The sequence below is a fragment of the Poecilia mexicana genome, unplaced genomic scaffold (assembly GCF_051168715.1).
Source record: "Poecilia mexicana isolate PSO_F unplaced genomic scaffold, ASM5116871v1 scaffold_19, whole genome shotgun sequence".
In the NCBI taxonomy this organism is placed as follows: Eukaryota; Metazoa; Chordata; class Actinopteri; order Cyprinodontiformes; family Poeciliidae; genus Poecilia; species Poecilia mexicana.
The window spans coordinates 6,759,856-7,048,213 of NW_028263388.1; the positions used below are offsets into that span (position 1 = coordinate 6,759,856).

Sequence of the window (288,358 nt, forward strand, 5' to 3'; positions counted from 1 at the left end):
TAAGGCGGCCCAGCCTTTCTTAAGACCTAAAAGGAGCCATAGGTTGATTTCTGCCTTACCGTGATATACTGATGCAGTAATTCATTCAGAGGAGCCCCTTTCCCTAAATTACTTATGGTTTTATATAATATCTCTAATATTTATTTTTTGAACAACTAAATTTGGGGTTTTCTTTAGCTGTAAGCCATAAATCATCAAAATTGATCAATTTATATATGGATTTGACTTTTTACGTTGGAATAAATTAACTTTCCAGTAATATTTTAATGTACTGAAATGAATGTGTGTTATATATATATATATATATATATATATATATATATATATATATATATATATATATATATATATATATATATATATATATATGTGTATGTATATATGTGTATGTATGTATGTATGTGTTGCATAATGCTTGTTCTTCACACTTATTCAAGTGTGAAGAACTTGAATAAGTGTTTTTTATCCAGCCTTACTCACTCACCCACATATTCAAGGACCTTACTTTCTGCTATTCTCTTTGATTCATACATCCCACCACAGCCTTTTTAAACTTTATCTTCGTCACGCACGTATTTCTCTCTTTTTCCTACTCTCCGTGTGTTTCATTGTTTCTCTCCCCCTTGTTCAGATGCGTGACGTATTTTTCAGCCTTCTGGGAAATTTGGACACCCTCTCACCCTCTCATACCAAAGCAAACGGGAATCAGAGGGTCACGTTTTACCACGAATCAGCGCGCTTGTCGAAATGTACAAATAGATATAGGGCCCTTTGCAGTGACAACTCCTGTAAAAGTCAGGATCAAGTAGACCTGTACTGTACATATCACCGACTTCAGTTGGCAAGAATATGTAGAAGTTTGCCTTGCCATTAAAATCCATTTAATTCTTGGACACACATGAAGCAATAATTTCACTTTGTTGCAAAGTTTCCTCGAAATCTGTTTGCTATGTACAAAGTCAAGTTGTTTTGGAGAAGCAAGGTTAGACTGCCTGCGGAAATGATTTCCCATCCTTGATCATTAATCCGAGATGTTGAATTGGTGCTTACAAGTTGCCGCTACTCCTTCCGTGAAGTTAAAAGCCAGACAAACGAGAACAGAATCCGTCAGAAGATAAAAGGATACCTCTTTGTTCCCCCTTTCAGTTCTAAACAACCAAACTAATACGCTGACATGAGTAAAATATACAGTAACACTTGTTGTCTGTGGGCGGCGGTTTCAGTCTCTTGCAACTAAAAGGCTACAGAAAATAGAAGTATTCCTTTGTTGTTTCCGTCTTTGCGAAGGTGATTTCAGTAGAGGTTGTCGATCTAATTCGGACTACTCTCCAGCCAATACAGGGCAATGTTGCTCTTGTATTTCTTCACTCCATGTCTGCAGCGGTCTATCTCATCTTACTATTTGCTTGGATCTCTGAAGAGTGAAACTGACAGGCACCACAAGCACTCTTATTTCAAACAAAATAAATCTCTCATACTTGCGGTCGATTTGAAGGTAAACAGGTTGCCTCATTTACCCCATCGTCAGGAGTCTATAAATGGAGCCAATGCACTTTCTGTGAACTCTACGAACCCCTCAAGAAACTGTTTATTTTTCTGTTAGACTTTGCTCATGTGTCCATGAGCTGCCGTTACATCATTGTCATGGCCTTGCAATTTGAACAGGCAGCAGCCCCGTTGCTTTCTTCGCCTCTTTGGATGTCGTCGCCGCTCCCTTGCCAATCAGATGCTCGTCTGCAGCTCGCCGTTGAGCAGGGCGGAGTTATGGGTCTCCAGGTTGGCATTGATGAGCATGGCTTCGTTAACCATCCGGCTCCGGTCCGCCCGGCTGTCGCTGCGCTCTATCTCGTCCAGGCCTGCCACCTTCTTCAGGCACAGAACATTCTGAAAGCTCTTCTTGAAGTTGTCGGACAGGAAGGCGTACAGGATGGGGTTGGCGCAGCTGTTGGCGTAGCCCAGCGCCACCACAAAGTCGAACGAAGTCTTCACCGCCGAGGTGGGCGTTATGGAGCTGGTGACGGAGGTGACGTTGAAAATATAGAAAGGTAGCCAGCAGAGGACGAACACCACCACCACAATGGACACCATCCGCGTCACCTTGCGCTCGGAACGCTTTCGCTTGGAGGAACACACTCGTATTCCAGACGATTTCACCTGGTGAAGAGAACGGAAAGTAGTTTAAGGCATTCAAAATCCAAAGCGAATCCACCGACGGAAACATTAATTAAATTAAAAAATACTTTATTGATCCCAAAAAGAAATTAACTGTTGCTGTAGCTCATATTAATTCAGCATTCTTATTTAAAGAGTTATTGTATATGATAAGGTCAGGATATTGTGTAAAATAGCAACAAATATGGCGTCTTGCGAAAATAAAAAAGTTGAATGTATTTTGGTGGGATGTAATGTTTATATGGGTTTTTTATAAAACATATTTATCCTGCTTCACAATTATCAGCTGCATTTGAATTGGTCTATTACACAAAATCCCACAAAAATACTTTATGGTCAGGTCTGTGACAATATCAAACAATTATTCAATGGATTTGAATACTTTGAGAAACTTCTGTATAAAAATGAATTAACCTATCATTTAAGACCTAAAGCAAATTAAAACTGCTACAAAAACAACACATTAATGCATTTTCTATTAAAGCGCCTAATTCTGAAATAGAAAAGTTAGGATTTCTCGACATTCATTCATCTTGGTTAGATTTGATTTTATGGCACCAGTTTATGGATAAAGTTATTTTAGCGGCACTCACAGTCCAAAAAAACCAAACACTTCCAGTTTAAATCCTCCTGGAACATCCAGTCCAATACAGTCCCTCTGAGTTCTACTCAATCAGTCCTATTGTCTGGCTCAACTAAAGTAGTCATAAAAAAACATTTTGTGGGAATATAATTTTAAAATGCTGAAAAAGAAGACTCCACTAGAAATTTTTTTTTTCCTTTTTCTAAGGCATTGGACACAGCTTTTTTTTACAACCTCAATCTTCTTGTATAACATATCAAAGATATGTTATCAAGGATATGTTCTACAATTACAAAATGTACTGAAAGAACAAATGAGCAATATGAAAACAAAGATTTCCCTTCTTAAATCTGATTCCCGATCATAGAGGGCTCTGGACTATTTGCAGTTGATTGACTCAGAAAACCACTGATAACAGCTAGTTGTTTAATAACCAGTGATCATGATAATTTGGATTTCACTCCCTTTATGTTATGTTATTTTCATTATTAAAATATTTTTGCACAGTTGCTTGTGCAAATTTAGCTAGCAGCTAAAATTTAGCTAGCAGCTAAATATAGTCTTAAAAACTACATGAACTGGATGGTTGAAACATCACATTGTTCTGGTTCGAAGTTTTCCATTCTAGAACTCTTTTGGCATCGTTCTTTGTCCAGTTTAAGTAGAAGTAAGCAGAAAACAATTGACAGTTTTGCTAATTTGCCACGCTAATTCCATATGAACTGGTTTCAGAGAGAAATGTTGAGTCTTCGAGAAATTTTTGCGCCATTTTTGTCCAGCTTGTTTTGTCCTGAACAAAAAACAAATTAAATCTTAGAACAAGCAGCACACTTGCACTGTCGGTGCCTCACCTTGATTATTATGAGCAGGTAGCACAGACATATCACTGCTAGGGGCATGAAAAATCCAATGGAGAAGGTGTAGAAAATGAAGATCTTGTAGTAGAGGTCCTGGGGCTCCGGCCACACTATCCCGCACACCGGCAGTTGGTTCAGGCCGCTGAAGATCATAGTTGGCAGGTTGACTATCAGTGAGACGCCCCACACTGTGACGTTGATTAGTTTGGCAATACGGGGCTTCCGCCATTTGGTGGACCGAATGGGGTGAACCACGGCCAGGTAGCGATCAATGCTCATCACCATGAGACAGAAGATGCTGGTGAACTGATTGAGAGAATCTGGTGGAGGAACGAGAAGAGGCTCATCAGAGGAAAGTTAGATGTCCCACAGAAGGTAATAAAAAAGATATGTAAAATTAAAATTGATATCTATCTCAACCATGCTCATTGACAAATGTCTATGACAAATGACTGAATATAGGACTATCCTATATTGACATTATAGGATAGTCTATTACAACTATCCTAAAACCATTTTATGGCTCATTTTTACATCTATTATCTTAGCTATTTATCATCTAGCTTTCCATTGTCCTAGTTATGAAATAATTTTCCTTGACCTTGAAAATTAAGGTATTTGATAGTAAACTGAACTTGTAAAGACAAGATACTAATGCCCTGAAAGCACTGTAAGAATAGAGCAATTAGCTTATTCTTAGGGGGTATTGACGCTAAAGTTAGCATCTACTTGGTAGATTCTGATTGGTGGTAAATTAGGGTTCACTTTTAAAGTCCGCTTTCAAGGTTTTGTGGGAGTCTGGACACCGTTTAATCCTGTCCTAAAAATTTAACGGTCTAATTCTACATTAAACAGGAGAAATTAAATAATTTCTCAAATATGCATGAAAGAATCAAGGCAACGAATGCTGCAACTATATTTTTGATGAGGGAATAACATAACATTATGAAAAGCTAAAAAAAAAAAATCAATTTTAAATAATACTTCCCCTTTCAATAATTCATTCAAGATATTGGAAACTTGTATTTAACATTTTATACAAGAGTCAATATGAAAAGCTGCTATAGACAAGGGGCTATGATTAAAATGTCAACACCTGCTTTGCTAAAATAATAAAACCTTTTCATAACTCATAGGACAACATTCTCCAACAGATTCTGCAGCACAGAAACATAATTGTTAGCTCTGGCTAAATGGATTGACACTTAGTTTGTTTTATAGCGACTATGCCAGATAACGACTCAAGGATAATTTCTCAGTTGGGAAACCTAAAAGTCCTCCATCATCCATTAAAAGCCGCTGCTACTGTCCACAATGACTCATCAGCCTTCTGCTTTCCACCCACCTACGGTCATGATCACCCGGCACAGAGCCTCTCCAAAGGGCCAGCGGACCAGCGCCAGCTGCAGAGCGATGAACGGCAGGCTCATCATGCACAGGACGTCCGCCACCGCCAGGTTCAGGATGTAGATGTTGGTTACAGTCTTCATCTTGGCGTAGCGTAGGATCACATAGATCACCAAGGTGTTGCCGCATAGTCCCACGGCACACACCATGAAGTGGATGAAGGTGAGGACGACCGAGCTGGTCTTGTCCTGATGGAGCTCTCTGGTGTCCGAGAAGTTGCCGCTCAGGTCCGAGTCATTCTCCTGGTTATAGGTGTCGTACAGGAGGGGCTCGGGGATGGTGATGTTGGGGGACGGTGGGATGTAGGGCCACACATCCAAGGCCATGACTCAAAGACTTGAATCAAAAGGTCTTATGGGTTTAAGATAAAGTTGGTATGAAAGATGGGAGTCATAAAACGAGGATGGTAATGGGTTTTATTTCACTGCCTCAAAGCACTGATTTCACTGAATAATAATAAGGTTAAAAGGATTCATTAAGGTTTTAAGCTGGGGGGAAAAAACAGCAGCCAAGGGAAGAGGCAAGTGGAAACTTTGTAGTCTCAGGGTTTGGGGATCTGGGGACTGGGATGACTGGGGACTTTTATGTTCAACGAGCCACAATGATCACATTCCAGCGGTACAGAGGAAGTAAAACAGAGCAAAGTCAATCTATGGAGAGAGAAAAGCAATAAAAAACATTAACAGTATATATCCTTTGACCAGTAATAATGAGACTTATGCAATAACCATGGCAACAGTTACAGCGTGACATTACAAAACCGACTGCGCACGTTCACCCTTAGTAACATTTAATGTGTCCCTTCTCAATATTGTGCGTCTATAAGTTCAGTTTGTTTTCTTCCATCATCTGTAATCGCAGCTTTCTTGTGACTCCCAGCAAGCTTTTGGCAGACAGTCGCATAAACAAGACGACGGGCCATTCCGGTTTTCATAAGACGAGCAGTAAAAATAACTTTTGGCCATTTTCTTCTGCATTTGAGATGCACAGTGGGGGAGTGAAAACATGAGGGGTGGTGGTAAGCACTTTGGGGTTTGTAACAGAACAGCCACAAGGACACAGACTGAACAACATCCTGAATAAGCACACAGGATTGTTTTTTTTTTTTTTTTTTTTTTTTGGCACGTACACATTTTTTGCTCAGTCCCATTGGGCTTTCTATTTTCCTCTCACTTTCTAGCACAGACCTCATATTGAGTATTCCGCCTCGTTTGTGTGTATATGTATTCGATCGTGTGTTGGTGTGTGTGTGTTCTGCCTCCTGCGCGGATGCATACATTCATACGTTCGCCTGAGCAAAAGAGAACGATGAGGGCACCGCGCTGCCAGAGTCGAATGTTTATTCAATTGATCTCTGGGACAAACAGCTCTGACACTGTGGCAGGATCACTCACTCTCCAACCCCCCTGCGGTGACAGCGACTGTCTCGACGGGGACAGACTACATGAGCTCAGCTCTCAGAGTTGATTTTTTTGGAGTAATGGTTTTTATGTCTGAAACGATCAGAGTAAAGATTAAAAACAAATTATGAGGATTTAACAAAAAAAAACTTTTTCTTTAATGTTAGGAAGAGTAATTTATTCATCGTATCTAAAAAACTAAAGTGGTACAAAAACTAGAGTGTGTGCCAGAAAACTGCCCCTTCTTTTTCCATTTTGGCATATTAATACAGATAAATGTAGTCGAGAAGCTAGAAATTCAGTCATTTTCATTCCAATTCGCACTTTGCACATAAGGTATGGCTGTCACATGGCAATGTGATGTCACTGCTTTGATTTTAAACAGAAACACTACAGTTGTTCCTAGAAAAAAAAAAAACTACAGTTGTTCCTACTGCTGCTGAAATAATCAAATTTATTAATTCAGTTATGATAATCCTAACATTATTAAGTATAACAGTAAACATCAAAAGTGGGGTAGTTTTCTAGTACTTATTACGAAAAAATTTTATTCCTTTTTGCCATTTTGCTTTTACACTATAACCCTGTGAGTGTAACAAGCTAATATTAGCTTAGCAACTAGCCTGAAGTCAACTGCTTTACAGAGGAGCCACTCATAGGTTGACCAGAATAGTTTTAAAATGGCATCTTAATACGAGTCAGGACAAATTTTTCCTTAATTTTGGGAGCTTTGTGATTGGCCCATACTTCCATGTGAAGCTGATCTTATCTACATTGTCAATGCTCTAAAAATCAAACCTTGTCCCTTTTTGCTCTGCTGTGAGAGAGGTTTGTCCAGGTCATGTCTGCACGTTCACAGTCTGACCCGGTGTGACCGGGTCAGCAACTTTCTTGCGACGTTTCAGGCAAAAACATCAGTATGGGCCAAAATCTCCATCAGCAGCTCAGGGTTTTAGAAATCGGTAATCAATGATCGGCCAGAAAACTGCAATCGGTGCACCCCTAGCTCCAAAGCATAGTTTAATATTGAACAAGGGACAACCATCAGTCATATAAAGGCTTTAAAAGATATGTCGTTGTTTGGTTAATCTATATGAAGTGTTTTATGTATATTTCCATTCAGCCAGGTTTGAAGTAATCACTGTGCAGCAACAAGTGGGGGAGAGGAGAGTGGCGTTACTCTGTGCTCCATACAGCCAGAGAAACCTGCTGTCAGCCCAGCGCTCAGTCCGTCGTCTCATTCAAAGGATTTTGAACAGTTTTAAAAACACACTTACTGAAACCGCGCCGCAACCAAACCGCTGCTTCACAATCAAGTTAAATCTACAATCAGCTGTAGATTGAACTGCACAAAGCAAAGATTCCGAGCAGAATTCAAACTGCACCTGCAGCATTAGAATCCAAAGGTCCACACTATTTTCCCAATTAAAAACTGGAAAAAAAAACAAAACAAAAAAACAGTGAAGCTAAGGTGAATTTCTTTTTCCTCTGAAAATATCCCTGCCAATTTGACTGTGACATCTGTGAATGCTGTGGGGAAAAGCAGTGGGGGTCAGAAATGATTCAGGGGATGAAAACACCAAGAAGAGGGGGGAGATAGTTTCTGAATTCAAATGTATTATCTACTATTATATATTACTCTTTTTTAAAGCCGCTGTGGTTAAGTTTCAAGAAGGGAATTGCATTCGTTTCCCTACAGTTACCGGAGAGCTCGATATGACGGATGTCTGGGAGGATGAAGGAGTGAGTCAGAGGCAGGACAGGTTTACTTTCTGGAAAGGAGCGATGATTACTTTCCTAGGGGTTCAATTCAATTTGGCGCAATCTGTTGCTTTCATTACAAAGGACAAGTTATTATTTTTGTTCTGGCTGCAAATAGAAGGTCTAATAGTGAGCTTGCTCTGTACTCTGTGTCTGAAACGATGAGGATGAGGAGGAAGCAGCATGCACAGCTCGGCTTGTTACAGCCTCAGTTAACCTGGAGGAAGTGAAACACGTCCAGCTCAATGGGACGTTTCAAAGAGAAGCGACGTGGAAAAACTGGTCATCCTTCATTTTCAGCTAACAAGACAGTAGCAATACAATCTTTAATTTCAAAGTATTCCTTTAAATAGCATGATACTTGTATTTGGAGTAAAATATATATATATACATATATATCATGCATCTGGTAGTTTTTCTTCTTGTTTTGTTGCCATTGTTTTCTTACCAAGAAAAAAAAAAGAAGCAAAACTTCACATGTAAAGCTTTCACAGTGAAATTCCAGTATTCACATGAGTGCCAAAAACTACATGAGAGATTACATTGTTGTTTAATGAGTTGAGCCTAAATGGATCAAGAGCGCAGCGTCCAAAATGTCAGTCCTTTTTATTTTTTATTTTTTATTTTTTTGACTTACATTTAAATCAGAAAGCTCCATCGTCACTGTGTCGCGTCCGGGTTGTCCCACGGTAGAGCACGCCGAGTCCCGCTGCTCCCAAACGGGGCTCCGACCCGCCGGAAAGCCGCATCCCTCCAGCCTCTCCATCCACCTGCTTCCCCGCACTGTTACGCACGGCGCGTTCAGCTGCTTCTCCCAGAGCCGCCGTTCACACTACATCTCTCAAGTCATTTTTGTTTGATTTATTTTTTCGTTTTGTTTATACATTGATCTCCCCCCCCCTCCCCAAAAAAAAAAAAAAAAAAAAAGTCCCGATCTAGGAGGTTGAAATCGTGAAGCAACGCCGGTTGTGTTGGGAGGAAAGAGGGGGGCAAAAAGGGAACCGTGCGCTCGGTGTGCGCGACGATAAGTCCTGGCACCGGAACCACCGCGAAGAGTGAAGAGAAGCGGCGGGACGCAGAGAGAGGAGGAGAGGAGTGAGAGGAGAGGGGGGCGGTTGATGATGGTCGGAGGACAGATTATTGGGAACACCGAACGCGTCACCGTTTTTGCGTCGGTGTGTACGGTATTTTGCTGATTTGAGTCATGAATTGACTCCCCCCCCCGCCGCCTTTGGCTTCTTTGAAACTACTGGTTTTGTACGTTTAAAGTGGTTCTCTGGACCAATATCTCAGAGATTTTTTTTTGAAAAAAAGAAAAACGACAGAGATACCAGAATTTCAATGAATCGGGATGTTATAAAAAAACAAAAACATTTTTCTTCTCAGAAAGTGAAACATTTTTTTATGGCTGATGAAAATGTACAAATACCCCCCCCACACACACACACACACACAGGATCAACTGGAATTTATATAGACCAATAGATTTTTTGGGGGCACAGAAATGTTATTCTATGACTGTATATGGCCTACACTTTAATGGTGAAGACCTGTGCAGAGTGCCTATTGTTATAAATTGGAAAGTTAAGTGGAGGGAAAAAATGTAAGAGAATATAAATCACAATACGCACACCTATAGTTATATGTATTGTTCAATTTGATTGGAGATGGTGAGTTATTTTACTGTGGCTGTATCATTTTAGGAAAACTTAAAATGACAACAAAGTTGTAGAGTAATGCAGTGATATTGATTGAACCATAACTCCACAATCACTGTTCTACTCTTCATCTTGGTCATGAAGAGGCAGATGCGTTATTGGCAATTGATTTATAAACTGGTCAAATATTGAATCCAAGCAAAATTGCGATATGACATATTGTGCAGACATGTTGTATACCTGTTTAAACTGCAGTTTGAATATACATGAAAACATCACTTCTTGTCTTGAATTATTGGAATAAATGGACTTTTTAACAATATTCTAATTCGTTGCAATATGCTTGAAAAAGTTTATTTAGTGCATACTGTACCTGGACTCTAGGGGTCCAAATGCTTCTCTTTTAGATTTTTGAGATATTTCATTTAGCTGATTCTTGCCGAGGCGAAAAATGAAAAGTCGACTGCAAGATGCGGCAACGAACCGATGCAAACAGAGCGCATCTTCACATTCATCCTGCTTCCCCTGAAATTATCCTAAAGTGCCATTCAGGCCTTGAACGTGCTGAACACAACGGCGCGGACCGCTGTCAGCCAACAGCGCTGGCACTCGGATGGAGGGCTTTAGGGAAAAAGCTTCTGCTCCCTGGTCTTTATACGAAGGAGGCCTTTTCAAGCAGAGAATGGTTGATGGGTATATCTCACCGTGACCTCTCTCAGAGGAGAACTTCATGGGAAAATGTCCTGCACTCATCTCAACTTAGCAACACAAAAGTGCAGCTATTATTACCAGCAGCTGTTGTCTTATCAAAGATTTATAGCCCTATTTGTGTCCGAAATGATAGGGAGGGTCGGCGATACTCAGAGAGGGGAGAAGGGACGCAAGAAGTTAATAGAACGGGATACTGAAGGTCTTCTGTCTTCCGTCAGGGCGAGGATTGCCGTCATGAACGAGCAGAGGTCTCAAGCGCCGGATGGTTCAGAAAACTCTCATCGGCAGCTTAGTCAGGAATCTGTTATAAGAGGCATATCGTTACTTTGAAAAAATTAGTCATACAGATCTCTTTCTTCTTTATTTCACCCCTTTCTCTACAGTGTTCATTGATTAAGAATGGTGTGCAAAAATACAAGTGTCTCTCACCCTCTTTGCCAGATTGGCCACTGGCGGTCACCTGAATTAGGTCAAGGTTTCCTCATGTTAAGATTGTCTTCCCCTCATGTCCTTGTGCTACAGAATATCTACAGTACCTAGAACAACTCAGGTTACCCTTCACTCTCTTCCCATAGTAATGTGTGTTTAAGTAATACCCTTGAAGTGATTCATTTGGAGGAACCTTTGACAAGGCTTCAGCCTTACCCCACTGTTCAAGATTGACCTTATCTAGTGCCTCAGTGTGTTTCTAGAGTATCTGTACTCATTATGCTTTTTGACATGGTCTTTCTGAGATGAGTTCGAAAGTAATGTTTTTGTTTTTATCCCTCTTTACTAGAACCCTTAAATAAAATCCACTGCAACTACATACTTTTGAAAGTCCTCTAATTTGTAACGAGCAGTTTCAAAAACCATAAATCAGTGCTGCAACCACAGCAAAGTCCAGCCCGTCACCTAGCAACCCAAGCGGAGCTCCAGCATGTTTGGTCAACTGGTTTTGCGCTGTACAATGGCTTCTGGAAAAAATACGAGGGTTTTGTTGTTGACTTGTCATCCAGAAACCGTTTGCTGCATTCTTGTTGGTTGTACAGCAGGCTCTACTTCTGCTTTTCAAATTTGTGCAGTTGTATAATTGCGCTTCTGCTTTGCAGCCATTTTCATGTGCGAGTTTAAACGTTGAGTTAGGAGGCGTGGCAAGCAGCACTTTATTTGGATTTAAAGTGACAAGAGGCCCTAAAAAAGCCCCTTTTGAAAGGAGCTCAAATAGGAAGAACTGAGGAGACTAGAATCTCAGTTTTTATCTATGTATTTGCAAAAAATGCCATGTTTTGTATAGCCCATAGACTGTGAAAACCTATTCAAGGAAATATAATGGCTCGCCTTTAAATATACAGTCAGACTCAGAATGGCATGGGCTTACATAAAAAGTTTCAATCTCTGGAAGTCCAAAGCTGAAGAGACCTGCAGCTTTACTTCCAGAAACATGCAAGTCACACGTTTCAGGATTTTCATTTGTAAACAGTTTTGAAAACCAAGCATCATTTTTTGTGCATTTCACAATCATGCAGTACTTTATAGTCAGAGGTGTTGTGTGTTTATAATGACGCGAGGTTTCTAAATATCACATTAATGTAAATAACAGTCATTAGGTAATTTGTATTTCAATTCAGAAGTTTATCTCCACTTTCCGAACCTCTTCGTCCCGAGGAAATTAATTTCCCCATTCAGATTAACCTTTCTAATATGCAGAATTGTTTGCAGACATTGCAGGGGGACTTCTGCTCCGACGTGTCTCAGAGTTTATATTAAATTGGGAGAGGAAATGAGACGTGGCCTGAGGGTTTGTGGTCTCAGGGACAGTCCATGTCAGGCTTGCTCAGGATGCAGCAGCAGCATTGCTCCAGCAGACTGAGTATAAATGAGTGTCTGGATAAATCTCATGCAGGGCTCTGAATGAATTACTTCTCATTGCCAGTGCATAACTGAGGTGAAGTGGTGTAGCGTAGGCTGCTAAGGTCAACATTTCACCTTCACTTCAGTCTCTTAAAAAACAACCCCAGAAGAATCCATTATGTAGAAGTTGGTGGTTTAGCCACGAGAAGAAGAAAAATAAAAATAAAAAAAATGTTTCAAATACCTTCAAAAGACAGCACCACCTGAGAATTAGGACTTTGTCTAAGCTGAAAGTTAAAGTGAAATCAAAGATGTTTGCTGCAGGAAGATCCAGACAGAGCATTAACAACGCATTTCTGGTCACTGGGTCGGTCACCTGTTTCTAAAAGAAACTTAAAAATATTGATTTGAAGTAACGTGTGTGCCATATTCTGAGTATGTTTATGTCTTCCAGTAGGCAAGGAAATGGCTGCTAGTGTTAAAACAACCAGACACTAAAAGCAGACGCTGGCTGTCTGAGTTACATTTTTAATTCCAGGTCAAATATAAAAGTCTGAGCTAAATATTTAGTTAGCAAAATAGCTATTTAGTTTTGAAAACTAAATATTTAGCTCCAAATTAAATATTTAGAATGCTAACTAAAAAAAAGTTAGCAACCGAAATATTTAGTTAGCAAGTTAAATATTTATTGTATCAAACTAAATATTATATTTTGCTAAATACTTGGTTATAAAAATATTTAGTTTGAAAATTAAATATGTAGCTAGCAAAATATTTAATGTAAATCATACTTAAATGTTTAAGTTTGACCTACATATTTAATTTTCAAAATAAATATTGAGCTCCATATTTAATATTTATTTTGCCAACTTAATGTTTAGCTTCCTAACTAAATATTTGGTTTGGCAGTCTTTATTTGTAAATGTAGTAAAAATATGAGACGAATGAATACCCACATTTTTCTCTGTTATTATTTTTTTTTTTTTGTACAAACGGCACCCCATACCAAACATCCTTCATAGCTAACGTGATTTTCTCTTTTTCTTCCAATGCTTGACAATCAAACCCAACCAAAGTCTGATGGACGGCAGCGTGACACCCTGCCATGCATTCATGCTACGATAATTAGAATATGAAAGCATTTCCCGTCAGAAGTCCTGAAGATCTCCGAGGTTGCAGACGGTGCTTAGCATCTACTCTGCTTAATGCACCAATTAAAATGCTAAAAGCAATCTGACCACAACCCTGATCTTATTTGAAATGTATTTATTGATGCAAAACAAAAAAAAAAAATTAATTTGAAGCTGATACTTTTGCACTTCGGAAGCAAATTAGCATTCTGTGCCTGTGATCAACACACAAGAACAACTTTTAAAACAGCCAGAACGATTTTACTGCTCATTACCTCGGCCGACGTGGAGCTTTGCAATTAGAGGAGGTTCAAAGGGAATCACTGGAATAAAAGCAATAATTTAATCATAAGTTTTTTAAAGTTCCTCTTGTTCTGTGTGTGCTTTAGTGCTTAAAACACGTCTGAGTTTTCTGTGCTTCTCCTCTCCACACAAACACATCCACACGACCTCTGGACTTTGTTTAAGTCAACAGTTTCTCGACTCGGCCTTAAACTCTTACACACAGGGGAGTCAACATGATGCCTGGTTTGAAGTCCACTTCCGATAAGGCAAAAAGATCAAACGCTCGAGATCAGACGCTCTCTCTCCCACTCACCACTCTCCTCTCTGACTCGTCACTAAGCAGATGGGAGAATCCACCTGTCTCCTCCGCACCGCCACAAACAATATGAAAGGTCAAACGTCTTATTCCTTCCACAAAGCCTTGATTGACGAAGCACACAAACTTGGAGATTTATTTATTTTTTTCCCTTTGAACACAAACTCCTTGAACTGTAATAGCTACAAATACTGCTGGTCGTACTTGGGTTGCCTTCGAGGAAAGTTTGGTTTTAACCGTATAGGAAGTTAAACTCAAAATGGGATACACAATTAAGCCACTTTTTTACTGATTGATTTTTTTTTTCTTTTACCAATCATCCACTACAACTAGTTTAACTTTTTTCAATGGAAAAACTGATAAAGTCCTAGGCTGTTGTGTCTTAAAACCGGTCTGCATGGAAGCATCACTATTTTCTGCATTGGTATGGCTTGGTTTAAACCCTCGCAGTATGATGAACCTTGAGTAAAAATATTATGGGTTACCAAGGCAAGGTAACAATTATTCCTACTGCTGCTAAAAAGAAAATACAACATACAGATTATTAAAGTGATAGTATAGCTGTCGGTGTTATATTATTTTGACTTTGTATGTTGTCGATTTGAATTTTTTTGCACACTTTTAGTTTCTAGTGTAGAACCAAATCTATTTAGCCACTCTTTTACAAACTTTAATTTAGCCGCTACCAGGCCAAGACTTGGTGGTTCTTGAGTTAAAAGTTTAAGAACTACTGCTTTAAACATTTCAAGGACAGACACTGATAGAAGACTTCAGCTTTTCCTTTTTTTTTAACCACATTGTTTTTGTTTGGACAAGGTGCTACTGGGAAAAGCAACTAAATAAGTACAAAAATAGAGGTGTCAAAACCCATTTTCAGCTCTGTCTCTTTGCACCCCAGCAGCTTTTGCCCGTCGTCCAGCTCACAAACTATCATTGCGCCTACTCCTTGGCCAGCTCCACATGACTCCCGGCATGCTAAGCACACAAACACACTTTTGGAGTGACTGATTGAATCGGCGGAGCACCCAAAAGGCGGAACCTTGACACCACGTTGGCAGGCAGAACTCTACAGCGGGGGGGGAGAGAGAAGTAGGCATTCCTTATGACATGATTTATCTGCTTTTAACAGCCTTGACTCTTGGTGACAGCGCGCCACTGTGGCACATAATATCGCGTTCCTCGTGTGATTCAACCATCGCTGAGGGCGAGTGCCAAGGTGCTGCGCGTCAACCGGATCGTCTGACTTGGACAAGCAGAAGTGGGTTGGACCCTCAAAGTCAAATACATTAGAGGGCGGTTTTGAAGGTTCTTCTGCTGGGTTTCCTTCGGTCCGCTGCGACAGCAGCGTTTAAAGCAAAAACAAAAACGGACATTGCGAAACAACAGGGCAGCTCTCAATGATTCATGCTAGGTGTGTTTCGTGGACAGTTTTTTTGGCCCTCATAAATGTTTTCAGGTTTTGACAGGACGGACTCTTACTTGAAGAGAGCAGACTGACAGACAGACATCCTGATGTAGTCATTTTTGTGGCTATTTGTTGTTTTTGGGGCAGATTTTCTTTTCATCTCTCGTCCAACATTTTTGCATGTCTTTGTAATGATTTTGCGACTGTGGTCACTTTGCATCTCTTTGTATGTGGGATGTGTCCTCTTTGTTAGTCACCTAGTTTCTCTTTCATTTTTTTATTGTATCTGGTTAATTTGTGACAGATTTATTATTTGCATATTATCAGTTTTTGTGTCGGTTTGAACTCAGAAATGACCTTTTTCAACATTTAGGGGCCTGGAGGCCTTCAAAAGGTGCAATATTTATTTAGTGTTGCGATGAAAACGAAAGCCTGTGATAGCACATCAAATTATTTCTGGAAGTGAATGATGTTCATCTGCCTGTTTAGATTTCAGTAAGCTTTGGAAATGGTCCATAATTAATTCAAGATCAATTGTAATCTTTAAACCGGAGAGCAGTGGGTTTTCTTTCTTTGTCTTGTTAGAGAATGTGGGTAGCCACGAGAATTCAGCTGCTTCCTGCCAGAAAGATATTATAGCCTATAGCAATTTCCAAGTTCCAGCGAATTTTAGTTTCCTCCACATGCCTGTGGTGGAGACAAAATCGTTTTGTTACGAGTTTGGTTAACTAGGGATGGTTTGCTTCCAGTTGGCTAGTCATACAGGTGTGAATACTAACAGGTTAATCTTTAATTCTGCTGGTGATTAACATCAACATATTCAATTTTCAATTGACGTTTCAATACTATAATTGTCAAAAAAATTTTTTTTGATGTTTGAATATCTTTTCATATTAGTTGAGAACAAAGACAATTTACCCTTCCAACAGATTTATGACGAGATAGTTGAAATTTATAAATTTTCATACAAAAACATACAGAAAAGTAACACAGCTTATCTTCTACCTCTACTTGTTGCCGTTATATTTCCTTCGCTGCATTTGACCCCATTGATTTTGTCCCTCTTTGTCAGTAATTTTACATCGTCAAACAGGTGAGTTTTTGAAACTTTTCTTACGAAGCTGCAGCAGAGATGTGCTGTTCCGAAACTAAAGTTTAATTCCCCCGTGATAGTCAATAGTAGAAGAAACAGACGCTGACTTTTCTCCAAAACATTCTGCCACGGCTGATCCACTGTACGAGACAAGAAGTAGTGTAGGACCCAAAGGAGGAAACTCACTCAGAGATAGCTTGGTTTGTTACAGTCTTGCGGTAAATTATTCAAGAGGCTGGCTAGAGGTGGAATCTAGGAGGTTGAAGAGTTGTAGAAACGGGAAGAAACCGAGGTTTGCCAAAAGCCTCCCCGAGGTGGAGCTGGAACCAAAGTAAAGAGTCAGACAAGAGAGGTTGAAGGTCAACTCCATGGTGGGCTTGCCCTTAAACACGGACAGGGGGCAATAAAAAATCTAAGTAGGTGGATGATAGAACAATCTAGCAAACAGTCTGATTCCTGGAAATGCAACATAAATTTGAAACAGCCAACAAGAAACATATCAAAAGGTCAAGAATTTCTCTGCAAGCTTATTCCTTGCTAATTATAAATATACCTGGATGAGGGTAAACCAAGTTTTTGTAGAGGTTATGGCTTCAAAACTACATATTTCCCCATCATTTCTATAGTTTGAAGTTCTATAAGATGTCAGAGAAAGTACCGGAGTTTTCCCAGCTGTATGGAGCGACACACATTTACCATCGGCTAGAAGAAGCCAGCTCCAATTCTTCCTTGGTTACAAGACAGATGAGTTCGACCCAACCCAACACTCGCAAAAAGGTGAGACTGTTTTAAATATTTAGTTGGAAAGCCATGAGCCATATTTGTTAAGAAGCTGACTCCATGCTAGCAACCAAAGAAGCTAGCATGACTTAACTAAGCTAATCTAGTTTGTTTTGCCTTTTCGGGTTGAGGTGTTGCATGTTTTTGGACAATTGTTTCCTCTGGTTTTGGATGGTGTGTAGATGGAAGGATTTTTGCTGTTACTTTTTTATTTTTTGGACTATGATGCATAGCTATGTCAACAACGGGTTAATTTTACTACTGGGAGCAGCTAATTAGCAGAAAAGCTCACAGAATACCTATGACCCTAAAACCCAGAGGAGTTGAAAATGAGGCTTGATAAGGGATAAACAGTGTTTCTGAATTAAATTAAATTTAACCGAAATTTGACAAATCCCCTGAAACAAACAAAAAAGAACATTACATTCACTTCCTGTCTACAATGTCTTTTGCAGAAGCCCAATACTGAATGGTGGCTAAAGAATATACTAGCTTAAATTATATTAGAAGAGATGCTAAAAAAATTGTTAGCCGTAGCCCTGTTACCAAAGAAGACAGAAATATATACAATTCAGATGAAGCTTAATTTTTTTTAATTTAATGTCTCTGGTTTTGTAGAAGCTAGTGTTAGCTGCTACACACAGCTAGCTACATAGAGCTAGCTGCGAAGGGACCTCAGTAGAGAAGCACTTCTGAAATTGTTTGGATTTTTAGCATTAGCTTGTTAGCTTATTGCTGTGTTGAGTAGTTTTCACTACAACATTTGGCACTGCTGAGAACCATGTTTGATATTGACAGTAGTAGACAGCATAATAAAGTTCCTACTTCATGCTATCATGTCCATATCTTGACTAGCTCATAAAAGTTAAAAGCAAAAGTACACAGGTAGCATCAAACATAGCATCAAACAAGTGACTTCTACAGTCCAAACTTGCTGACATTGCCCAGAAAACAAAGTGTTTTCAAGGTTTTATGCTGCAAAGTCTTTCATAATCTTTGAACAAAACATAAATATAGCAGCTTTAGAGGTGTCGCACACACAAACACATCTACATGAGAAATGACGAAGCCTTTGACGCTCACATCCTTGTACCTGCCGGGAGTTCGGTCAGCTGTATTATGAGTACCTCTCAGTGTTCAGGTGTGAGACTCCTTTCTTTTATAAGGGCACTTCTGACACCGAGGCCCCGCGCCTTTCTTCTGGCAGAGACGTACAGGTGTCAGAGTTGAAATGGAAATTTAGAGGTGACTGTCATACGCGTGTCTCTCTCTCAGTTGTGTTGCTTTTGTTCTGTTTGTCCTTTCTCCCCTCCTGCCCCCTCCTTGTAGAAAACATGGACGGCTAAAACTAGCAAAGCTGTTAATGCACACGGCATATTCAGATAGCAAATGCTGGTAGAATGCTAATTAGACGTTAGCTTGTGTGGGCATGAGTGTGGTCCTTTTTTAATGTGTTTGTGTGCTGGGAAAACATATTCTGCTCTGAAAATGTGAGGTTTGTGCCTCTTGTAGGTCAGCATCAGGGATTCTGCATGCTTAATTTAAGTTTGGATGCTGTCCTGTTTCCACATGGCCAAGATGGAGGTTAGCCTTCATCAGTGACTGAAGGGTCCTTTTAGTTAGAGGGAGATTAGTCATCATGAACCTGAGTATTGCATCAAAGTGCAGGGTTTGGGCATGGTGGTTGGAGCAGCTCTCATCACTACGTTATAGTAATAATGCAAGTAAACAGACTTTGTTTCTTCATCCCAAGTCCTTAGACTGAAACTAATCAAGAACATCTTGAATCAGAGAGTAGAGAACAGACGTTATTTGTTACATTTCTCCCAAACCAAAATATTTGGTTTTGCCATTTCAACACTGATTACAGGTTTGAATCAGCATGAGTCCCTTTCAAGCTGAGCCTCAACAAAATTTCACAGGAACCATTTTTTAAATTAGACTCTGTATAATTGTATCTCAAAAGTTTACAGACCCTTAACATGTTTTTAATGTAAAAAAAAAAAAAATCCACTTTTAACATGACATCTTCTTGAAACAGATATTTACACACATTGTATAAAGTGACTTCTTTTGCTACTACTTTATAACATTAACGTTAAGAGACCACAAAACATTTGATAGCTTACAATTATGGATTTACTTTCTTGTTTATGAACAACCCAAACAATTTATTAGATTCTTGAGAAATTGGAAGTAGTTCTGAAAATCCAACGTTCACTTGGACGCTGTTCTCACCGTCAGGTCGCTCATCACGCGGATTGAACCAAGCTGTAGATCTGATGAGTTCCCGATTTCTTCAGACGACAAAGAGTTATGTAAACACAATCACACTGTTCTATTTTATATTTAGTGTGTTTATTTCCACTCTCCTGGGAGCAGCGTTCCAGCAGCGTGCCGTAAGTCAAGGCAGCGAGTCTAAATTTAATCGGAGTCGCCGAGGCAATGTGCGAAAAGGAACGTGAGGTGACTTAAAGTGAACGGGAAAAGACACAAACGACAACAAGCACCGTATTCTGAGTGTGTTATGGACGGTAATTTCTCTAGTGGAGTTAACCAGAGACATGTTCAATGAATGAACGTGTAGGACAATAAAACAGTAAAATGTGGCAACATTTTACGCCCATACTGAAGGATCTGAAAGTGGAAAGAACCGCCGTGATCTGCTGTAAACACAGGAAAACCTAAGGTGAGTGTAAAACTTCCCAGTTGATGACCAGCTCAACTTATTTGAACTTAAATAGTTTTACTACAGTCTCATTTTGCCTTCTGGCATTTCAAAATCCCCTTTTTATTGTCCATTTTCTGCTGAGCTGTGTATCAGATTGGCTCTGTAAACTGAGGCAGGAACCCAAAAGTCATTCTCTCTTCTTGCCTCCAGGACAAAGAATGAGAAGTGAACAGTTTGTGTGTATGCATATATATCAACCTCTTTCCGACTTCTCTCTAGTCTCTGCAGATAGGAGGCTCATTTATGCTGCTTCATGCTGCAGCAAATAGGAAGGTGATGGTTTCACCTAAAATCTGGATTTCAGGTGTGCTGTGGGTAAAAAGCTCACAGTTCAGTCCCCACATCACAAAGCCTGGCGACGAAGACAAGCTCGTCTGTCACTTCTAAGGTTTTAACATGGAAAATAAGTTTTTTTTGTTTTTTATTTTTAATCTGCCATGATTTAAATGCAGTCTTAGTTCTACAAAAATTCACCACTGGGTAAGTTTTATACTGGTTCTAGACCAATATTGCTGTTTGATAAAAACTTCTTTAAATTATTAATTGTGCCAAACGCATAACATGGAAAGGAAATCCAAGTTTAAAGAAAAATACATTTTTTCAAACCAAAGTCCTTCACTGCTTTTTACGGAATAGGATTAGGACCACTGGAAAAAAAAAAATCTCAGAAATTTTGAGATTAAAGTCTGATTTTATTTTTTATTTTTTCCCCCAGTGGCCCTGATCCTCTTCTGTAGCTTTTTGGAGTTGACGTGAAAGTCAAATCTCCAACATAAATCTAAATAAAGGAGGGAATTCTTTTTTTCTTTGACTTGTTCGCAGCAGCGCCTGTTTCCCACCAAAGAAAAACAAACAAAAAAACAAACGTGGTTTTCATTAACAATTCAAAAACTTTGAGCTGAATTTGCCTTATTAAGTCTAGAAATTCGTGGATTATGACCCCCATCATTTCCCCCTCAGTGCCGCTGCTGGTGGCCTTTTTTATGAAGAGGTTCATGTTGCAGTGTGTGTGATTCCCAGCATGGTTCCTGGAACATGACGGGGACTTTGATCCATCTCCTCACTCTTTCACCTCCAGGAGGAAAGTAAATATCTGCTTGAGCTTAGTGGTGAGAGACCTCGCTTCGAAGTTTATTAAAGAATTATATGATGCCTACTCACTATTGATCGTGTAACACAATTGCACACTGTAGCACCTTTAAATCGCAGCCGGGGTCCGTAAAGCTCCTTAGACTCCGTCTATTCAGACGGACCGGTATGGTTCTTCTCATTCTGGATGCAGTTCTTTCCTCTCCCCGATCATTCTCACATTTTACACATCGACTTGCTCTCAAAAAGCAGCGTGTGACGGAGAGCCTTGACGGACGTTTCACACCTGGAGGGGCTGGAGAAGATGTCCTGCACCTCACATGGATGCACAGCGTGTCTGTCACTGCGAGACGGCAAATAAAAGCGCTGAGAAATAAAGGATGGAAAACAGGAAACTGAAATAAAAAACTGAGAAAATGTGTTCAGCAGACAAAAAAAAAAAAAAAAAAAGCGCCTCTTGACGAAAAATCTTGCTGCTTTTCTGAAAAACGATACATTTTTATTCTTTATTTAAAAATAAAGTTATTTTATGCAAAAGGTTTTGCTTATAAATTCAGGATTTGATAGAAAATATGCACTGTTTGCTTGTCCACTGTCACATATATAAATTTAAGTCTTGGTATTGGAACGATACCAATAATTTAAATAAAAATTGTGATTTAGTAGTTTTGTGATTCATCTTCAGTTAGTTGATTATAATATTTATGACATGTGCTTTTTATTACCCAACTTCAGTAGAAAACAATGTAGCCGTAGCTGTATAGAAATAAAAATAATTCCTGAGTCTGTAACTTAAGTAGGAATACTACTATTCCTTCAATAATTAACATTCAGCTGCATTCATATATCAGGTTAGATATATAAATGTTAAAATAAATATACTTATATTGAGTAAGGTTTTCATTCAGTCACATGAATAGATAGATAAAGCTACAGTTATGGGGGATATAAACAGGTTATATTTGAAAGAAAGGAGATATTCTGAACATGAACATTGAAATCATGCTCTCAAATTGAAAACGTAAGCTCTTGATATTTGGTATTTCAATATTTGCTCTGGATTGAACAAGTTTTCATAATTTGCTGGACATGTGGAAGAAAAATTGCAAAAGTATTGAAAGTATCACGCCCTTATCGATTCTATGCCATTACAGATTTTTTTATTGATAGTATTGATATTTAGCTGATGTAACTCATCTTAAATGTGTTCAATAAGGACTCTGTTTAGGCTAGTTGAATTCGTCCATTCTGAACTTGGTGAGCCATTTCTTTATGATTTCTGCTTTGGCCCAGCTTATGAAAATCAGTTTCACACTATAATACCATCCGCACCAAACGTTTCTGTTTTTACAGTGCAGTCAGGCCACAATCTCCTTGAAACTGCTAAACCCACACCTGTCATTCCAGAGGTAACTTCACAGCTCCAGACCTGATCCCTGAAGTCCAGATGAAGTGTGGAGGTCTGGAGGTATTAACACCTCTAAAACTTGCACAAACTCTGTAATTTTATTTGTAAATTCCTCTCCAAATCCCCCAATAACTTATTCTTGTCATAATGCCGCCGACAGCCGACCGTTGAATATTTAGTAGTGAGAAAATGTCACGAGTGCAATTCACTGAGCTCCTGAGAGAGATTCCCTTTCTTTCACAAATGAATGTAGCTGCAGCAGGCGTGCCTGTGAGCTGGATTTCATGTAGCTGTGCCTGAGCGGACACTTCTGGGAATATGTTTGAAAATGGACTATAAGGAACTTCAGAGTAGTGGCTGTTCATTTTAAAGCATGAGTTTAAAAACCTAACAGTGGTGTTTGGTGACAAATCCTGCTTACATATTAGATTGATTAGAATTGAACTGAATCCTCCAGCAGAAAATGGTTAAGTCAAGAACTGCTGCCAGACCTGAGGGGTTGTGAATGTTTCTAAAGAAGGTTTCTTTGTCAATACTAGAGGTTAGGTCTGAAATCCACAAGTCCTGCTTTCTTTTATATATTCTGTTTGTTTTCAGGCAAACACAAAACTGCCTTCCATTTATCTTTTATGTTTTAGGTGTTTGAAAAGGAGACCTTGTATTTGAATAGGCTTTTAGCGAGACATTCTGTCTCTTTCAGTGGAGCTGCCCCTGATTGAACTCATAATACCCTTAAATCTCCAATCAGCTGCTCAAGATGCATCTGCTTCTGATAAATAACCTCACAAGTGACTTAATTATAACACGAGGCAATCCAAGACCGTTGATTAGACTAAAACAACCAAAGATCCTCAGAGAATATGAATCCCTGAGCCCCTGTGCTGCTTTCAAAGTCTCCATCAACTTCATTTGATTGTAATGCTAAAACAAAATTTAAGCTCCCAATACGTCAATCGCGATCGAAGGTTTTGAGTCGATCTCGGCAGATGACACTCTGAACGCCACCAGGACGCTGAGAGCAGCACTTCCTCTTCTGACGGGCTTATCAAAAATATTCACTAAGATCCTAAACGTTTGTAGCTTCACTAAAAAAGAATAATTATAAAAAAAAAAAAAAATCAACGAGATGTGTTAAAATTAATAATCTCAGTAATTATTGTTTGAACAAGGTGTTGCGCAATCCAGTGCGTTTCGGTCCCATTAACAAAAAAAAAGAAGGAAAAAAAAGGCGACTCAAAGACCGACTGAGAGCAGAGCAGGAGTTTAAATGAGCTACTCAACCACCGCTGTGTTCATGAGAATCTTATTAATAATCGAGGAATAAATATCAATTCTGGAAACGTGATATCGTAACGGACTGAATGTTGTGTTTTTAACATAATCTCTGCTCGGTTTGCGTGGCGCAGGCGGTTGCCACGGCAACGGGTGTGCTAAACGACAAAGAGACAGAAAGTAAAAAGGTAGGAGTGGTTTAGAGTTGATCACCTGTTCGGGTTGTTTTACCTTTGTTTATCTTTGCTGTGGCTCATCACACCCGCTGCAGTTTCTGAACATTCAATAAACGACAAACTTGGACTAATTACCTCGTTCATTTGTGAGTATGCGTCACAACAAACATCAAATAGGACAAATATATTTCATTAAGTTGTAACTAATTCTACAGTGATAATTATGTGAAATTAAATTAATTATATCCCGACTTCTGAAGATTTGCCTTTAGCTTTTCTGGGCTCTTTGGTTAGTTTCTCATATTGAGGTCATCAAACCAAATTTCAGATCTACCATGACTGACTGACACCTGCTGGCCTCAGGTTTGCAACCAGCTTCTGACTGAGAGACCAGTAACCTGCTCCCAGTGTCAGAATCACACTGAGGAAGAAACTGCATTAGGTTTTCTGTCACTTTATTATTTCTGCTACAACTGATAATGTGTCCTTAAAAAGTAATAATAATATTAGTGTTAAAAAAGGTTTATTTATTAAACTTTAAATAACCTTTAAAAAGTTTATTTATTAAACTTTATAAAGTTTAATAAATAAATTCCAGTGAGGAATAATTAGCCGTGAGAACATTTCAAGGTGACACTAACGAGATGAAAAAATGTTCAACTTGTGTCATCATCGTCGCTATGGTTTCACCTTTCACTGTCGTTTGTTGAGCCCATTTGTATAAAGTTTACAATAAGGGTTGCCAATATTTTCAAGCCAACGATGATTGCATTTGAGAAAATGTATCGTTTGTTGCTTGTTACATAATTGGTAATCGTGCTAATGTGAAGCACTTTGAACTGCTTTGTTGTTGACATGTGGCTATTCAAATAAACTGGACTTGACTTCATTTGCTGACTGCAGAAAAAGCCCTGCCATTGCTCAAAGTAGCCCCTCCCCTTTCTTTTCCTCAATTAAGAAAAAAAACTTTTTGATATCATTTTCAAAACATTCCAGTTTATGATTATGTTACTGTAGCAAAAGACGAATTCAGTTGGATAGTTTAGTATTTTACCAGGGATGTCATCATAGCTGCAGGATGTAACTTTTACAAAAATATGTTTGTTTCCATATCTATTAACCCTCCAGTTGTCCTCGGGTCAAAATGACCCAAAATGTCCTCAGGTCAGAATGACCCGAGGACAACAGGAGGGTTAAAACTGTCACCATGTCATGATAATGTAACATGAGACAGGTAATCTGTGAAAAGATCTATTTCCACCACTTTCTCCATGAGTTATTATTGCTATCTGAAGAATTGCACCACTCCAGCTCAAAAACAACATTATATATTATAATGTCAGGGCATAACGTTAATTTAAAAAAAAAGTATAAAAGTTTTGGTTTTGTTTTTTCATTGTATACCACAGCTTTAGGTGTGGAGGATGCTGTAAATTCACCAAACAAAACTTTCAGTCTAATGGAACTTATTGTCATTTGACAAACAATATGTTTTAAAAACAACACAGATATTGTGGACATCCATAAGGGGCAGACATATTGTCCCTATTTTCTGGTCAACAACTTACATATCTTATGTTTAATTTTCCAAAGATGGACAATAGAATTGTCGATTTGGTTTCATCAAAAACATGAAGAAAGTTTGTGGAACAGGGCAGGGATGGGCGAGTAAAACCAGCGTAATCTCTGTTTTTGTTGTCAGAGGGCCGTTCCCCTTGACGACCTGGATGTTGCTCCTGGAAACACTGTCAGATTAGGTTATTTATGTCTTGGCAAAAACAAATTGGCCTCTAACCCTGCATGCTTCACAGTGGGGTACACCTCATTCCCTTCTGTTTGATCACCTTTAATTGGTCACGCAGCCACATTTCCAATACCTGCCCCTGTTTGCCCTTTCAAACCAATTAAATTAGGCTCCTGCTTATGCCGTAATTAGTGGCAACTCCCTGTTGGAGTACATCTTTGTTTTTATCTCTATCTCTGCATGTGTACAAGTTAATCTCGATTCAAAAAGCAAAATATGGTTTAATAGCTTCATTACACACAGTGATGCATCTGACATACTTATCTCAGATATTGTTAAGCATTTACTACAGCTAATAGAACTTATTGTGACACTCTTGACTTTCTCCGTCATATCCACTGTCATGCTGCTTCAAGCAGTGTATATTAATTATTGTAAAATTGCCACACCAGGTCTGTGTCCATATAATCAAGCATCTTGTGGATAGCGATCAACATGCATTGGAATTCTCCAAGATTCAGGAGAGTGCGCACACACCCAAATTGCGCATACCTGCTGGTTTCTGAGAGACTGGCAGACATTTTGAGGGTTTCAGGCAGAAGTTGAAACACAGTGTTTCTTTGTTATTCCGTCGAAGAGAAACTGTTCAAACACTCCGTATTTTAGTTTCCCAAGCTGCGTTGTTTTTTTCATTTGTTTATTTTTATCTGACTAATCAGATATGCTCTATGGAAAAAAAAAAAAAAAAAAAAAGAAAACTGTGAATAACAAGTTGGACTTGTATTCGGGAAAAAATGAGATGCAGAAACCCTGCATCTGAAAAGACATGGCTGCGTTTTGCATAGAAGTGATTTCTGAGAACGGGATCCAACGGAGGATCTCAGAAGCAGTTACTTTGCTGCATTATCTTCCTCTTCCATACATCTCCCACCTTATCACTGTGGGAGTCGGACTCTCGTCACATCCCCAGTAACCTAAAAACAGCCCATCGATAAACCTCTTCTGGGCTTCTGTACTGACCTTTTCGTGATCCCAGGATAATTTCCAGTGGGAAAGTAGATGATGTTAGTTCCCTCCTGACCAGAACGCGAGCATAATTGAGACGGATGCATTCTGTCGCGGAGACAAGGAGGGAAAACATGTTGTTAGATGATGGAAACGGAAAAGAAAAATGGAAGATAAAAAAAACATCCAGGCAAGAACAAGGTGGCTTTTGAAAGAGACGCAACAAACGATTCAAAAGGAATCCATACTTGATGGAACAAGTTATAAAAACTTTGTGAACAACTGTTTTTCTTGTTTGTTTGTTTTTTGTTCAGTATAGAGTTTGTTTGTCTGGGTATCTTCTATCTGCAACACAATGTACATCAATGGGAATTCGTTATTGTTGCGGCCGAGTCTGAGAAAATGTGTTTTTCAACGAAAACACACCAAGTCAGATTCATGTCTCACACCCATACAAAGGGGTTGAGAGAGCAAGGTTGTTTCTAACCGTCTTGAAATGTGTCTGCTTGAGGAGCAGAGGAAAAAAACACTAAATGTCTTTGATTAGCAAGGAAAGGTCACTGGAAACTTCAACTGAAGGCAAAATGAAGACCGGCATGTTCCCGTTTTGAAGAGCAGCTAAAAGAAGTTCTCTGTGCTGTTTCATGTGAACACCCCAGGGAAACAGGACAGCGTGGATTACTAAATATACATTTAAAAAACCTGATTATCTTAAAAAATAAAGCATAGATTTACCTTTTTTGTAGGACTTTATAGGGGGTTCTAATAACTGTTTGAAAAACAATTCCTACAATACGGGGATATTTCTCCTATGGAATAAACGTACTCAAAATAAAGGCTGTCCGTGCCAGATTATGGTGCAAATAATATAAAAATAAATAATATCACAGTCCGCTATGGATATATAAACATTTTAACTGAATGTTAATCTACCTGTCAATGTAGATTTCAATTTTAGTTCTGGAATCCCAGGTTGGCGGGTTTAGATCATCTTAACCTCTCACAAGATGGCGGCTAAATGGACACACTAAAGTGTTTGGGCGCTATTTTAGTCATCTCTTCAATGCTAGAGTTGAGTGCTAGCAGCTTACTACAGCTAACCGTAGCATGAAAGCTATTTTCCAAACAGCCAAATCCATAGTAGTTACCGTAGCTTTTACCCATTAGCATAAGGATAATACCATGTTTAAGGACTATTTATGTAGGTTTGTGAGATGGAAGGAAATTAAAGTTGACAAGTTCATGTTACTGGACTATAAGTGATCAAACCACTTATTGGAATAAAGTTTGTCATATCTAAAATTGTTTCAAACAGAGTTAGCCTCAGACCATTCCAGAGCTAACGCTGAGCAGATCCATAATGGTGGATCTTCAGAGAGCCTAGAAAACAAAAGACTGAGACTAGTTGAAAGTTTGCATAAAAGAGTGACAAAAAGATGCTGCATGTTCATTTTCAAGTACAAGTAACCTGACTTTTACGACAGTATAGAGATAAACACTGTAACCTGGAAAAAATGGCCAAACCATAACGGAAAGTTTAATACCTGAAAATTAAAAACATTTTTTAAATGGAAGTTGGATCAGCAAAAAAAAACAAAAAAAAAAAAACAAAAAAAACTTGTAAATAAAATGAAACACACAAAGACTGTTTCACGTCCTTTCATAGATTTCCATATCTTTTTTTTTTTTTCCATTAATTTCCACAAGAGTGAAATGTAAATATTAGGCAACCCGATTGGTTTTCAGTTTGGAGTCACATAAATTTTCATGAGAATGTGTTGTGCCCAAGCATGAAAAGTAGAAATTATAGTAATCCAGGTTGAAAGAGAGAGGGGGGTGGGGGGGGGGGAGACAGACATATGTTTCCTTAACGGTATTTTAAACATGCAGTCTGGGTTTTTGTGAAGATCAGGTTTTTGGGTTTTAATATTTGGAAAATAACTTGTAGCAGACTGAAGTTTTCTAAGAAGTGATTTTGAAGAAATGGAGAAATTTTCTTTCCGGATGAAAGACAACAGTTGCTTAGCCAGAATACATAATAGGAGTGGAGGGAGCGTCTGAGGCAATCCTGGCATGGTTAACTCGGAGAATTAACTTGGTGGGAGAAGTGTCTGACTGGAAGCTACATTTCAGTCTGTGTCGTTCTCAGGACCCGCCACCGTCGGGCCATTTCCGCTTCAGACGTTCAACAAATGATTCATTCTCAGGCCCCAACTCGGACCTCCAACCCAAACCTTTCGCATACGTTAATATTACAAGGCAATTAAATAATACATCCTTTGATATCTAACACATAGTCCTAAAAACCAGAAAAGAACTTAGACTTTTATGTTTGTTTTCTGTTCATTCACTTCAGTGTAAGAACTTGTAGAAACCCTTTGAGTAACATTACAAAGAGGTTTATTGAAGCAAACGTTTGAAGATCTTTTGTTGTCATCTACTCGGGCAAAAGCTAAAGAGATTTTCTGACGAAGACGGCCATCTTAGACGAATTGTACCTTTTTTTTCTCATTTCAGCAGGGAATCAGGCGGATCATGATATAGTCTGTGCACTGTCAGTTTGAGCCTCTAACTTGTGTCGTGTGGAAACTTGTGTTTATTAGAAGACTTTTGCTGGTAGTGGGAGAAAACCAGGACAAGACACAGGAAGACCGTAGAGGTTTAATAATGAAGCTAGAGGACAGGCTGGAGATCAGCACTTCTAGAGCACAAAGGAAGTATGAGCAACTTGAGATCAGTGGAAGCATATTGAAAGAAGAGCACTTCAGATCAAGTTGGACAATCTGTCGATGGGTTTGGGGCCCTGCTAGCTCCTTTAAACTCTGACCCGAGGGGCTGACGGCTCACAGGAGGCGAGCAGCACCATCAGGTTAGCATCGCCTCACAGGAGAGGCTGGAAAAAGGTGATTTATGACAGATAAAGGAGTTGCTACTGATTATAATAATAACGAAACGAAAATGATAACCTACTGTGACAATGTTTCCAAGCAGGAAAAATAGCACACCAGTTCTCTAAAAAAGTAAAATTCGTTTTCTTTCTTTTGCTCTTGCTCAATTATAACTAAGTTAATCAGCTGAGTTGCTTCCTGTCTCTGATGTGTATTATTTATATGCAGTCAATAGCTCCAGGGTCAGAGTTAGCCAACTGGGGACACGGCTACGACTCAGACACATTTTATTGCCTCAAGTTTCCACAAGAGAGAAATAGATCAACATTAAAATCAATAGTCTTTATGGAACTTATTACAGAAAAAACAAACAGCAAAAGAAAAAAAAACAATTATGAATGAAATGGTCACTTCCACTTTGGGGATTTTAATCAAATCTTTTAAGTTTATTAAACTTTCCCACCAGTAGTTTTAATGCAGTCGACGACGTTGCATGTTCAGATTCAGGCTCTGCGGTTACGTCCGCTGCAGCAGAGGAATGGGAATAAAAACAAAAAAACCCGCTGAAATCAAAGTGTTAGGGAGGAGGGACAGGAGGGACATAAAAAAGGGCGGGAAAATAATAAAGAACAAACCGACAGGAAAGAAAACATAGACAAACACATTAAATGTGATAAGGAAATGCCCAGACAGCGTGTCGGGTACGCAAACTGCCAAAGTGACCTTTATTGATCCAAAACTCTAATCATGTCATGAACACACACACACATACACACACACACACACACACACACACAACCCCCACACACACACACACACACACACACACACACACACACACACACACACACTTACTCTCTCGGAGGTCCCATCAATATCCTTTATTGAGAAACCTCTCTGGCAGTTTGCATCTGCTCTTAATTACACATAGAGGTTGAAGGCTGGATCAGTCAGAGCAGGACAGGAGACCCGGTGAAGTACAGGCAGCCTGCTTGTGCTTTAATTAGGACCAACACACAATTCACCCCCACGCGATCCCTTCGAGCCCGCCAATTAATTAACGTGACCTTTGATTGTGGCAGGAAGACAAAAACGAAGGTCAGTGTAAATTATAATTCACTTTATGGAAACGACGGCAGATTGCACGAGCTTCCACATGCTTGGCTTAAAAGAAAAATTGCACTTCCCTTTTTTTTGTTTTAAATTATTTATTATGAGCACTCCCACACTTCAGTCGCAGAGTTGATAATAGAAGAGAAACATTCTTCTGATTGCAACGATTGCTCGAAGCGATGCGAGACAATTTGATGATGCCACTCTTGCATGCGAAGCACAAACCTATACAACCCAGCAGACGCAAGATGGAAACCACGGGAGCGCACAGCTTGTGCATAAAGAAGATTTAGAGCTGTGATGTTCCACAGGCAGGCGTCCATGTCTGGTTTGTTGTTTTCAAACTGAGATATTTGATCCACTAAAATCTGTTAAGTTCCTTTGAGCTCAGTACTCCAGAAGGCTGTTGGAGAGAACCCGCCTGCATCCGATCTACGTTATTCAGGACAAACTGCCCCTGACGGAGAGCGACAGAGTTCTGCCATGTTCTCGCTGAGACAATCAGACAAGATTTTTCACATTTTTTCACGCTGCACTGTTGATCTCGTGCACTGATCCTTCAAAGGTCTGGAAATGAGCCACTGTCAGCTTATTCTTTGACATGAGCCGACCAAAAGGTCACGTCTGAATGTACGCGGTTAATAGTCACCCCACTGTAGCCGACTCAGCAACTTAGTCGCTACCTTTAGCAACTTTTCAGCCAAAAATGTTGGTATCTGCCAAAATTGTAATCAACAGATCAGGCTTTTTTTTTTTTAAAGATTGGTTATCAGCCAGAAATCAGGAATCAGTGAACCCCTTCATCTTTTCTGTTGTCTCACTATAGAAAACTATGTGATGACTCAGGCACATTGAACACTGATTTCATTAAGACCCACCTTTAAACTCAGTTGGAGTCGGTGTTTATAAATTAGAAACAGATTGGTCTAAAATGAGACACTGGGGGACATTTTCAAGGCCAAGACCAAAAAAGAACTCAATCTCCCATCACACATTTGCAACAAACATCTTGAGAATGTAAGAAACCTTTGGGTCAATATGGGCTGGTGAGACAAATGTGGAACTTTTTTTGATGGTTTATACGGGTTGCTACATCTGGCATAAACACAGGCATGGACCTGGATAACTTGTTGTTATTGGCCAAGTCAAGGTCCAGACTTAAAACCTATTGACCCTGAGTAGTCTGTTTGTGCGAGAAAACCCTCTACTGTGGCAAATTCAAAACAACTCTGCAGGGACTGGGCCAAAATTCCTCCCATTATGATGTAATCACCAGTTATTACAAATACTTGACTGCTGCCAGTTGTAGCACAACTAGTTTGTAGCATTCACTGTTTTTTTTCTACATTGATTTGGCAACATTTTCCCCTCAATAACTAAAATCACAACTTGAAACTTGTGTCCTGTTAGGAACACAGAAACAGTTAAAATGTAAAGATAACCGGAGATATACATATATATTTTTTTGTCAACAGGGGTTGTAACTTATCCAAAGACCCCAATTTTTGATACCCGAAGCTTAGTAACATGCAAGTTACCATGAAAATATTAACTTAAAGCAAGTGTGAAATGTTTTTATGGTCGGTAGTGAAAGTGCAGAAACTCCCAGTTCAGCTCCAGAGTCTCTGCACAGATGATTCAGCGCTTCCTTTATCCTCTCATCGCTACCTGCTGTAACCTCCGACACATCAGCCTCCCACTCACAGACAGATGACATGCAGTAACAGTCGATGACCTCCTGCCTCCCCCTCAGGCACCAGCTGCAGCTTAAAATCAATAGCCACCAGCTGAAAACAGTAATTGGGATTTCTTATGCACCACGCTTCCTTTTATTAGCATTCTGACTCAAAATTTATTTCTCTGAGGACAAAAATCTACATTTTGACGCACATTTGCGGTGAATCCTACATCAGAACCGCCTCGGTGCGCGGCTGCCTCCTGTACATCACGACCTGTCGGTTCTCCATTTGTATTCTGCTCGCCTTTACATTTTTTGGCAGAGGTCTATAAGCTATCTTTACACTGAGCCTCAAACAGCCAGTGGATCCCAGCCAGGCTTGACATTTAGAGTCTTTCCAGTTCACAGGATGCCCTCTGGGGGGAAATATCAGAGCAGACAGCCATGACGAGACACTTAGTTTGCTTCATCTCACCGAGGGTACGCATAGTGTCTCAGAGATTTATGATTTTGAGTGTAAATTACTGTTCAAATCAAAAAAGAAAAAAGAAAAAAAGAAGAAAAAAACCCCAGGGGGAACGAATAGCAAACCTCCACCAAAAAGCAGAATCGTCCTGTTTCATGTGTAGAAATCCCACTAAGACAACTGTAAACATATTTACCTCAGAGATGTCATGCATGTGCAGCACGACTCAAACTGGGTTACCGTAGCAATCTGGAAAGGATAAGAAAAATAAACTGTGCGTTCTGATGCACAACTTGCCGTAAAGTTTAAATACGGAGCCTTGCAATAGTATTCACACCAGGAGAAGTTCCACATGTCTCTGTGTGTTTTATTTGGGGGTTTTCATGTGAAAGCGTTTTACAATTTTGAAAGAAATCGTTTAAAGCCTGGCCTACTTTCATATTCACTCGAGTGTTTGCTCATTAATGCTACTTTACAAAACTAGCGGAAGATTAATTACAACACACTGTTGCCGGATTTAAGCGACGAATAAATATCTGATTTTATTCAAGGATATGCATACAGATTCATGTCACACTTTTCTGATGTATATTTGTAAAATTATTTGATCTATTTACAGTTGTTGGTCTGTCACATGAAATGGTAATAAAAAAACACATGGGAGTTTATTGTAACAATATTGATGGGGATATTAATATTTATACAGGGTGTTGTTCTGACAAACATTCTCCACATGAGCAAGATTTTTTATGCAAAAATGTTTCTATCGCTTTAAATTTATATTGCCTTTTGGCATGTGGTTACTGTAATGTTGCCTTTTAATATTACATGACTTTGCATACAAGTCTACTGTATGCCTACCCTTCAGCTATAATTTCCATGAATCATGAATTGAGTAAATAAATCAGTAGATAAGAGTCATATGGGATTTAATTGTTGTAATCGATGCTACGTGCTGCACTGAGCTGGGTAAACATCGACATGCTTTATCTGCTGTATGTTGTGGGATAGATTATTCTCTGTGTTAATCTATACATTGCAAACACACTCATTAAGAAGTAGTGTTTCAGTGAAATCTTCAGCAAAGATATTTCAGTTTTTTTTGGTATCGGGAGCTGTGATCTAGTTATGCAATATATGTATATAATAAAAAGGACAACACAACAAACAGATGTTCTCACTTTTACCCCTGATCGTTTCTCTAAGTGTGTCCCACAGAATATCCTGTCAACTTTGGGAGTTTTCAGTGTGAAACTGTTTGTACTCGAAGCACGCACGCACGCACACACACACACACACACACACACACACACACACACATTGCCAGAAAAGAGCAAACACACTCCTCTGCTGCCCTCCCTCTGTACGCTCTTGACCACAGGGACATAATCCAGCTGAGGGAGACGTGCCGATGCGATTGGCTCAGTTGGGACTCGTTTACGTGTGGCCGCGCTGGTGTTAACCCAAAGGTGGACGACCCCTTTTTATTCTGTTTACACTCAAGCTGTTTTCAGTTTTATGTTTTTTTTTTTTTATGTGCCACATTTTGACCTGCTAGAAAGGCTCATAACGGCAAACATGTTGGAGCTCATGTTGAGTTGTAAAAAAAAAATATATATATATATTAATAATAATAATTCCATAGACAAAGGAAGTGGTACATTTTTACTTCACAAAGACATGGTATTCATACACAAAGACTGCTGAGTAACATTATCAAAACATAATTCAACTGGGGTGTTTGGTAAATTTTTATTTTTTACTTTTTTTGTGGGGAAAAAATCTTGAGAAGAGATTTTCTCATTTTAACAATGAGCTGTACAGCAGCATTCACAAACAGTACAGAGGAGAGGTCAACAGGTGTTTGACCAAACACTTTCTCTTCAAATGTACATGAACAGATTTCATTGCTTGTGAAAATACAGTCCAATGCAAAACCCCAGGCAGACAATAAAATCAATCAACAAGCTCAGAAAATTTATACAGATTCACTCTAAGGCAAAAATGATGCACCTTTCATGCTTTAAACAGGATGTAAACAAAATCTCAGTTTGTCAAGACTCTCAACTCATTGTAACAAGAGCAATCATATTGCTGGATTTATGTACAGAAGTTCAAAAGTATTGTTCAGTGCTTGAGAACTGAAGTATCAGTACTCGGTTCTCAGGCCAGAAGAGTGACATCTTGTATGCTGGTGTCATTTTGGTTGCACTGTTCCTCACTGCACTGCACTCCAGAGCAGGATTTTATTCCAGGGCAGAGCAAGGTACGGAAGTGCCTCCTGAAGGTGTCGGACAGACAGGCATAGAGGATGGGGTTGGCACAGCTCCATGAATACGACAGTAAGACTGCAAATTCAAAAGCCCTGATGAAGGTCAAGAAGAAGCTGTTATAATGCAATGAAAGGAAGTTGAAGGTGTAAAACGGGAGCCAACACATGCCAAACACTACCACCACCGCCACGACCATCTTGGTTAGCTGTTGCTCAAGCCTGCGTCCCTCGTGGTTTGGCACAGAGGAGAGCTTCTGCCGGCACCGCAGAGAGATCAGCATAGCTGCGTAGGAGACCGTCATCACCGTAAAGGGTATGGCAAAACCGATGATGAAGGTGTAAGAGAGGATGCCCAGCCACAAGGCGTCCGTAGCAAAGTCCGGACTGCAAAAGCCGTGATCGGCGGTGAAATAGAAGGCCATCGGGAGAATGGTGAGGAGAGAGAAAAACCACAGGGACGATGAGATGACCTTGGCGCAGCGCGGAGTTCGCCAGCGGGCAAACCGAAGCGGCTCGGCAAGCGCCATGTAGCGGTCAATGCTCATCGCCGTGAGGCAGAAGACGCTGGTGAACTGGTTGATGCCGTCTAGGACCATGACGACTTTGCACGCCGTGTTCCCAAACACCCACTGGTTCTGAAAGTTCTGGCTTGCGATAAATGGCAGGCCGACCATGAACAGTCCGTCGGCCAAAGCCAGGTTGAATATGTACACCGTCGTGGAGGATGACATTTTGTCCAGTTTCAAAATGGCAATGATGACGAGGCAGTTCCCAGCCAGTCCCACAATGCAGACCACGAGGTAGAGGACAGCCATGGTGATGCCAAAGCCATTGATGTTGTCCTCAAAGTACAAGTGTTCCTCCACATACGACTGATTGTTGTCTACATAAAAAACATAAGATGATTCCATTGTGACTCAGCTGCTTGTCTAGAGAGGCAAAAGAAACAGTATAAATAATGATGAAAATTCAGTGACAGTTGTGCTTCAGCAGGGAGGGAAGCACAAAATTTTTCTTCTAGTGGATTTTCCTCTTGGAGGGAAAAGTTCTCGGTGGGAGAGATAAGTAAACACCTCAAGTGAAAAATCTGAAAATCAAGCAGGTTTCTTGGTTCAGATTCTTCAACTCATCTACTCGAATCCGCCCTGTCACACTTCCTTTGATCCACTGACAAGAAAAAGTTTTTCATCTGATAGCGACGTGAGTTTCTTCACAAACACTCTCAGAAGCAGGGTGGGGAAGACTCGGACGCTTGCCTGAACACTCGTTTTCCTTGAGAGCCCCTTTATATCTCTTCCCCCCCTCTCAGAGTGTGAGGAGCGTGTCTGCTGCTCCATGTGTGGGAGACCCTCCCATGTACCTCCCTCCTCTTGTTCATCAGCCTCCAATGACTGTGACGAACTCTACGGCTCGTTGTCGTGGCATTTCCAAGACAAACCCTTCTAAACATCTTCCGTAGAGCTTTTGTTTTTATAACTTTGTCTCTATCTTTTCCTATCAACATTCGTTTCTGTTTACCCTACTTTCCTCCATCAGTTGTGCCTCCCCACCCTCCACCTCTGGCTCCTGCTTCTTTTCTGCCTCACAGTTCAGCGGTGGGTCATGCATCAAGACCCAGACAGATAATAACACTATCTCGTTGCTCTGGCCACCCACCTCTATGGCCTATGAGCTGAACAAATCTGGAGATGGGAAGGAAAAGTCTTTTTTGCAGTTTTGTTTTTTTGACATTTGACATAGGAGGCTGCTGTATTCTCCTCCGACTCCTTCCATCATCCTCGTACCCGCCTACCTTATTTGTCTTGTAAGGGGGAGAAAGAATGGAAACTTTTCGTGAGAGATGGAGGGGAGGTAAGGAAGGGTGTAATAAATGCTGGATGAGGGACGGCCACACATCCTGTTATTGCGTCGACATGCATAGCTGGAATGCCCAATTTTTGCCAAACAATCCTCCAGCACATTCTTACATCGTCTCTGCTTACTGCAATTCTGCATTATATCAATTCAGCACTAACATTTCTCACCATGTGGTGCCTCTCAAAGGTATTCACATCCCTTATTCACATTTTGGCAAGTCTGCTTTCCATATGTAGAGACTCCGCTTTCATTTAGTCAGACTGAATGGAGAGTATCATCCAAATGGATTCTTCAAACACACAATCATGTTTTGATGTACGATATTTCAATGTAGGTCCCATGCCATGATGCTGAGAAGATTGTATTTAGTGGGTACCAGAATTCATATTTGTACCAAAATCTGAAAACCAATGTGGGATATGCATTTCATTTTATTTTTATTGTCATTTTCATGTGACAGGCCTACTTTGAGTTCTGTGATAGAAACATTCCATCTAATGTTTGTTGCTATTACATGACCATGTGGAAAAGTCCAGCTTTTGCCAGGTTCTGCACTGAGCAGCTCATATGAATTTCCTCACATATTTCTCAAGACACGCCATCCGTGTCTTGTTAAACTGGTTCCAATTAAGTGAAGAAAAACACCTTTTTAGTCTGGATTCGTAATTGGCTTGTTGCTTAACCTACTGACAGGAACTGACACCTCCAATTCCCAACAATGCCCTCCCCCACGACTAGAAAACTTTGTTTGCAGAGCTAAATTTGGAAGTTTTTCCACAGCGTCGTATTTCACGGTCATTATTTCACTGTGGTGTTTCAGCAGACATACTGGCAGTCATGTCCACATTCAAAGTCCTTTGATAAACTTCCAACGTAAAAACAAAAGCTGCAAACGTAACGTTGAGCTCAACAAGGTCTGGGATGACTGTAACAGTCAGACGTGTAAAAAAAAAAAAAAATCAGATTTCCTTTGTAAAGATAAAGGCAAAACTGATTGGATTCCTATTGAGACCTGTGCTGTATTTATTCCCATATCAAAGCAATTACACATTTTACCCCCTGTAGTGCTTGCAGCTGTTTACTACCCCTCTGAAAGTACAAGCGTCTATAAACACTTCTACTCCACCATGGAAAAAACAACCATGGGTGGCAATGATGTAAACTTTAATGAGACATGGAAAATTCAAAGGAAGGACATCATGAGGATTTCAAAACCGTACCAATGACTCTGTCTAAAACAACTGTAGCTTGTTGTTAAATTTGAAGTTTAACAGAAACAGAATAAGGACAAAGCAAATCAGAAGAAAAATCCCATAAAATGTTACCAAAGTTGTGGGGGTAGGGGTTTTTTCTGCAGAAAGACATGCATGTGGTATTCATGGAATTAGTCGCATCATGTAAAGATTTGTTTGCCAACTCTAAACAAGTTCATTAAGAGTTTTTAAAAGAATCTCGCCTTTCAAGTTCCATACCAAGAACAATCCAATAAGCAATCACTCTACTCATTTGTCTTCCACTAATCTGAGACCGGGTTGCTAGGGTAACAGGTCCGGGAAGGAAAACAAACATCTCTCTAACTCATTCTACAAGATCCTAACAGGCAAGTGTTCTTGGTCTAATTTGGGTTCTTGTACTAGTGGGACCTCTGAAATGGAGGTTCACAGTCAGAGCACCTGAACTAATGTCTATCAATGTGGAAGAGAAAAACTCTAGTCTATACTCCCTCTGGATTGGAGACCGCCTTAAGGCTCCCACGGTCTTAAGAGACGAGGTTGCTATGATTGTAGCTAACATTAACTAACTACTGATATGACTGATCTGATTGTGGGCTTAAAAGCCGTTTTCAAACTAAAGAGGATTATAGGCAAAACTATTTTCCTAACGTTGATTTATTCAGCATAATTTTGACCTCATAATTTGATTCAAAACTGTTTTATTAATTCCAAAATATGACATTGTAGCGATGGCCTGTTACATCATATGAAAGCAAGTCACTTAAAATAACACTTACTACTTTGCATCCAGACCTTGTGCTCAAAATACACATGACTCAGCAGTAGTTTGTCAAAGTGACTCACCCTAATTTTAAAATGTCAACAACTAAAAGTGCTAGAGCAAATCAGGGGGGTCAACCGAAGATTTCTCCCCTGGGAAACTATAATATCACTTTTACAAGTCTGGTGGATGTCAAACTAAATTTGTGACTAAGAATTTTGTCTTATTTTTTTTAAGCCTTTGGGGACAAATCCAACGCTCCAAAGTTATTCAAAATATTTTTCAGCTGACCTGATTATCTGAGGTGACCAAACTAACACCTCAGATCTTGGTTTTAAAGTCATGGTGGACCCTTCAATTTTTTTTGTTCTAGGGGTTTAGGTTCAGAAACCAGGGGGCTAAACAAACCTTTTGCAGAGCCATGCAAGTTTCTAAAAAAGAGCTCCAATGAAAGACAGAGGCCATCTGCAGCTCACATGTGGTGATATAATGATTGAAGCAAAGCCTGAGTCATGTCTGACATAACTGTTTCATCAGATCGCTTCTTGGTCAGCACGCATTTAAGGCATTGCAAACTGCATTTTTCATCACTTAGCAGTCTAGAAATTCCACTTTCTAATTGCTTTGTTTGTCGTTTATGGGAATCAGGTTGTTTTCATTCCACTTATTGTTTCTCAGAAACAATAAGCGGGGACCTGGAGAGACTAATTGGTGACAGAAGTACACAGTTCCAGTTGGGATTTTGAAATCATGGGCATTTAAAGGGGAATCTGTTCCAATTTGAAGCTTGCACGTAGTACTTCATGGATGCAGATTTCAACATAGCATTCATGTAGGTGGATGATAAGAACAAAAAGTCAAACACGGTTGAGTATCCACCTTTGACTGTTAGACTGGTGGTCTACACTCAATGGTTGCTCTTGTACTTTGTTCCATTGACTTTATTATGGCATTCAGTGTTGAATTTACCTGCCAATCTCTTCCACTGTTTCAGGCTCATCAATGGACTGCTTGTGTTATGGATCAGTGGTAGACTGTATGGTCTCCATTGCTCTGTGAGGCTCCTCTGTTGTTGTGATCATTAGTCTCTTTGGGGTGTCAACAGATCCAGCTTCTGTTAGCCATTCGTCGGTCTTCTTTAGATCCGTCACTTCTCCAGTCTACCAGTAGATCATATCACACGGAGACTTATCTTTCTGCAATTGCATTTTGACAATTAGCAGAAAACAGACAAAAATTTGCTCACATTTGTAACAGAAACCCAGTGATAATACAGCTTTGAGCGTTTCTGAATATAAATCACACCCACTAAAAAAAAGTCCATATATAGGTCAGATTATACACAAAAAGATCTGTTTAACTTTTAATGAACACAAATATCACGTGGTTTTTCCTAACGTTGCCCCTAACACAGCTGCTTTAAAAAATAAAACATACAGTAGACTGCCAGGAAAAGTAATCAGCTATTAGCAAATTAATCCAATTAGATCTAATTAGGGAAATTAGCTTTTGAGCTTGTGCTGTTATCTTCTTCACACAGCTGTCCAGCCTTTCGATACTTATTGGTAAAACGTACATATTAGCCGCATCGTTTGGTACTGATTTGGTACTATCGTGACAATTTCATGCCTTTAGTTCAGGATTTTTCACATAACAAAGCTAGTTAACATTTGCCTGGGTCTGTCTCCATGGTAACTATTCTGGAAATTTAACTTTCTCGGGTTAGGTTTCTCAGATTAGTGAGCCTAATGAGGAAATCTTTGGAATTGAACCCCTGAAGATATTCCCGTTATTTATTGAGAGTCTATGACAATTGTTGTGTTTTTCCTTCCAGGGGTATTAATTGACATTTAACTACCAACTGGAGCAAATAAGAGTTCAGAAATGAATTTACGAAACTTTTTTTCCCTTTCCCTCCATTTGAGGCTTCCATTGAATCACAGTGTGACGTCAGGAGTCACTGTGACGGAACAGGAACTCAACAGAAGGTTGGAGGAGAAATGGAATCTTCCACCAACTTTTTCGTTCAATCCTTGCTGGCGAATTTGCTCGTCTTCGACAAGCAACCTCCCTTAAACCATTTCCCTTGAAACATCTACCGACGTTACGTGACTTTAACAACCGTACGGTAAGTTCCCCTTTCTTCAGCCTGGAATCAGAAATCAAAGTTTACGAGTTTATTTGCTGATTTGTTTGTTGTGTTTTTCTTGACACATTTTAATGACATTTATGAGATGGATGGGTGTTATCCAAGAGTAATTGATTTCAACGTATTAAATATTCATGATTCATGTAAAAGCTATCTGTAAATAGATAGATAGCTCTATTTTGGTTTAGCTTACATTTATTGTATTTACTGATGAACTTCTCTGTAAGCCTATATCTAATAAACAGGATTTACTGTTCATCATATTCCTTCTGTTCTGCTTTTCCCTCACAAATCCTCCAATTTCAACTGACACCTTTAAAGCCTGTGAGCTTTTGAGACCTTTGAAGATGGGGATTGGCATTTCGTCTCCATCCTGGGACTACGAGATGGAGCATTACCTGGGCAGTGGCGCCTATGGAGCGGTCGTCCAGAGCAAGAAACTGGGCACCAATGAGATCGTGGCTTTAAAAGTCATCAAGAACGAGAGATACATGGAAATAGCAAAGAAAGAGGTGAAAGAAAAAGCTTTAGACTGAGCAAACTTTTTGAATTTGAGCAACAAAATTGGTTTTGCAATTTGCATTTATGTTACTTGGCTAGATTTTAATCTATATTTATGAGCTAGTAATTAGGGACATTTTAATCAAATTTACAGTGTATTCATTCTAAATTAGTTGCATTTTAATTAACCGTAGATGACTTTTTGTGAGTACGGTGGGGTCCGGCAGTATGAAGTTGGGCCATCTCATTATAGGATCATTTTGTTTGTCTGGTTCGTCTTCTAATGTATGCAAATGATTGGTTTGTGATTAATTAGTTAACCAATTAGATAAGGTCAAATTGACCTTGAGCTTTATGTTTTCTTTTAAATTAACTCAACAAGATCATAACGTTCCGTATCCCTGACAACCATAGCTATGTCATTCACAGTCACTCTTGGTTAAGAAACTTAAGCCGTGTCCGAATTCAGGGGCTGCGTCCTTCGAAGTCCCGATTTGTGGGCTGACAAGGCCTGTCTGAATTCGAACAATCCTCCAAATGTGCCCTACTTTTCACCACATTTGAAGGATGGGTCAGGCGCATCCTTCATGGCCCACACTGTTCCATGATAGTCATTGTGGGTCCAATCCAGGTGTTCAGGCAAATGGGGGTGAAGAGCTGCCAATTAATTTGCTATGTTCGATTTTAAGTGACACAACATGAACTTTTACAGTATTTCTAAGTGACAATATAGCTGTGTAGACCTCAAATATCTGCTTAGTTTATCAATACGTCACCTAACTGCAGTGTTGCTCTGTTTGTCTGACAGTTTGACCGTAGCGTTAGCGCTGCTGCTATACAGAATCTTTCTGCTGAGCTTATCATCTGAACTACTTCTCAATCCTAAGAAGAGTTGTGAACAGCACAATAAAAAGGTGTTGTGATGATGTGCTTCAGGTGTTTTTGCTGTCTTTGCTGTTTTAAACACTACAAACAACAGAGATTGAGAAACCTGAATGGAACTGAACCAACATCTTTAGTCAAATTCTAATGTGAGATTAGATTTTTGTTAGTTTAGAAGTTATTGGATGTTACATTTACAAATCAGTATAATAAACATTTGAATTATTTTATTTGGCAATTTTTTTTATATCCACCAAAATGACTTGTTAATAATGAACCCCAAATTTTTTTCTCAGCTGAAATTAAACCTGATAAAACTCACTCTTCAGGTGGAGATACTTCAGTACTTGAAGGGACTTGGCTCAGACAAGTTCAACATCGTCATGTTGAATGACTCCTTCACCCATGTGGGATGTTACTATATGGAGTTTGAGAAACTGGATATAAATCTGACAGACTTCTTGCGGAAGAAGCCACAACGCTCCCTGGAACAGAAGGACATTTGTCCCATCGTGCATCAGGTTGGTCGTCTACGCAGGTTTGTGGGCTGGTTGGTGGAGAGGGAAGAGGATATTGTGCCTATTTGCACCGGTAATTGGGTGAGAGGCAGGGTACACCCTGGACAGGTTGATTGTCCACAACAAGGCAACACAGAAACTCACACACTCACACCAAAGGGTGAATTGGCAAGACCAATGTACCCATCAGTCAGGTTTTTGGACTGTGTGAGGAGGCCGTACCAATACCAGGAGAAAATCCAAACATTCATAGATAGAATCCGGGACCCTTTTTCTACAAGGCAGCAGTGCAACAAACTACACCGCACACCATGTAGCCCTGTTTCTGTTATGAAAGTAGAAATAAAAACCAAAAAAAAGTTGGTGATAGAGCCACAATGATGTATAGAATATTTATTTTTCCTACTGAGATCATTCCAGTTTTGGTTAGAGTTTGGTATCCTGTTCTGTTTTCCAAGCATTTAGTGATTGTTGAACAGGTTGTTGACCTTGTGAAAACAGACTGGTTATTTCACGCCTTTCTCATTTTGTAGTTAATACCAGACGGCTGTCTTTAGGTACAAAAGACAGCCGTCTGCTTCGGGACATTTTGTACAGGTTATGTTTTAAATTTTAAACAAGAGGATGTTTTGCAGCTCTCAAGTAATTGCATATATTCGACTCATAGACGACTGCAGGAACATGTTTGTGTGACCACAATGACTAATACTTAGGGTTATTTTGGTTTAATCCAAACCAAAATACATGGAAAATGTTTGTTAAAAGTCCTCGGAGAATTATAGACAATTTCTAAAAAAAAAAAAAAAAAAGATTTCCAACGGTAGAGTTTTACACCATTTTCAGGTAGATAATGTTGCCACTGTTTAAAAGTCAGATATATACACATTTTCTTTCAAAGGGAAACTGTGGCTTTTATTAAAAAGGACAATCACTGTATCACAACTGTTTTTACCTTTTGTGACAGCCATTAGTATTTGAATAAATTAATGAAGTTCAGTTCTTTTTCTAAACTAATCAAATTAATTCATATTTCTACTTGCTTGCAGCTGGCCACAGCTCTGGACTTTCTTCATAGTGTGGGGATTGTTCATGCAGACCTAAAACCAGAAAATATTATGATCGTGGACGAAGTACAAAAACCCGTGACGGTCAAAATTATTGACTTTGGTTTGGCCCTAAAAAATCCAGAGGAACATAGAGGAGCAGTTCTTCAGACCCTTTGGTACAGGTACCAAACTTCTAACTCCTCTGTAACTTCGGACAGCTGAGAATAGCAGGAGGAAACACGGAGGAGTCGTACTTACTAGCTAGCTTACGTTGATTTCTCTGACTTTCTAGAAATCAAAAAAAGTTAGTGATCACAGGTTACCTTAAGTGAAGTTCTGTTAAAGGGTAGTATAAATGAATATTTCAACAACATTAGATAAACTCCTGGTATTTTCATTTTGTACAAATCAAAACTAGGTGTTTTTTTTTTTTGCTAACGCTAAGTCTAATGCTAATGGTAACTAAGCTAACGGATAGTCTGTCAGGAACTAAGACCAAATCAGACTTAAAAGTAGCCAATGATTGTTGTTCAAGGCATTCAAGCGTGGAACATGTACTGAAGACAAGACACATAATTAGTTACCCAATAGAAAAATAAGGCTGTGCAAAAATTGACAACACTGTATCGTACCAGCAGCTGTAAAATTGTGTTTTTGTTTTGCTTTCTTTGTAAATGAAAGCCCAATTAAATATAAAGAGAATTTAAAAGTTGATAAATTAGCACTAGCATAAACCGCAAATGTTATTGAGACCAGATTTGTTTCAAGATTATATTGTAGCCCACCTGTTAGATAAATCTTCTGGAATAAACTAATGTGGATTTCTACAGCTAGCTGTTTTTTTTTTTTTTTTTTTTTACATTTTTGCAGAACCTCTCTTCAAAAATTCAATAAGATCTCTGTCATCAGACTCAGAAGGAATCAGTCAGGTGTTTAATATTCATTACATCAAAATTACTGTATTTATCTTCTCATAGATGTCCAGAGGTCCTGCTGGGAGCTCCCTTTAGTGGAGCGATAGATGTTTGGTCTCTGGGTTGCATTGTTGTGGAAATGTTTACCGGTTCTGCTTTGTTCCCTGGAGAGGATGAAAACGAAATGGTTAGTATTGCATTCTCAGGGAATCCACAAAAAAGACTTGACATCATTGTTTTTGCTCCAATATGTAACGAATCTTATATTTCAAAGCTCCATTCCAATTGCGGATTGAAAAAAAAAAAATTAAAAAAGAAAAGAGGTTTGACTTAACTCTTTTGATTCATCTGGAGTGAATCAAATCTGTGTTGTATCCTCAGATGAAACACATTGTCCTCACCTTTGGAAATCCACCAGAATATTTGCTAAATTCAGGGCTGAATACCATGCAGTTCTTCAACAAAAATGATGGAGAAGAGGAACCATGTGGCCAGTGGACATTGAGGGTAATCTTTGGGTGGCTGTTCCTGACTATTGTTGCTTCATTTTACCATGTATTTTGAACATATCTCACTAAGCCTTTAATTTTACAGAGAAACACTGAAATAGGAAACATAAATTTCATTCCACAGAGGACTCTGGATTTCCTCAACATGGTGGGACATTCAAGGAAATCGAGCTTGATTTGATGATGCTTCCATTTCCTCACAATTTCTGTTTCATCCCACATCAGTTGCGTGAAACTGTGTTAGATGAAAATGCAGGTGAAAGCGAGCGGGATAGTTTTGTCGAGCTGGTAGCAGACATGCTGAAGGTGGATTCAGCTAAAAGGATCTCACCAAGAGAAATTCTTCTGCATCCGTTTGTCGCCAAGAGCCGTCTGGCGGACAATAGCATCCGGTAAGTGTGTCTTGACTTTAAAGACCGTTTGGAACATGATCTGCAGTGGACAGATAAGGACTAACCTTGCCTGTTTGCAGTGGGAAGTCCTCCAGCAATGCTGGAAGTAAAACAAAAATAGACCAAAATGACAACGTGGAATCTGGAAACAGGTCAGTTGATTGATTTTCGTTTGTTAGGAAAAAACTGGGAGAAACTCTCAAATTGTGAAAGTAGTAGAACTAAAAAGATCTGAACAGTCGTTTGGTTAACTTGCTGTAGAAGCCCAGACGCCATCCCAGCTAAAAGGAGAAAGGAGTGTGAAGATGTAGAGATGACATGTGGACAGACGAGCCCATCAATGTCACCTTAATGGAAATGACAAAGAGATGATGTTGTGATATAGATATAATCGGATGAAAACTCAAACCTCAGCAAAGAAGAGGAGAATAAACCGTAACAGTAAGACTCGTGTAACAAATGGTTAAAATTTGAACTTTTAACGTTATCGATCCATGTGGTATATTAAACCTGCCTCGGTCATAACCCTTGTGCGTGCGAGGACTGAGGCAAACGTGGAGGTCTGTGGCAAATACAAGTTTTACGGGTGTGGGGTCGGTTGGGCCCCATTTGTAAACACAAGGGTTAAGAGATGAGGTCATTTGGATCCCACAGGTGTTTTACCTTGTGCGCAGTCCGGCGGGGTCACACTGAGCTCGCGTGTGCTTTTACAAATTTTTTTTTTTTGTTTAATGAATCAAAGTAAGAAATAATTACAATAGGTCTGAAAATGACTTGTAGATATTTGGGTAAAGAAAGCCAACAATTTCCTAGCATTTTGGATTGAATGTGTGTGACATGGTTGGTCTAGAAAATGTTTTTAGTCGGTTTTTTAGGAAAGGAGACCTTTGATGTAGTTACCCAAGTCAAATAAACAGGGCCGTGCAGAGACCACTAAAAGGGCAGGTGCTCAAAAAAAAAAGGGCACATCTTACCGCATTCAAGGACAGAATATTAACAAAGCCACACAGCTTTGAGTTTAATAAACAATGATAAATTACAGAATTGTGAAATATACAATCAAAGCTAAGGTAAATCTCTATACAGAGCATAAAACTATGCATATGTAAGATATTTTATTAGTAATTTCTTTCTGCAGGTCTATTTTGTTATAGGAAAGTATTGCAATATTCAAACCCGCAATTTAGCAAGATATGTAAATCAGAGCTGGTGGTCTAGCTCTGATTTAAATATTTTGTCTTTACAGAATTACACTATTAAAAATATAAACAAGGGCACAATGCAGCCTTTTAGTGACTGTAATCTATAAAAAAAGAGCTGCCTGTTTGCTGCAGTGGAGATGAAGATGGTCCATTCAGGAAAGCAGAGCTGCATCAAACTTTAAGGTGGAACTACAGAAAGAAGAAAAAAACAAAAGCAAAAATTGAATTGTTAATGCATGTCACTATGGGAAAAGCCTACTGAGTTTTGCTTAAAACTTTTTTAAACATTTAAATCACACATTTGTCTCATGAAGTGAATTTTTTTTTTTTTTTGCGAAACAAACTTATTTGTGCATGTCAGAAATATTTTCTTGCTATTCTAAGTTTTTGTTTGACTCACAGTTTTCTCACCTGACGTCATGGGCAGGAGCCAAAATTGCAACAAAAGATTTCTGATGTGTGCAAATAAAAGTTTATGTTTGGCAAATAACTTTTTAAGTTCACAAGACAAAAATTTGTTATTTAATTTAAAAAAAGTTTTTTAAACAAAACAATTTGTTTTTAAAAAAGAAATCATTACAATTCCAAAAGTTTTGATTACAATTTTATTTTACTTAACTGAGGTTAGTTTATTTTTTCCCATTGAATAATTGGGGAAAAAATTTAACTACAACCTCTGCGAACCAGACCCTAAACTTAAAGTCTGGGTTGAGTTTTTTCCCCTTCATTAATGACATACATTATATCTATCATGGTAATTCAGGGTGAGTTATTTTTAATTCTAAATGAATATCCTTGTTGGACTTTTATTTAAGTGCTATTCTCCTTCAAGATACATTTACCTAACACCAGAATAAATGCAATGTACATTATGCAGCAAAGGAAATTAGAAGATCGGACATATATCCATTATGGAGACAATAAGTTTTGGATGGGCGATGTGCCTCGTACACAGGGAAGAAGCTTTTCAGTTATCTAGCTTTGCTAGCAAAGTCGTTAGCTAGCAGCTAGCTAATAGAACAACAACAGCCTAATGTCTGTATGATAAAAATACTGAATCGATAGATAAGAACAGTTTCTCCTCACCTGGTTGTCTCCTCCCGCTCAGTAGTTCTTCAGAGTAAGCCAGACGCAGAGGCCTGTCAGTGTCTGTTGTATTTCATTACCTCTCTGCTTAAACCGCTGAAGCAGAAACGATACTTTCAACGTTTTCCGTCATCTGACAAGTAGCAAGTCTACTCACTTTATTCACCCTCTGGCAACAGTTTGGAAACCCTTGTTTTAAAAATATGAAGATAAAATTAATTTCGGCAGGGCTCAACTGTTCTGTAGTTGAGCTTTCAGCCTCTGTGTGTTATGGAACATGATTTGAGTTTGGTAGTAGAAACCGTTGTTTACGGTTAGTGATGCGAACTGTGCTAATGGCTAATATGCTAATAGAAAACGTTTTGGCTTTGCTTTACAGCAGTGACCAAAGAGAGCAAAACTTGTTCTGCCTCATCATTTACAGTAGGATGTCGACCTCAGGAAGAGGAGGATAGACGATGAAGAGGCTTCAGAATCAGACAAAGCCTCCCTTGATAAAAAAAAGGAAGAGAGAATGTCTCTAACTTTGGGGAAAAAAAACTATTTTTGTCGTCAGTGGTTACCTTACCGATTTCAGTTGGCCATTTAAGTAAGAAAGATAAACTCTCTTCCAGCTAGCTCCTATTGTCACTCAGATGTTTGACAAGTCTCTCTAACTGAGTGTGTGGCTTCTTCCTGTTTCAAATGATCCAATCATCCTGATGCCCAAGAAAGCCACCATCAGGCCCATTGCCCTGATCACGAAATAACTTTGAATGACAGATCTGAAGTACATCCTAGGCCCCTTGTTGAACCTTTTGCTGATGAAGTAGTCAACATGGAACGGTACATTGTCCCGCATTTCCTACGGTAACATTAGAAGTCCAACCTGCCTCAGGGGCCGATGGACAGAAGATCTGTGTCGCTGGCCCTTCCTTCCTGCCTGCAGGACTCGTACCGGGCAGCTAACACCTCTTCTGTCTACACATCCCTGACATGATGTCTGGTGAGGCGGTACAAAGCTCTACATGCAAAAAGCCATACACCACAGATGACTGCTGCTGTGAACTAGAACGAATAAAATAAACTGAAATAACCATTGCAGGTGCATCTTCTTTTCCCCTGCATGTTAAACATCCGTTTTAAGTACAACACAAAACGATCCACTGCAGAATCTTTGAGTGCTTAACTTGTTGCGTGACTTTTTAATCCATCAGTCAAGCTAATAATGTTAGCCTGTACTTCTTAGCTGATGTTAAGCATAAGAAAGAGGAGACCGTATGACTACATCCACATACTGCATTACATATCAGATGCACTTGGAGCAGAAATGCTCCTTTAATAGGCTGAACATCTTTGGCTGAATGCACACAGCTTTGTGGAGTTTGTTTTCCCTTTAACCCCCAGCAGCTTCAGTAACTACACAATGAGGACTGTGAAGCATTTTAGGAATGTTTCTAAAAGAACTGTTTTCCCAGAAAACCATAAGACATCTTTCTTCAGAAACAATGTTTCCTTGATGTTTAAATGTTTAAATGTTTCAACTCCATTTAAGTAATTGTGTCTTTTATTCAAAAAGAAAACAAATTGTTCTTGAGACTGTCCTTGTTAACTGGCTGGTATGTTGCATAAAAACCATCCAGATCGATGAGTCAGTCTTAAAAGTAACTTAAATCAGATGTGGCATAAGATCTGAACTTTGGCACTTGGAGGAGATTCCATGCTTTAGAAACAGGAAATTCTGAATGACAACACCATACCATACCATGCCAACTTTATTTATAAAGCACTTTAAAACAACCACAGCTGATACAAAGTGCTGTACATTAAAACACAACATAACAATTAAAAATAATAATAATAATAATAATAATAAAATAAATAAATAAATAAACATAATAAAACAACTCTTACAGTTTTAAAACAAACCAACCAACATACAATTTAAAACTGGATCCCGTTGGAGTTGAAAGCCAAGTAAAATAGATTGGTTTTAAGACGAGCTTTAAAAGTGGACAGTGAAGGAGCCTCTCTAACCTGCAAAGCCAAGTCGTTCCATAACTTGGGGCCCATGACAGAGGAAGCCCTGTCCCCTCTGAGCTTCCTTCTGGATCTCGGTACCTCCAAGAGCAGCTGATCTGCGGACCTGAGAGACCGATAGGGCATATAGGGGTGAAGAAGCTCAGAGAGGTAAGCTGGGGCAAGATTATGCCGTGATTTAAAAACAAACAAGAATTTTAAAATGAATCCTAAAATATACAGGCAACCAGTGAAGTGAGGCCAGGACAGAGGTCACATGCTCTCTCTTTCGAGTTCCTGTCAAAAGTTGTGCAGCAGTATTCTGAACCAGCTGCAGACGTGAGAGCAGCGACTTACTGACTCCCAGATAAAGTGAGTTACAGTAATCCAATCAAGTCGAAATAGAAGTGTGGATCACTGTTTCAAAATGCTGCCTGGAAAGAAAAGATTTCACTGACGCCAATCGCCTTGAATGATAAAAACTAGACTTAACCACAGCTCTGATTTGGCTGTCCAATTTGAAATCACTGTCCACCTTAAAACCAAGATCTGTAATATCAGGTTTAAAGTAAACCTCCAAGGGTCCCAGGTCAACAGAGGAGGACTCACAGGAGCCACTGGGTCCAAACACCATCACCTCTGTTTTCTTTTCATTAAAATTTAAAAAGTTCAAGTTCAAGTTTTTTTTTTTTTTTTTTTAATACAACAAAGCTCAAAATGTGTTGGATCGGTCTGCAGGTCAAAGTTCAAGATAGCCTGGATTTCCCTCTGAGATAAATGCCAAAAGCATTTCAGGAAGGTTCCAGCTGTAAAAGGGGAAAAAGGAATCAGTTTTGGATCACTGCTGTGCAAAATGTCCAAAAATAAACATGCATGCCCAAAGTAGAAGTGAAGATCTCAGGTCCTTTTTATATTTTAAAATCGTGAAATTCTTTATGAGAAACAGGAAAAGTAACTGATCACTGAAGATCATTTACTGCTCTGACATTTTATTATTGTAAAAACTGGTTTAATCTACGACAGTCCTGTTTTTTTACAACACCAACGATATATGAGGTGTTAGAGAGACAAATACTGCAGTAAATACTTCTAATGACTCGATTTCATTAACAGCATTCAGAAGGTATGGCTGATAATTTAGTATAAGTAGCATGAATGCTTTTAATGATTTTACTGACTTGCCTGACGTTCAAACTTCGATTTGTTTTATCTTGAATCTACTTTATATTTAAATGTTTGTGCCATACATACACATTTTTTTTCTCTCTCTGCTGGTGAAACAAGAAAAATCAATTTAAAAATAAGCAAAAACAACTGACAAAACACATGAGAAGATGGACCAGTTCTGGCAGCAAACAGTACTGCAAATGGTTTCTTGGACACGAAAATGAGTTACTGTTCTCCAACAGCTGCATACCTTTACATTAATGTCAACCCAAACGCCTGAGAATTTATTTAATCTATGCCACAAAGAGCTAAGGTTGAAATGGAAAAAAGAAATCTAGTTCTCGTAAGGTGTACCTAACAAAGTGGCCAGTGAGTGTGTATTTCCTTTTTATCAGTAATTGCTGCCATGTTCATGTTCCTTGTTTTTGTTTATTTTAATTGCGTATTTTCTCCAGTGTTTATTGCTTAAGTAACATGTAAATAGACCCCAAAGCTGTTAAAACGGGATTTAATTTAATTTAATTTAATTGCCCTGTATATTTTCAAATTGAACAGTATAGTTTATTTACATTCATTTATTTATTAAGTTTCGCTTAACTATATCAGCGTTTAAAATATTTTATTATTATTATAATTCTAAATTCGCCTTATGGGCTTAAAAATGTTTTTTGTACAATGTTATTCATCGAGTTTCGATCAAGAGTAAAAATTCCCGCCGTCAAAGAGCTGGCCAATCGGCTGCGAGTGGGGGCGGAGCGTCAGCTGTCATAGACACGTGCTCTAGGAAACAGGAAGTAAATACAGAGGAGTCCACAGAGCCACAGGTCGAAAGTGAGTACAGCCGACTTAATTGTTGAAAAACTTCCAATTAAGTTAATAGTTTCGGGAAATAAATTCAGCCGAATTAAAACACATTATTCCCTGTTATTAAAAATAGTGGTTGTGTACGAAATGCCACCAGTATTGTCTTGTAAGAGTAAGAATTGTAAAGTTCGGTTGCTTCTCATTTATCCAGCCTTGGTAATAAAAAAGAAGCCAGTAGCCTCTTCGTTCTCATTTAGGACTCGAAGCACACGAACTTGACGTGTTTTAAAGGATAATGTTGAATTTATTTCGCCACAGCTAAGCTGCCCTAAGAGCGCCTTTAGACAATGAATGAATAAAACTGCATTTGAGCTTTTAAATTGAAAATGACAGCTGTCACCTACACTTTATATTCCACTATGCCGAAGCCTCATTATGTTAGCAACGACACACAGCTGTTAGCATTTGTCATTATAAAATTAGCCTTTACAACTACTGCGAGGTAAATATTCTTGTATGTTGAGTTAAAATCTGGATTAAAGAATGTGGTTTCTTATATTTAAAGGTAATTTATTTACTTTTATTCTTCTACATATTTAGTGGTAAAAAACAACTAAGAAATGTACCTTTAATTTCAGACACCATTAAGTCCGATACAAAAACGTTTGCAAGCAAGAAAATTGAATTAAATTGGCATCACCTGACTTGTTTACCATTATTTAATGATTAAATGCAAAGAAAATTTCATATATATATATATATATATATATATATATATATATATATATATATATATATATATGTAGTTGAAACTAGGCTACCAAATACTGAGGAAATTATGTTTAGCAAATAGAACTAATTTTTTAAATTATAACTGACTTAAAACTCGATAATTTTGCACTGATTTAACTTCAGACGGTGAAAAGTAAAGGTGTTTGTCTTTTTAATTGGCATATATAAACTTTAGGTTTCAACTATATCATCTTACTATTGTGGGATTAATAGAATCTTGACAAAAAAGTTACTATATTCACTATTACTAAACGTGGGATGAGCTTTATCAACCGAATGAAGAACTTAGATTTCTGCAGATTGATGTTTGAAATCTTAATTGGTGCTTCATCATTCTGTTAAACAATTTTATTTTTCCTTTATTTTTGATGCTAAATTAAATAAAGGGACAACAATTATTCAAAGGTTTTTGACGTAAAAGTCGGAAATACTTGACCAAACTGCCAGTGTTTTACTGTGGATGTTTTTTTACTTCATATTTGATTCAGTTAAGGCTGGACGATACATCGGGGTTTTTTTTATTATCAATCACATTTTTTTTTATGAAGATTTAATTTTTGGAAAATCTGGATTTTTTTCCCTCCACCAATTATCTCCTTGGTTGATAACACCCACAACCACAAAACCACATTTAAAACAATTAAAAAAAATAAAAAGTATCCTATTAAGATAATAGAATGAAACGGTCTGGACTGTTACCACAGAATTTGCCTTATATATGTACATGATTCGACCTGCAGTGTGACATGTCAGTGGATTTCTACGAAGCCGGGAGTCAGTCCACTGTGGGTGTGGTCACAGAGAAGCAAATATAGAAGGGCAGGATATTGTAATCCACAGCAAACAGGATTTTCATGCTTGTTTACGTCTTAATTTGGTGAAACAGTCTTAGAGGACGACTCCTGGGTCAGTTAACGGATGGTTTCAGGACACGCTTGCCAATGTTGGAGTTGCCGGTCTAATTTTATGTTTGCAGTCTCCTTTTGCTCTTTGCCATGAACCATGACTAGAGATGCGAATCTTTCAGTGTCTTTTGATTCAAATCTGATTTTTAGGGGATTTTCAGGAATAATTTTTGATTCAAAAAACAATTTTTCTATTCAAATGGTCTGGATATTCTGTTGAAATTATGGAAGAGGCAACATAAACAAATAGGCCTGTCACGATAACAAATTTTGCTGAGCGATTAATTGTCTAAAAATTATTGCGATAAACGATAATATTGACTAAGAATGCATGTGATTTCCTGCCATCGATAGAAACACTAATTTTCAAAAGAACACGTAATACTGGAACTGATAAACTAAATAAACAAAACAATCAAAAATAAAATTGATTCTCAGTCTCCATTAACAAAAAACTTACTTAAATAAAAACTAAACATAAAGCCAAAGTGGAAATAAATACTGCATTCAACCAAAAGAGTGCAGATTATAAAGTCTGTATACTATATTGGCCTTCAGTAATCACTAGATTTAAATAGAGAAGATGGGCACATCCGACTACCTAATGCAACAGTTCACACTACACGATTTTTTGCCCCCATTTTGCTCTTATGACAATCTTAGATCGTTGGCCGATCTAAGATTCTCGCTGGTGATTTCGTAACCGATCATCCTGTAGTGTATGGTGTGTTACGGTAGATCGTCGTGGCCGCTTCGATCTAAATCAGGGGTTTTCCCCGACTGGGAGCTTAATGCTGAATGTGACAGGTAGCCAATCAGAAAGCGCGGATTCTCCTCCGTGCTTTCTGAGGGGAAATTATGGAGGGGAATCCCAAACAGCTGACACTGCGCAACCCGAAGTCCAGCGGACATTGAAGATGATATGTGGAAACAACATTAATATTTATTCAGCATTTCGTGCAAAGAATGTAGAAATGACTAAGGGAGGAGTCGGAGCCAAATTGCTAACGCAGTTGATAAACCCGTAAGTTTTCAGCTGTTCTTCGTTAACGTGACATAAATGGGTTACAATGATTTTCATTCAGTCAGAACTTTACGCTGACTCTAGCCACATGCATCACAGGTGGATTCTAGTAAAGCAATGATTAATGCCTGGTTTTAAAATTAGTTAACTGGACTTGTAGCCATTATTTTGTGCCCATGTGGCTGGACACCACACGGCACGATCGAACCCGATAGAACCATTATACCTAGGATGTCTGTCGGCTAATGTGTCTCTCAGGTTTTGAAAATGGGGCGACAATCGGCCGACAACTCGTGTAGTTTGCGCTGGACATTACACTAAGGAAATAGGAAGGGAGGGTCAGTAGAGAGCACCGGTGCTGAGCCTTTTTCGTTCAGTGTCATCGACAGAAAGAAAAAAAGGCAGAAAGAGACGATAAAGCCGATAATTAAAATGAGGTCGATAGGTTTAATTTATCATGCGATTAATTGATATATCGTTTATCGTGACAGGCCTATAAACAAATACAACATTTATTTAAAATGATATGGTTCCACACTGTGTCAAATTCCATCAGTTTATATTTAAACAAAATTGTCTTTGTGCATAAAATTCTGTAAAATTAAATTACCAGTATTAGGTTGGCTTAGCTTTTTTTTTTCTGCACCTCTATGGTGGAAGGAGGTGGTTAGAATAGATGAAACCAAAACTGAGCTAACTGGCCTCAAGCTGTACCATGACTCTAAACATTCAAACAGATCTGTAATGGAATCATTTAGATTAAAGCATGTTCATTTATTAGAATGGCCCAGTCAAAGTTCAAAACTAAACCCAGTTAGACTTAAGAATCACTGTTCAGAGATTGGCCCCAACTAATCTCTGCTTGAGCTGTTTTTGATTTTGTGGACAGACTAGTCATTGTTCATTAGTAGCGCTACAGTCGACCATCTGCCTATTCGCAGTTCAATATTTACAGATTTTATTTATTTTTTGCTCCGGTTTTGGAAAATCAAACCTGTTAGTGGATTCTTTTGCGGAACATATCTAATAATAATAATAAATAAACAGCTTGGGAAGCTGGGATGCCTCAACGCAACACTACTTGACACGCTACTGGCTGGCATTTGCAAAACAGCTAATCCAGGCATGCTATTCATTTGCCCTGGCATTGATTGGCTAGATTGGAAAGACTGTAGATGTTGTGCTAAGATGGTTTCCAAATATATCGAGACATATTTGGTGTTTGAACAATTGAAGTAGGCAGTTCTAAGTGTTTTTAGGTATTCGCATTTCGTAGACAATGGTGTTCCCTACCCCTTATGAATACATGGGGTCCACCCTTTAGCTTTTGTATGTGTTGCACCTGCTTTACTGTTGAGCTAAACAACTACCCTGTTGAGTCGTTTTTCAAAGAACAACAGACAAAAATGCCAGTCTGTAAATTTATAAGGACTTGCACCTGTAAGTGTAGCAAAAAAAAAGTTCTAGAAAGCATTCAGTTTGGTGGCTACCACTGCATAAAGAATTTGAACATCACATTATAATTTTCCTTCCACAATTGTGCACCACTTTGTGTTTGATCAATAAAATACCTTGACATTTGAAGCCTTATTGTGACAAAATGGCAAAGGTTTCAGTACGTTAACAAGATAATATATGTCTTTTAGCCTTAGAGGAGAACTTATCAGCACTGTAATCTTCTCGGTTGTTAAAGCGACTACAGAATAATGGTGGTTTGTTTAGAGACTGACTTTGCATCCTGCTTTGCCAGGTGTGGCACCATGCTGGAAGGCTACAGCCCTGTGATCCAGGCCCTGCTGGGCACTCTGTTCACCTGGGGTCTGACCGCCGCGGGAGCCGCCCTCGTCTTCATCTTCTCCAGCCGACAGGTACACACTGACAGCTTCGCACATTCTATTTTCGGTTGATAGAGTTTGAAAATGTTTAGGTATTAGTCATGCATATATGCAAAGCTGGAGTTTGGAACAAGCTAGCTTATGGCTTAATGTAAAGACGGAATGCAAAGCAAATATAGTCCCTGACTTCCTACCCTCAAAATCCTCCAGCTAGCAGCTCCAAAGCTCCCTGATTAGCATGTTAGACCTCTGCTATGCAATCCAAATAATAGCTGAATTGTTTCTATGCGATCAGAAACCTCAACAACTCTTCAAACTTTTCTCCTGAATCTGCATGGCTTACATGTTCAACTTTACTTATAAATGTATTCATGCAGACAAATGGATGTTTCTTACCCTTTCAGCTGTTGTTCTTTTCCTAGTTTTCCTAAATTTGATTGCTTTAATAACTTTACTGTGCATTCCAAGCTCAATAACAAAGCAAAAGCAGGTTTTTTGAGGGGTCTTTTGATTAGAAAGCCTGAAATACATCATGTACCTGAACTTGAGTGCATGCTCCTTTCTCATGTCCTTCTGTAAATTGACTGGATGATAAAAGACCTCAGTCAGACTGGCAGGTAATAACCCAGTGATCAAAAATCGGAGTTCCTTTGGGGAATTCCCTTCGGAGAAGCTCAGAAACATTGATGGAGACCGCCATCGATCAATCCTCTATGACAGAATGGTAAACAGAATCCCTCTGTTACCAACGAACGCATGACAATGAAAATGTGATCAAAGTCACCCCAGCAAGTCTTCGATCTAAACCCTCTGATCTGATCACTCAAGGGTCCTTCCTGTTTTAACCGTTTCTGCCATCAGCTTAGTGGTTAATAATTTGCTTTTCATGTGAAATATGAAACACTTTTTGATTCTTCATATTATTTGTGTATAACCAAAGCATTTCTCAGTTGTCCAAGAAAAAAAAACACATGCAGTGCCTTGAAAAAGTAATATTATCCCTGGAAGTTTTTTATTTCACTGGGATTTTATGTGATAATCAAACGCAAGGTAGCATGAAACAAAAAAAAAAAAAGTGTTACAGCCATGTGTTCAGCTCCTTTTACTCATCTCCCCCAGAGCATATTCATAAGTTTGAATGGCCTATTCAAAGTCCAGACTTGAATCCAATCTGATGATCTCTGGCAAGACTTGAACAGTGATGTTTACAGATGCTGTACGTCCATTATGAATGAGTTGAAGCTACTTCAAAAAGTTTAAAGGGTAATTGTGGTTTTACAGGGTATGGTAATGCCGTTACCATTAGTCTCTCTCAAGGTAATTTTTTTTCCATCTGGCTGGTGTCTCTTTTTTTTTGTTTTGTTTTTTTCATGTTTTTTTTTAATGCTTTCTAAAGTTTTGCTTGAGTTAAAGATCTAGTGTTTTTTATTTTGTCTCTAACTGTTAATGAGCCACTGAAAGAGCAACAGCCTTACCATATTGCTTTCTGCACTATGCAAAATTAATTAGAAACTCTTATAAAACTGTTCCATATTTTCAATTAAGATAACCTGCTGATTTTGTTTCCTGTCTTCTTCAATTAAGTGTTTAATAATCTGTTATGGAAAAGTTTGATTGATCCTGTCATTTAGAAACAAATGAGCTAACACTTGAAACAACTGTCAATGTGAGCGCTCACTGATCAAGCCCAGTAAGATGACACATTGGGTAGAAGTGTGTCTTGCTTATGTGTACACATACATTCAAACTAATTATTCTTCCCTTCTCTTAAGATATTAGATTTTTTTGTAAATTTAAAACAGATCATCAGATCATTTTTGTAAGCTGCTTTGTTGGTGAAGTTCTGGTGCAATCTAGGAGAATCTGAAACCTCTGCATTGATGTTTGACATGGTTAAAACTTGGAAACTCAATTTAGAAAGACCACAAACCAGGATTTGACCCTAAGAACTTCTTGCTGCACAAGAACACTGATACCAACTAATTTGCTGCCCCTTACATGAAAATATGTATTAAAGATATTTGTGTGTAATTGTTGAAAAAAGTAATGTCAAAGGTAAAAAGAAAAACCTAACATCTTTGAATTCTCAATTGATACATGTTTTGAAGTGGAGAGAGCTGGTAATAAATACCAGCTCTCAAGCATTATTTTAAAAAAAGAAGCAAAAAGCAATGCCATTATGGTCAAGAGATTATGAACACCAGCACATGAACACCAGCACACCTGAAGGTTGCAGTTTTATTTAAAAAAAAAAAAAAAAAAACCCTGATGAGCCAATTTTATATGGTTAATTAGTCCGGCTCTGTTAGCTAGCCTGCACTCTGCTGTTTAACACACACGCTAAAAAAATTATTTTTTAATAATGTTATAAACCCAAACCTGACGTATTTTCTTCTACTCAACAAGCCTGAACAAAGCTGTATGCAAAGTATATCTGTCTACAACTTGAAATACTACTTTTAAAAATATTTTGACATTTTAAATTCAGTGAAAGTCCAGAGTCGTCTGGACCCTCAAAAGTCAAAACTCTTTGAAAAAGGAACCATTGTCCAAAACGAATACCTGGAAAGTGATTCTTCAAAAAGCTCCATGACCTTCACTCATTTCTGCTTTCACCTGTGAAAGGAAAAGACGTGTATATACTTGGTCAATGTTTTCTGCTTTTAGGCTCTTCGGATCTCAAATTACACATTTTTAAGCTACCGTCGCTAGCTTCTCTTTTGATTTGTTGACATTGTGTTGCTGCATCGTGTGAGAAATCCATCTGTTGACTGAGTGGTTTTGCTTCTAAAGTTGTTGCCTTTTCACAGTCTAACATTTGGCTCTGTAGACATCGAAGCAATTTTTGTGACAGGTTGTCTCCACTAAGAGGTTAACTGAACGGTTGCTTTTATGTTGTCAAGGTTTCAACACATCGATTTATCTGACTTGGACTCATTCTCTTTTTCTTATCTGCCCTGTTCAGAAGCGGATCTTGGATGGAAGTTTGGGTTTTGCAGCCGGGGTGAGTTTATTGTCCTCTGAACTCTACAGTTCACACACCGACACATACACACACTGCAGATCCCAGTGTGTTTCACCACAGCATGCCGAGTTCCCCCAAGACCTCATATAAACTCTGACACGTTCTGATGCCACATCTAATTTCATTAAATGTGAGGTAAGTATTCCCCCGAAGCAGGACTTGACCTTATCATACGGAAGGTTTTATGCTGCAAATGGAAAAGATCATCAAATCCCCATGAGTCTTTTTCTTTCAATTACATTTTTTCGATTTCTTGCAGGAAAATAAACAGTTTATTGGCAAATTTATTTATCTTGCCGGTTAGAAAGCTAAGCTGGCACTGAATCCTGATGTTATACACGGATGCCTAAATCACATTGAAGTCATACAAAAAATAATGTGAAAGCTTGTTCAGGCCTATGATACTACGAAAGACTTACTAGAGATTTTACCACCTATGATAAACCAGTCAATATATCAACATTTTTAAACTCAGTTAATGCTAGCTGAAACGGATAAATAAAAAGCATTAGACACTGAATGCAGATTAGCATGTTTTTACAACATCAATAAATCATGTTGGCAACAATTTACGACAGTAGGAGGTGCTGGAGCACCTGCCTTTTTACCTTTGGACAAAAAAGTACCCTTCTGAAATCTTTTTTTTTAAACAGTATATAGCTATTGATTTTTAGAAGGTACATATGCATAATGTTCAAGCTGTGCCTCTTTTAAAGACAGATTTCAGAATGACACTTTTTTGTGCTGAGGGAAAAAGGCAGGTTCTCACACTAGTTGCCGATGGTTACATGTGCCGCTCAAGGTGCCCTTTTTTTCCACTTGAACACCCGTTCCCCAAAATGTCTGTGTAGACCAATTTGATTATCAAAAGGTAGTTTTAGTTGATTTACCCTCGAGAACCTGTGTGCTCTCTTCAAGTTTAACAACCCCTCATAGTAAATGTCAATGTAATAAACCTTTTAACAGATTTAATTGGTGACTCTTATTTTTTTCTTGTTCTATTAAAGCTGAAAGTCTTTTCCTCTGTAAAATAATAAGTAAAGTTGTAATTAAAGGCTACGATAGGTGATGAGACGAGACAAAAACTACATTATTAGAGAGCACCTTTTCTTTAGGTTGATGTTGCCAGGGAAGGATTCCATCTCAGGTTTTATTTCACTGTAAATCTACAGTGAATCATTTTATATTTCTTTACATTCTAAATAAATAACAAGCACAGAGAAATGTCAACCATTCAGATCTTGTTTCAAACTTAAGCTACTCACCATAAAATGTATTTTTATGTATCTTTTTATCTTTTATTCATTTGAAGATTTTCTTTTTCACTGTCTTTAGTTTGTAAATGGTCTTTGACATGTGGTGTAATGCTTTCTAGTTGAAGGATGATTTAGAAGTAAGTAATACATTCTGTTGAATTTTCAAACATCTTTGCTGGTATTCTTTCCAATTAGTTGAAACGACTTTTGGATTCTTCACAAGGTGGAAGTTTATAAATGTGCATAGAACAACTCTTGGGAAATAGAAGCATGCACTTCTGCAGCATATTGGCAAGTAAAATACAGTAGACAAGATAGTTACTAGGTGACTACTAAAAGTGGTCGCCTATCAGTTCTGATCTGCTTACCAGTAGTTTACTTGGTAGCAGGCTGACTGCTGCGTTTGGCTTGTTTTTAGTGAAAAAATCCAGTCAATCAGCACCGTCACTCAGGGCAGATGGAGAGAGGAGGGACAAGACCAGTTTGCCCTTTATTTCTCCAAGAACATTCTTTGCAAACTGGAGATTGCATATGATTACAGATGGGGGAGTGAATGGAGGTCAAACAGATCAAAATGTCTTTAAAGACACAGTACTATGGGAATGTTAAGTGGTTGACTTTACAGACCTGTATAATGGACAGCAGAAGTACAGATATGGAACAACTACAAGCCTTTTTCAACTTTTCTTGTTTGCTGAACTTAAATCGTGGAATTGGGTCAACTTGAGGTACACTGATTGCAGTTTTTCTGCCCATTCGGCGATCTTTAAAAAGATCTCTGATTCTGACCAATACCTTTATTTTTTTAAATGTATTTATTTTTTCCAATTGACACTGTTAAAGTGTTTTTCTGGTGGTATGTGTTTTCCTTGGGGTGTTTTCAGAACCTTAATGAGCAGCGTTGGGACTGAGAATGGTTCTCTTTAGTACCAGGTCTAATATTCCCATTAACCCTCATGTTTGTGCAGCTTGGGGTTTGTTCTGGAATGAAAAGGACAGGCATCAGCCAGGTGCTCTTAATCAATTACGCTCTATTATCTGACTCATCAATTAATCAAGTGCACTCACAGATTTTTTTAAGGCTTCACCTGCAGAACTGAACACCCCTGACCACTTCACTAGTGACTTAATACTTGGTAGGATGCCCGATGAACATTTAAATCCTTGTTCTATCAGATGCTTGTTATTCCTTCGTATTTAGAGTGATACTGTGAAAACAGCTGCTTATTGGCCCTTTGGGGCATCTTGTTGCACTTATCCTGTCGGGCAAAATTTTTTTGTTACATGCAGACGTCTTCATTGTCTGTGAGTCGCTGCTAACAACCTTGCTAGCTAGGCAGCTAGTTCATACATTTCTTTGGAGATATAGGTCTTAAATTTCATTCATAATGGTCTTAAAAAGTCTGAAATTTGATTTGGTGAAACTTCCAGAAACCTTGTTCATAGACTGCACCAGGGACAGTTGTCCTATTAGCTTCTTCTCAGATGACCGTTCCTCTTGATGGGCTTGTCAGTTTAGGGGCAAAGTTTGCCTCAGTAGGTTTACAGTTGGTTCTTGAGGTCTCCATATGCCTCTCTGCGATCCTTTAATTGAGCTGTTTGAACTGCCAACAGGAAGGTGTTCATACTCAAAGGTGCAATTTTCACTACTGCCTCGACCGTGGGAACAATTCACTGGCCCTCCTCAAAACAGAGGAGGAAGAGAAGACCTAAATAAAGAGAGTTTACCAATTTTCCTGCTGGAAGCTAAAGCTGAGTTGTGTGTTTGCATTTTCTGAGGTATTTCATCAAAAACATTCTTCCTTCCCTCTTATGGTCTCACTGCATGTGATATTATTATTCTGGGTGTGTTCCGTCACTATGATCACAAAAGTCTGAGCTCCTAATTGCCCTGTTCTACTAGCACCTAGATTTACTCCACCATAGGTCTCGTTCTTAGGTCACTGCATCCCCTCATTTGACCTTGTACCAAAACAAAAGTTGATTTTTTTTTTATGTTTGTTTTAGCAGATGTTTTTACATTCATTTGGTAATTATTATGAACATGTCTTGCCTTAAGCAAATGGATAAGGCAAAGTAATAAAAACAGGAAAGAGGACAAACACTCAGGAGGTCAGGAATGTGTTTACGAATGAAAACGTCTTAGTGAAGAGTGAAAAATTTACATAAAACATAAACTCGGTGCTCTCTGTTCATTTCTGAAATCTCCTACCACATGAATATGTCCATGTTCAGGCTGCCATACTTACATTGCCTTACTAAAGTATTCAAACCCCAGATTATTTTCACATGACTTCTACAAATTAGGATCTATTTTTTAGGTGTTATAAGTTAGAAAAATACAGAATAGTGCATGACTGTTGAGCAGGAGGAAACAAAGCTTTAAAAATGAAGACCTGAAAAGTGTGGTGTGCATTAGCAATCAGCCTCACTGAGTCAATGCTTCGAGTTTTTTTTTTCTCTGCAGATGAAAGTCTTTTTGAATGTCTCTACCAGCATTGCACACCTAGAAACTGCATTTCTCCCCCAACCCCCATTATTTTTGAAAAAAGCTTGAATGTTTTTCACTCATTTTCAATTAGATTTACATTTGGACTTTGACTATTCCATGTTTTTTTGTCGTTTTTGTTTTTTCCTTGTGAAATGTAACTTGAATTTATTCTTTTACAACTAACGATTATTCTAGTAGTTGATTAACCATTGATTAAGTGATTAATTGGGTTAAAATGGCTCATTTTGCGGTTTTCTTATTTAACCACTTGAATCATTTTATTCAATAATAGAAATACATGAAAATAAAGAAATAAAATACATTAAAAGAATAAATAATTGAATTTCTTTTTAACATAAAACATTTTTTGTGTCTGAAACACAATGAAACAACTTTTTCTTTTTGGCTTACTTCCTGCTCTGAGTGTTGGGTTCTTTTAATAAATTGCCCTTTTTTTGAGCCTCTAGATGCCAGTTAAGGATTGATTACTAAATTAGTTGACAATTATTTCATTAATTGATTAATTGTGATTAATGGTGCTCTGAGTCCTAGAGCAGAGATGAGGACACTATGGATATTAGCTACTGCAATAGCGGTAGTCTCAGCAATACTCATGTAGCAATACGTTATGCATGTTGATACGTTGTGAGCTAGATTTGGTGTTTGAACAATTAAAAGAAACAGTTTCAAGCGTTTTTAGAGGGAGTCTCGCGTATTTCCTGGCAGTTATGGTTCCTAACCCACGTGAATATCAGGGATCCTCTGTGTGGCTCATGACAGTCAGTGCATAGTGATCTGCAAGTGTTATCTGCATGATTCAGATCCTCCTCCAACTTGCATTCCCTCAATCCATGACATACGTGCACACACACGCACTCACACAGTCACAAACAGATTTGGATACAGATGGACACTCATGCTCACAGAACTAAGGAAAAAATAAACAGCCTTTGTCACTACATAATATGGCGTCATGCAGTGTCAGTGCGCAACTTCCCTCAGCTGTGATTGTTGAGGAAGAAGCCTAATGACCTATCATTAATGTGTGCATCCTTCCTTACTCGACTCTCCAGATTTTTTTTACCCCTTTATATGGACGTTAAGCTCCTGACGACGTCTATTATTAGACAGAGGTGATGAAGCCGGCGTCTCCAAGTGATGTTAATCACAGTTTTGTTTTGTTTTTTTCATATCAAGAACACGGAGTGCCAGTGTTGTGGTACTCGAGATCGGTCTTGGTCTCGAGTCCGGTCTTAAGACCGTTTTCTGATGGTCTCGGTCTCGTCTCGGACTCGACCGCATTTGGTCTCGGTCTTGTCTCGGTCTCGGGCTCTGAGGACTCGGCATTTTATTTCAAGACCAGTCGAGACCGCAAGTGTGAAAATATCACTAAACGTGCAACATACTGTCCAGTTTATTTGTTAACATCTTTGTTTTCAGTGGATGCAAAACGCACCGATTAAAATCCAAGCAATTACGTGTTTCTCCCCCTCCCCCTCCCCTCCCCACCTTTCACTCGCACGCGGCGCTCCAGGACATGCGCAGTGGTTTTCTCTCAGCGGCAGAAAATGTTTGTCTAATCGTCAGTAATATAATAGCGCTAAATAAATGGTATGAAATCCGATGGCCACAGCTAACTCAGCAGCGCTTCGCTTTCAGAGATGATGGGGACAACGTCTAACTATTTTCGTCACTTAGAAAAGTAGCTCAAAGAAGGTAAGCTCCGTTAACGTGATGTTAGCAAAGCTAGCTGTACAGAGACACATAAGAATTTGTGATGAAAAAAAGTCACTCACTGCCTGAATTATTGTGCGGAGATGTTGACTGACTTGTCGCATATATAGGACACCGCTATGTCCAAAAGTCTGCAATATAGTGATGTGACATTCAGAAACAGCTCTTTATTTATTAGATAGGACTGGAGTGTCACTCACTGAGAGCCGTTGTTCTATCAGATTACCATACACTGTCAGAATAGCATACGTGCAGTGAGTACCATGCCTGCGCATTAAGAAGTCCGACCGTCAGAGGAGTTGTCAGTTCACCATATGCAGCAAGTTATGACGAAAATAAGTCATTAAATTGTTTTCAATGATAACTATATAGATATACATGTGTTGTCATGGTTTCAAAGTGTATTTAAAGCAGGGTCTGGCTGCAGCTGGAGTCAGCTACAACACACGCCCGTGTAAAACTCACTTAACCGCTAAGTCAGGATGCCATACAACTGTTAATAACAGATCTACGTCATGATTCTATGTTCCTAGCATACATGCAGTGAGTACCATGCGAGCGCATGCGCCTTAAGAAGTCCGACCGTCAGTGGAGTTGTCAGTATACGCAACAAGTTATGACGAAAATATGTCATTAAATTGTTTATAATATGACATAATATGATAACTAGATAGATATACATGCGTTGTCGTGGTTTCAAAGTGTATTTAAAGTAGGTCTGGCTGCAGCTGGATGCCATACAACTGTTAATAACCAAGTGTATTACGTCATGATTCTATGTTGCTGATTAAATAAAATCATATGGTAATGACAGCGTATGCATGTCTGAGCTAAGCGTACGACTATCTGACAACGTATGCTGATCTGACAGAACACCGTGAGTTTGTGTTAAGCGTATGACGGTCTGACCTGACAGAACACCCGTTCTTTGTTCTAGTAATGCTCTGTGTACACTGCATCATTATTTTATTTAATTATGTATGTTGATATTTAAATTAACAAATAACTAAAACACAAGAACGAAAGAGCACGTAGAGCATGCACATTGCTCTTTGTTTTTGTTCAAAGTGGCAGCTGTAATGTCTGCCATGGTGTCAGACTACCTGGCTTCATGTACTGGGATAGAGAGTGAAAACAGTCACGATGAGCGCCTTCTGTTTAGTTACTTCTTGCTTGTTGCTCCTTGGTCAGTGTTCATAGTTGAGTGTTATTTACCGTCAGGGCATTGCCTCAATTGCTATGTTTAATGGTGCAACAGTGGTGGATTCTTTTATGAGCAATATGGGCAAATTCCCAGGGTGTTATGTTTTTAGGGATGGCACGAGACCATCACACATTGTAACACAGAAATGGAATATTTAATATTGGTAAAATGTATTAAGTATTTAATATCTAGGTGTTTTTATGGGAATATGGATCTTTCAGATTATTCTGAGAAGCAATTTCGATCATATTTTACATTTTATTGTGTCATGTAGCACGGCCGCTGGTCTTGGTCTTGACTCTGTCTCGACTTCCCTCGGTCTTGGTCTTGATTTGGACTCGGACCCTAAAGGTCTTGGTCTTGTCTCGGTCTCGATACACTCTGGTCTTGGTCTTGTCTTGGTCTCGGGTTAGGTGGTCTTGAACACAACACTGCGGAGTGCTGCCAAAGTATTGTTTGGTATGCTGGCAAATGATGAGAAGCTGCAATCTGAGACCCTGAAGCTTGGATCTACTCGGGAGGCAAGTTTCTGAGAGCGACCCGTTACTACCACTCCAAAAGGGGAGTTACGAGATTTGGCAGATAGATGACTCTAAATGAATGGCTTTCTGCTGCGTACCATGCTCTAAATTTGCGTTTTATTGATGGTTTCGTCTTTTTCCGCGAAGACAGGCAACTTTTTAGATCAAATTTTTTTCTTGCGTCTCTCACGCTGGAGATGTGAGACACCCAGACAGGCAGGAGACGGTGAAGGACACCATTCAGCTGAACGGCTCTGTAATCAAACTGCACTTTCTAGCAGCTAAACTGCAACTCTACCTTACAGTTGCAGTTTTATTTATTTATTTTTAAAACATTAAAACTTGTCTTTATTTATTCCCCTCCACTTCCAAATGATTAAAAATAGTTTTAAACTGCACACACAGTTCAGATTAATAAAAAGCAAAGCCATTAAGAGATATAAAAACACACAGGAAGCCAGTGTAAAGAATATAAAACGGGGATAATGTTGGAAGCTGTTACTAATGAAGTTTTTTTAAAAAAGCTAATAAAGCTATCACAGTTCAGTTGCACCGAACCAATATTAATATCTGAATCGGTCTCTCTCCATATTGAAAAAATAAAATAAAATAAAATAATTCAGATTGCTTATGGTGATAATGTACCCATTCATAAGGACAGATCTATTTAGTCCAATTCTGTCTTCTGCTCTGAGCAATATCATGCTTTAATTATATATTTTGCATTATTTTTAGAATACCTAATTATACTTTCTGAACTAGTGAAAGGTTTGTTTCTGAATAAACCTGCTTTCTGAAAGGTTTGTTGCAGTTTGATTTTTACATGTTTGACCCAGGTAGTCGACCTGTTTTTGTTAGTTTCTTTATTTTACATTGGCTGTAATACTCCCAATTACACTGACTGAACTAATTAAAGTTCTGTGGTTTTCACATGTTTGACCAACCTTGTGAAGCTACTGGTGTTTTTAAGTGTGCTGTACTGGTGCAGAGTTATTGAATAAATTTATAATTCAGTACATTTTTGTCTGCGTTGGGAGGGAAGGGGGACTAAGTCAGGTCAGCACTGTTTTTCTGTATCGGATCAGTATCGGCCAATCCTATGCCTCTGATATCTGTATGGAAGTGAGTAAAGAGGATTGGTGCAAACTTACTGCAATATTTGCTACATTTTCAGCTTGTGCTGTTCCCTTTCACATTTTACTGCGTCAAACAAACTAAACCCTTCGAAAAACCTTTTTACCTCCTCGCCTCTGGGGGCACTGCACCAAGAATCAGTGAAGAAATGACACAAAAACATTTGAAGAAACGTAAGTTCTATTTAAAAAATAATGGAGTGGCATCAGATTTTAGCGGTTCTAGGTTTTCTCTTTTGACTTTGGCAAAAGCCCACAAACCATACTTGGAACCATTTTGGTTGTTGTGCGGTTAGCTGCAAAAAGTTCTAGCTCTCTGAATACGTTTGCTATCCCCTCAGTGATGATGTTACTTGATTTGACACAAAACTATAAAGTTTTCAATCAACTCTGTCCACTTTGAAGTTGGGCTGCCAGTCGCTGCCAAGAATAACCTGAAATTAAAGCAGCAAGTGAGAAAGTGTTTCCTCGGCTTGTAGCAAAGCAATTCCTTTCACAGTTGTGCTCTGCCAACTGAAGCTGGCAGTAAAAATACAATAAATTAAGCCATAGAAGAAGCAGTGGGAAGAAGAAAAGCTGAACATGGCACTCTGAGGGCTTATAATGTATGTCATTTTCTGGCCCCGTGTGGTCGAATGTCCTCCCATATAGATGACTTTCACATTCTGTTTCATCCGCTGAAACACTTTGAAAGGGTTTTTGAGCTTGTAAGTAGTGTTTTATGCGTTTCCATCCCAGATTTTCTTGTTATTTTTAAGTAACTCTCTGACACTTTGAAATAAAGTGTTATTTAATGGAAACTGTGCAGAAACGTTGACAGTTGAAGCAATGAGAGAAATCTTAATGAAACTTCTGTAGCCTCTTAAGAGCCTGATGGATGTAGCGTTTGGTTAAAAATTTACTTTCTGTCTTATAAACGGAACAAATTTGGCAATAATGTTGGACTGGGAAAGTTATGACCCATGTTCATTCTGATGATTAATATTTTTGGAGGGCAATTTTATTTAGAGACATCATAATCCATTTTTATTTATGGTTTTAGTTTTGTGGTTTTTATTTTAATCCTTTCTGATTGTTGTTTTTAGTTTAGGTATTTAAAATGTCTTCCATTTCCAGTTGGTGTGTTTTGTACCAAACTAAGGTTTTTTAATCTTTAAGAGGTCAAAGTCTCATTAAGCCAAAATCATCATATTAGTTTAAAAAGGAATGAAAATGACAATATTATCATTTATTGCAATAATTTCTGGGACAATTTATTGTCTAGCGAAATTTGTCTTTATCCACTTGTTCCAAATTTGATCAAATGCCTCTCTGTGGATGATTGTTTGGATATTGAGTGTTAAGGTTAACTTTTCCATCTTGAATATTTAAAGTATCCAACCAACAATCCACAGTAAAAGGGATTGTGTTGAGCCATTTCACTGAAAGGGCCTTCAGTAGTTATCTGTAAGTTATGTCAAAAAAAAAAAGTTCAATGATAATGTAATTCCAAAAACCAAGTTTGTGTTTTTACAAATGTCTCTAGCAAATTAAGTATACCACTTGGTTCAGTAAAAAAACATTTATTGTGAAGGCAACATCCTCTGGCACCATTTTAAGCAGGCTCTGCTCTACTAAAAAGATACAAGTTATGATATAAAATGTTAGCCAAAATAAAAGAAAATAAGGAACTGATCCAGAATGTGAAGTTTTTAAAGAAATTATGTGTCAAAGTATTTATGTATGGAAGTCAGCCCTGTTTTCAGACACAGAATTTAAATATTCAAACTTCAAGTATTTGAAGAACTGGCATTTAATTCTTAGTTTTCAGTCGCCAGAGGAAGACAACAGGAAAAGTAAAGAAAAAAATCAATTTTATTATTAAATACAAAAAACTGCACGCCAGTATCTCGCTGAAATATAATCTGGACTCGCTTCTGTATTGAAACAGCAAGACTCTATTCTTAAGGACACGCCCATGGTAGATGTGTCGCCTCATTGCAACTGGAGTGTTTGGATGTTACACATCAGCTCAGTATTCACAGACAGGAACTTCATGCTTTACTTCCATTTTATTTTCAACCAAGAGCCTCGTCTGTGAAGAAGAGTATAATGTGGCTTCCAGAGACTGCTGGGGCTGTTTGATGTGTTCGCTACTCCCCATCACATTTGGTCGCTCATCTGTATTCATTTTTATCATTTTCTTTTTTTCCTTTTTACCATTTTCCCTCACTAATGCATCCCTGAAAGTGCTCCTTCAGAACTCCAGTTCTTTGTTGAACCAATACTGTTTTAATGCCATATGGGCTGTATAGTCTTTAGAGGATATATGAAGCTATATTAAAATCAGACTTTAGCCTGTTTTAAAGACTTCATAATGGTAAATGTTTTACATGACAAAGTATTTTGCAAATGCATTCATTCCTGCTGTTTTAAGTTTTGTGACCTTACATTTATTTGACCTATTTACAGAATTCTGCAGCACATGTTAAGACTGTCAAAGTCAAGCTAGCATAAGTGACTCATTTCCCTCTCCCTCATTTTTTTTTTTTATTAAAACTTTTTCCTGTCCTTATGTAGCCATCATAGTGTTTACTATTAGTAGCAAAGCACTGAGTCCCTTTGTCTTCTGCGGAAAACCCACCCTACTCACTAATTTTCTCATAAAGCATTTCTAAGAATATTTGAAAGAATATATAAAGATGACGTATGATTTTACATGAGTTTCACAATTACCATTTTGTGTTGGTCTGTTCCTACTGACATGTAGCTGTAATGTGACAAAATTTTCTAGTAAGTGTGTATAATGGCACATAAATTCCACTGCTCTTTACCGCTGGTTGCAGACTTTCCAAAGTTGTGGTTGTTTCTCCAGTCATTTGTGCTAAGATATTTTTGAAGCTTTCAGGGTCAATTGCATTGCAGCATAAAATATTGGAATACAAAATCAGGTTTTCTCATTATTCATCGGTTCACACCCTGACTCTCAAACTGTTTGATTTTGCCTCAAAACCAAACAGGTGGTTGCTGCCTCCTCGCAGGTTTGAAAAAATCAAAATGTGTAAAACATTTGTATTGCGCTCCTGCATGACGGATTATAGGCTTTTTTCTATTTTGTTTGATTGCATTTAATTAAAACATGTTTGAAATTAACTGCAGGCAAAAGCACACTAACTATTCAGAGCTGCTTTTTCAAACGATTGAATCCTTCCATCTGTTGCCACATCCATCTAGCCATCCACTCATTTTTTTTCTTCCTGCTCAGTCATGTACACGGTCGGAGGTGGGATTTGTTTGTTCCTTCGCTTCAGTGTTAAATTGAGAAGAAGCAGAGCGTGTCATGCGGAGGTCACACAAAACTCTAATTAATAAATGTCTTGTGGACCTGGAGGAGGTTTCCCCCGCCCCCAAAGGAGTATTGTTTATGAATGGATAGAGAGAGAGTCTTCTGTGGGTCTACATGCAAAGAAATGAATCACATTTTGTGAACCATCAGTTCCTATCCCATCTATGAAATATTTTTGGTTTTACAAATGCTTTTAATAAGTTTGAATGGATTTGGTCATATTGACCATGACAATAGTTGATTTCGATGTCAAATTTAGATTTGGATGCCCTATACATAGTTTAAACATTTAGCATACTAAGATGATCAAATCTACTTCAGCACAAAGAGTCTGCAGAGTGTATCATGATTAGCTTGTTGCTGCACCATTTGAGTAATTTTTCAGCCAATTTTATTGCGGTGGTGCAGAACATGTGGCATAGTTGCAAAGTTGTTCTCCCTGTGAATGCTTGGTTTCTCTCCAGCTTCCTCCCACAATCCAAAAACATGCCTGTTAGGTTAATTGGTCTGTATAAATTCTCCTTAGGTGTGAGTGTGTGTGCATGGTTGTTTGTCCTGTCCGTCTCTGCGATGGACTGGCGACCTGTCCAAGGTGTACCCCGTCTCTCGCCCGTTGACAGCTGGATAGGTGCCAGCACCCCTGCTGACTCCAGTGGGATAAGAGTGTAAGAAAATGGATGGATGGATGGAAATGCCTCAACAACTGTCAAATGCGTAGGAAGGCAAGTCACTGAGCATTGACACAAGGGAGAAGCACAATAGTGTTACAGGACTAACACTACTGACTCGATTTACTCTTGATTAGGGGTCACCAAACAAATCAAACACTCACACAGCCACAGATGCAACATGAGGCTTCAGCAAATTTGTAGACCCCTGATATAGAGTATTATCAAATCCTCTTTCTACAGACCCTTGTAGCTTTGAGACCAGAAATAAATTGTATCTGCTTTAGATGAAAGCTTTTTTTAAAAAAGTCTAATGAAATACTGCAAGATCACATTAGAAATGCTTTTTTTTTTTTTTTTTTTAATAGAAAAGAGATAAACATTCTGGTGTATCTTATGGATTTAGCAGCATGGCTTTATTCATTTACTTATTTTTGCTACAGCATCATTCCTTTCCTGGATTACATGGATTTAGGTGTACACTTAAGAGACTGCAGAATGCTTTGCACTGGATGAATCACAGAAAGCATGTGGCATGCTATGCTGTGTAATTATCTAAAATGCTGCTAAATGAGCATCACTGTTCATTCAAAATAATTTTTTTTGGCCACCTGGCACTATACACAAAATACCAGAACCAATACTGTTACTTAATGTAATGATAGCTGACTTTAAAAAGGACTAAAATAGTCTTGAGAGATGATGGCAAACGGGAACTAAAAAAACATGAAGGTGACACATCAGGTGAGACCAAGTCTGAGAGTCCTTTAGAAATTAAAATACTCAGGGTGGATGAAATAGACAATTAAATAGTGAGAGAAACATTTTTTTTCCAATAAGAGAGAGCCTTGAAGTAGCATTTCATGTTATTAAAATAGAACACACTCACAGTGTGGGTCTGCCCAAGCTAGCCTTTTCTCACCTTCACTGTAGATTAATTTACATTTGCCCACTGTTGCAGAAAGCAAAACTTTCTGGATGAAGAGACAGAAACGTGTTCATATCATCTGTTTTGCTCTTAATATGCAAGAGTCATATTGTCTCAAGTGCTTTTTGAAGCTCATTTAGTAAAGTAGGTCTTTGTGTTGAGCACTAATCAACTTGATTCATGTGTCTCTGTTCTCGTGATCCAAATATCACTGTTTTCACATAAAGGCTGGGATTAGATGAGCTACCATCCTCTGCTGGCAAAACAGCCCAACTATTGGAATGAAAAAGCTCTTTAGCTCTACAGGCTTACAGATATAACTTAGAGAAATCCAGAAGCCCCTTCCTGCTTGTACTATAGAGTTGTAAATGAGTTATTCAGTTTGCATTAACTCTTTACTTTCTGAGGAATAAATAACACTAGCTTAGTTCAAAGGAAATCTGCTAATTCATCTTCTCATAGAAATATTTTACCACACACTTCAAACCACAGAGATGAACACTCTCCTGCCACCTTATGAGGTAGTGAATTTTTTTTCATGCCAACTAAGTAGTCAATCACATGGCAGCAATGTGATGCATTTCGACCATCTTTACTTGACACCAATGTCAGGAAGCGTCCAGTTTTATCGGATGTTGTTTGGGGAAAAGTTCCACATTTAAATGAAATGGCAGACGCCTTGAGTCAGTTGTAGTCGTCATGCCAGGCCACTATATGGCACTGTGATCTAGGTATGTCATTGAAACCCACATGTGCTTTTGACCCTTAGCTTCCACCTTATTACCTTCCACCTCCTTTAGAAAACAGTAATCTACCTCCAATGAACCAGGTGCTCATGTAACACATTCCTTATCAGAAGTTGTTAAGCTGGACAAGTTAAGTAGTACGACAGGGCAATTCTACCCGCCATTGTTTTTGTTATCTGCCTGAACACACCTCCGCTGGTCGGTAGTCCCTAAAAGGTTTCACTGTAAGACCAAGAATCAAAAACTGCTGATGTGAGAGACTTCAACCATTGGAGACGTGTAAACCAGTGGCTGGTTACGGTTTCACTATAAAGCAGCTCTGTGTAAACAGAGCCTTAGACGCAAAAACAACAAGGAGAGATGGACTTCTCAAGCAGGACACTTGTTTGGAGTGATTTTTGAATTTTCTACCTATTGAAGGACAGCATCACAAGATAAAAGTAATAATAAAGGTTTATTGCACATTTTGATCATGGAGTTTCAAAATGTCCAATTACTGTGGACTGTAGAGACAAGAAAGGGTCGACATGAGTCGGAGTCTAGTTCAGTAAGTGATATGGAGTATGTCAGGTCAACTGCATAAGATATAAAAAATTGTCAATACTGGAAATAACTTGTATAAATCAGACATTTGCTAAAACATTTAAAGCTGTTAAATATGTTTGTTACATCCATATTTTGATTTGTAAGGATTAGCTGTCAAAAGCATTTGGTCAACTTTCTTCATACATCTTGTACTAAATTCTTGTTTTGCTGCAGAAATCATTGACCACACTTGCACTTAACATTCTCTGTAAAGCTTGCTCTTATTTTCTGAAATTGACTCCCATTGCTCAGATGGAACCTCCTGCTCAGCTTGGTGTTCGCTGATTACAAAATTGATTATGCTGCACCCAGATGATTGCTCTCAAGTCTTGTAAGACCAGAGAACCCCGTTGTGCTTGGAAGAGAGGCGTTAATGGCGGCTGCATTGATTTTGTGGCTTTATGCTTTTTGTCTCCTAGTCCTTTTTTTTTTTTTTTTTTAATTCTGTATGTGTTCTAGCAAGGCACGCATTAGAAAATATCATGCTGATGATTGGGTTGACATTTTCAAAACACTGAGAGAATGCTTCAGAAATACGTTTGGCATATTTATGAACCGGTGAGGATGTCTTTCAGTTGTATTTTATTTATTTAAAAATGTCAATTGCTAGCTTTGGTTGGTGTTGATTTAAAATGCTGTGGACACACTTAAAATTCATCCTATGCAGAAATCAAGACAAAGTACAATCTGCAGGTAGCCACTTGCTGTCTTTTGGGGCCAAGTACAAAATAACAAGATGAAAACCTTCTGTTGTGTGAAATCTTTGCTTACTGATTGGTATAGATCCACTCTGGTTCTGATAGCGGGACATGAATTCAGTCCGCCCACTCTATTTCTTCCTAAGGTTCCACTTCAAATGTGCAACTCTTATTGCAGTAGCGAGTCCGCGATAACAAGGTGTGCCTGATTTATTGAAGCAGTCGAAAAGTGTGTGTGTGTGTTTCAATTTGAGCGAACCTCATTTTGTCTGTTTCTCTCATGGGGTCCGGCCTATTCGCCTTCCAGCAGAGTCACGTACTTCTGTTTTATCAAAAACCCCAGGCGTCACAAATCAACACTGAGGGAGACCATTAGCATTATCACAGAGAAGAGAAAATGGAAAGAAAGGAAACCAAGGACACAGAAATACCTTGAGTCTATTGCCTTGAGTGGTCTTCATGTTGTTCTGTGGAAACTCTCCAACCGTTGCTGCTGAACACAGCTGGGAGTTCTTCCGCTTATTTTCTTTTGGTATCAGATTTCACTAACATTTAGTAGTAGGTAGTTTCTGATAGTTGTTGCTATTTTTATTGCTAAAACACCTCCTGAAAGGTAATGATTTTTCATTGTACATTTCAGAGTTTCAGTTCTTAAACCCCATTATATGAGTTTTGCAGCCTCCTACCAAATGCTAAAATAAGCATTTAAAATATTTGCATATTTCCATCGATAGAATGAAGGTTTCATTAATCTTTAAAAAGTAGATTTGCTAGGGAGTAATTCTGCTCAGTTCCAAATCTCCAGTCTCAAATTTCAGTTCTTAAAATGAAGGTGTATGTAGGGATTAGGAGGTCAGGATAGTTATTAACACAAGAGTCAGAGCAAATGTATGAGAGCAGTAACTTGGGCCCTTAAGAGCCCTAACAAAAAGGAAGGAAGGTCAAAAAACTGGCATAAAGTTGAGCTGGAGCTGGCTGAATCAAAACAATGGACTGGTATTTGAAGTCTAAAACTCTGGCAAAGACTACCTGAGTGTTGATCCTTAATTACCTTTTGTAGCTAACAGGGCAAAAGCTAAAACATTGTTTTGAAGTATTTGGCTATAAGAGAGATAAAAAGAGAAAGGCAAGCTAGCATCCTGAAGCTAGCTGTGCTTGGGTAAGATAATTTACATAACGGAGTGAAAATGTCACTCAAGGTAACATTAGCTTAGTACATGCTAGCTAATTACGGACGCTCATCATAGCTGGCATGGTTTCCATACCGCTCAACTATCCAGTTCTACTGTGGGTACAAATTCAATCATTAAAATGCTCTTCAGTCAACAATCTTTCCAGACCCCTCAGGTCTTCTGGTTCTGCTCTGCATCCCCAGAACCAAAACCAAACGAGGAGAAGCAACATTCAGCTTCTATGCGCCACAAATCTGGAACAAGCTTCCAGAAAACTGTAAAACAGCTGAAACACTGAGATCCTTTAAATCTCGACTAAAAACCCACCTGTTTAGAGTTGGATTTGAAACGTAATCAATCACGAATTTAACGATGGCACTTGACTTAATGTAATGTTTGATTGTTGATTCTATGTTACATGACTCTGTGTTTTTGTGTTTGATATAAAGCACTTTGAAATGCCTTGCTGCTGAAATGTGCTACAGAAATAAAATTTGATTGATTGATTGATTGCCTGTACTGAAGCTGAGCGTTGGCACAGAAACAAGTCAGAACCTGTGGAAACCTACCCTGCTGAATGTAGCAAAGATGCTGTAAAATTGGCTGAAAAAACAAAAGCTGGATAGCGCTGATGTAAAAGAATCTATTTGAGAATAAAATATTCCTTTGTTGCTCACTTTGAAAATATGAGTTTATCAGTCGGAAATTAAAAGGCATATAGGAATACAACACAGTAGCAATAACCTATAGTTAAAAAAAATACTAATTGCAAAATTTAGCATTACATACATAAAGGATATTAACTCTTCTATGAGACATGCTGTCCACTGTTTTGCTATACAGGGAAGTAACTTTTAAATAAGATTTTTTTCCTAAATGCTGTTGAATTACCTTCTGTTCATTTGGCAATGAACAACTTGACATTCTTTTACTTGTAAACTGTATTTTCCTGGAGGAAAGTGGATTCTGTGCTGCTCTTTATACACTTGGTCAGCTTTCTGAAGTATCTGCATCACTGCTGGTGGAGAAACACTCTGACCTGCTTATTGTCATTCCTGAGCAACATCTGCCCTGGTGGCAACCTTATCCCATATTTGGATCCTATTTAGGAGTCAAGTATGGCACTTGCTTCACTGTGACTGGAACTCGTCCCTCCAATGTCTTGATGATTCAGTAAATGGCTGATCTTGTGTCTGTTTAATTAATGACTTGTGTTTTCTGGGAGCTTCACAAGCACTACTATCTCTAAAACATTTCTGTTCTTTTCATTGAATCAGGAGGATGTCCTGCCATTTTTAAAAAAATACATTTTTGCTATTGATAAAATCAATTAAATTAATTGCATTTTGTCCAATCACTTCACATAGGAGCCTGTTCTCAATAGAACTTCTCAAAGTTAAAGCAAAAGTAATCTTTCAGTGTCTCTCAAAGCTTATAGCTGTAACAATAGATGATTGTTGATGCCAGTAAACAAGGCGTCAGATATAATCTTTTATTTATTCTCCCAGAGCTGAATGACTTTACACTCGTCTGCTTCAGAATGCATTTGTCATAGATGTGCTGTTGAATACTAATCACAGGAAGTAAGAGAGAGCTTATTACAAACCTTACCTGGAAAATGTCAGCGCACCTAAATATAATAGAAGCAGCTACATTCTCATTTCGTTTCAAGAGCAAGGATTAAGCTCAATACTCTTAGTAATACATTTATATATGAAAAGCTTTACCCATAGACATCAATATATGCATGAGCAGAACAGTATTATCATTTATGAGAGCAGGAACTCCCAATGTTTGGCCAGCAGTAAGAACTTAAAAATAAAAGTTGAAAATAGATGTTGGAACAATTGCTCAGGTTGCCTGGAGAGACCGTCCCATTCAGGTTTAATGAGTGAAATGGGATCGTGTGGTAGCTGCAAAGGAGATGGAACAAAGGTTCTTGGGTAGAAAAGAAATGGAAAATAGAAATGTTGGTTGCAGAGAAATGCTTTGTAGATATTTGTTGTTTTATTTGTCCAGTGAAATGTTCATGTCTGTATAAAAAGACACTAAACCATTGGTTCTTACTGAACTTAGCTAGTTCAATAAAGGTTAAAAAACATTTAAATTCATGTTACTGTTGGTTCTGTAAAATTTGATGTCTTTTCTCTTTCTGCCCTCTCAGATCTTAAGTCGCCCAAGTCGGTTTGTTGTTCTCCGTGGGGTTAAGTGATGTCGCGTGATTGACATTTAAATGGGACATTTTCTACTCACTGTCATTTGGAAAGTGCAGAAACATTGCAGTGATCTTTCAACTCCATTTCTTACAGCCTCTCACATGTGAGACATTTCATTTAGAGTCCCTCTTTACACCACATCTTTCATCTACATCTTTTACTAAAAAGGAATTTTTAGTTTCCTTTTTTAAAAGGTTTTGTAGGAAACTGTATGGCTATTAGTTTGGTGTGGATTTTTAGGTTGAACATTTCTCTTCTATTGCAACTACAAAAGCTGAAAAAAGCTCTTATCCACTGAACATCCCCTGGAGTTCAGTTAAACCTATTATTGAGAAATAAAAGGAATATGGCCCATGTGTAAAAGCATTTGAAAAATAAGCCATGAGTGTAGCACAGTTATGTTGATACTCATTATGACTGGGGTTTATGATTGTAAAAAATGAAAAAATAAAATATCTGGTGGTTTCACTACTTAAATTCCTAATAGTGACAGTGGATGACTCAAATATGTTTTCAAAGCAGAAGTCATGATTTATTACAATTAGAAAACATAAATTTGCAAACCAGCAAATAAAACCAGCATACAAAAACCAAAACCTTATTTTTAACGTGGACACAAAGCTTATAGTTGTGTGTTTAAAACAGAATATTTTGTTTAAAGTCTTTACTTCATCTTATATTATTACAATAAAAACTGTCATGGTTTTTCCAACTTGTAAAATGGAAGCCCAGACAGGTTCATGAGAAAGAGGCTGGAAATGGAAGTGCCTTATTTTATAGCCGATTATTGCAAGAATTTGACTGGTGCCCACTTTTGACAGTTTGACAAAAATCAGAAAAGAATGAAATGAGATTTCAATTCCCAGTATTGCACTAAAGCACATACAATCAAGTTAGACATTGGTATACAAAACCTAATGCCAGAGGCTGTGAAGTTACATAATGTTTTAGCGCTTGGTTGGTTGAACAATAACCTCAAATTGCTTTTGATTGGCAGCTTCTGTCTTGTATTTCCCCTGCTGTTGGATTGTGTAAGAAAGCTGGTGTCAAAGGAGCAGTATGAGGTTTTGTTCATGTAAAAATCCATGTTAGGCAGAAAGTAGATCCTTTACCCCAGTGTAAAATTACTGGGGTTTTTACACTTACATTATTTTTTACCTTCTTCTTGTCTAAGTGTACAAAAACCAAACACCATATATTGAACCATCCCATTAAATTTTAAACCATCTTTAAAAAATCCTACAAAAACTTGAGTTCAGCTGTCATATTATACCATGTTCTGTGAATATACTATAATTATTCTGAACAAATTTAGCATTGATAGGCATTAAACTTCATGTCCTATTGGTCTTGTATCATTTAAATAATATTTAATGTTGCCATGTTATTGAGATCCATTTTCATGTTCAAACGAACCAGGTACTTTAAACACTATTGTTCACTATAGAGCACCCTGTACTTAGACATCACTATTTAATGTTCACACAAGAAGAAAGTGGTGATGAAGAAGTTGTGCCACTGATGAGTGAGACTACATGACAAAGATTTATGTGGCAGTTTGTTCAGTGACAAGGACAAAGTAACAGTACCTTGGATACTACACAAACGAGAACTCTACCAAGAGATTTAAAAGTACTCTGAGGCTTTTTAGTCTGCTTCTTTATCTATTTGTGACACATTTTTAATTAAAAAATACAAAAAATAAGCAGCCTGGGCTACATTCAGGTACCTGTTGTAGTTTTGCTCAAAATCTACAACAACTTTACATTTGCAAGTCATTTTAAAACATGGTAGCAATGAACAGAAGTACCTGAATGTCTCACTTTCACTTTCTTGTCCTACTTGTGAGGGATTAACTATGCTAGAGAAAGATAGCTGTGAAAGCGTTACGCAGATGACACCAAACTGGGCCGTGGCTAATCATTTGAGTAAAGCAGTTTATCAAAAACATGAAATAAAATCCTATGCTTGTGATTGCTAAAAATCTGCATTGTCCAACAACTCTAGTGCAGTTAATAAACAATAATTTTCTTCTTTTTTTTCTTGCATACCTTAGGTAATGTTGGCTGCATCCTATTGGTCATTGCTGGCACCCGCAATTGACATGGCAGAGGATTCTGGGAAGTACGGCTCATTCGCCTTCCTGCCCGTGGCTGTGGGATTCACGCTTGGAGCAGCTTTTGTTTACTTTGCTGACCTGGTGTTGCCCATGTTGGTAAGAATCTCGTATTTGTCTGAAAGGATAATGAGAAGGACTATTGTGGTTGGCATGTACTGAAAACACATTTTCCACCAAACTGTAAAAGGACTGTCCATGGATAAATTACCTTATGCTTGGCCATTTTCCCTAGCAGTACACATACTGTGAGAAGTTTCTAGAAATAGTTCAAGGTTTTCTGAGGTGAGTCAAAGTGTTTTTTTTTTTTACAGTACTGAAGTACCTGGAACACTCTTGTGTGGTTCAGATAATTACATAATTGGTTCTGAGAGCTGCTGCTCTTCAATAAATAGAAGCTATGCGAGAAACACTTAAGGCCTAGGTGATATGGTTTTTTTTTTTTTTTTTTAGGGTTTTGATCAACAAGGACTTTTTTGCTGCTTATTTCAGGAAAATGTAGCATTCAGTGCTGAGTTCGAGGTAATAATTTCCAGAGAAATAATGCAGGAGAGAGATGTGTTGGAAGATGGAGAAATTAGAAGTTTCCTCTTAGACTGCCCTGTTTTTGAAAGATAACAGGCATGTTGACTTTTCTGTAATGAGAAAACTCAGCCATACACCTGGATGTCTCAAACTCCAGTCCTTCGGGGACGGTGCCCTTCGGCGTTTGGGCGAGTCTCTCCAAAACACTTTTGTCAAAATAATTAGGTCATTAAAAAAACTGTCGGTCAGGATTGCGTTTTTTTCCGGTCCTGGACCAGAGGCAGGTGTAAAAGTAGCAAAACACAGACTCTGACAGTGCTGCCTTACACAAACACAACAAATGAGTAAATACTGCGATTAAAAATGGCCCGAAGCAAAATGTTAAGGGACTAGGGCTCACATTTTGAAATATAATCGATACTTAACAAATTAATTTTTATCTTATAAACTGAGGCATTTTCTTCCTGAGCTGGCACACAAAACACTTTTTCCTTCTGCTTCATTTCAGCTGCTCACATGAAGGCTGAGAATTAAAGCTGGGATTCATTGTTTCAAGTTAAAAAGACAAAAACAAAGACATTTTAGGGAGTAATTTGACTGTGGGGGGACAGAAAAGGACATTTGGAAGAATGTTAATGAGGCCTTATGTAAGTTGTTGCCACCGGTAGCCAGAAAGCTAATTACCTCTACAAACTTTGCAAAGCATCTTAAAGACTGACTCATTGTTTATGAGGAACGAAGAAAAGCTCAGTAAAGCTTCCCTGTCTACACAGCAAGGTAATAAATCTGCCAGATGGAAGAAGTTAGCATTATCTGTTTAAATATTAGCAACTTGCTGCTAGCCACATTATGGCCTCAACTTCCTGCAGGGACGTACTGACACATGGCTGGAAGATGACGGCTTCATAGAGTATGAGAGGACCAAAATTACAAAATACAGAATAATGAAGTGGTGAGATGATTCACAGCTAATATGTTCAGCAGCTAAGGAGTTTGTGGTTATGACTGAGAAAAAAAACACAAGTAACATAAAAAAAAACGTTATAGATACTACACAGTTCAGTCTCAACACATGATAATTCAAGACGTCAAGAAGTGACTGTCTTTAAAATTTTCTTTCATGTTGAAAACACAGACTGAAGCTAACAAAGGTCAACCAGAAACTTGGTGTAGCAATTAGCCTGCTAGCTTTTAGAAACAATAACTATAAATAGAAACACTGCACATAATTATTGCTAAATATGTTGGCATGAAACAAATCCCTATTTACATTTTAAAAAACTTGTTTTCCAGTTTCCAGTGTATGTATTTATCAAATGGCGTTAATTCAAAATGACAAGAATTTGGTAACTAAAAATTTTGCTTCATGACTGATTGAAGCTAACAAAAGTTGACCAGAAACTAGCTGTACATAGCCTGAACATGTGATTCTAAACTACAGACACTAAGCTGGATTATAGATATTAGCATGAGACAGATACTTATTTATATTATGAAACCTGTTTCAGGTTTGTACTTATCCAGCTACTACTATCGTCATGCTCTTGCTAATTATATGTTCATGTCCGTTTGTGGAACCATTTTTGACCCCCATCATAAGGCAAAGAAAAGTTCAACTTTAACAGTCAATTTTCTACTTTTTTTTTTTTTTTTTTTTTTTTTGGGAAATGTGAAAAAATAAGAAAATGATGATACCTTAAGTTTCTGTTTAAAAATATCCCTTTAAAGGGAATCTGAATTTTTTTGTTTGGTTTAAGCAAGGCAGGACGGTTTCTGTGCTGCTGGATTTTGAGCAGGAGAGAGCAGCTGTTGCCTTAAGCTCCTGCAGTCACACCGGGACAGCAGCAGTGACACAGATTGCATATGAGGGAGCAGAGCATGCCTGCTTGGACAACACGACACACGCACTCGAGCAAACATGACATAAACATGGAGTCCAGCAAGAACAATGGAGACTCAGAGCAGAAGCTGACAACTTTTCTGTCACGTTCAGATCAGATTCTTTTTTGGTTTCTTCCTGTTCTGCACCTCTGTATACTTTAATTTCATGTTTTGTTCTTAACACTAATACTGAACTGTGGGACCTTATAAAGACCCCGATCAACTTAATTTATCACATGTTTACTCCTGTTAAGCCATAGAAACATCTGAAGGATGATGAGATTGGAAATACTTTATCTCTCTAACTTTCTGAAATCATACTTTTTTTTCGAGGAGCTAGAATTTGCAGTTGCTTTTTTTAGCTGGCTTAACCCTGGGCTGTTTTAAAAGTAGATATATTATACAATAAACATTTTGTTTTGAAGAGAATATTCAACCACAAAGTAAAAAAAAAAAAATTAACAGTTTTAATAAAAGCCGTTAAGGAAAGTTTGAAGTTAGCTAAAGTCAGTATTTGCTGATTATTCCTTTCGAGAAATTGTAAATTGACCAGAAGTCAGTAATTGTTTCATCTTTTAATACATATTTCATGCTTCACTGCACACTTGTTCTTGTCACAGTGTCACTGGTAACATGATGACATGTTTCCACCCATTAGACACAGATTAAACAAAGTTCCTTTTTTCCTTTTGGCTTTGAAACACAAACAGGACCTTATGACAGGTGCAGTCTAGCTTGTAGCTATTAAGATCTCATTTATGCCTTGTAGGTTTTTTTTCCTCTCTCATCTCAGCCAGCAGCTAAATAAAAAGCAGACGTTTCTGTACCACCTTTGCTATATCAGTACTCAGTTTTCCGAGATGGAAAGTGGATGAAGTCTCCGATTTACACCTGACCCAATGTTTATTCGATCCAATCAGGTGAAAGAAAGGCTATAAGTAAGCGTAACTCTGAGGGGCGTGAACGTTCACTGGCCATGGTACGTTGATGACTCAAGACATCTGCTCATTTTAGCTGTAGCTTCTGAAAAATAACAGACATGAAGATGGCGCCTGGAGCACTGAGGTGTACGTCAGAGTCATCTTGTGTCGGGGGAGACGGCTCCTCCCAACGGTTTGGACCAGAGTAGATGAAGACGCCACAAGCTAAAGATGGCCGACACTTGAGCTGCTTCCAGATGTAATAAGGAAAGAAGGAAAACATACATGCTGAACATCCCTCAGGTCGAAAGTTGTTTCTGGAATATTTTAGAACTTAATTGCCAACAACCCTCAAGCTTGAATAAAACTCAGCTAATTTACACGACACTGATCTAACTGTACCATGCAGTATTATTTGTCACTATTTTTCAGGTATGTCCCAATAATTTCTCGTTAAAGAGGGATGGCTCATGATTTTCAGACAAAACAAATGGTCATAGAAGGGAGAGTCATCATACATTAGTTCCCTTATTCATATATATATATATACACACACTTTTTTAATAATCAGTGTATAAGTACATAACCTTAGATCAATTTCCCCTCTGCTCAAAACATAAAATGACTGGAGTCCGAGGAGCTTTAAAGAAATTGACTATTTTCATAAAAACTCGACTGAAACAGAATTGATATATATATATAACATTTATGAAAGTCTACCTCTGGTAAATTCAGTGTGTTGTTGGATTCAAACGTACACTGTGAAATGTTATATTTGATCATTTTAGCTAGAATATAAGTGCTGAAAAATGTCCTTATTCCATGTATGTGGGGACAATCTTAAGTCTTAATTTGTCACTATTTCAATGCATCTCTTAGTATTTTACTGAAAGGGAACGTAAGATCTAAAATCCACTTTTTTTAGCCCAGGAATACATTTTGTTGTTTGCTTTGAGTCTCTAGGAGTTCATAAAAGTTGAATTTAGTTCTTCCCAGTGCTGCGTATTATCTGTTTGGCTCATACTTTTCAGTCTGACAGTTTTCTCTAGTCCATATTACGTTCTTGAATCTATTACATCACAGTATTTACTGTGGAACTACAAAACGAGGTCATGGATATCTGGTTAACAATTTTCTTGAATCCGCCATTTTTACTTCTCGCTGTCAAAGTTCAAGGATGTTGAGTCAAATGATGAAATGACAAGAAACTGTTTGAAACATGAATTTGTTTGTTGATATTTTGATATCTTTAGCATCATTACTTTTGCTTATATTAACTCTTTGTGCTAGCTTTTAGCTCCTTGTGGACATAGCCATACTGGATGTTTTGAATAGCATTACTACATAAAAAGTTTGGAATTGTTTTTGCCATTTTTGTCTTTGGGTACGCCTGATCCAAATGCGTTTGGTGACGTTTTTGGCACCAACTGCTGTTATCTGCGATGAAGCTACACAAATGGCCGAACAGGAAGTTCCTCAGACAGATTTAGAGAGACGGCACTGAAACGAGTTGCTGTCAGATACACCTCCAAAAACGGCTAAAAAAAGGGGGGCCTACAATAACAAGGAATTTAAGCATTGAAGTTCTACTTTATACAGACCACAACCGAATGATTTAAGTAAGAAAACGAAGGATTTGAAAGCCTTATCCACTTTAACGCCTGTAGATAATTAAAATTACATATACTCATTGACTTGTTTTCTTGCCAACATTTATGCCAATTTATCCTCCGTGCCATTTTGAGTTCTGCTTCATGCAGTTGTTTTCTGCTTTTACCCGAGCCCCCTGCAGAACCTCGTTTGTTTCTACTTCACCACATTTTCCACAGCTCCTCTGTGTTTTTTTCGCTTTTGCTCTCTCTTGTCTGGGCGGCATGTCATGGTGACAATAGCCAATATATTGAGCTGTTATAACAGCAGAAAATTAGCTGGGAAAATGGTGGCAAGAGGGCGCTGACGTCCCCCCTTCTCCCCACACAAACACCGCGGGGGGCCATCGGTGTTTGGACAGCTGCTGGTTTCAGTTTTACGGGCTCTTCAACAAACACCGGGGCTGAATGAGAAGAATGATGAAGGAAGCACAAGATGAACACAGAGGAGAGCGGGATGAGAGCGATAAGTTAACAGTGAGACTCAGGGTGAGGATGTTAGGAAGGAAGTGAGCTGGGTCGACAAGAAGGGGCAAAAGGGGCTTTTAGCTTGGTGATGAAACCAGGTAACCAGAAGGCTGTGGAACTCTTCCAGTAATATGTGTTTATTCCTCTTGCAGTATTTCCCACAACTTTCCTGCCCTTCCTGAAAAAGAGAATAGATGTTAGCTTTGTAGATGTGTCTCGCCTGGTTTCATCATTAAAGATCCTGTGAGTGAATGGAAAGAATGAACAGTAATACAGAAAGAAGTGGATATGAGTTTCCATAATACTGAAAGCTTTTATTACAGAAATTCAAATTAGTCTTTTTTTGTCCTTGTTGTGATTTTTGTGCTTTATACCTTTCTGTTGAAACCAGAAACCCTGCTGTTCTATCCGTAGGTAAAGGAGAAAACACAGATTGTGTTTGATGTTTAACATTGTGCAGTAAATTGTAAATCATATGTTTTTATCAGTTATTATATTTTGTGTCAGTCATTGTGGCTGCACACCACATGCCAGGGCAAACGTACTGCAAAAAAAAAAAAGAAAAAAGTAAATGAAAAGGTGAAAGAATCTGCAGATAGCCTTAGAGTTAATGTATTATTGTAAGTTTTCTGTAGTTTTTGTTGTCTAACTTTCAGAAGAATCCTGGAGTGGAATGTCATACTTGAGCTTCTGTCATGCTGTTTCCTATTTAGCCATGCATGTTGGTGTAAAAACACACCGTATGTCAAAAGACATGAATTTTGTAGAACATAAAGTCCTGTCACATAGTTATCTTTTATGTACCATAGCATAGTTAATGTGAAGTGAAAATATTCACTACTCATAAACTTGTAAAAACAAACGTGCTTTCAGACTTCACCATGTGAGTCTCTCTGTAAGCACCAACTGCATCAGATGTAGACGGTTCCAAAAACAGGGATGTGGATGATTGGGTTTCATGACAAAACCCAATCATAGTTGGGTTTTGTCATGATGGCACCCTTTACCAGGAGTGGATGGTAATGCCTTTCTGTTGCATGACTTGTGAGGCCAGAAGCTACCCACATACACTGGGTGTTGGTGTTGCTGAGGAAAAAGCTGGTATCAGAATTTAAGACGCATTTAGACCAGAATAGACCACCAGATATTACAGCAACACACAACCTTACGTATACACTCGTACTTGGGGATAGTTTTTTTTTTTTTTGTTTTTGTTTTTTTACAAAGTTGTTGGGTTCTGTGAGGAAGCTAGAGTGTCTGGAGAAAACCAACTCATGTATGAGGAGAACATTCAGGCCTTAACGGCTCAATGAAGTGATAATCGCTTGCCCTCCTAATGTCAAGTGACTGGTGAAATTTTGAGCTCTTGCATGTAGACATGCACACACTGACCTGTGATGTGAAAGTAAGTTGAAAAATGTTCAACTTTTGTCACTTTAACAAACATATTTTGTTCACCCCAAATGGCAGAACACTTTAGATCCCGTTATGCGGAAAAATGTCAGGCCAGAATTCAAACTCGGGACCTTCTTGCTGCAAAGCAACAGAGTTAATTCTTATGTCTTCATTTGAAATCTAGTGTTTTACATTCTTCACAATTGTGAAGGTCTCTTGCCATTGGTTTAAATCTCCAGTGGCTGAAATTAACACCCTAAGTAGTTGCACTAAACCTTTCCACTCTGTTTTTGCATTTAAAACAGTCAACATAAAAGGCGTGAGAATTTCTCAATAAGCACTTTTTTAAACCTCAGACCTTTTCACTTTCTTTTGACATTTTTTTCTCCCCCAAACTTTCAAAAGGACACATAATATGGAAGCTCTTGCAAGATAAAGTGGTTTTACAAGGAGGATTCTACACACTGCAGGAAAAGACTTAGTTTCAAAGGCCAGGAGAATTGTCAGGAAAAGTAATGAACAAAGGCCCAGACAGATGATATTCCACTGACAGCTTTGAAACTCCTCCTTGTGTTTTTCATAAGATTTATTTGCATGTATTTGCAGAGCAACAGATGTGTCTGCTCACCTATTACCTCCCGTCTACCAAACCTATGACATATCACCTTAGCATCATACAGTCAAGAGAGGCAATAGAAGTCTTGACAGGCAAGGAGCATTGCATCATGGTAAACCGTAAATCTCCTGATTTATGCTTCCCGTCCTCTGGGTGCATGGGGTATTTAATCATGACCTATGGAAGACACAACGACCAAAGCAAACACATGACATCTTCACTGTTTGCTGTGTCTGGGCTAGAACTGAGGACAGAGTTTCATCCTCTGAGATTGTGTAACAGAGGACTGCTGTAACTGTGAAGCCCTGACAAGTAGGATTCATTGAAACTTTTTCAGATGTTTTTTTTTTTTTTTGTTTGTTTTCCTTTTCGCAGAATAAGAAAGATGGATGTAATCAGATCCATAGAGATACAAGTTAGTCCCCCAAAACTGTTCACTTATGTGTTGAAATTACCAAGGTAGACGTTCCCTCCAAGATTTTGCAGTCAAAATCAATACCTGCGTTTTCTTTAGCCATAATACTTAACAGCTTGAAATTACAAAAAATCCATTTGCTTAATGGAAACGAACCAAAATTAGAAGAATCTCATTTTTTTGAAAAAAGATTTTGTGCTTGGATGAGGTGGTTTTTCAGCTGTACTGATGTATTTCGTAGAACTGCATTGGAATCTGTCCCTGCCATGTTTTTTTAATGGCAGGGAGATATTTAGACACCTGCATCAAATGACGGCTCATTACATGGCCTAAGCAGAACACCGACTTGCTGAGGAGGTTGTTGCAGCCACTAGGGAGAGAACTAAAACATGCAGGATGCCGGGCCTCCAGGACCGACTTTGGACACCCTTGTTGTAAAGGCAAAATCTAAGTGGCTCCAAATAAATCTGCCGACACCATGACCTACAGGAAATGGTTTCAAATCACAGCACAGCTTTTCATATACCTCTCTTCTCCTGCAGCTTCAATTCACCTCAGCTGTACATATAACTCTTTTCAAGCAGGGATCCATTTCAGCGTTCTAAGCAGAATGAAAGCAGAACACATTAAAAGGAGGAAATAGAAGAAATATATAAAAGGTTGTAAAAGCAATTTGCTTGTCACAGCAAAAATAATCATAAAATGACCAACCTGCAATTTAGAACTCAGGTAAGAGCATCATAAAACAAATGCTGCGGATATTCAGACTTGAGTTCTGCAGAAGCTGTTTCTGCTCCAGCAGACTCTCTTGTTTCCCATTAGATCAAATGACTTAGACAGGAAGTCATCAGCTGTGACAAATAAGAATGAAAAGAGGCATCACATCTGGATGGCTGATGTGTCTATTAAATCTAACTGAGCTTTCCTACTGTGGCATATGCAGTTTAAGATTTCTTTCCAAAAAGTATTAACAGTATGTATATTGTACTAGGGTGGGTCCAACGAGAGTTGAACTATTCCACTTTAGTGCCTTATTGATAAAAATAGAGGTGTTTATGAACCAGTTTTAGCAGCTGTACATATGCACATATTTGTGTATATATATATTGTGCCAGAGCAGAACAGACGATGAAATGTTAATCATGTCATCGTTACATAAATGCATGGAATGAAAGAAGCAAACACAGCTGTACTATCATTAATCCGTTCTGATAGCACTTCCCAACAGCAAATATGATGCATACGGTTTTTGACAGAGCTACTTGACAAAATGATTCATTCCGCCGGTTTCTTGTTTTTTTTACCCAACTTGTTTTCGGCACAGGAGGAGTCCAGAGATGGGCCTTTTTGGGATGTTTGATGATGTCTGGTCGAGTAAAAGCCCAGCTTGAGTCATTTGACTGAATGCGTCAGTGGCTTTTGGTCAGCAAGACATCCCAGTTTGAGAATGAAGATTTCCATCTTATTAATTTTCCTTTTACTTTGAGAAAAACATGACATTAGTTGTATTTGGCTCTGGATTGCAGAGGACTTTTGTTGAGAAAGTTATTTCTGGTGCGCCTTAGCCGTCATGATGAAACGGTTTTGAAGGTGACGGTAAAATCAAAGATCTCTACTGGCGTCTTTCACGGGTTAAGGACACTCTTTAGCCCGTTTTTGTCATAATTGTTGATCTGTAAAAAATAAACAATGTTTAGCCTGGTGGGGGAGCATGTAAAGCCTGGTGGGCCGTCTGTCTGATAATACACCGGGAGAAACTCTGCATCCCTGTGCCATTCTGTCAGCACTCTGGCCCAGGAGCTCTTCCGATGGCAGCACCACCAGGTGTTGCAGAGGTTGCTGCTGAAGGAATGCAGAGTTACAGCAACAACGCCTCAAGCACAGATCACCAGCTCATAGCTTTTGTTGGGCTAGGGGCGGCTTGCCATGAGGTAGCATCACAGACGAGATCTAGTAGCGTCATTCAAGTCATGAGGGAAGAGCTGATTTGGACGGACGTTTAATCTTCCCTCCAGAGATCACACAAACAACGCTCAGCCCAGAGTTCAAGTAATTAAAGTTACTGTCCCTAGGGAGGACAGTGTAGCTGCAGCAAATAACTTCAAACTGTCCACTCAGAGTTTCTGAGTTGGGTTTAGGGAGGTTGGCTGTACTGTGTCCATTCACCCTCTGTGAGATCAGACTGAGCAGGGTCGTAGGAAAGTCAGCTTTCCGACTGCTGAGAGCGCTCACTGTGACCAGGACAAAGCTTCAGAGGGCAACTAAAAGGCCCAGATGAGACGGTACAAAAGCATAACATAGAAATAGTGTTGGCACCAGGAAGATGTGAACCAGAAGCAACATACGATATTTACATTTAAGATATGAATTATGACGCATCCCAAATCTACCTGGTTTAAATTCTGATCCAGAGTAGACACCAGAAGAGTTCACCTGCCTGTAAGGCTTTCTTTCTTTCTTTATTTCTCTTTTTACTCTTTTCTTTGTCTTTCTTGGCTTCTGCCTTTCCTTTTCTTTCTTTGTATCATTTTTATTTCTGCCGTTTGCTCACTTTGTTTTATGTGATTAAATTATTTTGGAAATTTAAGCTTTTTTCTGGTAATGTATTCCCATACTTTTCTTTAAAATTCCTTTAAAAAGACAGATTATGTGCTATTGGCTATTATATGAATAGAGAACCATTGGTGTGTAGTTTAGGGGAGAATGGAGATTCAAACAGACCTTACATTACATTTTTGTGGGTAAAATGGACATTACTTTAGGTCTTACATTAATGTGGTAGAGCACATGTAATAGAAGACTTAAGCTTGGTTATGTAAAAATTGACCTCCAAGAAAATCTCAACATTTTAAGCTCATGAAAATCTCATAAAAACAAAACCTGCAATTATCATCTGTAACTAGTGTGAGATTGGAAATCATTACTGTGCAGCCTACAATGAATGAAATGAGGCCATTTATGCTAGTGGCTACTGGCTTGGGTCAGTCACCAGTCATTCAACTGGAAGCAGGGTGATTGGTATTGCACATTTTGGGATAAAGCTCCTGCTATTCATAAGGGCAAATTTGATATAGAATGTTTAGTTTTTTGTTGTTTTTGTGTGTTTTATTTGTTCTTAGAAGGTATTTTGTACAAAAACACAACATGAATTCAGGTTGAATTGCAGGCAGAACGTGGTTTGTTGTGGTTGATTGAATGAACGTGGTCTGTGTAAATGGTACAGATTTAATGGTGCCTTCACAGAAGGGAAAATTACCTTTGCCATGTGCACTAATGCACCCATTAACCGTCATGATTCAGTCTTTCAAAATGTGCCATAATGACTAGAGAGCAGGCAGTGATGTGAGGTCCATCATTTCCGAAAGAAGTTTAAAACTTTTCATCATTACACCACAAAGCTTTTTACTTTGTTGCCAAGGTTTCTATAACCGGTTAGATTGAAGACTAGTTTTTACCTACGGTTGTTTAAGGTGTGCTTCCGAGTCATGATAACTCTGCTTTTTTCTGTATGTGGAACAGATCCACATAGCATTTTTAGTGATATATTGTCAGCCTTTTTTCTTTTTTTAAGTTTAATGTTAAGCAGGTATTTGGAAACCTCTACCAGCAGATTTAGAAAGTTTTGCCTGAAATTCTTTAGCTGTTTTTCCTGATATTTTACCGCAATCAGAACTAACTCTCATTGATTTGGCTCAATATGTTCCTTATCTCCAGACCGTGGATGCATCCTGTAAACCTACCATAATCGCTTTCTTTCCTATTGTTCCCTCTGGCTTTGCTTTGGGTCTGTTCTCAGAGAACAGCCCTGTGGAGATTTCTCTGCACAAACGCAACTGACAGTTCAGACAAAACAACAATAGATGACAAAGCAAAAACGCATTTCTCAAAACACGACAGAATTTCACAAAAATATCAACATGTTTATAAATGCATTTAATTTTTACTGAAAGAATGGGAACTTCATGTTGTTGAACAGAATTTCATTGTTGTTGGGATTTCTATTTTTGTATTTTTCATTATGACTTCCTCAGCAATGTGACATTTAGGCATAAATGTATTTTTTTTAAAAGGCTTTAAAAAATACCATGAAAGAATTAGTTCTACCACTTAACACAGTGTTCACATATGTTTGTGCATTTTTTCACCTTTTGTGAAAGGCTTATTTAAACTTTGAAGTCCCTTCACATTGGCTAAGGATTTCCATAATTGTTTATTACATTATCAATATTAAATAGGGAATAGAGATATTTGCACCATTACTCTGTATGTAAAGGGAGCTGAAAAGACAGAATACTCTTGCCTGCTCTTTTCAACTTCTACCTCTTTCCCTCTACCAAATGACATGCACTATATTGCCAGAAGTTCAGCCATCCAGATTATTGAATTCAGCTGGTCTGTCACTTCAGTGCCCACAGGTTTATAAAGTCTAACACCTTGGCATACAGACTGCTTCCACAAACATTTGGGAAATAAATGGGTTGCCCTTAGGAGATCCATCAATTCCAGCATGGTACCACAAAAGAATGCCACCTGCACATTAAGTCTAGTCAAGAAACGTCCTCGCTACTAAATATTTTACAGTCTGTTATAAGCAGTCTTCAAAAAAAAAAAAAAAAGAAAGAAAGGGATTGGGAGTGACAGGACCTTGGCCACAAAGTTGTCGGCCACGTACACTTAAACCGGAAGATCAGTGGATGTCGGCATTTTCGTCTGTCCTTGGGAAACATCCCAAATGCTGTGATATTAGGCCAAAACAATCCAACATGTTGAGTACTTCAGATTGTAATAAGAGTGGTTTCGACATCCTTCAGAGCAGACCAAATCACTCTTAACACACCACATACAGCAGGAATATTTCTTAACATTGAGAGCTATCCTGATAATCGGTTCTTGAACTTGTTCGAAGGGGCAAATCAGGACAAAAATCAGCATACAAGTCTTTCTGTGTGAATTGGGCATTAATTCACCTAGTAATTAATTGGAAAAAACATTAATTGTTTTTAATTACCTGTTTACAGTTTGCCACAATTCTTAGGGAACATATCAAAGTGTGTTATGCTGTGGGGATTCTTCAGCAAGGTTAGGAAAGCTGGTAAGAGTTTATTAGAAGGTGGAAATGGCTAAATACAATCTTGAAGTAAAACCTGTTAGACGTGGTAGAAGAGTTGACAGAGCTTGAAGGAAGTAGTTTAGTTTTACTCGGTCTGTGTACACTTGAGGTATACTGCAGAGAAGAATGGGGAGATGTTCAAATGTTCAAAACTGGTAAAGACCAACCCCAGAAGGTTGTTCTTAATCCTCCTGTGGTCTTAAGAGAGGGACTTATTTGGACCTCACAAATAATCTCCCTCTTTTTACCTTGTGCACTTTTACAACTTTTTCTTTCTGTGTAGTTTCGGGAATTGATGGTCTGATGGAACAACCTGGCAAAACGGTCAGACAGTTTTGCAATTGTATGCCGAGCTCCTCTTGAGCATCGCGTTAAGACCACAGGAGGGTTAAAGGGGGTGGATTTGGGGGGATACATAAAATATGAATGCTTTTGTTGGTTTTTGTAATGTGACACAATGTGGAAAAAAATTTATGGGGTATGTATACTTTTGTAACATAATTTCAGCCTATATGGCTCTTTGGAAATATGCTTACAATCATTAAAAAAAACTGGTTTTAATTTTTTTCTTAAAATGTATTATGCTAATTCGGGCATGTTCTCATTTGCACAGCACCATTAGTTAAATTACTTTCCTTGGACAGCTTCTAAGCAAGAAAAATGGCAGCATCTGTAAAACCCCTGGGTGCACCTGTCACCAACCTGCTACTGCTAATATTCCAATTAATCGCTTTGTGTTCAGGCTGTTTTGAAACACAATTTAGGCGGTGAGACACAATCAGGCTGAAATACAGTCAAACAAGTGCTCCCTGTCTTCTCTTTGCCCATTTATTACACTGCTGGTTAGGCATTTCCCTATTCTTCTCCACTGTAGGCCACCTCCTTATTAAATTTTTTGAAATTGACCTCGAAGGCTTTCATCTGTTGACACCGCTCCACTCTGCAGGGCCATGTCTGGCTCTTGCTCTTTAACTCCCTCCTACACCTGCCTTTTTGATGTCGGACCCTTATAATTGCATCTCAGAACATTGTTGCTCTCTGTTGTCCCTCAATATATCACCGGTGGCCTCGCTTCCGGCGTGCTGCAGTGACCATTTAATGAGCGTGAGTCGTCTCGCTGAGATCCATCCAATTTGTTTGTGATCTCCACTCTGACGTGTTTATGATAGCCTGGGAATAAGCGATGAGTTCCTTATCTAAGGTGTCTGCTTGGCCTGTGGAGCATGTTTCACAGAGCACATGTTTAGCGAATGACTCTGGCGAAACACCGATACCTTATCTGGTCTGCGTTTGGAGGGAAAACCGCTGTGCCACTTGCCTATCTCATGCATTTTATAGCATCGGAAATCACTTGAACTTTAACGTTGTCCTGCGCTGGCTGCACGTCCTTCAGCAACATTGATTTCAGCTGATTGTTGTTTTTCTATCTAAAGAGATGTGGTTGCTGCATGCCACGTGGGCCTGAGGGAGGAATGTGTGCAGACTTCAGAGAAGAGCATTTACAAATCAATCTGTTATCTGTCACCCAAAAGCAAGCTTTTTTTTTTGAGGTTATGACTCGACATGATCCCTGTGGTTAGATCTAATGGATATAAAGATGCCTTGCAAAATTGTTTGGTGCATTTTGTTGCTATTTTGAATGCGATAAAACAACAAAAAGCATTTGTGCAAGGCATTTAAAGAAATACCTCTTGTTGGAAGAGCTATAGAGGATAAAACAAGACCTCTGGAGTGTCCATCTGCTTTGCTGTTTTCTAGCTCATTGATTTGCTTTTCTCATTTGTTCTCACCACATCATTTCCTACAACAGCAGATAATTAAAATGTAACAAAGAAAAGAAAGGCCATGGTTCTAAGCCTACAAGAATCAAAGAAATCTAAGTTCTCTGGGTGCTGCAGCTTGCTGATAAGTGTGAAAACAACAAAATGTGTTAGTTTTGCCACTTTTTATTGCTGAGAAATTGATTATATACATCCTTGATGTAATATGTGGATGTTGCGGAGCTTAGTTATTCTGAATCTAAATGTTATGACAAACATGGTAGTAGAAATTCAGCTGAAATACATAAATTCTACAAAACCACCTTACATGTATGAGATTGTAAGTTTATTCTTATAGTGTTAGTCAAGTTGTAATTGGATCTGGTCTCTCAAAACTAAACTTCCCCTGTTTCTTTAAAAAAAATTGTCAACCAACAAAGAAAATGTTGATGTCAGCTTGTGATAACCTGAGTAAATTCAAAAATCAGCTTAAAAATTAGCTTAAAAGTCATCATTCTGTTTAAGTGGTCCATTACCATGTAAAAATATATATGTATGTAAATGCTGCTTTTGTAAAATGATCGGTTAAGTGTGATGAACCACATTCTTTGGTTCAGTTTTACCCCAAAACCCTAATTCTTCCCAGGTCTGCGACAAGTCGTCACTTTATTTGAACCTTCCTGACAACATAAAATAGTAGTAATAAGATTTTATTAGTAATGCCCTTTATACCTTAAAATCTCAAAACTACTTTTTTAGTCTAAAAAGAGTTAGACAAAGCATGTTTTAGGGCTTTCTGACTCCAACACTAAGAGCTTCTGTCCATAAAGAAAACATGAAACAATGGTGAACTTTTCCGACTTACCAAAATTACTCAAAGAGCACATTGACGACTCATCCAAGAGGTCACAAAATAATCTCAGACACTACAGATTTTCTTCAATTAAGAATTGGCTGCCATTGGTGAATTCAAAGCCAAACACACTGATAAATAGAACACAGAGGCCTGTTTCACTTTTGCCAAAACATCTCTCAATATATGTGGAAATATTTGTATTGGTGAGACAGCAGATGTGCATTTTGTTACATCTGGCATAAAACTATCTCATCATTGTGGAAAAATAACCATCACACCAACAGCTAAGCATGGCAGGGTCATGGTTGTAGTGCTGCCTCTGGGTCGTAATTGATGGAACCATGAATTCTGCAGCCTGGTCCCACCAGAGCACTGAAGGGAGACGAGAATCGAGCAGAATTATGTAGGAAAGCAATGACTGGGATGTGAATTCTGCTTTCTAGCAGAAAATCCTGAAGGAGAATGTCCAGCCATCAGTTTGTGACCTTAGAGTCTCCAGCTCTTGCCTGCTTTGCTCTGACAGTGGTATGTCTTGCAAATCAAATACCCATACCAGTCATCTAGGTAACAAAAGAAGTCACACTGGCCTTCAGAGAATTTCATAAAATGAACTTCATAATCTAATTAAACAACAAACTCTTTCAGACCTCAGGTATTAACTGAACCCTCAATCATTTTGTATGATTAAGGCCTGCGTTTAAGAAATACCAAAATGAGATCTTCAGGTCATTTTCCTGCTCTTTCATGAATGCCTGAAGTTATTTTGGTTTGTCCATATTTTGTGAAATTATCTGTTTTAGTCTTCCACATTGACCCACCTCTTTGAACCATTTATATTACCTTATTTTACTCATTCATTAACATAAGATTTAAAAAGACAAGGTTAGATGGAGATGGTGTTTGATGAAAGTCACTTTTTTTGGGTTCCTATAACCTGCTGACATGAGTTGCAGTTAATTTCTGTCTTACTGTTCATTAAACTCTAATAGTACCTTAGAGGGAGAGCTTTATTGGGAAATTTTCTGTTTAATTATGCAGCTTGTTTTCTTAAAACTAGCCTGAAATATTAATCTTATAATTGGGAGTTTTAGTTCTAGCGTTATGCAGATTTTATTTTTGCATCAATAAAGCAAAGCTCTCATTTCAGGCATTGACTTTTTCCTTGGCTGCCACATAGGGAAATAGAAGAGGCATGTACAATACTGCTTCATAAAAAATGTATACCTGGCTATAAATATTTAATAGGAGAACATTTTGCCTTTAACTTGCAGTTTGGTCTAAAAAGAGTCCTTAGAGGTTAAAAAAAATGTAGAAATGTGGTTAAGAATTTTAGTACAATTGTAATTTTTTGTTGTATTGACAAATGTTTCAGATTATCAAAAATATTTTCATAATAAACATAATAACCAGAGAAAATACAGAATACAGTTTTGATGACTACACTTATTAAACAGCAGTCCAGAACAGCCTGTCCATGTGTGAGGAAGACATTTCCCTCTGAGCCTAATAACTTGTGCCACCCTTGACAGCAACTGTGAGTCTCGTATTCCTTTGTTGAAATTTTGTGTGAACTTTATGCCAGAGGAAAACATAGCTTCAACAATCTTTTTAAAGCTGGTCAGCCAATGAAATATCTTCTGAAAAGTCATAGGGATCATCTACATGGTTAATGGGCTGTAATGTTTGTTTTGGTAACAGTGTTTTTTGCCTCAACTTTTGCACGGATACAATTTCTTACCAGTTTCCCTGAACTGACCGAGTCAGGTGACGTTTGCAGTCCTTTGGATCCTCTGGTCTCTTTTCTGACTCCCTGAATGGGTCGTCGATGTGATCCAAGAATAATTTTGGTTCACCACTGTTCTAATTTTTTTTTACATTTTTGTAGTCAAAAAGCCTTTGAAATAGCTTTGTAGCTTTGACCAGATTGAGATGTTTGTTTCTCTCCTTCCTGAATTTCTTTATGTTGATGTGTTACTTTTTGAGATGTTTTGGCACGATCACATCAAAAGCGCAGGTGAGTACTTGAGATCGCAAAGTGTTTTAATGCTCCACACTGAAGTACAAGAATTGCCACCACCTTTCATTGAGTTTGAACTCCGTCTGCATGTAATTAGCATGTGATTTGCCACTGCAATTACACAATCAGTGCCTGGAACTGTCTGTGCTGTCGACTGATTACAACGTCTAAAAACTGCAGTTTAGTCACAGTTATCAGCCTGGTTACAATTCTATTTTCTCAAGGCAACATTTTGCATAATGGATGCAAATACAACCTTGGAATGATGACACGAAGTGCTCGTTCCAAGCTAAAACTCTGGATACTTGTGTTTATCATTGATGTTCATGAATTAAAATGCTGCAGCTCTATAGACGTCAGGAAGTAGTTGCTTTAGTGAATTAGGAAACTCTTTATTTGAAGGGGGGTGAATAAGACTGACATGACACTGTCATAAACATGACATAACATCTGTCATGAACATGAATAAGCCTTCATGAATATTTATGACTGTTGTCATAAAGTGTCATTCGGTAAATTATAACACTTTTAATACAAAGTTGACATTATTCAAAATGTCTTTGTTATGACAACTTGACATTAACCAAGAAATCATTACTGTTTAAACTTTACCTTTAATAACATAAAGTTACCTAACTTTTAAAGTGCAATCAGTAAGACTTTTATAACAAATTTATATCAGTAAAGATTTCTTGGTTCATGTCAAGTTGTCATAACAAAGACATTTTGAATAATGTCAACTTTGTATTAAAAGTGTCATAATTTACCGAATGACACTTTGACAACAGTCATAAATATTCATGAAGACTTATTCATGTTCATGACATGTGTTATGTCATGTTTATGACAGTGTCATGTCAGTCTTATTCACCCCCCCCTTCAAATAAAGTGTTACCGTGAATTAGAATTTGCTCTTTAAATAGATGGAACTTTATTTGTATGTCCAGTTTTTCTGCTAGTGCAACTCTGTGTGCTTGTTTTATGCTATGTATTTTTTTAAAGAAACATCTCCAAGAAACTAGAAACATCCCCAAGCATATAGGAACAGTCAAATAAGGTTAAGGAAAGATTTACTGTACAACTCAATAACACTGGGATGTCTCAGAGAAACTGGTGTTTTTATGCGGCAGAACAGGAAATGATATGAGGTAGAAAAGAACGTTGTCAGAGAATCTCAGAGGAATTTTATGGTGAAGAGGAATGCTGAGATTTAACCTTATTGGTACAACAAGCAACAGAAACAGGTAAGGTTTGTACAGAAGCGTTTAACCGCCAGAGCTCATAAATAAATTCAGGAGCAGTATCTTGTTGCAGCAAGAAACTTTTCTTGTTACAAGGTAATGCTCCTGAATTTGTTTGTGTTACCTCTGATAGTTTTACTGATCTTCAGTGGTTGTTTTGTTGTATCTCATCTGTTAAGACAAGTAAACAAATAAGTTGGATAGCGATGGACTGCTGTAGATTGAGGTTAGTGACGCAAGTGTTGTAGGTGTGGTCTGAACTTGGAAGAGACTTGAGGATCCAAGAAAAATGTCCGTTGAGGTAGGACCAAGGTTAAGATGCAAAAAGACACGCAGAGCATAGCAGCTTGAAGGGTTTGGATTACAGCAACAAGGTTGGACAGTCTGGCACTCTGGGGGAGTCCTGATGTTAATTTTTAAGATTTAGCCAGAGAATATGATTGGAAACGGATGAGAATTCTCCACAACAGGAACACAACCACTTGAGGATCACAACAGATGTTGAATGTCAGATTTGGTTGATTTTTTTTCAACCACATTTAGATGGGAAATCTTCATGTTGGTTCCTGATATATAAACATCAGGAAGTAGTTGCTTTAGTGAATTAAAATGAACTCTTTTTAAATAGATGAAACTTTATTTGTATGTCCACACAGCCACATGAGGATCACATCAATGTTGAGGGTCAGACTTTCCTCTTTTTGATTGAAACTGCTTTTTACTTGTTATAAGCAGTATAACTTCTCAAAGTTGTTTGGTATCTTCGTGTATTTTTTCGCAAAATGTTACTTGGGCTTTGGGTTTTAATTTTTCTCACAGAAGACCTGGAGAAGCTAGTTGTGTAACAGGAATTTAAAGAGTACCTGTAATTATTCAGTTTTGTTTGGATGAGCTGAGATTTATTCAGAGTGCTCGGCTCAAGGCAAACTATTTATGCTGGCAGACTTAATTAATTCTCCAACAAAAAATATCTGTACATTACAAAATGTTGACCAATGAGTCATTCTTGAGTTATACCAGTTTGAACTTTTTCAAAATGTGTGCCCTTACAATGACAAACTTTAATGTATTTTAATGGAACTTTTTAGGATCCGCCAATGCATAGTAAGTATTTATTTAGTAGAAGAACGAGATTATTTAATTTTTTTGTAGAAGGGATGTGTCTAACAGCTGCAGCATGATGGCTCTAGAGGCCAGGACCTGGGCCATTCCTGCCGGTTACCAAAACCAAAAGGCAAGACATTGAAGTTATTGACCAAGAAGGCCTTGCTAATTCAGGAGGAGCTTCAAAGAAAACTGCTCTGGTTGGAAAATGTGTTGACGGAACCAGTATCAGTGGCACTCCACTAGTCTGGCATTTATAAAAGACTGGCAGGAGGAAAGTAATATAAAGTCTCTCATGTAGTTTGCCACAAGCCAACTGACAAAGGGACCTGATTTAAGATGATGGGACAATAGAACAAACTACAAGAAATTTCTAGAGGGAAAAGCAACTTTAGTTGCTGCCAAAAAACTTTAAAATTCACCTTTCCAAAAAATGATTGCAAAGGCTTCCCTGCTGTCAGTTTTCATGAGTCCCCTTTTTTTAGGCCTTTTTACAATAGCCAGAATGAATACAGTTTGTAGCATTTTATCCTGTTTCAGCTCTGGTTTGCTTAATTCCTGTTTTATGACACAAAGATTGAATTTGGTCTCTTGAAATGTATAATACATTTGTTAAAAAGACATTGAAGTCGGTTAGATTTAGCCCGGTTTTTCAAAGAGTCATTCAAAGAGGCATGCATTTAGTTGCTTGCTTTGCGTCACTGCGTCAAGGTGAAGATGGAATACTTTGGTCACGCTTGACTTGTTTGAATCCTTGGACTGGTGAAATACGATCGTTTTCCTTTTGCAGATTAACAAGGACAGCTCTTGTTGGTTTCATTCACAGTCTGAACTCATCAGATTCATGAATCAAGCATGACTCACGCCTGTGTCACGGCTGACACTTTGACTGCACGTTCCTGCTTTTCGGTGCTGCTCGGGGCTCGCTCGTCATGTACCGAGTGCAGGATTTATGTGCCGAGAGCAAAAGGCAGAAGAAAGGTTTAGGTCCCACACTCTGCACAGCTCTCAGTATGATCTGTTCTGTTTCAGTCAGGTTGACGGGGTGCTTTTGCAAAGGATGAGGCTCCGAGTTGTGCATTATTAATGGCTCTTAGCCCCACATTGAGACCACCTCTTGGCTTGCTCACATCAGCGGACAGCGTTTCGTCTCTGAGTGCGTCGTGGAGGCTATTTTATTCATTAATGAATATTACCAATAAATGGCATTTTTAGTGTAAGGAAAAACCTTGAATTATATAAACTACTCAGACAAAATCATGCAACACCACTCATTAATTAAACAGTATAAACCATTGTTTTCTTTAATTGCAGTAATTTCAGCTCAATGCGAAGATTATTGGTGAACAAAAAAAAACTTGAATTAAAGTATGACATTGTTTGTGTGAAGAAACGAGAAGAAAACACCCATCATTTCACCAAGCAATTTGTCTGTGTGTATAATTTATTTATAGGGTCAGAATATCACAGCTTGACTAATTAAATTGGTTTCTGAAGACAAACACTAATTATTGACGTTGGAGGGGAAATTACTTGTGACTACCTGGGCTGCTGGGTGGGTGAATAAATGATGCTGGAGGTGGAAAGGAAGGAATACTGAAACAAAAATATCAGAGATGTAGTGCTTTACCTCAACCTGCCAAAACACAACAGGTTGGACATGAAGGAGGAAGTGTAGAAACTGACAAGTTGCAACCACAAACCTATGTATTCTAACTAGACTTTATGTGATATAATTCTTGAAGAAAACTGAACAAAATTAAATGTGTTTTTAGCTTTTATAACTGGACCGGGTCAGTCATCATTTGTTTTGGAAGCAGAGGAAATGTGGAAATCAGAAGTTGCTGTACAACAGGTACAGCTTTATAAAGCATAACTATTATAGCCTGTGAGTGATTGTGTGTCTACCCTGTAGACTAAGTATCTACCCTGCCAACATTTCCAAAATCAGCATGTTCCATTGTAAAGTCCAAAGAGATAAAATTTCATCTGTCATAGAAGATGTTTCTTTTTAAAGAAAAAACTGGCCTCCTCTGGCCTTATTTTATACCTTGCTGGTTCTGAAGGTAACTAACATGACGTCACCTTCACTCTGTGACATCGTCCACACTAAAGAGTACACACACCCTTAACCCGAATTAGTGGACTTTACTAGAAAATCACTTGGAAACCCGTTGCCTTAAACCCTTCTGGTTTTTACATAATGATGAAACTAAACCGGTTTAGAATCTCAGTACTTTACCTGGTAGAACTTAATATTGCAATGTGTTATTTATCTTCTCAAAGTCTGGGAATAGAAAATCACTATTCTTGACATCATTTTCTGTTCTTTTTTATTTAAAAAAGGGTTTAACATCTGCCTTAGTTAGCCAAATGACTGCCTTTCAAAGTTTTTTTTTTTTTTTTTTTTTTGTGATTAACCAAAACTAGACCTGATACAACTCTTTCTGATTAGCAGTATTTTTTATTTTTTTGCCATTGTCCTTGACTCCTGTTTTTACCTGGTGTCTTTGTGGGAGTGTGGTCATGAAAACTGACCTTCAGCGATGTGCAGTTGCTTGGATTTTTCCTCAAATCTTCCTGGATGAGTCATGTTTGTTGTGAACCGTGATGTCACTTTCGGAAAGGTATTTTCCAAACCTGCCTTAGTTAGATAATATTGGGGAGTGGAGGTTACCAGCACACTGCTGTTTTGGAAATAAAATGGACCTCAGGGAGTCCTGAGAGGAATAAATGTATTCAGGCTGGTTTACTTAGCCATGCAGCTGCTGAAGTGCTTGCAAAATGTACAAGGTTTAATTAAATTCTCTCCTAACTACAGTTTCAAGTGCTCTACATAGTGCAGATAATTTCCTGTTAGCAGTACTGTCTTTGATGTCATGTTCTTTAAGTCTTCTGCAGAATTTCTGCCACCGGCATTTTCGTCTTCATTGACCCTCATTTTTGTCCTCCTTTTATTTCATTGTAGCCATTTAAAGTAAATGACAGATAAAATAGAGACTGAGATTCAGGGGCAGTTTATTCTCTCCTGTCTTATTTCACACAACTTTAAAACCTCAGGATCTTATTGTGTTCATACTGCACCTTTACAATGTTTGTAATCTAATTATCTAATTTAAATGAGTTCAAACTTGAATCCATATCCACTGGTAAGTGTTTTTAAAATGAAGATCAAGAAAAGGTCTTTTCTGTAGAGGTGGTGTATAGTTAGTTAGTTCCCCTTGTTCTGAAAGTTTTGATACCATTGGCCTGTTGTGATACAAACTGTGCACTTTACCTTGTGTTTTATTTTGTATTCCTTATCTTAAACACTTAATTGAATAAGACTAATGTTGAAGATTTATGAGAATCTTAAACTGAAGACTTTTGGACTGTGCAAAAAAAGGATTATTCAGGACTGTTTGGATCAGTTTCTAACTGGGTTTGGAGGTTTTTTTGTTTTTTTTTAAAGTAACTCAGTCTAAGTTTGGCAAATATCTAAGGATTGCAATTGGGTCAGCTCTTGCTTTCAAAGGCTGGGGTAGTCTTACTACCGAAGAAATCAATTTTCTACTAAGCGTTTTTCTACATCAGCCCACAAACTGCCTCTGCTGAGTTCTACTCCTGTACATTTTCCACACTCACTTGCTTCCTTTGACCCATTTATGTCAGTGGCCTCTTTAAAGGTCCTTTAAAGACTGGATCAAACATTGTATACTGGCCACTTTATTAGGTCTACCTTGCGTTTACAGAGTTTGAGCTCCTCTTTACCTTCAGAGTGCTGCCTTAAATCTTCAAGATGTATATTTAGCAATAGATTTGTCAGCTGCATATCAAATCACCACATTCCAAATCGCCTGTATTGGATTGAGATCTGGGGACCGTGGAACTCATTGCAGTGAAATGGACTCATCATTTTTTTGAGACCAAGATAAGATGAATTGAGTTTTGTGAGATGCTGCATTATCCTTCTGGATAATGTAGATCAGAGGTTCCCAAACTGTAGGGCGCGCCCCCTAGGGGGGGCGCCGTGTCATTGCAAGGGGGGGGCGGGAAGCCGTCTGAATGAAAAAAAACCAAAACATGAACACTGTATGCGCTGGATTTTTACCTTAGAATGGCCAACTCTCTGTTATTCCTATGTCAATTTGATACAGTAGAGGCTTCCACACTTCCCATATCTGTGTCCTCTGTCACTTTTATCAGCAGTTAAAACTGTTTAATCCGTTGTTAACATGTTGTAACCTGTTTTTCCGAGCCGCCTTTAAATGCAACATGAGCGCTACGACGCTCGCGCTGGGTTTACACCTGTGAAGGAGACCTGCTGCTGCTGTGTGGAGCTACGTAGGTTTGTGTTAGAATCACGGCAGCAAACCAGCAAAACGCAAAGAACTTTTCACAGTTTTTCCCTCCAAACTAACCGACTGAGTTGAGTAAAGCTGTTGGATGCAGGTAATGTTAGCTAAATGATGACTAGCTAATATCAATACAGAACCTTAAGCTTAACAAGTACCTTGTAGGCTACCGATGTTGGTGTCTATTTTCAGCTACATACATTCATTTTGCCCCCCAAAAAGTCGATGCCCCCCCTCCCCCTCACACGCATCGTTTCAACCAGACAGCCATTTGTAATCCATAGGGGGGGCACAGAAAATGTTTGGAAACCACTGGGGGGGGCGCAGAAGAAAAAGTTTGGGAACCACTGATGTAGATGATCTAGGAGGAGTGGTCTTGGTCAGCAACAATAACTTGGGAGGCTGTGATGTTGAAACCATATTCAAATGGTACTAAGCGCAACACTGGAAATGTTTTTACTACGTTATAAGTTACAGGTTAATTATTTCAGGATTAATCCTGAAAAAAATTAAGAGGTTTCCTTTGCACCTATTTGCTTGGTTGAATCATGGGTTTAGATTTTGCATGTATTTACATCACAGAATCATCTGCATAGAGCTTAACATTTATATCTGCCTAAATGTATAATTCACAGTCATGGTGGGATGTAACGATCAATATTTCTGAACTTGAGTGTGAAAAGGTCAGAGCATGTCGTATTCCAACTGGCCTCTTTTGAACACTAAACACATGCAGTTCTTAATGGGTTGAACTTGTAATTGGTCACTTGACCATGAAAAAAAGTATTTAACTGTTGAAGGGTAATTTCTGATTACCTCAGTGTTCTTCATGCAGACATGTTGATTATTCACAGCCGTGCTCAACCTTGTGTCCTCAGCAGCCTTGGCTGAACGCTGAGGCTTTAGATCGTTGGGTCCTAGTAAACGATGACGGCTGTGCCCGGTAGCTCCAGTGAACATGTTTGTCTTCCCACTCTGTGTGTGTTTGTGCGCGTGCGTGCGTGTACTGAAGCACGAGTGCTTTCCCCAGCAGTCGCAGCCTGGGCCACTCTGCAGGTAGCAAAAGTCTAACGGAGCCCCCATGATTCATGCAACCAGCAGCGGTTCTCCACCTCATTTATTCACAAAAAATGCACATGGAGCTCATGCTCCATACTGAATATCACATGATGAAATGTACACAAGATGCTGCGTGTGTGTGTGTGTTTGTGTGGGGGTGTTTTTCCTACTGCTCCGGCTTACCTATGAATAATCATTTCCCTATGAAATGTCACCTTCCAAACTCAGTGGCCCCTGGGCTGATCAGAGTGTAGGGCTTGGCTGTGGTTGGGGTGGATCTGGGGGGTATTAAGCCAATGGAAAGAGCATTGAAGAGGGAGAAAGCCTGGCTCTGACTCTGATACACTGGAGATACACAAATGAGTCCAGCCTCTTAAGAATATGTGTGGAAACAAGGTGATAGCGACTCTACAGCCCTTGTTTGAGCCTCTGTCCCCCCACTCATGCGTTTGAGAGGGGCATTGTTGCCATGGAAACATCTTTTAAAAATCCAAAGTCCTTCCATGGTGTTGGACTATTGTTGCACAGTGAATGCCCTTTAATACCTGCTCCCATTAAAGAAACAATACATCCTACCGACTGAACAACCCATTAAAAGTTTAAACTTCTAGGGAGTCTAAAGCGCTGCAGTACTGGAAAAATTTATAAGCAAGTCAAATAAAAGCATCATTCTAGTGACTTTATCCCATTTATTTTAATGTCCTAGCTGAAAAGTCTCAATGGCGATTAAAATCAGATCGATTTCATCACTAATCTATAGGATAAATTTTATGTGAAGTATGAATAACACCATTCCACAAAGCTTCAATCAGCACTGATGAAAAGAACAGCAAATCTCCCAAAATATTTAGGTTTACTTTGAATTAAAAGAATAAATGTGGAACAGATGATAGTAAATCATATTCAAAGAACAGACCTGAGTCCAAATGGGACCTGTGCCAGCACTCTATCAATCAATCAAATGTTATTTGTATAGCACATTTCAGCAGCAAGGCATTTCAAAGTGCTTTCCATAATTAAAATAAAAACAGCATGTGACATTGAATAAACAGAGAGATTTTGAAAAAGAAAAAGGTTAAAAAAGATAAAAACATTAAAACCTCCGCCCCTTTTAGGACTTCAGTTAAACGTCGTTTAACTGGGACTCTAACCCTCTGGGAATTTAGTCAAAAACCCCATTTGACAAGGACTCCAACCTCTGACTTTAGTCAAAACTAAATCACTAAATCACATTTGATCCGAGTTAGTTTCTGCTTGCAGCCAAAGAAAATAAATGTAAGTAAGCTGAAAAAAACACCCCAAAAAACAAACATACAAAAACAAACTATAGACAAGAAGAACTATAAGCTACACACTTACTGTTGATTGAGAGTTAGAATAGAGCTGACCTCTTTTCAATTAGAAGTGAGCTCATTAAACCCAAATATGTTAAACTCTCCAAAATCAAAGGGAAGACGACTTTGTCTAAGAGTTTTATGACATAATGGTCATTTCAGTGGGAAAAATTTGTGGAAGAAATCTGCAATCCTTAACTTTGCCCTTAACTGCATTTTGCCCTTAACTGAACAGTCTTGATTTCACAGGAACACCGAACAGAAACGTAACATTGTGTGTCATAATCTGAGGTAGTGGGAAAATGTACATTAATTTGGGGACATTGTATTAGATCTATCTATCTGCATAACCATGGTAACTTTTCTCGTGTGTTAAAGTCCGAGCTAATGGGAAAATGTAGATATTGAATAGGAGTGGCCCCAAGATAGAAACCTGGAGATCTCATGTGATTTTTAACTCTGATGAAAGGTTACCTGGTGAAACAAAGAAGTCTCTGTCCTTTAAGTAAAACTGTCATGTGCTGAACCAAAAAGTCTGACCCAGCTCTCTAGTCGCCCAAGTAATCTACCAAGGTCAACGGTGTCGTACGATGCCCTAAGAGCCAATCCAATTTAGTTCGGATCTCATAGAAAACTTTGACGAGGGCAGGCTCCATATGGCAGCGAGCACAGAAACCAGACTGACAAACGTCAAAAGCGGTTGAAGCTATTTCACTGATAAACCCAGCTGTTTCAATCATCTTACTGATGAATGGAAGAGTTCGAGACATCTTGTCCAGATTGTTCTTTTTCAACAGTGGTTTGATTACCTGCTGTTTGCAATGCCTGTGGCGAAATGCCTGATAAGAGGGATGAGTTTATTATTTAAATCAAATCAGATGCTATGACGGGCAGCTGTGAGTAAAATTAAGCAACAAATTTTCATGGAGTTAAAGCAGTGTCTCAACAGTCTATGCTAAAATCCAGATCATCCCCAGGCTGGATTTGCCCAGCTGGAGGTTTGATAACTTAAGCCTCCAAAAGAGAGTTGAAGTCAGAAAAGAGGTTTTAAAATCAGTCACACGCAGTTTGTAGCCTCAGTCTAATGAACTCTTTCAATGGAGATTATGCAAAGACATTCAACAAGTCAGGCATTAGACACATCTTTGTCTCTGGGTGATACTGTTCAATGCTAGCAGACTTAAGTCATGTTGCTATTCCAGAATTTCACCCAGCTTCATTTCTGGCATTTCTATGCCGGTTATGCAAAAAAGTGTTTATTTCAGGCATTGACTCTTGGACAGGATTGTTTTTCCAACTGGCTTCATTAGTGCGGGAATGATGGGGCCAGTTTATCAGGCAGTGTGCTTGTTCTGATAAGTGTTCTGTGAAGGTATGGATGCAGGCAACAATTTAAACATTCTTCATTTAGTTCCACTTTTTCCACAGGGACATCTGCTCTCTAATTCTCCCACTGAAATAAGCTAAGTGTAGGACTGCAAATTTACATTGTGTTCTATTTCACTTCTTTAGTTTCCAATTATTATAACCAGCACTGGAAGATTCATTTGGTCCAAGCTCCAGCAGAGCTGATTTGAATAAATGACTCTCATGACTGAGCTGTTTAAAAAGTTGTTTTGGACTCTAGGTACAATTCATCCGTGACGGTAAATCTCATACACAAGATTTGTTCTTCATTGGGTGTGAAATAAAACTCGTGCAGTCATGTACAGACGTTTTATTTATGTCCATACTTAAAACGAAAAGAGTTGCACTTGAATTTCTCATTAACAAATGTGTTTTTCAATGACGAAAACCTCAGGGCCCCTATAACAGCTACTCTTATGGCCTTTGGGCGTTATTACTGCCATTGTGTTTATTGCCAGGTATCCTTCCCAGTCTGCAAAATTAAAGAATTTGATCCAGATACTGAACAGACCTCACGGGTCTGTTCAGTATCTGGATTAATCACTATGTTCATCAGATATATAAAAGTATGAAGAAAAGACATACGAGGGTGAGAAAAAAAAGGCATCCTCATCATCTAAAACTTGAATTTGTCCGTCCATCAATCAGATCCCATATTTAAAGCTTGAAATTTCTACCATAAATAGGTAGGAAACTTTTACATTTTATTAAAAACATCTGTAGAATCTTGGAATTTGAATCTTTGTATTGACAACAGTAGAACTGCTCATGGGCACTACTGAACTAAACACCAACAGTTGGAACATGGGTGTATACTTGTCATGGAAAATGCAACAGGCACATTTTCAGGATTCTTACCTGCTAATTTCTACACTGATTAGGTGGGAGCCACTTAAAAGAATTGGGGTAATCTCAAACACACTCCGGCTTTGTTTACATGAGGCCACTACTGTGTGGAAACTGATGATATTGTTGGATGTTTATTGGTTGGTTGCAGTTCCTCTTCACCTCACGGGTCTGTTCAGTATCTGGATTAATCACTAAGTTCATCATCATCTCTAATGAATCATTACAAGTTCTCATGTAATGATGCACATACATACTCTGTATTAGAAGATGTGCTAAACTCCAGAAAAGTTCCACACTGAGAAGAGATTTAAAAATTATGTAAAAGAAAATATTTATAATGGCCTCATTTTTTATATACACAACGCCTGGCATTTTGCCTCATGAGGTGTAGAGGCCTTGTCAATGTTTTTCAGACTTTCAAAGAAAACATTAATACACATGTATGGATGACATACCCACACACTGAAAGGCCTTCACCAAGATACTATTTGTAGCTTTATAATACAAATGTCCTATAGTGATTTTGCAATTCATATGTTATATTAGTTTTTATCCTTACATACGTTTAATAACGGCACACTGTAGATCTTGCTGTGTGAGCCATGATGAGAACCGCTCAGAATAAATTCTTGTGGTACTTTTTAATTTTCAGCAGCTAAACACCCAAGTTTCTCTAAAGTTTTGCCTCATCTAACCAGTTCTGCTACATTCCACTTTGGATGTTGGTCCTTTGCACTAGAAAAACAACACAGGAGCTATTAATGAAGATTGGAAAGGAAACTCATCAACTTCAAACCGATTACCTGGCAGAACTGAGATCTCGGACGACTTCATCATCTCCCTTTGATAAGCTTCTGTTTGGTTCGTTCCAAATAGTAATATTTCACATGGGATCTATTTGGTTGCTTTTGTTCATCCATACAAATTGACTAAAAATGGAAGTTCTTCACATCCTTAATGGATATTTAATGACTTCCTTTTCTTATGTGGCGCTTGTTTTGCATGTAGGGCGTTCTTGCTGTCATTACCACTCTGACTCTTTCATTTCAAAAGCAAAAGACTGCCAATTGTTGGGAGGATTTGTATGCATAACAAATAAATGATGTCTAATATGTTAGATAGGATAAATTGGTATGACTAGGAGAGTGGAGGGAGTGTTGGAAAATGAAAAAGGGATTTGGGATCAGCAAAACGGTTATAAGCGCATTAGAGTGGGATTATTGTCGATACATTGAGGAACCGTCTTGCCTTTTTTTCTCTCCCCCTGTCACGCTAACAATATGGGCTGTCTCTTATCAGGAGATGAGAGTGTGATGTATTCGGAGCTCTCTCAAGCTGCCTGTTTCTTGTATTGCTTCAAATGAAAGGAGCACACGCCAGACAGGCATCATGAGTCTTTACAAGAGTGCTGTGAAAATGGAACGGGCGAAAACAAGCAGAAAAGTCAATTTATGGCCACAGATGGGGAATAGATGGACCCAAACGTATAAGAAGGTCGCATGTAAATAATTTGGAAACTTTTCCAACACATTCAGAAATACGTTCTCATTTCCTGAGAAAATCTCGTCACCTCCGGCGAATATCACTTCAGATTTCCTTATTCTACCAGTCATGTCATTCACAAACGCTCATTTCAAATGGCAGACTTGATTCACTGAAATGCGTACTCAGTGAAAAACTTGCCATTGTGCTAAATATACATATATGTTTGTTGCTCTGTAACAATTGAAAGTGAAGCAGACATTCCTCATGTCCCCATTTATAATCCAAATAATTAGGGATAATGGCAAATTTGATTTAGGATGTGGGTTTTTGGTTGTTTCCATTTTTTAAAGTTGTAAGTTGTGCTGTATTGATTTTTAACTGTACGTTGTTGTTGAACTAAAGTACCTCTAACATTAGGTTTTCTAAAAATATATTGTGTATATGTTTGGACTTGTTTATATTAATGTTCAGCCCAATAATGTTGTGGCGAACAGTGACTGAGACTGAGTTGTCTTTCTCCACAGCAACCAGGTACAAAATTGATAGATAGATCCATCTTTTACATCCTTTTATATTTTATTTATTTATAGTCTTTAAAAACAAGAAAGCAAGACATTAGCAGGACGGGGAAAACACGCGAGTACATAGCCAAGAACAAAATAGTTTTCCACTAGTTTTTTGTTTGAAAAGGAGTAAGAAATGAAAACTTATATAATTCCTACACCTAACCTCAACTTGATGAAATGTATTTCTTACTGACTTATTATTTATTTCTTTTATACCAACTCATTTAATCGGTTCTAGTGTGCCAAGTTGTGTATTTTCTACTTATGTTTTTTCATTACCTGCCGAGAGACGGCACACACTAAATAAGAAGCCAACTAACCCCACTGCAATTACATTTAATTTTCTCTGTCTCTGCCAAGATAAACAATGTAAGTGACTGACTGGCTTGCCTCTGTGCTTTCCATCAGAGGAAGAGGGAATTGCTTGTCTAATTCTAATTGTCCCACATTGGCTCTTTTGTTGGTTCAGATCTTGTACAGGAAACTCTCCGTTTAGGAAGAGTCACTGCTAGGTTTCTCTAAATAAATGCGCTTCCCCCTCATGAATTTAAAGCACTTTGTTCATGAATGGAGTGATGCATACAAAGCATATTTGGAAGTTGCCCAAAGCATGTGTCGCTATGCTTCACTGCGCGCTACCCCAATTATGTGAAGTTATTTTGGGGAATTTTTTTCCACTATTCATATTTAATGCTTTGTAATCTGAAACTTTCTATGACTTGAACCTTACTTTGTTGTTGCATATTTTGTCTAATTTATATATTTTCATCCCTTTGTAATAATACATTATGCCCTTCATCTAAACTTTTGAGACTTAACTCACGTTAGTCTTAGAGCTACTAGTGTTTATACAGAATATTGATTGATTTATTATTATTTGACTAATAAAGAATAATTATCTCAAGGTTAGTCGCAAGGTCAACTTACATTTGGGTAGGGCTAAACAATAAATCAATAGATAATACATCTGATGGAATATTCAATATATAGAATATTCAATGAACTCCGATCCAGAGCCACACAGCATTCTAGGAAATGTAGGCAGAGGAAAGGCTTTAGCTGCTCATGACAACTAAGTGTGGTTAAAAGGCCACCAAACGACCTTCTCGGTGAGCAGGGGTGTACCACCAGGCTCTGCCCCGGGGCCCACCTTTTTCATCATCTACATGTTTCTGGCGGGCGAGATTTTCAGAAAACATCTAGCTCTGGTCTTCTTTTAAGCCCAATATCAAACTTTTTATGTCTTCCCTCTATAATTGTTTACAGAACATTCCTGTTTAGTTTTGCACATAATTTTGCAAATTCAACGTAAATAAAACAAACTTTCTTTCTTTGGCATCAAATCTACACTGAAAATCTGGCAGTTTTTCTTCACAAATCAACAACTCTACTGTCCATACCTACTTTAAAGTAGAGGGTTTGTTCTTTTATTACACTCTCTTTTTCACTGCGTAGATAAACAACATTACCCAGTCTGCTTACTTCCTCCCCCTGGACACAAACAGCCTCTGGGCTTCACTCACCCCCATAGCACCACTGCTCTGAATGCGCTTGTCAAATTTGGTCCTGATTACTGTAACACTTCTTTTCATGGCATACCTTACATATTCCAAAGTTTGGCTTCAAATAAAAGTTTTAAGGCAAAAAAAAAAAAAAAAATCTGCTCACCTCTAGAATCCCCATACATGCGTCATATCACATTTTTTGCTTTAGAAACTTCATTGGTATCCTGACAGTTACCAAAATTCCAGTTTTGACATTCAACCTCACCATCCGATATCTCACTCAAATTGAATTTTATGCACCCTCGCCTAATCTAATTTTTTAGATTGTTCCCTCAATTCTGGAATGCCATCCTTCAAGACTCTTGTACAACATAATCTCAGAAACGTCTTCAAAGTTTTCTTTGTGTTGTGTGTTCTTTATGTTGTAGTCATGGTTACTTTGATTTTTTTTTTTTTCTTGTGCAACGTTGCTTTAATTATTACCCAAATTTAGGGTTGGACGATATGGCTGAAAAACTTATCACGAAATAAGCATTGCATATCGGTCGATATCAATAACTAACATTGATAATTATTGTTGAGTGTTTTGTTTAAAATATCTTAAATATTGCCAAACTGATGGTGTGTCCTTTACTGTTTTACAGAGTTTTCACTCCATGCTGTTTTAAGGCACAGTGGCAAAACATGAAACTGCTGCTGTGCAAGTTACTCAACAGGTTGTTGCTAGGTAACCAAAAAAATGAGTTAGTTCATGCCTTAACCACACGTAGCGAAACCAGACTGAAACTTTTTATACAGATTATTTGTCAGAGACATGTGAACTTGTAAAGCTACTTAATGCAAAGTTTTACACAGAAATGGGACGTTTGAAAATTGTTATTTAAGTTACTGGTATCTGAACTGGGTTGCCCAATAACAAGACCAGGTTACAGAGCCGTTTGTCTCTGTCATTGAATCATTGAAAATTCACAAGTAACAACCCTAACAAATGTAGGAGTAGCATTAATAGAGTCCATTGTCAGAACCAAAGACTCTGTGGATCTATAACTCTTACTACGCCACTTCAGTAAAAGATTTGACAAATCGCTGGCAGCCTTCAGTTGTTTTTCTACTTCTTTTTTTTAAAAGATAAAGAAAATAGTTTTGTCGGAAGTAAATGTTTTTCAATCCTTGAGAGCAACCTTACCTTTTTTGTAGGTTCATTTATGTAATTGTGAAAGGACTACCAAACAAAATCTGGATCATCTAAAATGCAATACTTGACCATTAAGGTTTTTTTGTTATGCAGGAAACATAGAAAATTGTGTTTTAACCAGAAATGACTAGAGATGCGCCAATCAGAATTGTCACTGATTTATGCTTTTTTTTTTTTTTCTTAAGTTGATTTTTTGTGAATTCAAAAAATGGGCTTACAAAGGCTTCCTGCGATCTGCTGAAAGTCTTGTTCTCTCTCACTCTGTCACAGCCTGAATAATCATAATGTTTTGATATATACTCAATGAAATTTCATTTTAAATATCTACTTATGCCTTTTGTGCTTCCCCTGATATGTGATCTCCCTCTGACTTCTCAAATCTGTAAAAATAACCTAAGAAAATCATAGGAATTGAAGTAATAGACTCCCTTTTGACAAAATTGTTTGAAATACCTCAAAATGTTTATCAGTTTTTGTAAGAATTTAGCAGAACATTGAAGAAGCAGAGCTGACGGAAACCCATGTGAAATGAAACCTGCATTCCCACACTGTAATTGTTTTATGATCGAAATCGACACATTTTGTTCAATGACGACGTTGAACGCAGCCCAGGAAAGTGCTGCTATGTTGCTGTCTCCATAAATAAGGCCTCGCCCCACTGGCTCTGGGATATCAGCGAGCTGGAAATGTTTTATTCATGCCAAGAAAGTACGTGCTCTGTTTATGCAATCCGTGAGCTATAAAAATAGCTACAGTGGTTTAGAAACGGCTTCCGTTTAGCTTTGGACTGCGCTGTTATGGAAATTAACTGCATGCTAATTGCTTCAAGATTACCACAGCTGTCATTCATGGCTTGCTTGAAGTAACAGAGCGCCTCTGAATCTGATCATATGCTCCGTAATTTATGTTATAGTGCCATATAAAGCATCTTACATGTGTCTTTGTGAAATTGAAATCATGGAGTTGTATCAGTAGAATCAACCAGGCGCGTTTTACAGAGAAGTATTCAGTATTTTCAAATGGAATGAAAAAGTGTTTTTATCCGTTTGCTGGACTAAGTTGCCTTCAATTGGGTGAGAAAAGCCAAGGACTCCCAACAGAATATTTATACAGCATGTTTATGGATTACCACATGATGAATTAAATGGATGACCCTGAGCCAAATAGAGAGTCGCATTCCAGAGTGTAAACAGCCTTAACGGAGGAGAAGCTGTCTCCAACGGATGGGGGGACTCGCACAAGAGTCCGTCAGATGTGCAGACGACATGACGATGACGGCGCGTGTTTATAGGGAAAAGACAGAAAGCCGTGTGGGTTGGATGCTGGACCTCCAAGATTTGTTTTTGCAGACTGTCCAAACTTCACTTTCATTGAGCTGATGATATATTCCAGTTGGCTTTCTGCTTATTGGTCTTGCTGGGCCAGTTCCCAGTGTGTTTCCACCAGATTACCCTTGTTTTAGAAAACCGGCGCCCCAGTCGATTCCGTCGCTAGGAGGTTTTAAAGTCTTATCTTTAAGATGCTGGCCATGTCTCTTCTTAGATTAGATGCAAAGACTTTAAACCCAATAGATGTGCAACCAGTGCTTAACAAAATAGTATCTAACACTTTTGCTCAATCTTTTGTTGTACTGGACATTTTCCCAAACATTTGCTTTTCCTGATTTAAACAAATAATAAAATACAAGTAAATTGTTGAAATCCACCTCAGACTTTATGGTATTTTATTAGAATTTTATATGGAAGACCAGCACAGTGTAAAAGACAGGACAAAGCACCTTTGTCCCATATGCTAATATATAGCAATGTTTTTAAGTGAGTGAAAGAATTGAAATTACTCTAATACTCCAAACAAAATAAAATCTGGAGCAGCTGGTTGCCATCTTAGTGTAAACTGAATAAATTAATCCACACAAGTCCAGGGATAAGCTTGAGAGTTTTAAAGCCAGTCAGGTTATAAAACGATTATGAAAACAGTGACTTTATAAAATCTTGTGGTGATTACAAATGACTTTGTGAAACCAAATTTTTAAATAAAAATACTGAATGGAAGTTCTTTAGTTTGTGAAAATTTTCTTTCTTTTGTCGGGTTACATATTGGGGTCTCCTTGGGCAGTATCAAACCTTATTGTAATACGCAATATTATAAGATGCAATATTATAATATTTTTGCTCTTTTTTAATCTTATATCAAGCAGTTACTCTGACTCCAAAACCTTTTTACAGTATGTTCTTAGTTCTTGTTTCACACAGGAATTTCACCTTCATTTCCAATCTAAATTATCTTTATCTTCTGCTTTAAACATCCACTTTGTCAACTATTTCAATGTTCATAATATAACGTTTGCACGACTTGAGTTGACATTTGACGTTGAAGTTGTTTCAAGATGGAAGAAATCTCCTCTGGTCTTTGCTTTGAGCTCCAGCCTCAGTAAATGATTGGATCCAAGAGCGCTAGCTAACTGCTTCTAACCTTTCAACTGAACCTTCAACTGAAAACGTTCTGAACTATCCCTTCATATACCCAGAATGGTTCACCGTCTGGCCAGCTAAATCAATAACAACACATGCCTCTGTATACTCATGCACCAGTGCTTTATTGTAGCCAGTACAGCAGCTGTGGGGGCTGAATTTGAAGCTTTTGCTATCACACCAAATGCAAGTGAGGACGTGCCTGGTGGGCGCATGTTGAGAGTGGACAGAGCTTGTTAACTTTCTCTCTCAGGCTGTTGTTTTTAATTCTTCACCTACCTCCTTTTCTCTTGGTGTGTGTGCGTGTGTGTGTTCGCAGTTCTTCAACACTATGGGAATCTCTAGGTAGAGACTGTCTGACCGTGTGCCCCAGGGTCATTATTTTGCAATTACTGCAACTCGCCCATCTCAAGGCCCTTCACTCTGCCTGTAAGCAGCTGAACTTTGGAAGAGCATTTATGTTCTCGTCTTCTATCCCTCAGAGCTTAAATGATGTGTGGGGCCTTATTAAATCTTAGTTTTTCCAAATTTCATCTTTTTCATTATAGTTTTTCTGAAATCCATTTGAACCACATTTATTAACCCAAAAAGTACACAAGTATGGTCTGAATAAAAAAAAAGAACAAATCAATAGCTAAAGGTCAGCATTTACCGTTATTCTGTATCACGAATGAAACATTTAACAAGATGTTAAAATGTGTTTTTCCCTTCTTTTTAAGAACTCAAAACTAAGAATCTAATTTTTAACATAAAAGAAAATCTTAAAAAAAAATGCTTTTGAGTTGAACTTGACTCCAAAATACCACATAAAAATACAAATTAATAAAAGCTTGTAGAAGCTGTTGCAATAAGCATTAAATCAATGAATTACATTATATATTAAAACGAGCTCAATAATTTCCATTTGCATTAGTTTTTCTCTTTTCTCTCTGCCTACTAAAAACTGGTTGACAGAAGTCTTCAGTCTGGTGCTTTGGTCTCAACTAGCTCCTTTTTTTGGAGGACAATTTTGCTCTAGAGATTTTATAATTTCTTGTTTCTTTTGTTTTCTTTGTTTATTTTGGATATTTAGCATATCTTCCACTTCCAGTACTTAAATGTTCATCAGAATTTAAAAAGTTTTTGATCTTTGAGAATGTGTTCTTGCATTATTTTGCCATTTCCATTAAAGTGCTTGAAAATGGTCTAAAAAGCAACAATATTATCATCACAATAACTTCTGGGACAATTTATCGTCCAGCAAAATGACCATCTATCTGTTCACACTTAAATCATTTTTAGTACCTTTGTTTGATTTTTTTTTTTTTCTTGTGAAGATGGAGATTCTTTTTTGCCCCTGCAATTGCAGGCTTGTCGTCAGCATAAGTGCATTTACGTAACTCCAAGTTAATTCAACACATGAATAATCTGAAGCCTGCTCCCCACTGTGGTTTTCTTCTATTGATTTTCTACGTACAAAAATGGACTTGGTTCTGCAAATTTTGTCCTTTTTATCCAAATTATGTTGGTTTTTACTAGTAGGTGACATTAGTAGCCTATTCAGCATGTTGAGCTAATGTGTATCTTTTTGTTTCAAATAATGTCAATTTGACCTTATAATCATCATTACTATAATTCACATTCAGATGTCAACAGGAGCCATGCCTTGTTACACACACTGTGTGTGTGCTCACTGATGTCAGAGCAGTACTTTTATTTTTCTCCACTGGACTAATAGCTCATCAATTAGTAGCAGGATTCCAGACTTGACAGGATGTCAGCCCATTTGCACATTTACACACACCTGCTAATGTTAAGCTACCATGAAACCGTGCTCGTTTGTGTGTGTCTTTGAGCATTTCTTCCTTTATGAGATCCATTTTTCTAACAACTACTGTTTTGTGAGGACAGATCGCACCTTATGGGGCCCAAAGCCGGGTCCCGTTAGAAGAAGTGCTGTTTTTGGTTTAGAAGTTTTGGTTTCAGACCAATAGCTTAACAGCTACAACAGCTGTTGCACTCTGGCATATTGGCCGGACAGTAACAGTGTTTGATGAGCCATGATGACCACTTGTGGTGTTTGGTCCACCCAAAGAGCTTCTCGTAACCATTCAGGCACTAGGCTGCAGAAGAGGATCATCAATCCTCCTCGTCTCTTGTTTTTGGTCATAATGATATTCTAAGCCAGCTTAAAAGTATTGGCATAATTTCTTAGTTTTGACCAACCGCCTATATGTTTGAAATGACATTCTTTTTGCGTTCTAATGCAAAAGGGGGGCTCCTGCTACACATGGCGACAGTAAAAGCCATTCTGCTTCGTTTTGTCCCACCGCTGATTATTTTAAATGTCAGTGTGGGTAGGAAAGGCCATTGAACGATCGGCATCAGCGGGTAAAGTGCTCATCTGTGAGGAGAATGACAGAGTACGCTGTAATTGCTGGAAACAAAGCTTCAGTTTACATTTATTTAGATGCAAATGAATGTATTAAAAGAAAAATGATAGCAGTCGGTGCATTACGGTGTTCCGGTCTTAGCATATGTGATACGGAGAGCGGTTATTTCAACAGCTGTGTGCATAAAGAGTGTTTTTCTGATTACAGTGCCTGCAGCGCTCTTTAGTAACAGTCATGCTGAGCTGTCTGCTTGATGAAAGTGGGGACATTCGGACCACAGGAACTGACTTTAGCCAGACGCATTTGGCAGCGGACGTTGCGAAGAGCAATCTGAGAGTGGACGACTGCTGGAAAAAATGACAAAAATTACTGTTGAACTTTCTCGGGCTTGAATAGAACGCTACCCGGGTGGCACTTTCAAACTTGAAGTCAAGTTTTCAGATGTCTGCAAATGATTCTCGGAAAAACTCTACATGGAGGACTGGATGGTTTGGTAACGGGAAGGTTTTGACACTTTTATGTGTGTTACCATTCCGAAATGTACTTTTTTGCAAAAAATTATTTGTACCCTTTTAAATGATCATGTCATTTCTGGCTTTTACCTATGCTTTTCTACAACTCTTTAATTTTAGGGTTATATATTGTTGCAGTTTACAACATAAACTCTTAATCCACCCAAATTTATACAGTCACACAGTCTTAATACACTTCCCATTAAAAATTAAATAATTGTCTTTTCAATTCAAACTGAAAATTGAAAAATACTTTATTGATCCCAAAGGGAAATTAAATATTAAATAGAGCAATTTTCAGAGAAACTCCACAGTGCTAGGTTTGGCCTCTTCTATTTGCAGACTCGGGTATAACGCCTTTAGATATACTTGATTTTTTGGTTTTGTACATATAGTTGAAGCTAAATGCTAGCACTCTTTAGCCATTTTTAATTTGTTTTCGGGACGTTTGTCTGGTTGCAGCAACCAACTGTGACCATGTGGATAAAATGAGGGAGTTCAGATGTACATCTAGAAATCATTACATAAGGAAAGATTTATGTGTTCTTCTACTGTGGATATACAAAAAAGAAAATCCATAACAGATAACTGTCTTCTTCAACAAATTAAAAAGATTTTGGAGTTGATATCATAGAGCAATAAGAGGAGATAAAACATTTTTCACCTTTTTATCTGCCTTTTCTTTTTATGTGTAACTGTTAAAGAACCATGTTTTTGAAAAAAAAAATAAAAAAACAGAATGTATAGACACGCATAATTTGGCCCACCTCATGTTATTGTGAACAACTTCCAAAGAAGATATAGCACATACATATAGAGTGGAACCACAACCTTTATCTCAGAGAATATTTAATACAAGCTGCATTTTTAGTGCCTGCTTTCCTTTCAAGCTGCTCTGAATGCTACAGCCTTCTGATGTTAAGGTGCCTGTCGAAGGGGGAGAATAAAACCTGCCGTTTGGAAAGCAGATTATAGACATCATGAATAATTTAAAACAGGGTCATAAACTTGCCACCTTTAAGGTTTTGTGACTCTAGTGAATTGAGTAAAATATTTTCTAAGCTACGCATTTGGTGTGTTTTTGCTATTTTGTTTTTCTGGCTTACTTACATATTTTAGACAAGAACTTCTAGTATCAAACCAAGAGACGTCTATGACCCCAAAACAACCTGCATTCGTAGAAGTAGAACGTAGGCATCCCACAGCAGCACACAAAGTAAGAATGGATCGGATTTTGAAATTGTTGATTTATAGAAGTTTATAGTATTATCACAAAATTACGACTTACAACTTCTTCTTCAGACATTGCTTTAATCCGAATTTACCACATCTGGCTTCTCCTGGTGCAGAATGTTGATGCATGGCTCACATCAATGATGAAAAGTCGGATAAAATGTAGGAATGCACCGATCCACTTTTTCCACTTCCATTACCAATATCTGATGTTTAGCATTGGCCAACACCGAAAAACACTGCTGAATTGGCTAAAAATGCTCTAGTTTTTTGTTGTTGTTGTTTTTAAACAGACATAAAAAATAACGCAACTTCAATTTGTTCAGTCTGTGCAATTAGGAGTATAACGGCCAATGTAAAAATAAATAAACTGACAAAAGCAAAAGGCTGACTACGTTGGTCAAATATGTAAAAATAAAATAAACTACAACAAACCTTTCAAATGCTTCAGAAAGTGCTATTAGGAATTGTAAACATAATGTAAATTAAATAATACAGCATGACGTTGCTCACCACAGAAAGAGAATAGAATTAGCCTGAATAGATCTGCCCTTATGGATCAGACACATTGTCACTGATACCTGATCTAGATTTTTTTATAGTATTGGAACAGATAAAGGTGCATCTTTAATAAAATGTAACATGACCGTTCAGACTGCAGAACTAGATTATTACCATATATGGGGGTGGCACAAATTGGGTTGTATGAAAAATGCTGACTCGGTGTGTTCAGACAGTCATGAAAAAGTCTGATTTGGGTCGCATTTTCTGTCTGTGAGATCTTAGCCTTATCGTCACCTTAGCTGCTTCAGATGTTCTTTCCAACCTCCCAGAATGACCGGTTGATCCACATTACTTTTTCACACCACTTGAATTCAACTCCCCCCGCCCCCTCCCCCAGAGGAAATAATTTCAGCTTATGTCTATCCACTGGTGTGAACCTTTATTGTAGATCTCACTGACAAACTGCAGCTCCTCATGCTCATGCGATCTGCTATATGCAGCCACCCATGTGGGAATAATGGGACCCTGGAGGGTTTTTCAACCTTTATTTCTTTTTTTAAAATTGAAATCCCCGAGGGACAGTAATTCTGTTTTCTTTGCAGATGTGAGTTTTTTTTCCCATTTTAGTCTGAGCATCAGTTAGATTCAGCTCTGATCCAGACATTTTAATCAAATAGATCGAGCACAGCCAGTAATCTGAGGCAGAGATAGCACAAGAGCACCAGTAGCTATCAAGAGAGAGCCAGTGTGTGTCTGTGTGGGTTCTGTGTGTGTAAATACGTGACAGGATGTTGGTGTGTCTTTGATGAAAACAGGACAGTTTCTACACTTCTACACGTTCCCCATCCTTTTTTTTCTTTTTTTTTTTAACTCATCACTTTCTCAACTTCATCCAAGTGTGTGACAAGTCCTCAGGGACCGTTCTCTGGCTTTCACACAGAATAAATCACGTAAACATCAGGACTTTTTTATTGCAGAGCCCCCCTGCAGTGCATTCAACTCGACAAGGGCTTGTTATGTGAAAAAGGACAGCGTGATAAATCATGTGATATTTATGCCGTACAATTCAGCTTAGATATACATATATATTTATATGCATCTGATCAGTTGTGATTCAGTCCTAGCATGCAGTCTCCGGTGTGTTTCTTCACTCTACCTCGCAAAGGTTTTTCAAATCAGTGTTGTTGTGAGAACACCTTTTGTGCTTCAGATTTAGTTCTGAACTCTGACTAGAAGGAGCTAAAACTTTAATGTAATTCAAGGATTCCTCAAACACTCCAGGTGTGTTTTTTGAGGGGGTAATAGCATTGTAACATGATATAAAGCTTGAATCCAATTTTTCTTAAAATCCTGCCCCTCCACTTTTTAATAAATCCATATTGCATTTTATTACCTCTAATTCAAAATTATTTTTTCTGGTTAAACTTGATTCAAATAGTAGGAAAGCTAAGAAAAAAGAGCATTTCAGGCCTGGACTGTAATATTCCAAACTATTTACAGATTCTTTAAAACCACTTTATGATTAGTGAAACCTCTACGCAGTATCGTCTCTTCATGTGAGTTGAACCTTTTAGCTAATGTACAGAAGTCCTGCTTCAAATTGTTTTTATGTGGCGCTAGAGATCCTGAAATTGTGTCAAGGCTGCAGCATATACTCTAACATTTTCAAATGTGATATGTTCATTTTTGAATTATGGGTATTAGACATATGGCTAATGTAAAAAAAAATTAATGTTGGCATTAATTTCAACTCACTCCATTGGTATTGTATCCGGATGGTCCTCCATTAAATAATCCCAGGCCCTTTGATCTCTCCAGATACAATTTTAAAAATATATCTGGTACTACTACATTAGTCCCTGTGTGGTTTTTGGATTCATATTTTGTTTTCTTGTAGCTAGCTAGCTAAAAATTGTCTTCCCACATTTTTGATTTGACTAGCTAGCAAAAATAGCTGAAAAAAAGCTACCTTGCTAGTTTTTGCTAGCTAGCCAAGTCAAAAGAGTGGGAAGGTATATTTTTATCTTCTTAACTAGCTAGCCAAGTCACATATAGGTAGCCAGCTGTTTTTGCTAGCCAGCTAGCTAAGTCAAAAATGTAGGAAGATAACTACATTGGGACAGATAGATGTAACTAGAAAGGGGACATTCTTGCATCTGCTGAATTTGTTAGCTCGATACCTAGATAACCCACAGAATGCATCATGCCCATTAATTTGATCTCAGTTCTGAGCCTTAAATTATGTATTTTAACTTTGACACAACATTCAACTTTCATGACTTTTTAACAAGGATTTGATTCATCAATGGTACAGTGTGCTGCAAACACTGTGCTTATCAGTTGGGAGAGTCTCTGTAAATAGATGGACAGATAAAAACAAAGGTAGGGATTTTGAGTGATGAACGGAGTGGAACTGCTGCTGCTGGAGGCGTGTTAATGGAGAGCCAGGACCTGCTGATGAGATTGTATCATGGGCTGTCACCAAAGGCCACTGTAGGTTAATGACATTCTTGGAGAGGGTATGCGAGCTAATCTATGATGTGACGCACATACAGGACACACACACACACATACGCACACATTTTCAGATGAACACACTCTTACTCATACTTGCCCACTCGCATAGCAGTGGCCACAGTGACAATTAACGCATAAACAAGAAGCATTTAGCAGGGTTCGCTCTCATTTAAAAGGTAGCAACAACTTGCTTTAAAATGTTTAAAAATAATCAATGAGTGAACTAGTGAAATCACTCAGTTAAGCCATTTTGTTGGCTGGCGGTCACGACACGCTCTCAGGCAAACAATGACACCAAATGTTCACTTTTGTCTTTCCTACTGTTTCTGGATCGTACTAGGTTTTTAAAATAAATAGTAATCATTTAGTGTCCAGTAAAAGTATGAATACTTTTTCACAGTTTGTCACACTAAGACCACAAACTTGACTCTATTTTATTGGAACAACAAATCAGAAAAAGTATTCAGTTCTGCACAACCAATGCTTTGTAAAACCACCCTTTGCTTTGAGAGATGAACTATAATCTGGTGTAGAAAATATAACTAACTCACTGACACATTTGGGCTTTGAAGCACCTTAAAATAAATGGGCTTTGAGACAAAACTATATACATACAGTGGACCACTTATTTGCAGGGGTTTGGGACCACAACCACCTGCGAATACTTGAGAGTTCCCCTAAAATTACATAAAACTTTCTATTTTAATAGGTCGCGCTCCACATATACCTTATTAAATATGAATATACACAATGGAAACCATCTTGGCACTACCGCAGAAGCCAACATCCACAGGCTTTTTTGCCTTCCTTCACTCAATCAAAGAAAATGAACAGCGCACCAGTCAATATGTCAAGTAGCATTCAGCCTAGGTATTTTAGCTTCTCAAGCTCCATTTTCTTTTAAAAAATATAGATGTTTAAAAAAAAAAATTAATGACGTTCCTCAAACAATTTGAAGTTACGTTCCACAGAAAAATCGGTGAATAGTTGAATCTACTAATCCTGAATTACAAAAAGGCGTTGTATATAACTCTTGTTGTAGACACTTCTTTGACTATATTCCATCTTTTTTGATTATATTCTGCTGAATATAATCAGACCCTTGTATAAATGAATAGCAGTAAAGCCACCTCAGTTAGCTTCTAACCAGTCAAACAGACAAAACACACCATCCAGTAAAATGTTAATTTGCCATTAGTCACTATGCAGCTAATAGGAGCTGGAGGTGAAAACTGCTACTCTAGGCTTATTCTGCACGTCGTGAGAACAAAACATCTTTAAAAATCCTTCCTTGTGCAGCTCTAAAGTCCTACATGCAGCTGTAACACTTTGTCCTCGATTTTAATAACACTGCCTTACTTCAGCGCCTTCTGCCGAAGCACACCATGGACTTTATTTGACAGATCAATAAACCTTGGATTTTTTTTTTAAAGCAACATGAGAGAGTCTAGTTTTTATGGTATTTTTTCTTTTTAACTAATCTCCTCCTGCGGAATAACCACCAGAACTGGCGTCCCCCAGGGATGTGTTATCTCTCCACGTATACAAATTACTCCTCCTCAGCAAACCAGTCTGTGAAACTCCTGTAGTTTGAAATGACACCTGTCTTTGTCTGATCCAGTGACCAGCGTGAATGGTTGAAAACCAAAGTCAGATTCCTTGTTTCTGCACACAATCGTAACCAATAAAACTGATTCAGATTATTATTATTATTAATTTTTTTTGTACTTGAAAGGAAATGAGTCACTTGCATCTCAATAGGAACATAAAACGGTAATGTCTAGAGTTTGCCATATCATACCATCTCAGTGTTTTGGCAGCTCTTTAAGATCTTCTTATCCTAAACTATTTGAAGTCACTCCTTCTCCCAGCCATTTCTTAGCAGCAAGACTAAAGTTCTGCACGGTCACTTCTTCTCAGCACTGCAGAAGAATTTCAAAGCAATCTTCTTCATAACTTTGGGTGCAGTTTTCAGGGATTTATTTGTAAAGGTCCCTTAATTTCATTTAGATTTGTGTACGCAGTACAATCTGTGCACACAGAAGCATTTTAATCACTCTACCTGCTTTTAGACCAGCTGTGATGCAATCATTGCCAATTGAAACGGGATGAAAAATAAATGCCAGCAAGTGTTATTCCATCTTTTTTAACCCCCGCTTTTGGACCTTACTCTGCTAATGGCTTACTAATGAATATGCTGCCTCTGGGTTCATTAAATTCACCAGTTTTCAAAAACCACTTAATTAGGCCCACACCTGTCTGTGTGGTTAATTTGTTGTTTGGTCTAGTATTAGTGTTAGCTTCAGATAGTTTTTGAAATTGAATTTAAAATATTTTTTTAAATTTGAGCATTGTTACGGGAAGGTGGAATTTGACATAGCTGATTCCTCATCAGATGTTCTGTCATCCATTTTCTGAGCACTTTAATGACTCAGAGCAGAAACTGGCCAAACTCCTGCTCTTATAGATGTTCTCACATATACCGATCACTTTGTTTTGCACGTTTGAGTAGCAATCCCTTTTGGCAACTCTCCCTTTTGGCTTCTATGGAGACGGTGTAGTTTCTACACAGGTTTGGCGTAGCCCACACACAGCAGATATTTGGGGAAAACAAATGCATTTTTATGTGTTTTGGCCTCTCATCCACATAAAAACTCGGTTTCATACCACTAAAAATTATTTATGAAAACTCTATATTTGTGTTTTTGTGCGTCCTTGAGGAAAATGGAGATTTCTGATCCCATGCATTATAATCTGTGACAAGTAATGCGTCAATATAACCACATACTTGCTTTGACATGATTCCCAATCAACATTCTCTTGTGTTTTATTAACTTTACATCTGAATATGTTAATTAAAAGTAGTTCAATTTATTTTTTGGTCCACACAAATGAACCTACTGATGGATGCCATGTTTAATTCCTAAAAGGAAGTTGCGGTGGTAGGTCTTAGCTGTGCGCTGCGCTGCCCCCTATGGGTTTGGCATGTGTAAAACAATGCTAAAGGGTGGATTTGTGCTGCTTATGGATGAAAACTTTTCTGAAACAGATCCCATGTATATGATATTGCTGTTTTAAAATGATGTGGCAGAGAAGTATGTTTTTATAAAGATCTGGTTACGTGTGCACAACGTCTTAGAAACTTTAGTTTTCCCATAGCTACGGTTGTGCTCATAAGTTTACATACCCCAACAGAGAAGAGCAATAATGATAAAAACATGCAGGGATGTAAACTTCAACGTAATGCTACCACAGACAAACCCGGGATAGTAAGTGAAGCAAAGTTATGACAGCAATGTTTAGATATTTTTAGAAAGAAAAGTTAAGTAGAAGTATTTTTTTTAAGGGACAAGTGGTAAATAAGTAGAAATTTAACTACTTTGTCACAAAGACAGTTGCACACTTGTCATATTTGACTGTAGTTTTTCTCCCCCTTGCACTGAAATTGGCTACTTTTTATTGGCCTATCAGATAAATTTCCAAATTAAGCCCAGTGAACTGTGTTTGTAACATTTTGTAATGTGTAAAAGTGCAAGGCCCCAGATGGAAAGTTATATTGCTGATTTTATGAGCAGAAGGAGGTTGGATTCATTTTCTGTTATTCAGACAAAAACTGTTGATTCATATCTGCAGTACAAAATGAATTTGAATGCTGCGACACAAAGCTGAGGTGTGTGGGTTCATTTTGAAAGTGTGGAGCGTAATAAGGTTCACGCTTGAGCTAAGTTGAGAGAGGACTAAATAACAGTTCGTTGAATCTCTCCTGTTGCTGCCTGACGGATTACTGTTGTTAGAAGTAGCAAGTTGGCTGGTGGGGGACTGCAGGTGGCGGCTGGCATGTGCTTCCTCAGCCTTACAAGAGATGTGGAAGTGAACCTGAACGAGAGCAGCAGCTTGAGCAAAAAAAAAAAAAAAAGAAACAAGGAGTGACTGACAATGAACTGAGGACAAACTTTTCAGCCATTCCTTCGCAGTAAGTGGCAGACAGAGATGCGTTGGGTGGGCGTACTGCAGGAGGGGAGCTGATGAAGCCGAGGTGTGACTGCCTGATTGAAGTGGAGTCTGGAGGGATGCAAGTGGTGCCAGACCTACACACACTAACTCTTGCAATAGCGGAGATTTGCATGCACAAGCACCCAAGACCAAACGGGAAACAGGGGGAGTGGGGAGAATTGTTGGAAAAGAAAGGAGTGCACAGCTGGAATCATGACAGGGAATCTTTGGATTGGATATTTGAAAGCTATTAAGTCAAACATCACTTGCCCCAAAAATGTTCTTTTGGGTATGTTTCATGGCAAACACTCTTGAACGTCTCTGGATATAAATAGCGAGGTTTCATTCTGTCAGGGAATCCAAGCTAACAAGTCACAGAGCAGCGATGTGCACTTTTACCAAGTCTTCACTGAGGAAAGTAGCTTTTAAATACCCTAGAAATCACTACGGGTGACTAAATGATATCACTTAACTTGTATAGAAATGCTGTTGACACAAGAGAGATATATACTGTATCCAGAGAGTACCTATAAGCTACATTACCAATAAAAATGGACAAAAAAGAGACGGGAGCGAATATCTTTTATGTTAGACAGAGCAATTGCACACTAACAGCCATTGTCAGAAAGCTGGAATACGTGTTTTGATGCACCTTAAATGTACTTTTGAAAGTTGTCAGCACTTACACGGGTATTAAATATACTTTTAATCAAATATATATTTATGCTTTTTTTTTTTATTGGTCTGATATAATTTAATTTTAAACATGTTTTGATTAACTGTAAGCAGGAAATCATCATAATGAAGGCTCATACATCCAGATAGTTCTTTTTCCTGGGTTCACTTTGAGTTTCATTGGTTCCTTTTCATATCATGTACAATTATCACATAAAAAAAACGTGACAAGAATTATATATATGTGTGTATATACATATATATTTGTATATATGTATAAAAATATAAACTCTCCATGTTGGACTAAAACAACCTACATAAATCCATTTGCAAGGCACTGTACAAAAAGTCACTTACATGTTACTACAACCCCCCTGAAAGGACAAAATACCTCGCTTGAATACTTGGTGAGATCAGTTACAGAGGTGAATTATGTTTTTTTTTTTTTTTTTTTAATTTCTCAGTCTTTTTTTTTATTTCTCAGTCTGGTGATTGAGGTCGAACTCAGTTTGACCTGACCTCTGCATTTCTGTCTTCTTCTGCTGTCATCAGGGCGTCTGCACCGACCCCCAGGCCGCCTTGGCTCTGCCCCGTGACTCCAAACTGGGAAAGGAAAAAGACGAGGATCCGTTGTTCCAGCTTCCAGACCCTGATGAGATGACCATCAGGATAGGTAGAGCTGGACCTGTCACAGGCAAGCCCCCCACCCTCTTCATATACCCACATCGGCTGTTGTGCTCTATTTCAGAAGCCCAAATGGTATTGCATGGACATTTAAGAGTTTACGCCTGCAGCTATTGGGGTCACACTGTTTTTTTCTTTTTTTTGCCACCATGAGAAAAATGAATGATTTTGCTCTGATGGAAACCCAGAGAAGGCACAAAGAGTGGTTCCATTGGCCAAGAAGCCTTACTTGACCTTCTCTGATGGCTACTTACCAGATCTTTCTATGGTGCCTTTCTTGTCTCTCTGTCTTGCCTTTAATCTCCTAGAAACTGGATTGATTGGTTTCAGACTTTTAAAGGTTATTTAAACGATAACCTTTTCTGTGCTTGCCTAAAAAGATTAAATGAAAGTAGAAAGCAATTTTATATATATGTGTGTGTATATATATATATATATATATATATATATATATATATATATATATATATATATATATATATATATATATATATATATATATCTGGTGAGGCAAATATATATATAGTCAGGGGAGGCAGGTGAGGCACAGCCTCACCTGCGGTCAGTGACGTGCGGTCAGGCTGAAAAATGATATAATCATTTATAAAGATATTTTCACCCTGTGGTTTGTACTATAAAGTACCTATTTTTTAATTTAATTTAACCAAATCTGATTTTTTTTCCTTCAAAATCGCTGAATTTTCGCATTTTCCCATTCAAATGCAGCAGTGAGCTGAGCCTCACCTGCGCAATCTCTCACTAACTGCACCGGCTGCCACTCTTTGAGAGCATGCTCCTCCTGTCTGTACGTTACCAATAAAATGGTTAAAAATATTTAATGTATGAACTGATTTCCATAATTTAGCTTATGTATTTAATGTACTGTGTTTTTATTGTCACCAACTGTGTGCAACGTGTTTCGTGTGCTGAGGAGCGATCATAAACGGCAGAGAACAGATTCGAGGTGAGGCAGGCAGTTCTCGTGCCTCATCACTGGGGGGCGCTCATGAACATTGTGACTCCACAACTGCAGAGTAAGAGACAGTAACAGCGAGCTAGCCATACAGTAGCTGCGCTGATACAGAGAGCGAGAAAGACGTGGTTTTGAGTTGTACTTTAACGGCTTCTCCCTTTGCTGTTAAGCACAGCATGAAATTAATAGTATCTACATGTCTAAGTTTGATTGAGATAACAGAATTATTCTCTGGTGGCGGCGCAGCTAAGCATGTTAAAGAATAGTCTTTTTGCCCTCCAGCATTGTACGCATGCGCGAAATTTCCTTATGTAAACAATAACAATCAGAGGGTCTAGATTTGTAAATCCGATTATAATTAAGTCGGTGCCTCACCAGATATGAAACCTCACCGCACGTCACTGATATATATATATATATATATATATATATATATATATATATATATATATATATATATATTTGGAAACCAGTAATCAACCGTTGAGACTCTGAAACGCAAAGGAGTCTGATGTTATAGATCATAGTTAACTGTAATAACTGTAATAGAAAGCCATGCTCTACTGGAAGTTGTGGACCAGTGTTGCAGTGACATGTCATTGCAAACAAATAACTATAAGTGAAGATTGAAAACTGGAAAAAAAAAACAAAACAAAAAAAACACTTTTGAACAGTTTTTTGATTGCTACTCAGTTGAGTCTGAAAAAAAATGTCTCTTCTGTTCGGTGTTTCTCCTGGGAAATTATCCTGCGTTTCTAACAATAATCACCCTGCAAATAATCATTCCATGCCTGCTTGTCATCTCACTGTCACTACAAACAATGATGGCTTTATCAACACACTTTCAGTTGCGTCTGAGGCAATCAGCATGTCTCGTTTTCCACTGAAGGGGAAAATGTACTAACCCTATCTTGCAAGAAAGATGAACTAATCAATAAATATATACAAAAAAATCAGTAAATGTAAATAGTTTAAACAAATTGGTTAAGACTGTAAATGATCTAAAATAGACCACTGCTTTATGGTGAAATATTGAAATTATTTAATCCAAACAGAGGACAAAACAAATTGATATCTGTCCTCCGTTATCACAAATGAACATCTTTCGATGCAAAGGGACAAAAGGCCCTCTTGGCTTACTCCTCACAATGAAACCATTGGTTTATGAGTTGAAGCAGAGCATCTCCACATGAGAAATGTTCTAAAAATCTCTTTGTCACAACCTAGATTGAGACAAACTACAGTAAAATATACCAAACACAAAAAAAGATGGCATCAAACGAACATTTGGGTAATTACAAAACATCTCCCATTCACATTTTGTTGCATTATACTTTTTAAATTCAAAACTAGCATCATTTAAACCACATGGATTTTACGGCACGGTACTTGACTCAAAATAAAGACTATTGTGCTCCCGGCGGTAGCTACTTCCCTGTTCCCTACATCTATTGTGAAATCATAAATGTATGCTTTCACCGATAACAGAGGAGCAGACTACTCACTTAAGTTGGCACTGGAGAAGCTGGTGACGTCTCCAATCACTGGCTGAAAACATGCAAGATAATTTTTAAAAAATTAATTAAGATAAACACAAAAACAGTCGACTTTTTCCCCAGTATCGCGCACAACCACAAGAGCTGCTTTTTAGAAACCTGGTAACCACAGGACTGCCTTGTCCCTCTGCTGACCATTAGCAGGCTTGGCCTGTGTTAGCTTTGGAAAGACTAATGACTTGCTGGCCAGTGACTGATATAGATCTTACTTTCTTTGTTTGATATTTGTGTCTTTAATATTTAGGCCTGATGCCATGTTGGATTACAGTAAATTCTGTCAAAGGAACACGCAACAATCCAACCAATGCGTATCGTTTACAGATGTATGTCGACCTTTTCTTGATAAAGTTTTCTTTACAAATAAATGTACGTCTCTAATCGAGTAGGTGACCAGTTGAGGCATACTAAATGTTAACTTCTCCAAAGCTACCTCCAGTCTGTTCGTGCTAACTAGTCAATCCAGTGGAACCACTCTTGGCATGTTGGGCACTAGCCTCTTCATTGTTAGCATATGTTAGCATTGGCCATTGCTGGTCGCTCAGTTACTGGTCCCAGCCTTTCATTAACCAGATTAGTAGCTGGCTTTGGAATGGAAATACAGCTTCCTATTACAAAGAAGTACCAACCATTGGTTGAGCAATATTCCTAATTTTGATCGTAATATCACACCATATTTTTGGCTATTTTTGCTGACTGTCCATCCCTTTATGACCACTTTGTACCTATATTCCTTCATGATATCGCTCATATTCTCCAAGTTTTTCTTGAATGAGTTCACTGAACTCCAGTAATTTTTCCTTGAGGAAATTCTGACCGCCTAACAGTCCAACCCAATTCTTGGAAGATGTACCTATTAAAGTGGCTGGTGAGTGTATGAAATTCATTAAGCTGTACTTAAAAACACACACACAACTAAAACAAGGCAACAGACTTTATCAAGAGATTCATGACTATAGCAAACCTACTTTTCATTATTTAGCGTCCTAACTAGAAGCTCGTTTAAAGGGGACTTTCGTCTTCAGGCACCTCAGCACCTTTAAACTTTAGACCCTGTGAAGTGTTTTTTTTTTCTCCACATAGATTCAATAATGTTAAAGTGTGAGACAAGAAAAAAAAGGGAACAAGATAATTTTCCCCGTTGGGACAGAGAACACAAACTTAACACCTCATCTAACTTGCATGTCAGTAAAACTCACAATCTGTGTCACTTACCATCTCCCCTAGAGTATCCCATCATTACTTAATTAACAATGGAAGAAAAGAGAGGAGGAAAAATGTCACTGCTAGCAGGCATTGATTTTTACAACAGCTTTTCCAAAGCAAAACCACAGTCGCCTTCCTTATTGAGGTTAAACTTATAAACAAAAAGAAAGTAGAAGTTAATTGTAGTTTAAAAAAACACTTTTATATTTTAATTGTGTACGAAGAAGCTGAGCTCTTTAGTAGTGAGTGCTTCGGCCTTTACCAGCGGGACAAGCTTTGCTGGAGCTCATTTGAAATAATTAATTCCCAGTTGGGTGTCCACGGTTCACGAAGACGCCGCGTTAAGAAACCTTAATGCAGCCTTAAAACTTCCATCTAAACAGGAGACGGACGTTACCGGCATTTCTAATTATATCCGTTTATTTCCTGTTGACACGCAGATTAGCCAAATAAGAAAAAAGGGTGTCTCATTCAATTAACTCACACAGACTTGGAGTGCTTGCTGCCAACCTAAATATAGTTAATTAATCCAAATGGCTGCAAATCTGGGTTATTTTTGTGACAGTCTGAGCACTTCAGAGGCATTTTTACGTGACTTACTTCCACCTCTTTTAGTCTGTACATATAAGTGGAGGTTGCATAATGATGTTTTTTCCTTACTTGTTTTAACACCCAAGGGAGGTTCAGATGTACATTTTTAGTGCCGATTGATGATAAAAGTATTTATTTGCTGTGATCTTATTTTAAATGTCCTGTCAAAATCTGTGTTAAGTCTAAAAGTGAAATGTCTCAGCGCTGAAGACCTTTGCAGTGATAAGCAGGTATTATATGCGCTCCCATTGACCTTATAATGGCACAATTCCATATTTAGAACATTGCTCAATGGAAACATGTCAATTTCGAAAAAAACAACTCCTTTTTCAATAAAAGTTTTGGTGCTTGGATGAGGTGGGGGTTTTTTGGCCGTATCGAAATTAGTTTGCAATGGAAACAATTTTTTTTTTTTTTTTTTTTTTTGCACAACACGATCAACAAGCGGACGTTACCACTGGCAGAAATCACAAAGATGATGACAGGAAGTAGTTGGAGGAAGATGATGAGACATGTTTTTAGTGACTTATTGCATGAACAAAATTATTTATTCAGGATTTTAATTGCGTTTCTTATTTAATGGAAGCGCCGCAGTTGCAAAATTGTTGTTTTTTTCCCTAACATTAACATGATTTCGACAGTTTTGCACACATTCAAAATGAAAGTGCAGGTAGTGTCTTAAATGTTTATCTGAATTTAGAAAAATAAATGAATAAAAATCTCATTCCGTTTTTAGTGAACATAAATAAATTATTTCACTTTTTATACAGAGGGGATTTTTGATTAATGTTCCAAACAGGTTGGGTTGAAAGAAATGCCTTATTTCTGATATCTAGACCCCCATACTGCACTATTGCTTGTTAAAACCATATTACATCCTTTCCTGGAGTGGAGAAATAATACAAAACCCCCCGAATGCTCTGATGTGAACGAACTTGACAAAAGATATTCTGAAAAACCCTGGCCTCGGACATAATGGTAGATTGGATAATGTGGCAGGAAGTCAGCTGGGTGGCTAGACATATTCACGATGGTAGGAAATGACTACACGGTCTGTTAGTAACACTTCCTAATTTGATTCAAAGCCCTTTTGAAATAGTCTCTTCATAAGACACACAAAAAAGAAAACATTAAAAGGCTCACATAACCCTGAAAGACCAATAACGATTAAGGTTTTAATTCCCCCAGGAAAAAGGGCTGGCATTGAAAGATCAATTACCGGGCTTCATTAATTTGACACACAAATTAAAATCATCTTCACACCAACAATCTGATGACAACCTTGATTCTGCTTTTGCTGGAAAAGCAGACTCTTATCAAGAGGCTACATGTGGAGCATCTGTCCTGCTCCGGCAACATGCTGAGCTTGGAGGAAGCCAGAACCTGACACGACTGCTAAGCTCGCAAATGAGCCACGACGGGGCGAACGGCGTCGCCCAACTGTCAGTCAAACCTCACAGAGTGGCGATCCCCCCCAACGTCAAAACCTGTCATCTTAACACATGTTTCCGCAACAAAACTCTGACCCGAGCGTCAAAACAGTTAACGCGTTTCAGTCACGGCTCATCAGCGTCAGATCTGCGGCGCCTTGGTTTCGGTGTAGCACCCGCAGAAGAAGGCCTAATTGTAGCCTTGGAGGTTTCTGCTAATTATATGGGTTTGAACCTGAGGAGGGAGTTTGCACCGTCGAACACTGCTGGGCGAGAGGACGGATATGATGAGGAAGGGGAGAAAAAAAAGACACCATGCCGAGTACTGCAGTAGTTCTGGACTATACTCGTATCCTGATGTTCAGAGCTTAAAACGTTCCATGCCCTAAAATTAAAACATTTACTTTTAACCTTAAAGTCTTACATAACCCTTCTTTATCTCTCAGATTCTTTAAGGCATTTTTGTTTCAACTTTTTGTCTTTGAATTAATTCGGGATGATTGAAATCTGAAATCTCTTCGGGCTTCAAAGTCTGATTTAATTCTGTTTCTTTTGTTTTTATCTGCTTTTGGGTTTCATCTCGGTTAAAATCTCTGCATCACTTTTCAAACATTTCTCTTGGTTCCAAAGACTCTCTTCATGATTCTTTTTCTTTTTTAGCCATCACAGAAGACAAACTCAAAGCTGGATCAAGAATTTTAGATGTGTGGTATATGAATGTGGACGGTATATGGTTGCCTTTCTGACATATTTCTTCTCTTCTCTAAGCTTGTTAATAATTACTGAATTGCTTATTTTTTGCTGTGACGAATGTGCTTAGATAATTCTACTCCAAAAAAACTCCCACGGCATTCAGAGGGGGGAAAGAGAGTGACATGGAAGAGAGAAGGATCAGACAACTAACCAGCGTAATAGTGGGATTTTCTATATGTGAAAAGACGGAATCATTGGTGAAAGTTAAAAAAAAAAAGATGAATGGAGACAATTTTGACTTCATAAAATTCTTAAAGCGAAAGAACTTTCTCATAAAGCCAAAATGGAATCCAAGGGGATTGATTATTTTGATGATATTTTAGTCTAGATTGGTACAGTTCTCCTTCAAGTTCACTCAAAACAGTTGCCTTGAGAAATCACCCATACTCCAACGCAGATTTCTGCATAATTAGAAAATGGAAGCTGCAGGTACATAGCAGATCAGGTCAGGCAGCAAAGTTCTGGAGAAGTTTAAAGTATTTAACTTTAAAAACTTTAAGCATCTCTGAGCTTTGTTCAATCCATCATTTAAAAATGGAAAGAGTATGGCACAACTGCAAACCTATCGTGAATACAGATGTATTCAAACTTATTAGACTCTAGTAAACTTTTAATCCCAACAATTTGGCTTCCTTTTTGCTTGCTAAGTCCAACGACTTCTTTCTCAAATTTTATCCAGGTTTATTTCTTTTTTAAATTGATGTTCTTGTTTTGCTCACATGTAATTTATCAACAGTTGCCTGAAAACAAATCTAATATTCTATTGGAAGCACCAAAAGGGAACGTCTTTGTACTTCTGCACTCTGTTGGTTCTCGTGAACATTTTCCCCTACAACGCTTTGGAATTATAGTTGGATGAAAGTTTCAGATTCTGTGTTGTCGTATTAACATCGACTGGACACAGTTTGGATACAGGTCTCGGTTATTTGAGGGAGCAGTTTTGTAAAACACCCACATAGCAGCTCAGTCCAATTTAGCATGGTAGCTTTTGGAGTAATTGAAATCCGTTTGCTGTGTGTGAAGCATACTGTTCAAGTCACTGTGAATTAAATTGCACCATTTCTGCTTGACTTCATTGCAGGGAAGCAAACAATAATAACAAATTCATGTGCAGAATAGAATATCTATCAGTAGGCCATTTCTCCTGCTGCAGGAGGAGGTGAAGCATGTTCAATAGATCATATAGCTGCTTCTTCTTGTATCTGAAGTAGCAAGAAGTCCCTTGTTAGCAAGTACCCACTCAAGGACGCAGGAAATCTCTTGTACACACATAAAACCATTCCAGTTTCTTCTCATACGTTATGCAGGGTAGCCTAAATATTTCAGACAGCGTTGAGGGGGATCAGACTGTGCTGTATGATGTTCTGTTTGTTTAGGTCTCCTGATTGGATCTTAGGATGTAATATAAAGTGGCAAATGGGAATAGATCTAAAATTCACAGTGCATGCCAAGCAGTCGAGTAGCATGCACGATTTTACTCTCCACATGATTTTCTTCGTATTCTGCTGAGGGTTTTTTTGTTTCCCAGCTTTAATCTTACTGTGACAAACACATTATATATGCAGACAAATTCTGAACACAGAATATTTCAAATATATTTACAAACTATGTAATACATTTGCTAACATTTTTTCTTGGGCTCTACAATGCTTGTCCTATTGACTTCTGCCTCCTCCCTGTTAATATGGTGGTGAATCGGGGTTAATGCAAGAGCAAGGTGTTTTTACTGAAGCTGCACCATTTAAAAATGAGGTAGTTTAAATACTTTTCAAAAGAAAATAAATTACTTGCATAAACCATATTGAAATAAATGAAATATGTAGAAAAAGAAACATTTAAATTTAGACTGACGCAGTAGAAGATGCAATAAAATACTAATTTAAATCAAGCTACTAAGAACTGGTACATTTACTTCATAAAGGATAATTTTTTTATTTTATTTGAATTTTAATCAAACTACTAAGATTGAAGTTTATTTGAAATTAAACAATTATTCTTTTAATTCTGATTTACTGAAACTGACCTTCCTATTTTAATTGGACATACATTTATAAAGTGAAAGTTGATGAGAGCATCAACTTTCTGAAAACCTGTGAAATGACGACCAGCATAAAAACATAATGCTAGCATTTGGATGAGTTTTCTGACGGATATCTGTACCTTTAAATTTGTAAAAAAAAAAAAAAAAAAAAATGAATTACCTAATAAAAAAAGAAAACAGGCAGCAGTTTTTCTGTGACTTTATCTAATATGTGTACATACATATTTTCTTTTTTTTAAATATAAGATGATGATTTCAAAATGGATGATATGTGGTTAGTTCGTCATTTCTCTTAGGTGTTTCAGAGTCTTATCAATTGTTCTCCAACGTCTTTTGGAACCAAAATTGCAAACTTCTGTTTGTTTTCTTAATATGGATGAAATTCTTGTCCAACATTGATGTTATTCAGCCACTCACTCAGTGACTATAAATGACTGTGAGCCTGTAATAGTTCATAATCCTAGCAAGGGTGATTATTTAGAAATTGATTAATAATGACCCAAGAACAGAGCCGTGAGGAACACCACATCAGATTCCTGTTCAGTAAGATTTAAGATGTCCAAATGTGAAAAGCAGTCCCAGTTTTCTTCAGCTAGTAAGACAACTAGTTGAAGGAGCTTCATGACTGCCTGGCACCAACAAATGAAGTTCTTTAAACAGACCTTTTCTCAGACTAAAAGAAAGCAGGACAACCTTAATTATTTTAAGGGTTCCAGTAATCGTGCATTACAATCAAACTAACATTAAATTTCGTCTTAGGCATTTTAATAAGCTAAGTAGGCCGCCTACCCATGAACATAACTCAGACCAATGTAGGAAACACCAAATGGCAAAAACTCCAACTACTTTTCAATGAAGTGAAATGAATCATGAAAACTAACTCAGAACTCAGAAACTAACCATATCAAGTTAAGATTTTAAAGTAATTACAAGAAAGTCAGTAAATCAGTATGCTGCACCGTGGTGCCAGCAATGCTAAGACTAGAAACAAGCTAACATTTCACCACTATTGGAGTGATTGCAAGAACATTCTGTCATTGATTCTGTTCTGCCTGGGTCTGTACTGCCTAATGCAGAGAGAAATTCAGAAATGAAGGAATCATCACCCATTAGGAAGGCTGAGATGATGTACTTGACGGACTACAAAAGTCAATCGGGATACCCCTGTGGTACTCGTAACGAGAATTCAAGGAGGTCAACCACAGCCAATTACATCCAACAGAGTCAGACAGGTGCTGAGAAATCCAGTTAAGTAGACGGAAAAACATGCAGGCGGTAGTGAACATGCCCTACATAGTACACGCGTCTTCACACACCCCTAGGAACAAATATGCTGTCAACATGACCTATCTTTACAAGCGGGAATGTGGGGGGATGCCATATTTATGATCTGAGTGATGTCTTAATGCTTATTACCAAGCATATCATGATTCCGTTCGTTAGATTCACTGAAAATGTTTTGACAACACAGACATGAAACCTTCCTGTCAGACTCCTTCTTACACCCTGAGAATCCCTGAAGCTGTGATTTAAAGCTAAACATGTTGTTGGGAATATCCTTCAGCAGCAGAACATCTGATTTGCACAGGCTGGGCGATGGAATTAGTATGTGCGACTATCACTACAAATACCTGCTAAAGCTTTAGTGATGCTTGAGAAACCATGTTGAAAACTGAAAAGTAAAATCATGTTAGTATAAATAATGAAAGAAGATTGCCCTGCTGAGGCAGACATGCAAAGAGTAAACACCTTGATGTCATGCAACATTTAAAGTATGTCCATCAGTACAGGTAGCTACTTTGGGAAAGCTTCTACTGCTAGTCTTTATCTGTCTCAAAGTCTGTCACAAAGTGCTGCTCTTATAGTCCATTAAGGTGAACGCTCAACACTTGAAGTACTAGAAAACAACTTTATTTGCATTGGTCTGGAAATAAAGTTTTATAGTTCTTAAAGTGTTGCAGGAGTCTTTACCTCACCACATCTTTGACCGTCTTCATGGACCTTGTGAGTCAGGAAAATTGTGCCAGAAACATTTTGAATCTCATAGTTAAAACATTGCATAAAAGATGGTGGGTTTGTGGCAACCAGTCTGGCAGTTAGTGAAAATTGTTGTGTTTACAAGCTACAATAGTCACTATGTTAACTTTTTTTAAGTTAGTTTGCCATCCGAACCTCATTTCAAAGCACCTTGACATGAAACTGAGGAGGTTGTGTCTGATTAGCTGAGGTGATCCTGAAAACTCTTTGAGAGTTTAATCCATCTTTATTTTGAACAGTTTGTTTGGGGTTGTTAGTTCGTTAGAGCAAAGTTGTGACATGTACATGAGGTTCTGAAGTTAAACGTTGACAAAACTGCATGGAATCGTAGCAACGCTTACTTTGCTGCGTACTAATCTTTAACCTCTGATTTACAATTAGATTAAGTTTTGTTATTCAGAAAACTCTGATTCAGTTACTTGCTCTATGTTCTCTTCTGAGTTGTTTAAGTCTAAAGAATATTGACATACAAGCCAGTTTTCTTCATACAGGTCAAAGAAACCAATTAACTTGATATTTGGATTTATGTTCATATACCAGTTGAAAAGCCAAACCTCCTTCACGAGTAAAGAATCTCTGTGTGGAAAGTTATTAGTGCCTTCCCACTCACTGATTGGTTGGAATAAGATACCAGTAAGATGATGCTATGTCTTATTTTTGCATTGCCTTGATATGATTATTTTTCTTGCCTGAAAACTATAATGAATGTGTTTGGATGCAATTTGCTCCTCCTTAGTATTTCTTCTAAAACACTGCAAAATGACAGAAGATTAACTAAATCAGTGGTGCTGCTTAAGTAGCTCATGTCTTTATGCCCAAATATGTTCATGTTATTAGCTTTAATCCTTCAAACCCATGTAACCTGCATCAAAGCTGAAAAGATCCAGCTTTGTATTTATTGTAGTTGGAATAGTTTGTCTAAAGCTGCTCATTATCAGACTGAAAAAAGGACTTCTTGGTTACTTTCACATATTTTTTAGCTTGTATTTATTGGCTGGTTTCTCTTCAGAAAACGTATAATTTTGGATGTGACCATTTATTCTGAGTGTTTGTCTGGGCCGGGAAAGAAGGTATTCATCCCTCTAAATGCCAGAAAGTAGAAGGTATCTCCATTAGCATTTTGGTTAAACTCTCAATAACGATCATAGAAGACAGCAGTGGCGTATCATGTGACTTACTGTTCAGAACTGGTGACAAAATGTCTTGGCAGATCTCGATGTCAGTAGGGCTGTTGTAAACGAATATTTTAGTAATCGAGTAATCTATCGATTATTCTTATGATTAATCGAGTAATCGGATAAAAAACATTATAAAATGAAATATTGGCAAATCTGGCATAATACCGGTGTTACTATCAGATATCAATATCAGTCCAATTTTTCATATTTGAGCATCCCTAACAGTTGCTTTTTTGTAGTTTAGAAAACTAACCTGTAACAATAATAGCTCACTTTCTAAGTTAACCAGAAGAAAAGTTATAGAAAAATCTGAAATTATATTGAATTTAATAACAAAGAGGCAGGCTCATAAATATGCTTATAAAAAATGTCTACAATCCAGCTTTTAGTTTATGTATTCATCTTCAGTGAGTTTAATAGATTAATTAAACTCACCTTGCCACCTAACCTGTCACGCTTTGGGTTTGAAAATACGGGAAATGCCGCCTGGAGTGGGAGGAGAGGGCGAATGAACGAACGTAAGATGGGGTGGAGGGGAGGAAATAGACCAGCGGACTGACGAACCGTTAGACCGGGGGACGAACACGGGGGGAAGCAATACGGGATATTTACACCTTCACTGGTCACACTCAGAAACTCATCTACCAGCCATGTACGATGCGCTCCGCCACCCGTTTCTTCAGACCGGGATATGAAATTTATTGTGCGGTTCGTCGGTAAAGCTACATTTACACGGTAAGCATCAGCTACTCAGCCGCCCGCCCTGTTCAGGCTATCCGCTCACCTCAGCGCTCTTCCCGCCGTTCGCTTTCAACCAGCAGCCCCGGAGGAGAAATGCTGCCGTACTCCAGGCATTCCCCCAGTCATTTTAAGGATGCTTATTGGTTCCCCAAAAACGATAAAAAGTCGGGCATTATCATCAATCAATAAAATCCCCACGGGCCAATCTTGAAGATTGGACTTTATGCCGCTGAGACTTAGCTTTTGTCAACAACTCAGAGGCGGAAGTGAGAGCTCCGCGCAATGCAAATGAAGTCCCGGCCGGAACACTGCGCTAACTAATAAAACATAAATTAACGAAGCTTCGAGGCAGGTAAATTTTCCTCGAGGAATTTTAGTAATCGAGGTACTCGAATCATTCGAGGAATCGTTTCAGCCCTAGATGTCAGTGAAAGAAGTTTGGCATCAAATCACAGTTAGTTTCCCTAAATACAACCCACATCACAGATTGGATTGTCCGCTGAACAACATCACAGAATGTGTTCAATGGTTTAAATTACGTTATTATTCAAATGTTGACATTTTTGTAAAGTTAGGTCTGCAAACCTAACTTTGTCATTGTGTATATGCTGTTAAAACTCAAGTTTTTGTGACCAGTCATGAACATTTTTATACTCAAATTGAACCTGTTGAGGGAACATTTATCGGTCCTGGTAAATTCAGATGGGAGCCCTTTGTCTTTTTTCTTGTTTATGTAGATATTTGGAACCAGGTCATTCTTTTCATACTTTCCCCTCTACAGGAAGTGCTACCCGTTGTAGTTTTCATAAAAACCACTTCCGTTGGGAGTTTGTATCACTACTAACGAGTATTTATGTCCTTCTCCTGCGTAATATGAAAGATTTGGGATTGCTCTGGGACATCCCAACTTAATACCCGCTGACATGTAGCTCAGATTAAATTCCAGCGCTAAAATCTCTCCAAACAGTCGCTCAAGAGACTTATTTGAACACGCAGATTAACATTGATTCTCCCAGTCGTTCAGAAAATAAGGCCGATGATTAGCTTTCAGGCTTGAAATGTAAAAGAAAAAAAATTATCTTATGTCTGAGATAAACATGTTTCTGGCATGTCGCCCGCTCCTGCTGGTGTGTTACACTGGAGTCCGCTGCTCTATGATGAGGGATACTAATGCGTTCTCAGCCTCTGAGGAAAGAAGCAGGAAGGTTTTATGAGGGCTCTAGAGAGACCATTGTTCCCCGTAGAGTTAGAACCAAAGGGGGAAAAAACACAGTCAACACTCCAGGCTTACTGTAATACTCCAACACATGTGCCACTCTCTCTCTCCTCTTGTTCTGCTGTTATTTATTTCTTGCTTTTCTTCAGCTTTGGCTGGTGCATGGTTTTTAAAGGGAGGAGGGGAGCTGTTTCTTATTCCCCACTCAGTTCTAATAGGTTTGTGTCAGACTGGAAATGGATACTGCAGCATTTAATTAGTCGAAAGAATTTGTACGAAGTTGTTCCTTGTTTTTATAGTTTCTATTCTCAGAGAGAGTTGTTTGGCAGCCACTCAGTTAATTTCTCCATGTCATCTTTGTAAGATCAGATTTTTAATTTTTTATTTAAATGGGACTTTTATGGTTAAAATAAAGTAATAATAATGAGCAAAACACAGAATACATTACAGTTCTCTCAAGGTAATTGATGAAATCATTTCTTTTTTCACACTTGTTTCATAGATGCTAATAAAAATCAGTTTTATTGATTTGCATATTTGGCCAAATGAATTGATCTAATATTGTTCAAGATTAGAGTTTGTGTTAACTACATTAATGAATGCGGCCATTTTCAATTTACTTTCATCAATAATGTGTTCTAGAATGATCTTCATCTTCAATGTCTGTGACTTGGAAACATGAGCTGGAGATGTTACCAGTGTTTTTTGGAAACATGCTCAGTTTAGACAACAGGGATTGTTATTGATCCAACTGTGGTGTTAGTGAGTGGGCCTGGGTGTCATTATTAAATATATTGTCCTGCTGGTAACTTGTTAAATATGAAATTAGCTTTGATTTTTAACTGAGACATGTTTCTGAAAATATCTGTGGGGTGTTCAAAGTGTGGCCAGTGAACCATTTGTGGTCCACAGAATGATTTTCTTCAGCTCCATCCTGCAATTCAATAATAGTAGAAATTTGACTTATGGTCAAGGTTTTTACTGACGCAAGCATTTTCAAGTTATGTGCAGACAAATTCAAATCCTATTAAAATGGAAAGTGTTGGGTACAACACAGTGTTAAGCTTTCATTTAGCAAATTTCCAGCTTTCTTATAATTTTATCATTAAGATCACAAACATCTAGTGACTTAAATTCGAAAGCAGACTTGAAAGGACATGTTGATATGTTCTTAGCGGTATAAAATTAAAATACTTTCTATAGATGAAGTAGAAAACAATGGGAAATAGGATCTCATATTTCTTTACTTTTTTAAAAAATGTATCTACTTTTTGTTTCATGAAAACATTCAGATTAGTTCCATTTTGAGCAGATTAAAATCTTGCAAATATAAGCAACTTGAATTGGTTTCTGTAATGAAAAAAAAAAGCTTTATGTGTTGACCACATTTACTTTGTACTTGATGAGTTTGGTGGGCAGCTCAGTGGTGTATTACTGTTGGTTTAAAGTAAGTTTCCTGGTTTCAAATCCTGGTCTGTGGTCTTTCTACATTGAATTTGGGTATTTTTTTTATCTCTAAATCCTGTTCTTTCAGCCTTAGTCCATTTCAAGAGACCACAAGTGCAGGTTAGATTATTGCAGAGACAGGAAATGGAGACGAGCGCCTCTAGTCTCAACTCATTTTTCACCATGACAGACTGAAGAACTACTTTCGTTATTGGAAACAAATCTCTTGTTCAGGAGAAACTCGAGGTTTTCCCCTCGCCCCTGTCTTGCAGGGAGCCATCAGTCTTCTTCTGGGTAAGTTCCAGGGCCTCAAATCATCACATAACGCAATAACGATAAAAGTGAAATGCAGCATGTTGATGTTTGAAATCTATCTCTTGGATAGATGTATTACTACATCAGTGTTTGGAGTTGAACACTAAAATATGACGTGTTCACAGCAGGGGGGTAAACTATATTTTGTAGCAGTCTTGGCAAGATCTGGTCTGCTTTCTCTTGCACCATCTGTCACAATTGCAACTTGAATACATATCTTTATTCTCCAGTACCTGCAGAACCTCAGTTGATGCCAGTACACACAACGTTGGATGCATACACAATTGGGTCATTTTTAAGTTTTGGTGAGCAACTTTAAATTCACAATCTGTTTAATCCACATGCCAAATTATTATTATTATTATTATAGCAGTTTGTATCAACAGTGCATTGGCAATGAATTCATGCTACTTCAATGTTTACACATTTGTAAACAATTACATAAGTTTCAATAAATTTTAAAGGGATTTTTGTAATGTTCCAGTACAAGTCAAGTTTATTTCTACAGCCTATTTCAACAACAAGGCAGTTTATAGGGCTTTAAATGATAAACATATAAAATCAATAAAGAAAAGAAATAAATTAAAACATTATATTGCAGTGGCAAAACAAAGAGAAGTAATTGAAAGTGGCAATCCGAACTAGAATAAATCTGTTGCGCTTATTATTATTGAAAGTCAGCTCGAGACAAATGGGGGTTTTAGTCTTGAATCAAAGGAACTCGGCATTTCAGCAGTTTTGTGGTTTTCTGGAAGTTTATTCTAGAATAGCAGAGTATAAAAGCTGCATAAAAGTCCTGCTTAACTGTGAGGATGGAGGAATATCATACAAGGTTTCACATACAGAATGTGTTGGAAAGACAAGTATAAGTTGTATAGTATAAGTATAAGTACTCCACAAATATGATGTGATTCAGACATACCCCAAAAGACTTGCATCTGTAATTGCCAAAAAAACAGTCAATTTGATAAAAAGATGAAGTTGAAACTGTGTGAATACCGTTTCATCCCATTATAATTCCTAAACTTGACCGTTTTTCTTTCTATGACATTTGCGAAGGAAGCTGAGTGCATGCAAAACATTACCTGACAGCAAGCAAACAGCAAAAACACAGCTTCCCTTCTAATTGGAGTCTTGTTTTCTCTCCGCTATGTCTTAAATGTGTCTGAAAACAGAGTTATGCTGTTAGACTGTGAGAAAAACAGAGGCAGATGGACAGGCAGGTAGGAAAATGAGCACTTGTGCATCGCTGCTGGAAGATAACTCTCCTCTAATGACCCATTGAAATGTGCCGAGGGAGTCTGGCGTTGGTGTTTACTACGGGCTTTAGGAGCGGTGGCCAGCAGTCCCACATGATGTTTGGCAGTTTGCTGTCTTTATCTGTCGAAGCACACTGGCCATTTCATTTTCCTGCTGTACAGAAATGAGAAGCTGGCGTGAAGGAAATAGATGCGAGGGAATTGAAACAACTGGGAACACTCTTTAGATCGTGACCATGCGTCAAACGCTCCAATCACTCTGTCTCCATAGCCACTGTACAGATTTATCAAAATAATTACAGCACAGTTAAGATCTGATCAAATATAAAAGCTCTCCCAGACTTCATGAAGCATGTGTGATTCTGGTTGAGTTAGAGTCACAGTCCAGTCTGGTGTCAGAGCATTTTGTCATGCCTTCTAGGCTTTCACGTCTTTGCTCTGTGAGTAGTTTGCAACCAAACTGACTCGACCTTACTCTGACTATTTCTATGAAACGCCCTTGGCCATTTTGTTATCACAGACCCAGCAAAAGAACAACTCTGTCACCTGTAGGAACGTGGCTCCACTCCCCCTCAAAAACCTGTGGCTCAGTCCTGCCTGAGTTCATACGAGGTAAAGCTAAAGGCAGATTTTCTCTTTAGCAGAGACACTTTCAGAATTCTATTGTGTTTCTACAAAAGACAGAATTCAAGGACCAGGAGCAAAAACCTTGTACGGACAGCTAAGTCCTGAACCAGTTTTCTTGCACAAAGCAGAAAAATTTAACTTTGTTTTTGTACAATTTTGTTGTGCTTTAGACTATTTCTTTATAATGACTTTAGTTTCTTTACATAGTGACTTAGTAGAAGCAAGCTTTACAGCAACTCATCTCTAGAGGCTATAAAGGAAGTCCAGATAGATTCAGATTAAAGTCTGATTCCATACATTACATTTCATGTAAACTAATTAGAATTCACTCTCACACACCAGAATCTCCACAAAAACAATTCTATTAAAAGTAAAATGTAACATTTTTACATGCTGAATAATAAACTAAATATACAACTGTTTGATAAAACAATCTTATTTGTTTACAGAAAATATTTTTCAATAATTTTAGCTCTAAAATATAAGACCATAACCCTAAAATCAGGATACAACATCCCACACAGCCCAGTTATTTTTAAGGCTTAAAAAATGAGCCTTATTTTTTATGTAATGTCGATAACTTGGCATGAAACAAGTGACAATGAATTGGGTGCATCCACTTATGTACTTGACTAAAAGTTGCTGGATCTCGTTGCTCCTAATTGCTATCAAATCAAAATGAAAGCAAATAATAGGGTTAATCACATTTGTTTTAGTCTAGAACAGTAAAATAATTCTGGAGGTTCTTCATGGCATTTCCCATTTTAAGAACATTTTACTTTGTATGCATCTTTAAACTTGTATTTTATCAGTAAAAATGTCCCCCTTATGTTTTCGCTTTGTGGTGAAAGACCAGAAAAGATGGTTCCTGGGCTGCATATTGGAAATCCCTTTCTTGAAGTTACCATATTAAACTGCACGAAAACAACAACTCTATATATATATATATATATATATATATATATATATATATATATATATATATATATATATATATATATATATATGTGGTCTTTCCCAAGTAAACATAGACTGTAAGACAGAGGATTATTGATTCATGAGAAGTCTGAGTAGAGGATGCCATTTGGCCCCTAATTGGATCAATAGCCTCTGCTGAGAGATGGTTTTCTGTCACACCTCGTCTCCGTCTTCTCACCTCTCACTCGCTACACAATCACTTCTAATCAGACCACACACACACGCACACACACACACACACACACCCCCACACACACACACAAGGCGTAGATGGCCTTACCAACGCGCTGTGGATAATTTTACTGCTTCATGGAGGTGCGATCGCCGTTTGCTCTTACATAATATCCACATCAGGGTCAAACAGTTGCCAGGCAACGATGGCCAGCAAACATATGAGACTGTAGCTACGCCTGTTTTCTTTCTCTGTCGATTGCCGTTGCACTCTGTTCTCGCTCATCTCCTTCTGCCTGTCATCACTCTTCTGCGTCTGACACATTCCTGCCGCCCGTCACCCGAATCGCGTCAGAGGATGTGACCGGTTTTAATTGCAAACTGCATATTTTATTGTTTTATATGAACTCCCTTCCGGCAAAGACTGTCTGCGGTCTGACAATAGCACTCAATCAAAACCGTCAAGGCTGTATTTCCTTACATTTTTGGTCTGATTAAGTCGACATTTTTCCTTTTTGCTTCAGAAATCATCTGCGATTATGCAAAGCACTGATAAGGGATGATGACTGGCGTCAAAGCTGGCAAAAAACTTTGAATGATGTAAAAACACGTCAAATATTGCAGCCGTGTGTTGTTATGATTTCATGTCTATCGTGGCTCTCGAACTGTATTATTATTTTAAAACTGCCAACATCAGCATGATGCAACCTGTTCTTCCAAAGTGCCAGAGTTCCTGCTAATAAGGAGCATTTCAGAAACTCAAAAGACACGAGTACTTTAAAATCTTAATGTCCGAGGTTTGGTGATCTTCACCTTAATTTTATCACAACCTCACCCATCTTAGCGTTTTAGTCTCTCTTCTTTCCACCTCTCCTCGTACTCGGCTCTGAGTAGCAGCCGAGAGCGTGAAAAAAAGAACCTCCAGAATTATTTTACTTTTGTAGACGAACAAAACACAGCAAAGCATAATTATACTTGCAGTTATTCACTATTGAAGCAACGCTGGACTTGGAAATCATAGAAAAAAATAGTCTCTTCACTCAGAGTCACACTTATAGAATGTATTTAATTTTATTCACATCCTCTATATTGATCACTTATTCATCTCATAAGGTTCTGAAATGACCGCTTCATTTCTGAAGGTTTGATGGGTTTCTTGTAGACGGCCAGAAGCCACTCGATAAACGAATGAGGATGATTCTTTTGGATGTTTTTCAGCTCATTGAACACAATTGTAGAGATTGAATAGTGAAAAGGTTCCGAGCGGTGTCTGACTGAATAAAGGAACGAGAAACACATTGTCCGTTCCCAGAGCTGATAACAGCCTGATCACCGAGCCATACGATTGGCAAATTCTCACTTTTCTGACTGGCAACCAGGAAATGGTTCACTTGGATGGAATTTCATTCTACTGGTTCCAACTTTTAAGTCAGATGAGACGCAGCAGAATTCCAGCAGAAGCCCACTCCGACAAACAACTGCAGGTGCAGATAATAATAATTAGTACATCCTACCTGTGCCGTGGGTGTGCCTGTAGGTATTGCCAGCGTCCATGACCCCGAAGGCAGCTCTGTCATTTGCAACACCTGCGTCTGCCGAGCTAACATGTATATTATCTAATTAGCCGCTGTGAAGAAGCAGTCTACCATTACATCCCCCCTAACCAAGATTTCCCTACTTTTTGCTCTATTTTTTGTGAACTAGGCATGTCCTCTTTTTTTTTTTTTTTTTTTGTCATGCATGAAAAGTACTTTAATTACATTACTCACAGCTTGTTCTGCCTCAGCGTGAATTTACATAATTAGCTGAAATAATTACAAATTTAAATTAAGGAGAAGCTTTTCCCAAATGGATGGATTGGCTTAAAGTTTTATGTATGCTTTGCTCAGCAGAAGGGATTGCTACCAAGGTAATGACTCGATGAGGTCAGCTTGACTCTTTTAGGTCAAGCTGGCTTTATAAGATGACATGATTGAGTCTTTTTCCATAAAGTAGTTCTTTGCCTACAAGATACGTTGTATGAAGTAAGTTCCACTTTGTATCATTAGTCCACAGACTGTTTCCCCAAAATATGTATTTTTTTAGACTGACTGCTTTGTTTTACATTTGTCCCTTGAAGTCATTTTTTGCCCCAGTGTCTTTTTTTTATTGTTAAATCATAAACTGACTTTAACTGAGGCAGGTATGGCCTTCAACGGTTGAGAAATTGGTCAGAGTTTTTTGTAACCTACTAGTTGAGTCATCGGTGAACTCAAGGAGTGATTCTCATGGAAGCTTCACTACTGCTTCTTGTTTTCTCAGTTTGTAGATTATGATTGTCCCTGGCTTTCGACCATTTTGTTCTGACATGTCTAAGTGGGGCTTGATGTGTTGCTTTTTGAAGTCTTTTCGTCTAATTCATTGTTCTCATGCAGATTTAGTTGAAATGATTTCCACAGGTTTAGCAGTAATAACACCCAGTTTTGGCTTGTTGAGTTGTATTTAGCTTTCTTAAAAAAATAGAAAAAAGTATCACAATTAACTCCTGATGCAAGATCCAGATTGGTTTTGGTTTTTCCATTAGTAAATAAAACCACCATTTCAACATGCTTCTAGTATTTTCTCGTTATTTTTGAGTTTGACCTGTTAGTCTTGTATGATCCCTTGACCTTGACATTTTCTATTTAAATAAATCTGAGCTGAATTGCAAAATTCAGCATTACAGAACGTATTACTCAACAACACTCAACGGTTGCCGAGTACCAACGCTAACATTTACCAATGGTGAATTAAGCCAGTAGTTAAGAAAACCCAAGGTTCTCAAGCCTTTGTTGAATCAAAAATGTTTACTTTGGACTCAAAATGGAGGAAATGGGACAATAAAAGGCTGGAGAAAAAAGTTTTTTTTTCTTTCTTGGAACAAAACATGACCCCAAATGGGACAAATGGCCCTTCAGAACCAGCAGTGGGCCAGTCTTTGTCCAGCTGCTGCTCCCTTCAAAAGATAAATGTACCGCTTTGTCCTCGCGGCCAGTAATTACTGGATATTCATGCCTGGCTGAAATAATTTGTGGTGCTGGTATATTGGCTGTTCTGTCAGACGGTTAATCAGCACAGTGAGTGACTTTGTCCGAGGCCGTTTTTCATGCCCACCTCTCTCCATGTTTACCATTTCCGTATTCAAATTCTAGTGATCATATTCAAGTGGCTTGTTGCGCGCTGCACATAGTCCTCTTCAAATCATGACTCGGATCTCACCATTCAGATCTCGTCAGCACCTGATGCAGAACCGAACCATTTTCCGTTATCTTCACTTTGCAGTAATATTGTCCTTTAACTCCCAGTACACCCAATTCCACAGCCTCTTCGTTTCACCTGCTTGCCCTCCCCCTCTCTATCTTTATTTTTACTTTACCTTCTTTTACTCTTTCCTATTTTTTTCTTTCATCTCTGTATGCCTTACAAACTACCTGACCTGTCTGTAAGGACATCCAGAGCTCATAAAGTTTGTACTGGCATCATTTATATGTCGTAAAGGACCATTAGCTTCTTTTCCGCGCATAATTCCAGCAATCAGTGCCTCTGCCAGTTGAATAATCATAATAGATGGAAGCTGTCGAGAAACATACCATGGAGGGATTTATTTTAGGCATAGCTGCATGTTTCCTTTAAGTTTTTTTTTCTTACTAAACAGATTCTTCACATAGATTCACTTTATTTTGTTTCTAAAGAATAAAACCTTAAGCTATATGAACCTGAGATGGATTGAGAACCTGCCGATGGTTTTGACATTTCAGGTGCGAAGACTAGATGATAAATGACATTAAAGACTTGTGCTGCACCCTGAACCGTTCTCCACTTTAATATTAAGGCTCTGACCATTAGAGAGTTCCTGCTCAAAATTAAGGATGGGGTCAAGACTGCAGGTGAACGAGATGGAGAGCTCTGCTTAGATGACATGTATACATGTTTTTTTAAAATTGTGCTCAAATTTACAAATTTTGTAAGCATTGTTTGCATTGTGTGAAGGCCTTTGTGTTAGTTAAAAAAAATCCCAAACCATGTTTAATTTTGCTTCCATTTCACAATTATGTGATTTTTGGTTGTTGATTAACTTGAAGGATTGTTTCTAATATTTCTGATTTGATTTGATACAATTAAGAAAAATTAGTGGCTGTTTGGAAGTGTTTAATTGGAAAAGGATGATAACAAGTGGACAATTAGAGAAACTTTTTAGTTTTGTGATTGAGAATATTTTATGCTTATTGTTTTTTTCCTTATCAAAAATAAGCTCTTGTTGCAGAACTTGGCAAGAGCTCGTTTTGGTCTTGTTTTGTTGCTCCCACAGAACCAAAGTCTCCTGCAAGCATGAAAAAGAGAGAAAAATGGGTTTTGAATATTTCTACCTTTTACTTTCCAGTTACAGTATCACTTTACCACAAAGTAAAAGATAAATGCTCTTTATTGTGCTATTATGCTCCCATTACCATTACAGAAAGTGTACAATTGGTCTAAAAATGACAAGAACATTGTTCGTCACAATTACTCTCGAGCGACGTCCAGCTAGATTATCTTCTGATAGCTAAGCTCTCATTACAGGAATGAAAAATGTGTCAATTATGCAACATGTGTGACAGCTTGCTAAAAGTTTGAAAAGACTTGATGATTGGCTTGAGGTAAAAACTGCTGTGGCTACGAGATGTTTCTGTTAAAGTGAAATCTTCCAAATGAAAAAATAACGTTTCATTTATGTATGAAATTTATAAAGTAGCTTCATGATGTTGTTGTTTTTAGGAAAGTCAGCTAAAAATAGTTGTTTTCACTGCTGTTATTGTGGAAGAGTGAGAGAATAGAAATCTGTAACAACTGATGCATGAGATACACGATACAAAATGTAACAAAAAACTCAAGCAAACAAGCAACAAAGAAATAAAAATGAATCATCATTCACAAATAATGTTGCTTTAATTGGCCTTGAAACAAAGTTGGTACCATTTAGAACTTATATTGTTGTTAAACTTTTTAAAGCGGTTGACAGACGAGTGATTTCTACCTAGCCAATCATTGTTTGCGCTTTAGAAACATCTTCGCTTAAGAAATGGCCACTTATGGATAACATATTCTTAGCATAAGACAAACATCAGCAATGAAGCCACTAATGTTTTTTATTATACTTCCCACATCTGGTCAACAGGCTGTGGCTTCCACCTGCTTTAGGTTGTGATTCATTGATGATAATAAATCTACAAACTTTATTATTAGTGTTCTTTGGTGGCAGCATTTCCCTTCCCTTTAAAACCAGCAGATTAACTGGCTCCCACATCACTCTTTTCCAAACATTTTCTTTATTTACCTTGAAACTGACAAACCTAAAAAGCACCTTGCCTTCTATAGCAGGGGTGGCGAGATTTCACTCAATTAGGGAGGAAAAGCATAAAGCCAGTGTGTGGCAAGACTCAGAAATTACTGTTTACAGACACTCTGCATCCAGTCTGAGCAGTTTTGGAAAAAGGGAAACAATTTCAGCCTCTAGATGTGGTGGAGACATACTGCAGAAATTAATTCTGCAAATCATTAAGTCAGTCAGGACTGAATACAAATGAACACCACATTTCAATTTTACAAACCAAGCGTCCTTTTTCCTTTTTTCCCCCTTCCACTTCAGAATTCTGCTCTACTTTCAAATACATTCTCAACCTACTTCAAAGAACAACAACTAAAAAATCACGAACATTTTTGCGGAGCGCTTTGTACAAACCTCAAAGAAAGTCTGGAATTAGACGAACTTTAAATGTCCTGGGTTACATAATGGAGCAGAGAGGCAGGCAAAAACCGAAGAAGCCAAATTGGATTAAGAAATACAGCGAGGCATGCTTGAGAATTAATTCTCCCTCTATCATAATTCATTTTGATTAGATCTGAAGAGAGAGAGAGACAGAGGGATAGAAAAAAAAACATGAAGTAAGATAGTTTGGGAACCAGTTAGCGGTGGAAATGATGAAGTTCTTTCCGTTGTTGGCGTTGAGGTAACGGCAGTCTCCCTGTGAGTGCCCGGCACTGCGGCGCTGGACAGATTTGGAGCTGAGGGACAGTGGGTAATAAATCACTGGGTGTCGCACTGTTTGTTGTTAATTAGCAGAATGACGTTACGAAGGCTGCTCTGGGAGGCTGTTGCTAACGACAACACGGCTGATGACAGATGACAGGCGGGAAAGAGGACGCGTGCTCTGTCTGGTGCATGTATGTAGCAGAGCACGAACACACTCGCAGTGCAGCAGATGACCTGGAAACTAACAGCTGGATCTTTGCATTTATTTATCGAGTCAAAAAAAAAAATTAAAAATACATCCAAAAGCATGAATTCATGGATAGAATGTAATTATTATGGTGCTGCTAGTGTGACTTGGAAAGCTTTAAATGTTTTAGTTTTCAAATCTGCGTTTCACAACCAGAACGGATGCAATCAATCATCCCCGTCAGCTTTGTCACTGCAAAGAGATTTTTAATCTTGTCGTCTAGATAAAACATTGCGCGCTTTTCAGATCAATACTCTCGACGCGTCATTTGCATATCAATAAAAACCCAGTCAACAATCCCCAAGTTGAATATTGTCCTTCTCCTGAAAGTTTTCAACAGAGAAACTGTGAAAGTCTTGTATGTGTTGATCAATACACCGCAATGAATTTTCTTATCTGTGCTTTAAATGTGACACATCTACATTCTGGGCTCCCTTATGTCTGATTATTTAATTTGATTAAAATTAGTCACTCAGAGGGCAAAAGAGATTTTGCCCTCCGACTCCTCATAGAAATCATTCTTAAGAGTAAGTATTATTCACAATTATTTCTGAATACTACATGTAACAGATCTCCAACGGGTCACACTGCATTTTATTTAAGTCAAAGTCTCAAATTTGACTCTTGTATTGCAACATTCCTTTGTTTTAAGCCGTTGTGGTGTTTATTGGCTGTTTTCAGCCAATAAACTTGCAAACCAAAGTTGATGCATCATATTTTATTTAAGGGAAAGACGTTTCAAAGATTCAAAGGCTTTCAGATCACCAAAATTTGCAAATTCTTGAGACCACCTCTAAAAACGCTTGTAACTACCTATTTTATTAGTTCAAATAATACATCTACTTTAATACGCACAGTGTAAGCTGTTTATCCTCCACTGCAGAAGCTAGTCTTCCTTATTTCCACTCTTGGGCAAACCACCAATCAGTGCTGAGGAAAATAAATGGCGCTCCTGGATTGGTACCTTTGTAAATGCCAGCCAAAAGTGTATTAAACAGCTTTGTGCTGCAGTATTTTAACTTCCAAAACTGCATTTTTTTCCGACTATTTCAGATGCGCTCTATGACAAAAACTTATGAATAGCCGAATTTTCCGTGAGTAATTAGGAAAAACCCATAATTAGTAATCTGCAAATAGGCAGATCCCTAGTTGCTTCTGTCAACCTTTTTGAGAAGCTTGACTTGATTTTTTTCTTCATTCTCTCCATTTTGTCCTGAATGTTTAACATGCTGAAGCTTGTAGATTCTCAGTTTAAGCTGATTTTATTCAGCATTTTCTCTGACCAAGTCGCAGTTTGACCTTGGGGGTGGGGGGGTAACGTTTCCCACCACATCCACTCCAGGGAAGATAGGTGCTCTGAATGTTTTCCACTTGCGGATAATATGTTTAAGTGCAGAAATACACACTTTAAATTGTTTAGAAATGGATTTATAACCCCTGTTCAGACCCATCAGGTGCAACAATTGTTTTTTCTAAGGTCAACATTGATGAATTTCCTCCTTGGAATGTGTTAACACTCACCTATTCGCTCCAAAGCATCAGCTGCTCTGAAGCAAATAGCCTTACCGAGCCTCTACTTTTAGAACCTTGCACAACCAGATCAAGTTTATGTTCTGATGTGCAAATACAAACCTGGCTGTTTGTATTTGGTTCACCTTTTGAACCTTGTTGTCTCTTATCTGAAGCAGGAAAGTATTTCTTTATCATCTTACTCATGGAACAACATTTTAAAGTGACATGGTCCATTAGGAGACAAACTGTAAACAACAGGATTGTGTTACTTGGCATTTGTGTTACTACCACAACGGTTGACCTGATGAGAGAGGTAGAGCTGAGCTGTGCCGGCGAAGCGTGACTCGGTAAAGTATGAGGACTCGGAGGAAGATGAGGATAAGGGTGATTACTGCTGCGCACTGGAGTGGGGAACGCAAATGATTTAGGGTCAACAGTGCCAGAGAGAGAAATGAGTTAGTCTTGCAAGATTTAAAAGGAGAAAACACAATCAGCATGGGCGGTGGGTGGACGGGGCTGATCTGTGTCTCCTGAGCCTCACTGCAGGGTGGAGATGAGAGATGGAGGTGAGGAGGCTCAGTCCTGTGTGTGTGTGTGTGTGTGTGTGGAGGACATGAGGGCAGATGTTTTAATTACAAAAAGTACTGTAGGAAAAATTCTTACACAAGGCACGACTACAATCAGATTTAACTGAGGTTCAAAGACGCGAACACACACTGCATGTTGCGTTTGAGTTTTCAAGAACAAGCCTGGCTCAGTGGGGCTCATTACCACACGCTGGTGTAGATTAATGTACGAGTTTCATAAAATTTGCAAAATGGATGAATGAAAAATATGCCTCTGTCAAATTTTAAAGTGACATACAAGACCTGAAATATAGTTTCGCTGAAAAATAAAGAGCTTGCATAATTTCTTACTTCGTCAATGTACTTGGCAACTTTTATTTCTTTTGGAGGTAGCATCCTAAGCAAATATCCCCAGACTTCCCTCTCCACAGCCACTTGGGCCAGCTCCTCTGGGGAAGTCCTGAGGTGTTCCCAGGCCACCCGGGAAATATTAGTCCCACCAGCATGTCTTGGGTCTGCTTCTTCCTCTTCCTTCCGGTGGGACGTGTCTGGAACACCTCAGCAAGAGGCATCTTTACCAGGTGCCCGAGCCACCCCAACTGGCTCCTCTCAACGTGGAGAGACGGCAACTCTACTCTGAGTCCCTCTCAGATGGTCGAGCTTCTCACCATATCTATAAGAGAGAGCCGAGACACCCTACGGAGCAATCTCATTTCTGTTGCTTATATCTGTGATCTCAATCCTTTGGTCACTACCCAAAACTTTTGACCATAGATGAGGGTAGGAAAGTAGATTGAACGGTAAGTCAAGAGCCTCGGCTTTTGACTTCACCACGACAGACCGGTAGAGAATCTGCTTCACTGCAAACGCAACACCAACTCCTCTATTGATCACCCTCTCAATGTTTCCCTAATTTGTGAAACAGGCCCAAAGATACTTGAACTCCTCTGCTTGGGGCAGGCCTCTTCCCTCACTTGGCGAAGGCACTCTTCTCTTTTCCAGCTCAAGAACATGATTTCAGACCCTCATCCTGGCTCTACACACTGAGCTGCGAACCGCTCTAGGGAAGGGCAGAGATCCTGATCTGATTAAGCTAATAGGACAATATCATCTGCAAAGAACAGAGACGCAATCCCCTCAATCCCTTCGCTTAAATTGGGTCTATAAAAGTTATGAACAGAACTGGTGAAAAGGGACAACCTTGGTGGAGTCCAAACTCAGCGGAAACAAGCCTGACTTACTACCAGCGATGCTCCGTTCAGCTGTTATTGTGCTGAATCCTACGCATCGTCATGTTGAACACCTTTTGAACCTTGTTGTGGATTTCATTAAAGATGTACAGCTTTCGGTTTTTCTCTGCTTCGTTTTAAAGCATAAAATGTAGTTTGTATTGCTAAGCATATTGTTGCACTACTAGGGCCGTATAACTTTGAGGCCCAGTCCCATTACCTCTGCTGCACTCAAGCTGAGTGCAGAATTCAAAATGTGGTGTGGGATTTTGCATATTAATCGCATCAAAACGGATAAATCAAAGAGTAGGAAAATGATGTCACACCCATTTCTTGGTCATGCACACATTTGATAAATGTGTGTCTGAGATTTATTATCAAGGTCAGAGAAACCACTGGGAGAAGACTAATCACCTCAATGAAAGGCTTCAACCAAGCTGTCAATCTGACTAAAAGGCTCCTATGGCAGAGACATAATGACATGTGCGTGCGATGCTTGCCTTTCCTCCCCGTACGTTTGTCATCTAAAGCGTCGCTGCTGTCACAGGAAATCATTCACCTCAAATGGAGATCACCAAATCAAAAACAGAGTATGGATGTGTTGCGGTTTCATTTTCACTCCATCGTCCCCAGTGGAAATTACAGACCACGGTGATAACCACACCAAACACTGTCCGGTTCAATGAATGTCTAACTGATTGCTGTATTTACCCACTATTACCCCTAAAAAGGATTTTTGAATAAGGTGGCCATTATTTTTCAATTCAGGAAAGCCAATTTAAATGTTTTTTTCTTTTTTCCTTTCTTGTTTTGCAGCTGATAAAGCCATTGGACAGCAGTGATGCATCATTAAAGCTCTTTTCAGACACGCACACCATTCATTCCAGTGCAGAGTGCTTGGTTAATTTGACTCTGACTGAATGAAATGCCCAGTGAACATTTCCAAAAAAGGAATCTGTCCTAATCTTGTTTGATCCAACTTACCAAGTAAATAAAAGAAATAAGTCAACGTTGTGTTAAAACCTTGTAATGAAACACTTTATTTGAAGGGGTGTGCACAAGACTGACATGACACTGTCATAAATATAAAACTTGTTATGAACATGAAGAAGTCTTTATGAATGTTTGATTCCCGTCATGAAGAGTCATTTGGTAAATGACACTTTTAATGAAAATCTGCTTTAAAAGTTGCATTACAAGCCAATTAAAAGTGTCATATTTGCATTACAGTGTTATTATTTACCAAATAATACAGAGATGGCACTTTTAATGGACCTTTAATGCAACTTTTAATGCATACTTGCATTAAGTGTCTTTTACCGAATTACACTTCCTGACACTTGTGTCCATTTTGAATGTTTCTCAAATGGACACAGACGACGCTTAACCTTTCACCTTTCAAAAAACGTTTTCTGGGGTGGGGAGGTTTCAGAACAACTTTACTGCAACTATGAATCACAAATAACCTGTTTTGACTATCAGCTGCTATTATCTGATCATATGCTTGCTAGCATATAATCATTTTTCTAATTTGTGTTGTTTGTAATATTCCCCATGTCTATTTTTAATTAATTTTTTATTGTCTGTCTAAAGCGGACAAAACCTCCACTACTCCAAATCAAACCCCTTTGATTGGATGTTCAGCCGTTTGTGAGAAAGGACTGCTCATCCTTTCAGATTGTATTTTATACCTTTATTTCTATCATTCACAGCACAGCTACATGATTAGAATTACAGCTTTTATCATCCCTTTGGTATTATCTTTAGCACTTTTCCCTTTGACAGCCTGCCTGTCTGAGTCAAAAAAAAATAACCAAATAAAAAAGCTTTTTGTGCTGCAATTTCTCTGTCAGCCTTATAGAGAGAAGACAGCCATCAGAAATACACACCTACAGAAGACGAGTTGTTTCCTTGAGCAAGATAAAAGCCCAATTTTGGTGCTAAAACTTTATTTGGATTTTATGTCTTTCCCTTATTATGTTAAAATAAATAACAGAACTACAACAATTAAGCTACAAAGTTTCTTTAGACACAGTCCAAGACGTCTAGTTAGTCTGATAAACCTTCATGCCAAATTCGTAAGTTTCTTTTCATAATTTCAGTGATTGGTCACTGACCAATCACTGAAATTTATTTTCAGACACATTATTTATATGTAGAGATCACAAATCTGTTTGGTATTCTTTTTTTTTTTTTTTTTTTTTTTTTTTTACAACATAACCAGTAAAAATATTCCAGATGCAAGCTAAAAGAAAAAAACTCAACATTTTTTAAGTAAACATTCCAGTAAAAAGCCACTCAGTCATCAGCAGGAGCCCTGTTTAATATTTACTAACATTCTCAAGCAATCTGACCTTGAATAGTTATTTCCACTTGATGGACCAACACCACAAACAAGTGCTCTTCTTTTTCCGCCGCTTACTGTAAGAACGGTGCTCCTTGAACTGATCTCAGCTGGTAGAAGCTATTAGCTTTTAGTGACGAGCCTTCACCTCGCTTACTTTCACACCTGACCTGTGTTCATTTGAGCAGTGTGTGATTACAACCTTGAAGAGTCACAGTTCTTACCTAGATCCTGCTGAGTGGGGGGATTGGTTCTCTGAACCACAGCAATGTCCGACCAATGTCAATGAGTTCCAGCTCGTTGACGTTCACCTGATCAAGCAAATTATAGCCAAGTTATGAGAAAGTTTGATGTTATGGAGGATACTAGACATCCAAGTCTAAAGGATTGTCCTTTATTGCAGTCATCATGCAAATTATACATATTTTTCTAGCATTTTCTAGTCACCAACATGAATATTTGGAAACATTTTGGTTCAGAGCTGATCAGTCCTTTAACACTTCAAAAAAAAGAATGTTTTTTTTTTTTTTTTTAGCAGTGGTTGAATATACAATGCCTTGAGAAAGTATTCATACTGTCTGAACTTAGCATTTTGTCATGTTGGAATGGCTTAGATAAAAGCTTATTCATGTTTGAATGGCGCAAAGTTCAGACCTAAGTCCAAATGACAAATCCAGAAAACTTAATCTTACAAACTAGTTTAACTGAGTTTATTTGTTGAAGACCAAACATTTCAGTCAACACACGTGCGTGGTGTGTTGACACACATCCCAAAGATTTTATCTGTAATGGAAGAAAAAGATTTTCAAAAGTATCGACTGGGAAGCACGTTTAAATTTTGAGATCCAGATTCTTCTTATAGACACGTATTTTCTTGGAACTGTTCTTTATTCTGGACTTGTTTGCAAGCGACTCCACCGTGGAGGAAGTCCATTACATCGGCAGATGGTGAGCGTTAACAACTTATTACTTGTGTAGATTGACAATAAAGTCCAAGAATACGTGTATCTGTTGCAAATTTGAAAAATATTTCACCTAGACGGAGGTAAGCGTTGTATAACTTTTAGAGCTGCAAAAGCACAGTGCTTACACTGTGACAATGAATTATAATCATCTAAAGAGATGCCTTAGGTTGAGACAGATTGCTTTCTTTGTGACGGTGAGAAAACAGTACAGAGTAGTTTGTAATGGACCTAAAGGCTCTAGGGTGTCCTCATCCTGAGGATGCAAACAGAGTTTAAATTACATTCAGCATCATGTTTACAGTGGCTGTGTTTCCATTACAAATGTGCTGGAAACTTTGTAGTTCCAGTAATGTCGAAAAAACACAATTTCACAATTGCTGTTTCTTTTAAATAAGAAACTCTATTAAAATCACTTTCACATGATATGCCACTCCATGATCCTTCAACCAATTCCTTTCGTCGTCTTTGTGGTTTGCACCAGTTGTAAAATCCGGTGGTTGTTCATGTGATGATAAAAAAAAAATAGTTTCCATTGTAGTTTTGGGAAATAAACCAATTTCGATACAGCCAAAAAAAAAAAAAAAGACACCTTATCGTAGCACCAAAACCTTGTCAAAAAACAAAAGGTTTTTTGAAATCTGCAAGTTTCCATTTTCGATGTGTCAAATTGCACAATTATATGGTTGATGCAAACGCAGCTAATGTGAAGCTGCAATTAGCAGTTTAAAATAAAATGTTAAAAAATCTTATGACTCCTTTAAAGATGTTCAGTGATGATATTTTCTCCTCACCTGTATGGAGCCTTTAAAAAGTGATACAAATAAATTCTGAGAAGCAAGAAACAAACCTGGTGTGTGTTTCTGGCCAAGCCAAGAGGAACAAAAACAGTCAGAAAGTAATATTTCTATTTTTTACTGTTTTGTAAAAGCCAGACATATCCTATTTCACAGTGCTGCCATTGTCCACAAGCCATTAAAATCCAGTAAATAAAGCAAGTCCAAAAATACAGATAGAAGTTGGCTGATATTATCCTGCTCTTTCCCCAACACTGCTGTCGTACACAATTATTTACAACTCCACTTGAATTCAATTTGCAACACTAATATAGATGCTGATTGTTTTGAGTTTTTATGTGACTTAACTCTGACACCAAATACCAGTGGGGGGGGGGGGGGACTTGATTCCAATTATCTCTTATTTTGAAGCAAACAAGCGAACATGCCTGGAAGGTTTGTGGTTGACAACAAAATTTGGTTTCTGCTTTCAACTAACTATAGAAATATTTCACACTGGCAAGTAATTATACATCTAACAGACGCTTTTGTCACACATCACCTCTGACAACAGAAATCCCTGGCGAGTAGTTTGAAAGATTTCTATATATATATTTGTTTTTTTTTGTGTTGCTCACCTACATACGAGGTCGCCACCGTTAGGTTTTTTCTGGAACATTTAACTCCGCACATCGAATGAATCTGTTTTTAGTCATGTTCACTCTGCAGCCCTTCTCAATGCTTAATGTGATGGAGAGGAACTGAAAGAGTAAATAATATAGCAAGTGATAAATTTACTTTATCCATAAAAAGACATGAATATATGCTGTCTGTGTTTGCCGGTTGAGAGGCTGATTAACTTGACTGTGTCATAACCTGACACATTTCGGTGTCAGCTGCAGCCTATTTATGTCTCGTAAAGGGACATTAGTTTGACTGGCTGTCAGGCAACATTTGATTTATCCACATTCCTTTTGTTAGTTCTGCCTCCAAACGTCTGCTCCTCTTCTTTTTTTTAACAGTAAAAACAAACCTAGTGGTTATGACCTCATATAGTTGCTTAAATAAGTAATTTCCAGATTTTTCCACTTTTTAATGCAACACGTCATGTAAACAAACACATCTGTTAGGAAGGAATGGAAAAATCAAGCAATAAATGTTGAATAAATGTTTGCAAACTTTTCAAGCAACTTTTGACTTAATTATAGTCTTCTTCAGCTCAGATATCATTTTACTGTATTTTCTTTTCTCATCTTAAATGTACTCGACATGAAGATGTTTGCACATAGCTGCTTTATAAAATAAATAAAATAAATTTGTATTGGTAGTAATTGAAGATTGGCTAATCGTATACAATAAGGAGAACTCGAGTCAGAAACACAGCTTCAGCTACTTTCCCACAGCTATCATTAGCAGTGAGCGATACAGCAGTGTGTCCACAGGGTGTGCGCACACAGCCATTTGTTACAGCCTAATGGTTTGGGAAGTTCAATTGGAGAGAAATGGACTGAGGGTTTCTGGCCTTTGAAAGCATCCTCTGATTGAGGGTGTAACCAGAGGGCCCTCCAGCAAGAGTCCAGATCAGTTGACCTTTCCAGGCCAGATAATTCCTATTTACTGCCGCCTACATGGCCCAGCTTACACAGTTGGAACGCTCTCACCGAGGTCAATTGCTCGTGTTCGAGAATGTGTGTGATGGAGACAAATGGAAGGATGGGCAGAGGAGGGAGAGAGGGAGAGAAAACATGGGAGGTTTAACAGTTTGGACGTCAACAGTGAATCAGTGTCTTATATTGTTACGGCCAGCGAAGTAAAACAACTAATTAAAACATTGATATCAGCTGCAGTTTCCAAAATGGTTACAACAAGCTTCCTTTTTAACAAAATTGTAAGCATTCTTGTAGGCAAAGAAGATAAAGAATATAAATGTTCTGCAACTCACTGCCACAGTTGACTTTTTCTCAGGAGTAATATATTCATTTACATGCTAGTTTATCAACACTTGAAACACTTGAACATGTTGATCTTTAACAGCAGAAACAAGGCCTGGAGTTTGATATTTGGACTCAAGATTCACTTAAAATGCAATTACCCGATAAAATTACCTTAGATCTGTGTCCTAAAGAAACATGCTTTACTTAGACTTGTAGTGTGAGACTTAAGTCTTAACTACAGTCTTTATCTCAACTGAAACCTCTATTAAATCACTAGGTTGTTCCAGGATAAAATAAGTGAAACTCTGTTAATTTAACCCAAGAAGCAAACAGTTCAGGATTTGTTTCTCAACTTACACCAGTGCAGTCTCAAAGGCGCAAACTAAGATGGCTTGTATCTGATATTAAAATGTCTAGTTCAATCATTTTGACGGGGGGGGGGAGTCTTGACACGGTCTTTCAAAGTCTCTAATTTAGGATTTACTTTTACAATATATCACCAGGGATGCTAATAAATATGCATAGTGATGTGAGTTCATGCAAATTTCATGTACATAAATGACAAATGAAGGTACCAGGCCAGTGAAATATGAGGATGGTGAGAGGAGGACAGATGACACCAGAAATACGAGGAAATGTTAATGAGACAGACTTACTGGAAACAGAGAGAGAACCAGACGTGTAAATACTCTTAGCGTTAATTAGGACACAAGATACTGGAATGAATCAGCAAGGGTAATACAAACAAGTCAGCAGAACTGGAAAAGAAACTAACAGAATATAGGTTGGGAAAATAGGACAAAGGGACAAACGTATTTAGAGAGGCACAAAACACAAATTCCACAAAAAAGATTAGCATAAAAATTCTTCTTTTAGGAGTTAATGTAGTAGTAGATGAAAGTGGAACAATCCTTGCTATTTAGAAGTCAGTGGCTGACGTGTAATGATGAACTGCTTATTGGCAGTACATTTCATTTCAGCAGCAGAGGAATCACTGAGTAAATTACTCTCTCTGTTGCTTCTGCATTCACATAATGGAGTCAGCTCATTTGGAATGACACATGGAAATATTCCATCATTGAGCTATTATTAGCCATTAATCATGACGCTCAGAATGGATGTAGCAATTTGTATGAAAGATGTTTTTTTTTTCTCCCAGTCTTAGAATTTGTTTTCCTTTGTGTAATTCTCCAAAAAGGCTTAGCGCAAATTAGGTTGTGTTCAAGATGCTAAAAGTTATTGCAATGCAGATTACGGGATCAGTATCTGTATTTGTATTCATTTGCAAGAGTGTGAGAAATGTAGCTGGCTGTAGGTTTATATTTGATGGCATTGATGCAAATTGGGTCGGGCAGAAAGAGCATGTTGATCTCGTCTTTAAAACCCTGTTTATCATTTAAATGGTTTTCTCAAAGTCTTTCTTGTTTGTTTTGAGTCCAGTGTCTGACACCAACTCTTCAGTGCCCAATGGAAAATGAAGTGATTAAAAGACAAATTAATTTTTCATATAATTGAAAATTATAAAGGTTCTTGAAGGACATATCAATCAGGGTTTTTCTGTAATGTGACTTCTTACTCTATTGAGGACACATTAGGTATATAAATTGTAAAAGAGAGCATTTTCATACTGGATTAACTTTATGCTTACAAACAACACCAATGGCTAGCTTAGTGATCTGGCTGTTTTATCCATGCATGAGATGTGACAGTAACTGTCTTGTCCTAATTTCTCAGCTCTGGGTTTTTCCCTTCAATAGTTTTATAATCCAATTGGAATCCCAACCAAAGCAAAATGTCAACAAAGTTAAATGGACCTCCCTACATCCATCTACATGCACTGAAATCCTTAATGTTTCTCGCATAGATGAATGACCCTTCTAGCAAACATGCTGTATCTTAAAATACTAATACATTTTCAAAAATCTGCACAGAATTCGTGTTGTAACATCTGGCTACACGTTTCCCTTCCGGATTACTTTTAAAGCCTTCTCTTTTTTTTTTTTCTTCAAAATTTGTGTAGCTGAGGGTGTGTTTAGGCTGAATACTAATGCTTCTCAAAAGAAATCAATTTTTCAAGCAATTGACACCCTAGAGATAGCCACGGAAGTTGACTTGCATCTCTCACACTGAGCTTCTAAGCCAAATTAATGTTCATAACATAGCGGAGCAAAGCTCAGTCTTGCCTTTAAAGAAAACTGTTAATTCCACTTCCAAATGGCTTTTCTCAAGGGTTGGGTCAAACAAGCTTTTCAGCCACAGGAGGTTTGTCATTCTGAGTCATGCTGTTCTTTGCTGCAAGGTGAAGATGTAGAACGATGAAAGAAATCAGAACATAAAGGCTGTAAGTTGAATATTAATGAAAAGAATTTGAAACCCTCTCTGATTTAACACCTCCAGCTACCTGGTAAACTGCAGCATGAAATTACACATTCAGAGCAGTTTGTCAATGGAGCTTTCAGCAGATAAAAGCAATTGAAATACAGAGTGGAGGAAAAATATTGGACTTCTACACAATCTAAATGGTGATGTTTCATGAGTATAGGTTTCCTCAAATACCAGCCACGGCTGGTAAAGATGTGCAAAAATGCATAAAATTAATCTTTATCGCAGCAGTGCAAGCTCACTGTAAAAATTAAAAAGATCTACAAAAATGTCTAAAGTTTGCATCCCTAAATGGTTCTGTTAAAATAAATCAACACAACTTTTATTAGGCCCGAGCAGCTAAGCGCTGCGAGAGCCTATTGAAACTGTGCTGTAAATTATTATTCTTCCGTAAAATAAATTGGCTTTTTGGGGGCTTTATCATATTCAAAAACTCACCAAACTTGGCGGGGGCATAGAGCCCGGTGAAAATTTACGTATTTTAAGGTCCTCGGAAAAATCGCACAAGAAACGGCTAAAGGGCGCCACCTAGCAACTTTCAAAAGACCCTTTCCTATTCACTTGCTTCATCGTAGAGACTTGAAACTTGGTACACTTGTACAGCTCCCCAAAACACTCAGAATTTACAATTAATGTCATAGTGCAAGTATCACAGATTGTCGGCCATTTTGGATTAAAGTTCCGATTTTGACCCGATTTTGGGCGTTTGCAGGGTTCGCATTTGATCGAACTTGTCCTAGGGATTTCGATCGATCGGCTTGAAACTCGGTCAGATCGTTCATAAGGCATGGCCGATCCAAAGTTATCGTAGGTTTGCGTTTTCGGGCTTGCTGAAGGGGTCTTTCCGGGGGTCAAAGGTCACCGATTCGCCATGAAACATCAAACTGTTATAACTCTTTGAAAAAAACTCATAGAAGCACCAAACTTTCAGTGATTGATCATCATGGGATGCTCTACAATACCCAACGGTCAAATGATGACGTCACTTAGGCCACGCCCCCTGAGAACAGGAAGTGTCATTTTTTACGCTGAACGGTCGCTATCTGACCCCTTTGACCTAATCGAGGTGAAACTGTGTCCACAGACAGAAAACATGTTGGTGTGTTGAGGATTCCAAGCCAAGCTCATTTGAATCCAGCAGGTGGGCGTGGCGGCGTGGCGAAGTGACCCTAAACGCCGTGTCCTTACGTTTGGCTGTGGATTCCACAATTTTGAGGCCAGCTGCACCAAACTTGACATGAGTGATCCTGGTAGGGTCCCCTACGATCCTATGTTGTCATAGTCTGACGTCATCTAAGCCCCGCCCCCTCAGAACAGGAAGTGCTTTTTTTTCCATGGAAAGCTGCCTTTCTGGCTCACTGCACCTAATCAACATGATTCTGTGTTGGATGACAGATAACATGTTAGTCTCACTTGCTTTAAAGCGCCAAGAGTCTTCTGTAGAGGGCGTGGCCGTGGGACCGCGGCGAAGCAGAGGTAACGCCGCCGCCATACGTTTGGCTCTAGATTCCCCATGGTTCAGCCCAGCTGCACCAAACTCACTAGGATGCATCCTTATCCATCCCCGAACAGGAATCCATAACAGTCGTTGATGGGCGTGGCCTAATTTCTCTACAGCGCCCCCTAGAAATTTTTAAATGATCAGCCCCAAGCCATGCTTTAACCTAGAATTATGAAACTTGGTACACATGTGTATCATGTCAGGACCTACAAAAAAGTCTCTTGGAGCCATGGTGCAAACCCAACAGGAAGTCGGCCATTTTGGATCAAAATCAGCCATTTCCTCTTTTTCATAGACATCGCATCTGATCTATCTCCTCCTGCAGCTTTTGAGATAGAGACTTCAAACTCAGTCAGCAGAGACTTGAGACATTAAAGATGAAAAGTTATCGTAGGAATTTTTCTATGTCAAAGCATGTGGGCGTGGCTAAGTCCCAAACTTTGACTATTCGCCATGAAACATCAAGATGCAATAACTTCCACATAGAAGGTCACAGCTGCATCAGACTTCCTATATCTGACTACAGACCACCCCTCATCACATTGAGATGGTCAGTTGATGACATCACCTTAACCCCGCCCACTTCCGACAGGAAGTCACCTGTTTTTTCTATTGTATGTCTTACTTTTACTCTCTAAGTCATATGGGTTTCATCCGGTGTAGGCTGACATGACATGATATGATGATGAACTCTCCCATGATGAACTCGACTGACCCGTGGGGGCGTGGCTAAGTCCCAAACTTTGACTATACAGCATGAAACATGAATGTGAAATAACTTCCAAATGCCAGGTCACAGCTGCATCAGACTTTCTATGTCTCATTATAGACCAGCCTTCATCATAGTTAGGTGGTCGATTGATGACATCACCCTAGCCCCGCCCACTTCCGACAGGAAGTAACCTCTTTCTTCAATTGTATGTCTTACTTTTACTCTCTAATTCTTATGGGTTTCATCCTGTGCAGGCTGACATGAAATGACATGATGATGAACTCTCCCATGATGAACTCTACTGACCCGTGGGGGCGTGGCTAAGTCCCAAACTTTGACTATACACCATGAAACATGAATGTGAAATAACTTCCAAATGCCAGGTCAGAGCTGCATCAGACTTTCTATGTCTCATTATAGATAAGCCCTCATCACAGTTATGTGGTCGATTGATGACATCACCTTAGCCCCGCCCACTTCCGACAGGAAGTGACCTGTTTTTTCTACTGTATGTCTTACTTTTTCTCTCTAATTCTTATGGGTTTCATCCTGTGCAGACTGACATGAAATGAAATGATGATGAACTCTGCCGTGATGAACTCTACTGACCCGTGGGGGCGTGGCTAAGTCCCAAACTTTGAATATACATCATGAAACATGAATGTGAAATTACTTCCTAATGCCAGGTCACAGATGCATCAGACTTTCTATGTCTCATTATAGACCAGCCCTCATCACAGTTAGGTGGTCGATTGATGACATCACCTTAGCCCCGCCCACTTCCGACAGGAAGTCACCTGTTTTTTATACTGTATGTCTTACTTTTACACTCTAAAACATGTTGGTGTGTCATGGATTCCAACCCTGTGCAGACTGACATAACATGACATGATGATGAACTCTGTCAATGCCTACTGACCCGTGGGGGAGTGGCAAAATGGCTGTCCCTCGCCATATGCATAAGATCGTCTCTTATTCACAAACGCATCATCCTATTTGCACCAGACTTTTTATGAGTGAAACTTGTGAACCTCTGAGGAGCCCAATACAGTTTAATTGCAATTTGACTCCACTGCGCCCCCTAGGTTAATCAAACAGCTGTATCTCCTTGCCACATGGCCCAATCTGCTCCAGATTTTGGGTGCATGGCCAGTGAACGCTGCCGAAGACATCGAAGCGGATCGCATGGAGGACGGCGCGCGAGCGTCGGCGGTGGCCGGCGGGAGGCGGTGCTGGAACATCCGCGGTGGCTATAGGCTTGAGCGGCGCTTGGCTGCGAGGGCCGCTTGAGGCTCCGCGGAGCTTTAATTGTAATTCATCCTTTAGTTATTTCCTGAAATAGCTATATTTCCTGAAATATAGCTATGACGCTCAGTACCATTTCCCTCATCCACTTTTCAAAATGAGAAAAAGAAGAAAATACAACCTTCGAGTAAGGCAAATGATCTTCATAAGTCAGGAAATGAAAGATATTCTCCTAAACTCACCCTGCAAACAGTCAGAAAAACTAAAACATTTTAAACATCTGGAACTGTAGCAAGCATTGGTGTCATGAGGGTCAACAAGTTTCTGTAAAGATCATTAAACACGGGCCACCAGGCTTTACTTACCTCTCCCCCCAAGCTAAATATTGTTTACTTATTTTAAAGTTTTATATGCACCAGTAATGGTGACTGTAATGACAAATTAAGCTAGGTTTATAATTGACGAATTGTACTGGGCACGAAGGGCTGCGCACCAGTTGATTCGTCCTTAAACCTGTCCGTTGGCTTCAGACATCATTCCCAAATTATGATGCCTGCTTGTTCACCTCCAACAATTTTTTACATTTAACATTTTTTTAAAACAAAAACAAGGTAGGTCGCTGGTGGACTTCCCTACCACCCCTACCACTGGGCTCAGCAGGTTTTCTGTAGGGTTGCCACCCGACACGTAAAATACAGAATCGTCCCTTATTCGGCTTATAAATGTTGCAACCCGTATTGAACCGATACAGGACGCGATTTGTTCCGTATTTCTATAAATGTCCAATAAACACACCTATCACACACATATCAACACTAAGTGTAACAATAATGACCAAAATAAACCACAGGAAATATTAAGGTCAGCTAAATTGTCGTGGCGGGAGATAAAGGACCCCCCTTTATCTCCCGCCCAAACCCTCTGGAACGCTACGGTCCGATGCTGTTGTCACGGTTGCCTAGAGACAGACACTACGCAGCCACGGTGAGTTGCTATCAACCCGTGTCTTTTAAAATGTCCTCAACTCTATACTCCACCGTCCTTAGAAGTAAGAACTCTGGCAGAAATACAGACGTGAGCGGAGAGATGCACATTCCAGGCTGAACAGGCAGTTATTTAAAAACGTGTCCATCATGGTGCTGTGAGCTGCTGTATGATGTGATTGATATCGGACAGAATGGATCAGGAGAGGAACACTGCAGACCTGTTTCTGCCTCATCACTCCTACCTGTTATATACTTTTTACAGGATAATCAGCATCTGTTACACCAACACCAGTCCTGGTGCGTGTAATACATGCTACAATCTTTAATATGATTTTTGGAGATGTTGGTATCAGGGCTGCCAGCCCAAGCCTCCATATGGACTAAGCAAAATTTTATTTTGGGGCTCTATATCTGCTGCAAATCAACAGACAATTAGATAATTTGCACAGCTCTCTGAATCTCTGAATAATGTTTGTTATATGCTAGTTATATGCTATATGCATATCATCTAGTGGTGGAAAAAGCAACAGAAAAAACTAGCATGCTCTGGACTAAAAATGGAATATATGCACACATATTCATGACATGCTTTTACGTTACTAATAAATGTAATTCCAGTACTGAAAAATTAACTTTATACCAGGTGAGTCTCTCTCACCTGAGAATGTGAACCTGTACTGGGCTGATTCTGTGCCTTCAAATAATTTTAACAGCTCCTGGAGAAGTTTCATAACTTATAAGTCTGAAACAGGAACAGGTCTGAAAAAAACTGTGATACAGTTGAGAGAGATTCCTTTGATGTATCAACGAGTGATGTCATCACTGCTGATGTCATTGTTACCATAGGAACTGAACATTCTAATGGTGCATTCACACCAAATACGTTTTGAGCGTCAGGCGAGTCTGGTTTACATTCAAAGTCTATGTGGAGCGTCCAACATTGCACTAGACGCTCTAAAGGCGCCGCAACTTCCCTCGACGCGCCTCCACATAGACTTTGAATGCTAACCAGATGCGCCTGACAGTCAAAACGCATTTGGTGTGAACTCACCATTATATGTACAGTGTCATATTAGTTCCATCATATTAGTACCAAAGCCTGGTCCTAATATGATGGATTCATTGCTTTGGGTCAGTGGTAACGTTTAGAGGTAAGATGCGAATTAAGATTTAGTTAATGATAGGGTTAGGGAAAATGTCTGGGTTAGGCAAAATCGCAGCTACTAAAATGAAGGGAAATGAATGCAAAGTTCCAATATGGGTCAAAATACTTTTGACAAACCTGTATAGAATTTTGTTTTTTAAATCATTCTATAAATAATGATGATATAATGTTAGGTTGTTTTTCTGCCAATTGCATAGCTGCAGCATACCAGTAGACACATTCAATACATTAGAAACCAATCAAACCAAAGGACAAACTTTTGGTTCTGATTGGCTTCTAATATATTGAATGTGCTGAGACACATTTAACACTTTTGGTTCTGATTGGTTGTTTCTGGACAGCTGAAATTGATGCTGTGTTTTCTCCATTGATTTTGGAGTGAGGAATTTTATTTGCCTGTGTCTGTTTTAATTTTCTAAATTTGTGTAAAGCGTTGACTTTTCATAATGCCCAGTGTTGGCAAAACCTGGGTTTGGATAATGACCCAGGTTAGTGCCACCTGGGTGTGGGTCGGTGTAAAGGCCGAGCCGGGCATAGATTGGTCTTCATGCCAACGCCAGCATGAAGGCCCTCCATGCAACCAGTGGAGTTTGGTCGCATGGATGTCTGTCTTTCCTCGGACCTCCTTGGTTGATTGGAGGTCCATCTTTCCTCGGACCTCCCTGGTTGATTGGAGGTCCGTCTTTCTTCGGACCTCCCTGGTTGATTGGAGGTCCATCTTTCCTCGGACCTCCCTGGTTGATTGGAGGTCCATCTTTCCTCGGACCTCCCTGGTTGATTGGAGGTCCATCTTTCCTCGGACCTCCCTGGTTGATTGGAGGTCCATCTTTCCTCGGACCTCCCTGGTTGATTGGAGGTCCATCTTTCCTCAGACCTCTCTGGTTGTTTGAAGGTCTGTCTTTCCTTGGTCTCCTCTGTTGGCAGGGAGCCTTCTGCTTGAAACCTGGATGTGGGTCGACGCAAAGGCTGAGCCAGGCTATGCATGGAGACCCCTCGTTGATTCAAAGTCTGCCTTTGCTTGGTCTCCTTTGTTGGTATGGAGCCTTCAGTTTGCAGGGGAACCTCTGGTCGGGTGGAGACTCTCTGATGGTTGTTATCCAGAGCAAGCTTCAACTTCTCCTTCAGGTCCGCAACCTGACCCTGCAGAGATTTCACAGTTTCCTCCTGCTCTTTGAATTTGGAAGCTTGCTCAGAGAGACTTTTGAGCTGCTCCTCGTATTTAAGTCTCACTCTATATTCTTCCATCATTACTTCTATGAGACCTTTATTGCGGGAGGCATATTTTTCAGCCTCCCACTTGAACTGCTCCAGCTGTCGAAGAACGGTCTTGTCGGCAGTAACTTTAGAAGAGCAAGTAACCTGTTCACGTTTAGCTTGCAGTTGACGTTCTTTTTCCAACAGTTTTTGCAGCTTTTGAATCTCCTCCTGCTGTGATGTGACTTCAGCCTGGTATGAAATCCTTCTGTCTCTTTCCTCTTGGAGTTCAAAGGTCTTACTCTGCAGTTCTGTTTTAAGATCGTCAACCTGCTTTGTCAGCTCTCTAACGTGTTGGTTTGTCTCTTCCACTAAGGGGGTGATCTTGAAGTCAGCAGATGGAGATGTTTCCTGCTTGACTTCCAATGATCTTGGAATCTCCAAGTCGCTGGAAGGACTTGATTCCCCCTGGATCTCTGCTGACTGATCTTCCGACTCAATGGAAGATGAATCAACAGATTCAACAAAATCGCTATCGTCTCCTAAAGGGAAAACGATAGCATCGTAGTCAACTTGGATGTTGAGCTCCATCATTTCGATCCATGAAAGCTCTGCTGGAAAAGCTTCATGTTCACATCCAATCTGTTGTTGCTTCATGTTTAAACTGGTAAATTCTCGCTTCTTTGAAAGGCGTGTAATATCTAAAATCGATATCTCGCTCTTTCCGATAAACTTCGAACGTGCTCTGAAGAGTGATCTGCCGCAATAGAACTGTGGAACAGGTCTGAGAAAAACGCTGTCTGTGAGCTACATTCAAGAGAGAGATTCCCTTGTGATGTTATAGAGTGATGACGTCACTGCTGATGTCATTGGAACTGAACATTCTACTGTAGCCTGAAGTAAAAACATTTTGCTAGACAATGCCAAACATTGAGAAGTTTTAATTTTTGTTATCGAACAATATGAAGCCAAAAGAAAAAAACCTCAGAAATATACAGAGTAGGGTTGCCACCCGTCCCGCAAAATACAGAATCATCACGTATTTGGCTGATAAATTTTGCGTCCTGTATTGAACCAATACGGGACATGATTTGGATGCATTTCTATAAATGTCTAATTGACACGCCTATCACACACGTATCAACACTAAGTGTGACCAAAATAAAACACAGGAAATATTAAGGTCAGCTAAATTGTCGTGGCAGGAGATAAACGACCAGACAGAATACAAGAATGCACCAGACAGACCTGCAGCCCAGGGGCAGTTCTAGACAGGGGACAACAGAGGAACTTGAAGAAATTATACTCAATGAATGTCTTTTTTTTATATATTCAGTGGTGGATATTTTTAACCTTCACAATTTTGCTTTAACAATTGCCAGTAATAAAAAATTTTAATTCTGCACTTTTAGCTGCTGTATGGAGATAGGATCAGATTTTCCATGTGCATGTGCTAGATCAGGATTTCCAACCCGAGTCTAGAGACACAAGTGGCTCTTTGGCTCAGAATAGTAAATGATGAAATATGTTGCTCTGTCTTTTTGTTTTTGTTTGTTTGTTTCATTCTTTAAGTGTCCCCACAAAAAAAAAAAAAAACACTGACTACAAACTGACCGTCATGGTACATTTGGTCTAGAACCAGCCTCCAAAAATAACTCATTTGTATAAATATTTTGGTAATGTTTATAATACCATAGTATTTTAAGTTCAGTAAACTTTTATATTTTGAGCTGCCTGTGGAAACATTTTGAATATTAAATCAGGTGTTGGGATCAATTACTCAGCACTTGAGTAGATTTTTACCAAATACATTTTACACCTACTTCATTAAAGCTTAAGTAAATCTACTCAAGTATAAACATGTTAAAGATTTGCTACTATGATTGGAGTGCAATTTTGGTGGGTGTCCCTTTTTTTGATTTCTGAAAGGCCGGCAACCCTAGTTTTCTGGAGGAAACCCTGCAATGCCTTAATAGATTATACAACCATAACAGCCACTTGAAAATGGTCAGTGTTCATTTTTAGAAAATTTTAAGGAGTACTTTTCCCATATTTGAGAATATAACTTGTTCAAACGAAACAGCATATCAACACAACAGGGCCGTACTGGATATTTTTGAGATGAATACTTGTACTGTTACACCATTTTTGGTCTGAAAGTTGCTTTTTAAATCAAGATCTTTTGAACTACACAAGAAAAGAATGATAGTGATCCAAAATGAAGTCAACATGCCCCCTATAGAACACCTGAGCTGAAGAGATGCCGGAAGGAGAGATGACACAAGAGCCTAGGCAATCTAGACAGAATAGGCAAGGTCTCAATCTGAATGAGATCGAGAAAGATTGTCACTAATCCACTACAAAGCAACAAATGACAAACAATAAGAACCTTTATAAACTTCCACTTAACTTTAAAGTAGTTTAGAACCTCTAGTTAACTAAACATTTCCCCACCCATGCATAGAAATTATGCAAGGTCCATACCGAAAAGCTCCAACCAGGAATGGATCACAGTACCTTGTTGTTGCAGAACCATCCATTTGCCATTAAATGTACTCAATCCAAAGTTTGTGCAACTGTGCAAAAGTTATGAGAGGTTAATTTATTTCAAACCTACCAGACCTCCCAGTAATTGCAGAAGCCAATGCGTATTTGCCAAATGTATGTAAAACCCATTTTGATGTTCGCTGATTTGAAATGCAGATTTCTTCATGTAATTGTAACTCCTTTGGGACTTTCGCTGTCATACAGCAGCTTTCTGGATCTGCCAGGCAATCCAATTAGAGCCGAAAGGCGGCTTTTACTCAGAAAGTGCTAATATTTACATGTGATCCAACCGTATTAGGAAGCAATTCTCAATAGCTCCGTGAAGGCCTCATGGCGATCTTTTGAAGCCGGGGTCGGATATGTAAATATCCTCGTCGTCTTCCCGATAGTCAATCATAATCTTTTTCTATGTGAAGAAAGGAGAAAGAAGGGCCCTGGAAGAGGAGCTGACTCTCCACACAGCTGCCCATTCACTGCATGAAGTGGGCCTGCTCATTTGATTTTCCACTCTGGAGCCTAATAGACATTGTCGGTGGCAGCTGGCAGTGTGCAGCTTTCAGGCATTGTTCCACCAGCCGACAAGCACTCCTGTTGGGAGTAAACTGAAGGCGTTAATTTGAGGCATGCTGAAGCCCTTCAGGGTTTTTCTAACCTTTATTTGGGGCCGCTTCACTCAGAGGAGAGCTTTTGATTTTGGAAAAGTCTTGTCACACTTGCACATTTTCACACCTGGAAGCTGCCCGGTTTAGCTACAGTCTTATCTACTCCATAACAGAGTTACAGATACCATTAGTGTTGCTTGTTTTTGGGGGACGGAGCATTGAGAAAGTTAGGTTTTAGGTGCATTCTTCAGGTAATTTGTTTGAGAATGTTGCTTAATGTTTGTTTTACTTTGTCTTTCTGTGCTTTTTTTTTCACAGACAAATCTGAAAATGGGGAGGTCTACCAAAGAAGAAGAGGGCCCAATTCAGGCCACTTTGATGGACAAGAAGCAGGAAGTAAAACACCAGAAGAAGTTGGCCAAACAGACAACAGCTGGCGGCGAATTCTCCTGCTTATCCTTGCCATCACCATCCATAATATCCCAGGTAAGAGGGAGCGACAAGAAATAAAGGTTTGGAAAGTAGGAACAGCTGAAATACCAGAATAAATTGCAGTACTGTGTTCCATAACATTTTGTGGCGAACCAACTGGATTTGGAAACAAGGTTTTCCCAAATCGCATCAGTTTCTAATGACAATGTTTGGGAATTAATTGTGTCATTGTAAATTTTTTTCTTCTGTATTTTCTAAATCTTAAGTCTTAAGTAATGTGCAAATATGTAATGAGTGCTACAGTCGACCCCCACCTATTTGCGGTTCAATGTTCATAGATATTTTCTAACGAATATCTAAACTTTTTCAAAAGGACCGCAGCTTGGGAAGCTGAAATACCAAAATTCAGTGCTACTGGATACACTATTGGCTGGTGTGTGGGAAGTAGCCAATCTAGAAGTGCCATTTATTTTTCCTGGGTGCTGATTGGCTATGTCGCCAGTTTTGGAGATAAAGATGTCTGTAGATATTGGCTTCTGTGCTACGGCTAAGACGATTTCCACTGTGCTTGTTGATGCATATTACAGTGTATTTGATGTTTGAACTATTAAAACAGGTGATTATAACTAACCTTTACTGCTACTATAGTGACATTTAAAAGCAAAAAATCTAATTCTGCGCTTGGCTAGTGGTTGGCTAATGACTCTGCAGTCAAGCCTCCATTTTCAAGCACACCATATGTCGTGCTTCCTCTTGGTCAGCTCAGTCAGTTGACGTCTTCCTCAGTAGTTGGTCATGCAAGTTGGTCTTCACAACAAAAGTTGTCTGTTATCTTCCATGCATAATTCAACATTATCTTTATCTTAAGGAAAACCTGGATTGTAGCGCATAAACATAAAAATAAGCACTATTTTTTATAGAGGAATAAAGGGCTTTGGGAACAGATCTGCAGCCATTGTCAAACCTGCTCATTTTCTTTTTTCAGTTCAAGGGTAAAATCCACAGTCGGCCTTTTAACGTTAATAGATTGCGGTTTGCTGATTGGTGTAGTCTCAGAAGTGGCAGTTCTAGTATTCCATACAGAGCTATCGCAGTGCAACAAAGGCATGGGTTATTATCCATCATCTGCTGTACATTTTAGTACTAAACAGAAATACAAAAGACTCTGAACTGAAATATGCTTTGAGATTTATAAGAAAAGAAAAACTTTGGCAGTATTTTTTTCTCTGATATTGGTAGGAAAGCAGTTCCAATTGCTTTGGCTGATGGAAGTCTGCTCTCGTTTCTGTATGAGGCACAAGCAAGCTGGACTGGAAGCGCTACTGGGAACATACAGGGTTAAACGTAACTAAATGGAACAGGAGCTTGACAGAGAGCACCTGAGGGTTTTCTGAGTGGGACTGACAAGGAGGATGATGGGAGGGCTCAGGGTGCACTCGAGAAACGAGAGACAACAAGAGTTACAAGTCTGTAAGTTTACTGTTTTCAGGAAGTTCTAAGCTGTAGCTACAAGTTCTTTAATTTCTTGACGCTGTCTGCACTGACGCTTTACAAGGTTTAGTGGAAATGTCTTCCTAAAGCCCAGACCTTAACTCTGAAAGCCTGGTCCAGCTTAACCAGTCTGTTTACCAGTTCTGCCCAGAAGAGGAGTCAAATATTTAATCACAATTATACCAGAAGTGTGTGGTTTGTCTTTAGGTTTCTATGGAACAAATACTAAAGTATTAATGCTTTTATCGCCCTTTTATTTGAGCATCTTCTAGTTGTAAGAAGGTTTTCCTGCAAAATGGTGTCCCATCATTGTTGTGAAGTATTATATAATTTATAATATTCAAGAAGTTATTATTAACCCTACATATGAATGACAGTGATTTAGTCTCAATACCTTGTATTTAGCTTTCAGACTCTTATTTTAAATTTGAAAGGAAGTAGTTCCTTAGTAATTTTCCACTTGTCTTGAAGTAACTGGTGAGTAAAGGGACTTGGGGTGACGATATTTCATTTTGTCACTTATCTAGCAGGATTTATGTTATTTACAAGAAAAGACAACGTGGACAGAACCATGTGTGTCTGGAGTTCCCTCCTATTCCCAGCTGCTCTCAGAGCTTTTTCAACAAAAGGCCTCAAAGTACACTTTAAACTTCAACAAAACCTCAACAAAAACAAGCATTGGAAATGGCTATAGAGAAATTTACAGTAATCTGTTTATTTGCATAGTTTAATGAATTCACCCAACAGTAAGAGGGTTAATGTTGTAGTTCATTCATTTTTGTCTCTGTGCTCCTCCAAGTCTGTTAGCCAGTTTCAGGACCCGACCAGAACCCCTCAGTGTAAATTACCTTGAGAAATAATTTGATTTGGTTATATATAAAAACAAGCTTTAATGCCAAAAAATGATCAAATGTTACAAGCCATGTCATACAAATGGAAGAGATGTATGACTGTCGGCAGTCACACATATACATGGTTATGTAAGCTGCAACGTGTGCATGTAAGCAGTTAAAAGAGGCTGAAAGAGATGGTGGAAAAGATAGACTAATTTAACAACAAAAAACCCACCACATTAGCTTATTCTGTTTTGAGTACGAAGTGAAAAAAAAAAACAGAACTGACCTTTTCTAACGATAAATACAAGATCGACTTCTCTCCGTCAGTTCTAACGAGCTAGACCATCTTTCCATTTCGATCATTTCTCTTTGTTCTTTTTACTTTGATGCAAACAATGCACCTGCCTCTGTGTGGCAGTAAAAGACGCCAAAGAAGCAATTAACTCTGGGATCACCGACCCAATAAACACCCATCAGTAGAGTTTTGGCTGTGTGGATATGTGAGCCTTCTAAAGCCCAGTTTGTCATTTTAACACAAACTGAAAGCAAATAACTGGAACTGAATTTTCCACATTTCTTAACTCTCTTCACACTGGCATCATCATTTCAGCAGAACGAACGACCATGCAAAAAAGAAAATTGTTTTTATAGCAAAAAAAAAAAGCAAATCAGTATTGAGTATCAAGACCTGCTGTGTCAATGCAGTAAAGACCCCCCACAGTTCCAAGAATTAAACATAACCCTCTGTAACTGTGCCAGTCATTATAGTCTCAACTAAACACAGGAAACTGAGCAAAACAAATTTCTGCCAGTAAAAAAGCTGGACACGTTTGGTCGCATATATTCCGATTTAGAAAACGATTTAGCTGATGGAAAATCGTTTTCTCATCCCCACATCACAGCTGCTCATCCAACTTTTTTTTCTTCTTTTCTTTCTGACAACTAGTTTCCAGGCTGTTGTTGAAATCAGAATCAGAAGTGTTTTGTGGTATTTTGTCAGCTTTGAATTCTTGGCTGACAACAGCTCAGACAAAAGCACTGCCAGATATTAGAGTAATCTGCGACCTGAAAAGAGCTTTTCAAAAAGAAGCAAACGCCGGGAATGTAAATCAACGTATATGCAAATCTAACCACGTTGGAAGTCCTTTGGTTTTAATTTAGACTTCTTGCTACCTAAACATCTCCAGAGTCAACACCACAGCTGTGCATGTATTTCAAGCCCTCATTTTGTAAGCGAGTCTTTTTTTTCCCTAGCAACGCAGACCATGTTCCTCTTAACTATTCAAGCCTCAGCTGTCATAAAGTGTCACAAGTTCTTTTGATCACAAATTATAAAGTCACAGATTTTGCTGTAAGTGTCAAAATGTTTCTGTGCCTGATGGTGATGATGGAAGTATTGACTGACTTTGAAGTCCTTCCTGCTGCTGGGTCAGCAGGAAACGTAATGCACCCAGACTTTATGATGCTTCTTTGTATTAATGTCCTGCATAAAAAAAAAGATCAGGGATTGTAATCTTTCAAGGGCAGATATAATTTTAATTGAAGTTAGCGCTTTAGCATTATCTTCTGCTAAATCCCAAGTTTGTAATTATTGCTTCTCTTTACATTTACATATGCCAGTACAACTAACTTTCTAGCTAGCAGTTCACACCACTGATTGTTTACTCTGCCACATATTTAATGTATTCAGGTAAGTGTTAAACAATTGTTTCCCCTTATAGGATTAATTATGCCCTGTTTCAATGGGCTGTAAGGGCACTGGCCACTTCAGTTGGTCCGTTTTTTTTATTTTTTATTTTGTTCCTTTTTGCTTTCCTTGATTAGTGGGAAAATTACATTATTTGCACTGATTACTTGATTCAAATTTAAATTCTAGAGCACATGAAGTAGGCATGAATCTGTGGGCAATTAGACATTTACTCCAATCAAATCACAAAATGATTGTGGAAGCCTAGTTTCTCTCTTTTTTTTTTCTTTTTTGTTTTTGTTGCATCAATTCAGTTGATTTCCATTTGTTCCATCAATACCAGGTATATTCTATCTGCACCTCAGGAATGCACAGCCATTAACCTTAGATGAAAAATCATATTAGAGAGTCATGTTACTTGTGAAGCCCGACTGCATATCATTACGGCACCTGATACCAAACGGTATACTCATTAAAGGTTGAAAACGCCGGTCACTCCGTTCATTATGCAGGACATGTTGCTGTACAAAGAGACTTTTTATGCAGCCATAATGAGGCCTGTTTGCATGAGACCCAAAGGGGGTGCCTGTGTGAGTGCCTGCTGAAAAGATTTTACTTTGCAGGTTGAAGACGACCTGCAAAGTAAAGTCGGCCCTTTGAAGAGACTTCCTAATTACTGTCACAGTTTCATTGTAGTGAAGGGTTTATGGATTATATTTCACTGAAGCTTAAAGACGACGGATAGAGTAGCATCAATATGAAGGAAAGCGGTAACCTTCTAACAGTCTTTCATTAACTGTATCCGTTAATAACTTAAGTTTCTGTAAGAACCTGAGTCAAATAGCCAAGGGTTTTCTCAGATAACTTCAAAACATACTCGGCTTCTCATGTGGATTAAATCACTGCAGTTGTTGAAATTGACAGGCAGCGGTGGGTTCTGTTTAATATTTGATCGCTTGACAGGCTTGTCTAAATTTATCCCTAATAATAATGTTGCTAAACTTTGATAAGGTGCTAAATTGTTTTCATTTATTCCTTGGTCGCATCTGAATTAAGCTGCTCCGCCAAAGCGATTATGATGACTTTAACAGCTCCTGCGCTCAATTTGTGGGTATAAACAAACTGCAATTATAAACCTGAATACAACCGGTCCACTGAGTGTTTCTATCAACAAGTACTTACAATTTCTTCAGGACTTGGTGATTTTTTTATTTTTTGTCAGATAACTCTCACCATTATCCTGCACCAAGGATTTAAAAGTTAATTTTAAATGTTTGATCATCCAGTTTTAAAGTTGTGTTTTGATATCTACATTTCACCACTTAAGACGTCAGATAAAAATGCTCTGGAAAAAGGCTCACGAAGAGCAGAACACAATGTATTAGCATTATAATCTCAAAAGTAACAGATACTGAATTGTATTAAACATGAGAAGACTACAAAAATTAGTGAATATTTATCTTATATTTTTGCTTAAATCTATGTAGTAAACTCCAAATAAAGTAAATGTTACAGTAACCAGGATTTCCCCCAGTGTATTATAATGTTGTATTTTATATAAGGAGTGGGAATAATTAGTTTTTCTGTTGTTTTATTCTAAGCACTGTAAAATCATAGTATTTAGTGCTTATAAAAAATAACATTATGTGTTGCCTTAAAGTGTTTTAGCTGCAGCTGAAGCTTTTTTTTTTTTTTAATGAAATGTCAGTTTTTCTTCTACTCCCATCTACCTTGGTGTTGAAAATCAGTGTTGTGGACAGGAAAATATTCTCATATGACGTAAAAGATGACATTTCAGCCCATACTTTTGGTGGCATGGGTAAACCATCAAGTATAACATTGATTTTTTAAATAAATCATAATGCATATGGATTTTTTTCTATGTTTTTAGCTATATTCTACCTACGTACCCTGTTTGGATGCAGCACTATCAATTCTGTTGTTTATACAGGCGCTACAACCTGAAAAATAAATTAAAACACTGATAAACCATTGGTTAAGTAATGAACCCTGGAAGTGACCGACCCCTACAGGTCCAAACCTAGAATTGGCCTTAAGATTCAGGACGGCTTCTTAACACAAGATGACAGGTTCTGAGAAAACAGACATTACCAGCAACATTGATATTGATTGACTCGAATCATTTAATATTCAGCCTACACTGCGGTGATCTGTCATTTTCAGTGTGCAGTTTGAAATGAAGGCCAGAGGCAAGATTAACACAGTGGTAGCCAAAGTCTAAATAACTCAACAACATCGATTGAACTGACTGATGAATCCAGTGATGGTGTATATCTGTCTGTGAAAGACTTGTTTCCACTGGGCAAGACGCGCTCTGTCAGGAATTTCAACTGCTACATACTGTGCATTAGCCATCAATGTCAAAGACTTAATTATCAAAGAAGGCTTTGTTTTTGTAACATTAAGTTACAGAAAAGCTGGACAAGAAACACCATGTTGGAAAGAAAATAGTAAAAAGTAATTGCTTTCTATGACTTGAGGCGGTTGAGGCTACCAGAAATAACCTGCTAATGTACCCTTGCTTGCTACCTGGATTTTTAGCATCTAATTTATTATCAGTTGGCTAGATGGCGTTTGTTTTCACCGCTGGCTAACTTCTGTTGCCAACCCGTACAATGCTACCTGTGTTCTGTTCAAAAAGTCTCAGCACTATGGGGGTTAGGAGGCTGTAGAGAGCCATATGCAGTGTGAGGCGTATGAGGCTGTGTTTATATATATGAAATGGGATTTTCTTCTGTACATTTCTGTCGTGATACAGGTCTTAAATTTTATTCATAATGTTCTGAAAAGGCCTTAAATTTGGTTGATTTGGTGAAACATGCAGAAACCCTGTTTTATGCATCTCTTGTCCATTTAGGCATGGAAGTTCAATGTTCCATGAGCTTCCTTCACTGAAATTTGAAATGGGAAAAAAAAAAAAAAAATAGGTAGCACTGCTGGGGTCTGTTGAAGTTGCATAAAGCATTCAGCCTGCCGAGGTGAGTAAATCTTTATCCATACTGCCTGCATAGATAACATGAGATTAAGTTATTAGGTCATGGCTAAGGCTTTTGGGTCACACTTGTGTAAACATCATGTAATTATGCAAATCTGCAGCTTATGTGTGCATCTCAGAACTGCCAATCTTATGCAAAAGACTGAAACATTTCTGAAACATATGTGGCAGCCTGGCTTAACTTGATGTTGAGCACCTTTGTAGGCCATTGAAATGCAGGACAGATACTTAATGTGATACAGCTATTAGACTCTGTCATAAAAAGCTAAAATCTGAGCAAAGAGCTGTTTAGATTATTATATTGTCCATTTAACCATTAACATATGTTATAAATGTTAGTGCCATTACCGTTAAAATAGATTTTGTGTTTAGTGATATTAAGTGTCTTTTAGAAGCAGACGTGTTCTTTTATGCTAATAGTGTGTAATTTTGCTTCCCAAATTTCCAGTGTTGGGTAGCTCTCTGGCTTCTTTGAAGTGCTCCTTCCCCTAAGTAATCATATAATTTAACATCATCCACAAGCACAGGTCTGTACCCTGTAATAAACCCATTGGCTGTTTCAAGGTGATGAAAGCTTTCATCTACTTTCCACCAAAATCTAGAGTCAGCATTACAACTAATGTGGAGGAGTAATTTGTTGAGTTATTTTGTGGTGAAATAAAAACTGACCATTCAGCGAGTGCATCTTACCGGGGCATGACGAGTGCTCTTATTAGTTTAACACCCATCTGTCTGTGGCTCAATAGAAGTCGTCACCCTGAAGGCATAAGCTTGGCATCGAACACCGCAAAAAGCAGCTGCATAATAACAGGATCTGATCTTCAAAGTGGATGTGAGCACTGTTAGTGCACTACAGAGACAGAACCCAACATTCATGGCCACCCTTAGGCTTGTTCCCAATTAGGGTGATGGACAAATCAAGGTCATGGCAACCAGTATTGACTGCTGGATTGACCAAAAGAAGGCAAATGGAATGTATTTTCACTGAATGGGTTTACTAGCTAAAAGTCAAATAATTGTTTGTTTTCAAATGTTTTGAGTTTGACCAAAGCTTTTTTTGGGCTGAGAGGGTCCCTTCTAGGCTCATGCCATGTTTGATCACTTGATACATTCATAATTTTAGATTTTTGAGCTTCTCTGTGCCATCACCATAAAGGATTTGTTATAAGAAGTCAAAGACCAATGAAATTAGGTAAAGATCTTTGAAGGAGAACTGTAAGACAACTGGTCAATGTCCACAATGATGCCAGTTTTGAATCACTTGGACTACAATGGTGCCAGCAGAAGAAGAGCTAGTGGTGTACAACAGAACTTCAAGTAATGCGGGGATTTGTAGTTATACATAGAGATGAGCCAAATGCCTGGAAAAATGTTAAGGTCAGGCAATGATCACACAATTTGGTGTGATTGGAGAAGTCAAGAAGGCTTCCAAATGAAAGACACGATATTTGTTGCCAAGCATGGTGGTAGTACCACGATGTTTGTAACACGATGATACAAAAACAAGTCCAGGTAATAGTTAGCCTATGGCAAGGGTCTGGAGCTCCAGTTGGCAAGGGCCAGTGTCCTGCAACTTTTAGGATTTTCTCTGCTTCAGTACACTTGAGTCAGATAATCAGGTCTTTATCAGGAGTCTGGAGAACTTGACTTCCTACTGAGGAGGTGATTCAGCCATTTGATTGAATCGAAGTCCTCTATTAGACAACTTTGATGTCCAACAGAGGACTTTGATTCAGTCATCTAATCGTTAGTCAACATTAACAGTTAGATGACTGACCTTGGCCATTAGCTTGACTTAAAGCGGCACAAACAGGATAATAACATGTGGAAAAAGAGTTCAGGTACTCTTTAGCCAATGAGGCAAACACAAGCGTTTGGGAATAATTTGCAATCAGACAGATGAACAGGAAAAGGGAAGTGATTTTGGGCGCTATGCTGGCACTACAACAATTTAAAAAGGTCAGTAACACTCCTGTATCTGCATCAGTAAAGTAGTAAAAATGACGGATGAAATGAAAATTATCTGTTTATATATTAACTCTTTATGGCTATTTGCTGTTCGTAACACGTAACTGCTCAGTTATACTGTGTGTTGTAGCAGCTAATGTGGCTAGTCGTCAAAAGGCTGAAGCTGCTGTCCAAAATCACTTCAACTATATAGTTGCACCCTGGAAAATATGCAGTAAATTATGAACAAACAAAATTGTTGATATTCATTCCCACGATTAATATGTGTAAACCTCTGACCACAACTGTACATCATCCATAGAAAATCTTACTTTTAGTCAGTTTCAGGCAATGGAGATAAGAACTATTAAAAAAAGACTAAAATTGCATAGCTGAATAGAAGACAAGAGCAGAGAGTTGAGGTAGAGATGTTTGGCTCGGTGGAGAAAGGAGTGTGTCAGCGGGTGAGGAGTGGAGATTAAAAGAATGTGGAATGGAATCGAGTGACTGCTGTGACAATGGTCTTGTCAGTGGCAGCACCATCAGACGCTTAAAAGAGCATAGAACATTGAGAAGGAAATGGGTAGGATTGACTGCTGCTCACATCTAGAAACACAAATTTACTTGTAAAAACTTCCTCCCCAGTAAAGTGAATGCATGTCCAGCAATATCCATTTTATAACCTTATAACCTTTTATAACCTGGGGGACAGGGGCGCCGATGATATGTTCGCATACACCTCAGAAAGTATGCAGTTTCTCCCCTGCCTCTGCGCCACTGCAGGGATAGTCCTCAACCCGGCCCGACAATCTTTGCCACATGCCCCTCTATCTTTACCCATCCTCCTTTCTGACAACTGTAAAATAAAGGCCACTAGAGCCAACAAAACTTTTATTTAAAAAAAAGTGACTTCTCAGTTTGATGCCTTGAAATTGACTTCTGTGTCTTTAAGAAGCTCCTGCTCTTTCCGACACTCCACCTTTCCCACATCATCACAATACTGGTTCTCAAGATGCCATTTACAACCATTCTGAGTAGCATTGGACTAAGGAGTAGTTCGTATGATAAACCCAGCAGACTCTCATTTCCACCAGGTGTTTGCTAATTGCTGCTGCCGCTAGTCTGGAGGAGCTGAGTGGGGAGGGCACAGGGAACGGGCCGTCTGTGAAGCGGAAGCTTGACTGGGGGATGAATCTTCGTGGTGGAGCTTTGGGTAAATAGGTGGTGCTTTGTGAGACCAGGCATTTAGACACCCCCATATGGTTGCCATCGGAGATTTAAGGATTTCTCAAACATGCATGAAAGAATCAAAGCAACACTCTAGGTCTGTGTTTGGTGAGAGAATAATATAACATGATTAAAGAAAGCTAAAAAGTTTTCAAGTTAGAGAAAAATCAATTAATTAATCTATTAATGAATTTGCTAACATACCCAACAGGATGTTGAATCCACAGTCCTAACTGCTGCAGCTTGTTTTACATTCAGGCTCAGTAGAACACTGTACACAATAGTTTCTATTGACTCAGTAGTATTACAGCAATTCTAAGATTGAAAATAGATAGCTAAGGGAATCCAAAGAGCACCAAAGGTTATTTATTCACATAATTTAGCCTCTGGATGTCTGCCTTCAGTGGACCGGATGGAAGTTGATTGGAAGCAGAAAGCCCTGTTGTCAGAGGTAATCACAGATGTTGGATTATGATGAAGCGTCTCCTCGGCCCTTCAGACCTACAGCTGTCTCATCTCACTTTCTTTCCTTCCATCCTTCCTGTTAGCTCATCCTTTTTTTTCATTTTTCTGTATACTCTTTTTCATTTTTACATCAATGAAACCGGACTATTCATAAAAAAAGGATTCATTCAAAGTAATGAGCAATAGAAGAACATGCAATACTCTTAATCTGACAGGTCATTTTGATAGACGAGAAAACAACTACCAGACATTGAGAAAAATGTATTTAATTGGTCACTTCTAAGCTTGTAAAAGTTGAGACAAAAATGATCTAATCTTTAGGCCCTAAAAAACGAAGTACACCATTGATGCACTTAAGTGATAAAGTATCCGGGGTGACTGGATCAGTGGGTAGAGTAGTCGTCTTGAAATGGAAGGTCATAGATTCGATTTCATCTTTCTCCTGTCACATGTCAATGTGCCCCTGGACTTAACCCCAAGTTCCTACCGATCTGTGTATTCATACAAATTGTGCGTTTTAAAGTTTGGGTGAATGTGACTGTAACATAAAGTGCTTTCAGTGATCACTGACAGAAAAGCCAGTTTAGCCCATTTACCATCACCATTTTACCCACTAGTGCTTGATTAACAAGACAGGTGTGTTTACAAAAATAGCAGGAGTTAAAGGCATCAGCAATGAAGTTTGAAAAAATAGATGCTGCCAATCAAGCTGGAGAAGACCAGGATATTCTCTTTCCTTTGAAATTCTTTAAATAAGCTTTAGTTGGTCGGTCTTTTGCTGTTAAAATACAGCTTTCACCACACACAGAATGTCTAACAATACCTGCAGTATGTTAGACATACAGTGCTGATATTCAGTGATATCAGCTCCTGAATGCATACGCCAAGCGGACCAGAGAGCGCTCCAAAAGCAGGAAGCGGACTGTAGTGCAGGGCATTCTGGATAAATACAACCAAAACAATTGTGTGAGTATAACACTAGCTGGAGCAATAGCTTGTGGTTCTTTGCCAAAGACAAAGGAGAAATCTTAAAACTGCTAAAATTTGATGCCACTCCATTTTGTTTACATATTGTGAAGAAGGAAGTTGCGCTCATGTCTTCTTCAGAGATTTTTGTGTCCTTTGGTGGTTCTTGTTGCCATGCCACCACAGGCGAGTAGGTGAACAGGATTTAGATTAGTTTGGATTGTTTGGCAGTCCAATGTGACAGTGAACCTCAACAGCTGAAAATGTAACAAGGGTTGCAGTTGTGGTCAATTGAACAGAGTCTGCCAGAAAACACCTAAAGATTTAGGAATTGTTGAGTGTTTATATAAATATTAATGAATGGACCTGATTGCTCTGTAGCATCCCTAGCGGAAGCAACCAGAGTTTGACTGGTGTTGTGTTGTGATACAGTTTGTCCAATGACCTGACAAGAATCTTTGAAAAGTGTCGGTGCTTTTCCAATGAAAGACTTTCAGGATGTTTCTGGATGACCTGTTGTTACCCCTTCAATTGCAACATCAGGTGAGTTCATGGGCTCTGTTCCAGACTTTAGCCCACTGAGAGACCCTGTGGTGTTTATAATGAAAATCTGCATTGCCCACTGACTTAATCATCCACTGTATTCTCTGAATACAGGGTAGCCATCTGTTTTTGCATTTTAAATACTACTTCAGTGCCATTGTACCTAATAATTATGCTGTAAATATACCTGTGTATATGGCATAAATAGATACCAGCATGATGGAGAGCTTAATCCGCTGTGATGGACATTATTTAACAGATTAGGAAGTCTCCAGGGCATCTTGGTGTTCAAGTGTCCACTGGGGAGGAGTGTCCAGCACAGACTCAGAACTTGCTAGAGGGACAATATGTTCCTTGTGTCCTCAGATCATCTTGGGATCTCCCAGGTAGAGCTGGAGAGATTCACTGGGGAGAGGGATTTCAATAGTTTTCCCATGCTAAACAGATTTATTTGTGTAAATAAATAGTTTTGTTCACTATTCAATCAAATCTAAGGCAGTGTGTTAGAATAAAATTTTAATTTTCATGTGCGACCCTTCTACAGTTTGCGCCCCTGCCCACCTCCCCTAAGAAAAATAATCTAGGCACACCGCTGAGGATGGTTGGTCTCACAAGTACTCACAACTTCTCACGATCCCACTCTTGTGCACTGTGGTGCATCTACTCCTACTGTAACTGCAGAGAGGAGTTTGCTACTCCGGGCACAGCTTACAGGACTAATTAAACGCCATCGAGGGTGCAGCTGCAGCTCTCAGCACCACATGTGGTTGAATAGTCCATGTTTTTCATTTTCTATTCATTTGGTGCAAGAGCTGAAAAAACACAGCAGAGTTGCTGCAAATGAAGACACAAACTGCTGGAAAGTTTCTTAAGCCGCATAATGTGTAAGAAGTGTTAGAAGTAGATGTTTTATTAAAGCCAGAGCAAATCCGCCCAATCGATCGAGATTTCATTCAGCCTCCATACCTGCTCAATCCTCGCAGGAAAGATGCAGGGCTGTATAAGGGTGACTGTGGACCTACAATCTCCCCACTCTCGCGTCAGCGTCGTGACCCTCATGTTACGTAAGGCTCTCAGCGGCTGATCAGCCCACACCTGTCCTCAAGCCCCGACAACCTGTAATCAGTGTGGAGAGGTGCCGTGACAGCGGGAAATGCAAAGCAGCCAGTAGATCTGTCTTCACGGGTCACGCAAACACATTCCCGAGCTTCTCGAGCACACTGACGCGCTCACAGATACATCGCTCGCCGTGACCTTTTCGCTTTCAGTTTGAATGAAGAGCGCTCAAAGCCTGTGTGACAAGCATAACGAATGAGATAACCAGGGCGACAGTGGAGGGAGACGCTGCATAGGGTGGTCAGGACACAGAAGAGACGGAAGAGAAGCAGCAGCCGTGTTGCGGCAGTCACAACTGTAGAAATCCGTCTTGAGAACAGCTTTAATCTCCTAAGTCGGGGGTTGTCGAAGTGTAGGAGCTCGTGGTGAACGAACAAGCAAAACAAAATCAACTAAACTTGATTTAAATTGCAAAAACGTATTGAGGAAATAAATTAACAGATGGATATCATGTGGACCAAATTATATCAGTGGCACAAACCATCACATCCCAGGTTCCTCAAAAGGCTCAGTCATGCTCCACTAACTATGGAATAGTTCAAGTTTTTTCTTTTCTTTGTTTTTCTTTTTTTTTTTACCCTTAGTATTTGGCAAAAACAACAACATAAAAAATTATCCAAAATGTAGACTCAAGGAGATGAAAAGAAAAGGAAAAGATTCAATAGTCCCACTGGTTCACTACTCTTAGCAAAAATTCAGGGGTGAAAAAAAAAACAAAAAAAACTTTGACCTACAAATAATGCTGGCAAAAGGTGCAGTTAGCAATCGGCTAACGTTTCTAAATTACATCCATACATTCTTGGACTAAATTAATAATTAAGTTTTATATTAATTCCAAGTTAGCTTTTAAAATCATTCAACAATTACAGTATGTGTTGCGCAAAAATGTTGTATCTTCTGTACTTCAATAACAACGCTACAAGCATTAGCATTTCAAAAGATGTCAACACCATCATAAAAATAAATTGGTCAATGGCAGTTTATCTGAACAGTTAAGGACCCTTAAAATATTAACGAAAATCAATCAGAAGCTCTATATTTCTGGATCTCAAATAGTTTCATACACAAGCTTACCAAGAATAACTCAACTTCACTATTGACTTCTGTGAACAGGGAAGTTGTAAAATAGATGAAACGGGACCTAAAAAAATCCACTAGCGGTAAAATGACCAACACTCGGCACAAGGATCTAAACAACCTGAATGTCAAGCAACTCACCGCTGAATTTAGTAATGCCATATTTAGTTTTCATCCAGATTTGGGTGGTAAAAGGCTAACACCTCCACTTCAACTATACACCCTGCGTTCAAACAGTGCCCCCAGTGGCTGGAGGAATGAACGGATTATAGGCCTGGTGAAGTTAACTAAATCTCTGGAGTTTGTCAAATTTGTTTTTTAGGTAGTGGTTTAGACGGTAAGCAGTACAGGTAGCATAGAAGTGGAGGCAGAAGTTGTCTGGACTGAAAGTAATTTAGATGGTTCCAAGTTATGGAAGTGTTGCTTATATACAGTACAATATGTTTGAGCTCTGAGTCAGAGCAGTCTGACAGAGTGATTATAGCACTTTGTTTGGTCCCATCTTGCACAAGATTCCTAACAAACATGACGGTGCTTTTCACCTCAACAGTGCTTGGATAAATACATTTTTCTTTCTATAATTGGCTCTCAGGAATACATAAGTAGTTCAACAAACATGTTTCGGAGCTGCCTTTGCAGATTTATCACTGCTGGAAACCTGACTGTAGGTAGCAAAGAAAAGAACAGAAGAAGATACACAGTGGAAATCCTCACAAGGCTTCATTGTATTCAGTGAGCTGACAATCCTGTGATATCTTTGTATTTTTCTAACATTCTTCCGTTCCGTATGTTGTACTGCCTGTGATATTGAGTCGTTTGCTGCTTTAGTTATCCGTTTTCTAAGTTTGACCTTTTTTACTCCTCCTCTTTCCTATAGTGTGGGACACAAAATGATGAAAATCAATCGTCTGCTATTTCTTTTCCGCCTCTGCAGAGGGCCTGGCTGTAGGGGTCGGCTTCGGAGCCATAGGAAAAACAACTTCTGCTACCTTTGAGAGTGCCAGGTAAGATGACTATCAAGGTTTTTATTTGGTGCAAAACTCGGTCCTAATTAATGAATCCCTTAATTTATGTATTTGGTTTAAACATATCATGTTAGAAGATTTTTTTTTTTTTATGACAGCAAAAACATAATGACCATTTACATTTAAATGTGTTTTTATTGTTAACCTTTGAAAATGTATTAGTTTAAATAAACTTCAAATAAACATGTTTTATGTGTTTCTTCAAGATGAAAGGGCTTGCCTTCTGTTGCCATTTAGTGGCTACATCGTGGAATTACCGGTTTCTCCTCAGCAGAGCTACATGGTTCTGCAGAAATGCTTACAGTATAAATAAATAATTTGTTCATCATCTTGGGGCAGTAACCTGCTGGTGATTGGCCTTCCACTGTTCAGAAAATCTGATTACATAATTCTGCTGTTTTATACAACCCTGTACTACAAAACAAAATATGACCTATTTTATTAAATATTGTATGATTTTACTGTTGAACAGGTAAAAGAAAATCAGATTAGAATTTTTTATTATTCTATTCTTTTGATTTGACCATCTTTGCCAACAGGTTTAGCAACCATTTGGTCTCAGAAGACATTGAATTGGTTCATATATTAGAGTTTATTGTCATTTATTGTCAGTATAAATGCAGTTGTTCTACAAAGACTCAAGAGGTTTATGAGAGAAACATCAATCAAAAGCCATCAGTTGTTAAAGGATGCAATAACAGACCTATAAGTCCATCTCCAGGAGCGGTAGACGTGGTTGGTTTCTGCATCTGTAAGTCTCATCACAGTAAGTTCTTTACCAATCTGGAGATGTCACACCAGAGAAGCAGAGTAGCTGCTTTTGGCTTGTTTTGGTGATGAGAAAAATGAGCCTGAGGAAAGAGAAGCAAAAGGACAAAGAGGTGAGAGGTCATATGATGAGGTCCTTTGAGATTAAGATTATGTTGAGCCCTTTGGGCAGTTATTTTGGGCCAATGAGGCCGTGTAATGTGACTCAGTGCAAGCAGTGCAGAGAATTAGAGTAATTTCAGTGGGCATAGCTATCCATAGTATGCTAATATTCTGTGGGTACTGCAGATCTCTTTTTGCTTTGAATTTGTTTTATTACTTAGTGTATGCTACAGAGGATGCTGACAAGAGCGTCCTCTGGAGCTCTTAAAAGCTGATTTACAGTTCTTTTGAAAGTTTGCGTTGAGTGCACGTGAGCCGCGTATGTTGGTGCCACATTTTACTAACATAAGCCTTCATAGAGGGATTATATAAATGCCAATGTAAGAGGACCAACCCGCTCTGCAAGAACATCTTCCAGATAATCCAGTTTGGGTGAAAAGTAGCACGTGTGATTCGTGCAGAGTTCCAAAAATTCATAAGTGCACGACCAAGCGGTACGTGTCTCGCCAACGTGCGGGGGGGGAACGGTGCATTTGGTGTGCATCCCCTTGCACCCGGTTCAGTGTGTCAACTATTAACTTGGCCCAGTTTAATGCCACATCTAGAGCGTGTATGAAAAGTCCCGGACCATTTGGTCTCTGCAGATGTTGGAAAAAAATAAAAAACAAACTCGAAATTAGTCACTCTCACTTGTTTTTTTTGTTTTTTTTCTCTCTCTCTTTACGACCAAGAATTCTCTGACAGATGCCCACTTTCTAGATTGAATGTGTTATAGGCAGTAAAGGACCTGCTCTAAGTTTTCAGTGTAGGGACTAAAGACAATATTTTTATCTTCATACAGCTGGCTTACGCTTATTATATACTGAGTAATGTTAGGCAATAGGGCTGCATGTCAGATCAGATCTTTATTGTAATTGTTACCTTTTAGAAAGAAACGACAAAATAAAAAAATGTGCAGTCAACTCCGTGTTAGCGATTCATCATTTTGATAAGTGTGACTATATGATATGTAAATAACTTGTAGTTTACAATGTTTCGTGCAGCTCTACAAGAAAGGGCTGATATTTCCCTTTGCATGCAGCCTCCCCATCCAATCAGAAAATTGTTGTTAGAACTTTAAAACTTAAAGTTCCTGGATGTTCTTCTGAGTTTCTTGGGACACTAGTCTTCACGTCCCACTGTTTATACTTTCGGTTTTCCTGTTTATAATTTGCCGAGTGCCTCAGTAAATCGTTGAGGTAAACAACTGCACACACTTTGTTAGAATCCTCCCAGTCTGAATATTCAGCTAAATACATAATCGCTAAATTATGTTGTTGTTCCTGGAGAGTAAAATCTATATCATCATTACTAATATGAGGACACATATTAAGAGAACAGCTTTATTCAGTGCAAAATTCTTCCCTGCACTATTTAACTGTAAACTGTTTTTCCTCAAACTGTACAGCTGGTGCTAGTGCTGGTCCTTAGACTGACTTTAGTTGCACTAAGAATAAATCTTGATATCAATTATTTACAAGGTCAGTACAGATGAATTGACTGGGACACAGAGCTAGAAACAAACAGAAACTTTGCCCCTTTAGAAACATCTCAAACAGAAGAGCAGGGGAGAACATTTCAAGAACTCTCAGTACAGATGAAGAAGAAAACGGTGGACCCAGTCCTGGTTCAGCTGTGAACTGATGCAACTCAACCTGCTGATGTAAAATATTTACGGCGTCTTGCAAAGGAATTCACGTCTCCACTGTTTGTCCCATTTTAACAACAAACTTCATTGCATGTTCTAGAAGTAGTTGACTTCACAAGGCAAATGGTTTCATTGTTTCAATTAGGGGCGTCAGAGTAAAGGAGCTAGTCACGAATGCAATGATTTGAAAACTAGATTTGAAAGTCGTGCATCATTTACCTTCTGCTTTACAATTTTGCACCACTGTGTTGGTTCATCACATAAAATTGTAATATAATATCGGGTCCAACTTGTAATGTAAACAAAGTTCAACAGGTGTGAATACTTTTTCAAGAATCTGTAACAAGATGGTCTTTTTAACTTCAGCTATCTCCAAGTTTTATACCTGTGAGGGAGCCATAATGGATTTTGAGGTTGTTTCATAAGAAACTACAAATTCTCCTCCTTGGAAATCAAAATTTTTGAGTTTTAAATTTTTTTTTTCCAAAGTAAATTAAGACATTTGACAGGGTGTCAGTTGCTTATATATATTTTTTAATCAATTATTGATTATTGATGGTTTGCTCTCCTTCAGAAATCTGGCTATCGGGATCGGCATCCAGAATTTCCCAGAAGGCTTGGCGGTGAGCCTGCCTCTGAGGGGCTCCGGGGTCTCAACGTGGACGGCCTTCTGGTAGGCAAACCTTCTCATCTGCTGGTTTGTAGCACCGCTCTGTAAAAGTCCTGGCCTCCATCATGACGTCACTTTCTCCACCAGGTACGGTCAGCTCAGTGGAATGGTAGAACCCATTGCCGGCCTGCTGGGCGCTGCCGCTGTCGTATTTGCGGAACCTCTGCTGCCGTACGCGTTGGCGTTTGCTGCCGGAGCGATGGTCTATGTCGTCGTGGATGACATCATTCCTGAGGCTCAAGTCAGGTTAGTGGAAAAATATGGCTGACGTTCGGAGAGAAGGCTGGAGTGCTAATGTACGACGGCGTATCAGGACCGTTGTAGATAAAAAAAGACAGGAGTATATTTCTGCCAGAGAACTCAGAAATTTTTAGATCAATGTCAGAAATTTTGTAAAGAAAACAAGGAAATCTCTGAGCACCAAAAGTCAGAAATTTGCTAGAAAAAAAAATTCTGAAATTTTAAGATAAATCTCAGAAATTTGCTAGAAAAAAGTGGGAAATTTCTGTTCTCTAAAATTTGAAAATTTGCAAGGATAAGAAAACTGAAATTTTGAGATTAATCTCAGAAATTTGCTCGGAAATTTCTCAGAAAAGCTCAAAAAGTCAAAATTTTAGACTTTTGGAATTCAGAAATGTCCTTGTTTTTTTTCTTGAAAATTTTTTAGATTAATCTCCAAATTTCTGAAATTTACTTCTTTTTTTTCTATAAGTCATTTACCTCCTGTTCTCTGCTGTTATCTCTTGTCTTTTGGTGCCACCAGCGGTAACGGCAGACTGGCTTCGTGGACCTCCATTCTGGGATTTGTCGTGATGATGTCACTAGACGTGGGGCTGGGCTGAGGTCGCCATGGCGACCGAAAAGAAATAAACCAAGGCTCAAAGAAGCACAGCTGACCTCAGTTTTAAAGAAGGGAACCAGTTGTTGAGTCCAATTTCCGCTACTTGAAGTTGAACTGTGAGCTAACTTTTCCATGCAATGATTGCTGTACTTGAACTGAAATGTTTTCTATGAGATTCTTACAGTCGAATAAGACAGGAAGGTTTTGTGATTCAAGTGCTGGTGAAGGTTTTGTTTGCTGATGTTTTTTCAGAAGAAAATATCTTTAATATGACCACTTAAAATCTATGCTTTTGTCTTTTTTTCATTTGAACATGGTATTATGGGATTTAATAAGGTTACATCATACTAGTAACTTAAATTTACTGAATCTGTTTTTTCTTGTCTTCATATATTATAATTTATATTTGCCTCCCTCCTCTGTTGTAACACAAAACTGAACAGAGGGAGACTTACGCTGCAGGGCAGCGTAAGTCTCCTGCCATCTACTGGTCGATCAGGGAATCACACCTGCTCGCTCATTTGGAATTGAACATGATTGTTGTAAATAAAAGTGGTAAAAAAAAGGAAGGAATGTATTTAAGTAAGAGTAGCGCTATTTTAGCATATTTTTACTATAGTAAAACTAGTCAATGAATATAATTAAGAGTTAAGAGATATTTGGCAAAAAGGGCAACTCAAAGTTCATTCATAAGGTTCTAACATTTGATTTCATTTGAAAATGGTGTAATCAGACAAAACAGATAATAGAAGAGCCAATTATAGTTTATTAAACAAAACTGTCATGATCCAAAGTGGGAGGCGAAGCATTATTTCAAAGTACAATGGGCAAAAAAATATATATTTTGGGTGAAGTTTAAAGATATCTGGACCACTCTCAGGTTCCCTTCAATGAAGATGCTGCCATCTTGTGGCAGCATCTTCATCCTGTAAGTACAGGTGGAAGCCTTCATTCAACTTCATAAATATTAAAAATCTGCTAACAAAACAGTTTTGTAGTTTATTTTATTGGGGATTAATATATAGCAGGGTGAGATATTCACTGAAAATCTATTAAAACAAAAAACTTCCAAGTGGTAATGATAATGATATAAAGGGGAAACTATTAAATGTTACTTTCCCGTTACCAGAGGGTGCTATATTTTGTTTGTTTGACTCTGGTCCTTTCACTTTTAATGAAAGCTCACATTTAAGAAAACTTTCAATATATTGAGCATTTTCTGTATTTCTTCTCTGACTGACCTATAGATGAACCAATAGAGATGGTCAGTATTGCATCTGAACATGAAATGCATCATTTTTGGCAACATGACTCAGTAAATGCGTTCTAAATCAAAACTGCATAATATAACTCACATTATGAAATCTGTGAAGGTATGCTACTGTACAAGAGGATACGTTAATTTTATGCTTATTACATATATTTTTATGCAGCAGGGATCATCTTTGATTTTTCTTCTTTCAAATGCAGCATCATCTATTGCCATCTAGTGGCCAACTTCAGAAGCAGCAAATGTATAAAGCACAAAACGACCAAGCGATTGTCTTCGTCAGTCATTTTTAGAGGCTTTGTTTAGGGGAACTAAAAGAAAAAAACAAATAGTTTGAAGTTTATTCTTGGAATGCTGACGTTATGCATGTGGACACCTGTGAGCTACCAGCTTCAATTCCCTTTTTTTTGTTGACATGGTTGAAGGATGCTATTGTCTGAGATTAAAGTCTGTGGAAACATCACTGTGGACTCCAGGGAACATGGATTGCGTGCTTCTCCTCTCTTCCTCCAAACCCTGGAACATTGATTTCCAGGTGAAATGCAGAATTTACTTCCATTTGAAAAGAAGACTTTGTGTCACAGAGCAACAGTCCAGTCGGGTTTCTCCACAGCCAGGTAAGACGCTTCTGTTGTCTCTGATTCAGGAGTGATGTGACACGAGTAATGAGATGTTTGTAGCCCATGTGCAAAGTGTCTCTCGATGCGTTGTCTCAAGCCACAGTTCACTCACTGTGAATCTGCCAGAAATTCTTGAGTGAATTTTCTAATTCTATACGAGCTTCTTTTTGGAATAAATTTCTGACATGAATAACCCTTCCAATCATATTCTTATTTATTGAAATGCACCTGTACAAAACCGAGTCAGCAACTTCTAAGTAGCCACATCTTTAAGAAATCAGTTAGAAGATTAAACCTTTTTTCTAACATTCTGAACAGAGCAGCTCATGAAGAGACAGAAGCCGTTTTAAGACATGTTATGCAAAAACTCGCTGTTAAACTGAAATAAAGACATGATAAAATAATGCACACTTTCTTCTTTACTGAACATGGACAGGGACTGTTTTATGCTGCAGGAAGTTTTTCAGGCTGGTTGGCATGTCCAGCTCGTCGATGCAGTGGCTCTTGTTGATGCTGTTCAGGTGTCTTCGCACCGCAAGTCGGCAATGCCAGGTCAAGGCTTTAGGAGTTCCTGAAGATGGAAAAAGAAGAAGAAACAAAAAGGTGTGTTTTAATGAAGGTATCTGCCATTAGAGGATGCATCTCACTATCTGACGATGCGTTGAAGAGTTTCGGAGGCAAAGCGAGTCCTGCCGGGATCAGGTATCCTTCATTCAGAGGGCACCGCTGATTTCTGATCACTTTATTTGGAGAAATGTTCCCTGATTTCAAAACTTAGGCTGAAATGATGCTTGCAATTCCATGAAAGCCAGTCTGTTTGTGTGGCAGTAGTCAGATTCACAAACGTTTGATTACGCACAAGTGGGCGTGCAATTCAGTGCGGACCAGCTGAGAGACTGGTGCGTTCAGGCCACAGCAGGTGAATCGTTCATAATACAAGTGTGTGTATGTGTATACATACATGTATATATATATAAAGAATATATAAAAAACTGCTTTCCTCTGTTGTTTATCCACCACCACAATGTCTGGTTGGTTCGCCATTACCATTATATATATATGACTTGGACTCAAGTCATTACAATAAAGACTTGAGACTTGAAAAAATGCTCAAAGACTCGGACTTGACTTTAACTTTCACACCATTGAATTGGGATTGACTTGACTTGAAGCTGTTTACTTGAAAAGTCTTGATATTTTACTCAAGTCAAAAGTTTAAAACACATTTTTTATAAAGTGACCCCATTAATGAATTTCCCTCATTCCAAATTAACATGCGCAGACCGTCCCTCTGTTTTTCCACACTCCATATGTATGTGTGCGTAGCTGCAGCACAACCAATCAAATTAACAGGATTTAAAAATAACGGGGGGGGCGAGGGCATGACAAACGAAAAAACGTTCAAAGCAGAGATTTCATCAATCATGAAATATCCAACCAAAAGCAGAGTGAAACATGCAAAACCTGCAAGACCAGGATCTCAGATGGAGACGCAACTTCCAACGGTTCGGCATTTGAAGTTGCACAAAGAACAGAAAGCGAAACTTTTCTTTTACTGAGACAACTGACTAGCTAATGTCGTGTTAGCAACTCTGGGTTACGTTGGTGATGCCGCTTATCTTTCACTTGTATGCTATGTTTAGTCATGGTCTATAAATCCGGTGATTCAAATGTATCCACAATAATGTGCACAGTGTTAGCTCAGGAAGCCGGTGGACGGGGTCCGGATCAGAAAGCAGGTTCTGTACCTGAACTCAGGGAAGAGAGTTTCTCTCTGTCCCATCATAATGATGAACCAAGTCCAGTTCCATCATAGGATGGATGGTGTATTCATAAGGGAAACTACGGTTTCTTGCACCCCTTTCTCACCCAGCTCCCGTATTAGTATTTTCCCATAAATATCCCCTCCTCTGACAGAACCGCACAGAGACATTTCCCATATTCTCAAATCCAAAATTTGACAGGTACGGGTGTATTTGAAGACATCTATGTTGGGAAATTATATTGACAATAAATAGATTGTTTACTGCAGTCAGTGCATTAAGTCTACTGTTTTTTCAGTTATAACTCTTCAAATGGCGGTGTGATAGTCGTTGAAATACCATCTCCACGTGGTATAATTTCGAAGTGGTATCATTTTACTAGAAAAACAAATGAAAATCCAGTAATTTTTCTATCCTTCAGAAATTGCTGTAATGTACAATTGTAAGGATCCTGAAGGTAACGCTGTGGGGCAGTTCTGAGTGTTTCTGGATGGTAATGCAGTACATTATTTTGTGTCTCGGTTAGTGATTCCGGCAAGTTTGATTCAGGCAACATGTTTTTATCAATACTGAATGTGAAATTAGCTGTAGATTTAACCTCACTTGGACTGACGGATATTTATTTTACCATCACATCCAAATTCAAAACCACTGTGCTTTATTTGCAATGAGTGCACTGCGTGTTTGATTTTAAAAAGAACACATGGTCTATTATTTACACTTAGCATAATTGGAACATTGTTTAAAAAACAACAAAAAAAAGACGACTCGAAAGGACTTGAAACTTGCCTGTCTTTACTTGAGACTTGACTCGGAATTGAGGACCAAGACTTAAGACTTACTTGAGACTTGCAGCACAGTGACTTGGTCCCACCTCTGTATAGTAGTTACTGGAGTCAATTGAATTAAATGCAATTGATGTGTCAGTGTTTAAAAATTGATGTGTAAAATATACTGGTGGGATTTTTCTTTTACTTCAAACTGACTATCCAAAAACTTTCATTTAGCTATTTATTATGTGTATTTTATCAATATATAAAGAATATTTGGCTCTTGTACATTTCTACAAGAGACAAATGTCTTTGTACATTTTCTTATTGCTATTTCCATATATTTTTTGTGTGATCTACATCCTCCAGCATATGTTTGACTTGCTGCTGCTACACTTGAATTTCCCCACTACAGGACAATAAAAATGATTCTATTCCACATACAATTTGTGAGAATTTTCCTTCTACTTCAAGACGATGCACAATTCTGTGTTGGTCTATCAGGTAAAATACCAATAAGATTTTTGGCTGTGATAAAATGAAAAAGGGATATGACTACTTTGACAAGGCGCTATAACTTGGTTATACTGAGTGGGTTTTGCATACCTCTCTCACTCAGGAGCAGCTCCACTGCTGGTTGATTCATGAACCTCTCGATGATCAGCTTGGGGAGGTAGACGTTTGCGCCGAAGTCGATCAGCAGCTGGATGTACTCCACGCCGCAGCCGTACCTCAGGCACATCTCCAGCATCGTTCTGTGGTGGATGCTGTGGATGGTCACGTCCGTGCAGTTGTAATTCGGGTCAGCCCCATGGAGGAGCAGCAGCCTAAAGCACTCTAAGTGTCTGTTAACAGCAGACAGGCAGAGCGGTCCTCTGGTCACACTTTCGTAGAAGGGCCACAACCGGAACTTAGAACAAGTGTTCGCATTGGCGCCGTGAACCAGCAGCTGCCTGAGGATCTCCACGTCGCCATTCTTGGCAGCAGTGAGGACCGGGGAGCTGTTGTTGGATTTGCTTCCGTTGGGGTTGGCGCCTGCTGCGAGGAGGGCGAGGACACAGTCCAGGTGTCTTCCACGAACTGCGTTGAAAAGAGGCGTTTGGGCTTTGACGTCTATGGTATCTACAAAAGCGCCGTGGGCCAGCAGAACCTTCAGGCAGCTGAGGTGGCCTTTAGACACGGCGGCATGGAGGGGAGTGCCTGCGATGCCCCATCCTCCTTTGCAGTTGATGACTTTCTTGTAAATTTCCTGGCAGAGCATGTTGTCAAGGAGTATGTCATTGTTTTGTAACGCCACCTGCCTGAGCTTGGAGATTTCGTCGCTGTATTCTTCTTCCTCAGTTCTCCTGAGCTGGAACATAGAACCTGGTGGAAAAAATGGTGAAGTCAGAAAACCACGAAAGTCCCAATTTGGAAGGACAAGGGGCTGACTTTAAGGCCCAGCAGTTGGTAAGGCTGTCAAGAAATCTCCACTGCGACAAAGAGTGGCATCTTTTAGCTGTCACCAAGTTTCCATAGCAACCATTTTGAGAGAAAACGCATCTTAAATTAGCCTGGTCCCTTGTTCTATGCGTGGCTTCATACAGATGGTCTGGACCCTCTGCTATAGAGAAATGATTGCTTGCCGGAGGCATGTACTCTGTTGAAGTTTGAAATGACCAGATACGATTTTACCCAATCGCTCACGTTTGACTGTGACATATGTAATGCACCAGCTACACCGTGAACCTTACCGAAAATTGAGTACGTTGTAAACAATCATCACCTACTGCAAAGAGAAAAGTGTTGAGCTAGAGAACATCTTTGTTAGCAGTAAAATGTCTTTAGCATTCCTATTGCTCCGGCTTAAATTGCTCAGTATTTGGAAGAGTGGCCATGTGTGGCTTCGTTCACTTCCTCTGCCACCATCGCCAAACTACAACCCTATATAGACAAACTACAATTGTAAAACAGCAAAGTAAATCAACGTGACCGTTCACAACTCCTCCTTCTGTTGCTGATCAGCCCCATTTAAATTCTGAGCCTTTTCCCTGCAAAGCAGCCATTCCGTTAACTTTACTTTGTGCTGATTGGCTGTACATCTAAAAACAGAGATAAGGAAGATTGTTGTAAAACCGAGATGGTTTCCACTGTGCTTATTAATGGATATTAGGGTATACTAGCTGTTTGAACAATACAATAGACAGCTATCAGTGTTCTTAGAGGGGGTATCATTATGGATTTCACCTATTTGAATGTCGGCGTTATTGCCATTGTCATCAAATGCTTCATTGTTCCAGTTTTTTTTTTTTCAATAAACTGTTTTTATTTTTGAAGCACTTCACATAACTAGCAGTGTGGATGGGCTTGTACAAACTAAACAATTATTTTGCAAAGTCTAACAAAGTTCATCTTACAAGCAGTTAAATTTGGCTTTAGCCTCCTTTTGAGTGTAGTTTTTATCAGATACTAAAATAAATCCAGTTAAATAAACATAATTTTGTTTTCTTTGAAAAAAAAAAAGATGCACAAGTTTTCATGTCAAGTTTTACATGACCCACATGACTACAATCCACCTCTAAATCAGTTCCAGTCTGAGGGAAACAGTATGTCTTTGTTCAGTGTTTGAAGCTAAAGGACCATATTGATATACCAAAATGATCAGGAATAATATTCAAAATCAACCGACCCTTTCAGTGGCTTGCTAAAATAGTCATACACTTTAACCATGTTACATTGCAGCAACAAACTCCAATGTTTCCTACTAGAATTATGTGTGATAAACATCTAAGAGTACATAATTATAAAGTAGAGGGATAATGACTCATGGTTTTCACCTTTTTTTTTTTCAAATGAAAATCGGGTTTAATATCCCTAAATTTTGTCAGTCATAGGATAATTTAATATCAGTATAAATCTAGTTGTTCTGTGAAGCTCTCAATTGTTTGATGGAGAACATTAAAAACAAACGGCATCAAGGCTGACAAAGGGACACAGCAGACAGGTCAGGGAGGTTTAAAGCAGGGTTAGGAGAAAAGACATACCAGCTTGAATCAAGCATATAATCCTAAACACAACATTCCTCTGACACAAGGTAACAGCAAAAATAATGCTGTGGGAATTTGTTTCTAACAATTGGGGAGAGAAGCTGGATGGAACTAGTTCAAGGACTATTCTGGAAGAAAACCTATTAAAAGATGCAAATGTCTTAAGACGTGGGGCTCAAAATATAAGCAGGCCACACTTAGACTTTCTTTTTATTTAAAATTGTGTTTTAATTTTATTCATAATTATGCACTTCTTGGTACTCACACAAAAGCTCAATAAAATACAAAACAGTTGAAGGTTTCAACGTGACAAAATGCGAAAACCTTAACCCCTACAGAGTCTAGTCCGAGCAAAATTTCAGCGAAAATCTTTATCATTTTATGTGTAACACCAGAAACGCTTGTGGGCGTTAAAGGTAAACGTCAACCAATGTTTCCGTATTAATCTTCAAGATCTTCCAAATAATTCGGTATGAGAAATACAGCACACAGTTGAATGCAAGTATTTATTTCTGGGTTGCTGCTTTCGTAGTTGATGAGTTCTGCCGACGGAAATATTGTAAATTATGAAATATTCGGTAAAGTTCTGGTGAGCTATATGTAAGCCGAACCATATCTCATTATTTCAAGTTTTCATTAATCAAATCGAAACCTCTGAAACGTCACTGATAGTCATGTGTCGCTCTGTATCGTCAAAATTTGTGGATTGTCTCAAACACACCGTCTGCAAAAACAGCGTAATAATGCCTCAAATGTAGAAAGACACAAACGTTAAACTGTTCTTGTCTAAAATGACTTGTTTACATTATGAGTCTACTTATATTTATACTACCTTTGATGTGTCACAATGTTTCCCCCTTCTTCTTCTTCATTATTCCGCTTCCTTGTTATGCTGCTGTTGAGTATCTTTGCTGCCCTCTGGTGTTCATTAGACGCAAAAATCAAATTCTTGGTTTCTCAGAGCCACTCTATTTTCAGTCAAGTTCTAAAAAAGAAAGTTGGATTCAAAGCAATAATCGATTAATGAAAGAACAAAATATACAAATACACAAATAGTTACTTTATTTACTATCTTATTATCCTCACCTCTCCTAATTTCTTTGTAGAAATTTAGCCCACTCATAGTAATTACCAACGAGATATTATTAGAAGTTAAGACGAATTCAAAGAATGGTTAAGGTTAAATTCAAATATTCAAATAAGACTTCAGGCCCTTATGGAGTCAGTCAAGATTTATTTATGTCAAGAAACATCCTGTTTTGTCTCCGACTCCCAACAAAACTAGCATATCTAGCAGGATTCAAAACTTGAGACTTAGCAATGACTCTCCATACAATGAAATGTTATAGGAAGACTAGGGAAGTGATCACTTCTCAGGATCATCTACATGTTTTCCTACTGAATGGGTGCTGACGATGTACCATTTCTTAAGCTACACAATATTTCTACTCACCATGAAAGCATGGCTAGCTCTGTTGGGTTCATGTTTTCCTAGTGACTGCCAAAATTGAAACCACATATTTTAGTCAAGGAATTAGTTTTAACCTTTCTTAGATTTTAGGCTAAGTTTGGTAACTTCCAAATGAAGTAGAGGTACTTAATCTGAACCTCTACACCTTAACTTCTCAACTAAGGTGTTTTATACCTTAACTTCTTTAGCTAATGTTACCCTGTCTTAATGCAAATAAAAAAAGGTAACACTTTATTTGAAGGGGGATGAATAAGACTGTCATGACACTGTCATAAACATGACATAACACCTGTCATGAACATGAACAAGCCCACATGAATATTTATGAATGTTGTCATAAAGCATCATTCGGTAAATTATGACACTTTTAATACAAAGTTGACATTATTCAAAATGTCTTTGTTATGACAACTTGACATTAACCAGGAAATCATTACTGTTTAAACTTTACCTTTAATAACATAAAATTACCTAATTTTTAAAGTACAATCAGTAATACTTTTATAACAAATTTATATCAGTAATGATTTCTTGGTTCATGTCAAGTTGTCATAACAGACATTTTGAATAATGTCACCTTTGTATTAAAAGTGTCATAATTTACCGAATGACACTTTATGACAACAGTCATAAATATTCATGAAGACTTATTCATGTACATGACGGTGTCATGTCAGTCTTATTCACCCCCCTTCAAATAAAGTGTTACCAAAAAAAACAATTTGTCCAGAGAAACTGTCAACAATAGAAGGGTAAATAAATACAATATGTGTATTTAGTGTTTACACCTTGTGAACCGTGAGTAAAGAACACATCTGGGATTTATAGACTTTGAATTTTGTCATCCACGTCATGATTAATTCAAAGATGAGCTTAAAAAAATAACTTGTTCAATTGAGAACACCATTACATACCAAGAGTTCTAAAATTGTAATGCATATTAATAGCAGTGCAGACAAGGTTATGAACAGACCTTAATACTGTAGTACATTTGCTGTTGTTTTTCCTGTGTTTCAAACAAACTGGCATTCAGTTTCTTTGATTACTTGATAGACTAACGCTTCAAAAAACAGGAAATTATGGAGCAGCAAACTCGACACTGATGGACAGGAGGGGTTGTGATCTCAGGAAAGTGGATGAGGACCCAGTGCCCTCTACCGCACCACTCCGTCTGTAAAAAAATCAAGAAACTGTCAGGTTTACAGTTTAACACCATATCCTTTTACAGACAATTGACCCTACAGTACCCTCAGGTACTCTGCAGCCCTTCCCTCAGATAATACTTTATTCTCAGGTGCTCAGCAGGTGTTACTAATCCTGTCTTTACATGTCAGGTCGCAGCTTCTTAATCCGTTCAGCTGCTGTTCAAATTCACCACAGTGTAACACTTCAATCTACCGCCAAGACACCCAACTCTCTATTCTCTTCTCCACCTGGTGCCAGATAATCCTAGACTCTGAACTAAAAACATTTGATGTAAGAAACACTTTTAGAGCAGTAATGACTTTTTCTACCAGAGCAGCTCATCACTCCTGACCCTGAATAGATTTAGGTAGATTTAAACTGTGAGACAAAATATCAATGTATTTTGATGGTATCAAAGTACTTTAATACTGAACAAGGTCAAAGAAAAGCAATTATTTTTCTGTTTCTCATATGGTGATAACCTATCACGCATCCAGTCAAAATTAGAGCCAATAATTTCCTGAGTCCCAAATATTTTGTGCATAATTAGGAAGAATTAAATTTCTTTATCTTTGTAAATTTTCTCTGTAATTTACAGATACTTTACACATCAAAACATCTACTCACCATGTTTCAAATAGACTCAGAAACATGTAGAACTTTTTCCTTTTTTTATTAATTTCTTTATCCTTACGTGACATTAAACTGCATGTCCGCATGATGACTTGTTCATGAAACTACAACATGCAAATGCTCAAAAAGACCCACATTCCAGGACATCTCTGCTTTAAAATTAGGCAATGCTGCACCCATGTAATAAGTGGTTAACCTTTGTATGTTTTTGCTTCAATTATGAAATTTAAAAGCATTTTTTTCTGCATTATTCATCTTCAGGAGGTACTCCAGTGAGTCTGGGACGTGTTCCCAGCAGGACTGAAGACTAAATGCATCCCAGGATTCCCCGGTGAGAGAGTGGGCTAGACTGACCCCCTCCTCAGAGGGAGCCATCGTTCTGTCTCCGCTCTGAGTAATGGGACTTCTCTCTGTAGCTTGTTGTCCTGATTGCTCATTTTGCTAAAGAAATATGTGCTTTTCTTGAAAATTTCCTCTCAAAAAAACAGACTGAAAGGGCAGAAAAGCCCGTCTCTGTCAAGCTGACATCTTACCTGAACAACAGCAGGCCAGTTTGTGTCAGTGCTCTATCAGTATCATGAGGTGTTTGAGGCAGACGATGGAGCAGTGAATGTTTTCGGTCACTAGAGGGCAGTACACTGCCTGCAGCGCCTTAAAATGTTGGAGGCCTGCTGCACAATTTAGTGTATTGACATGAAGTAGAAGGAAAATGACAAATGGTCTTTCTTGTAGGTTAGGAATAAAAATCTGATAAGTTTGGGGAATATTTGCTTATACTTGGTTTGACCAGAACCTTTGATCTATGTGTAAAATACATGTGCTGGAAAAACTGTGACTGTTCATCACTCTAAAGATTGTTTCATCTGTTGTACTACTTTTTGCATGGGTACTAAAAAGAAATCTGCCCAGACTGAGCAGGGATTGGTCGGTTGCCTGTGACAGCATGATGGGGGGTCGGAGCTTTGGTTGTGGCTCAACCGGTCTGCCACACACAAATATGTCATTAGAATTTCCGGAGCTGGTCGCCTGATAATCAAGGAATTTTTTAAACATCCAACTTGTAGGGCTGTAATTCCAAGTAGTTCCTTTCAGCTCATGAGTTCCAAAAAAAAAATACCTCATTTGTGTGTAGAGACACTAAAGCTGAGTCCAGATAAAACATGATGTAACCAGGAGCTGCTATAGTGGCAGAGTTTAAGTTTGAAAGCTGAAAGACTTGTTCTGTGTGTTTGGGCAGGAGAGGTAGAAATGATTGTATGAGGAAGTTACACAGGAAATCAGAAAAACCTGAACACCAAACAGGAGAAACAACTGCTTCTCTCCTCCCACAATGGTTCAGACAACAGTAACAATTCAGTCGTAGTAAGTCGCAGGTGCCTTGTCAGACCTGACGGAATAAAAGAGAAGGAGAGGTCTACTTCAGCAGAGTGAGTACTACCTGGAACATTCCCATTTATGTTTATGAGTTTGAACAGGTGAGGTTTACTCTTGGATTTTTCTGTTTTCAGGAGATTAGGAGTCAGATTTGGGTCGTTTAATACGAAAAGAGGAAAAACCATGAGCTACGCTGATTGGATGTCGCAGCTGCCAGCTGAGCTTCACACCATCCCTCTGTTTAAACTGGCCATACCAGGTGGGAAACTCCGGTTCTGTCACGGTGCCAAGAATGTAATCATGATGAAAGAACGTAGTTTTGTTTTCTTTATCAGAATGTAAGCTGATTCTAGTCTAACTTCAAGTCTACAGGAGTAGCCCTACCCTAGAAGTTTAGAGTGCCTTAAAAATGGAAATCAATTGAATTAATCTTGTAAAGTCTCCATCACTTTGCCAAAATTCTCACAAGCCTTGAACATTTTTGCGTTGTGTTACTTTTCAACAGCAGGGACAATGAAGCGGGTCAATGTTGATGGAGAGATGGTCTCTGTTGGAGTAGGGGTGTCCAAAGTGCAACCACAGGTCTATTTGTGACCCCTTGGGGATTTTGCACAACCCACAAGTGCAACTCTCCAATGAGTGCAATTACACTCATAAGTCCTCTATTGCTGTTGTTGTGTGCATTTGAGGGATGGAATCAGGTCTAACACGCTACACCACACCAATCAGTTCATGATCTACAGAAAACAGTTTGTTTTCTGGAGTTCTCGAGAAAGTTATTGGGAAATTAACTTATCTTGTTAAAAAAAAAAAACATTGGTATTCTGTGATTTTTTTATTTTTATTTTTTTACATCAAGCAGAACCAGAAATATCCCGTGAGTTTTTCCCCCCCCCCAAGCTATAGTAAATTAAACATTTTAGAAAACCAAATTTGAATACGAGTGGTATTCAAATTTATAGGTATCTACAGTAATCTGTAGATACCTATAATCCAGAGCAGTAGTTTTCCTACATGATCTTTCTTTTGTCATCCCTAGGAAGCCATGACTCGATGAGTTATGACCTGGACATCAACTCTAGAATCATCGAGCCTGAGAGACTGAGGAGGTTCAGCAGAATCTACTGCCTGCGGAAAATCATCCACACTTGGGCAGCCACGCAGGTAAGGAGCGTTTTTAACAGCAAATGTATTTCTGAGAGTGATGGAAAAGGGGTTTGAATTGCCAGGTCTTTTGATCACAGGAGGTGTGCATAACTGAGCAGTTGAATGCCGGAGCTCGCTACTTTGACCTTAGGATTGCCCGCAAGCCAAACGACACAAATCCCACCAGGCTTTTCTTTCACCACGGCCTGTGCACCCGAACTGATGTTGAGGTAAACATTAAATCTCTGAAGGGTAAGCGTGGACCAAAGTGTAAATCCTTGATAAGTCATTCATGTTTCTTGGAGGTTTGTTAGCTCATTGTGTTAAATATAAGGACATTTAATTGAGTGTTGCTGTGTATTCCCTCCCCCAACCCCCTAATTTCAGACTGTACTCAGGGAAATAAACATGTGGGCAGAGAGTCATCCTAAAGAAATCATCATCCTGTCTTTATCCCACTTTGAGGGGTTTGACAAAAATATCTCCAGACAACTTCACAACCATCTCATCACCTTCATGAAAAATCTGTTTGGAAACAAACTCCTCCCGAAGACGGTAATGTTTTTGCTGACCATCTTTTGGTTATAAATCTCTCAAAAGTATTCATTTTTAAGGGACAACAATAATGTGTCACCACAGAACTCTCCCACCCTGAAGAGCTGCTGGAGTCAAGGCAAAAACATAATAGTCTCATACGACAACATACAATTTATACAGCCTGTGTTATGGAGAAAAATAACTTATTACTATGGCAACAGCATGGACCGTGCAGTAATTACAACCAAACTCTCTCAGGCTTTGGAAAGGGAGAAATCCTTCAACTGTGAGTATTCCTTGTTTCTACAACCATTTGTTGGCTTGGTTCCCTTTTAGTGACAACTTGTCTTTACGCCGCGTTCCGTGCCTCGGAATACATCTGTGACCCTTTCTGTCCAGATTTCTTTGTCTGTGGCTTGAATCCAACCCTACCACATGACACCAGAATCCTCAGGTACATCCTTCGCATTTGTGACAACTTCACCAACGTTGTGCGAAGGGGTCTGCCAAAGTTGCTGCGGTGGGTGAACCAGCAATACGACAAGACGCCAATGAACATCGTGGCCTCAGACGTAGTGACTCGAGATGATTTCGTCGCAACGATTGTGAAGCTCAACTTGAAACGGGCAAAAGGACGATGAAAACGTGTCTACCTGTTTTATTTAAATGTTTATTTTTGTAAAAGATTGATTTTTATATTTATCAAGAAGACTTAAAAGGTCACTTGATGCTTTACTTGTTTCTACGCATTTTGTTTCTATTCTTGAGCGACATAAATACAGCAAACCTTTGAGTAAATTGGCCTCAAAAGGCAAAATTTTAATTTAACAGGGTTTATGCGCAATTTTTATATAATTTCCATAATTATCCTGATTCTATTTCCTTTTTTAAAGAGTTGTCAGTTCTGAGAAAATTAAAAACATTTATTTTCAATAAAACAGTTTACATGGGATTTGTTGACATTTCTACAACTTGAATGTGACCCCAGAAAAAAGGAGAGAAGTAGAGGAAGACGAGCAAAGATAGAAGGAACACAGTGAGGTGTGACTCAGAAGAAAGGAGAGAGAAGAAAGTGAGGCAGTAAGCAAAAAAACGAAAGGCATAAAGAAAAGATACACAGAAGGAAGAAAGGCCACAGGGAATGAAAGAAAAAACTTAAAGAAATGATATGAGAAAGAATAGAAGTAGGACATAAGGAAGAAAAGAGGAAATGGGCAGAAAAGAGTTTAAAAAGAGGACGGACAGAAAGAAGGGAAGAAATGGCACAAGGTGGGGAAATTGGTACATAAAAGCACGACAGATGGAAGGAAAGCAGGGAGAACAAGGAAGGAAAGAAAGGACAGACACAAAGAAAGAATGGAGGACGGAAAGAAAATGAAGAACGGAAGGAAAAAAACAGAAGCTAGTCAATGTAATGGAAATTGAAATATTTTTCAAAACTTCTAATCTTTCTATTTTGCCAAACTGAAAACTCTGAAACCAAGTTCAATGCTTCGTGTGAACTTTTTACATTTTTTTTGGCCTGGAGCGCTATCTTGTGTCGATTGAGGAGAATGCAGCAAGAGAGTGTTTCCCATGCATGGGAGTGTAGGCTGTTGTATGTCAATAAAGCAGCTAACGCTAGCGCGCTAAAGTAATGCACTTAGTGGATTAGGATGTTGAGACAGGCATGGCGTTGGTCGGCGTTTAGAGACACTCGTGCGGGGACCGCACTCTCCGCGGCTGCGTCCTTTCTGGCAGCTGACAGTCCGCGGCGGAGCTCAGCTGGTCCCACGAGGGGTTTCGAAAACATTCCCCATCCACTGAGAGGCAGCTCACAGCTACTCCTCCAACCACAGTCGGTGTCCGCCAGCTACTACAGGTAATAAGGCGAGCTCAGAGAAATTAAATAACCTCCCTGTCAACTGACAAAGAGAGGAAGGAGCGCTCGATATTTTACAGTGCGTCATTGTCATTTTGTTCCTTGTGGAATTATAACAGTGGAGAGTTAGCGCCACTTGAAATTCCATGTCGAAAACGGGTATTTAACATGACCAAAACGTTAGTTTTTGTCAAGAGGAGTGCACTGCTGAACAAAGACGATTAATTCAAGTTGAAAGACCCTTTCCTTAAATTCGGCATAGATAAAAATGTTACAGCACTTATCTTCAGTAGCACGCGTTAGCTTTTGTTACTGGTTACCATGAGAACGTCCAGATGTGTCTTCGCTAACACTGAGAATTAGCTATACCGGTGCGATTCGCATGTCAGAAATTCGTATATTCTTTTCTTTTGTAATGTAAATATTTCGGCCGACAGGAGGGAATAGACTTAATTTGTCATAAGGTGTACGCTCATACTTACACGAGGGCGAATATACACCTGCAAGCCCAGTTATATTAAACTGTAAAACAATTAAATGGAGTTCGATAGTTCGCTTACCTAGTACTGCGCAAATGTGAAATGGGTTTTGTCTTGATGTGATTTGGCTCATATCGAGACCTATAGCTGTTAACGTACTGTGAATATAATTGCTTTATTAGATTATATGCATTCTGCAGAAACATGGTGGTAGTAGTGGAGTGGTGTGGAGCTTCCGTTTCAGGTACTGGACGATTTGTTTTATTTGGGGAAACCATGAATTTAACATGCTAGCAGAAAATAATAAAAAAAACAATGTCCAGTCATGAGATTTTTTACCTTAAGCTCAGGCGCACTAGGGTTACAAAGTGATGCAAAGCGCTCCAGGAAGCCCTCTTTTGGAAGGCCAACAATAATCCGTTCTGCAATGAAAATTATCCAAAATTTCACAATGCAATTTAAAAGTATCATTGCCAATTATCGCAAACACTGGAAGGCAGCTGTTGCAGCCAACATAGGTGTATAAATTTAAATAAATTTAATTCGTTCACACTGCTGCAGCAGTCAGTCTGGCAACGAAACTGAAAAGGCCTCTGACTGGAGGTTGTTGCTCTGACTGTCTCATTGAGCAGCACAATTCTAGAATGAATGTATAGCTAAAGGCTGAGTTGATTAATCTAATTCATCTTGATTAATTGATTATTGCAATAATTGCAATAATCAATTAGCAATAATCAATTAATTAATCAACTAATTTAGTAATCAATTAATAAATTGGCAAATTTGAAATCTCACACAGTGAGCAGTGATTAAGCCAAAACTCAAACTGTAAAAGACGTCTCCCATTAAGCAGCGTTTGCAATTCAGTTATAAACCCAAAATTAATCAACAGATTAGTAGACCATATTTTTTTTAGCTGCAGATGCATGTTTGCTACAAATGATCAAGCATTCATTCAAGAACTTCTATGTTATTGCATTTTAAGCAAAAGTTTTGTTTTCTTACTGAAAAATGTAATTGAATTATTTGCTTATTTGCATATTTTAATGCATTTCAAATATTGTGTAAAAAAAAAAGGGCTTAAGTGAAAATTTGCAAAATATGCAATTTTTTTTACCTGATGATTTGATTAAACATCAAAAATAATCGATAGAATAGTCAATTGATAAAATAATCATTAGCTGCAGCCCTGGTAGAGTTATAACCCCAGTTAACAGTGTCCGTTTTGCATTTTCTTTGTATAATAAATAAAAGTTGCAAAAAACTTGTTTAATCGTGGAAAAGAGGTAGCAAACTAACACTCTTATGGCACAAACTGACCAGAACCTCTCAGCGTGTGTGCACGACTGGACCCGTAGGACATCGACTGTTGACTTCTTTCACTGTTTTTTTTTTTTTTTTTTTACAAAAACCTCCACTGACATCCTGACATCCAAGTTTGTATGTTGAAATAAAGATAAAACTACTGGTTGTTGTAGTGGCTGTATTGTTGCTGTGCCTTCAGTCCGTCTGTGTTCCTGAGCATGGCATCAGGGAGTAGCGATCCACCATCACCGCATCCCAAACACACAAACCGGTTGGCCAAAGAGCGGTCGCCATACCTGTTACAACATGCACACAACCCCGTCGACTGGTGAGGCCCTATAAGCCTGACATTTATTCATCTTAATAAATTTGTATGTTGAAATGTGATTTTGCTTGTTTTGTCTGTTTTTGCAGGTATCCATGGGGACATGAGGCGTTTGAAAAGGCAAAAAAGGAAGACAAACCCATCTTCTTATCAGGTAAGATGTTCAATTCAACATTATTATTATTATTATTATTATTATTACTTAAACCCAGATGATTGGATTTTGTTGCATTTCAGTCAGCTCAAAGCAGAGAATCTCAAAAAAAATGTATCAGTTGGGATTCTTCATGGAATAACATAGAGACTTTAATTCAATTCAGTTTCATCTGTATAGTGCCAATTCACAACAAATTTCAACTGATTTAAATGTAATCATAAATGCAAACATACCAGTTGTTCCCAGTTATCAAACTGGGAACAGTAAAATTCTGTCAATTAATTATTCAAAGTAGCTAACGGGCTCTGATTTTGTAAGATTAAGACAATATATTACCTTCACACCACTTATCAAAAGATTTACATTGAAGTGACAAAATGCCTGTTCTCAGCACTCTATTTGCTAAAGTTATGCCTAATGATTCTATATGATCGTCTCCAACCACCAGTGGGCTATTCAACGTGCCATTGGTGTCACGTTATGGAGAGGGAGTCTTTCAAAGATGAGGAGATTGGAAAAATCCTCAGTGACAACTTTGTCTGCATCAAACTGGACAGAGAAGAGAGACCCGATGTGGACAAGGTCTACATGACCTTTGTGCAGGTTTGTGTGTTTCTTAGACTTTTTTTCTCAACTAAGGCTGTTTTTTTTTGTTTTTGTTTTTTTTTTCTGCATTTGGTTGTTTTATTTATTTATTTTCTTGTCAGGCAACAAGTGGGGGTGGAGGCTGGCCCATGAGTGTGTGGTTAACTCCCGACCTTAGACCTTTTATCGGAGGTACTTACTTCCCCCCGAGGGACCAAGGAAGAAGACCAGGCTTCAAGACAGTTCTGATGAGAATCATTGAACAGGTGGCACCACTTTGTAGAAACACTCAATAAGTTAACCGAAAATATTAAGAAGTGACTTAAATATTAGGCGTGCACCAATAGATCGGTCCTATTTCCTGAATTTTGGGAGAACAGGCCATACTTGTATGACAAACAGGTCTTATCTGCCTCCTTCTGCAAATGTCTGAAAATCTGCCACTGTCCCTTTTTCCTCTGCTGTAAGCAGGCAGACCAGACCACGGTTAACAATTGTCACTTCATTGTTGCCAACTTGGGAACCTTGTCTCTATATCCAGCGACTTTTCAGAAAAAGAAAATCAATATCAGCTAAAGTCAGAATCAACAGGTCAGGCTCTTCAAAGATTGGTGATGGGCCAGAAGACAATCAGTGCACCACTGTTTGTAGACATGTTGCATGTCATTGTTTTCATCCAGATATTTTGTACATGTGCACAATGCTGGAGGGCAAAAAAACTACTCATTTACATGCCATCTATAGCTGCGCTGCTGCGGTACAACAGTTCCATTAGCAAAATGAAACCTGGATATAAAGGTGTTATTAATTCAGTGATGTGTTCCACAACAAAAGGAAAATAACGCTGAAAAACCATTGAACAATAACTCAACCACTCTTATTCTTCTTTTTTCCTTGCTGTCTGTGGCAGCTATGCTACACACAGACTCGTTGCCGTGGCAGCTGACAACAGCTCCACTAGTGTATCAGGATTAAACAGCAAAAAACACAAACATTTCCCACAAAAAGAACACAACACCTGCTGTACTGATGATCTGTCAGAGTGTGTGTGGGTTCCCTTTAACTGAACTGAAACATGCCAAATTCTGCAGCACAACTACATGTTAAGGTTGTCAAAGTCAAGCTAGCTTAACCAGCCTACTTCCCTTACATTGCAATTTTTTTTTAAAAATTAGAACTTTTTTTCTAACATGTGAAATATGATACTCTTGAACCTTATCTGGATGTCATAGTGTTGGCAATTAGTAGCCAAGTACTGCATCCCTTTTCCTTTGATACGTCGCGCTCATATTTAAGATTTAGCACGTATTGTTGACAATTTGACAGCTAAAACCAATTGCAGTCAATTTTATTGCCCTCCAGCAGGGAGCTGGGGGCAGGATCTTGCAAGCGTAACGTCACGATGCAATGTGTTCATTTAGAGGCTCTGAAAAGTGGCTTCCTCTCTGCAGTGGCAGAACAACCGAGCGACTTTAGAGTCCAGTGGTGAGAAGATAATCGACGCTCTAAAGAAAGCCACAACCATCACTGCGAACCCAGGAGAAAGCCCTCCCTTGGCCCCAGACGTTGCTAATCGCTGCTTCCAGCAGCTGGTCCACTCCTATGAGGAAGAGTACGGAGGCTTTAAAGACGCTCCCAAGTTCCCCTCACCAGGTAGACTCACCTGGAGCCAGAGTGCTCATCTGCAACTCTCCAGTTTCCATTTGTCCTGATGGTTTAGCTTAAATGGCTCAAGAAAATGGCAGCTCTTCCCATCCTCTGTTCTGTTTTCACCATAGTTCAGATCTGCTTCACAGATGTACTCCAGCTGGAGGAGAACTCATGTGAGCTGGTCTGTCTGTCCCTCTACAGTGAATCTGATGTTCCTCATGTCTTATTGGTCCGTGAATTGCTCCACCTCAGAGGGGGTCGAGGCCCTCCAGATGGCCTTGCACACACTCCGAATGATGGCACTGGGAGGCATCCACGACCACATTGCACAGGTTCGTATCCATTCTGGGAACGTAGGAAATTTATTCATACATGAATGTTTTTCAAATTTATCACACAAATATTGTGTCTTCTGTATAAAATCAGTCATGTTATTGCTGTAAAGCCTATATATCTGTTTATAGCAGCATCAGGCAGCAGGCTGGATATAAGAAAGAGCAAATTAACTTTGTGGTAAAATTTGCTAAGGACCAAATGGTAAAGTGTGTTTTACACTGTTATGTAATGAATGTGATATTTTTGTTGTGAGCAGAATTCAGTTTATTTTTCAACCACAGATTCATAAGAAATGCCACCTCAAGGCACTGTACGTTACAAACTGATCCAATTCCTATCCAGTTGTATATGAACCCACTTTGGGTCAAATTTAACCTCTAACAAATTCAAGTCATTTCAATACAACCTAATCATTTAGTTCAACTGGAACCTGATTACCATCCATCCAATCAGACAACCGTACAATTAATGTCGGTTGATTACGTTTATCTATGCCAACTGCTAAAAAGAAAAAGTTAACTACCTTTGGAAACTGAACCATTTGCATGTCCTTCCTTACTTGGATATGTTTTGTGTACATCTAGTAAATATGTGTAAAAAGCCTTAAAATAGACATTTTTTAAAATTGCAGCCACATTGTTTTGTGTCAAAAGATTTAGAAGAAAATCCAACCTTTGAGTCCTGTGCACAGCCCCAATTTACTACATTCTCCTGTAATCCCATAAATCCCTCTCAATCTGACCAGAGCACACAGTTCCAGTTAAAAGTCTCAGTCGAGTTCAACAAACTCCATGTTCACAACTTTGACAATAGAACATTTAGGGAGACCTAACTTCTAAAAGTTATGGGGATTCAGTGACCCCAAGATGCCACTCTGTTCTGCGGTTCTCCAGCCAAGAGTTTACTGTAGATGTATTATTTTTTAAAAACTTTCCTTCCCCTTCTCCTCAGTGTGTTTTGTGGTGAGATAAATATTAGTCGTTAAAAGTCCAATGAGACAGTTGGAGCCTCATTTTCTTAGCCATGCAGCACTGGTGTTTGCTGTATGTCTTTTCTAACAGTTTTCCTGGAAAGGACCTCATTCTGTGGCTGTTTTTCCAGGGTTTTCATCGTTACTCCACGGACTCTTCGTGGCACGTTCCTCACTTTGAGAAGATGCTGTATGACCAGGCTCAGCTGGCTGTGGCTTACATATCTGCTTTTCAGGTTTGGGTTTCTCTTCAGAATCAGCCTTATTGGCCAAGTTTGTGCTTTACAAACAAGGATTTTGACTTCAGTTTCACATGCTCACACTTTATAGACATTAAATGTGAACTTCATTAGAGGAGATAGAAACAAAGTAAGTGTGTATGTACTTACACTCATATTTTGCGCAACATATATTATAGAATAGTGTCCGTATGTGTGTTTCTGTTTCACAGTAAAGTAGCTGCCTACTCTTTCTGTAAGGTGTCAGTTGTGTTTGTCAGAGAAGCAACATGGGAGATGAAACTTTCTTGATTTTGCAAATGATGCTCTGTAACATTGACCTGAATGTAAAAACCCAAACGGTTTGTGTCCAGGATGGCAGTGTCGTAGACCGTACCTGATAGTACACTGTACCAAGGTACTTTTTTCGTTGCAGTAGGAACAACAGTCTCTGCTGGAACTTCTTCCCAACAGTGTCTTTGTGTGACAATCACTACAGATCTAGAGAAAAGATGGATCCTAAAAATGGTCGGCGAACTACAGCAGACAGAATGTTGAGGACAGTAAAGAAGTTACTCACTGGCTCTTTACTGAGCCAGACAAAACCCCCGAGTGTGAGACTTGGGTTTAAAAAATTGATGAGGTTTTTTTTGTTTAGGATTGGGTAAAAACTAACTAGTTGAATCCGAGTCTCAGAGTTTGTGGTATCTTCCCCAGAGTCTGCTGCACTGACCCGTTTATTTTTTGGTGTGTAGACTCAAACTAAATAACAGAGACCAACAGACACGAGCTGAAATACAGCCACATATACATGCTGTGTTTAATGATGATATACAAGTAGCCTGAGCGCTCTTGTAGGGTTCTGCTGGGAACATCCTGTTGATGAATCACAAGACGATACCATTAGTGGTCAAGCTCCGGTTGAATCATAGCCCTCATGCAGGTGTTTTCCCTTCTTTTCCAGGTATCAGGTGAGCAGTTCTACGCAGACGTGGCTAAGGACATACTGCTGTACGTCTCCAGGGACCTGAGTGACAAGGTGAATCATCGACAGCTCGCCTGCTGCTGTCTTTTGTGTGAAAACTGTCTTAGTTGCTCCTGAGTACTTCTAGTATGTTCGTACGTCCCTTGGGGCCCTGGGTGGAACATTGCTGACAAATCCTGTTAAAGCCTCGCTCTCCTGTACAGGTCAACCTTTCTCCTCTTTGATTAATGAGGGGACAGTAGTCAACAGAGCATACAATTAAAACCATACTGTTATTGTTGAATTTTCTGAGATTTATGAAGTAATTATATTCTAATGAAGTACCATGCCCAGGGTAATTATCTGCAGACTCTCTCCACTTTTTTGTGTGACTTGCTGTGCTCTTCCTTTAGGGAGGCAGAGTCCCTGAGTTCTGCTAACTGTTAAATTACATTACAACCAGAGTGCTTACATGGCTTTGTAGATCTTTATATGGCAGTAATGTTAGTGCTTTCTTAGGCTTGGATTAAGAGCATTGTTTCTTCGGCAGTCAGACATAAGATGTCGGAAAAGTATTCTCACCCCTTGAAGATTTCCAAATGCAACTGCAAAGCATTTTCTTCTGGGATTTTATGTGAGAGGCCATCAGCTCTTAGTTTGAAAAAGTTTTACTAATAAAATTTGAAAATTAGTTTGGGGCTTTGTAAATGTCCCCAAGTACTGATTAAAATCAAGTCCTGCCAATTACATTCAGAAGTCACCCACTTGATAAAATTTGCTGGATAATCTCAGGGTAACACTGGAAGAAAAATTATTAATGACAGCAAAAGACTTGTAACATCACAAGTTTTGAATAAGTGCATGACGTGATAATAAGAAAGTTAAACAGCAGAGGGAACTCCTAAAAGTATTGGTCTATGCATTGACGAAAAAATAATAAGAATTATAAACAATTATTACGAAAATGATTTTGGAAATATTTGGTACCACTTTATTTGAAGGGGCTGAATAAGACTGTCATGACACTGTCATAAACATGTCATAACACATGTCATGAACATGAATAAGCCTTCATGAATATTTATGACTGTCATAAAGCGTCATTTGGTAAATTATGACACTTTTAATATGAAGTTGACATTATTCAAAATGTCTTTATGACAACTTGACATTAACCAAGAAATCTTTACTGATATAAATTTGTTATAAAATTATTACTGATTGCACTTTAAAAATTAGGTCACTTTATGTTATTAAAGGTAAAGTTTAAACAGTTTAATCGTGTTAATAAATTAGCACTGTTTGCGCTGCTTTCCAGTCTGGAGGGTTCTACAGTGCAGAAGATGCTGACTCCGTCCCAACACCAGGGGGGCTGGAGAAGCGAGAGGGGGCCTTCTGCGTGTGGACGGCCTCAGAAGTGCGGGAGCTCCTGCCTGACGTGGTAGAGGGTGCGGTTGGAGCCGCCACGCTCGCAGACATCTTTATGCACCACTACGGAGTCAAGGAGCAAGGCAACGTTGCAGCTGAGCAGGTCTGACTGTATTACTTTAATATTAAGGCCGTATCTGCTTTTGACAGTTTCCGCTCGTCGACATGGCAACCGTCACGGGCGCTAAGGGTCATTGTTGGTGAAGATGTTATGCTCTCTATTGCCAGGACCCACACGGGGAGCTGCAAGGGAAAAATGTGCTGATTGTCCGTTATTCAGCAGAGCTAACAGCTGCTCACTTTGGCATCACGGTAGAGAAATTCAACGAACTCATGACCTCAGCCAGAGGCAGAATGGCAGAAGTGAGGCAGATTCGCCCGCGACCCCACCTGGACACCAAGATGCTGGCTTCCTGGAACGGTAAAGTCCAAGTCTGACAAGGCAGCGAAAAGTAAAAACAGCAGATCTCAGATTTCAATACCTTTTTTTTTTTTTTTTACTGATTGATCATATCACAACCAAAACCTTTAATCTATTTTATTAGGATTTCATGTTATCAGCACAAAGCAGTGCCTAAGCGTGAAGTGGAAGCAATATTTTCTACTTTTTTCCAACTGTTCTTAAATCTGAAATGTGTGGAAACTTAACACTGACTCAACATTTTGTTGGACCTCATTTCACTGCAATTGCAACTTTTGGGATATGAACGTTGGGGTTTGTTTTTGCCTACCCAACCCAAAGATTGGATGGAAAACATCCATTGACATCAACTTGCAAACACAGCAGTCCATCATCATGTTTATCCTTGTTTCTCCATTCGGTGAAGGCTTAATAGTGGACAGCCGTGTTTTGTACGGTTTCCATTTTGTGTCATTACCCACATCAGATGACAATCTAGTGACATACCCTGAAGTTTGCATTTGTGATGAGACAAACTATGATAAAGTTTTTCAAGGTGGAGAAAAGGCGAATCATTTAATAAAACTGTTTTTCCACATTGACATGGTGCTAATTTTAACGCTCCTTTCCATTGTTTTGCCCATCATCTATAAAAATGCAGTTAATTACTAAGCACATGCATAAACAAACAGTCATACTCACCCACAGGTTGGGTTCCTTCACCGGATGTCTCCTGACGGTATGTTAGCGAGGTAATGAGGCCCTGCCATTCCGAGAACTTTCCAATTAGTCCCGAGCCTCTTCTTCTCCTCTCTAATGAACAAACTCCTCCATTAATCACCTGCCCGCTGCCGCCGCTGCACTTTGAAGACCGGGCTGTGCACCATTGGCTTTGATACTCTACATGAAAGAGGTGTGGAGGGACGGAGGGAGGAAGGGAAGGATGTAGTGAAGGATGAGAGAACATGGGGAAACTTCAAAGAGAGAAATAGGGGTTTGGGGGGCAGAAATAACTGCGCTGGGACTTTTGGCACGGGCTACACATTGGCACCTTGACAAGGGAACGTGATGTTTTAACATGAGATGGAGTTATTTTGGAGCTAATCACCACCACAAGCATCGTTATTACCGCTTCCTCCCTTGCAGGCCTGATGCTGTCCGCCTTCGCTCGGGTTGGAGCCGTGCTGGGGAACGAGGTGCTGCTGGAGAGAGCGGTGCAAGCAGGAAACTTCCTGAAGGAGCACCTGTGGGACCCCAATCAGCAGAACATGCTCCGATCTTGTTACCGCGGAGACCAGATGGAGGTGCAACAGATGTAAGATACAGTACTTTAGCTCAAAAATGGTATAATAAATAATAAAAAGCACATTTCACCTTTTTATAAAAATATTCAAGTATTCCATCAAAAAGATGTTTTTTATATTAAAACTGTAGAAAGCTATGAAATGTTCATGGTTTTTTACATGAAAACAGGCAACCATAATATCCGGGTAAATAAGTTTTCAGCTGTAACGTTCCATGCAACCTGTGTTTTTATCCAGCAGCTCGGTTATTGGATTTTTCAGGCTGCATATTTTAACATGATTGACCTTGTTTTAATTTCATTTTCAAGTCCTATTGAAATTTTAATTTCTCATGGCTGAGACAAGAATTTTTCTTTTTACTCTTAATTTTAACCAACTAAATTAATATCATTCAGTAAGTGTATTAGCATGTTAATATTTTTATTCTCAGAACACACCCTTAGTCAAGAACTGACTCTCTTGTTGATCCAACACAACAACTTCAGTTGGCCTTGTTCCGTTGGCCAGCAACTGTGGCCCAGTTACTGTGAATGAATGAGTGTGAAATGCTATCGAATCAGCAGAAAAATGTGCCAACAGTCCCACAACCTGCTCGATGGAATATAATCAATTTGAAACACATATGTGAACAAATACACACTTTGTGCCTAAACGCCCTGGCCTTGTTCCACGGCGCCCGTCTCATTCATTACCGTCCTGTTCAGAATGGTGTCGTCTTCGAAAGTGTTTACAGAGGCTCATTTTTCAGACCTGATTCAGCTTCCACACGTACCGGGGCTGGTACGGGCCGCGAGCCCATTTACCAGAAGGAATGGTAGGGGCTGAGACTAACTGGGTTAATAGGATGTGAAGTTGGTGCTGTATGTTTTCTGTGGCTCCTTCCTGCCAACCGAAAATTTAATGCATTTACGTCTTTGAGGAGCAGAAGGAAGGTAGAGGGTAGTTTTACTTTGGTAATCAATCAATCAATCAAATTTTATTTGTATAGTACATTTTAGGAGCAGGGGATTTCAAGGTGCTTTACATAATTAAAGAAAAAAAATAAAATTAAATAAAAAATAAGATCAGCTGTTTTGTCACCAGTAATGTCATATGGAGCTGGTTTGCTAAATATGAAGTAGTTCCCAATTAGCCTGGAAATTGCCTTCCTACGCAATTCAATTTCTCCCGTCGAGGTGGATTTCTTCAGTAGAATTTCAACCGGGCAAATCAGCAAACAGAAATAAAAGTTGTGAACGATGACTTTCCTGCCTGTAATTAGAAGCAACAGCGAAAGAAGTCAACAAAGTCGTTCAGCTCATGTTGGTCACGCTTCCAAATATTGACCAATTCAAATTGAACCAAGAGGAATGTTGAACCCTCCCGCTGTCTTAGTGCGATGCTCAGGAAGAGCACGGCAGATTTCCTGGTCGGACAGTGGGGAAGAGAGGAGGCGGTGGTTGTCCAGTCAGACCGTCAGTTACATAAACCACACTAAAACTTGTAAAAGCACATGCGCTGTCAGTACAACCCCGCCGTCCAAATGACCCTGGCTCTTAAGACTGCAGGAGAGTTGAGACATTTTATTGCTAGCAAAGGTGTTGTTCAGCTCCACACTTCTCTCTTCACAGTGGGGTACAGTTGTTTACAACACACGCAAATTCTGGTAAGCTTCATAGCTTCATAACCCATTACTTACATCATGAATAAACATAAGCGATTGGGTAAAATCAGATCCAATCGTTTAAACTTCAACAGAATCTCGCTTGATGCACAGAGCTGCCACCTTGTGGTTGTAGCATGTACTATAAGCCATCTTCTTGTGAACAACTTCTAGTGTTGCTTCCACCTTTTGCTAGTAGCTGCATGCTTTTTATGAAAGTACTGAAGCCAATTCAAACACATTTTTTTCAAGTATTTTAATTTATATATTGCAACAACTGCTTGAAAATGTGAATATCAGTTCCCCCTCCTGAACATTTTCAACCTTGTCATACCCATCCTGATTCTTGCTGACTCTTTTTAACTTGACTGATGCCACAACCGATTTCTTGTCTCACTACAGCGTGACTTCATGGCTTTTTATGACCTCTCACAAGAATGCACTTCATCTCCTCCAAATCGCTTTTAGGTTTTCACCCTCTCCACCATCAGCCTCACCTGACACAGCACTATCTGGCCTCCTGTCACAGTCCGTCCTCGTGCACTCACTCATCTGGAGGGTGGCGTTGTGAGAACTGGAAGGACGGGGGACAGTGGAATAACAACAGTTTATTAAAAAGTGGTGACTCAGTACTGTCAGTGAGGAAGAAAGTACTTCAGAATCGGTATCAGCCGTACACGGTTGTTTTAGACATGGAGAAGAAGGGATTGACGACTCTAAAGAATTTGAAACAGAGATGTACCGTTTGGTTTGTAAATGTGTTTCTTGACTGAATGGAATTTCTGATTTTGCTAAGCTCAGATTTCCTATTCATCAAAGCATGAAGATTAATGGGAAAGTTCTATTAACTCGATAGATTTGTACAAGGAACTACCAAAACTTAAACCTGCCACGAATTAGAGGAAAACACCATCAGTGTTCACTGTGAAGCCCAGCTTTCCATTGGCCAAGAAATTAACTCCTACTCCATAAACAATAAGCGCCCCACTGTTATCAACTTAGTGACTATGTCACAGTGTCAGTCATAAAATAATCGTTATTGGCCAAAGTCAGAATCGCCAAATCGGGCTTTTCAAAGATTGCCGCTTGGCCGGAAAACTGTAAACTGTGCATCCCTAAAACCAACAGTCAGCTTCTGGATTGGTCTCTCCAAAACGTTGTTGAAAATTTGTGGACTTAACTTAAAACCTGGGTCTTTGTATAAATAAAACTACCAATTTAAATGAGCTGTACCAATATCGCCCAGCGGTACGATCAAATATTCAGCCGTAAAACAACCATGAGGATGAAGTGCAACTTCTTAAGAGAGGTTTAACCAAATATTAACTGGGGGGAAATGTATGTAAAATAAATGTTGTCATGTGCATATAATTCTTGTCCAAAAAGTTGCATAATCACTTCATCCTTGACAAAAAAAGGTTTAAATAAATAATTAAAGGTCTCAAATTTTAATGGTATTCATGCCCTTGATGAGTGTGTATAACGTCTGATTTAGAGGTGTGCTAACTATTTGCCGCCCTGTCTTTTTATATATTATAAATCATGTCTGTGGTGGACATATAAAAGTGTATCTTTTTCTCTGCCCTACCTAAGAATGTGGGTTTTTTTTTCTGGATTTCTATTCTGTTTGCACAGACAGTTACTGTATAAAATATGAAGTGTAAAAAAAAAAAAAAACAACCCCAAAAACAAGATCCTGAACTAGTTCACTAGTGGAGCTCATCAAAGTGCTTTTCCACATTGCTCCAACGATAAATACTTAATGATTAATGTCCTCGTTTCGTCTTTTCCCTCTGTGCGTTGCCCAGATCCCCGCCTATCTGCGGCTTCCTGGACGACTACGCCTTCGTTGTTTGTGGCCTGCTGGACCTGTACGAGGCCACGTTCCAGACGGAGTGGCTGCGGTGGGCCGAGGAGCTGCAGGCCAGGCAGGACGCGCTGTTCTGGGACAACCAGGGCGGAGGTTACTTCTGCAGCGAGCCCAGCGACGCCGCGGTTCTGCTGCGACTGAAGGAGGGTGCGTAATGGCCTCGCTCATTATTTGCGTTAACGAGCAATTGAACAAGTCGGCCTTAATAAAGGTGGCTGACGTTCAGAGATAACCAAAACATCAAACTTACCCTTTTACTGAAGAGCAGTCCTATCTAAACTCTCAGGATTTCCAAATGTATCTTTATAAGAGCTGCTTTTTTTTTTTACAAATAGCTGAGATGTTTGATTTACACTATCTGACAAGTGGAAGAGGTGAGAGATATGGACAGAATTTTATCACAATATTTTGTGGTATAAAAGTTATGATAATTAAAACTCATTTTTTTAGGTAATCGTATGGCAGTAACTGCATATCACAGCATTTATAGCACCACAAACACAAATATTGCTCTAGAAAAACATTCCTATATTAAAAAGGCTTCTTCAGGATGCCAGTTACTTTAATATCACTGAACTACACACAGTAACTGCATTGAACCATATTTTTAAATTTACTGACATTTATTAATGCTCCCGTTGAACAAACTGGAGAAAATCTATCTAGCTTTTTCTTGTCTGTCAAGGGTAAGTGTAAATTTATCAGCAGTTTTCTGGATGACGCTCATGTTAGCCACTGGTTCGCTTCTGTTGCCAACCCTTTGTACACTTCTGTCATCCTATAGGTCTTGAATTTTATTCATTATGGTCTTAAAAACGCTTAAAGTTGACTTGGTGAAACTCGCATTAACCGTGTAGCAATGCTTGGTGCAAATCTTGTTGAAGATAAGCCAGCATCGTTGGTCGGGGCTTGTCTTTTACCTCGATGTGTTTTTAACGTTTCATGAGGAGTGCTTGAAACTCTGCCTGCATCAGTTTTATGTAGGGGTTCGTAGCTTCAGGGGTGAAATACAGAAAGGATTGATGGACAGGTGGATGATTAGAACTCCTGCTGCAGTGGACCTTTGTGCTTTCGCCCAGTCTGAGGGATGGAGAGCGCCGAACACTGAATAAATTCAAGGTTTGAATTGCACAGGCACTGCAGATGTCTGCGCATTGCAACGGTTTGGCTAAAACAACCCTGATGAAAAGCAGCGGTATGAACAGATGTCTGTATTATTGGAACAACAGACAATTTGATGGATTGTTTTTGTCAGAAACTCACTAATTTATTCGTCCATCATGAATCTGTTGCTTCCCCACTGTTACCCTATGCCATATTGATCGTTTCAAGCTCAGAGGATCTGGAAGGCTTTACTGTAATATCCCTGCCACTTTCACTCATTTGCTACACTTCAAGAAAAGAGGCTGCCAGCAGGAGATGGATGGACTGATAGGTGACTTGATGAAGGATAAAAGATGGGAGGATTATTGAACTCCTCCGTCCGCCGTAAGAACACTAGCAACCGCCAGTCACTCACGGCGAACCTCTCTGCCATAAAAAGCCCCTACTACACTGATGCCCTGCCTCTCGAGCTGCTTTGATCACCAGAGCTGTCAAACTCGTCTCCAGTCCGTCTCTCAGTCCATCTGCTTCTGACAGATTGGAACAGCGCCGCAAAGTACAGCGGGAGTCTGAAATCAACTTCCCGACTCTGCTCCTGTCGTCTCTCACTAACCTCCTTATTTTTTCCCTCTTAATTTGTGACTCTCCCTGCAGTCTTGACGTGATTTTGCAGCCTTTCAAATAAGAACGTATCTTTTGAATGTTACGGGCCAGTAGGTGAAAGCTCAGATATTAATATAAATGGCCATAACCTTGATGTGCACTCCAGCCTGTCTTCGGATGCTAGCAGGCCGGAGAGGCTGGCACCTTGTAAACACGCTATTGTTTACCTTTGATCAGTCGGGTCCAAGCTTCTGGTTTGGATCTAGTAATCTTCCGCATTCAAAATGTCTCAAATTTATTGTTTTCTCTGTTGTTTGTTTAAGGTACACTTGATTTGGTGCTTCTATATTTGTTGTCTTTTTCCAGGATCAAGTTATCGACAAAGATATCCTATCATCTTCAAGTGCTGCTTTTGTTTTTGTGTTTCCCATCAGACGTACTCCAGGCTTAGTTCTTCTGTGTTTAGCCATCTTTCTTTTATGAAGTCATTGATGACATTCCAGTTTGTCATAAATTACAGATTTTTGTCATAAATAACCTGCTTTTTTTTTTGTCACACTTTAGATGTGTGAAGCGGGACGTTTGAATTCAGTTCTGCGAATTGTGAATCTGTTGAGCTCATTAGGAGCCACTTCTCAGACCAATGCTGGTAAAAACGTGATTAAAGGGTTAATAGAGGAGCCATGTTGTGATGACTTCCTGAAGGCGGAGTTTCAGAAAGAGCAGGAGTTTTTAAAGAGACAGAGACCCAATTTTAATGCATTAATTTATGAAGTCAGATTTCCTTTAAGTCATATTTGATACATACAGCATTTTTATATAAACTGAAGGTAACATGATTATGCTATGAAGTGGCTCTCTGTACCTGGAAAACACATAGTACTGCTCCTTTAACTTCTCATCTGTTCGTGAATTTTATAGATTTTATACTTTTTCAACTGTCTTATGGAAAATAACCAAAAAAATCAGGACACACACTGTACAGACGTTGGATAATTAAAACAACTCTCTCTCTCGTTCCAATACGAAGTCATTGATAAACATTCTGCTGCCGTTAACTTTACGTGCTCCCCTCTCCAGTCTGTTTGTACCCAGCTGTGTCTCTTTCCTAGATCAGGTCATTGTTGCCATTAACTTTCTCTTACAAGTTTTTCTGACCCCTGTCTCCTGGTAAGCAGTACATATATCACACATGAATGCGTGTAAATATGTAAAAGTGTGCCCCGTTTGTATTTTATTGGAGCTGACACGAGAGTGGTTTCCCTTCTGAGGGGACTCGCGGTGCCATTACGGCGTCTGCGCTGCGTCGGGTTGAAAGCCATTAACGACGCAGCGTCGGACGCCTTTCCCAGCAGCGTAGCCTGTCAGCTGTAGACAGATTACCTCCAAGGCGCTGCCTCTGTACGTGTCCGAGCCTTTGCCAGACTCCCGTGTGTGTGTGTGTGTGTGTGTGTATGTGTGTGTGTATGTGTCGGAAGAGGAAGGTTAAAATCATCCACACTGTCTGTCCTGCTTTTCTTTGAATTTATTTTCAGTTAGTTGAGTTTCCTGAGACTGCAGACTGTTTCTGTCTCCTGAGGCAGCGCTGCACTTTTCAGACGTTCTCCCAGGTGAAAGAAATATATTACACACGCATCAAGTTAGAGTACACCAGGTTAAAAAAAAAACTGTTTTATGACTTTAAAACTTGATGAAAGTGTAGGCAGTGTTTTATTCAATGACTGTATTCTTTGTCGATGGCAGCAGCAATTCCCTCCACAACTCTCACTCTCTCTCTCTCTCTCTCGGTGTGCGTTTGCGACCTCCTTTCGACGGAGCTCCTTAAGAGAAGGAAAACGTGACATGTGGAAAGCGACACACTCGCCTACCAAACCCTGGTGTGTGTATTTGAAGGTTTGTTAGAGTCTTCCCCACCACGGGGCTCACAAAGAGCATACAGCTGGGTGAAATCACGCTCGTTCTGCAAGTCTCTCATCCGTCGGTGCGCACGTGTCTCTTTGTGATTTTTAATTCATGCTTGTCACAAAAACGAAGGAATATGCGTTTTGTAGTTACGTTCATGTGGCTTCGGCTGAATAATTCTGTCGGGTTACTGTTGCTATTTTTAGGTTGCGTACAAGGTACGCAGTCAGACGTAAAAATGGCTTTGGATTCTGAAGCACTCAGAAACGCAGGCATTATTTTGAAATGCAGATGTGCTGAGAGGTCAAAGGTCATTTGTAAATTGTGCCCAAGCTCTAACCAGAGCTTGGTGTAAGATGAGAACCAGTTACTTCACAGAGCACATCAAAACCCCTTATAGCTGTGGGGTGAATGTGTGTTTAGGGGAGGATCGAACACAAAACACACTTTTTTAAGGTCTTTATGATTATATGAAAACCTTGGTCAGAGGGCAACAGAGAATGTCAGTAAAAATAGCTTGTTTCTTTTCAGCAGTCATCTTAGTTGTAATCAAGGATTCTATCAACATAAAGTTTGGTGTAAGCTCTTGGTTATCCAGGACGTGGTAATCCATACGTGGCAGTTGGACTTTATTCATTTTTTATGCAGCAAATAGCTGAAACGGTTTCTAGTGTTTCATCAAATATACAATTCTAATAAAAAACACAACAGAATGTGAATTCCCACTACAAGATTAGTTGTAGTAGTTTCAAACTACATTTACACATTTTCCAGTGTTGGTGGAGAAAAAGTTCCACATTTAGACAGATTTAGATCCGCTGCAGTCGTCATGCCAGGGCATTTGATGGCACTGTGATTGTAGCATGTAGTTGAAATGTGCACACACCTTTTGACCACCATCTTCCAATGCATTGGTTTTGATCAATTGATGGTTAGTCGATCAATAGAGTTGATCAACTTTAGATTAATCAATAACTTGTATCACTTTCACTGGGACTTTCTGTAGGTCAGTGGTCCAAACAATATACCAGATCAGTACAGAAAGGGTTCACGAGACATAAGAATCAATCTTCTTCCTTGGCCATCTCTGTCTCTTGACCTAAATTCTACGGCAAACCTGTAGGGGGAGCAAATGAGACGATGGCCTAAGAGAGGAACCAGGATTCTACAGTTTATATACAATTTGTTCAATGAGGAACGGTCAGAGGTCGATACCTATTAAAGGCTTATGAAGTTGTTGAACCTCCCTGTGTGTCACAGATCAGGATGGAGCAGAGCCCAGCGCCAACTCCGTCTCAGCTTCCAATCTGCTGCGGCTGTCCCACTACACCGGAAGACAAGAGTGGCTCCAGAAGTCCCAGCAGCTGCTGGCAGCATTCTCTGACCGGCTGACCAGTATTCCCATAGCTCTGCCCGAGATGGTCCGGGCTCTCATGGCCCAGCACTACACACTTAAACAGGTACGCTGCTTCGTTACATCAAGATCAAGACTTTTATTCGGTCGGTTTAACTATTCCCGCTGTACAAGATTGTTAATATTGACAGAGTAGTTATCATAGACCACTGTGCAGTTCCCAACCCATCTGTTTCTCATCTGTCGGTCGTGAGGCCTGAAAGACAGCTAAGCTGGGGGGGGAGCGGGTTTGTTTACCTGAATGTTCCCTGGAACTCATTTTCATGTCCGCCTACTGAAAGTAGTCAGTGTTTCTGCTCGCATGACAAATGGAGCAAGCATAATAGACACGGCTTTTACCGAGTAACAAAAACTGAACAAAACATTATGCAGCACGAGAGGAAGAAGCTGTTTAAACAATGAGCGTCTGCGTATTGATTGCGCTGGAACATTTCTGTTCGGGAACGCTGCAAAGAAGAAATGCATCACTGAAAAAAGTAAAAAAGAGGAAGTTCTATTAGGGAAGGAGTGTAAATAAGCAGGAAGGTGTTATTTTAGTGAATGATTGTGATTCATATCCTGCTGTATGCATTTTTTTTATTTTTTATTCGATGAACTGTTCTTCCGGTTTCGGTTTCAAATCGAATGTCAAAAATGTATCTTTTTGACATTTCAATCTCAAGATTGATCTCTCCATCTTAGGTTTTAGAGAAGGTAATCACAGTGCAGGTGCGATCATGACTGATCTGGGATTTCACCAGTGTTTTAAACAGCTTCTGGTTCATTTAGAGTGAACCATGATTAGCAGATTCAAACCAGGCCTCGGAGCTTTCCCTTCATCCACCAGACATAACTCCTGGACAGTTCCTCGAAGGAAAACACAACTGAAAGAGCAATTGCTTTTCTTGCAAATACCACACTCAACAGATGTATAGGAATTTCCCGTTCGCGTGATTTACAAAGCCAGAAAAGCGAACCGCATTTTTTCCACCTCATTTCAACTTCACCAAGTTGTCTGAGGACAAGCCCGCCCACCAGGACGCTCGTTTCATCCCTGGACACAAGGATTTTTTTTTTTCTTCTCATGTTATAGCTGCCCCTCTTTTGCGTTTACTGGGTTATTTGAGCTGTTAAAGTCGGGTTACATAATCGAGTGTTGAAATATTAACATCCTTAGTTTAGCCTGAAACCACTGAAACCGGGATGCTAGCAGGACAATGTTGCTTGGTCACGCGGCGGGAAAAGGCTTTAAAGTGAAAGCAGCAGGAGAACACAGATGGAGATAACGAGGTCTGACTGCGGGTTTGGGTGCTTCCTGTCCATCATACATGACCTGCAGGGGATGTCTCAGGTTGATGGGGTGAAAGGTAACGAGCAAAGGATTCAGGCAGTTTCAGAGAAACCACCTGCCTCCCTTGTTAGTGCTACAAATAAAGCTCCGACTTGCACCACCTCTTTTCCCTCTTCCTTCCTGTTATAAGCCACCTTTCAACCCTGTTCTTTCAGTCATGCACTCCCCCATCTTATTATTTCATTGTTTTTTCTTTGTGTCGCATTTTTATTGTCTTCCTTCGTGTTTTTTTTCCTCTCTCTCAGATTGTGATCTGCGGTCAGAGGGAGGCTTCGGACACTGCAGGGCTTCTTGCAGCAGTCAATTCCCTCTTTTCACCGTTTAAGGTAAATACTCAGCTTTTGTCCAGAACCTGCAGTGGTTTACAACGTAGATATATTTCATTTGTGTGTGTCTTCCCTTTCCTGGTTGGCTTAGGCACACAGTATGGTGGGTCTGTTTAAACACCTAGAACTCTACTGCATCCACCGCCGTACCAGTAATTCACTAAAGTTTTCATAGTACTGAACAGTAGACCCCCAATATTGGCGGGACCACAGCAACCTGCAAGTTGCTGATATCTGCAAATACTTGAGACTCCGTCTAAATGCTTATATCTGCTTATTTTAATGGTGAAAACACCAATTGTGCCTTATTATGCACAGTGGAAACTGTCTTAGCACCTCCACAGAAGATAATAGCTACAGTCTAACGTTTATCCAAGGATACAGCCAATCAACGTGAAGGAAAATAAATGTGAAATTGTGTTTTTTCAACATTTGCAAAATATTGACAAAGATTTGCCACTAGCTGTAATGGAAACGCAGCTAGTATCTTCAATCAAACTGTTTCCTACTGTAGATCGTTCCTCACCACATTACCATCCTCCACAACTCTTTGAAGACACTTCAGTGACGAGCTACGACAGTACCTAGTTTAATTTCGGGATAAATAAAGTATTATAGAATTGAATATTGAATTGGTTCCACCATTTTCAAACTCAGAGCCAATGCTAAAGAAAATACTTGCTATTCAGTCTCCTTGTCAGTACTGCGGGTTCTCATCTCCCCGTATTGGCAGCGACCTCTACATAGCTTGGGGTGATTTAGTTTGTTCAGCCGATAGTGGATTTGCAGTAGATACTTATCATTTTTCAGACGCATAAACACATAGATAGAGGCTGAAACTGGCCTAGATCAGTGCCTGGGGTGCTGGCTGTTGTAAGTGGCGCCCTTTAAAGGTCAGCCCGAGTCTCTCTCCATCCCTCTGCTCCCTGCAATGACTTCAGAAGTATCTCTTTTCAGGCATTAGTTGACCTAAAAGCCCTTTTAGTTGACTTGCAGTAGTAGGTCTAAGTTGTAACTGCAGCTTCAAGGTTTTGAAGTTTTTTTTTTTTTTTGAGTTCTAATTTTTCTGCCAGTCCTGACACCAAACGATTTGTGAAGAACTCTAACTCTCAACCATCCAACCGTTTATGTGATCCTGGACCATATTTCTCAGTGCTTTCACCTCTAACCATTAAAAAAAAAAAAAAAGACGTCTCACCACTTCATGATAAACTTTGATTTATTGGTTGGCAGATTTGATGATGCTTCCAACGTCCTTGGATCCTGATGAAAATGTCTGGAACAAGTATTAAGAAAATCCATTGAGGGTGAAAATAGTTTGTTGTGGGAAGTAGAAAAGCACATACTCGCACACAGCTTCATGCCTCACTGAATTGTTCTAACTCCATCAGCCAGCACCCAAAAAAAACTAAAACAATGAATTAAAGCAGGAGCTGTCCAGTAACACACTCCATCTCTCTCCCTCCTTCCTCCTTCCACACAAACCGTCAGCCAACACAGCCCCATCTGAAATATAAATGAGCTGTGCAGTATCAGCCAGTGGCAGCAGTAACATCAGGCTATTCCAGATAACTGCAGAGAGACAAGAGGCCTAGACTGAAATGGATAACAAGATGGATCTATTATTGAGCAGGATGCATGTTGAGGATTATCTCAGTCAGGGCTAGTTGCATGATGCAGTACAGTTTATTATATTTTAGGTGATAATCCTCAGATGGCGCTCTAACCTAAGAACATCGAATCAGTGGCCCGCACAGAGGTGGAGTAAATGCTTTGAATAGCTAAAGCATCTCAAAGTCAGTTGATAGAAATTCGATTCAGCTGACTGCTACAAGAATAAATGTCGGCATTGTGATGCATTCATTCCTTGACATAAAATGAAACTTAACCATAGAGGCCTGGTCAAACCACAAGCCACAGTAGAGGATATGCAATTTGTACATGGCACAGCATTCGAGTACAACAGCTGATGATGCTGCAGCTACGCCATCCTACAGACGTCTGCAATTTACATGAGTAGTAAGATGGACTATATAGCGACCCTGTTCAGTCTCTAGTTTGATTTCTTAGAATATCGTAGAATCAATGTAATTACACAGCCATACTCCCTGCATCCTCCGTTTTTTTACGATGTGTTCACGCAGAGATTGCCATGTCTTTCATCCAAGTTTTTTAGCCTTTTAATGTTTTTTATGATTCCTCATTAAACAACCACAAAAAATTTACTTAATTTCTCACCACGTTGGATAAACGTTACATATTCATGTCGCCACAAACATTGTGTATAGAACTCTGTACAGGGTGTGGTGTACCTTGGCTCCTTGGATGCAAACTGGTTCATATTAAATCATTTGAACTAATACAATAAAATTATATGAAATATCAGCATTTTTAAAAATATTTATCTCCACTTTTAATGGAAAACATGAGATGTAGTGGGAATGTAGGAACATAATGTAGAAATGGTCAGTAAACGTTCTGGACATAGCAGTTCCAGTTATTGAACAATTCATTAATTGTTTAAAAAAATTTAACAGTAAAATATTGTTTCCCTTCCTTACTGGTGCACATTGCCTAAGCTTATCATTTCTATTTAGCTTTCATGTTCTCATCTGCTGACGAGACGGATCCCATCAACAGATTAAATTACCTGTAGCCAATTTACCCATGAAACCCTTGGCAACATGGGGAAGCTGTTGCCTGCGGCTCATTTGCTTTAGAAGTAGAGTTTGCCATTTTAAACAAAAACACTCTTTACATAATTGGTAATTATTGAATTATCAATAACACACTATTGCATACATATTAAAAATAAGCAGAGTGACATTTATTCACACACTTCACTCAGACAATGCTGAGTAAAGACAATAGCTCAGCTTTATTGTGTTTTATTGGGATTTAAAATTTGTGTTAAGCCAACACAAACTAGTGATTTGTTAGGCAGTGGAGTCTCTGGTTTCGTCACGAGAGCAAATGCCTTACAATACTGCCAACCTACCAACCTAAAAAGTCACAAAACGACTAAGTATTTAAGGGCAATAGAAGACTGATCAAAATGTTCAACATAGCTTCCATTGTTCCATTGTGTTTGTGTCACATACAGATCACTTGGCACTAATTTTCTGACTTTCGGAAGGGCACAACTATATTAAGACTCCTCCCACTACAGCTGTTAATCAATTGCAATAGAAAACCAACCAAACTGTTTGGAGTAGAGTTGAGCCCAGTTGAGCAATGCTACTAGGTTCAAGTGGAAAAACGACATAATAGTTGTCCTGTCAACAGATTTTTCCACCCAAGCTGTTGATAGGCCTTTTGGTAGTTTGTCTAATTAATGCTCTCCTTGCCCAGCTACTTGGTTTAGGCAGGTTGCCAATGATGACTAATGAAGGATATGAGATTGAGATCATACCTAATGGTGCTTGAATCTTCAAGACGATCATTTATGAAACAAAGCCAAACGTTCAAAAATGTATAGTGGAGATTTCCCCAGAAAACCTGCTAAGCCCAGTGGTAGGGGGAGTTAGGGCCGTCCATTAGCAGCCCACCGTGTTTTTATGTTAAAAGTTACAATTCTAACATGCATTAGCAGGCATCATAGTTTGGAGACTCAAGCCCAGTTCAATGCGTCAACTACCAACCTAGCTTATTTAAAATAAACAAGCTATGCTTATCCTGGTGGGGGGAAAGTAAAGCCTGTGGGGAGTAAAGGCTGGTGGCCCGCCAGGCTTAGACAATATTACTCTGGAGGAAACCCTGGGCTGAAGTTGCATGTCAACAAGCTATCGGTCAATATAGTTTATTCATTTGAAGTTCTTATGTTATCCTTTGTAACTTTTAGAGTTAACTAACATTATGCCTTTCTCTGTTAGTGGGCATCGCAAGACAATGGATGTATTGTTTTTTTCACTTAAGTTTCTTGTAAACGATCAATGCGATTTTTATAGAAGATGACAACGGGACATGTTAGCAATTGCAGTTTATATTTAAGCAAACACACATGTTGGTAAATGTTTTCCTCAACACACTCCTTTTACTTTTGGCATGCAAACTTATTAAATACATATTGTGATTAATTCCTTTGTTTGGGGGTGGGGGGGAGCAATGTGAGCACATACACTAAGACCAGAACAAAATGTGTGTCCTGTTATGTAATTCGTAAAATTAACTGCTGTATTAGGGGGATGAATGGGAGGCGGATAAAACAAAGTGTATGCTAGGGTCTGGGGAGGGAATTGCTAAAGTGCCAAAGAATGGGATGAGAGATTTAGGGATGTTTAAATGAGATAAATGGAAGTTGCAGAAGAAAGAAGGCGTAAGGGGATTGTGCTCCACGTAACATTAGGTAGCTATGAACAGAGAACGTGTCTAGTTTATCTGTAATTACCCCTCGTCTGTTTCCCCTTATTTGAAGCAGGCACAAACTAATTGTGGTGAATAGAGAGCTAAGAAATGAACTCCTGCTGGTCTAAGCACACACACTGCAATCTTTACTTTATTTGATTAATCTACTATTTAATTTCACAAGCACTCCCAGTATCTACTGCACTTTTTTTTGCTTGTTTGAATCAATTACAGCACTCAGCCATGCTGAAACATTGAGCCTGATTGTAATTGCTGCATTAAATTGTGGTTAATTTTTCTATCAAGCAGAAATATATCTTGATTAGAGACGGGGCGAGGTCTGCTGAATGTGCTGGTGGAGAAATTACACGAGGGTGGGAGTTGGAAAACAAATAGAGATGCTTTCTTTCCAGCAATTAGCCAGATCCGAGCACTTACCAGTTTCTGCTATTTTGGTGTGTGTGCGTGGTTCCCCTATCTATTCTGCAAGGTAATGCATAACATTTAACAAATTGCAAAAATATCAATGTCTCTTGAACTTTTCCCCATTTTGTCACATTATAAGCAACAACTGCTATCAGATTTTTGCTATTTTAATGTGACAGACCAACAAAAAAAACCAGTGTGTAATAGTGAGGTGGAAGGAAAATTACACATTGTTCCAAAATGTTTTTAAAAACAAAAGTCACCATGGTGACATGTTTTGTATTTGGCTCTGAATTAATGGTTTGCAGAAAGAACAATCCCAGCTGCTCGTCTTTTCGGGGTATGACTGTACCAGCGGCGCACATGTAAACACTACTAAATGCCCTTATTTTGCAAAATACAGCAATAGTAGCTCAGAGAGGAGGTGGAGGAGATCAATACTTTCGCAGATTGTCTGTCTTATACGATACTGTCATGACATGGTGACAATTTTAGCAAATATGTAAAAAAATAAAATAAAATTCTTTAAAAGTTACATAATGCACCTCTCTGCAAACAATAGCTTGAGCTACAGGATGAAAATGAAAAAAAGTCGTACCAGGCAGTCCTCACTTTTAAAGCATTAGGTAAAGAGAATTCATGGTTATGCAGGAAAGTTTATAGGTTTTTGTTGTCTTTCAGTTAAATGCTTCAGGACACATCACCGTACTGGTAGAAATACTACCAAAGTGATTCATCATGGTCTAATTTTATTGCAAAAACCTGGCTTTTCAACTGGGGTGTGTACACTTTTGACAGCCATTGTGTCTTCTGATGACGAGGCTGGGACAGATTGCTTAGCTGCGACTGGTGACAGTAGTTTAAATCAGTTTTGGATTTTACGGTGCCCTCCCTCGTGTATTGGATATTGTTAAACAAGAACAACAACTCCCACCGGAGACCCGATGGCTGAATGCCGCTGTTAGAACTGCTTATTAATCATCCTTCGCTCGTACTCCCTTAACGCCTGCCACACAACGCCGAGTCGGTGTTGCGCTTCTACGCTTCCACGGTGAGGTCAGGTGGTTAGGCGGCCCCCTCTGGAGGTTACTTGGAGAGGGAAACTAAGTGACATACGTGTGATCCTGGCAATGTTAAGAAATCACAAGTAACGTGAGTGAAAGAGCGAAAAGTATTCCAGGGATTTTAAAGGATTTAAAAGACGAGGTGTGAGAATTTCTTGTGGGGAAACAATTATGTGCGGACATGTTTCCCGTCTCCCTTGTCCTTCAGGAAGAAGCACTTTAGAGGGTGGAATGGTAGCCAAATATGACAGGGGACTTGAGGAACATGGCCTTTTTAAGCGCAGAGAGACTCCTTTTTGAAACCATCTGTGAAGGGGGGAAACATCGCGGAATCCATAACAAGACCTCAGAGACTTGTGGAAGAGTTGGCGGGGCGACATGGAGAGCAGGGATGAATGAGCTGGGTGGAGATACAGAGAGCCCAGTCAACCACAGTGGAGAGGAGGATTAGAGCCAGGCGCTCTCACGGGCCTCCGTGGTGATCTCTGAGCTTCCTCGCCTCAATCTTCTGCCTTCGCTGGCCTTCCCACTCTTTAAAGTAAAGAGAAGCATGCACGTTTGTCTCTTGATTTTTGTTGCACAATCCATCTGTCTGTGGTCTCGTAATGACCCGCTGCGCTCGATAACCAGCTGGAGAGCAAAGCACAGGTTGACTGGCAGCTGTGGGAAAGTTCTGACCACACGCTAGTCACGCATCCTCTTCCCTTTCCCCTGCTGCTTACAGACCATGTCAGTCTATACGCTACACTTTCACGTATGTATTTCATGTTAATCCAGTCGTTTTAACCTCCAAGGTTGCACATAACTTCTTAGCGAGTCATTTCCACCATTTGCAAATGCATCCACAAAAGCTTTTGTGGGGGGAGGAGGAGCGTGCACCTTCACAATCCTAGCAGCTTTCCTGCTGTTGTTTGAGATGCTGTATAATCCGTTGAGCTCTTTGCTTATCCCATGTGTCAGTTCACTAAAAAACACCCTCGCAGAACACAGAAGAAGCCAGTTTGAGAATACATCACGCACAACAGCCTGCCTACATTTGCCCCTTTCTGTTAATATTATGTGCCATTGTAATAATGTGAATGTTTTCATCTCATGTAATCAGTGATCTAAAGTGGGTTAACCAATTTGCACAAATTGTATTCAGTTGTTGCAGGATCCTCTTGGGCTATTGGGTGGGGAAGTGGGATAATACACGTCTACTTGACATATTAAATGTGTACCGTAAATGCATAATTCAGTTCCCCTTTTCAATACTTTTAATGGAGTTTAATTTTCTTCTAAAGTGCTTTGAGTATTTCTAACCCTTGAGCATTATTTCCACATTAGATTTTAAGTGTTAGACCAACATAAAGTACTAGATATTTCACTGTTATAGTCAATTTCATAAAGAGTCCATCTGTGGGTAACTTAATCCCAATTGTTCTTTAAAGGCCTCAGAGAATGCCAATAGTCAAATGTTAACTTTGGAGGAGCTCCAGAGGTCAACAGCCCAGGGGAGATAATCTGTTTATTGGGTATTTATTAGTTACATAAATTACATAAATCTTTTGCAGTTTGCCACTAGTCATTTAGGAGACAGAAAAGGTTCTCTGATCTGATCAGATCAGTTCAAAGTTGAACTTTGGAAGAAACTGATAAAAAGTACCTAATGCAGTTTGCCACAGAAGACATAGTAAATAATGGAAGATTGTCAGAGGTGATGGGAAGTTAAATATGCTAAATGTTGGGCAGTACTAAAATAAAATCTGTTAGAGGCTCAAAAACTTGTGAGATTTACCTCCTTGCAGGTCAACAGCCCTGAAGATACATACATACAACAGAAGGTTTTACATTAAAGCATTATTCATGTGTTAGAATGGCTCAAAGTCCAGACCGACATCTAACAGAGAATCAATGGGAGGATTTGAAAACGCTGTTCAAGGACTCTCCATCCAATCTTCCCAAGTTAGTTATTTTGTCAAGAAGGATGTTCAAAACTGTCAGCCTCTAGATGTGCAAAGCTGGAAGAGCATACCCCCAAAAGACCTGCAGCAACTCAGCAGCGAGGAATACAAACGCACACCTCATTTTTCAGGTCTTTATTTGGCAAAAATGGTGAGAATTTTCCCCCAAAATGTTGTGCTAGTTTGTGATGATCTATTACATAAAATAGATCAATGTTTGTTTCTGTAACGTGAGAAAACGGGGGAAGGTTCAAAGTTTGCAAGTGCTTTCCCACAGTTTACAGCACTGTTTAAATACTGAAAAACATTGCTTTGCTCATAAAAGCCTGTAAAATCTATCACATAAACTTAAAAAAGGAACAGTGGAAAACTACTACAGCTAAACTGTTTGTTTGGACCGCACATATTTGGAAGCACTCAAAGCTCAACCAGGATCGCGTTGGCAGTCGGACGAAGGAAAGGAGTTCAAAGTATTTCGTTCATTAACAGCGCCAGAACACTCGGCTTCAACATTTCTCTGATGAACCGATACGACACAAGCCGCTCAGTCAGTCGCAGTTCAACTATCAGAAAAACTAAGAAAAAAGTGGATGGTACCCCCACCGGTGCCATCCACTTTGGCCAATCTAACGCTTCCAGTGTGTTTACTGTTCTTTCCTTCTATTATTTCTTAAAAATTGTATGAATAAAGCCCAACTTTACTTAAAGCACCTCAGAAATTAGTAGTACAAATCCAGATTTAATGTCATACAGATTTGATGTTTTTGAAGCTTCAATAATCAAAGAAGTGACACGAGTGTTGGGTTCGAACTTTGGGAACTTTGGTGTCTCCGGTAGTGTTGCTGGATTGTTGTGCAAAGTGATCAGGTGCACATTAAGTTGCCAGAGAGAGTTATTGGCTTAAAAGGTACACCGGGAATCAAAGAAATGACTTTATAGCCAAGAGAACAATTTTATTGACCTTTAAGAACTTCGTGTACTCCAAAAGTGTCCACCAACCGCCCAGATCGTCTGTTGTTGCCGCCAGTGAAGTGCTTGATTAATTGGTAGCAGGCGAGCTTAGGTCTGTTTTGGGACAGATCTCTGACAGGAACAGCAGGAAAGAAGTCACGTCTGTCCAAAGAACGAATTACAACACTGATCATCAGAAGATGGAGGTTTTTTTTGTATTTTTATTTTTTTTGGAGTGAATTTGTTCCACGTAGAAGACGAGACCAGCACCTCGATGAAGCTTGAGTCTTTGTCTGAGGTTGAATCAGAAAGGAATCAGACTTTACCACGATTCTGCACAATATTGCCACTATGAATAAGGCTCCATCGGGGCAGCTTCGTGCAACAATTTGGTGATACTCTGTTTTAGCGAGCATAATGTACAAAAGTGCTAATAAAGACTTAGCAAAAAAACTGACTGATAAACTTCATTATTTGCCTTATTTATAACACTTATGGAATATATTTATTCACTATTATAAACCTTGACCAGTTTTTGTTTCATAAAAAAGCATCATATATCGGTGTAGTGCAACATGAACACATGGTAGGAAACATGACTGGGGTTAGTGACAAGATGGAAGAAAACTACAATTTTGTTAATCCTGATTCTGGCTCACTGTGCAACATGAGGACTAATGAAACACGTCAGATGGAGCCCAGATGTTGCTTTTTCTGCCTATGAACGGCTGGAAAAAAACAAAACAAAACCATTATATCAATGTAATGTCAAAGTGGAAAATGGCTTGTGCACTTTGGTAAAGTGCCGTGGAAAGTTTTAATGACCCTAATAATAAGAATGCGTATTCCCCAGTTTGATATTCTTCTTACTTTAAAAATAAAAACGGAGGTAGTTGTCTTACTTTTTAGTGGTTTTGTGGACTAATTATGTTTAGTAATGCACGTTGCATGCAGCCTGTGTTACGGACCAATTTATCGGTCTCTACTGTGGATCTCAAAAGGATGAACACGTCCATTCAAGTAATAAAAAGAAACACATTGGTGAATTTGGAGGTTTATCCACAACAAATAAATCTAACTTTTTACGGCAATATGATGCAAATAACCTGAAAAATCAAAGGAGTTTATTTAGTTGAATCACCCCATCCTTTCTTCTTCTCCTGTGTGTATACATGACATCGACCTTATCGCCCCCTGTAGGGCAGTGGTGAAAACGCTACATTTGAGTGGAACAACGTGGCCCCGCTGAGATAAAAATGGTACCATTACCCGTGTGTTTCTTGTCCGTGCGACCTCGTCTGTCAGACTCGATCGCCAAAGCGTTGTACGTTGACATGATCTGTTTGACATCAGCAAATGAGAAGTCCCTTTCATCTTAAACTCAGCAGGAGCTGATGAAGTGTGCTGTGGGTGTCAGGGCCTGGCTGAAGAGAGAGGCTATTAATTCTAGCCAGACACCAAGGCATCTTCAGCCCTTGGTCCACGCAGCACTGATTTAGTAAAGAGGGTTGTGTTGAGGCTGTCAGCAGCTCAGAGTGACACCCAGTAAGAAAGAAAAACAGATGTCAAGTTAAAAGGAAGCTCCAGTTTCTATCATATGTGAATTGAGCATCGAGTAAACAAGAATGCTTTTATGTATTATAGTTTGTTTTCATGTTTTGGTTGTATTGTGATAATAACAAAGGTGACTATAACCATTTATTAAATTTTTTTGGGGGTGACTGTATGGCTGTGATTGTGCGTCACAGTGATTACAGTCCCATAAACACAAATACTGCTCTTGAAAAACATTCCCATTTGTTGTACGCTTCTTTAGGACACGAGTCACATAAAGTGTGATTTGCGTCACTGCAATACACACAGTGAATGGATTTAATCAAATTTTAAAACCTATTGCTATTTATTGATACACCATTAATTGAACAAACAGTGGAAGAAAATAGTAAAAATAACAATCCCAGCAATACGGACAGTTTTGAGGTGTTTTAAAAAATTTTAACTGGAATTTATCGTGCTAACGATGAATCAAAATGACACACGATACGATAAACGCCCAAACCTGTCTTGTATCATTCCTCCTTAGGCCCGCCCTAGATGTTCATGTACTCAGCACTCAAACCTCTTTCAGTTCAGCCAAAAACAGGAGGCATCAAAATCAGAAGTTTGAAAATCGTAGCTAAAAATTTCTGACATGCGCAAATAAGTTTGTTTTTCAAATAACTTTACTTTGTAAGAAAAAAAAAGTGATTTAAAGGCGGGAAAAAAGGTCTTAGAGACACAAATTATTTTAAAAAATGAAGTGGTTGATTACACTTCTAAAAACTTTGATCGTATTTTTTTCTGATTACTTTTTGTTTGAAGAATAAGGCAAATTTCCATTCACATAAATCAGAGGAAACAAAATACAACAAGTACCAGAGTGTGTTGAATACAGATGTATGATTTGTATTCAAAGCATTTCAGATTTTTATTTTTGAAAAATGTTGAAATCCATGTTTTCTTCTCCGTTTTCCTTTGTAGTTTTGGACTACTTTGTGTTGGTTGAACATATGCAGTCCTAAACTAAGACACAGTGTCTGACAAAAGTATATGAAAAGATTTTTTTAAATGTCAGAAAACACCTTTTTGTTTTTTCTTAACCACAGTTTTTCTCTCAGGCAGTACTGAAATTGCAGTAAATACCAAGTGATAATTTTTTCCTGGAGAATTTTTTCCCTATCATGTAAGATGAGGAACTAACACATATTTTCCTCCCTGTTTCCTTGGATTTCATATCCAGGTGTAACTTCATGTGTCTGGTTTTGTCTCAGGGTTTCGCTGCCAAATCAGCCTTCCTGTGAACACAGAACAAATATTATTTTTGTTTAGTTTTTTCTCATTTGTGAGTGTTTAATCAGAAGGAGTAAACGTCCTCAGGTTCTGGCTGCTGCCGTGTTTCTAACACTCTCTTCTCTGTCATGATTCTTTCTCAGGTAATGACAGCGGCTATACGTGCACTCGGTGTGTCACTCTGTTTGTCTGACTAAGCTTGGCCCTGTAGTTGCGTTCAGGCTAAATGAGGTCATAACTTAAAATGATTCTTAAAGTTGTGTGTTTGTAAGTGACTGTCAGCGCAGGTACACACTGTTCTGAGCTGAGTGGCTTTGGCAGGAGCGAGAAAGGCAGAGTAGGAGGGAGCTGTCGGTGCAGAGACGTCTAACGGGTGGGAGTTGTGAGTTTGTGCGTGTGTACATGTGTGAATGTGTGGATGTGTGTGTTTTTGGTTTTTTTTGTTTTTTCCAAGGGGTGCCCAGTATGGGGGGATTAACCCTGTGGGAGTTTGACTGTGCTCTCATGTGCAGCCAACTGTGCTGTCTGCTACAGCCTGCGCTACACGGGCTGAGAGACAACACGCTTTGCTTTCAGTTCATCACATTCGCACTTTACATGTCTTCCTGTCTGTCTGCCTCCATCACTCACACGCACACATTCGCGCCGCAGACTGCAGCGTGACCTTTCCGTCGAGGCGCACGTGGCCGGGACGCGAACCGGGCCCAGTTTGGGTCCGCACGAACCCGACAGCAGAGAGAAATCGTCGAGATGGGAGAGAAGGGTTCGGCTCGGCGGGGAAATCCTCTCCTGTCTCCATAGCAACGGTCGCTCGATTAGGACCGCATCCCAGCACAATCGTTACAGAGCCTTAACTGGTTTGTCAGTGCGCGATTGTCTACGGGTGCTTCAAGCCAGTAAGAAGGAGCAACACAGATTTAAATTTCTTTAAATATATTGTGGTGTGATACTATTTAGCCAACTGAATTTGCCCCTCATTCAGAATTATAACTCAGCTGTTTGTGGTATCTTAACAAAGTGGAGTGACTGGGTATGATATCAACTCCGTCACAAAGTGGTAGGCCACATCCAGAACCTGAACCGGGGTCAGCCGATACTGAGACCCATAGTCAATCAATCAATCAATCAATCAATCAAGTTCAATAATGTTTATTTGTACAAAATAGCAACAAGGTAGCTTTACATCGCAAAAGGTCATAAAAGCAACATATTCACCAATTGAGAAACCAGTAGCAAACACACTTCTAAACATTACACATCAAAATGTTGGTCATTTATTGTCTGTCAAAAGCAGCTCCAATCAGGTGGGACATTAGCCTAGATTTAAAGGAAGACAGAGCACATCACAACGTGCTGAGGTCAGCCATTTTCTTCTTGGTCAATAGTTACAGGCCTCTAACCCTAATGTGACCCTCAAATTATTTCAATGAACAGAGAGCATCATGGGATGTGTTTCAAAGGTTCAGCACCACATAGCCACAATGTTTTTTTTTCTTTTTTTTAAAATAAAAAGTAGTAAAGGGGAGCTGAAATCCTAAAAGTGTTTACTTTTAGGATCTCTGCACACAGCACAACATGTTGCTTAGACTGCAGCTAATTATCTAGCTAATACAATCGAGGCCTCTTTGTCACTAATATATATTTAGTGACACTTTTTGATGCAAAATCAAAATGTTTTAGAAATTAGAGTGGTAGAAACAGCAGACGTAGGCTAGAAGCAACTTTTCCATTAAAACCTTTGTGTTGGCTTGGGAATAATGAATTTAATTTTTCTGAAAAGAACTTTGTGTTAATGAGAAAAATTTGCATTAACACAATTTTTCACAGTGGCTGGAAAGATTCCTCATTATATTGGGTCCATGTTTGCAAGGAACACAAAGCAGAAAGACGATGTTTAATTAAGAATTTGTTTATTTAGCGCGAGTCAAATTATTAGCAACACGTATATTGTACATCTCCCCTTCATCTCCAAACAGAAGAGACAGTGCAAGGGAATAAAATGCCTACACCAGAAGTGATGTAGAGGCATAACATGGACATTTTTAAAGAACATTATCAAATAACGGTTTTTATTTAAAGCTGCTACAGCTTTATTTTATAGACCTGTACTGGTCTGTACAGGTCTACTGGACCCTGATGTCACCCTGTACTAAATTGATGGGACTTTATTTTAAAATGTGAAGCACCAATCCAACTGGTAACATTTCAATCAAAGGAGTTGTAAAGGTTCACATAGAGATTCTTTTGTATAGTCGAGGTTATTTTATGCCATTTACTGACCTGTTAACAGGGAAATCACGAGGCAGGAAAACGTCTTCATAAAATTCTTCCACATAGCGCCGTGACCTGGACATGCTCTGCACACAAAGTGGATTTTGGAGCGATCCCACATGCCAAACATGTTTCTTTACTAACTTTAGATTCACACTCCAAAAAACATTATTTTCCTTTCCAACTTTCTCAGCTTTTGCAGATTTTCTATATTCATGATCAAAATATTGAAATTAGGGAGCGCAAAACAAGCGTTGCATTAACACAAATAACTTGCATGTAGCATTGATGGGTAAAAAGAAAATTTGTCTTTAAATTCAACACTGTACAGCAGGTTGTAAGGCTGCAGTCACATCAGTCCTGTTCAGTGGTGGAGAAAGTATTCAAAAAATGTACTTAAGTAAAAGTACAAATACACGTAGCAGAGTTGTAGTCAAGACAACCGAACCTGAAACCAAGTCAAGACCAGCACCCCGCGCTACGTGACACAAAAAAATTAAGTTTTACCTATCAAAATTGCTTCTCAAATTGATCTGAAAGATCCACATTAAATATGATTAAATACTTAGAGCTGAAATGAATTTAATTAGTAAAGATCCATCCAGAAGAATTGGATCGTTCCTGAATGTCATATCACTATATTGCAGACTTTGGTCACAGCGTTGTCCCATATTTGCCACACCTCATTCAACACCTCCACACAATAATTCAGCGCATGAGTGACAACTTTTTTTTCATCGCAGATGCAACATGTCTCTGTACAGCTAGCTTTGCTAGCATCACGTCCACAGATCTCACCTTTCTTTAAGCTTTCCTTCGAAGTGACGCTAAAAGTTGGACGAAGTCCCCACCGTCTGTGAAAGCGAAGCGCTGCTGATTTTACATGTCGCCATATCTTATGATTTATGCAGCTATTATCGATTAGTTAGACATCTTCTCCCGCTCAGAGGAAACCACTGCGCATGTCTGGAGCTCCGCGTGCGAGTAAAGGTGGAGGCGATGGGTGACAACAGACACTAAGTCACGTTATTGCTCGGATTTTACTGCGCCACCTTAAGACCCTGAACTTCGCATTTTAACGGATGAAAAGCGCAACGCGACTTGGATGTAACAAGTAACGCGACAATTTTGTAGAAATGTAGTGAAGTAGAAAGTACAGATACTTACTGTAAAATGTAGTGGAGTAAAAGTAGAAAGTACCCATTATTAAATCTACTTAAGTAAAGTACAGATACACGAAAAATGTACTTAAGTACAGTAACGAAGTACTTGTACTTTGTTACTTCCCACCACTGGTCCTATTAAATCCGTTTTATTTGATTTCCCTGTGGAACCTAGAAAGTCTGGTTCATTTGGGAACTCTAACACAGACTAACGAGGCGAACTCTGGTCCACCTACAAACTTAGGTCTCGGTTTGATTGGCGTGAACTCTGGCGTGGTCCGAATGCATATATGGTTTCAAGCAGAATCCAAAAGCAGGGAGCAGACTGTAGCGCAGGGCATTCTGGGTAAATATGACCAAAATATAAATGTTTCAGTCTTGCGCTAGCAGGAGAAATGGGCTTGTGGTTTTTTACCAGAGAAATCCTACAACCGCTAAAATCTGATGCTACTCCATTTTTGTTTACATTCTGTAAAGTAGGAAGTTCTGAGGTTTTCATGTTTCTTCAGCAGTTCTTGGTCCAGCGCCACCACAGGCGAGCAGGAGAACATGTTTTTCAATTAGTTTGCATTGTTTTAAGCAGTGTAGTGTGAAAGTGAACTGCACCAGCTGAAAATCTAACACATGTTGCAACTTTGGTCTCCAATCGATGCGAATCTGCCTGATTATTGTAAAAACACACTAAAATGAGTTAATTCTTACCTCAAGTCTACAAAACACACAACAGATTTCACCCTGTTATCGTTTACCCCACAGTAAAACTGAGGGGTAAAACCTGAGTTTGACCCTCTGTGTTTCAGGGTGTTAGAGACCACACCCGCCAGCAAATAGAGTTAAATCTGTGAAGACTCCATCTAAAAATGCAAGAAATTTCTCTGAATCTTTTCAAAGTGATCTTAAGCAACAGATAAGAACAGATTCTCCTGCAGGTCAGCCAGACTGTGCTTAGCGCTCCAGGTTCTGTTCTATGTGTTGTTACTCAAAATTTTCCGCTTTTCCTTATTCATGAGGTAAATTCCGATGTTAAATATGTTCTGCCCATCACACATGACAGTCACCTTTACGATGCTGTCTTCCACTCCATCCTCGCCTTTCTACCCTTTCTGGCTCAGCTTGCTGTTTATGTGCTCATCTCACTCGGTTCTGAATCTGGTGAAATGACACATGTTTGACAGGAAGCAGCCTCGGGCACAGACAGGGCAGCCCTCTTTAACTTCACTCTGCTACCTGTCTAGCACCACACTGAAATACTAACATGCCATCAGGAGCAGAAACAAAGTTAAGGCAACTCTTCCATCCGCTCTTTAGTCATCATGAGACATAATACATCAACGACCAATAGTTTTGGATCTTTAAATACATTTTATTGATAAGCTAGCATAGATGTTAGTGGACTTTGGGTTGGTTCACACAAGCTGCTCTTCTTACTGGTGAGTGTTCACAGGACCATGACAGTCAATCAGCCACAACTGAACGCGGCAGTTTGAGAATGTTATTTTGGGTTTGGTTGCAGATGTGTGTGTGTGTGTGTGTGTGTGTGTGCGTGTGCATATGTGTGTGCGTGCGTGCGTGCGCGTGCGTGTGTGTGCGCAGCATTTTATGGCTACACGAAAAAGACATGCTAGATAATGATCCAGCCTGGAGGGTTCTCTTGACACTAAATGATTGAAGCAGTAAAGCTTAAGTGACTGCATCACTTTTTCATTTTCTTTTTTTTTTTTTTACAGACTTGGACTCAAGAAACACCTAAATAACAAAAACAGTCTTGACTTGATTTATCAATCTTTATGTCATTGTTGTGGAATTTTCCCCATTTTTGTTTCTTCTTAGAAATAATTCATAATTGGATTGAATTTACTTTATATACTTCCCTAGCCATACTGAACACTCAAAGCACATTCATCCACAAATGTTTTCACAATCACACACATATTTTCAAAGCTGTAGGCGACTTTTGCCCCAGAAATGCATTGACATGTGGCAAGAGGAAGGTGGAATAGAACCAACAACCTTTGGATTTCAAGATAACTATTCATTGAGACAGACTTGTCGCGAATACGATGAAAAATTCCACAACACTCAAGTGAACATCAAGGAAACGTAGCTGGTATATAAACCACAGACAGCAAATTCTTCTGTGAATTGATGGCTTTAATTATTGGACCAGAACTTGCCTTTTAATGACTTGAGACCTGACTGACTTATCTCTAAGACATTTGAGCCTGGACTAGGACTCATCCCACAAGAATTTGAGGCGTTTCTTGGAATTGCTTCAGAAGGACTTCAGACTTTAGTTAAGAAAAAAAAAAGTCCAAAGCCTTTTATTGTCATTGAGCTACAGAACGAGATTCAGAATGCATCTCTATAGGTACACATGTAAAATCACTGTGACGCTGGTAAAAACATTGTTAAAGGGTTAATAGAGGAACCATGTTGACTTCCTTATGGCGGAGTTTCAGAAAGAGCAGGAGCTTCTTAAAGAGACGGAGGCCTAATTTCAAGGCATGAAATAACAAAGTCAAATGTCTTTGAGGAGTTAGTCTGTACTCGCTTGACATATACAGCATTTTTATGAGTGATGGTAAGATATTTACTTTATTGTGCTATAAAATGGGAATATGTGCCTGGAAAAAACATACTATCCCTTTAATGGGTGTGGAGGCATCAAACTCCAGAAATCAGAGGTCTGACACCAGCTCCGATTGTCAGCTGGCATTCTTTGACAAACAGTCTTGACAGGACAATTCTTCCTCCTTTCTTGATTTCTATTTATTTTAAGACCCTTGATTGAAATGGTGACCAGCATATCTGGATCAGTGCCACTGACTTCTCTCTCCCTCCTGCTCTTTGCTTTGTTGCCCCTGACAGGTTGTGATGCACACCGATGGGAATCCAGAAAGCTTCCTGTGCCAACGTCTGCCCGCACTGACCTCCATGACCCAGCTGGACGCCGCCGCCACGGCCTACGTCTGCCAGGACCTCACCTGCTCCCTGCCTGTCACCGAGCCCCAGGAACTGCGGCGGCTGCTCCTGGACGGGACCACTGCGCTGGAGGCCCGCTGATGTGGGAAAGCCAAGACTGCATCCTGCGAAATCTGCTGCTTCCTGACTTTCCCCTCAGTGAACACCAAAGCTTTAGAAAGTTCTGGTGCAGTGCCTTGCAGACGTAACAAAATAAATTCCTCTTCCCGGTTTTCTTGCAGAATGCAGCTTCTTGCAGCTTCCCTGAGCTGAGAGAAAAGCATCCCCACAGGATCGTGCTGCTATTGCCAGGTTTTACAATGAGGTGCAGTGAGTTCAGTGGCGGCTTTGACATGTAGGTCCAAAAGTTCAATTTTAAACAAAACCCCAACCTCTTCACACTTATTTAAACTAATCTGTCAGCCACAAAATGTATTAAATTTAAAAAATGCAAAAAAAAATGTTAGGGATTTTTTTGTGTTGTTTTTTGTTTTACCCGCTCAAATAATAACTTTTAAGAAATTTGCAAATCCTTAAAGATCCAAAACATAAAAAAGATGATTTCCAAACTTTTGGGGATCAGTTGTTTTTTTGTTTTTTTTTATTTGTTTGCCAGATTTTTTCCTTTCTTGAATTGTGATCAGGGGGGCCAGTCAAAAGCATTTCAAGGGCCATAAATGGCCCCTGGGCAGCACTTTAGACACCCTGTTCTCTTCTTTAAGAGGGAAGATGGTCGTACTGGAATTTATTTAGAGCCAGCTGAGTAATAGGGCGTTACTATAAAAGGCACATATATTTATTTTCTGTTTGTGAACCATAATTTTGCTTCCACTCTACCTTATGTTGGTATAGAACATAAAATCCCAATAAACAGCATTCAGCTTTATGGTTTAACTTGAACATTTCAGTGAACACTTTTGCAAGTCGCTGTATTATGCAAACATCATCTTCGACAGTCTAATATTTACTATTAGTAGTAAAGCGTTACCTCTGCAGCAGCAACCTATTAAAAAATATGCAACACTTGTACAAAATACTGAAGCTTGACTGTAAATGCCAGACTGCTAATGGAAAACAACTTCAAACCACCGATGTGAGCCGTATGGAAATTAACTTGAGCCGCACTGCTGTCGTCTGATTACCCAAGTCAAAAGGTAGAAACAAGCCTTTTTTCAAGTTAAAATTGCTTCATGTACCAATTTCTGTAAATTAATAGCAGCAAACAAGCAGCTCTTTGCCACGTTATTAAATGCAACTGTTGTGGATTTTATCCTGATGTTATGACATGGAACAAAAAAGCACGATGCATATAAAGCATACATTTTTTTCTCCTGTTTATTTAATAAAATTATTTTCTTGCATCTGAGCAGTAAAAGTGAGACTTTTGTTGCTAAATGTTTTCTTGTCAGTGTAGAAAACATTCTGCTCATTTTCTCAGTTTTAATTATTTTATTTTATTTTTTTTGCCATTCTAAAAGTTCTCAAGCTTTATACACTTTTCTTTGGCAGCTGGACGTTTTTCTATGGCAACATAAAAAATATTTGTTTGACAGGAGCTACTGGACTGACCTCAAAGGAGAATTCAAGATTTACAGTCGTTGGGAAAGTCTTTGAGATTTGGACATTTTCTTGAAGTCTCAACTCTGCCTCTTAGCCCCACAAATGCATTTCAGTTAGAAATTTGACACCAGCTACTGTTTTATAATGTCATCAGATGTCAAAGCAAATTGACAATTGATTAAGCAAGCTAAAATGAAACATTAGTAATATTCTTACATTCATACCTTAAAAATCTGGTTTATAGCAGGAGTTAAGCTAGTCACAGACGGCTGTAATCAATAACCCGTCTGCTGTCATTTAAATAGTAAAGTAGTGAAATATCAATCCAGGATTATTCCAGAGAGGCGTTTGGGGATGTATTTATATATGTATGTATGTATTTAGTGGAGAAAATCTCAAAAACTTTCAATTTTTTACCCAGTTGAACCAGTCTGTATGAGTTATTTCATGATGGAACAACAATGGCTTAAAGGGGGAGTATGATATAAATCAGCTGTTTTGAGCTTTACATCATGTTATAATGTTCACTCATCAAAAACAAACCTGTAGTGTTGCCTTGATTCTTTTATACATGCTTGAGAAATACTTTAATCTCCCCTAGCAGCCATTCAGCTGTGTAAAACGCCTGGGTGGACCTAGCCCCGCCTTCCAGGAAGACGAAGTTGCAGTTTCCAAGTTTCCACCTGACAGAGCAGCTCTCCCCCGCGACTTCCCCACTCAACTCCTTCAGACTAGCCAGCAGCAATTAGCAAACATCTAGCTTAACTGCACATCTGCTGAGGTCATTATAGGAGCTACTTCTCTGTGAAATGCTGATTAAAGAATTAATAGAGCCATGGTGTGAAGGCAGAGTTCCAGAAAAAGGAGTTTTTAAAGACAGAGGCCCAATTTCAAGGCATTAAATTATGAAATCAAATTTACTTGCATCATATTTGATATACATAGCAATTTTATAACAACTGAAATTAACATAGTTACTTGATTATGCTATAAAATGGCATAATCAAGTAGAGATTAAATAAATCTCTGAGAGCCCAAATTTGACATAGATGCTCATGATGTGTTAATGTACACTTGGTAATGAAGATTCTTTTCAAAGATGTTGTCCTTGAAAGAACGTGATAAGCAAGAGCAGGATGGTGAGCAGGTTGGCTCCGAGTCTCCCTAGAGGCTGAGAGTGGAAGCAGGAGACGAGAAGTGAGGAGGTGTCAGTCGCCTGCGAGGTGAAAGGAATCTCCCTGCGAGGACGCCTGCACCATCTGTTGTTTCCTTTTGGCTTCCCTTCCCCAGGTCTGGCTTCACACGGGCCTTGTCGCCTCAAGAAGCGAGGGAGTCATTTTAGCAGGGGAGAACAAAAACAAGTGCCAAGAAGAGGAGGAATATTAGACATAGAGACAGACAGCTGAGAGAATCGAGAAAGCGGGAGTGCAATTGTTTTCTATTATAGAATGTCCCGCTCTCACTTTCCCGAATGTGTCAGATTGGGAGCAGTCGGGGGCTTTTGCCACTTCGTGGTTTCCTGCTCCTGCTATCTCATCCTCCCTCTGTGTCTCAGCCTATCATCTTCTACCAGGTTGGGACCTCGCTCGTCTCTCTCCCTCGAGCACGTTAGCTCCTCTCTCTGTCTTCATTTGTTCGCCCCTTTCTTCTTTCTTCACTCACACACATCTACTCATCAGTTATCCCGCTCCCTTCTTGAGTTCCATCAGTCCCCTCATTATTGTTCTCCACTAATTGTTTTGATGAGCTGCACAAGCTAGATTTTAATTAGCACTAAGATTAGTGGTTGGCCTCGGCAAACCCGTTAGCCCCGCTGATAATGAAGTCATAACCTACATGCCAGAGATATGCAACGATAGCAGTAAAGGCTTTATTTTATCCCTCTGTTTTCTTTGTTCTGAATCCACTTCTCTGGTGCTCGACATTAGTAGGCGATAACATTTTACACTGATAGTAAACGCTAATACAAAAGACGTCATATTGTCTGTGGGTTGTGAAATCATATGTGAGCTGAATCATCTGGTTTTGAAGATGTCTTAAATGCCACTGAAGCAGCTGTAATTTCTTTGTTTCTTGCCGTCTGAAAGTGCCGAGCTGCTCTGTTGTAGTAAAAACCCATTTCAAGGATTTTAGCTTCATGAACTTGTTACAACATTGTGGAAAACAGCTTTTCCCTCCTTAAAGATATCTTTGTTTGTTGTCCCACTTAAATTTTTCAGATCCTCCAGTTTTAATAAGAGCCAAAGAGAATCTGAGTAAATACAAGATGCTAAATCAAACGGACCGTGTGGGGAAATGCTAATCGCCCGTCCCCTTTCTTGTATCATGAATTAACGGTGAGCGCACCTTTTAGAAAGTACAAAATCAATTTTCTTAGCTGCACATAAATCTGATCAATTTTTAATTTGTATGAACAAGGAATCATTTAAATTGAACCTGTCTGACAACATGAAGTAGGTTGCTTTATAACTTAGGAAACAGATGGCCAGTTTTGGTTCTTACTTGCTGGGTAAGTTGAACCAAAAGGTGATCTGTCGTTTTAACGCAAGAACGCAGAGAAAGTAATTTGGTTGAGTGTTTGATGTTAGTGTTTTTGAATGTTATTTATTTATGTATTTAGAGTTTAGGGACATAATTACTCCATAACCAACTGCTCTTCATAGACAATAAAATAGGGTTCAGTTAAGTCAGTGTTTCTCAACGTCAGTCCTCACGCCCCCCTGGGAGATGATGCCCTGAGATAATGCCCTGCCCTGCAGGGTGGAGATGATGCAGGGCAGCATTATCTCCACCTTTTGATAAAGGTGGAGATATTAACCTGTTAGATAAACCTCCCACTGTTCCAATACATTCAACTTTTGACATAGGAAAAAATATTTCCTTAGTTCCACTATTCCTAGAGACTGAGGTGGAATTGTATGTTAATGCTTTTGAGAAGATTGTAGTTTCCCTGCACTGGCCCAAGGAGGTTTGGTCCCTTTTGCTGCACTTATGATTGATACATGTCGGTTCAATAGGTTCAAGGAATACGAGTACTTTTGCAAGGAACTGTAAAATCACAAACTGAAGCCAGCGGAAGTGGCTTCATGGATTCCTCCATCCAGCCGATGACAGGAGAGACGTCTTGTAATGACCCGGTTTTAAAATGAAGACTCGCATCACACTGACCACCTGGACAGCATATGGACTTCAGTTAAACATTACCTTGGGCATATAAAGTGGAAACTGAAGTAAAAGTGATTGTTGACAGGTTGTGTTGAATCACCTGTCTGTCTCATGATCTGCACTCTGGAAATTGCTAAACAAGATTTCAAGTAACACACATAATTCGTGCCTTTCCTGTTTTGAATCGCCTGTATGTTGTGTAATTTGCAAGTCCCGAATGTTTGGATCGAATTGACCGCATATTTGTGTGGGCTTGTGTTGATGTGAGTTGGAAAGGGAGATGAAAACTTCAGTTTCTCTATTTACAGGTTTGTGGATTTGTGTGATTCCTCCAGTTAGTTTGTATCAGGAATGTGTTCTGGTCTTTGGATGGGTATAACTCAGTTCTGTGTGTGTATATTTGTCTGTTTTACAATCTGTGTTTTTGGATTTACGCAAGCCTGTGTAAAAGGAAAACAAAAACCAGGCCAACCCAAGTTGCGTGTGCTGTTGTCTGTTTTGTCAGATATGGCTGCTGTGTCTCAGGCTGTGATAATGAGGCCACAGGGGGCTGTGAACAGAGGCACGCCGACTTGGAGAGAGGAGGAATATTCAGAAGCATCTGACTGAGGTTTGTGTGCGTCTTGAAGATGAGAGTCTTTTTATTCTGCTGCTCTGTCACAGAATTCAAAAGCCAGATTTCGCTCAGGTCTGATGTTGTCTTGTGATGCACTTTAAACTATTTTAGTGGTTTCATTTAGAAACGTCTGGAATAAAGTTTCACTTTAAACGAAAAACGTATTTATCTGTAGAAGCTTAAATTGCAAATGCACACTGAGATTAAGATTGAGCTTTACATTTATTTTTTCAGATTTTTTATTTGCCTAGGTGTGGGTCAAAAATGGCTCCATCACCCCTGAGGATGTGGTTTATTCACACTTTTAATCAAAAGCATATTAAGTGGTTATGAACCACAACTGTGCAAATGGCTGAAAACTGCCTACTTTCAAACACCAAATATACTTTAGCATTTAAAATCTTTCTTAGTGGTAAATACTGATAAGATCATTATAGTGGGGGACTTTAACATTCATGTTGACACCCAGGATGTTTAAAGCTCTTAGACTCAGTTGGCTTTACTCAAATAATTCATAGTCCATTATTATGATCACATTAGACCTTGTGCTGATACATTGAGTGTGAAGAAATAACAGTAACTCCCCGTAACCCTGTGCTGTCTGGTCATATTTAATAACCTTTGAGTTTATTTTAGCCGACTATTCCTAAACAAATGTTTTTGTTATAAACATTTGTTTATAACAAAAACAATTGTCTGATAAATACAGACAATGCTATAAAAGTCTTTAAAGAATCTGTTCCACGTTTAATTTCCTCTTAATCTCAGAGAAACGAAGACGGAAGGAGACATTTAATCTGTAGCCATTCTTAAATGAATATTCTTGTTCATAGTGACTTCATCATTGCATATGGCTTTAGTGGAAAAAATCTGCAAATACGCAAATTTTCCACTAATAGTTTGGAGTCATGTTCCATGGAAAAATGAGCAAATTAGCTAAGTGGTTTAAAATACAGGACATCGAGTCGAGCAGTACTGGTCCACAGAATCCAAACACACATCGATGCCGTTTTTCTGACCAGAGACTGCAAATAACAACTTGTAATGAAATACTTATTTGCAACATTGACTTGCACTCTTTCCCCATGCTTTGTATGGGCCGGGACAATTTCAAATAATTACATAAACTTTAGCCAGTTCAAAATTTTAACACAATTAATTACATTTTTTATTTCAAACATACAAAGGTTCTGGTTGGAACATTTATATTCACATGTTTGTAGTACCGCCATAAATCTGTCGTACAGCGGCATCTCTAAACAATAGTGATGGATGACAAAGCCGCATCTGTCGGCTCACTGGGGTTTATTTTCTGCTAAAGTCCGAAAAAGACTATTCACAATCACTGTATTAGGAAAGTTGTGGTTGGTTATTAACCTAATCCAAAACATTTTAGCAAGAGTTGCAGCACAGTAATCTAAATCTGTATTTTGAAGAAACACCTGAAACAGCCTCCATGTAATTTTTTGGGCCCAATTAGTAGCTCATGCAAGAGGAGGTGACATATTATCTACAGAGTGAGCTGCATGTGGGGAAGACATGGCTGCTGTACACATGCTTATGAAAGCAGCCTGTGGACAGCAGCTTTGTCATGTTTATGCCTGCCACCTTCTTGCCCCTTAATGCTCTGCACTTGTGACATTTCAACCAGTGCCATGCAGATGACAGATGTGAGTAGACGGGAGTGTTGGATCATGTACTGGATGCAGCAGTCAGGAGCAGCAGAGTGCATCGAGCCATGCTCTGTCTCACCAGCTGACAGCCAGGTGGAGACGGACTGATAACGGAGTCCCTGTTACAGTCTGGACCGGAATTCAACTTTCGGTTGTCAGAGGTGACACAGGGAATGTGTTGTTTACAGTGTCGTGAAAAAAGTATTTTCCCACTTCCAGATTTTTTTTTCTGTTTTTGTTTCTTTTTCCATCAGGATTAAATGTTTTAGATTCAGCAAAATCTGTCATCAGACAAACACAAGTACAAAGTGTGATTTTTGAAATTATGGTTTTGTTCAACAAGTGGGGGAAAAAACTACGTAACCGACCAGGTCTTGATTAGAGTCGAGATACAAAAACGAACAAAAACAATTCAAATCTGAGAAATTAAATAAGAAATGGAGGTAACATGTCTCACGTTTCCCAAAAACATCTTGATGATCCCCAAGAGTTTGGGCCAAACTTTTGTGGACTGATGAGACAAAAGTAGAATTTTCTGGACAGAGGGTGACCTGTTACATCTGATGTAAAACTTTGATGAAGACTTAACAGAGTACCAGGAGTAATGCATATATATCTGCAAAGGTCTTAATTGAGAGACAAGTATAATCGAAGTCAAATTCCTTTGGTCTTTGGTGGTTTTTTTGACTCTCCCATGAATGAAGCCGACTCCGACTCCACCGTTGTAAAATGGGAAGATCCTTCTGGAGCAAATCCTTCACAAACCGTGACATCACACACTACATTTGGTTTACACCAAGCATGTCCATGTTTGCAGTTGAATCTGAAGTTAAACTGCAAAGGTTTGATGTTTAAAAGTTAGTTGGGTTCAGACATTGTTTTTATAACAGACGACATTAAGTCTTGTTTCAAAGTGTCAAACTTTGGTCTGTTGTCGCTTATTTGCTACACTGTTAAGTGCTGGATCTTTCCCTGCTTCAGTCCATCTGATTTAGACCTGCTTGTCAAGAATAGAGCTGGAATAAAGCCTCACTGGAGAGGTAGCTACACCTTTTCATTTCGAGCTTCCTGGAACAGGGTGACAAATGAAATTTACAGGACGGTGAGAAGAGTGTTTTAGCACAACCGTCTTCCACCTCCTTTAAACTCCCTTCTTCTAAGGTTTGTGATTATCTTGTGTTCCAAGAATACATCTTCCCTTTTTCTGAAGAACAAAATATTAACTACATGCTGACAGCTGCTGGATGTGTTCTCGTCTTACCGTGACTCAGCTAACAAGAGTTAGAGGGGGAAGCGAGGATTACTTTGTCACATTCTTTTCTTTCATCTCGAAGAGAACAACATCTTATCAGTGGGTTATTTCTACAGTTTCCCTCGCTTAACAAGGAGCCCCTGAATCAAACCTGTCCCCCGACACCTCCGGGCCCTCTCTCTTGTCTCTAAGACAAAGGGAGACTTAAGCCTCTGTGTAAACTCCTCTTCCGACGAAGAGCTTAAAGAGGAAGATGAGACGAGGTGTTCACGTGAGCCGTTTAATTGCAGCTCTGCAAACAACGTGCCATAGGAAGAGGATGTTCTGGTGCTTTTGCCTGGTTTGACCCACCTGCCACCAGTATGAGCAACTGAACTCGCCGCCTTCAACATTCAAAGCGGCAATGGTCTGCCAAAAATTGAACTAGCCATTATTTGTGTGTGCGTGCGTGTGTGTGTCCGGTATGGTTATCCTCCGAACTGTTGAGTCCCCAACCTAAATCTCAGATAGTGTTACTATGTTTCAACAACTTCCTCGTCTGTTCCGTTTCTTTGCACTTTATCTGGACTTGAAGAACTCGCCAACAACAGTGAGTCCTGGTCTGTTCTTTTTGTAGACTTTTGTTTACATATTTTTTTGGGGGGGGGTCAAGGCATCTCATGTTTGGACAATTATTCCCTCGGGGTTTGGATACTGTGCAGCTGGAAGGATTTTTGCTCTTACTTTTTTTTTTTTTTTTTCTTAACTTTTGGACATTTATTATGATGTCTTACTGTGGCAACAAGGTATTGTTTTTATATCTCGAAGCAGGTAGTTATAAAACATCCCCAAATCCCGGAGTAGATTTGTGGATGTGCAGAGCAGAACAAAGGGGGGGAGAGAGAGAAGAAAGAAGTTCAAACCATCTCTTCGATCAACCACGATGTACAAGGATCATTTTCCCAACTCCAACTCTCTGCCCAGCTTTCATACCTTGAATATGACATTTAAAGAGTGGCGGCAAAAGCGAATGAGGTGGAGCTCGCCAAAACCTGATGGTGCCATCAAGTACATGTCAACTCTGCTGCCTGGGAATTGAACTGTTAGCATTTCTACTAATCTAGCATGTTTTCACCTTGTAAACATGCTAGGTTAGTAGCTTAAATTTGAACTGTTCCACATTTAGATCTCTAACAAAAGCTTAAAAAGTTTGAAAGACCATATAAACTTTAGTCCCGTCATTGATGGAGATGTCATTGACATTGTTTAGATGTATTTGGCAAAAAAGAAAGCTGACTTGGAACAGCTAATTCAGTAAACTGGTAGCATACCGTGACATGGGTCAATGCTTGCTAATCCCATCTAGCTCGCCTTTCTCCTTTATACTCCAACAGAGGAGAGTTCAGAGATGGGCAAAGATGATACGTTTCATTTGCCTTGTAATGTTGATATTTGTGGGACCTTGTGACTAAACCAGCTCATTTTTGCTAATCATGCTGATGGCAGTGTTAACGCATCAAAGGATTGCAGAAGCACTTATATTATTAAAAGGCTATTTTAATCAGATGCAGACCTCGCTATATTTAAAGTAATAGTTTATTATTTCAACTGGACCTACCTTTTATTCTCAGAGCAGGAATTTTCAACCTTTAGGACCAGGATACTTTCCATGTCACAATTCGGACTTCAAAACCATTACATCTAGTAGCTCGTGCGACCAAAAACAAACATTTTAAACTAACTGAAGATAAATCCTCTAAATTAATTCAAGTTTTAAAGCAAAAATAATCACTATAAAACAGTCTTGACCTTTTTGGTTAGCAGAAACTGTTTGGTTTAGTATTTCACTGTAAGTTACTGCCTGGTCTCAATGTCTTGAGCGCTATCAAGGCTTCGTGTAAAGCTGCATCGGCGCCTCCTACAGTCACAACATGGCGGTCACAGAATAAGGTGAGACACCGGGACTTTTTTCATTTCGAAATGAAATGTTGGAACTTGGTCTGGAAGTTGTTTCAGTTCCCTTTACTTGAGGCCAATGTAAGTAAATATATTCATTCATAGGCCAGTTACACTATATATAAAATGTTTTGTATGAAGTTTGTCAATGCAGTGCCGTGGCTCCAAGTATGTGAACGTGAAGTGGTTTCTCCAGCTGGTGTTGATGCAGTCTGTCCTTTCAGACAGATTTGTTTTGAACTCGGATCAATGCAGCCTTAACTTTGCTTCTACTTTGAGGTAGCAGCTAACATTTCGGCTGCGGAATATCAAAGCAAGCAGATGTCAAACGAGAGAAAAAAAAATCAATCTCATGTTTCTTTCATTCGCCGTAAACGAGAGCTGCATCAATCCCCGTGTTTTTATTTTGACTGGATGAGAAACGATGGGGCCTTGGCTCGTGCTGCAGCTGTGGGTCGACCAAGTTTTGATTCAGTTTTCCAGTAAAAACAAATGTCACATGTATCCAATCACGGCTACCGGCGGGCCGAAAAACAGAGGCGATCTGGAACGAGAGGAAAACACACCAGAACTAATCAGAACTTCGGTAGCAAAAACACGGCGAGCTCGCCTTCCCCCGGTCTCACCTGCTTTCCCCGTAGATCCATCATGAGCGGCCAGGGCCCGGCGCTTTGGGGTGCGGGGAGCTAGAGCTGCGGAGGCCGAGCAACTAGTTCATCATGTTAGCCTAGTTTAATGAAGGCAGAAGGAAAGAAATGACCAAAAACAATCCTTTTATCCCTAATTCAAAACTCTACTTTCTCCCCTTTTCCTCGTTGTTTCCCACCCTCGTCTCTGTCACATTTTTGCGTCATGCTCGGTGAGAGGAACATAAGCTGTTGTGCAAGGCGGTCGGATAATTACATGCTGTCTGCTCCTCATTTCGTCTGCTAAATTGCAATCCCCGTCAGTGATGGTGAAAGGTAGAGGCCACCGTCGCTGATGCTCTCTCTGTGTGTGTGTGTGTGTGTTGGCTTTGCTGTTTATTAAACCAAAGCTGTTTTTGACAAGTTCTGGGGGTTATTTTAGATAAGACTGTTAATACAAGAAAAGAGTCAGTCCCAGCATTAAAGGTTAAATATTCATCTATCTTTAACTTTTACATGTTTTATTAGGTTGAAGCAACAGACTCAATGTTTTTTTTTTTCGTGTGTGTGTTTGGATTTTTTTTTCCAAACACACACGCACACACACACACACACACACACACACACACAAGCCTTCAGAGGATGAAGGCTCTCTAATATTTAATGTTGCCGTTATACCCGATAACCGATATTTACAGATATCATACCCTATATGTTACATTCTCCTACATTTTTAACACTGTAAAAAAAACGATCACGTCGTCTCCAGAAATGCGAACGGCAACATGATGGAAACAGCTGTTAACATCAGCCCAGTTTTACTAAAAAAATGACTAATATTGGTCATTACCAATGTTGACACCGATACAGCGTACAGCGACAAAGGGGATGCATCTTAAAAGTAGCAGGAAAGTAACCCTGAAGACTTGGGCACCACTGCTGTAACACGTTGGTTTTTGTGATAAAATGCAACCTTATGGGGACAAAAGGATGGATTATTAACAAATTCATGCAAAAGTATAGATTTATAGTTGTAGAGTGAGTGTCACTAGAAAGTGTAACAAACCCTAAATTTTGTTTGCGCGGACTAGAAAGGACATGGAGCTTGATCGGACATAACTAACTTTGTGTATGTTACTGATACGGAGGAAAGCAGGTTGGTGTTATCAAGTGGTGATCTAAGGTTTTGATTATTTGGCAGGAAGACAGAAGCTACGTTTCCATTACAAAACTTTGTCAATATTCTGCTAATGTCGAGAAAACACAATTTCGCAATTGCACTGTTTCCATTAAATAAGAAACGCAATTAAAATCAAATGTGAATAAGGTTGGTCACGTGAGAGATCATAAAAAAAACACACAAAAAAACATGCCATACCATGATTCTCTTTCCATTTGACAAGTTATTCAAACATTCATAAATACTTCGAACATTCATGTAAACTTGCATTGGCACAAGTGAAGGGTTCCCTTTCATTTTTCATTAGTTAATTGTACATTCTTCATTTCTTAGAAAAATCACAGAAGCAGATGTGCGTTGAATTTGAATGGCTATCGAGTCATTTGCGAACACAGACCACGTGGGTCTTAATGTTCGTGGCCTTGACATTTCCTCGACATTTGTTGACATTTGTGGCCACGTGTAAACCACAGGAGGTGAGATTTTTATCAAAGACCAGCGCAGTAGCCTGATGGGCAAATGTCAACAGACTCCAGCCATCTGTTGTGCGTGGTGCCAAACACGAGATGAAGCGCATCATGGGACAGTTTGACACTGGTCACTCCTGCCTCAATGTGGCTCTTTGTGCAGATTATTCAGTGTTACCCATAAACTTGGTGCTGAAATTCCTAAATTTTGAAAGTCCAGTTGGAATTTCCTGTGTTATTGGCTCATCCACTCTGTCGTTTGGGCTTTGTCCAACAGATCGGCACAAAAGAACGAAAGCAAGCACGCTCTGCTCAGGGAAAGACTTCTGGAATCTAGACGGTCATTAATAAACACTCAACAAATCAATCATAAGGATATTTGGCAATATTTACTGATTTCCAACTTTTGCTTATGGCCTGGAATCATTTTCGGCTTCTGACTCTGTGAGTAATTATGAATTCTAGAGAAGTGCATATGCCACGGTGCGGCACACAAGATTCCTCATCAGCCTCAAAGCAACATTCCCTTCAAAAGTTTCTCCTACGCTGTCTTTGAAATTACAAATAGACAGGTCCCTCTGATAGAGATGGTAAAGAGATTTCGATGACAGATGATTAGAAGGACGCGTATTGTTAGCATGTGGGACTTCATAATTCAGTCCCACTCACAACGCCGTCAAAGATTAATCCAGAGTCTTAGCACTGGTATTGTCTGGAGACAGACTAAACAGTTCTGATTAAAGCTTAATTAAGGTGAGTCAGAGTTTAAAGAGGAAGACGGACTGTCATAGAGCAGATAAACGCTCTGGGGTCTTCCTGTCAGTGTTGGCGCACCATTTCTTGATGTCAGCAACATTTTGTTATGCTAGCTCAAAATCTTCCACTGGCTGACCTTGAGCTTCCACTATATCCTTTCAATCCTTTGGTGATCGACTGCTTTGCACCGCACCTAGACATATTCCTCCTACATCTGCCTTTCCTCAAGCAGACCAGTGGTAAGAAAAAGCTGAGATTCATGTAAACTGGTGTTGCCGATTTGTGGGCTGACTTGTTTCAAGATGGTGAAAACAAACGTATTAATCTTTGCAGCGTAGAAAGGTGGGAGACAAAAAAAAAAACCCTGGCAGTTTTGTTTTTTGAGCTGTTGGATGAAACCGGAGTATCCAGAGAGAACCTAAGTCCAGGATGCGACCCTAAGTTGCAAAGCAGAGGTACAATCTTTGCCTTCCTGCCTGTGTGTCGAATATTTATATCACAATCAAAGGTTCTAACAAGGGGCTGTTTGGGAGAAAATTAGCTGGAAAGCTGGGTTTATATATATTTTTTAGACAAACATCAGCATTTTATATTGCATTGCATTTTAACATAATCAACGGTAGTGTGTGAAGTAGCTACAATCTTGTCAGAATGAGTCGTTCTCTCTTCACCTTTGTCCGTTACTGTTCAGTTCAAAGTTCACACAGAACATTACGTTGTGATCTCCAAAGGTCAGAGATGAAAATTCAAATCAATTGAAAGCTAACATTTGAAAATAAAAGCTAATCAAATTTGGTTTATTGATCACTGGGTGAACTGTGACTCTGTTGGCATGAAGCCCACAGCGTCGAGGGATTCAGACCAACAGTTTCTGATTAATTATAAAGTTCTCTATGATTTACTGTATTTATTCATGCTCCTGCCTACACAGAGCACAGCTCAGACAGTCTGCTGTGGCAACCGGGTGGTGTATTGATAATTTGATTACTGTTGCGTTTCCATATGACTGCCTGGAGCTGGGATGGCTCTGAAATGAGCAGATGCATTCTGCAGCTCTCAGGGATGAGTTTATGACTTTTTCCTGAGGGCTCAGCAGAGGTTTCATCGTCAGCATCAGCAGGATGGACGGCTATTTAAAGTTAATTCTGTTTGTGTACATATTCAGAAAGTTTTGAGTCTAATTTTTGTGTGTAAAAACAATATGGTCTTACTGATGGACCACAGCCGCTAGCTAAAATCTGGGAATAATTCAGACTCTCTCTCAAAATACTTACAACTGCCTAGTTTAATAATTTAAACACCAAATATACCTTAATATGCATTGATATGCACAGTGGAAACCATCACTTCTGTAGAAGATCTACAGTCTTTCTTATTTCTTCTCTTAGGGTTCAGCCAATCAGTGTTCCTGAATTGGCTGAGTTTTAAAAGTCAGCCAATAGCATCAAGTAGCAATGTGTCAAAGTATTTCAGCTGCATTTTCTTTCAGAATATTCTAGAGAAGTGTTGTGAAAAAACACTTCTGTAAGTGGGTTTTCCACGAATAATTAGAAGTCGACTGCAAAAAGTTGACTCTGTGAATATTGACCCGGGGACAGAAGGTGGGATCCGCTGTTCATTCATCGTAGTTAGAATGGAGATTTCAAAAAGTGCTTAGCATAAAAAAATGCAAATAAATTAAAGTATTTTCTTAAAGTTTTGTCATGTCGACAAATACACTCATGCACAGACCAATTCAGTTCAACAATCAACAGCAGCTCCAGATTCTCACTTGAATCAGGCCTGGACTTTAACTATGCCATTCCAACATGTCAATATGCTTTGAAATCTTCACTTCCACTGGAACTCCACTATCGTCTGTATTATTGGCTTTGTTTATTATTAAAATTTCCCAGTGTTTAGCTTCCCATAAACTAACCAGTTCCCACCATGTTATCCATACAGCATCATGCTGCCACTGCCATGAGCTGCGTGTATTTGATGTGATGTACCAAAATGTGAAAAGACATTTTAGTAAAGACCAGTGGCTGTTTAGTGTACAAATCAATGCAAAGCAAAAAACATAAGGAACTGAAGATTGTCTGTGAGATATATACTTAAGTAGGTGGGTATCTCCCTTTTTCCACAAAGTTACACAAACTATTAATTTTAGCCATAACATCTTACATAATATTTTCTGTTTTTAAAGCCCAAAACCGAGAGTTAAACCTCAGGAGGCATGTCACATCTGCGAGCAGCTCCACAGGCTCCCGGCCGCCTTGAAATAAAGATTGATAAAGTGGAAGTCGGATTCCATTTTGATGAGACATCCAAACTCCAAACAGAGCTGTGGCCACAAAGAACATGGATAAAAGCTGCGGATCATTTTTCTTCTGGATATGTTGCAGCGGCGGAGCTAAACACTTGCGTGGCTTCTCGTTATTGTGGCCGTAACTCTCTCCAGACCGCTGGAAATGAAGCCGAAGGCCGGGGGAGGACAGGGGGGGGGGGGGGGTAAGCAGCGGCGCACAAACACTGAGCGCCCGGATACGGCCGGAAACCAACACGTTCCCGTCACCCTTTCTTTAGTTAATGAAGCGCGATGGTCCTGACAGAAGAGACCTGCTCAGAGAACGGTTACTGCCTTCATATTACCAGACAACACACATACACATACACACACACACACACACACACACACACACACACACACACACACACACACACACACACACATATGCTTCCAGGCCCACATCCGATCAGGCTGCGACGTGAATGTGACGCCATCAGTGCTCGGTATGTACACGGTATGGGTTTTCTGTGGCTCATGGAAATGTTCTCCCACCTACGACACCACATCTGTTTCCCCCCGGTGAAACTCCCCTCCTTCCCTCTGATCTAAATCCAGATGACATTCCAGCCTGGCCGGTCTCACCCCAGTCACATGATAATCGGGAGCAACGCATTTCCATAATAGACTGGTGGTGGACAGAGACTCAGGAATGAAAGGGAAGCGTCGTGAACTCTGCATGCCTGTTTGAACTCTGTGTCGTGTCTTTTTGCACATGGAAAATCCCTCCAGCTTGGCTACACGTGTATTTTATGTTACATGTTTCTTTGCAGAAGCAAGAGTGCAGATAAGGTGGTTCCATCAAAAAAGATGGTGTTAGTTTGTTCATTTGGGATAGCATGAGCATCTTAAATGCTATGTAGTTGGCATAAGCTAGCGCTAGCTATGTTAGCCCAGACAACACACCTGGACTAATTATTGTAGTGACTGAATCTGGAAAAGAAACAAAGTAAAACTTCCAGAGTCAGGCTGCGTTCACATTGCAGCCTTAAGTGACCCAATTCAGATTTTTTTATTTTTTTTTACGTAATGCGACCTGTATCCTTTTCATGACGGTCTGAACAACACAGGTCAGACTCTTTTCGAATGCGACCTAGGTCACTATGTAACCGATTCAAATGTGACGTCCAGGTCACATTCATCCAACTGAATGTCATTGATACCCAGCAAACCTCACTATTCTGTGTCCTGATAAGCGCAAGCGAGAAGAAAAACAACAACCATGATGGACGATACTGAGGATTCAGTCGTGCTGAATGCTGCTGCTCCGGTCGGACAACAACTTCAAATGTGTAAGCCCTGCTCCACCGTTAGCATCCATGTTCACTTCCACAAACACTGAGCACTTCTTTCTATGGCGGTTGGCCATAAAAATGGCTTCAGAAAGCTGACGTTATTGCGTCCCCTACTGCACATGTGGGATACTTTCAGGTCGTTTGCCCGTTCACTCTGGAGCTCACATACAGGTCGCGTATATTTGGATGTGTGAACGGCCAGGACAAAAAAATAAATAAATAAATCCAATCTGACAAAAAATTGTAATTGGGTCACTTCAGGCTGCAGTGTGAACGCAGCCTTGGTTGTAGCGATAGATCCTTCCATTGCTTTGTCTTCGTGTTACTGGCAACAGGTACTCAGGTTGCCATGGCGCTCTCAGTCATACCTGTAAAGTCTCCCGTTTTGGTCAGGAAGCCACCGTAATTTACCCCTCTGTTCCGGCGTGCTCCCGTATTAGTATCGTCCCGTAAATTTCCCGTATTGGAGTACGGTAATTACATCGAAAATTACCCCGCACCCCCTTCCACCTCCCCAGCCTTCCCCCGCTCTGACGGGAGTCTGTAGTCTCCACCCTCTCCTCTCCCTGCCCCCTTCTTACCTCTTACGGTAGTTTTCTTCATGGGACGGATAGCTACTTCCTGTATTCTCAAGTCCAAAATTTGACAGGCATGCACTCTCTCCAGGATATCTTCACAGCTAAACAGAAAATCCCAGTCCACATGTAACTTCTATGACAAGAAAAAACGGAGAAACTAAAAATAGTGGCGGCATTAACTATCTAAAATTTAAACATTTTAACATTAAAAAGTATGAAAAAAAACATTGTCAGATGTTTGTGTGCAAACATGGATTGGCTCTAGGAATGTTGACTCTGGTGCCTGTTGATGCAAGACATTAATCTATAAGACGTGAGTTTTAGAGTAATTTCCATTTGTATTTAGGCCAGTGACGTGTAATTTACTAATATGACGGGTTTTTTCAAGGAGCTTTTAGTTTGTAGTGTGCTACGCAAGCAAATTGCTTGAGAGTGAGCCATAATCACACTGCAGTGTGGAGGATCTGACCCAGAAATTGCCAGTTTATTGTTGAGTTATTTTCCTGAGCAACTGGGCATCCGAGTAGCCTCACAGCATTTAAAAGTTATGTCTTTGGGAAAGCAAGGGGGGGAAAAAAACTACAAATAAATACAGGGGACACATGTCTAAAACTAACTAATAAACATTATAGTTCAAGCAATGAGTCTGTTTTTTCAAGGCTCAACACATACATAACTTGGGTAACGTTTGTAAGTCAAGGAAGAAGTTGCTCAAAGTCAGTCTGGTGTTAATGTTCCTCCATCAATAAGGTCAGAAACTCAATCAAATTTCGAAGGTGGTTACGCCATGTCAATAAAGATAACTGAGGTAGATTAAATTGGGAAAAAATTGCTGGTTTTTCTAATGTCTTATAATTAATTCATAATCTTCCAACAAAAGTATTGCGACTACAGTTGATGCTTGCTGGAAATGCACCAAAGTTTGCTATTTCAGATCATTTCACATTTCTTAGTGTTTATTTTCTCTCATGAGCCTAAAAAGCTTGAAATTCGTTGACATGAGAAAATTAGGAAGAGTTCAAGAACATTTAAAGATGGCAGACATGCCGTGACAGTCGGACATTCTTTCCTTACTTATTTCAGTGTTCCTGTCGTTCCCTGCGCACACACAGAGTTCAATAATTCAAAATACACTCTTGCCATCACGCAAATGGAAATATTGATATCTGGTTCAGCTGCTGGTTTCATTTCGGGGAAACAGCTGGAGAATGATATGAACCGTTCTGGTCTTTAATTCTGGACAGCACTTATCCTTTCCAGAGACTGTTGGCCATTTGCAACATGAGGAACAGGGGAAAAAAAACTAGTCCAATCAAACGGGGCAGAGCTAGCAAAGCCAAGGAGAAGCTGTTCAATCATGTTAGCAACATAAACACTTTTTTCTTGCTTTGATGACAACGAAAGGATTGTTTTGGCTGCTAAAGAGGTTGGGGAAGCCTGAAGTCTGGGTATTTTCTGTACTTTTTGTGTAATGTTCAAACGTGAGGAACCTTTTTTGCTTGAACTGTGTGGACTTTATACTCAAAAAGATAAAAAATAACAAAGAAGAATCGCTACAAATGCATCCCATATAGAACATATATCAGTGTTCTAGTTGTCTCAGTCTTTACACCCTCGCTCATTAGCATCGTACGCTCCAGAGTAGGATCCCCTCATCGTCTTGCCAGGACCCGGGGGACAGCAGCTTGTCCTCACCTGACTCTCTGAGATCCCCAGAGGGAGCGTCGGGCTCCGGGGAGCCGAGTCTGATGGAGCTGGAGGAGGCTCACAAAGAAGAGATGAAAGGCAGCGACTGAAACGCTGAGGGGCCCAATACGCTGCCTTCATTTGTCGTACTGTTTTCCACAGTTCTCGCCCTGTTTGGTAGCAACTTTTATTTGTGTGCAATTTACATTTAGGTCCTCTTCTTGCTCTTCATTTTTGATTAGTCTATCCTGCATTCTGGGCCCCGTTTCCACCTTCCCTAATTTCTTTTTCTTCGTCTCATATTCCACCTCCCTTTTTTTCCCCCTTTATTTTTTATTACATTTATTATTCTGATTCTCTTTGTTAATCATATCATCTTGTCCTATTCACCATTCCCCACGTTGGACAGTCTCACCATCTTTTCCTCTCTTTTTTTTTGTGAAATTAATTTTTTTTTGTCTCACTGTTTCCTCTTCTGTCTTCCTTCCTCTATTTTCGCTCCCGTGTCATTATAGACGTATAATTTATGAAGTGTTGAAAATGTTCCTTTCTGCTGCACCACTCTGTAACCAAGGTTACCAGACATGTGAACCATGTACCGCTGGATTCTGACTCCTGGTACAGGACAGCGGCCATGAGCGGCAGAGCTCCATGCGCAGGTCTGTGTAGTCCGACGCCTCGTGTTTAGCATTTTTCAATTAAAAGCGATTTCTGCTTCTAAATGACAGATATTGCTGTCGACCCTCTTCTGGCTCCCATAACCCGCCCACACACACGCATGGGAGCAACCGCATGAGTCACAAAGACGGCTCGCTATTACAGTATTGTTTGAATTGCATGTGGGCTAAAATAAACTGCCATGCTCGTTTTCTTTTATTTATCATTCAGCAAGTAAATAGAAATGCGAGTCCAGCCGCAATCACCTTTTGCCCTTCCTGTCCTATCCGGCCCAGAACATTTGTCCAGCCAGTGGTCTTTTGTAAGTGGTGGTCAGGGCAGTTTTTCCAAAGTTTCCAAACTTTAAGATAATATATTTGTGCATAACAAAGCAGTGGGGGTAAGCTTTCACTACGTGACAAGATGAAACAAACTTGGATGTACTGGGAAGATATAATAATACCCCTTGAAACTATTGGATATCCGAATTGCATGCCTATGGCTTTAAAGCCTTTCTGAGCGTCTGACGCTCCAGCATGCGTAACATTGATCTTCAGCGTTTTGGATTTCTTTGGACAAATCAAAAACTTCTGCACCGCAAGTGTCACAACTCTCTACAAGAACAGATATCTGGATTAGAAATGAGACACAGCAGAAGCTGTTAGACGCCAATAGCGTTTCTGGATCTGAACTGTATGACATTCACAGTGACTCGGCGTACATAGATCAGGATGAATTGACTCAATATGCTTGATTACGTTTTTGTTTTTCTCTCTTCATGGAAGTTACATCTCAGCTGTCAAACCTCATTGGAAGAGAAAAGCCTGCATTGCCTCCAATTAACATTCTCTCTAAACAGAATACTATGTACCCTGACAAAGCCAGTAACTGTATGCACTCTGGTTTTCATCCCATTGATTGTTCTGCTGCTAGTTTATCTATTTATCCCCGTTTCACGCCCAGATGAAGCCACTAAAGACGCTACTACTTCTGTTAACTGTCAACATTTTTCGTTGACATGCACAGTGCTTCTGGAGTATTTTTCTGTGTATGCTTCTCAAACCCCTGTTGGTCCTGGCAGAAGGATGCTCACACTAAACCAGATTCTGATGGATGATGATCTGATGTTTTCCACCTGCCTGCTCAGTGTGAGGAATTGCTGTAAAGTTAGTGAGTTAATAACTTTTTCTAGCTACTTGGCATCGTCAACTCAACTCGACTCGACTCTGTTGTTTTGTAACCAGGATTGAATTGGAAATTTTCACTTGAATTTGAAATCTTCTGTATGATTAGATTGGATATATGTTTTGAAATGAAAATGCATGTTTGTTATGTGCCTTTAGATGACACTTGGTGTGAACGGGGTTCGTGTAAATTAGAGAATGTGAACTGAGTTGATGAAAAATTTTATCTTTTTAGCCTAGAAACTACATTAGAGGGCCTACATGTTTAACTTTGACATCAGTCATCCAACCCAGTGTTTTTCAACCTTTTTTGAGCCAAGGTACATTGTTTTAAAACCCGAGGCATACCACCAACCAAAAATGTAAACAAAGATACTTTGTAGCCGCCTATATTACATATATAGTCATTCTTACCAAAGTGTCTTGAATAGGAATCAAATAAACACAAACATTTATTTTTATCATATTTTACTATTCTTTTTTCAAATTGCACTTAACATGTCCACTTCAAAAATACACCAGAACAGTGCCACAACACTGTCGTGTGTGATGCATGAATGTAGTAATCAATAAGTTTTCAAAAAATCTTTTAAGACCAATTACCGTATTTTCCGGACTATGAGCACACCATACTATAAACCGTACTTTAAAATTTTTTAACCCCCTCTCTCCCCGGAAACTTATATATATCAGCTGCACCGGGCTACAGGCCGCTGGTATCTCTGCCGCTCTTGGTTTCCCATAAGGACCCAGCAGAGGGCTGCATCCTAATAGCTGCTGGATATATTAAGGACGCAGTTCTCCGTCTCCAAATCCGGTTTTGTTCACGCAGTTTACGTGCAGCGGCTTTATTTCTCTCCTGTACTGCCAGATCGATTCTCCTCAACTTAGAAGCTGCATCATATGAATTTGAAAACATTTCTCTGTTGTGCCTGCTGCTAGCATGTGCTTGTTCTAAATTAGCGGTTCTCAACGTGGGCGGTACCAACCCCCGGGGGCGTTCAGAGGATGGCAGGGGGCGCTGGGATTCCTTTGGGGGGCGTTTGGTCGAAGAAGGTAAACTTTACACCTTAAATCCACAACAATACCAGTTTAGACTTTGAGCAACTTGGTAAAACTGTATTTCGTAACATTAAATCATGCTTGGCTGCAACTGTATCGATGGCAGCTCTCCTTCTCTTCAGTATTTGTAGCTTCTTGGCGCAGCTCCTCTCCTGCTACTAGTAGCTTCACCGCATCAGTTCAGCGTCTCACCGGCTGATGACGTTGCTGTGATTCACTTTGTCTGGTATTTTTGTACATATGTTTTGGCAGTAATGTGATCATGTCAAAGCAGCAACTTATATTAAAAAGTGTTTTATTTCCGTTTGAAAGCTGCCCGCTTCCATGGAAGGACAACAGAAAATCGCTCTTATAAATATGTAATTACTAGAATCACGATACCCTCACTGTGTATCCCTCTGAAAAATGAACTCATTTAAATAAAGAAATCCCTCCATTGGGTGATACCACAATAGAGGGCGTTCATTTTATAGCGTTAATACCGGTGCTGTAAGTGGTCCGGTATGAAACGGGTGTGATACAACAACGGTACCACAGCACTTTTAAATTTCAATAATCAGAATACCGAAAATGTTTCAGTTGTTTTAAAAGGTTTATGTCAGTCTGCCTTTTCCCCAGGGATACGTTTCCCGAACTCTGCGCACCATAGGGGGTTAAAAAACAAAAAACGACGCGCACATTGCGCACAACTCTGAAACAGGAGAAGCGGGACGTAAAACGGAGCGACAAACTAGATGTGAATTATGGCATAAAAACAGAGAATCCGACGCTGAACAGTGAAAAATCAACACATGATGTGAAACATCTGACAATTGGGCGACGCAGCAGGTGATGAGTGAAGATTACTGATGGTGAGCGTGCCATGTGGGTGAAATTCTATGGATGATACTCTGATGTCCCATTCTCCTGAAGGCAGCACAGAGCTGCACCACCAGAAACCGACAGAAACACTGAAGAGAAGAAGAGCTATGATTAATGTAGTTACAGTTCTATCCATATTTTAATGTTGCAGAGCTCAGTCTTTTTGCAAATAGTTCAAAGTTTAAACTGGCATTGTTGTACATTTTTTATCTGGCCATTTTGTGTAATATTTAACAATTAGAAAATGGCACAGAACAAGAATATTTTTTCCACTTTGATTGGCTGCTGTTAGGCCTACCAATTTTAAGTTGAATATCCATTCATTGCATTTTTTGTAGACACCTGTGAAAATAATTTCTGTTCTCATGGCTTTTTTGTTCTCTGGGAAATTATTTTTGATGATAAATACAGAAACAAGCATAAAAATCAAAACATCTACAATAGTGATAGTAACTTTAATAATAAAATAATAGTCAGTGCAAAGTAGCCTTCAAATTCTTTAGTGGGGGGCGGTGAGGAACCTGGATAAAGGCCAGGGGGGCACTGGCCCAAAAAAGGTTGAGAAACACTGTTCTAAATGAAACTTAGCATGTTCTTCTTTGATTTGCTATTTTGACTTCCAATGATTCACTTCCTGCTAAAGAACCCCTTGGTGGTTGAAGACAAATCCACAGAAAAGCCACATGTTCAAAGTGTAGGAAAAAAGTAGCAGCTTATAATCTGGAATATACGGTAGGTGAAATTGGATAATTTCCACGGCACACCTGACGATCACTCACAGCACACTAGTGTGCCGCGGCACAGTGGTTGAAAAACACTGATCCAACCAACCAATGACAGAATGTGCCCACTTATCCTCACCCAAAGGGAATTTGAATTGGTCGATTGCATAACATGCTTGTTCTTGCAATGTTGAAGAAAACCAAAGCAACGTGAGAAGGGGTCATACTTTCTTGGGGTAACTTCAATACTGACGTACCCTAGCTTAGAGTCCGACTGGAAACCATCTGGCTTTGTGGCGACACTTGTATGTAATTAGGGGTAGCAACAAAAAACACCCATTGGATGTTTTGGGCAGAGTGAATAGTCCTTAAGATGGATTGTAGTATCAAAGTCAACAAAAGGCAGACATATCATAGATTGATTCCCTGTACTATTATTGAACTCACTGTTAGCACTATAGGATTGTAAAAATGTATGTTTTCATTTAAAAAAAGTCTTAAAGGTCACTGGGTTTCTTAAAGTACTGTTTCCAAGAGAAGTTGGAAAATTTGCATAGACCCAAAATAAAAACAGGGAGAAACTGTTCGCAAATCATTTCAACCCTATGAAGCTGGACTCGGACACAGTGAAAACAAAAATGCTGAGTTAGAGAAACTTGAATCTCTGAGGGGGGGGGGAAACACAGGCATGTTACTTAAAAAAGACTGTTGTACATTACTGAACACACAATTGAAGATTTCACCAAGACACATGTTCACAGTTCAAAAATATGGCAAAGTTATTCACAATTTAAGAAGAATGGATAAATTTTTGATGGGTTTTCCATTGTTGCGTGAATATGTGAACTGAATTAAAATTTTGATTTGATCCAAAAGTTTTTGAGATTATGTTGAAGGGTGTACTAAGGAAAGTGGGTATAAAAAATGGATAGATGCGTCTTACGACTTCCAAACCATCAGTAGGTCTGGACTTTAACTTTCGTTTCTTTTCCACCAACCCTGTTGTAGATTTGACTCTGTATTTTGGATCATTGTCTTGGTTCTTCATGTCATTTTGACCTAGCTTTACTCTAGTCCCATCCTGATTGTTGAGTCTTTGACCACGGATGCAGCTTGCACCAACCAACCATCCAACCAAAGCCCCTCTCTGGCTTTGGACAATCTGACCTCATGGAGAATTTGCTGGAAGATTCCTTTGTTGGAAGATTTTCAATTGCCTTAAATGTTTCCCACCAAGTGCGAATTGATGGACTCCAAATAGATCAAGCAGTTAAATGAACTTCAACAGACTCTACAACCTTTGCGGAATAGATGGACAGCAACAACTGCGTCTCTTACGCCCAGTACACATGGCAAGATTTCTCTTCTGTTTTCTGACCCAATCTTCCCCTTCTGACAATCTTAAGGATGTGCCGATTACTTTGATAGCTCTGTATATAATCTTTGGAGATTTTAATACCAAGTGTGATTGATGTGTTAAGAGTGATCTAGTCTGATTGGAAGGATGACATGCTGGTTTGTGTTTTCCTGATATCCCCAACATGTCCCCCGAGGACTAGCCAGCATTCTGCCTTTGAAGGCGCAGTGATGGCAACAAAGGAGAAAAATCCAAAAAATAAAAAAAAACAACTGAACAACATTCATCCAGTGGATGTTGGCGACATCATTTCCGTTAAGAATAGTCCACCAATTATCACCATTGCTTCTTGCTAGTCAGGCATTTTTGATCCTGTTGACTGTAGTCTTGAGTTAAAAACTCTTCAGTACTTTGAACTACCAACATTCTTAGGCCTGTTTAGGTTCCGAACTTTGAACCTTTAGTTATTTCGCAACACATGTTGCCCCTTTTATTTTGTCACTACCTCTCTCTTGCTGATGTGTTGCCGTGGAAAAGCTGATGTCACTTATTTCTCTGAACTAATCAGAGTGTGTATACAGTAAAATCAAAATGTGTTGACAGGGTGTTTTCTTCCTTCTTATGTTAGTCAAAAAGTGATGAAAGCACACCCACTTTTTATTTTTTTTGGTTGTTTTGAAATTTAAAAAGTGTCTTCTTGATCATCCATCAGAAAATGACCGTTTGCCAGCTCTAAATGAGTGCAGGCTCGCTGGCACTTAATCTCAGAGTGGGCTGCTTGGCTAAAGAACCACCGAGTTGAACAACATAAGCAAATAACTTCCTGGATCTCACAGCAACCGCAGCCATCACATTCAACTTCAGCTGATTTCGGTGATTAAAAGGAAACAGCCTGACATATTTTCAACACACAGTCATTTCAACTGAGCGGTTTTCCTTCTGTCCGTTTTGGTGGGTTGACGTCTCCCCCACTCTGGACAAATTGAATTCATACATTAACCGAAAATTACCTTCTAGCATGTTGTTTTCCTGTGATACTCCCTTCTTGTACTTTCAGCTGATGACAGACTGTACACTGATGTGAATCACAAATGTTGGATCATTAATAATCTTGGTTGTGTCACTGCACATTGTAAACACTGCTGTAAAGCTGAAACCCTTCTTCTAAGCGTCCCATTTGAATTTGAAGCAAATGCTTCTGATTGTTCTGACGCTCACTCTGCTCACTGATACTAATCTTAGTTTCACACTTGACAGCAGGAGCTGTAGCTGTGTTGTGTGTTTTTTCTTCTTCTTCCATGCTAAGTCTGATCCATCCCCTTTGTCGGTTTTATTCTTGGCGAAGAGTTCCGAAGCATTTCTCAAGTTCAGGTCCTGTACTTTTCCAGACTCAAAATTATCAGAGGTATTAGGTTTTGGCTCCGTTTCTGAAAGTACAGACACAGAGGCTCTCTGTGACTTTATTGCAGATTGATTTTCAGAGGCTGAGCTTGGGAATGGAACCTGCAAAGACGGATTGATGTATGGTTGTATGGATTGACAAACGGATGATTGTGCGGTAGTTGGTTGACGAAGACATCAGTGAACCTGGGGCTGATGGAGAAGGGACAAAGTAATTAAATGATGGATGGACGAACACATAAGCTGCATTTCCTTTACAATGTGCGCAAAACGTTGTGGATTTTCCACAATTGCAATTTCGCAATTCTGGCGTTTCCATTAAATGAGAAAAACGATTAAAATCACATGTGAATAAGCTTGTTCACGCGATAAGCCTTTAAAAAACAGTAGCAGTAGTATTATACAAAATATATCCATCTTCCCCCCGAAATCAGCTCATACAAGGAGATCCATGTTTAATTTAAACATGGACCTTTTTTATCCATATGTCTTTTTGCGTTGTTTCTAAATTTAAATTAGCATCTCCGTCCTTTACAGCTGTCATCGTCAACAGGTGTTATTCTGTGTGTCCTTTCATATCATTTCTGGGTTCATTATTGTCATTTACACCTTGCCATGTTATTTCATTCCTTCCTGATTAGTTTCTGTTCCTTTTCAGTTTATTCTCTTCTGTTAGTTTGGGTGTCCCCCCCCACCCCTCCCTTTTTTTTTTTTTCGAGTTTTAGTCCAGCTCCTTTTGTGTTACTTAGCATCCCTCCCTCAGTTTTCCTGCTGCCTCTCTGCCACGGCTGTTCTACATCCCCTCTGATTAGCTCACGTAGTTCCTTTCGTATTTATTATAATTTATGCTCCTGGTTTTTCATTAAACCTTACTGGGGTCTTCTGTTACTCTGTTCTTTTTAATGCTAGTACTGTAAAAAGTCTTTGCTTTTTTTTTTTTAACACTAAAACTCTTTAATTTACATCTTTGCCTCTGACCCGTCTGTGTTCGAGTCCAACCAAAAACCAGACGGACATCATCAGAGACATAAAACAAACTATAAAACTACGTAGATTAAAAGACATGAGAACCGTGATCTCAGATCAACTAATCACTACATTCTTAGTAAGTTAAGTAGGGACAAGATGATCTATCATAACCTCTACAAAGATATCTGCCTCTATAAAAATCTCCCTCTCATTACCGAGAGGGCGACTGGCTGTTGCTCCTGAATCTGAGCAGACAGGGGCAACATTTTGAAACGCTATTTCCCCCCTAAATCACTAATAGCTTTGGGAAGAGATGAAAGGGGAAGTGGGCTGTAAGTGCACTTAAGATTATTATGTTTTGGAGATCTGTATAATAAGGTCATATTTGAGTGGAAGGAAAATTTTCTTTCTGTCATTAAATTTTGCAGAAAAGGCTTAAATATGCCATTGCCAAGAATACAGACTTTGTTTTAAGGCAGCAGAGGGTTTCTTGGTCCAGCAGGGGGTTAAAGGACTTTCTAAGTTTTTTTTCGATTAACCTCCTGACTACCAGGAAAAAAAATATTGTCCAATTGCCTTTTTTTTTTTTTAAATCCCAATCTTTGTAAGGTAATAAAGGGTTTTATGCACTTACTTTGTCTCTTCCCATAAAATGTGTTATTACTTATGAACGCCATTTTTATGAATTAGAAAAAGGTACATACAAAAGCCTCCCCACCTCCTTCAGATGTGGTATCATTGAAAAGCCCTAAATGTCCTCTCTAGATACCAAAAGGAATTAATTCAGTAGAATGCAGGGGGTGGGAGATATTCAAGTTTAGAAATGTCCTCCACAGAGGACAAAAATGAACTACTGGTAGTCGGGAGAAGCACGAAGTTAAGAATTTCTGACTTCTAGAGATAAGTGTTTTTGTAATTCCCTTTTCGTCCCACATCAATCAATCAATCAAATTTTATTTGATTGATTGATTCAAATAATCAATCAAATAATTGATTGATTATTTGATTGATAATCAAATAATCAATCAATTGATTATTTGATTATCAGCAGCAGCACATTTCACATGCTGCTGAAATGTGCAGCATGTGCCATGCTGCACATTTCAGCAGCATGGCATTTCAAAGTGCTTTACATAATTAAAATAAAAACAGCATGTGAGAAAGAGAAAGAGATTTAAAAAACATAATTAAAACGTTAACAGTGAGAAAGAGAAATAAAAAGCTGTAGAACTTTAGTTGAGACGCCGTCAACTGGGACTCCAACCCTTTGTACTTTATTCAAAACACCGTTTGACAAGGACTCTAACCTCTCGGACTTTAGTCAAAACGCCATTTGACAAGGACTCTAACCTCTCGGACTTTAGTCAAAACGCCATTTGACAAGGACTCTAACCTCTCGGACTTTAGTCAAAACGCCATTTGACAAGGACTCAAGACATTTCTTAAATGTTTCTGTTCTATTGGGGGACCAGAATTAGTGCTACATTCACTCATAAACGATTTATGGCTGTACCAGAAACACACAAATACAAAGGTTCCACTCTGAGTTTTTGTATTTTTAAAAATCGAAAAAAATATTATAATATTTGTGTAAGGGCCTGGCTAAAGAGGCAGTATTATGTATTTTCCAGGCACCATTTTATAGCATAATCAGTTAGCTATGGTAGCTTCAGTTTTTATAAAAATGCTGTATATATACTTAAAAAGAAATTTTGCTTTGTAGTTTAACGTCTTGAAATTGGTCCTCTGTTGCTTTAAGAACTCCTCATCCTTCTGAAACTCCGCCTTGTGAGAGGAGTGCGGGGGGAGAGCTGTTCTGTAATGTGGAAGCTTGGAAGCTCTGAGGAGGAGCTTAGTCTTAAAGGCGGGGCTAGGTTCATCCAGGTGTTTTGCACAGCTGAATGGTTGCCACGGGAGATCAAAGGATTTCTCAAACATGCATGAAAGATATGGGATTAAGATGATAGAATGATGGAAACTCAAAAAGTCAATGTTACATAATACTGCCCCTTTAAAATGCAATAAAATAAAAATAAAGTCTGTCTTTGAAAAACGGTCCGATCCCCTCTGCTGCTGTTGGCGGATTTCGATTGCACATCAGAACTTGATTACATTTAATAAATAATAAAAACATAATCATTGCTTCTTATTAATTCCTAACCTGTCAGGCGTTAGCTAGCTTCCCCTTCTGTGTGTTTCTTTCTGAAGTGCCTCAATGTGTTCCTCCAACTGATCAACCCAACTGAGGTTCAAAAGATTAGCAGGAAGAACTTGGTAGATGCAACCTCCACCCCCCGACCACATAACCTACATTTTATTTTATTTTTTGGTTGATTTTAGGTCATGTGGTTTATTTTTTTTGCCTTCTATACACTGAAAAAAGAGAATGAAGCTCCAACTTAAAAAAAACAACAAAAAACATTACGTGTTATCGAATTAAGTTGGTCAAACTTATTTGTTCAACATGACAACTTGGATAAACTTAATTTTATTACTTGTAACAAATTAACTTATTTTATTTATCTTTTTTTAAAGTTGGATCACCTGTTTGGTTTTTCACTTCCCCCAGCCCAGGTGATTCATATCCGCCGCAGCACGGCGGGAACAGACGCCATGAAAAAGAAATCGGTCCTCGCCATCGATTCGCTCCCAGCCGCTCTCAGATCAATGATGATACGCTGTAATGAAAATAAAGTAAACTGCTGCTGCGTAGTGAATCATTTTCCAAATGACTGATTAGAAGTGTGTGTATGGGTGCAGCAGGGTTTATAAATCCCTCTATCACTTAAAAAAGTAGAAAGAGCAGCTCTACCTCGGGGTGTTGTAGTTTGCAAACCAGCTGTGGATCTAACCGTGTGTGTATGAGAGAGCGCGCGAGATGCAAACAGCCTGGGGAAACTACTTCCTCTAGTGGCCACTAGGTGCAGTGTGTGTGTGTGTGTGTGTGTGTGTGAGAGAGAGAGAGAGAGAGTCCTGCGCCCCACACGTATGAAACAAGTGAACAAATAAATCAACTTTCTTTTATTTTTCTCCACACAAAATCTGATATGGAATAATAATAGCTCGCAAAAGTATTCAGAAGTTTAAAATTCCAGACCTAAAACTCATTTAAAAAGTGTGCCGAGGCTTAAAAATGACAGTTCACGTCCAAAATGAGTGACTTTGTGCTATCGCTTCACAATTATGGACAAATAATACCAGATGCTTGCCTCGTGCTGGCTATTTTGAGTTAAGTAATGGCTTACAAAGAATAATATTTTTTTTTAGCAAAGAAATAAAAAATATAAATAAAAAATAATTTGTTCAAGCGAAACAAATTTATCACTGAATATTGCTCGTACTGATTCTCTGAAAATCCATTCCTCTTCAGCATGAAACATAAAATCAAGTTTTACGAAGGTTTCAACTGGTTTGAGTAATGTCAAACAAATCAGTCCGTTTGTTTTTTTGTGTGTTTTGATTTTGACTCGAGGTAATTTCGTGTTTCTGAAGGAATAATAATGAAAAAAACCCGAGATGTTTTTTTTTTTCTTTAACTTTTTCCACCTTTCAAGTTCTCGTTTTCCACGTGCGGCAACTTCTTCCCCCTCCTCCTCAAACTTTCCCTTCGTAAATCCCTCTGCACCAATCGCGCCGCGGCGCTCCTCGCATGCCGTCACTACCTCGCTTCTCATTGGCTGTCGGCGGATATTAGGATTCCAGCTGTTTCGCCCGTTCACCCCTCTCTCTCTCTCTCTCTCTCTCTCTCTCTCTCTCTCTCTCTCTCTCTCTCCGGCTCGAACTTCAACTGACAAACCCAGCCCAACCGGAGAGGAGGGAGCTCCGAGCGTCCGCGCGCTCCGATTGGCGCAGAGCTGTCCGCGCGCCGGGGTGAAGGAGGGGGGAGTGAGAAGTTTTGGAGAACACCCACACACCCCACCAGCACCACCACTACTCCGTCCCCTATCTCTCTCTCGCTCTCTCTCTCTCTCTCTCTCCCATCATGATCCAGCTGTGAGAGCTTCGCGGATGGACGGAACCGAGCGGTGCAGTCTGGAGCAGACCAGCGCGAGAGCAGGAGCACCCGGTCTTTCATGTGCGCAACAGCGGAGGAGGAGAGGAGGTGGGGGCGCCGAGGGGGCGCGAGGCTTTCAGTGCGCAACGACGAGGATGCGCAGCAGCATCTCCATGGATCTTTTAAGAATGCATAACTACTGAGGAACCAGCGGGCAAGGAAAACGGCGTCTGGATGCGGCTGGAAGTGTTGGATTCTCTTCCCGAATGAGGAAAGCCAGCCGGGATTGGTTATTTCTCTCCTCTCTGTTTTTTGTAAAGAAGGCTTTCCTCTGTTTGTCCTGAGAAGAAGGAAGTTTGCGCACGGCGTCATTATTCTAATAAAAAAGGTTTAATGGGATTTCTTTTATTTGTTTATTTCTTTTCTCCACATGAGATGGTCATGAGGTGTCGGTGAGAGCTCCCGGAGAGGCGCCGGCGGGGGGCTTGGGGGGGGGAGACCGGGGCCTGAGTGCACCGCGTCTGCAGCAGAGCGCGGCGCGGCGCACCACCTGGAAACTATATACGCTCCGCTTGACGCACCAAACCCACAAGAAGAGGGTCTCCGCTTTTTTTGTTTGGTTTTTCCTTTTTTTTCTTTTTCCTTTTTTTTGATAGTCTTCCTACAACACGTTGTTCACCTTTCCTTCGTTTAATCTTTCCTTTTTTTTTTTTTCTTCTTTTTTTTTTTTTTGCAAATGGAGTTTTTTTTCTCCCCCAGGCTGGTGCGGACTTTACGGCTTGGACAGAAACTGATCATGTGATGACAGAGCGCGCTTTTGGCACATCTACAGAGTCCATTACAGGTAATAAAATACAATTAAAAATAGAGAGAACGAATCGAGCAGTATATCTTTGCGAAAATAAATACATTAAATCAACACATGATTGGAGGTTTTATTGTGAGGATGCTGCTTAAGTGTAGGAGCGGATAATACGGACTGCGGGTGATCGGTGCTTTGTTTCTGTTGAAAAGGAATGCAGCACTGTCTGAACTGACAGGCTCAGTAACGAGCGCAATAATATTAAAAAAACTGACAAATTAGTTCCGTTTGAACAAATGATTTTATTCGTTTATTCTCTGTAAACTAACGGATCAAAGCAAACTGGAAGCTATAATAAGATGCAAAGATTTGCATACATATTTTGGACAGTAAAATATTATTCCTCAGCAAACCATTGTGTGGTTTAGAATTGAGGATGTTTTTTTGCATAGATGAATCTGTGTTGCAGACAGTAAAATTGGTGTTGCAAGTTGCACGCAGTTTTTATGAGTCAGTATTATGCAAACTACAATAAAATTCTTTAAAAAAAATCTTATTCAATCAAGGCCTTTGCTACAATACTTGCATATGTATTCCATTAAGATATTTTTCTACCCTTTTATTGACCGTTTCTGTGCAGTCTGCAAGTTAAGTCAAAACTGCTGTAATACCTATTCCATGCCAGCAGGTGGCAATGCCGTTAACGCTGACATTCGTGATCCTGAGCGAGGCTAATGCACCGCTAGGCTAATGATTCAGAAGAATTGGACAAAAATTCAATGTAACTAATGCTTTTATTCATACTGTTTGATGTTTTCTCTCAGTCATTAACTTCTTTAGCTTATATTTGAATCTTAATGGAACATAATGAGAAAGAAATGAGACAGATGTGACAGAAGACCCACAAAAATGTGGTTCATCGGTGTAGAAAGAGATTACCTGGAATATTCTTTGCTTATGGAGCTCATGTGGACTAGATGCATTAAAATAAAACGTAAATTTTTGCTTATAGTATAACTAGCTACTAAATTGTATTAAGTTTTTGCTTATTATTGTTATTATTGTTTTTCCTCATTTTGTTCATGCTAAAAGCAAATGACAAAGTAGAAGAAGGCATAAGCTGTTGCTGAAAAGTTTTAAATTGTTGAGAACTTTTCTGAGAAGTTGGAACGTAAACGTCCTTTCTACCGTTAGAGGCTGAGCGTATGAAGCTCAGCTTGCTAACATCGTTGCTAAAGTACCTTAGACTGGATATAAACTTACACATTTGCTCCCGCACATTACATGTTAGAAACAGTTTTGGTTTATGTAATAGCTTTTAAAAATATATACTAAATCTTCCTCACAAGAAATTAATTTAAATGTTTTGGACAAAGTGGACACTGTACATGGAAAAATGTCAATTATTACCAAAATAAATTCCCAATGAAAATGTAAATCATTGTTCAATATCACATTTGGAACCAAATGTACTTGATTAAAATTGAAATAATTATAAATAAGTAAAAATATTTAACGCCCTCCAAGATTAATTTTTATCCATGACACTCTGCATGACAGGCTGCACTATGTTAGGAAAACATGCTGTTTTAATCTTAATTATTGCGAAAATGGTTTAGATGAGGGTCTTAGAATGAGTTGTAGGGTTCCAGACGTCACACCTGACACAAAGCTAATAACCCATCAAATGTTGAATCCAAGAGGTTGTGTGAAATGTCTAATGCATGATGACTGTGATTTGACAGATTTGCAGTTCCACTGAGGATTGTGCTGAGTTTGCTAGCAAATTTTATGGTAGCATTAGGATTAGTGCTGTTTCTAAGCTGGCTAAAGTTGTGGACAAAGTTGTATCCTTTGTCCAAAAACAAACTTTTTCAACCAGAAGTCTTAAAAAATAAATCTTTTAGATGTAATACAACGAATCCCCACCTATTTGCGGTTCAGCATTTGCAGATTTTTCTGTGGAACAGAACTACTTATTCACAGAAATCCTCCCATTCGCTCATTTATTATCCCCCCCCCCCTCGCACATTAGAATATTCAAAAGAAAATGTTGCTTGGGAAACTGAAATATGTAGGCACAATGTTACTTGATATGCTATTGGGTGTTGCTTTCTCCACTTTGCATTCTGTCATAGTGTAATCCATAAGCATGTCAGTCTCACTGCTCTCTCCTGGACCTGCAGATGATGGAAAAACAAGAGCTGTTGGCTAATTAAAGAAACATCTTCTACTAAATTAGGTTAAAATTATTTTTAACGACTAATATACAATACCTTCCAAAATGTATTTTTTTAGCGTTTCTAAAATAATCTGTGTTCTACATTCAGACTGTAAATTTATTTAAATTTCATTTCTAGTTAGACTTTAGCATTAGTTTAACAAGACTAACGGTAACAAATTAAACTAGGTAATTTAAGCCACCTGTGCAAACACAAAACAAAGCTATTATTATTTATTTCATAAAGTCGGCTCAGTAGGTTGAAATTTCACACATAGTCGTCCACCATCTGATCACCCGCAGGAGCTGAGTGATGGCCGAGGATGGGGGAAGTGTCTCTGCGCTCCCCGACCCCAGGGGCTCAGAAGGCCGCTCCTCTCTGCCAAGGACTTTCATCCGGCTGAACGACCTGTCCGGGCTGGGAACGGGAGCTGTGGAGTGTGTCGGCGGTGGCGGCGAGCTGGTGATGGAGCCGGTGTCTCTGGCGCCCGACGGGATCTCTGTGGCCGGGGACGAGGGTTCGACGCACGGCGGCGGGGAGAGCCTTCCCTACCCCACGCTGGCCCCCGTGGTCTTCTTCTACCTGAAACAAACCACGCGCCCCCGGAGCTGGTGTCTTAAAATGGTCTGCAACCCATATCCTTTTTTTTGTTTTAAATTTAGAACAAAAGATCCAAGTCTTCTCAGTCGCACCTGCGGAAGGTAAGAAACTTCTTCTCAACTTGCTTCCATCACTTCCAAGGTGATGGAACCACCAGCGAAGTGTGTGTGATTGTGTGTGTGCTCCGCTTGGAGTTGTGGTCAGCGTGGGGTAGAAGGTTTTGTTGGAGCTGCAGTCTCGCTCATATGTAATAGGACGCGGGCCTCTGGGGCACAAACCAGTTTTGGGACACATGTTTTTTTTATGTTTTCAAGTCATAATAGATTAATTTTGTCTACAAACTGTTTTTTGCCTCTCTTTACACGACGATGCCATTTTTCCAAAATAATTTTTCTGGCTTGTTGTTTCTAATGAGAATAAACTGCAGGTCTTTTCAATTAGACTTTGTGATAATCCATCCCAGTAACGGAGTTAAACCAAATGGGGGAAGGAAATGAGGGTATGAACTGACTAAAGGGTGAACTGAGCCGAAGTTCCAGAAATGTCTGATTCCATGAAAACAGACCAATAAACTTTCAATTAGACCAAAAGGGCTATATCAGCTATGCTAGGTGCTTAACATAGCTTAACCTAGCTATGCTAGGTGCTTAACATACACATGAAACATGCTAGCGTTTCATTTTGTACTCTGAGGATCAAGGGTTATGTTAGCAGTAAGACACTATTGTTTCAAAATATTATGTTGGTTCACAAATAGCCTCATATGTGATGTGGGATTGCGTTTTACTGGAAATAAATATATTTATAAAACACTCCCAAGCTTTTGCAAATCACCCATTTATTAAAATCAGTAAATCCCTGTTTTGAGCTGCCGAAACTTGGGGATCCCAAATGTCCCATTGCCAAAGCCCCAGTCAGCTCAGGTCTAATGTGTGCACACCGGTCATGCTCTCCAGTGCTGCTGCTCCTCAGAACCTCCAGCTGATTACTCTTAACGAGTGTCAGGGAAGAAAACCCTCTGACTTCCTGTGACAGTTCCTGCAGCGCACGGCTGTTATAATTAGATCACTGATACCTGCCCTGCTTGTTTATTGAGCCTTTCCTTGGGGTTAATAGGAACCATCGAAGACTCGCAGGCTTATTGAATCGTTTCTGCTGCCGTGGTGTATTATTGATTCATACGTGTACAGACCTGCAAAGAAAGAGCCACTTGAGATTGTTTTTCTTTGTTCATAGTTGGAAACTAAGATCATTCACATATATACATTTATAGTGAATTAAATATCTAGAAAATACTCACTTTTTCTAACCCAGAACCCTTTCACATAAAGAATTAGTGCTGTTTCTCCCCCCTCTGTGTTGCCACATGTGCACATGAGAGATTGACATGTGTCCCAAAAAACAACAAAAAAAGAAATAAAATAAGACTGGAATTTTTTTTCATACAATTGTGGAATTTTTTTAAAACCTTTTTTTAACCCTTTTTATTTGCATTTTAGCACTATTACTATGATTGGCAAAAGCAGCTGCTGTTTATGTTTTTGCTACCTTTTAAATACTGATATATTGTGTCAAAGTTTTCCTGTTGAGTGCAAACTATACACTATAAACTGTTGTGGTATCATTTCTTTGAAAAAAGTGATATTTACACAAATTTAAAATATAAGCATATAACATGATCCAGTGACATTTCAAACAGAAAGTCATCCTTCTGCTACTAAAATGATATAAACTATCTATTACTAAAATTAACTTAATGAATACATTTATTATTATTTTCATTTTGTTACATAGATGTGAACAAAAACATGTTTTGAGACCAAATTACTTCAGAATATTTGATTTGAATTTCTAGGAAAGTGTAATATCATTATTTTATCCAGCTGACAATGTGCAGCAACAAGTGAGGGAAGGTTAGGCCTCTTACTTTCTTCCCCGTACAGCAAACTAGTCATTTTCTCTCATTAAACTGACTATATGATACATTTTAGTGGCTAAAAAGAAGTGGGTGTTTAAAAATACGCTATGCCTGCGTAGCAGCAACCGTCCCAGTAACCTTGAGCATTTATAACTTCTACATATCCTGCGCAGGTATTGCTTGAAAGGTTAGCTATGTTTCAGTCGACCTTCCTGAAGAAGGTTGTGCAGATGAACACAATGGGGAACCACTTCTTCTGGATCAGTTGATGGACCTTTCAGCCACAGCTGGAGGAGGGTCCAGTCGTTGGATGATGTTGGTATCTGGTCCAAAGTTCATATTGGATCAAATCAGTTGCCACTACTTGGTTGATGATTCTTTGTGCTGAAGGTTTCAGACAGCCACTTTGTTGTCCCTCAGATTACCTCTGTTCATCTCGTTCCTGTCTACCTCCCTCCCAAACCTCCACTGTCCTGCCCATACATCCATCACTTCACCCATCCCCTCTGCCTCGTCTCCTGCTTTACATCTCACCTTCTTCCCTCCCGCCCCCCGCTCGTCTTTCCTCCTTTGTCACTGCTTTAATTGAGACACAGTCGAGCTGTCCTCATCCTCAAATTCCTCCAGGATTGTTGTCCACAACGCTGACGTTCTCACTTGATACTCTCACTCCCAGACTTCATTTCCCTTCCCTTGCCCTCTCCACTCATCCCCCCGCACCCCCTTCTTTGTGATCTGGCTCAGTCTGGCACTGATCACAGCTGATTTCCATGTCTGCAAATGTCAAATCTTTAAAGGTCTTACATGAGAGCCCAGTGGCCTCCGCGGGGAGTAGAGGCAATCTATGATACTATTATCCAAGTCTGGGATTCTCAAACATTTAATTTGTTGGTCCAGCCTCCCCACAGAGAGCCCTGTGTATGGACTGTACAATGCAGTCTTATTAAGAATATAGATTACTTCAGATTTGGGTTTTTAGTCACATTACTTAGAAATTAGGGGTTTTTAACTCCAAGAGATTCCTACTGAAACCTGTCATGTATCTTTACAGTTTGTGTGGTTGCTAAAGTTGTCCCCAGGTCAGGTATCACTTCAAAATAATGTTTGATAAAGACATGAAATATTGTCTTAATTAGCTGGGTAATAAATGCATGAGGGGATAACTAAACCTTTCTTGACTTTGTCAGGTTTGGATGAATTTCAATGACACCCTACTTGACCAACTCCCCTTCCTGTATTCCTACCAACCTACCAGTTTTGGTATATCCTAAGCCTGGTTTCTGGAAGTTTCTTCCTGCTAAAAGGTAGTTAAGTCTCTCCAGTGTCACCTTGTGCTTGTTCCTGTTGAGTGATTGCTGCAATAATTTGATGCAGTTTGCTGCGATTTCTTGGACAACTTTTTACCATTAGACACAAAACGATTAGCCTTGTAAAAACCAGCCCATTGTTCTACGCTTTGCTTTGTATGCAGGATCTGGACCCTTGGCTATTGAGAAACGATTGCTTGTCCACTTCCTCTGGTGCCATTTCCAAACTGCAACCTTAGGTAGACTATTTATTTGTTCTGAATCTGAAAATATGATTGCACTGGACTTTACTGGAATGAATGAGAACCTTGTAGTAGACTAGTGAACCTGCCTTGTCTATTGACAGCTATAGAGTTGGATGGATTGTGACTCTTGGGGTTCTTTATGACTGGACATAAATCTAACCTCTTGTAAAGTGTCTTGTTTTGATTCACAGCAACAACTCTCATAATTTGATTCTACAATGTAATTTAGTTTCTTCTCATTTAGTTTTATGATTGCTTTACCTCCGTTGCTGCAAACAAAGCCGTCTCATCCCCTTCTAAGATAAACCTAAGAAACTGATTAGTACATTTCGACTCTACAGTGATTTCCAGATACGCCTTGCTATTTCCATAAAATTTCTTGAAACTGATTCAATGG

General features: G+C 39.0%; 7 protein-coding genes across 8 annotated transcripts; 4 read left to right on the forward strand and 3 right to left on the reverse strand.

Moving 5' to 3' along the window:
• Positions 1–575: 575 nt before the first annotated feature.
• Positions 576–9,550, reverse strand: sstr2a (somatostatin receptor 2a). The gene is made up of 4 exons (XM_015011250.2): positions 8,818–9,550; positions 4,958–5,669; positions 3,607–3,932; positions 576–2,154 (listed from the first exon to the last, which is right to left on the reverse strand). The coding sequence occupies exons 2-4, from the start codon at positions 5,343–5,345 to the stop codon at positions 1,723–1,725; spliced, it is 1,146 nt and encodes a 381-aa protein (XP_014866736.1). The 5' UTR covers positions 5,346–5,669; positions 8,818–9,550; the 3' UTR covers positions 576–1,722.
• Positions 9,551–34,612: 25,062 nt separating this feature from the next.
• On the reverse strand, positions 34,613–36,516 carry LOC106932498 (somatostatin receptor type 2). Its single transcript, XM_015011247.2, has one exon. The coding sequence runs from the start codon at positions 36,142–36,144 to the stop codon at positions 35,125–35,127; it is 1,020 nt and encodes a 339-aa protein (XP_014866733.2). The 5' UTR covers positions 36,145–36,516; the 3' UTR covers positions 34,613–35,124.
• Positions 36,517–41,561: 5,045 nt separating this feature from the next.
• On the forward strand, positions 41,562–46,456 carry LOC106932497 (homeodomain-interacting protein kinase 2-like). Its single transcript, XM_015011245.2, has 9 exons — positions 41,562–41,746; positions 42,947–43,138; positions 44,182–44,363; positions 45,159–45,282; positions 45,477–45,602; positions 45,690–45,752; positions 45,830–45,996; positions 46,077–46,148; positions 46,258–46,456. Exons 1-9 carry the CDS (start codon positions 41,582–41,584, stop codon positions 46,346–46,348), a joined length of 1,182 nt encoding a protein of 393 aa, XP_014866731.1. The 5' UTR covers positions 41,562–41,581; the 3' UTR covers positions 46,349–46,456.
• A 5,749-nt stretch (positions 46,457–52,205) lies between these two features.
• Positions 52,206–195,909, forward strand: slc39a11 (solute carrier family 39, member 11). 2 transcript variants are annotated; one of them, XM_088000921.1, is made up of 10 exons: positions 52,206–52,280; positions 56,725–56,842; positions 59,775–59,813; positions 80,568–80,726; positions 129,148–129,289; positions 176,045–176,212; positions 191,464–191,533; positions 194,686–194,784; positions 194,869–195,027; positions 195,545–195,909. In XM_088000921.1, exons 2-10 carry the CDS (start codon positions 56,735–56,737, stop codon positions 195,621–195,623), a joined length of 1,023 nt encoding a protein of 340 aa, XP_087857047.1. In that variant the 5' UTR covers positions 52,206–52,280; positions 56,725–56,734; the 3' UTR covers positions 195,624–195,909. The 2 variants fall into 2 exon arrangements, with proteins under 2 accessions (XP_087857047.1, XP_087857048.1); XM_088000922.1 differs by having other exon boundaries at positions 129,148–129,268.
• Positions 195,910–197,708: 1,799 nt separating this feature from the next.
• LOC106920488 (ankyrin repeat and SOCS box protein 12-like) lies at positions 197,709–203,982 on the reverse strand. Its single transcript, XM_014991521.2, has 3 exons — positions 203,904–203,982; positions 200,652–201,410; positions 197,709–198,083 (listed from the first exon to the last, which is right to left on the reverse strand). Exons 2-3 carry the CDS (start codon positions 201,403–201,405, stop codon positions 197,932–197,934), a joined length of 906 nt encoding a protein of 301 aa, XP_014847007.1. The 5' UTR covers positions 201,406–201,410; positions 203,904–203,982; the 3' UTR covers positions 197,709–197,931.
• A 3,658-nt stretch (positions 203,983–207,640) lies between these two features.
• On the forward strand, positions 207,641–210,369 carry LOC106920473 (PI-PLC X domain-containing protein 1-like). The gene is made up of 7 exons (XM_014991504.2): positions 207,641–207,787; positions 207,869–207,993; positions 208,774–208,898; positions 208,979–209,110; positions 209,268–209,435; positions 209,520–209,703; positions 209,817–210,369. The coding sequence occupies exons 2-7, from the start codon at positions 207,918–207,920 to the stop codon at positions 210,056–210,058; spliced, it is 927 nt and encodes a 308-aa protein (XP_014846990.1). The 5' UTR covers positions 207,641–207,787; positions 207,869–207,917; the 3' UTR covers positions 210,059–210,369.
• A 657-nt stretch (positions 210,370–211,026) lies between these two features.
• On the forward strand, positions 211,027–250,903 carry spata20 (spermatogenesis associated 20). Its single transcript, XM_014991531.2, has 16 exons — positions 211,027–211,278; positions 213,262–213,390; positions 213,477–213,541; positions 213,993–214,147; positions 214,252–214,395; positions 215,581–215,782; positions 215,981–216,111; positions 217,217–217,321; positions 218,268–218,342; positions 219,586–219,798; positions 219,924–220,116; positions 221,242–221,410; positions 224,850–225,058; positions 229,781–229,980; positions 231,510–231,590; positions 249,450–250,903. The coding sequence occupies exons 1-16, from the start codon at positions 211,073–211,075 to the stop codon at positions 249,642–249,644; spliced, it is 2,472 nt and encodes an 823-aa protein (XP_014847017.2). The 5' UTR covers positions 211,027–211,072; the 3' UTR covers positions 249,645–250,903.
• The last annotated feature ends 37,455 nt before the right edge of the window (positions 250,904–288,358 follow it).

Bases quoted from the DNA above. Each gene is read 5' to 3' on its own strand.
- LOC106920488 (XM_014991521.2), bottom strand. From the start codon at position 201,405: ATGTTCCAGCTCAGGAGAACTGAGGAAGAAGAATACAGCGACGAAATC. The intron at 198,084-200,651 runs GTATGCAAAACC...TTCCATCTTCAG, and splicing joins GCTGCTCCTGAGTGAGAGAG to GAACTCCTAAAGCCTTGACC.
- LOC106920473 (XM_014991504.2), top strand. From the start codon at position 207,918: ATGAGCTACGCTGATTGGATGTCGCAGCTGCCAGCTGAGCTTCACACC. The intron at 208,899-208,978 runs GTAAGGAGCGTT...TTTTGATCACAG, and splicing joins ACACTTGGGCAGCCACGCAG to GAGGTGTGCATAACTGAGCA. The intron at 209,111-209,267 runs GTAAACATTAAA...CCCTAATTTCAG, and splicing joins GCACCCGAACTGATGTTGAG to ACTGTACTCAGGGAAATAAA.
- LOC106932498 (XM_015011247.2), bottom strand. From the start codon at position 36,144: ATGGAATCATCTTATGTTTTTTATGTAGACAACAATCAGTCGTATGTG.
- LOC106932497 (XM_015011245.2), top strand. From the start codon at position 41,582: ATGGGGATTGGCATTTCGTCTCCATCCTGGGACTACGAGATGGAGCAT. The intron at 41,747-42,946 runs GTGAAAGAAAAA...CTCACTCTTCAG, and splicing joins TGGAAATAGCAAAGAAAGAG to GTGGAGATACTTCAGTACTT. The intron at 45,283-45,476 runs GTTAGTATTGCA...TTGTATCCTCAG, and splicing joins GAGAGGATGAAAACGAAATG to ATGAAACACATTGTCCTCAC.
- spata20 (XM_014991531.2), top strand. From the start codon at position 211,073: ATGTTGAGACAGGCATGGCGTTGGTCGGCGTTTAGAGACACTCGTGCG. The intron at 214,148-214,251 runs GTTTGTGTGTTT...TTTTCTTGTCAG, and splicing joins TCTACATGACCTTTGTGCAG to GCAACAAGTGGGGGTGGAGG. The intron at 219,799-219,923 runs GTCTGACTGTAT...CTCTATTGCCAG, and splicing joins GCAACGTTGCAGCTGAGCAG to GACCCACACGGGGAGCTGCA.
- sstr2a (XM_015011250.2), bottom strand. From the start codon at position 5,345: ATGGCCTTGGATGTGTGGCCCTACATCCCACCGTCCCCCAACATCACC. The intron at 3,933-4,957 runs GTGGGTGGAAAG...TTCCTCCACCAG, and splicing joins CCGGGTGATCATGACCGTAG to ATTCTCTCAATCAGTTCACC. The intron at 2,155-3,606 runs GTGAGGCACCGA...TCTCTTCACCAG, and splicing joins ACCTGCTCATAATAATCAAG to GTGAAATCGTCTGGAATACG.
- slc39a11 (XM_088000921.1), top strand. From the start codon at position 56,735: ATGCTGGAAGGCTACAGCCCTGTGATCCAGGCCCTGCTGGGCACTCTG. The intron at 80,727-129,147 runs GTAAGAATCTCG...TGCTGTCATCAG, and splicing joins ACCTGGTGTTGCCCATGTTG to GGCGTCTGCACCGACCCCCA. The intron at 194,785-194,868 runs GTAGGCAAACCT...TTTCTCCACCAG, and splicing joins TCAACGTGGACGGCCTTCTG to GTACGGTCAGCTCAGTGGAA.